Source organism: Engystomops pustulosus, chromosome 10 (assembly GCF_040894005.1).
Source record: "Engystomops pustulosus chromosome 10, aEngPut4.maternal, whole genome shotgun sequence".
Classification (NCBI taxonomy): Eukaryota; Metazoa; Chordata; class Amphibia; order Anura; family Leptodactylidae; genus Engystomops; species Engystomops pustulosus.
In genome coordinates this window covers 70,710,388-70,998,745 of record NC_092420.1, presented here as the reverse complement: position 1 = coordinate 70,998,745, position 288,358 = coordinate 70,710,388, and the positions used below count along the sequence as shown (strand labels likewise).

The following is a 288,358-nucleotide window of genomic DNA, read 5'->3' as shown; positions in this document are numbered from 1 at the left end:
ATGCTGCTTAATGGTAAATGTGGCGTAGTATCAGACTGTCTAGTCTTACTTTGCACCTCCAAAATTGTGGCATATTAACATAATTTTTGGAGCACAGACTTCACCCATGAAGCCACGTCCCATTTTAAAAGTCATGTCCCTTTTATCTAAAAACAGCACCAGATAAAAGTTGCACACGCAGATAAATTAGATAAATCAGACCAAATGATTTGGATAAGAACTTGGTAGTTTTATTACCCATGTAAGGAGCGTTATAACTTTTAGAATAATTTATTCATTCTACTTTCAAGCTAATTTAGTTACTTAGTTTAGTTTAGTTATTTAGTTTTCTTATGTCCAAGTTGTCATTATAGGATTTGTACACTCACCGGCCACTTTATTAGGTACACCTGTCCAACTGCTCGTTAACACTTAATTTCTAATCAGCCAATCACATGGCGGCAACTCAGTGCATTTAGGCATGTAGACATGATCAAGACAATCTCCTGCCGTTCAAACCGAGCATCAGTATGGGGAAGAAAGGTGCCCGATTTGATACATGCCTCACAGAATGGGTTTGTTAAAAGAAGAAGTGGGGTAAAAAATGTACGCTCTGTAATCGCTGTTCTGGACTGGGCCAGGGCAAGGCCACAGGCTAGGAAGCATGCGGCAATAATATCAGTCGACGCAGAAAAAGCTTTTGATAGCGTGGCCTTGCCCTGGCTCAAGAAAGTAATGAATAGGGTGGGGTTGAATGGGTTGTTTTATAAAGCAATAGACACAATGTATAGGGACCCACAGGCACAAGTTGTGACACAAGGGGAAATATCACAAAGGTTTAAATTATATAGAGGCACACGCCAGGGGTGCCCACTTTCACCCTTATTGTTTAATCTCACTATAGAACCTTTAGCAAGGAAAATTCATTAGGGTAATATTTTTCAGGGGATAAGGTTGGGGAAAGGGCACATTAGAATGAGTTTATTTGCAGACGACTTGGTGCTATTTTTGAATAACATAGGAAAAGACATACAAGGGGTATTAGATTTTTTTTTTAAAATATGAAAGTATATCGGGGTATAGAGTTAACACTCATAAAACACAGGTTCTGTTATTAGAAAAAAATGGAAGCACAGAATGGAACAATAAGTGGGGTTTGAATATAGTGAAGGACAAACTAAAATATTTGGGGATTTGGTTAGGTAGAGAGAGCACAGGATTATATGTGTTAAACTATGCCCCCCTGATTGAAAAAATTTCTAGGGACATCAACAAGTGGATGGAACTCCCCCTATCACTATTTGGAAGAAAAAATTTGATAAAAATGGTGATATTCCCTAAACTGATGTACACCATGCAATATCTCCCCCTTTTGCTGAAACACGACGATATAAGGAAAATAAATAGCCTATTCCAGAAGTTTCTATGGAGAAGGAAGAAAGTAAGGGTCTCATTGTCTTATATGCAGAAACCACGAGTGATGGGGGGCCTCTCCTTCCCTAATTTGAGAGAATACAATATCGCATGTATAGCCAGGTTCGTAGCCCAATGGGTAAACGGACAAGAAACATTGGTGGACCGGAAAGTAGAACAAAGCCTAGTAGAGCCTATGTCCTTGAACCAATATTTACACGAGAAAACAGTAAAATTAAGTGGGGAGGGGAAGACCTCAATACTACTGAGAGATACAAGGGGGTGTGGAAGATATTAAGGAGAAGATTTGGTTTGCCAGTAGAGAAATCTGAGTTTTTAAGTATCCGGGAAGTATTAGAAATGGAAAAATGGGAAGGACCCAAAGCATGGATCAGGGAATGGGAGAAGAAGGGAATATTGAAAGTAGCAGATATAGTAGATAGGGAGGAGAGAAGATTAAAAACATTTGATCATCAGTTAGTACATGTAATTGGAAAGAAAGAAGATATGTGGTGGCTAGGGAGAATGAATCAGATACACTTTGTGGCCTTTATAAAGGAAAGGGAGAGGAATCCATCAATAGCCAGTATTAGAAAAGCTATCACACAGAGAGGAGCAGATGTTTTTGAAAGAAGATCAGCAAGAAAGTGGAAGGAAGAGATAAGAACCGAGTTAACAGAGCAAGAAGTAGGCATGAGACTCCTGAAGGGGTGGAGAAAAACACAGAAAGTTACCACATCTGAAAACTTGAGAGAGATGCAGTGGAAGATACTGTTAAGAGCCTACTGAGCATTTGATAAGCCATTTCAAAATACATTCCTAGATTATAGAGAAGAATGCCCGAAGTGTGGGAAACCAAAAGCGAACCCTATACACTGCCTATGGTACTGCCAGGCAGTAAAGAATTTATGGAGGTCAACACACCAGCTTATTGAGTATGTTTTGGGGGAAGAAGTGGAGATGAATGTGTGGAGATGTATTTTTCAATACCACGAGGGAAGACCAAATAGGCAGAAAGAAGAACTGGTAGACTTGCTGATATTGGCGGTAAAAAAAAATATTACTGGCATAATGGATATCCACACACCTACCAACAATGCTACAAGTGAAAAGGAAATGGAAAGAATTTATGTACTTCCAATGGGTTGAAAAGATTAGTGAATATAAAAAGAACAACAGGGTGAAGTGGTTGCTAGTCTGGGGCCCCATAGTTAACAGGATCTTCTCAAGAGAGGAAATAAGTGCATTATATGGTGAAAATGAATTAGTAAATGAACTATATGGAAGCCAGTTGCATCTCAGGGAGGGGGTGAAGAATGCTGTAATGATGCAATGATAAACGAACAATGTTAATAAAAGTAGGTTTGTAAAATCTGCTCATATGTTAAGAACGAAAATGATACCCCTAAAGGGGGCATTTAAGGTTTTCTAAAAAATGGTAAAAAATCAAATAAAGATGACTTAAAAAAAAAAAAAAACACTTAACACTAATTTCTAATCAGCCAATCACATGGCGGCAACTCAGTGCATTTAGGCATGTAGACATGGTCAAGACAATCTCCTGCAGTTCAAACCGAGCATCAGTATGGGGAAGAAAGGTGATTTGAGTGCCTTTGAACGTGGCATGGTTGTTGGTGCCAGAAGGGCTTTGTCTGAGTATTTCAGAAACTGCTGATCTACTGGTATTTTCACGCACAACCATCTCTAGGGTTTACAGAGAATGGTCCGAAAAAGAAAAAACATCCAGTGAACGGCACTTCTGAGGGCGGAAATGCCTTGTTGATGCCAGAGGTCAGAGGAGAATGGGCAGACTGGTTCGAGCTGAAAGAAAGGCAACAGTGACTCAAATTGCCACCCGTTACAACCAAGGTAGGCAGAAGAGCATCTCTAAATGCACAGTATGTCGAACTTTGAGGCAGATGGGCTACAGCAGCAGAAGACCACACCGGGTGCCACTCCTTTCAGCTAAGAACAGGAAACTGAGGCTACAATTTGCACAAGATCATCGAAATTGGACAGTAGAAGATTGGAAAAACGTTGCCTGGTCTGATGAGTCTCGATTTCTGCTGCGACATTCGAATGGTAGGGTCAACAACATGAAAGCATGGATCCATCCTGCCTTGTATCAACGGTTCAGGCTGGTGGTGGTGGTGTCATGGTGTGGGGAACATTTTCTTGGCACTCTTTGGGCCCCTTGGTACCAATTGAGCATCGTTGCAACGCCACAGCCTACCTGAGTATTGTTGCTGACCATTTCCATCCCATTATGACCACAATGTACCCAACATCTGATGGCTACTTTCAGCAGGATAATGCGCCATGTCATAAAGCTGGAATCATCTCAGACTGGTTTGTTGAACATGACAATGAGTTCACTGTACTCAAATGGCCTCCACAGTCACCAGATCTCAATCCAATAGAGCATCTTTGGGATGTGGTGGAACGGGAGATTCGCATCATGGATGTGCAGCCGACAAATCTGCGGCAAGTGTGTGATGCCATCATGTCAATATGGACCAAAATCTCTGAGGAATGCTTCCAGCACCTTGTTGAATCTATGCCACGAAGAATTGAGGCAGTTCTGAAGGCAAAAGGGGGTCCAACCCGTTACTAGCATGGTGTACCTAATAAAGTGGCCGGTGAGTGTATAACCATACAGTATGTTGCCAATAATTAGAAGACTACACAATGAACTTTGCATGTTGAGGAATAAATCTTTATTAATTGATTGCTGTTTATCATTTGTCTCACGTGTGCTCAGTGCTTTTATATAATTATATGGCCTCTGCAAACCCCTTTTGTTCTAAATGTACCTGTCCAAAATACACTTCCCTTTGTCCTAAGAAGATCTTTGCCAAGGCTCACAGGGACAAGGCTAAATGTCGATTACAGTATAGATTCGGCCAAAACTAACAAAAATGACAGGACAAGGATATAGAACTAACAAGGCAAAAACGGTCATATAAAGTAGCTACAGGATGCAGCGAACGATTGTTGCCTTTTTTTGTTTGTTTAGTATGGCTTATCTTGTTTATCCGTTCAACTACTTACTTCGACTTATCAATTCTATATCCCTGTCTTGTCATTTTTGTAAGCATTGGCCAAATTATCTATACTGCAATGGCACTTTATAGCATAGCCAATACATTTTAGGTAATCCTTAAAACTGCTTCTGTAACAAAAAAGAAAAGAGACTCACATCTCAAAGAACGAGTTTTTGCTTTCTGTATACACCAGTCATTGCATTCATACTTTTTACTTTACATACTTTTGTTCCTTTTCCAACAGTTCCCCTACAGCCAAGGTGGCCCATAGCAGCCTTAAAGGGAACCTGTCATAAGAAATTGACCCAATAAACCACTTCCAGATTGTATTTTATTCATGGCCCAGTGTGAAAGTGAAATATAAATTGATTGTATAAAGTCGAGGAGGTGGAGAGTTTATGACTGAATTCAATCTCCTCCTGGCTTTGAACGCCTCCTCCTCTGTGATTGGCATCCTGCACCGGACTTCTGCAGATCTGGTTAGTGATGTCTCTGGGTGCAGGACCATCAATGATAGTGAAGGGGGCATTCTGAGGTAAGGAGAGCTTGACTTTAGTGTTCAAGTCTCTACCTCCATGATTTTATAAAGCCAGTTTACTCCTCACTTCAAACTGTTCAGTTACTTGACAACATCTTGGTAGTGGTTTAGTAGGTCAATTTCAGGTTCCCATTAATCAGCCCTTTGCTGATGTGTTGCTTTAGCCATGCTCTCTATTCCTGAGGAATAGTGTCTGTAGCCTGCCAGGACTATATGCAATACATGTGATATACCTACCTATGGAGTTCTGCAAGTGATGAAATCTTCAATATCAATTGTAACGCCCCCCATAAATGTGATATAGATGGGCGGCACAGTAGAAAAAGGGTTCAACCCCGTGGGTGCAAAGCTACAGCGAGTCCGATCCTAGACCGCTATGTGCAGCATACGACAAAGGAAGTAGCAGCACTCCGTTCCAGTTCAAGGAAGTTTATTTACCAAGTGAGGGTATAGCTATACCCTCACTTGGTGAATAAACTTCCTTGAAGTTATACGACATGGACAGAATAATACATATACCACATTTATGGGGGGCATACGACAAAGGAAGTAGCAGCACTCCGTTCCAGTTCAAGGAAGTTTATTTACCAAGTGAGGGTATAGCTATACCCTCACTTGGTGAATAAACTTCCTTGAACTGGAACGGAGTGCTGCTACTTCCTTTGTCGTATGCCCCCCATAAATGTGGTATATGTATTATTCTGTCCATGTAATAAGTTCTACATTAGGAAGACTATAAGAAACTTCAGGTAATGGCAGGCCAAGACTTATTAACCACATTACAACGTATCATCAGGGCGAACAAAGGTCCCTGTGTTTTGTGCGTAATGAAAGGGTTGATAGCACCAGGTAGAGACCACCAGAAGGACCTCCTACAACAGGAGGCTAAATGGATTATGAGATGTAATGCAATAGGGAGTCTCGGTTTAAATGATCGTAATGATATTATATGATTCTTTTGTTCCAAAAGGTACATATCTTTGTAACCCCTCCTTATTTTAAGTTTATGTGTTTTGCATTTATGTTTTTATGTTATGCACACTATTATACAAGCGTTGTTGATAGGTTACCTCCCTGACAATAGTGCTTATATGATAGCACCGTAAGGATGTAATAGGAGGCTAGAGAAAGCGCTACAGAGCAAAAAACGGCCCGTTGCTTCTGCCGCATGTCGGCGTCCATATATACCTGTACTTAAATACCAATAAAGCTAATGAAGTTGTACAAAATTCAGTGAGTGCCGCACTCTTTGATCTACTACTCTCCAATTTATTAATCTGTTTAAGACCTAGTTCTGGTACTGTTTTACCTTATGACAATTTTGATAAATCTGTCCCAGTGATTTTATATCAGTTCCTTATATTACTATTTTAAGAATACTACATGTTTACTGTTCTGACATTTTTGATAAAATTATGAGGACAGATTTATAAAACATGTCATAGGCTAGATTCGGAAAATATGCAAATAAGTTTTCCAGGATGGGATAAGGAAAACCACTCCTCTTTTGCTAACCTTGTAAGGCAGCCCCTTTTTCCACCAAGCATGACTTTTAGGAAGCCTAATGACATGATGCAACATTAAAACCAAACCAGTATATTTATTCCAGAAGAAACAGATTCACAACTGTAGACAGACCTGTTTCGACGTGATTGCGTCTCTGCTTGGCTGAGTGAGAAGTTATATGATTAGGGTCAGTAAATAAAAGTTCTCCTTACGGAGACTTTTGCCAATTAAGGCCCCTTTTTACTGAAGAGATGCAATTACGTCCAAACATTGCTGTCTGCAGTTGGGAATCTGTTCCTTCTGGAGTAGATACCGCATATACTGGAGTATAAGCCGACCTGAGTATAAGCCTGAATTTAAACACAAAATGCTGGAAAAACCTATTGACTCAAGTATAGCCAGCCAGCCCATGCCCCCTAATATATAGCCAGCAAGTCCATGCCCCCTAGTATTTAGCCAGCCAGCCCATGCCCCTTAGTATTTAGCCAGCCAGCCTATGCCTTCTTGTACATAACCAGCCCCTTCTCAAGAATATAGCCAGACAGCTCATGCCCACCAGTATATAGCCAGACTGTTCATGACCCCAGTATAAAGCCAGCCAGCTAATGCCCCCCAGTATATAGCCACCCCATGCCTCTTTGTATATAGCCAGACAGACCCTGTCCCCAGATATATAGCTAGCCTCCTGCCTCCAGTATATAGCCAGCCTATGCCTCAGTATACAGTCAGCCCATGCCCCCTAGTATATATCCAGCCAGCCCATGCCCATTGTTCTAAAAGTTCTCAAATTCACTAAATACCAAACTCCACATGTTTTAATAAGTAAAAACCACTAAGATACATTTAACCAGCAAAAAAAAGGGGGGAAAAGCAGTCAAACAAAGCAAAACTTATGATAAATGTGCCCCAGTGATTCCTATTGTTTATGTGACATGACAAGACACTAGATCAGAGCACAGAAGAAACTTAACAAAACAAAGTGAAAGAATAAAAATAGGTGTGGACCAACAGGTGAGATTCCTAGTAATTTTGTTTAGCTTCTTCAGATAAACCCCACCCTACTTTTCATTTTAAAAGAGCGTATGACTATTGAATTTTTTACATTTTTGCTTAGATATAGGCCATTTTAAACTTTTTTAAAGCCAGAAAGTGGTGCAAATCTCTTCATAAATCCCCCCTGGTCTTTTTGAAAATATACATAGATGGAAAAACACTGGATTGGAGGATCTTGCCATCTGAGATGTTCGCTACTCAAGATGGAGGCAAGATGAATAAAAAAGTGGACAAGTAAGTGCAAAATATTAAAGTGTATTGTTGGTACTCGGAGTGTCACTTAATTCGAGAGACTTGCACCTTAGAAAGGATGAAAGAGGGTGCATGCTAGTTAGGTGCTGCTAGCCTCAAACCACAAGGACCGATCTTTGTTGATTGTTCATTGCAATGATGAACACACAAGACTGTGAAGCTCATTTTGGAACGGCACTATGTACACCAGGCGGCAACTGTACTTGCTAAGAAAAAACTTCAGTTTTTTACATTTCCCTTGTAGTATTACCCAACGAAGGCTTCGGTACGAAGCCCAAATGTGTTGTATGTCAATAAACTGAAGATTTTAAGCAAGTACAGTTTCCATAGGTGTACGCAGCGCCATTCTAAAACGAGCCTCAGTCTTGTGTGTTCTTCAAGATATATAGCGTAGATGCACTACACCAACAAAATCCTGTACATCAACCACGGTTACACCAATGTTGGTTGATGAACCATACAACCACTTTGTCAGTCCTCCAATCCTTATTATCTAAGTATGTACGTTCTCATTTGTACTTTAACCCCTTTCCGACAAGCTGGGTCCTGGTGCATTGAGAGGGCTCGCGGGCCGAGCCCTCTCCATAGCCGGTAAGTCTTTGCTGCATATTGCTTACCGGCTTACCAGCTAGCACCGATCGTGGGTGTTTTCCTGGCGATCGCTGCCAGCAATGCTGCCGGCAGCTTCAAGATGCCCCCATCTTGCCAGGAATCGTCGCTCCCTGTGACATCATCAGGGAGCGACGATCCATCGCCATGACTGCCTCAGGTCTTCAGAAGGCTGTCTCATTTTAACCCATTCATTACAATGTGCTATCAGCACATTGTAATGAATGAGGAGGAAAATCCCCATATACTGACTTACTGTAGTATGCCTTACTTATTATCCGGCCAGGGCAATGGCCGGATAATAAGTGTCCATTCCATAAAGATGCTAGGAACGGACTGGGAGCCTGGACAGTGAAGCGCCTGAATGTGGCGCAGAGTGTCCGGCGCGGTGCCAGAGGTGTCAGTGGAACACATGCAGGAGGCACACTGGGTCACTGCAGGGTAAGTGCTGACACAACACAGGAACTGGAAGCTGGAGCAGGGTAAGTATACTTTTGCCAACCCTGCATCCCTAAGGGTTATCTAGAGGCATTTTTATCCAATAAATATATATTACAAAGTTTCTTATCTTCAATTGCTCTATTCCGGTGTAAAGGGGTCTTTCATTAATGGAGGTATGAGCTATGTTTTCAAAGGGTTAGTCTCCCTCTGACCTGGTTGCAGAAAAACTAGAAAGAAACTGATGTTAGAACTTGTTATCCCATAATTTTATCCTGGCATCTAGGGCATCAGTTTTTAAAATATACTTATACAGAAGATGGATCAAAAAGTGCTAAATGACCAATGGGTGTCTATTTACTCTCATGCATTTTTATGATGTGGTGGCAATGAATATGCCCATATGAATTTTTCACCTTCCAGTGCCATGTGGTGGGTGAAATAATGAGGACATTTTATCTGCAAATATGCCTTATTAGGCCATCATGGTTACCAATCACTACTTTGGTATGTATTTAGACTTACTGGGGCAGGTTTACCAAGTCAGAAGGGGTGGCACCACCCCTGATTGCCACAGTGAAGGATGTATGTAAACCGTATAAGAAATGTGACATGTGTCCATAGTCCACTGTATGATATCAGTTACCAATACCTGTTAAACTGAGACCTTGAGATTCTTCAGTAACATAGTGCGGGGTCTGAATCTACTCATCAGTAGGTGTATTAGAGGTGTGAGCTTGCAGAAATCAAACTTTGGAGATCTTGTAGAATAAATGGCTAGTTTCCATGGATTTTCTTTTGTTACAATTTGTGGAAAAATCACTTTCCAATTGAAATCAATGGACACCAAGTCTTAAAGCACCAGGCCCTACATTCTGGGCAGCATCCAGGGGGGAATATACGTAACAAGAAAGCCTGACAGTGGACTTTGGCCAGGTATTTGACCCAGATTTTTCCTCAGTGTAAGCATACCCTTAATATTCTTTATGTATTGTTCACCCCCTTGTACAGTATGAGGGGGATCTGCCATAGAGCAGAACTCTTATAAGGGTTCTTCGCAGCTTCTTGCAAAAGAAGGTCATAGGAGAGTTTTAGAAAAATGGAAGTTGATATTTTGTTTGTCTTCACACTCTACTCAGGAAACACTGTTTTAGGTCCTATATAGTTTCCATATGATGACTATGGGCACCCAGAATTTTATAATTTGTATTATTTATCTTTATGTTATGTTGCACCCCCATGTCCCCCTCCTCATACAGTGCACACTCCAATATCCCTCTCCTCAAATATCCTGCTCCCCCTGTCTTCCTTTTCCATAAAGAGCCAACACCACTATGTCCCCTTTTCCCCTTGTCGCCCATGTTCTTCTCATTTTTACACAACCAGCACCTTATTGTCCCACTCCTTTACCCCTTGTGCCCCCTCCTCTCACAGCCAGCACCCTCATATCCCATTCCTCCTCCCACAGCCAACACCCTTGTGTCTACCTTCTCCTACAACCTTGTGTCTTGCTCCTCCTCCCATAGCCAGCACCCCCAGATTCCCCTCCTCACACATTGAGCACCCCCATGCTTCTCTTCGAAATGATAAACTGCCCTCATTATCTAAATTGCTCAATCATTTTTTTTTAGGAAAAGAGAAATAAAGGACACAACACTATTAAATATGGTTAAGTATTTATTTCAACATTTATTACTTAACCATAAAAAAATTCCCTAAACCTAAAGATGTTGATCCAGAAGAAGGCAAAAACCCCTGGGGGAAAAATTCCTTCTTGACCCCGGGAAAAGGCGATCAGTCCCAAGACCCTGGATCACACCTGCTTATTCCTATTTAGTGTGTACTAATTATTCTTATTAAGTGTTGAATTTTGATTATTTTGTTGACTGTGTAAAGTAATACTGCACTATAATTAGTGTTGAGGCTAAAACTATCCTAAGTATCATTAATTATTTATTATATGTATTTATTTATTATTTTATTATTACTTATATTTCACATGTAATTTTACTCTTTGCTTAATCTATATCTATGCTTATCCCTATCCCTATATAATTTAATTAAAATGAGTGTTATTTGTATTATTTAATTTATTAATGTTAATATTGACGCTACACTGTTTTAATTGATGTGTCAAACCTATCCTAAGTAGTATTAATAATATGATATACATATCATTACTAATTTTTATAATGTAATTTCATTATAAATTTAATCTTGATCCTATCCCTAAAGTTGTTGATCCAGAAGAAGGCAAAAAACCCCTGGACACATTCAGCCAATTCATGTCACAGGGGAAAAATTCCTTCTTGACCCCGGGAAAAGGCGATCGGTCCTGAGACCCTGGATCAAAACTGCTAAGTTATCATGGTTTTTAAATTTAATGTGGTTATCATTAAAAATTACTAATACTATTTTTGGGGTTATCATTATACTACGGCTCTAATACTACGGTACTTTTTAAATATTATTAAATACTAATATTATTTATAACAACTATTTTTTAAATTGCATGTTAATCTGAGTACTTGTATTATATAATGTGTAATTGTTTAGATTAATGTTTAATATAATTGTTTATATTAATTCTACATTTTATTTAATTTGGCTAAACCTATTCCAAGTATTATTAATGTATATGTTTATAATTCTAATTTAATATTTTGAATGTAATTTTATTGTAAATGTAATCTTGATCCTATCCCTAAAGCTGTTGCTCCAGAAGAAGGCAAAAAAAAAACCCTGGATACATTTAGCCAATTCATGTCACAGGGGAAAAATTCCTTCTTGACCCCGGGAAAAGGCGATCAGTCCAGAGACCCTGGATCAAAGCTGCTGATATCTAGTGTGTGCAAGTTGCTATAAGAATTAATCTGAGGCTTGCTATTATCCTGTCAATACTAAATATGTGTAATTATTACTATTATAACTATATTGTATTACAATAATTAATATTATTTCTAGTCTATGTATTTTGTGTGGTGCTCTTACCATCCAGTGGGGCCTGGCCACATGTCGGTCGGAGGAGGAGGGTCCAGAGGATGTTCTTCTTCATCCGGAGGCTGCTGCCGATGTACTGGAGGATGGAAGACTGGTGTGCATCTGATGGCGTCTGACCGAAGACTTCACAATTCTCTTCTTCCTGATCATCTTCTTTATCCTCTTTGTCTTCTGTATCTTCAATACAGTCCTCTTCTCAGTCTCTTGTGAGCTCCTCTGCTCTTCCTTGTACTCCCGAGTAGACTTCTTGTCTTTCTTCTCATCTTCCTGCACCTTCTCATCCAAGGAGGTCGTCTCCACATCTTGTACCTCCACCTTCTCCTCATGGCGCGGCTGGTTCAGCATAACTGGGGCAGGTTCTTCATCATCCCATGGCCATGGCAGATATTTCTTCTGAGCCTCCCGGTTAGTGGGCATGAGGCGATCCATATTGTAGAGAGGTGATGGAAGGAATCTCGTGGCATAGATGAGAAGCTGAAGATCTCTCTCCTCCTGGGTGCTGGGATGAGCTGAAAAATTAAAATAGAAAATAGAATTAGTTATAAAATATCCGAATCTAAAACATATTGTAAACTTCTTTGATGCTGGATTATTGACATTACAAAGACCTTTCTGTGTTATTAGTGTAATTTTAGATGAGAGGGAAAACTTACCTGAGAAAACTCCAGGTCCAAACAGGCAATCTGAGCTGCGGAAGATTTCCTTAGGAAAATAGAAACCAGTAAGTGTCCACTTACCTCTCATCAGGAATAGACCATATGACAATATGACAATACAGTCACTAACCTGTGCTCTCCTGTAGATGCGGGAAACTTCTGACTCCATTGCAAAAGCTGAAACCCAGAAAGAGACTTAGTCGCTGATAAGTGAATACTAGAGATGAGCGAACACTAAAATGCTCGGGTACTCGTTATTCGAGACGAACTTTTCCCGATGCTCGAGTGCTCGTCTCGAATAACGAACCCCATTGAAGTCAATGGGAGACTCGAGCATTTTTCAAGGGGACCAAGGCTCTGCACAGGGAAGCTTGGCCAAACACCTGGGAACCTCAGAAAAGGATGGAAACACCACGGAAATGGACAGGAAACAGCAGGGGCAGCATGCATGGATGCCTCTGAGGCTGCTTAATCGCACCATTATGCCGAAATTATGGGCAACAGCATGGCCATGACAGAGTGACAGAATGAAGCTAGATAGCATGTAAAACATCCAATAATTGACCCTGACACTATAGGGGACGGCATGCAGAGGCAGCGGCAGCAGCGGCAGGCTAGAGAGTGGCATGGCGACATACCCTAATTGGACTCAGGCTTCAAACCAATGGGTGTCAGAGAGGAACCAAAGGAGGTGAGCAAGAAGCGCTCAAATAATATCGGTACATGATAAAAGTTTGCCAGTATATTTTGTGGATTACACAGCAGGGTGGCGACAAAGTTAACATGGAAGCCATGAAAACAACCCAAAATTCTGCCTGACACAGCTCGTTTGATAAGGGGACCATGTATGCTTACAGTTCATGCCAGTCGCTGCACTGGCTGCCAGTCTCCTTTCGAATACAGTTTAAAATAATAATAACCCTCATCCATAAAGCTCTGTATAATGCTGCACCCCCCTACCTCTCCTCTCTTATCTCAGTCTATCGCCCAACCCGTGCTCTTAGATCCGCCAGTGATCTTAGATTAACCTCTACCCTAGTGCGGACCTCCCACTCGCGTCTCCAAGACTTCTCTAGAGCTGCACCAATTCTATGGAATGCTCTGCCCTGGACTATCAGACTAATACCTAACCTCCAAAGTTTCAAACGTGCTCTTAAAACCCATTTCTTTAGGCAAGCCTATAACACTCATTAACTGCATGAAGTTTTAACTCTTCTACTAACCCGTCCTGTGTCGTCCTCCCATCTGTTATCCAGCAACCAACAGGCACCAGACTTCTCTGCAGTCCCATCCACCCTGGACCTGGTATATAAGATGACGGCTGAGTGGTTCAAGCGACAGCAATTCCATTTATTATATTTTTTTCTATTCCCTAAGAAGAATGGCTTGACCATTAAATATTCTTTTACCTCGTGTTACCCCATCATCTTCATAAACCGTAAGCTCTGGCGAGCAGGGACCTCACTCCTGTTGTTCCATACAAATGTTGTGCTCTGTTACATTACATTTGTATTTGTTTCCTATGATTTGTAAAGCGCTACAGAATATGATGACGCTATATAAATAAAGATTATTATTATTATTATTATGGAGGCAGTGAACTAGTAGTAGATTAAAGGTGCTGCAACTATGTTAGTTGGATCTTGGGATGGAGCTGGCGCTCTGCAGCCAGGCGAGCTTTTGCCAATCCAAGCCCCTGTCTCTAGGCTACTCCCCAAACAGCACTTCTAAGAACCTTTTGTATAAGATCAAGTGTAGTAGCGTTCTTATAAGTTTAGGATATGGCGGGTGAGGGGAATGTAAACAGATGCGCAAGAAGCGCTGAAATAATATCCCTAAATGGTAAAAGTTTGCAAGTATATTTTGTGGATTACACAGCAGGGTGGCGACAAAGTTAACAACTTTGATGTGGAATGCCCTGTAATAGCTCTTGGGCGGTGTGCCTTTTATCGCCTAGGCTCAGCAGTTTCAGCACCGCCTGCTGTCGCTTAGCGACGGCACTGCTGCTGTGCCTAGAGCTACCGACTGATGGCGCCATGCCCACGGATGGTAATTCGGAGGAGGAGGAGGTGGAGGAGGGGTGGGAGGAGGTATAGTAGGCCTTTGAGACCTGGACCGAGGTAGGCCCCGCAATTCTCTGCGTCGGCAGTATATGACCAGCCCCAGGGTCAGACTCGGTCCCAGCCTGCACCAAGTTAAGTGTAGTAGCGTTCTTATAAGTTTGGGATATGGCGGGTGAGGGGAATGTAAACAGATGCGCAAGAAGCGCATGATGCGCATGGAGCTGGCGCTCCGCTGCCAGGCGAGCTTTCGCCAATTCAAGCCCCTGTCTCTAGGCTACTCCCCAAACAGCACTTCTAAGAACCTTTTGTATAAGATCAAGTGTAGTAGCGTTCTTATAAGTTTAGGATATGCCGGGTGAGGGGAATGTAAACAGATGCGCAAGAAGCGCATGATGCGCATGGAGCTGGCGCTCCGCTGCCAGGCGAGCTTTCGCCAATTCAAGCCCCTGTCTCTAGGCTACTCCCCAAACAGCACTTCTAAGAACCTTTTGTATAAGATCAAGTGTAGTAGCGTTCTTATAAGTTTAGGATATGCCGGGTGAGGGGAATGTAAACAGATGCGCAAGAAGCGCATGATGCGCATGGAGCTGGCGCTCCGCTGCCAGGCGAGCTTTCGCCAATTCAAGCCCCTGTCTCTAGGCTACTCCCCAAACAGCACTTCTAAGAACCTTTTGTATAAGATCAAGTGTAGTAGCGTTCTTATAAGTTTAGGATATGCCGGGTGAGGGGAATGTAAACAGATGCGCAAGAAGCGCTGAAATAATATCCCTAAATGGTAAAAGTTTGCCAGTATATTTTGTGGATAACACAGCAGGGTGGCGACAAAGTTAACAACTTTGATGTGGAATCCATGAAAACAACCCAAATTTCTGCCTGACACACCTCGTTTGATAAAGGGACGATGTATGGAGGCAGCTATATGGACGACTTTTGGAGGTAGCAATGGAGACAACGTGTGGAGGCTGCTATGGAGACAATTTAATTTGGATAGTGCCTGTATGTGGCAGTCCCAAACATTTTTCAAACCAGAGGAGCAGGTAGGTGGCCCTCCAGTAAAATGGAATAGATTGAGTGCCTGTATGTGGCAGTCCCAAAAATGTTTCAAACCAGAGGAGCAGGTAGGTGGCCCTGCAGTAAAATGGAATAGATTGAGTGCCTGTATGTGGCAGTCCCAAAAATGTTTCAAACCAGAGGAGCAGGTAGGTGGCCCTGCAGTAAAATGGAATAGATTGAGTGCCTGTATGTGGCAGTCCCAAAAATGTTTCAAACCAGAGGAGCAGGTAGGTGGCCCTGCAGTAAAATGGAATAGATTGAGTGCCTGTATGTGGCAGTCCCAAAAATTTTTCAAACCAGAGGAGCAGGTAGGTGGCCCTCCAGTAAAATGGAATAGATTGAGTGCCTGTATGTGGCAGTCCCAAAAATGTTTCAAACCAGAGGAGCAGGTAGGTGGCCCTGCAGTAAAATGGAATAGATTGAGTGCCTGTATGTGGCACTCACAAAAATTGTTTCAAACAGAGGACCGGGTAGGTGGCCCTCCAGAAAAATTAAATGCATGAAGTACTATAGCAAGAGCCAGTGGGCCCTGTCAAAAAATAGCCATTTTCCTCTGCTTTACTGTACAAAGAGGAGGAGAAGGAGGAAAATGAGGAGGAGGAGGAGTGGATCAATTATTCAGGTTGAGCTTCCTTCACCTGGTGGAGATTGGAAATTCTGAGAAATCCAGCCTTTATTCATTTTAATAAGCGTCAGCCTGTCAGCGCTGTCAGTCGACAGGCGTGTACGCTTATCGGTGATGATGCCACCAGCTGCACTGAAAACCCGCTCGGACAAGACGCTAGCGGCAGGGCAGGCAAGAACCTCCAAGGCGTACAGCGCCAGTTCGTGCCACATGTCCAGCTTTGAAACCCAGTAGTTGTAGGGAGCTGTGTGATCATTTAGGACGATGGTATGGTCAGCTACGTACTCCCTCACCATCTTTCTGTAAAGATCAGCCCTACTCTGCCGAGACTGGGGACAGGTGACAGTGTCTTGCTGGGGTGACATAAAGCTGGCAAAAGCCTTGTAAAGCGTACCCTTGCCAGTGCTGGACAAGCTGCCTGCTCGCCTACTCTCCCTCGCTACTTGTCCCGCAGAACTACGCACTCTGCCGCTAGCGCTGTCAGAAGGGAAATACTGTTTCAGCTTGTGCACCAGGGCCTGCTGGTATTCATGCATTCTCACACTCCTTTCCTCTGCAGGGATGAGAGTGGAAAGATTTTGCTTGTACCGTGGGTCCAGGAGAGTGAACACCCAGTAATCGGTGCTGGAATAAATTCTTTGAACGCGAGGGTCACGGGATAGGCAGCCTAGCATGAAATCTGCCATATGCGCCAGAGTACCAACGCGTAAGAATTCACTCCCCTCACTGGCCTGACTGTCCATTTCCTCCTCCTCCAACTCCTCCAACTCCTCTTCTTCTGCCCATACACGCTGAACAGTAAAGGACTCAACAATGGTCCCCTCTTGTGTCTCACCAACATTCTCCTCCTCTTCCTCCTCATCCTCCTCCACCTCCACCTCCTCCGATATGCGCTGAGAAACAGACCTGAGGGTGCTTTGGCTATCAACAAGGGAATATTCTTCCCCTGTCTCTTGTGACGAGCGCAAAGCTTCCGACTTCATGCTGACCAGAGAGTTTTTCAACAGGCCAAGCAGCGGGATGGTGAGGCTGATGATGGCGGCATCGCCACTGACCATCTGTGTTGACTCCTCAAAGTTACTCAGCACCTGACAGATATCAGACATCCACGTCCACTCCTCATTGTAGACTTGAGGAAGCTGACTGACCTGACTACCAGTTCTGGTGGAAGTTGACATCTGGCAGTCTACAATCGCTCTGCGCTGCTGGTAAACTCTGGATAACATGGTCAGTGTTGAATTCCACCTCGTGGGCACGTCGCACAACAGTCGGTGAGCGGGCAGTTGGAGGTGGCGCTGCGCTGCCCTGAGAGTGGCAGCATCTGGGCTGGACTTCCTGAAATGCGCACAGATGCGGCGCACCTTCGTGAGCAAATCAGACAGATTGGGGTATGTCTTGAGGAAACGCTGAACTATCAGATTTAACACATGGGCCAGGCATGGCACATGTGTCAGTCTGCCGAGTTGCAGAGCCGCCACCAGGTTACGGCCGTTGTCACACACAACCATTCCCGGCTTGAGGTTCAGCGGTGCCAGCCACAGATCAGTCTGCGCCGTGATGCCCTGTAATAGCTCTTGGGCGGTGTGCCTTTTGTCGCCTAGGCTCAGCAGTTTGAGCACCGCCTGCTGTCGCTTAGCGACGGCACTGCTGCTGTGCCTAGAGCTACCGACTGATGGCGCCGTGCCCACGGATGGTAGTTCGGAGGAGGAGGTGGAGGAGGGGTGGGAGGAGGAGGAGGCATAGTAGGCCTGAAACACCTGGACCGAGGTAGGCCCCGCAATCCTCGGCGTCGGCAGTATATGAGTAGCCCCAGTGTCAGACTCGGTCCCAGCCTCCACCAAGTTAACCCAATGTGCCGTCAGCGATATATAGTGGCCCTGCCCGGCAGCACTCGTCCACGTGTCCGTGGTCAGGTGGACCTTGTCAGAAACGGCGTTGGTCAGGGCACGGATGATGTTGTCTGACACGTGCTGGTGCAGGGCTGGGACGGCACATCGGGAAAAGTAGTGGCGGCTGGGGACCGAATACCGAGGGGCGGCCGCCGCCATGAGGTTGCGAAAGGCCTCGGTCTCTACTAGCCTATAGGGCAGCATCTCCAGGCTAAGCAATCTGGAGATGTGCACATTAAGGGCTTGGGCGTGCGGGTGGGTTGCACTATATTTGCGTTTCCGCTCCAGCGTCTGGGGTATGGAGAGCTGAACGCTGGTGGATGCTGTGGAGGATCGTGGAGGCGACGATGGGGTTTTTGTGGCAGGGTCCTGGGCAGGGGGCTGACTAGCAGCTGACACAGGGGAAGGAGCAGTGGTGTGCACGGCCGGAGGTGAACGGGCTTGTTGCCACTGAGTGGGGTGTTTAGCATTCATATGCCTGCGCATACTGGTGGTAGTTAAGCTAGTAGTGGTGGAACCCCTGCTGAGCCTGGTTTGGCAAATGTTGCACACCACAGTCCGTCGGTCATCCGGTGTTTCCTTAAAGAACCTCCAGACTTCTGAAGATCTAGCCCTCGCCGCAGGAGCCCTCGCCACGGGAGCTTCACTAGTTGACACATTTGGCGCTGATGCACCAGCTCTGGCCCTGCCTCTCCGTCTGGCCCCACCACTGCCTCTTCCAACCTGTTCTGGTCGAGGACTCTCCTCCGTCTCAGAAGCACTGTGTTCACCCGGCCTCTCAACCCAGCTTGGGTCTGTCACCTCATCATCCTCCGATCCCTCAGTCTGCTCCCCCCTCGGACTTCCTGCCCTGACAACAACTTCCCCACTGTCTGACAACCGTGTCTCCTCATCGTCGGACACCTCTTTACACACTTCCACTACGTCAAGAAGGTCATCATCACCCACAGACTGTGACTGTTGGAAAACCTGGGCATCGGAAAATTGCTCAGCAGCAACCGGACAAGTGGTTTGTGACTGTGGGAAGGGTCCAGAAAACAGTTCCTCAGAGTATGCCGGTTCAAATGCCAAATTTTCCTGGGAGGGGGCAGACTGGGGGGGAGGAGGCTGAGGTGCAGGAGCTGGAGGAGTGGCGATTTCGGTGACATGGGTGGACTGCGTGGAAGACTGACTGGTGGTGGACAAATTGCTCGAAGCATTGTCAGCAATCCACGACATCACCTGTTCGCACTGTTCTGGCCTCAACAGTGCTCTACCACGAGTCCCAGTAACTTCAGACATGAACCTAGGGAGTGTAGCTCTGCGGCGTTCCCCTGCTCCCTCATCAGCAGGTGGTGTCTCACCCCGCCCAGGACCACGGCCTCTGACCCCTGCAGTAGTTGGACGCCCACGTCCCCGCCCTCGTCCTCTACCCCTAGCCCTCGGGTTAAACATTTTTAAAATGAGAGTTATAGCTTTATTTTTTTTTTTACTTTTTTTTGTTTTTTTTTGTGTTTTTTTTTTTTTTGTGTTTTTTGTTTTTTTTTGAGTTTTTAAAACCAAACAATGCTATCCTATTGCTATGGCTATTTTCTAGCCAAGTATCAAAGCACACTACTATGCCAGATGAGATGACACAGAGTTAGTGCCTAATTGAAATCCAACCCCTACTAAATTTTCCCACTTCGGTCTTTGCTATGGATATGTGCGTCACTAAGCGCAGAACACAGCGGTCGCAAGTCTCACTACAAATTGCTCAGAATTGGCTAGTACATGCACTGCAGAAAGTACAGCCACCAGCAGATCAACCAGAAATCAAATATATAGAACGCTACTGTATGCGTAAGTAAGCTCTTTGTATTCTCCTATGGCTATTTTCTAGCCAAGTATCAAAGCACACTACTATGCCAGATGAGATGACACTGAGTTAGTGCCTAATTGAAATCCAACCCCTACTAAATTTTCCCACTTCGGTCTTTGCTATGGATATGTGCGTCACTAAGCGCAGAACACAGCGGTCGCAAGTCTCACTACAAATTGCTCAGAATTGGCTAGTACATGCACTGCAGAAAGTACAGCCACCAGCAGATCAACCAGAAATCAAATATATAGAACGCTACTGTATGCGTAAGTAAGCTCTTTGTATTCTCCTATGGCTATTTTCTAGCCAAGTATCAAAGCACACTACTATGCCAGATGAGATGACACTGAGTTAGTGCCTAATTGAAATCCAACCCCTACTAAATTTTCCCACTTCGGTCTTTGCTATGGATATGTGCGTCACTAAGCGCAGAACACAGCGGTCGCAAGTCTCACTACAAATTGCTCAGAATTGGCTAGTACATGCACTGCAGAAAGTACAGCCACCAGCAGATCAACCAGAAATCAAATATATAGAACGCTACTGTATGCGTAAGTAAGCTCTTTGTATTCTCCTATGGCTATTTTCTAGCCAAGTATCAAAGCACACTACTATGCCAGATGAGATGACACTGAGTTAGTGCCTAATTGAAATCCAACCCCTACTAAATTTTCCCACTTCGGTCTTTGCTATGGATATGTGTGCCACTAAGAGCTAAACACAACGGTAGCAAGTCCCCCTGCTAATTCCTCACAAAATGGTACTAGATGCAAATTAAAATAAAAAAAGTAGAACGTTATTGTAGCCCTAAGAAGGGCTGTTGGGTTCTTTGAGAATCACTCCTGCCTAACAGTAAGCTAATAGAACACCCTAACGCTTTCCCTGACCAGCAGCAGCTCTCTCCCTAGCGGCATCCAGACACAGAATGATCCGAGCAGCGCGGGCAGCGGCTAGTCTATCCCAGGGTCACCTGATCTGGCCAGCCAACCACTGCTATCGACGTGTAAGGGTACCACGTCATGCTGGGTGGAGTGCAGAGTCTCCTGGCTTGTGATTGGCTCTGTTTCTGGCCGCCAAAAAGCAAAACGGCGGGAGCTGCCATTTTCTCGAGCGGGCGAAGTATTCGTCCGAGCAACGAGCAGTTTCGAGTACCCTAATGCTCGACCGAGCATCAAGCTCGGACGAGCATGTTCGCTCATCTCTAGTGAATACACATCCAGATGTCAGGCCAGGCCACCACTAGGGGGTGCACTGGAGCATAGTGCAAAATGTTGTATTAGTCACGTGTCCTAAAAGATAGGGCTTATGTACAGTAACAATATAGCAAAACCATCACTGTTTCTTAAAGTAACCAATCAGGGTTTAGCTCTTCATTTCCAAAATTCATATTAAAAAATGAAAGCTGAGCAGTTATTGGTGGCTAAAAGCAGCAAAGTTTTAACCTGATGCAGAGGATTTGAAGATCTGTTTCAGAAAATAAACTGCTTGTCATGAGGAGGTAGTAAGAAAAGACTTTACTAGAAGATGTAATGGGCCTCATTTATTAAAGCGTCTGACCATGAAAGTCATTTCTATAGCAGCTCAGCTAACTTTTTCTAAACTGCTTTGGAAAAATGAGAGCTGAGCACCGATTGATCACCAGGGGTAAGAGAGATAGTTTTGCTGTGATCTATGATGCCCAATAATCAACGATAATAACCATAATAACCAATCAGAGCTCAGCTTTCATATTTTAAACTGCTTTGAAAAAATGAAAGATGAGCAGCGATAAGCTGTTGGGGACAATAAAGATAATTTTATTAAGACAGGGGTAGATTTATCATACGTCCTACCTGGTGAAGTTTTCTGGCTGCCATGTCATAAAATTGGTGTACAAGAAGTGAATAATCTCCCCCATAATATTAAGTAAGCAATCAATCCCTAGTAGTGACAGAAAGTATTATCATTTAGTGAGACTAGCAACCAATCTGAGCTCATCTTTCATTTACTCAAGTGCTTTGGAAACTTGAAAGCTGAGCAGTGATTGGTTGCTGGGGCCACAACAACAAACAACAGTTTTGATAAAGGAGATCTCATTATAATCATAATTTCACATATCACATTTATTACAAATCGTATTATAATTATTCTGCTTTTTTCACATTCTCATATAAACCATTTACAGTAAACAACAGTGTATTTAACCCCTTAATGACCAGACTCCATAGAACTGTAATAACCAGATCATAACCAGATTTATAACTTTTCCTTGGAGAAATTACTTGTATGTCCTCTTCTTCTTGGGGAAACATATAAACACAAAACTTACTATTATTATACAGTCACCGTGGCCATAGGAAGTAATATGACAAGCTAGGGTGCTAGGGTGGTAAAAGATCCGGGGCACGGGCCCCAATGTATATCTATGGTACTTACAGTAATGGCCACTCCTGTACATAACCCAATCACATGTGGTTGTGCCAATAACTTTACTGACGATATATTTACAGCTACAGAAATCCCAGGAGAAATCCCTACTTGTTACATCCAGTGACTGCAGGTGATGTGTCCACTTCACTACTAGGCCCGACATCACCACTTCTCCTCTTCAGCCACGAGTCCTCCCTGTGGAGTTCACCACACAGACATCTTGGGGCAGATTTATCAAGCTGTCTAAAAGTTGCCCATAGCAACCAATTACAACTCAGCTTTCATTTTACCAGTTCTCATGAATATTTAAAAGGGGAGCTATTATTGGTTGCCATGGTCAACTAAGAACATTCCTCCTTTTAGACAGTGTGATCATTGTCTCGAAAATCTTGCTTTTCTGAAGGTGCGTTCACATGTTGCAGTCACAAATGCATCGCAATCAGATTTGGTTTTAGGTGCAGTTTTGTTATTTTAACAGGTGATCTACATTTGTGGAACAGGTTTCCCATTCAAACTCATATTCACCCGTTCAGTTCATGTCTTTTAAATTAACAAAACTGCACCTAAAACCACCTCAAAACTGATTGTGATGCAGTTGTAACTGCAATGTGTGACTGCACCTTGTGTTATCCTGCTGCAGACTCTCCCAAAATACTGTAAGGCTGCGCTCACATGTTTATCTCGCATTTAAACAAATACAAGGAAACTCATGTGAGATCAATCCTAGGCCCCTTCTACTCCAACGTGTGAACACGCCCTAAGAAATGTCCTTAAACATCCCCCAGTAATGCCCCCCACACAGCCCCCCTAGTAATGTCCCACATACAGTCTCCAAACAGTCCCCCACACAGTCCACCAGTAATGTCCACACAGCCCCCTACTAATGCCCCCCTCACCCCCCAGTAATGTCCCCCACACAGCCCCCTAGTAATGTGCATACACAGTCCCCCAATAATGCCACCCCCTGTAATGTCCCCCCATTAATGTCCCCCACACAGTTCCCCAGTAATGCCCCACACACAGCCCTCTAGTTATGTGCCCTCATAACCCCCCAGTGACCTCCCCCACACAGTCCCTCCAGTAATGTCCTCCACACAGCGCCCAGTAACATCCCCAACACAGTCCCCCAGTAACACCCCCAACACAGCTCCCCAGTAAGGTATGCCGCACAGCCCCCCAGTAATGTGCCCTGCACAGCCCCCCAGTAATGTGCCCCACACAGACCCCTAGTAATGTTCCCCTCGCTGCCCCCAGTAATGTCCCATGCACAACCCCTAGCAATCTCCCCTGCACAGTCCCCCAGTAATGTTCCCCACACAGCCCCCAGTAATGGCCGCCACACAGCCCCCCAGTAATGTTCCCCACACAGCCCCCAGTAATGGCCGCCACAGAGCTCCCCAGTTATGTGGCCCACACAGTCCCCCAGTAATTTGCCCCTCACTGCCTCCCAGTAATGCCCCCCACACATTTCCCCAGTAATGTCCTCACAAACTGTTGTATTATTAAATTAACAATATAAATAGTAGAAAGGAGAAATATGTTGAAAGTTCCAAATCACAATCTAGTAATGAGTTTTGTTATCAAGAAAATTATCAGCATAGAAATGTACCCTATGTACTCGAGTGTAAGCCGAGTTTTTCAGCACAAAATCGGCTTATATGAAAAAAACCTCTGTACTGACCTTTCTGACGCCCCCTGCAAATATCATAGTCTGTGCACCACCATTGGCATATGCTATGATGTCAGCAAGCAGCTGATTATGCGATGGTATATGTGATGGCAGTGCGATGGCAGCGCGCGCAGACCCGGAGATGGAGCTTCAGAAGACAGAAGACCTGTGGGGGGCATCTGAAAGGTCAGTACAGAGTTATTTTTTTTAAATAGGCTGGGCATAGGGGGCTGCTGGCTATATAAGAGGGGGCAGGCACTGGCTATATAGAAGGGGGGCAGGCACTGGCTATATACTAAGAGGGCAGGCATTGGCTATATAGTAAGAAGGCAGGCACTGGCTATATACTAAGGGGGCAGGCACTGGCTAAATACTAAGAGGGCAGGCATTGGCTATATACTAAGAAGGCAGGCACTGGCTATATACAAAGGGGGCAGGCACTGGCTAAATACTAAGGGGGCAGGAGGCTTCTGACTATATACTAGAGGACATGGACTGCTGGCTATATACTAAGGCACAGGGACTGGGTATTATATATTAGGTACCTCGGCTTATACTGGGGTCGGCTTATACTCGAGAATATAAAGGGTAATTCTATTTACTTGGATATTTGGCTCATGCACATGGCATGAGGGAAATAAATCTGAAAGGGGTTGAATAAGTGTAATTACAAAATTAGAGGTTTTCTTTTATTGTAAAACTTGGGATTACTGTGAAATCCCAAGTAACTTAGTAATTTAGTGTTACTAACTTAGTGTTACTGTGAAAAAAAAGAAAAACATATTGCAAAAATTATTATGAAAAGGCTGCCCTTATACCATAGCCACATGATTAACTTGATTGATTATTAGAAAAAGAATAGCTATAACATCATAAGAGCTGAACAGAAGCAGGATGTGTTACTAGAGGAAGAGAGACGTCATGAAGCAGCCTAGTCCATGTTAGTCCTGCTGTTTATATAACTTGAACTATTTGACATTGTTCACAAACAGTGGGGGGCGGGGAACTGCATGTAAATCATTTGAGGGAGGAGCTGTACAGGAGCACAAAGGTGGGGGCCAAGAGCTGAGCGGTCACCATAGACAAGTCACATGTTGTTGGAAATGCCTCCAAACCAAAGCCCAACCCCTGGGACTACACATAGGATTCTTTCAGGGTGCAAAGTAAGTTATAACACACAATTATATTATAATGCAAATGCATAGAGAAAGCCAAAAGGCATATTTTCATTGGACGTGTACTGGGCTTCGGTAAGCTGTATTTAGAGAAAATAAGGTCCCTGGTAACAGGATCCCTTTAAGGACGTGTGATACCAAGTATGCAATGTTTTTTGGTGATTTTCACTTTATGATGTGGTATTCGATTTGTATATGGTTTGCGGAATCAGGGGACTTTCATTCACACTTTTTTTTTTTTTTTTTTTTACATTTTTTAAGAGTTTAAAGGACATCTACCACCTGGGTCAATGATTGTAAACCAAGCACACTGACATACTGGCGAGTGCCCGCTCTGGGAGGATACACTTTTCTTTTTAGGTTGTTAAAACCCTGATTTTTACAAAAAAGGCTTTTAAAATTATTCAAATGGCCCTGAGGGTCTCCAGGCTATACACATGTTAATGTCAGCACTTAAAAAATGCCCTTCGTGATGACGGGTTCCATATAAAAAGTTATGTTATGCTATGGGCATGTTACAGAAGTTCTCTTTGTTGTAGACGCACAGGCTGTTTAACTCTTAAGTAGGACTTGCCACCTCCGACAATCTATGTGCCCACTGCTGCCCAGATTAAAGGGAGTGCAGGGGAGGGTGATACTGCAACGTGTAACAACAGTCTGTAAAGCTACAACATAGAGGGCTTCTGTAACATGCCTTAGCCCTTCTGTCAAATTAGCATTATTTTAAAAGTTTATTTTAGAAGGAAGAAGGCCATGATAACAAATATATAACAACAATAGCAACAATCACTTATAGATGTGAAAGCAAATCTTCTTCTATTCAATCTTTCTTGAAACTGCTGGTAAAATGTGGTTCAAACCTGCACCCAGTTTTTCTTCAGTTACATGCGGCAGTCCGGACTTGGAACATGTCTTGTTTATTTGTATTTATATGTTTAGATGTTTTTAAGGGTCTACGAAGCATTCCTTGGATGGATCCCATCTGTCTGTCCAGCAGAGCCTCCCTTTAAGAAAAAATGTCCAGCAGAGACCCCTTTAAAAAAATTTTTACGACAAAACCATCCTTTAAAAAAGGTCCAGCAGAGACTCCCTTACAAAAAATTGTCCAACAGAGAGTTCTTTTAAAAAAATCTCCTGGACTGCCCCATTCATGATAAAATAATAAACTTAGTACTTGTGTCCGGGGTCACCCCGACTCCCTCTTGTCCCCTGGGTCGTCTTTTTTCCCTCAGCTCCGGCTTCCCGGCAGTTGCATGTCTATGTGTCATTTGAAACGCACAATGAAAGCAGTAAAAACTGTGTACAGATGAAAATGGCGCACGTGTTATTTTCTACAATGTCCTGACATCATGGCATTTTTTTCCAGCTTCCCAATACACAGCATGGAATACTGTCACTCCGAAGGACAATTTGTTACATAGAAAACAAGCCCACATACAGCTCTGTAGTCAGAAATATTTAAAAGTTATGTATGTTATAAATGCAAAAAATGAAAATGACAATGTCCTTAAGGAATTTTCCTATATTTTGTTTTATTAATATACAATTAGCTAATACTGTGTAAATTAGAACTATTTTAATACAAGGACCCTTGGATTTTAATAATTATATTGATAGCTTCATTCTGCTATAAGATTGAATAAACACTGATTCTCAGTATAAAAATTTTTATTTTATAGACCACAGGATGTATTAGAGCACAGAATGACCTCAGTCACCACATAATGACACCCCTAACTTACACTTTTTAGTATCTAGAAAGCTCCACATCACCATCTAGGGGTGAATTTTGTTGATGCAGGGGGTTTGGAGTTCAGAATCTTAGAGATCTTACTGCTCTCAAGATGTAATTTATTTATCAGCAAAGAAATGTAAACCTATTTAAGAAGATATTTTTTTTTTTATATAACCCATTAGAGTTATTAGAGAAATAAATCTAAAATAGGGGTTTAAGAGAAGAAATTACAAAATTACATGCTTTCTTTCATTATAATAGAAGAGAGAACATAGTAATTATTATGATAGGCTGCACTTGGCCACACTATTAAAGCGGTTTCCCACGAATCAAAGTTAGGCCTTATCCACAGAGAGTGTCAGGAGGCCCGGCCAGCCAAAATGCCACTCTCAGAGAATTGACTCTCATGAGAATATTACAGCTATGGGGGATTATATCACTGCTATGAGGGAATATGTGGGTGGCATGGAGAAAAGGGGATACATGTGGTGGTATGAGATACTGGTGCAGGGGCTATGTGAGTGAATATATACACTCACCAGCCACTTTATTAGGTACACCTGTCCAACTGCTCGTTAACACTTAATTTCTAATCAGCCAATCACATGGCGGCAACTCAGTGCATTTAGGCATGTAGACATGGTCAAGACAATCTCCTGCAGTTCAAACCGAGCATCAGTATGGGGAAGAAAGGTGATTTGAGTGCCTTTGAATGTGGCATGGTTGTTGGTGCCAGAAGGGCTGGTCTGAGAATTTCAGAAACTGCTGATCTACTGGGATTTTCACGCACAACCATCTCTAGGGTTTACAGAGAATGGTCCGAAAAAGAAAAAACATCCAGTGAGCGGCAGTTCTGTGGGCGAAAATGCCTTGTTGATGCCAGAGGTCAGAGGAGAATGGGCAGACTGTTTCGAGCTGATAGAAAGGCAACAGTGACTCAAATCGCCACCCGTTACAACCAAGGTAGGCAGAAGAGCATCTCTGAACGCACAGTACGTCGAACTTTGAGGCAGATGGGCTACAGCAGCAGAAGACCACACCGGGTGCCACTCCTTTCAGCTAAGAACAGGAAACTGAGGCTACAATTTGCACAAGCTCATCGAAATTGGACAGTAGAAGATTGGAAAAACGTTGCTTGTTCTGATGAATCTCGATTTCTGCTGTGACATTCGGATGGTAGGGTCAGAATTTGGCGTCAACAACATGAAAGCATGGATCCATCCTGCCTTGTATCAACGGTTCAGGCTGGTGGTGGTGGTGTCATGGTGTGGGGAATATTTTCTTGGCACTCTTTGGGCCCCTTGGTACCAATTGAGCATCGTTGCAACGCCACAGCCTACCTGAATATTGTTGCTGACCATGTACATCCCTTTATGACCACAATGTACCCAACATCTGATGGCTACTTTCAGCAGGATAATGCGCCATGTCATAAAGCTGGAATCATCTCAGACTGGTTTCTTGAATATGAGGTCACTGTACTCAAATGGCCTCCACAGTCACCAGATCTCAATCCAATAGAGCATCTTTGGGATGTGGTGGAACGGGAGATTCGCCTCATGGATGTGCAGCCGACAAATCTGCGGCAACTGTGTGCTGCCATCATGTCAATATGGACCAAAATCTCTGAGGAATGCTTCCAGCACCTTGTTGTATCTATGCCACGAAGAATTGAGGCAGTTCTGAAGGCAAAAGGGGGTCCAACCCGTTACTAGCATGGTGTACCTAATAAAGTGGCCGGTGAGTGTATACATATACTTTTACTGCAGTTGTTGCACAGTCACTGACCTGATACAGGCCTTCTGTATTTTCCTGCACATGGAGGAATATTGCAGGCTTCCCTCCTCCTGCCCCTCTGTGTCCTGCATCTCCAGGTCCTCAGCCCTCTGTAGTCCTAGCAGGAGATAGTATCACTGTGCAATGCTGCCACCTACTGGACACCATAGGTTTCTTACAGCAATGGTAGCATCTTATGCGCTGTATTAGGCACAGTTACAGTCCCAGATGCCAGATGCTATAGGTTCAGCAGGATCACAAGGCCAAACCTCAGCTCAGCTTTTATCTCCGTTAAAAAAAGGTAAAGAACCTTTGACATTGTTAAGGAGGTCGCACTGGTTTCAGACGCCATCTTGACTACTGTCCGCCATCTTAGATACAGCGGCCATGTTCCCTGACCATTGTCAAGTTAATGTCATGATTCAAACTTCATTTTATGTAACCTGTTTGCTGCCTGTCAGCTAATACCCTTTGACATGTAATGAGAAGCCAGTCTGTCCTCGAAGCTGCATAATAATATGATTCTGGAGCCACTTATCTTCTTCTTAGTATAAACAATATCTGTGTACAAGGTCTCTGAGAACTGAGCACAATTAATTAACTTTTTTCCCAAAATATGCTGATGTCCAATAGCTTTGCTGTATACTATTCACACCCCTTTGATGACTCTTCTGTCTGATATATATTATGCATTTTGATTATTAAACGGGAGAAGATCTTGACCAAGAGATTGACATGTCTTGGTCTCTATGTTCAATCAAGGGTTAATTAGGACTCACCTTACAAAGGTCAAGAGGGCTGTTGGGGCCCTGCATAAAAATCCCTAACAATATTTGGCGTCCCTGGGTGGGCTTAGAAGTAAACAACAACAACACCGAGACAGCCTCCGTGAAGTGTCCCCGCCGGCTCGGTGAACAGAACTGACCAGAGCGCTCTCAGGGTAAGATATTAATTTTTTCTTGTCTACCTTGATTTGTCACTTCTGGTTCACTGGTTGGACGGACCGGGTAAGACTGTCTCTGTGTTATGTATTTGCCACTGTTGTTCACTGTAACCTAAGCTCATAGTTTTTGGCAAAGAACCACTTTGTAAGGTGATGGACAGAGACTGGACAGAGACTGGACAGTGACGGATGGTCAGACAGTCTGTGATGTTAGCTGAAGCAGTGAGACGGGAAGAGTAACCCTTAGATGTCTGCAATGCTAGAGTGGGAGAGTGGGAGATATTATGTTGTGATTATCATAGTGTCTAGTACTGTTTGACTGGTGCCAATAGGGTTGCCCATAGAGGTATAGAGCTCAATTTGTGCACGTGCAGCGGAGACCCGCTCTGATCAAGTGTGTGTTTAGCTTTCTTTTTTTTGGGGAGTCTGAACAGCCTCGTGGGACTGTAAGAACTAGTAGTGACTTAGTAAAGAGTCGGTAAGAGAGTGGACTTGGTGTAGTCGGTGAAAGAGTAGTGACAGGTCAGAGTTGACTTGGTGTAGAGTCCTCTGTGGAGGTCTGGTATCTAGTTTCTTTGGGGTCAGTAAATCGAGGTGTTGGCATTCGCTGTGTCTGTGGGGACAAGTTTGGTTGTGTTGCAGTAGTAGGCATTTATGATCAGTTGTGAATTGGAATTGAGCCAAGTGCATTGCAGACAAAAAGATGTAGGTAGACAGAAGATTGGCATGATGTAAGTAGACAAAAGGTTGTTGAGATAAGTAGAACTGATGGAAAAGTGCAAGTTGACATGATCGGACATAAGGCTGGTAGTTTTGTGTTGAAATGAAAAGTAATATTGAAGGTTTGAAGGTTTTGGGATGTGTCAGATGATCTGATGATTGTACAAGTGAGAAAACTTTGGAAACAGACACTTAGAGCCTCTGACTTTGACGGACGGACCAGGACAGAGTGACTGGGATTCTTCTGAGTGCCCATTGAAGAAAGAGACAGGCAATAAGGGACATTTCAAAGTTTTTGATGTGGAAAGAATTTAAGAAAAAGAGATTTTATTATATTTTCCTTGGAGAAAAAAATGGCCCCTGTAATCCAGACTCCACCCCTGTATCTGGTGGTTAGAAAAGATGACACGCCCTGCCATCCTTCAGTGGCGGCCATCTTAAGTCAGTTTATTTTTCAGTGGCGGCCATTTTAAGTTACATTCCAGTTGATTGCTGTTGGCAGCCATAAAAGCGGTTGTGGGGCTTTGTAGGATAACAGCTGACCATGCTTGGGGCGTCTGCTAGGGGTCTTGGAGTGAGGGATGGAGGTTGTTTGAGTATTATTAAAATTTATTGATCCCGACAATTAGAGAAAAATTACTATGAAAAAGTATTACAATGTCTCCGGTACCTGCTTTCTGGCATTTAAGGGGTTAACAAAAGGGTGGGGGCTGTTGGAGCTGCGTTTTGTTTTGTGAAGACATGTACATGGCCTTGATGCTGAAGTTCTCCAAAAATCTAGGGCTCTGTCTGAGCTGTGTTATCACTTTGTGTTCTGTTCTGACCTTGACGCTACAGTAAGCTGAAGTTGTTTACATTTGGGAGGGGTAGATCGCTGCGTTTAGACGTCTCCCTGACAATCTAAAAAAGACTTGAAGGAATTTATTTGGTTGTGGAACAAGAATACAGTATGATGTGATGTCCTCCTGTGTACCCCATGAACAGACTAAGCAAGAATGAGCCCCCAACTGTATTACAGAGACTATGACTGACTTTTGTTCCTTTTTGATTAAAAAACCATCTTAAGTGTACCTGGATTTAATTGAGACGTTTGAGTCTGGCCAGAACTTTATAGGTAGCACAGAACACTGGGCTGGAAATGTGGTGGAGGGACTCTGACATTGACGTTCAGAGGGAATAGAGGATGTTTCACAGACCACGCCAAAGTGAGATTGACAACATCTCCGGAAGTCTCAACCGACCAACCCAAGTGGGCGTTGCGGGGAGGAGACATTACTGTAGTGAGTGGCGGAGACGGCCCTGACAGGGCAAGACAAGGGGGGTGGTTACGGACAAGGATGTTAGCGAGAACAGTCCCCCTTCTGAACGGCCCCCCCCAGACAGAGTTAGTGCCTTTCATTGTAGAACTCTCCCCTGCTAGTCCGATGATGATTTTAGCCAATTTCCGGTCAAGAAAAGACTCAGAAAGAACAGCCGGATACATGTAGCATGGTCCATGACCTCCAAGCTGCCAATGAGTGTACCGAAGCCCAGTGGTCCCTAGCCCAAACTGGCAGCAGTCCCTGAGAGTGACCTTTTATTCACTGTTATTGATTTGGCAAATGTTTTCCTCTCTGTGCCCCTACATGAAGATTGCCAGGACCTATTTGCCTTTACCAGTCCAGTATTCCAGTATACCTGATGTAGATTCCCACAAGGGGGGGGTAAAACTCACCCAGGCAATACCCCACGGCCCTACAGGGAGTAGACTGGCAGACTAGCCCCTTACTGGATGTTCTCCTTTTCAGTATGCGGAGGACCTACTGTTTTTGTTTGCCAGGATGCATTTATTGACCTTATGTGTTTTCTGTTCCAGAAGGGTTGCAAAGTTTCCTGAGACAAACTCCAGTACTGCCAGGAGAAGGTGGTCTTCCTAGGCCACTGCTTCTCAGCCACAGGCAGACACCTGACAGAGGGAAGAAAGCTGGTGGTCCAGAATGTGCCCCTGCCCTGAGGTCCTAAGCCTCTTCACATGTTTCTAGGACTGGCCAGCTCCTGCAGGCCTGGGATAAGGTCTGCTGCCCCCAGCCTGATGTTGCCCCTTTCTGACTGCATTGCCTCTTCCCCATTTGCCCTTAGTCAGGAGGCAATTGATGCATTCTATAGCCTTAAGCTGGCAAATTCTGTCTGCCCCGGCCCTAGGCACATGCCACTGAACCAGACTTTTTATTTTATTTTGCACTGAGTATCTAGGCCACAGGTGTCTTAGCCCAGGAATGTGGTGGCCTCCCCAGTGGCCCACTATTAGGCCCGGTTAGACTCAGTCGTGAGAGGAGCTCCTCATGTATCAGTAGCTGCAGCCAGCAATCTGCTCAGCAAGGCCAGTGAGTTGATCCCAAATCCTAGATCACTCAGTTATTGTGCAAACCCCACATACCTTTGCACGGTGTCCTCACCCAAGTACAGCCCAAGCATGTGAGCCAGGGCCAGACAGCTCAGACTCCAGTGTGCACTCCTGATGCCCCAGGATACACTGATAAGGTGCACAGCTCTGAATCCTTCATTCTGTCACCAGTCTTCCAGGATTCAGAGGGGGGGAGAGAAGGGTAATTAACCCAGATGTTGAGTTTTTCTCATAGATGGCTCCAGGTCTGCAGGAGGACAGACGGTTCTATGCTGGATATACAGTGGTCAGTGGCGCACATGAGGTAGTACAAGCAGAACCACTCCCTCCACACAGGTCAGCGCAGGAGGTGAAGTGACGGCACTCAGGGAAGTGCTACAGCTGGTGGAAGGTAAAAGGGCGAACATCTATACTCAAGGTATAGTTCTGGGGTCTTAACACGACTATGAACCCATATGGAAGGCTAGAGATTTCCTCACCTCTGCAGGGACCCCCGATAAGCATGGCACGCTGGTTAAAGAGCTCATGGATGCTCTCTTACTTCCACAAGAGGTGGGGATAATAAAAGTAAAAGCACACACACAATTTGGTAACTCCACAAGCCAAGGGCAAGTATGTGGCTGACGGGATGGTGAAGGCAGCTGCATAGATGGAGCACATAGACTGTCCTGAAGTCTCAGCCGTGAGTTCTGAGCTAAAAGTTTGATCCACAGGTGTTCCAGTCCCTGGTGGCCCGAGTGTCATCAGAAGTGAAGGAAGAGTGGAGGAATGCTGGAGCCCAGATGCTGATGGGACCTGGATGCTGGGAGAGAGGGTGTGCGTGCCCGGAGCCCTGCACCCGACAGTAAGTCAAGTAGCCTACAGACACATACACATCCAAAATGGCCATGCTAGTGCTCATAAACCACCAGTGGTTTGCCCCGGGCATTACTACCCCTGTCACTAGACTAGTGAAAGCCTGTATAGTCTGTGCCCGCCACAACCCGGGTAAGGTGGTAAAGACCCCACAGAAGGTGACACCCAAGCTGCTGTATCCCTTCCAAAGACTGCAGATGGATTTTATCCAGCTACCAAAAAGTGGCACGTAGGAGTACGTGCTTGTGTGCATTGATCTCTTTCCAGGGTGGCCAGAAGCTTCTCCCATGACCAAGGCTACTGTCAGAGCTGCAGCCAAGAAGGTGGTGAGTGAGATTTTTCTGCAGGTTTGGACTTCCAGAGACCATAGAGTCCGGTCGCAGAACCCACTTCACTGGACAGGTAAAGACCTGAAACCTTGTCCCTCCTGGGTGTAGAACAGGCCCTGAACACCCCATACCCTTCCCAAGTTGGTGGTGCGTTTGAGATACTTTAAACAGCACTCTTAAGTTAGAGATCCGGGAGGCCATGGAAGAAACAGGGAAACCATGGTGCGAGTGCTTTCCTGCTGCCCACTATTCAGTTAGGACCACACCCAACAGAAAGATGGGATTGTCCTCCTTTGAAGTACTTTTTGGCTGTGCACCCAGGCTAAGCCCCTACTTCCCACAGACCCTATAACTGATGGCAGGAAACCAGGTGGAACATGTCACACAGTTGAGCCAGGCCTTGAAAAAGGTCAGCAAAAGTGTTTCTGATTCCTTTTTCAGATGCAGACAGAGACCTCAGGACGCATAACCTGAAGCCTGGAGACTACGGGTGGTGAAGAGACACCAAAGAGAGAGTCTGGAGCCTCGCTACGATGGTCCTTTCCAAGTCCTGCTGACCAGTGCCACGTTTGTGAAGCTAGAGGGAAGTCAGCACGCTTCCACGCTTTCCATGCTTTCTATTGTAAACTTACTTCTTGCTAGCTGGTCTCTTCTGACTGACTGTATGCTCAGGGACACCCCAACCATGACTATCACTGTATCTATAGGGGTGACCAGGATGCCACCAGGGTAGGAGACTTTACCTACGGTTGGTGCAACAAGACAATGACCTTCTTTAACATTGACAGCACAGGTAACCCTGTATTAGCAGTGTCTGATGTACTGGATTTGTGGGGATAGGAGAGTCAGGTCAGGCCTAGAGGCTGGGAAGGTGAGTGTACGGTGATAAGACTTGTGCATTCCTTCCTCGTGATCCCCAGGGATAAGGTTGATCAGACACATAAGAAAAGGTAGAGAATCCCAAAGGATTCTGGAGGTCTGAGAGAAGCGCCTAGATGACAACGTTTATATAGATACACCAAGGGAGCACCAAGGGGGGTCCCAGATGAGTACAAGGCCCACAATCAGATATGGGCAGGTCTAGAGTTCATTATTCCCCAGAGAGCTATGAGCAAAGATGTTGGTTGGGTAACTGTTTTTTTTATTGTAATCAACAGAGATTTGTGAATTATATCGGAGATGCTTCCCAGAACCGCATGGCTTTGGACATGATCCTTGCTGAGAAGGGAGGAGTCTGTAAGATGGTGGGAGTGGCTTGTCGCATATACATCCCAGATGACATCGCCCCCTATGGATCCATTACCCATGCACTGGAAGGATTGAAGGACTGTCCAGGGAACTCAAGAGAAACTCTGGGGTGGACACTTTGCCCTTCACTTTGTGGTTGGGGGATTGGAAGGGTTTCCTGTAAGTGGGGGTGATATTGGGGATTGTGATTTTGCTCTCGTCACTTATTGCGTGCTGTGTGGTCCCCCTCATCAAGTCCACCATGTCCCAGATGGCCGTCCAAGCGGTAAGAACCAGGACAGGAGAAGTGCCCGAAGCGGAGGATGATGCTGCCTGTTTACAAACCTATGGACTATGGGAACTCAGTGATGTGATGTGAGTGTGCGGGCCTGTAACCCCTGAGTGACTGGCCTCCAGGGGATCTGGTGAAGAGTTAACAAGTCCAGCAGGTACGGGCTTAGCCTACCTGTGGGTACCTGGAGCTTGAGGAGGTCGCTCAGGATGGAGTTACAGGCCAGCAAAGCTCAAAAGGGGGGAATTGTTAAGGAGGTCGCACTGGTTTCAGACGCCATCTTGACTACTGTCCGCCATCTTAGATACAGCGGCCATGTTCCCTGACCATTGTCAAATTAATGTCATGATTCAAACTTCATTTTATGTAACCTGTTTGCTGCCTGTCAGCTAATACCCTTTGACATTTAATGAGAAGCCAGTCTGTCCTCGAAGCTGCATAATAATATGATTCTGGAGCCACTTATCTTCTTCTTAGTATAAACAATATCTGTGTACAAGGTCTCTGAGAACTGAGCACAATTAATTAACTTTTTTCCCAAAATATGCTGATGTCCAATAGCTTTGCTGTATACTATTCACACCCCTTTGATGACTCTTCTGTCTGATATATATTATGCATTTTGATTATTAAACGGGAGAAGATCTTGACCAAGAGATTGACATGTCTTGGTCTCTATGTTCAATCAAGGGTTAATTAGGACTCACCTTACAAAGGTCAAGAGGGCTGTTGGGGCCCTGCATAAAAATCCCTAACAACATCAATGTAAATTGATGTAAATTGACCGTCCGTCATGATGGTCAGTTAGGCAGATATCCGTAGAGGAAAAGTACAGCAGTCACCGTAATTTTTTGATTTAAAAAACAAGCATGGATAACAGATACAGAACATAACAGATGACGTAAAATTTACATTGATGTTGAAGGGATTTTGTTAACGGAGGTTTGAGCGGTAGCCTCCGGGCCTTCTCCGGGACATCCACCATTGCAGAGTAAGACTAACGAATGTATAGATTATAGTGTATGCAGCATAATCCCAATGAGTTGGTATAAACAATGCTTCCTCCAAATTACATTTAGCATATACAGCCCCCCCTCTATAATTATAATATAATGCCTGCCATGAATTATAATAATAGCACAGTGCATAAAACTGCACCAGGACTATATATAGACTGTCAATGCCCCCCTTAAACATATACCTATATAGAGTCAGTGCCCCCTTATCTATTTATCAATAGCAAGTGGCCCCCCATCTGCTCCAAACAGTTGGCACCCTGGGTCCTGGACGGTGAAAGAAATGTGGTGGGGCAGGGGTAGGGCTGGTTTTAAACAAAGTGGGGTCCTGACCAAACTGAAGTGTGGGACCTCATATTTTTGGTGCTGTCCATGGTGGTTGGGATAATGTCCCATGGAGGTCCCAACCCCGACACAATAGAGCTGCAGAGTGATTGTACACTTCAGCAGAGATGTGTGGAGGTAGCTCCTCCCCTGGCTTGTCCTGCCCACCTCAACAACAGAGCCAGGGAGTAGAAGAAGAGGGATTGAGCAGGCGAACAAAGGAAAGGTAAGTAACAAAGTTATTTTGTTTAATACCCAGCAACAGGTTAGGACAGGGGCCCCAATATGAGGGGAATGTAGGACAGGGACAACGGGCATTGATATTATACTATGCTTGCTGTTGGGGCAATGGGCTTGGCAGTGAGTGTGGTTTAGAGGAAATGGGGAGGACTTTTTGTCCCTCTTTCTCCAGTCCAAAAGTTGGAAGATATGTAGAAATGGCTGTTAAGTACTAGATGTCCCCATGTGTTTAAGCTATGTCAATTCAATTGGCTACAGTCCAGCGACCCAGTGCAGGCCAGTGACCATCCCTGCAGGTAGTCACTGGCCATTGTGATGAGAGGCCATGACTGTAGACGTCACTGCTGAGCACAATGATTGGCTACAGTAATGTCCTGTCCTTTTAGTGTACTCATCCCCAGCAGCTTTGAGTTCAGGCAACTAACAGCCTGGTAGCCAAGTCTAGACAAACATACTGGGAATATATTGTCTGCCCTCATGCTTATCACTGTGTGTGGAGGCTGTGAGCTATTCACAAGATACGGCAGCACTCCCAGAAGTAGTGTAATACGCTAAGTGGTAGCTTAAAGAGGACTGGTCACCCTTAAAAATGGCACCTAGTGTTAAAACAGACGCAGAAGTGTTACACTGCTAGTATTATCGGAAACCTCTTATAACGCTAACAAACACTGCCGCACTGTACACTACAAACGCCAGACTGTTCTCAAAGCGGTCCTTCGTATTCATGAGGGGGCATGAGGCACGGCAGTGACCCCTGGCCTATGGAGTGGGCAGGGCGGTCCGTGGAAGAGGCAGCGCCTCACACCGCCCTCTCATGAATACGCCGGTCTTTGGTAAGCAGCTCCTAGTGCCGTTTTTATAGGTGACAGGTCCTCTTTAAGCTGTTTCTGTGAGATCTATGTGGACTCTAATGAGGATTCAGGAATGTACCAATTCTTCTTTTTTCACTATTTTGCTGTATTTTCTACTCTGACTTTCTTATATCTATCTATAATGAGATAGGAAAAAAAAAAAGCGAACGGCACTCCACAATAGTGGAATAATTCAAGTGGTGTTTATTCCCAAGCTGCTATGTTTCAAGCTTCATCCAAAGCCTTTCTCAAGCTTGGGTCTGAGAAAGGCTTTGGATGAAGCTGAAACGTAGCAGCTTGAGAATAAACACCACTCGAATTATTCCACTATTTTGGAGTGCCGTTCGCTTTTTGTTTTTCTATATTTGGAAGGACGTGGCTCTCCGGTTGCACCCATACTTTACTCTACCGCAGTACCGCTAAAGAAATTTTCTCTTTTTCATATAATGAGATAGGAGGTAGAGATAGACACTCGCATACTCACATGTTTTTCATCTCTGGCTACTTTACTTGATCTCGGGCAACTTTGCAGGACAGCAGCGTAGACTGGAGGGACATTCAGTATTTCGGACTCAGAGGAGAACTTCAGGAGATGTCAGATGCTTCCTATCTGCCATGACTGGTAGTTGATACATGGGAGGGAGGGAAAGGCTGCTACAGCAATGTTAGGGCAGACTGAACTCTAACTGGACCCAATGTAGTAGCCAATCATGTCTGGCTGTATTTGCCTAGACTACATGTCCACACAACATGTGTTGTGGGCCCTGTGCTAACCTATAATACCAGGGACATAACCTCAATCTCAACTCTTGTACCTCTGTTGTGAAGTAAAAGCCTGAAATATAACAAAATTATTCTGTACAGATTATTTCTTAATGTATCTTGCTGGACGTTGCAGCACTATTGTTCTGTTTGAGAGCCCCATTGTCCCTGGAGGGACACAGGGGGTGATTTATCAAACTTTTTCTTTTTTTAATTCTCTTTTTTGCAACTTTTTAGCATAATTGAGCCTAAATATGCAACATTTACAACCATTGTGCAAAGTTTGCCACATTAGAGTTTTAAACTGCAGCGCCGGATTTTTGCACACTTACGGGGAAAAGTCACAATATTTACCGCAAATATCCACCAGTCCTGAGCAGGAGTAGGTTAGGGGGTTGCTTAAACATTTGTTTGAAACGTCACACAAAAGTCTAAAAAAAAAAAAAAAAAAACCCCATCTGAATGATTGAAGAGAGCCAAGAAAAGCTTCAGCACAGGTTTCTCCTAACACCACAGATCTGTGCATGTTAGCACAGTTGCTGAAATAAAGAAAGGGGGAAAAAAAAAAAAAAAGGAAGAACAAAAGGGGGGGAAAAAAAACACACAAAATAAAAGGAAATTTAAGGCACAGAAGAGTGTTCATTCTTTTATTTTTATTGAAAAATAAAAGTTATATGATGAACTGTTACGGCAGGTCTAATTTTCACACTGGTTTTCTAAGAAATTTGTTAATAGATTAGGCCTGTTTTACACAGGTTATGATGTTCCAATGTACTGGACAAGATGCAGGCCTCACGCTTCTCTACATTAACAGTGATGGCCTCCATCCACGATTCAGGGTCTGTGCTGGGTCCTATATCTAATGTGACAACTATTTCCTCCCACCGGCATCAGAACCCAGTGCAGAGCAGTGAAGGATGAGGGCGAATAGCATCTATACGAGCCTCTGCCAAAATGAGGGAAGAGAGGAGTGTGTTACAATTTCCGGGTTGGTATTTTGGCTGCAAATCTATTTTATGTATTTGATGCTGCCAGGGGATTTATTTTCTATTTGGGGAAGCTTTTTCTGCAGCATTATGGTATTTTTTTGTTTCCACAGCAAGTAGGGTCATTTCATTCCCCACTTATTGAAGCCGCTTCATGTCTAAGGAAATGCTTATTATTTTTACATGAATGTAGACATGTTAGATAGATTAGTACTGTGCAGAAGATGTCAGTCAATCTAAATAACATCCATTACACATGTAGAAAAAAAAAATGTTTATTTGGAAATCTCCCTTTTAAACACATTACAATACGCAAAATCATAGTTTGTCACTTAGTTGTTAAATTCCAGAAATTACAGATATAGACCCACAGAGGTCATGATCACATATTGATAGTCTCCATTCAGTGTATTGTTTGACAGTAATTTGAATTTATTACATTGTAAAAAAATAACTTAGAACAAATCAACATTTGATTATATATTTATGCAGCCTACGTGTTCTACTTACATTTGGTACAAAAACCAAAGGCGAGTGCAAACTTCACAAATCTTCTTATAACCCAAGTATATTTTACAATAAAATGGCTTGCGATTCGTTATTTCACAAATCAGAACCTTAAATATATAACCTCCTTCTATAAACTGCAGTGTATATTACGGACGGAACAGAAAAAAAAAAAAAGATCTATAAAAGTCCACTTAGCCTGGCAGTACCAGACCATCACAAACATAGGACGGCATGCTACCATTACTGGTAAACCCGATCCGTCTCAGGAGGTCAGGGTTAGATTACAGTTCATAGATCAGTAGCACAAAGCAGCACCTCTCCGCTTAATGCTTGACGATCACTACAGTAGAAGGACTTCCAGACCCATCTCTGGGACAATAGTACAAACACAGAACATAGATTTGTGGCAGTCAAGTTTGTAGATTCTGGGAACTGTTCAATTTCACTAACATTTTTTCGTATAATTCCAAAAGGAGCCAAAAATGTTGTGACCAGATAGGACCTTTGTGCCAAATTGAACTTTTATCCAACTCAAACTGAGGACAGAAGACTTCTAGATGACTGGGCCTGGCCGGTTCATACCTACCTCCTGTAGAGAAAGGGCTGTACATTGTTCTGTACAATGATCCGCTGGAGTCACTAAAGAAGTAATACTGGGTTGGGTTTTTGGGCCTCCATCTACATACATGTTTTCTGTATGAGGAACTCCCAACAATTCCATAATAGATGAAGATGATGACTTGCCCAGAGGAAAGGATTGGATGTGGAAATTTTGCAATAAGCAACTTCGCAAGTGTCTGGCAGTAGCTAAAGTTTCTCATTTGAGAAATAACCCCACTTGGCCATGTCTAACATACATGTGTAGGTCTATCTAAAAAATTACCCCAGCAAAAAGAGAGATCGCCTTCAAACCAGTTGTCTACTGCTTGTCCTCTGGGAAGCCTGACTCCAAGAACCTGGGCCCATTGTTTTTGGCAGACCAGTGCAACTTATGTTATGCAACACAACTTGGAGTGTAAGGATGTGGCTTTCATTATTCATTTTTCTACCACAATGATTGAAACCTTTCATTCTGTACTTAGTTGTTTCTTGAGGCTGTAAAAAGTAAAAAAAAAAAACTGCAGCTACTGCATATAGAGGTCTTAAGAACAAGGCACATGGGCAACTGGCTGCCAACTGTATGGCATTAATAATGCAAAAAGATTTGACACTGTAGTACATACACTCCAGCACAGCTTTACAACACATGGACACCATAATAAGAGAGATAGTGACAGCAATTGTGTCATGGTAGTGTCTCATATCCATGATCAGGAACGGAACACCAAACCAAAGTTAGTCGCTGGTTTTCCAAATGTGCCATGTTACTGATGAGAGATCCTCTTGGGTTGCAGGTTTTCCATCCGCGTGTACCATTAGCAGTGTGAAGGCTTCTTATGACCTAAAGCAACATAGCGGCATCAGTTCCTGTCCTGTGTCAGGTGGATGCAGTTCATTTTGGTCTGACCTTGTGCAATTGTTGTGTCAACTTCTTAACGGCAAAGAATAAGTTAAATAATGAACAATCAGGAATGATAAATGGTCCCTTAACTTATGAAGGCCATCGAATGCATGCTGCAAGACGGCAATACTGAGCATGCAAGATCACTTACAGCCATTATGTATTACACTCAACTGATAGATTCTTCACATTTTTAATGTATGTTGATGCATGAGCACCAACATCAATCCCTCCTGATCCTAGACCAGTGTTCACACTTCTAAATAGGAGAAGCATAAGTCATCATGAGATTATGCATGTGAGCCAATTGTGCATGTAGAGAAGTGAGTTATAAAAGATAGCTAGCAGATAATGTGTGACTGCTACCATATGTGTATGGGAGCTGTTATTCTATAACATACCAAACATTCCCAAACCCGGGGCAAAAAATTCAGATGACTGCATCTTAATAATGTAGATACAGACAAGTGGTGAATACTTAAGTGGTAGAGAGCACAGAAAATCTTTGGTAATTCAGTTCACGGGTGCTAGTATGTTGCGATCCTCATTATTGCTTTGCAATGCAGCATAGGGGTGTGTGTGGCATGGTGTAAATTCGAGACCATTCACAGACCTATCCACGCCCTGCTGGCTTCAAATGGGAATACATTCAGTAATACATTGTGCAAAAGGCATTAAAATAGCAGTCCACAGAAGTTTAGGTTAAAAAACGTCCTACTTGTGCCCAGGTTGATAAACAGGACGCTTTAGATCAATGCCATAGGATAGGGAAGAACAGGATGCTCCAGGAATGGAATAACAATGAGAACCATTTGTAAACCATATTCTATATGTCAAAGAATGCAAGCTATAGAAATAACCCTCCTGGATATGTATCATTGCTGGTATTGGTCTTTAGGATTAGCAGGTTGGCTATACAGGAAGAAAGGCAAGTAGAGCGATTCCTTTTCACAACCTGCAGTCACAGACCAGTCCCATGCTGGTACACAGAACACATTCAGTAACAAGGTGAGGAAGTCTGAAGTTTCCACAATAGGGGGGAAAAAAAATTATCCAGCAATTAAGTTTTTTTTCAAGATCACAAATTCTAATCCTCAACATGACAGGTCCAGGAGCGTGGCTTCAAGTAGTCCAGTAATGTGGGCTGTAAGACAAAACAGAATGCTGCAAATGTACAGGGCGCTTTATGCTGATAAGGAAAGACAAATTTTATTCCAAACACTATCTACCTTATATACTCAAGTATAAGCCTAGTTTTTCAACACAAAATTTGTGCTAAAAAAAACCCTAACTCGGCTTATACTCGAGTCAACTAAAAAAAAAAAAAAGGCAAAACTCACCTTTCTGACATCATAGGTCCTCTTCTGTCTGAGACAGAAAAGGACCTATGGGGGACGTCGGAAAGATGAGTACAGTGTTATTTTTTTTCCTACTACAGGGGTTGGGCAGGCTGTATGCTACAGGGGCTGGGCGACTATATACTGGGAGGCTGTAACCAATGCATTTCCCACCCTCGGCTTATACTCGAGTCAAATGGTTTTCCCAGTTTTTTGTGTTGAAATTAGGGGTTTTGGCTTATACTCGGGTCGGCTTATACTCGAGTATATACGGTACATGTTCCACTTAAAGGAGAAAAAAAAAAAACATCTATAAAATGCTCATCTCTGCTCCTTTTGTTGTTGATCACAACGCAGCCCATCCCAACCTAGAAAAGAAAGTTATAATTATTAGCTGAGAGCGTGGGGATAAGATGTCCGGCGCTGCGGGCTGCTAATTATGAATGCTCCCGCACCTCCCACTTCCATGCTGGGAAATGGCAAGGACGTCCATAATTAGCAGCTCAGAGCTGATGGACATCTGCTCCCCATGATAACTTTCTTTTCTAGGTGATCTCTGGCACGAACCCGTATTGGGTCAACATTAAGAGAAGCGGAGGAGAGTAGTTAAAGGAAATTAACCATTTAAAAACAGAGTAGTTGTATCACCATTTTGCAGGTGTTTTTGTTAGAAAGCTGCCCTTTGTCTTTAAAAAGACGTGGTAACCAGCAATATGCTGGTCTGATCCCATGGACTGCACGTCCTAAAGAAATATAACGCAAGGATGTGCTGTCTGCAGGCTAAATACTTGTGCTTGAACTGTATTAACTATTACAGTTTTTGGCAGGGCTGTTCGGGGTATCGGACCATCAAGTTTGAAAGTGGCATTTCTCAGTTGGATTTTAACATGCCCAATGCCTTAGTTCACAAGACATAGAATGCCCCTTTTGCCAGAAGCTCTACAAACTGAAGCATATGACCGACTTTAAACTCAAAACTCTAAAGAAAAAATAATAAATAAATTCATAAATAACCCTTTATAGCTCCAGCTAAATAGTACCCATGTAACTTATAATGAATTGGAACTCACATTGTTGAGTGAACAATGGCGATGGGCGTACCACTCCTGAGAGTAAAGGCACAGCAGGACACCTTGACCCAAGAACAGAGATGTCCACATGATCACATTCCAAATAGGACCTCGCCGACGGTCATGAAGAATGAAGTTAAAGATCACTGCAATTTAAACCATGAAGGTCAAGTCATTAGTAAAAGATGGTAATATGAACACACCCGAATCAACCCGACATTGATAAAGCAGAAATATGCACTTCTCATTTTATTAGAGACCATACATAGTAAGCATTAAAAAAAGGGCAACAATATGTTGATTGTTTTTGTTGCAGAATCTACACCAACAAACTTCTTGTGGCAGAAAAATTCTGTACAGGACTAGCACACCGATGTGTCGAGCAATACAAGTCTACAACTACAGGCGGTCCCCTACTTAAGGACACCCGACTTACAGACAACCCATAGTTACAGACAGACCCCTCTGCCCACTGTGACCTCTGGTGAAGCTCTCTGGATGCTTTAAAATAGTCCCAGATTGCAATAATCAGCTTAAAATTGTCTGCAATGAAGCTTTATTGATAATTCTTGGTCCTATTACAGCAAAAAAATTTGAAACTCCAATTGTCACTGGGGCAAAAAAAAAAAAATTGTCGGGAACTACAATGATAAAATATACAGTTTCGACTTACATACAAATTCAACTTAAGAACAAACCTACAGTCCCTATCTTGTATGTAACCCGGGGACTGCCTGTACGTTGCACAAGGATTCAGATTTATACAGTTGATTTTACCACTTGCAATAAAAGTTATAACATGCAGCAGCATATCAGGAATTATGTAGAGTTTTCTACCAGTAAGTCACTGCAACCTTTACATTGTAGAAGACTTTCAGCGCAAAGTGTGGATGGATTTCTTCAAATCTCATCCATTGTGCTACAACAGCAACTGGCGCCATATGTATCAAATAAGACATTCAATTTGTGTGCCAGTTTCTTTTAATACAAATCATACAAGCCTTACCACTTCCAAATTTATCATAAAGCAAAAAAAAAAACAAACAAAAAAAAAAACAAAACACCACCATCACAGTCCTACTAAGCGGAGACCGTGCCCCTAAAATATTAGCAAATAACAGTTTGGTCACTGTCCAACAGAATCTATTAGACCATTCCCATTCTACATTAAATATCCATTTGGGTTTTGAGGACTCAATGGCACACTGGGAGTCCTTGCATCATATTGCAAAGTCAACAGTCCAATACGCTGTGTCGGTTCAAGGGATATATGGACTGCCTTATTTTCATGGAAAGAGCACATTTGTGTGCAGGTTGCCTTAGAAGGAGAGTCCGTTTGAGACAGAATGACAATTGGCTAGTCAATTTTGCTCAAGGTTATCATCATGAGCTTAGTTGAACTACAAGAAAGGGAACGTTTGGTCTGAACAAAAAAAGAATACTTACTACCAAATCCGGCAAACAGAATAAACATAACTGGGTAAAAGAATCCAAAGCAGATCCCCAGGGCATATTCATGGACCACAGCAGAAACCATAAACACAGACAACATGGCAGCCGCTTTAAACCTCCTGCCAAAGAACTGGAAAGGAGAAAAGAAAAGTTATAATTATATATTACATAATAAAAGAATTGCCTCATAACATCACGAATTTACAGTTCACACCTGTATAAAAACAGGAAACAATAGACCCCACTAAAATACAAGGGAACCTGCTAGGGCAGAGATACTGAACCAATTGTGGGTCAGCGCCAGCACAATGGTACATGGAAGTTGGCATAACACACCTTGGCTTCATTGCACATGCGGAGTGGAGCTGGGGTGTACTACGCCACCTTCATTGAATAACTGCACAGGTGCTCAGGGCTCCAGCCCACGGCGAGTATAAAGGTTTATTCAAAAGGAAAAAAGGAATTATTCCAGCACTCAAAAATGAGTAACATCCAATAAACGTTAATGCTCTATTAAAAATACATGACAAATAAGGGATGTATGTAAAAAGACCAACATGTTTCCAACTACACAAATCTTAAGTTCTTTGTTAGTCATGGTTTGGTGAAATGTAATCTCAACTTGCATTTTTGTTTTGTCTTGTATAAATGTTTATTATATTTATTGCAGTCCGTCACAAACAGAAATAATATATTGCAATTTGCAACACTAAAACCACTGGTCCATAAGGACCTATGGGTTGCTTAGTGTCCCAAATCTCCCTGACAGGTTCCCTTTGAATTCCCAATCATATCAGGTCTTGGTCAGAAAAGCTCTGGGTAGCCGTGCTAAACAAGTCTTTGTAATGGTTAAAAAAAAAAAAAAAAAAAAAAAAGAAGGCAAAATTCTAAATTCCTGTAATAGAACCATAAGCCATAGAATTAGAGTAATCTTTACCCAGAGGAAATCCCGATAGGCATAGTAGTAGAGCCAGTCATGTACAACCACATTCCAGGTGCGGTAATAGTTTGCAAAAGAAGTTGAATTCCACCAGTCCTGAAAAGAAGAGAAAATACATGTTAAAGCACAGAATTCCATGGTAAGGGCAAACTACTTTCCACAAGATATGACAGAATCCACTCAAGGAAGAAATGCAGTGGTACAAGGCACTAAAACAGCATCAACATCACAATGGGTGGCCTCATGCCAATTAGCCCAAATTGTATAGTGTAGTTTTTGCCGATTCAGTCCATCAGACCATGTTAAGGTTTCCAAGCAGCTGGCAATATGGGTGCAATGACAGTGACTGCAGGGGTAGACATCAGAGTGCCCAGGCTCACTGAAGAGCCCCTGCACTATGATCCCCAGTTAACAGGAACACTGACCATGTGTATTTTTACAAGTTAGACAACAAAGAACAGCGACATTCAGGAGGGATGTCTTTTCTTGCTCTAGGGACACCAAATTGGCTGCAGCAGTTATGGCATCCCCAGTTTTTTTATTTCGAGCTAAACAGAATACGGGCTGCGCTGCTGAAGTGAGGACCTGGGGTAAAGTGAGCAAATGTTATGTTCAATTCCTTCTCTCTTTTCCCCATCCAAAATAGAGCCAGAGTTAAAAATGCCCTGCATCAGATGCACCATAAGAATTACAAATCTAGTGTGGAGGAAGAAAAGAGTCTCTAATAATCATCTATTTACCTTGTAGAACATCCGGTCAGCGAAACGTAGCATCTCAGCAAAGGCATTGAGCCAGCAATGCAGAAAAGCAAAGAAGGCCAGGAAGAGTATCAGTACACCTAAAAACAGAAAAAAAAAATATCATACAATAGACTCAATAGATTCATTATAAAAATAAGATCCTTAAAATGTTCAAGATAACAAAATACAGGAGGCTGCCAAGTACCTGGAAGGATGGAGTTAAAAATACAGAGCACCAGGACTCTGAGGCTGAATGGTTCTTGGCTGATGTTCCGGAAAAGTGGGATACAGAGGCGAACAAAGACATAGTAGGCATAGAAAAGACAGCCCAGTACCTGCAACATAAAACCAGGAGAAGAGAACATCATAAGTCTCATTTATACATTTCAGTATCTGTTCTGGTGTATCACAGAAGAATACGGTATTCATTGTGCCACCTAAGGATGTACAGAGAATTGTCTGAATGAAATACAGTAGTCTTTTTTTCGTGAGAAGACTATTCCCAAGTATGGAGTGTCCACTAAATTGTCTGACCGCTGAAAAGCTGAACCCCCAAACATTTGAGAACTTAAATAATAAAAAGTTGAATGTGAATGTAGTGGAGTGCACAGGTTGCTGAGGGAGAAGAGTAGAGCAAGCTTAACAGCCTGTAAAGCCAGAGGTGTTATGGTAGCCTCATGCTCATTAGCATAATTTTAATAGTTTATTCTAGAAGGAAGGAGGTCATTGTATATCACACTGGATTTTGATGGTAGATTTCCTTTAAAGGAAACCTACCACTTAAAAGTGGTAGTTCTAAGACACAGAAGCATGGCACCAGCTCAGCGTGAGCTGGTGCCGGAGCTTATTTTCATTAAGAACATAAACCCCCTATCGCTGAATAATAATTTAGCTAAAAATTTTTCTCGGCGCACCGCAGTAGGGCACGGCGCACCATGTGCGCGCCGCCGATTCTGAAGTGCCGGTGACGTCACCGAGCTCTCCGGCTCACTCACGGCTGCGCAACTTTGTACGGGGAAACAGGCCATGCCAAGTTGCTTAAGCGCGAGTGTGCCGGAGAGCTCGGTGACGTCACCGGCTCTCAAGAATCAGCCACACGCACGGGCATGGTGTGCCGTGCCCTACTGCGGAACGCCCGAGACAAATTTTAATATAAATTATTATTCAGCGATAGGGGGTTTATTTTATTAATAAAATTAAGCTCCGGCACCAGCTCACCCTGAGCCGGTGCCATGTATCCGTGTCTTAGAACTACCACTTTTAAGTGGTAGGTTTCCTTTAAAGTTCATACAGTGAGAAACCTATCAATGTAACCATAAAAACTAGGTGAAAATGCCTAGTTTACTTAAATTATCGTGTCACCATTCCTCAGGCAGATGTTGTTATGGTAAAAAGGGTTGGGCAGATTAGATTTGATAACATCTTGTTCTGAAATGCTCAGAAAAATAAGTTACCATCACTTTTATTAAGACAGGCAGACCAGCACATGCCCAGTGTACACGTGTATGGCTGCCAGTTTAGATGCACGTCCGTCTTTGCTAGCAGTCACTAAATGTCATAATGGATTGTACTGACAGAGCTTGATATAAGATTTTACCTGAGCAAATTTAGTGGCAACGTATCCCCACCTAATAGATGGATTCCTACAAAATACAAAGCAACATGTAAAGAGTCTACACCTCCAGCACAGACAAGTTCCTACAGCTTGGCTGTAAATTTATCAGTGAAATATCTATTACAAGAGAGGCTGGCTGGGTAGTAGGAGGATAAATATTACAGAACAAATATTTTTGTTACATTTTTGGAAAGAGTTGCTATAAAAGGCGTGAGGTTAGTAGCGATAGACACAGGTCAGCAATGTGCGGTCACACAGTGCAAAGTTGAGAAACTCTTACCTTGGATAGTTGTCTCTGTAAATCAGGGTAGGGGCAAACAGGAAATACAAGTATTGTGTAACTTGTGGGACTGGAGCAACCGCTAAATGGAGGGAAAAACAGAACATTTTTCCAAATCCAATATTCGCTACAAGCAAGGGAAAAATACAGGATGGAAAACAGGCATCACTTATACTAAAGCAATATGCAATATTTGGGACAGATTCCCAAAATATATCCGCATTTAAAAAATAAATGTTATTTTTGCCTAAGGTTTAAAATTTCACACAAGAACCTACAGAGGTGTCCATTTACCTCTGAGCACATTTGCCTAAGGACACTAAATGCTCACAAGCCAAATGAAATACATTACAAAGATTCTATCAGACACTTGTCAGGCTGTGACAACCAGACATCCACTAGGTGGCCGTATGTAGATACATATGGGATATATGAAGATCACATCATGACATATCTCTGGATAATACGGAGCCAAGAGGAAAGTCATGGAGGACCTTTCACTCATCTTGAAATGACAGTTTTAGTAAATAAGTATATTCCCCACAAAATAAAATTGCTGGAGCACCTTTTGTAACAAGGAAGTTTGCTGTTCTTCCGTTTCCCCTCTCACATGACAAGTAAACTGACGTTACCAGTTGCGCAGGAGTCTATGCAATCTGCATTAATTGTGCAAGGACAAACAACACAACTGGTAACACCCATTTGGCAATTTACTCAAAAGTAGGAATAATAGAGGAACAACACAGCATCAACTAATAAAAGATGCTCCAGAATGGTTATTTCTTGAGGAACAATTATTTACCAGTTCTTCTGTTTTAGTAAATCCTAGGAGCTTCTCTTCAAATCAATGGATTTTCACTCACCTGATTTTTCCCTGGAAAAAGTCAGGACTCGTGGGATATTTTCTCTTATGAATGAATGCGCCTTCATAATAAGTCGAACCTGCATATGAAATAAAATTAGAAGATTTTCCTGAATGGTTCAGAACCAATTCATCTAGAAATCCATGAAATACAAGATATTTTACCTGCTCAAGAATGACAATGAACCTGGACGCAGGAGGTAAGTTATGCTGCAGAACTATGTAAGCTGGAGAGAACCCGAGGCCGAGCATCTGAAAAGTCAGGTACAGTGACCCATAGAAGATAGATCGTATGGTGCGGTGTGAGGAGGTCTTGTATCCCTGGGCCCACATTGAGAAGAGGACGTAAGGGACAATCAGTGTGCTCAAAAACATGCATATCCAAGTGAAGAAAACTATGGAGAACTTGCCAAAAGCATAGAACAAAAGATCAAACTCCAAAACCAGCCTGCAAGAATAAGAAAATGCAAGTCATAAGACAAGAACAATAGTAGACACGTAATGACAAGGGTTAACTGAATGTGATTTACAGCACTACATGGCAAAACAGAAGAATCATTGGCCTTTAAAGAGGGCCGTCGCTGGTCACATCTGTACCATCTCTTAAGTGTCCTTTGTTGTATCTCAGAAATGTATTAGTAAATTGTAAAACATGTTAAAAGTCTTCAATGGAGGGAGCAACGACAGGACATGGTGGTGGGAACAAGTGCGAACAACAGCAGTTTCACGCCAAACAGCACTTTAGCCGCTTCTCTTGCTTCATTAACATTAAGCCACATTGCGTCTAAAACCAGAAACAAAACGCCCCCTCTTGGGACTCAAAATGGATTGGTCCATGATAAATGCGCCATTGGACAAATAACCTGTCCTTTACTCTGCACAACACGAAGTCTATGAAAAAGACTTAATCCTATACTTAAAGGGAACCTGTCACCAGGGACCTCATTTTCACTAAAGACAGGTTGCAGAAGCTTATTACACCTGCAGTGCAAAAATGCCTCTCGCCTTTTCTAAGCATTTGCATTTCAATATAATTGTGTGTTATAACGTCTGGGTTACTCACTCCTCAGAGCTTGGCCCCCACCTTTGTGCTCCTGTACAGCTCCACCTCCGGCTCCTTCTCAGAGGTCACAGCCTGGTGAGATGACATCAGTGGGTGAGGGACAAGCTGTACATGAGCACAAAGGCAGTCTGCAGCTCAGACAAGTCACATGTTGTTTTTTTAAATGTATCCAAACCAAAGTCCAGCCCCTGGGACCACCCCAGGATTTTGTCAGGATGCAAGAGTAAGTTATAACACACAATTATATTGTAATGCAAATGCTTAGAAAAGGCAGAGAGGCATTTTTGCACTGCAGGTATAATGGGCTTCTTCAATCTGGCTTTAGTGAAAATGAGGTACCTGGTGACAGGTTCCCTTTAATGCTGTTCAGCTTACCTGTGGGTGTGCGCTACCAACGCCATCAAGACGCCGGCAGAAGAGAGTATAAGAATTTCTGCCACCACCAATATGCAGTTGGCACATGTGGCATTCGCCCCTGCTCCGTGCCAGTGGGGTGCGGCATATCATCCCCATGAAGACTTAACAAGTTTTGTTGTGCACACACACACACCATTTTTTTTCCTTCTTTCGTTTGAAAAAAAGAAAGAAGGATGCTCCAAATGTTTTATATTATGTGATATACCCTGAAGCAGACACAACAGGAGAGGTGATAATAAGACTTATGATTATATTTGTATTTCTTTCATGAGTCAAGCAAGGCCATTCTATTATTAAACAAGGCTCAAAGTTTTACCAACTGGCCTTGTGTTGTATCCTCCATGTCCAATCAGGCTAAACATAGACCATACATCAGACTAGAGAGCCAACTGCAAAGCCTGACCATAGACATCATGTTAACAAAAAAATTAAAATGATAATCCCCACCCATCTACCATTAACGCTAACAGGGTATTTAGTTCTGTCAGGCTTCTAGAATTCTGGGAAAGTATAGTGGTCATATTCAAATTCTTGTTCCATTGACAGCCATTACTCTCATCATTATACATATGCATGTGTTCTAGGCACGACTAGGAATGACTGCGAGAACCTAACCCTGGCTTGTACGCAACACTGTCTGCAGCCTTGTATGGTCAAAAAACTGATGGTAGACTCCCATTAAATTCTGCATCACCCACAACATACCTGCCCTTGTCAATGCAATCCACGACTACTGTGCTTAGGATGAAGAGGATCAGGAGAGCAATAAACATGTGGTAGATGGTGCGAAAGTGATTGACTTCAAAGAGTTCACTGGAACAAAACAAAGGAGTCTTTACCTTGTGTTATCAGAAAACAAAGGCAATAACTTTTTATACAACTATAAGGACAATATTACATGGCTTTCACACCGCACTGCTCAAGTTCTACCCATATTGGTCTAAAGAAGTTAGTCAACCAAGGCATCGTGAAGACTAGGGAATAAAAATTCTATGGGGCCACAATACTCCAGATATCCTTGGTGGTTCCAAATCTTTTCCAAGGTCTTCCCTCCGTATTTTCACAAGGCATGCTATAAATATATGGTAGGCATTGGATAAATTATTTTTCACATCACCTATTCCTCGAGGCCAGTGATGGTGAACCTTAAATAGTCCTGGTGCCCAAACTGCAACTCAAAACCCACTTTTTTTTTTTTTACTGCAAGTATATACTCGAGTATAAGGCGAGTTTTTCAGAACAATTTTTGTGCTAAAAACTCCCCACTCGGCTTATACTCGGGTATATAAAAAAAATAAACAACACTCCACCTGCAGCGCCTCTTCTTCTTCAGGCCGGCGCTAGGACCCCGACATCTCCATGAGCACGGCCCGGCCGGCACACAACTGTGATGTCATAGTTGTGTGCCAGTCGGGCCGTGCACACCGAGATGTCGCGGTCCTAGCGCCGGCCTGAAGAAGAGGCGCTGCACACGGTGCTGCCGTGGACGTGCCCTGAAGATGGAAGAGAAGCTGCCCGGGCCGTCAGAATGGTGGGGGCTGGCAGGCTGTATACTACGGGGGGCTGGCAGGCTGTATACTGGGGAGGCCGTGATCATTGCATTTACCACCCTCGGCTTATACGGGAGTCAATAGGTTTTTCCAGTTTTTTTTGTGTTAAAATTAGGGGTCTTGGCACATACTCGGGTCGGCTTATACTCTAGTATATACGGTAATTGCAATTTTCTCAAGGCCTTGAGAACCCCAATATCATTGACAGGAGTAGGGGAAATTTGGACTGCCATTGGAACTTCCCTTGGGAGCACCGTAAATGAGGGTTCTCATGGTGTCCAGAGCAGGAGCTCCAATGATAATCTGCCCACGTCCACACCTTCTCTCTTTCTGCAGTCTCAGATGATCGGGAAACTTCATTTTAGAACAACGCGGAGCATTGCACGTCCTGGGCTACCCGGAAATGCAGGAGGATCCCTTAAGGCCCGTCTTGTGAATGCTGTTCTGGGGCAACAGACTGAGTGCCCACTGAGAGGACTCCTGAGCCGTAGGATCACCACCACTGCTCTAGGCCCTCAGTACATGTCAGGGTGATTTGGGACACAGAAAGAGGGTACTGTAAATATTACAGCAGTTCTGAAAACTGCCACAGAGAAAGTAAAACTGGGAGGTACTGCTATGGCTTAATTGCAATATACTGCACAGGAGCAGGAAGCACTAGTGATGGGTCTGATGCGCCTTATTGTACCCAGCTCTAGGCAAGTATAAAGGCTTTTTTTATTTTTTTTATTTTTTTTTTAAATAGTGGGCACAGATGGACCAAGGCTCTAAAGGGCCCTAAAAATTTGCCGAAAGTAACTTTACTGTAAAGCCCCAGATAAATGCAGAACAGGAGTATGCCTATCCGATTACACCTATTCCCCCTCCTCCACCATTTCCTCCAGGCTGTTTATATCAACTATACAGAAAGTAACAGATCACAAAACTCTATAAAAGAAATTCCAGTTGATACAAGTCAGAACAAAAAGAAAAGCCTCTACATGAGAACACATGTTACTTACTCCAATAAGGAACGTCTGGATACAAAAATCTTTCCATGATCAGGTGCAGATTTCAATGTCCTGAAAAGTAAAACAACATCAATTATAAGGCATAAAAACTTATAGTAAAGATAAGGAATAGGGTGTATTGTGCCCAATCTCCAAATACTTCCTACAACCACAGCTTATACTGGCCTACATTTTATTACCACCTAGTAACTATGGTTGCATTACCTCACTTTGTGGCCGTCTTTTTCAGCATTTCCAGGGTAACAGTTGTTAGTAACAGAAGAGGCTTCTAGTGCCGTGGATTCTTCTATAAAGTTATTTACAAACTCATTGAAGTGGATGTCTACTTCCTTCATCAGTTCACTCTTTAAAACCTGGAAGCAACAAGAATATATCACAACTTGAAGACAAAAAATAAAATTGTGGATGGTGAAAATTGGCCTTGGGTCCATGTAATCGTTCTCATAAAGAGGTTGGAATGAAAACTCAGAATTCAGAGCAGAGCGTGTAAAAAAGGACAAGGTCATAGGTTGATGTGGTAATCTGATTGGGAGGAGTCCAACTGATGTGATCAGGGCGGGCGGGGGGGGGGGGGGGGGGGGTCTTGTTGTCACCAATCGATGGAGAAGCAGGACAATCATGTGTCCTGACATTAAATTCAATACTATGGAAGTTTTGGAAATTGCTGAGCAAAACAATTTGGCATCTCCAGAACTCCCTGACTACAAGAGTGGTGGATACATCCAAGCGCTGTGCTCATCAATTGCTGATGCTCCTCAAATATTGAGTGGAGCTGCAGCAGACAAGCTCCACGTGAACAGGAACCTTGTGCCGGTGGATTGACAGGTTAAGGAAAAAAGAAAAGAAAAAAAAAACCAAAAACTTTTGTTAATGTTCTGTACATTAACAAGGACATGCCACAGGTAAACATGCTGATCACATCTATTCTCGGGTCAGTGAGCACACAGGTCAAGAAGCCACGGGACAGCAATTACCTCTGCTTTCCTCTTCAACTCCATTTTCCTGTTGATCACATGCTCCAGGTCCATTAAACCTGTCAGGAAGAAAGCACAAGTCAGGTCACTGTGCACCTAGAGCAAGAAAACAGGCAAACAAGAGCAACGGTAGAACATACAGAAGCTTAGTAAACAGGCAATTTACAAAAAATACATGTTTATATTCAAGATATTCCAGGGATTGCACGAGTATCGAGTCTCCCTGGTAATGAGGCGACAGTAAATAATGATTCCATGTGAAGTATGGAACTACCTAAACATCTTACACACGGGAATGAAAGAAATATCTCAGCATCTCTGATAAGCTTCTTTCTTTAGGTTTAATCATTTTAAGTGCCTTGAAATACTTCGATCTGACAGGTGACAGGTTATCCGTTTATGTGCAACACGCTGAGAAGGGAAAAAGTATATGGCATTTCAAAACCTTACATTACCAATAATAAAAAAAACCTCCCATATATTCTGGTGTCAAAACAGGATGTCCTTGGTCGCTTGGTACAACGAGTACAGTTTTCGGAGCAAGGTTACATAGTGAAGCTTCTGGGACACAAGACAAGCATGTAAATTTGCAGTCCTCCCATTGAAGGTCACAGCTTATCCCTGGATTTGCTTGCATAACAAGAAAACACAACTGTCAGGACGCCTGTATGGAAAGTGAAGAGGATGACGGGACCGCAACAAAAACAAAATACGATAAAACATTGGAGTTTTCGTACGCTGGTCTATTGTTATGCACAAGACTTTGACCGCTGACCCAGTGATAGAAGTAAAAAGGAGGAAGCGAGGATTTTTATTTTGGGACACGCAGATTGTGCCAAGTCAGCAAAATGCAGAAACTATGCAGTTACTGAAAGATTTTTGTGCCATGCAAAATGAAAGCAGCGCGGTTGCATAGAGGATAAAGGACTGGTACCTGAAGCACTGGGGTCTTGGGTTGAATCTGGCCAAAATCAATAACTTTCTTTCACTCTGCAATGCTGGTTTGTTAAGATTTTGGATATTCACTATTGTAAGGCATTTATACTAGTCTATGTCTATGATGGCCATGTTCATCAATGGTCTGATACCATCTCCTTCCAATACCATGAAATCCTCTGCGTCCTCTTACAATGCTTGATAAATGCTCTAGAATCTACTTCTTGTTTTCAAATAAACAGAAAATCTGGAGAGGAATTAGGAAGAAGACACAGGAGGATTGAGGAAACACTGGAATGAAAGCTGCAGGTATCCGCAAATAATTATACAAAAATCACTAAAACATGTAACAACATCATAAACCCATTAATGGTTTGCCCTAGACGACATCACTTGGAGGAACACCCCTAAACAAATGGTTAGGAAGCCTATTATCAAGATACTATAAGCAGGATCACAAGACCCCAATGCATGGAGGCAGATGTAATCCATTTCTTCCAGTCTGAACAAAGAGCATTAAGCCACCTGCTTCTGCCTCCATGCTTCCTGGTTGTGATAGGTCAAATAGCTCATCAGTGCAGAACCATCCACAAACCTTTGTTTGTTTCAAACATTTTTTTTGTTATAGACACCAAAATCTCAAAAATGTCCTGACTAAAGATTAATGACCCCCACTAAATTGAAGGGGGACTGCCATTCTTGTGTTACCCCAAAGAAACATTCTGCATTCATTTAGAATCCAGATTTCGGCTTTAAGAAAAGTCTGTAAACCTCATCATGCAGCACACAGTAACATACATGACTGTACTCATCTGCTCTCTATTTCACAATACATAACCCCGACGAGAACAGAACAGAGACGGGATCTCCATTATTATGGACTTTTACCTCCTCCTACCATCCATTCAGCATTCCTCCACATTTCTGGGGTTTACTAAAGTTCACTCTGAGACACATTATTCAGCTGGAAGTCAGGGTGAAGTCATTGTGATGAAACACTTAGTAAGAGACTGACTTATAGATGACGGGAAGTGATGGAGTCAATGTCACATGACAACCATACCCACCAAAAACATAAGCAGACACCCGAGATTAAGAAGTTGAATGAGAAGAACAGGATTATTCACTAAAACGCAACGTCATCTGCCACTACTAAATAGAACTTTGTATTACTGGGACAAAGGGCTCAGTAACATCATACACTACAAATGTAAGAGGCTGAGGCCTTTATTAGAATAGCCATACTAACAATGCAGCAAGATGTGACATTACTCGCTCAGAGGACTATAGATGCCACATTTTAATCCATAAACTAATACTAGGCATAAAGAACAGTCACCATCTCTGACCAATATTTCCCTCTGAATAATTCTGGAACATCTTGGATTGAATTCTGCAACTCCATTTCCATCCTGATTATACAACCAAAAAAAGGGAAGGCTACCACACTGCCCTGGTACTTCAGACTCTCAGCACCATGACCAACATGAAGTTCCTTTATTGTCCAGTGATCCGAGCCGGCCCTCAATGGACGAAGCGGATCCTGTGAGCCTCAGTGATGTGGGAACTAGAAGCCGGATCACAAGTAGGATCTTTTTTTCCCCCAGTTCCTACTCCCCTAGAAAAAAAAACCCTCAATAAAAAGATGAATTTGCCTTTAAGACTTGGCTGATTGTCTTTAAGGAATTTTCAATCTGATATCATGAGCGCTGCTCAGCGCCTGTCACAGGGATGATAGAAAAGTGATATTTGTCATTAATGTTTATTTCCAGCATGATTGATAACTACAAGGCCACTAGGATACGGCAAAGCTTTATTCGCCCCACGTAGCAGCTTTTCATCTGCACACTTGCACTTTAAGGCATGAAACCCACGTTTGGGGAGATTTATCAGAAGTGTCTAAGGTAAAACTGTACCAGTTGTTCAGCAGACATTTTATAAACAGCTGTAGGAAAATGAAAGCTGAGCTCAGATTGGTTGCCATGGGCAACTAGAACAGTTTTGCTCTCAGATACTTCGGATAAATCTCCCCCATTGAGCCAGAAGTGAATTAACATGGGAAAGACGACATGAACTTCCAGCTAAATCTAATCCCTAAAAACTGCACAACCCTCTGGGTGCAGTCAAACATGGAGTTTACGTTGTGTTTTGAAATGCATTTCTACGGCTGTGGAGAGGAGATTTACCCAATTGCATTGCCTTAACATAGTGTTTATGGAAACGCAATTTTAGTGCAATTATACACATCTCCTCCACAGATATTATATCGAGTATCAAAACACAGTTTAAGGCTACATTCACACAAACTTATACCTACCTGGCCAGAGCCAGGCCAGAATACGTCCGGCGTGATGGAGAGGAGGAGGAAAGGAAATGTTAGAACAGAACCAAAACTTTCAGTTCATCGAATCCAAGTTTGGTCTAGATCAGTGATGGCCAACCTATGACACGTGTGTCAGCACTGACACACGTAGCCATTTTCAGTGACACACGGCTGCTGGAGAAAAATTGCTGTAGTGCAGTTTCCTGGGGCTCGTCAGGCCGTCGGTCGGTGATGTGGTCTGCAGCGAGCGGCTGAATCTCAGTCAGAGAGATCGCAGCTCTCTGCTCTGCGGAGGCCGTGCAATGACTCCAGAGTGAAGCAGTCCCAGCTTGCAAAGACGAAACCTACACAGGAGCTGAAGCGGCCTGAAGAGGAGTAACGGAGGCTCGTGGTGTCATTGGAGCCTATGCCAGTTAGGTAAGTTAATTTATTGAGTTGAGCTCTGCCGGGCTGGGCTGTGATGTGCGCTCTTTGGGGGGCACTTCTCAGGACACAAACGTCCTTAAAACTAGCTGTTGCTGGACTGCCACAGGTTCGCCATCACTGGAAGAATTCCCCCTCCCCCTCACTTATCTTAGTTCATGGCACCCCACACAAGTTAAATAACAGCAAGACCAACAAAAGAAACCAACTGGCCAATTAACAAAGAAGTCACTAAGCAGGTAAGTTAAATAACTATACATATTTGTTATTTAAACTCTAAATATCACAAAATAAGGTTTTTTTTTTTCTAAAGGTGACACACCACCCGAGTTATGGATGGTTTTTTGGCAAATTTTGACACACCAAGCTCAAAAGGTTGCTCATCACTGGTCTAGTAAATACGTGGGAGCAAACTCGCTAGTGGGCCAAGGACTGTAGTCACGACCCACTCCCAGGCCTCAGACCTAATGATCATCCACCACGAATGAGCGGTGCCTGACTGCTGACTGCGCATCCTCCAAATAATTCCCTCACAAGTACTCACAATAAGACGATCTTACTCCAGGAATTGTGATTATTCCAATTATATGAAGTAGGATAAAACAAAGAAAAAAAAGATTGTACAATTTCTCTAAAGTGTCAAGCCAGCCTGCCAGCGCTCAGGCACAATGCAAGCGACACATCACAACTGGACCAAAGGTGCGTTCATAAGCTGCATTGGGTGTGGGGGGGGGGGTTACCCCTCTCATTTTCTAATGTATAACAATGCCAAACATTAATTCAACTTTCTATCACTGCTATTGGATTATATTTAGAAATGGACGGCATTAATGGGGGAGATTTATCAGAAGTGTCTGAGGGCACAATGGTTCTAGTTGCTCATGGCAACCAAATCGGAGCTCAGTGTTTAAGAGCTGTAGGAAATGAAGGTTGAGCCCTGATTGGCCACTACAAGAGCTATGCTCTCAGACACTTCTGATAAATCTCCCCCACTGCTTTTGAACGTAAATTACAACTCAGTAACTATAGTAGTAGTGGATCATTGGATGTAAATGAATGGTGCATTGTTAAATAGGAAGTATATATACTGACGGCTGTTGTGACTGGGTTAATGAGGTCCAAAGTACTGTGCGGATAAGCTATTAACCCTTAGTGCTCACACAGCACATGCTGTGTAGACTGCATGTAACTGGTTTACTTCTGATTTCTACCACTTATTACATGTTCCCTGCTCCTCCATGTGATGGAAGCTGCCATCCTCTCACCATATACATCCTGTATGTACTGTACATGTCCCCTGCTCCTCCATGTGATGGAAGCTGCCAGGCTGTCACCATATACATCCTGTATGTGCTCTATGCAGTGGATTTACTTGTGGGAAACTATATGGATTTAATGCCAATTTACTTTGAGAGAGAACACAAGGCATCATTAGATCTGTGGGCAAGCTAACTGGCCTCAGCCCGAGGGCATAGACTGACAGATATTAGTCTCCGCCCACCTCTGGTGAAAAAGATTTTTGTAAACACTTTCAGAACAGAAAATGCCAGAACTTTGTAAACAAACAGAATGATAACTACTGTGTGCTGCTCACACTCCCCCCCCCCCCCAAAGGGGAAATCACATATAATAATTTAGTAAAATTATAACTTTGTTTACTGATTTTCTTAAAGCGTAACTGTAGACTATAATAAATAAACACAATACACAGTGTGATATGGAATCCCCAAGCATTTCTGAAAATCAAGTGTTTGATGTCACACACAGAAATGTCACTTGCAGTAAATAATCAACCACCAACACATCAGCAGAGCAAGACCTCTCAGAGCAAGAGTCACTAAACAAGAAGCCTCACTGTGCGGCCAGTGTAGAGTTAACAGTATAACACAAGAGAAGTCATTACACACCAGACCTGGAAGCAGATCACACACCTCTCCAGTGACTATCTGTGCCCTCCAGCCCGATATTCTGCCATCAAGCGGCTCCGGTTGCAGCACTTTCTATTTACACAGCACTGCTTAATCTAGAGACTGGCAGGAGCTAACAAGAGCATTAATCATTTATTAGAATGGGAAGTTTAACTGAAAAAGACTAAAAATAAACAAAAACGTAAAATCATTTCTCTTTTGCAGGAAGTTGGCACAAGCTGCTCAGTTGCACAACATCTGGACACATTATTTTGCAATCTGGGAGATCTCCCATGGACAGTAAGATAGGACTGCTGCAACCGATAGAAGGACTGAACAATGAATCAGGTCTAAATAGAATGAAAGTTTGGAACCTAGTCTGAGCATCATAAAAAAAATTTTATAAAAAAGTGGCGGGTCTTAGCTGGTATGGAGCGGTTAGGTCTCTTGCACAGGAATGTTCTGTATAGTGGCCTGATCCCACGGGCAGCACATAGTGCATTGGAGGGGAGTCCCTGCATTATATAGAAATTTCATGCAAGGACGTCCTAACTGTAAAAACTTTAAAAGGCTAATATAGTTCCAGCACGGCTGTGCGGCCGCACCGTGTCTGCAGTCCACAATACGGCCCATTTACACAAGCTGAACACGTTTGTGTGCAAGACCCCTTACTAGGCATTCGATTCAACTCCTGAGACAACTGAGGTCAAAGATTTGACAGCTGTGGCCAAGTATATCGGCCCTGACCAGAAGTAGATGACACAGGCTGCAATGCTGGAATGGGAAGAAGGTGAATATATTATATTTTTACTTTACAATATGTTGCTGCTAGGCACACAAAAAAAAAAAATATATATATATATATAATAATAATAATTAATAATAATAATAATAATAACAAAAAAAAAAATTATTAACTGTTTGAAGTAATAAAGACAGGTCAATAAGTGACGCTTCTGCTCCCCAAGCATCAATTTGCCACATAGCTCATTTGCAGTGAATGAGAGCTCTACTACATATAGAGGGTCATTTATCGTCGTTTTAGCTCCTTTTTTTCTGTTATATTGGCAACTTTTGGGTCAAATTGCTGGGTTTGTAAGAAAATCTACCAAAGTTCACAACCTAGTTTTTCCAGTTGTGTGGTGTCCGATTTATCTTTGGAATTCAGATGTTGCTGATAAATTTGCAACATTTACGGTAATACACTCCCTGTTCTGCCACCATGCACAGAACCGCTCTCATCTCATTGACGTCACTACGCTTCCAATGCTGGACAGCTTACTGCAGGGCAAGGACAGAAATGGTGACAGTCACTAGCCCTACTCTTCCTGCGGGACAAGTCGCGTACCCACAATGCCTCAGTGTTCGGGTGCAAGGGACGGGCAGGCAGGGAAGCTCACACGCACCGGTAGGAGACAGAGGGCTGGACGTGGTTCGCGGGACGTACAATGCCCATGTCTGCTCGAGGATCATCCTCTCAGCACATAGTATAGTTACTGCGAGAGTCATAAAAACATCGGAAGATACTAGGTACTCACTACATGTAGAAGAACAATCCAGGCATATGTTACCTACATGTTTCGAGTGGTAGGCATGTACACACACTATGCCTTGTGTATTGGTAAAGGTCTGAAGAAAGTTGCAATGTTCCAAGTTGCTTATAGTTACACTTGGAGCTGCACTATTAGCACATATTGCAAAAATTTCCCTGGTGCAAGTCAGTATGGCATAAAACTGTAATTGTTGATGCAATAAATACAGAATATATACTAGATATAAGGAGATTTCAACCAAAGCACAGGAGTAAACAGTTAAAACCTTCACATTACATGTGTATGGATGTTTCTTACCATTGCTCATGGTCCTCAGTGGCCTGTCCCCTTCTGATCTCCTTAGCAGGTCATCTTTTTCTGGGTTGACCAGAGGCTTGGAGACCAAGCGACGACTCCGCAAAACACGGCAGTCTTCCTCAGACATTGTCAAATCGCTGGTCTGGAAGAAATACATAAGAAAAAACAGACAGGGAACGAGTTAGGATCCAGTCGGTGAGGTAGTAGTGTGTTTGGTCACATGTTCAGTACAGGATGTAATTATGTGTCAGGCTGAGCAAACACGGAGTTAAATAGAGGACTCTGGCAGCCGGCCGCCCGGGCACAGACACAGCGGAGAAGACCGAAAACACAAGGTGCTTTTTTCTCTTTTAAAACACTGTAATCCCTCTACAGTAAGAAGATTAATAAGAGGTAGTGTTAGAGAGAAACCCTAGAGGGTACACAGATTAACAAAAAAAGTTACTTGAAAGGTCAAAGAAATTTTAAAAACTAAAGTTCTCTTAAAAACAGCAGTAATATAAATCAATCTAGTAAAGTAATCTCAATATATTTGTCTGACCCTTTCTGCAGGCGGCATGCTCTAGAGCAGGAGCAGCCAAGCAGGTTGTACATAGTGGAGATATTGTTGCTAATTTATTAAACAAGAAAAATTCAAAGACTATGAGAAATAAGATTCTCTGGTCTGGAAAGTCAAAGATCAAACTTTTTGGTGTTAATTATAAGTGCTTTGTGTAGAGAAAACCAGGCGCTGCGCATCACCTGCCACATACAATCCCAGCAGTGACACATGGTGGTGGCAGCATAATGCTATGGGGGCAGGGACAGGATGACTGGTTGTAATTGAAGGAAAGATGAATGGGTCCAAGTACAGAGATATCCTGGATGAAAACCTCTTCCAGAGTGCTCTGGACCTCAGACTGTGCCAAAGGTTCAGCTTCCAACAATGATCCTTAGAACACAGCTATAATAACAAAGCAGAGGCTTCAGAACATCTGTGACCATTCCTGTCTGGACCAGACAGAACCCAATTGATCATCGTTGGAGAGACTGGAAATTGCTTCCACCAACGTTTACCATCCAACCTAAGGGAACTGTGAAGATGGGGTGCAGAGTGCACATTTAGCTCCAATGAAATAAAGAGTGAAAAATTGAAAGGCATCTTTCCGTACCCTCTGTAGAGCAGGAAAGGTACATTATTGGGCGGGGGTCAGCTATTAGGATATGAAAGTGGCAATGAGGTCACATAATGAACACTGAAGGGTGTGTGTTGTCTAATAAGGAAGTGTAAGGTCCCTATCAGCATGTGATGCGCTATTCCAGATAACCAGGACCATAACCTCCTCCTGCGGGATCATTAGTGCCTGGAAGGAGATTCTATAATCAATCGCTCCGCATACGATTTCTACACAGGAGATACAATATCTAACTGATAGGAAGGCAGAGAGATAGGTAGCAATCTGTACACCTACCTACTGTTAGCGCAATGTCAGATTGACCTATAGAAATAATGGGAAGACTGAGGACACAATATGCCTGATAACGGCGCAGTAAAAGGGGTTATATTGGGGACAGGCTATCGCTTCATCATTTCTCAAGGTTTACAATAAATCATAAAACACCCAGCGGATAAAAAGTGGTGTGACTGGGTAGTGACTACCGCCAAGAGCGAGGCTACATTACAACCAATCAGTGCTGAGACAAGACGTCTTATATAATCAGCCACTGATACACATAGTACAGTAATGTAGAAAACATGTAGCTATTTAGAGGAAATTACCATCAAAATGAAACCCGATAAGCCAGGGACACTTCCTTATAAATCCAAGCACCAAGACAATGGTCATCTTCTTACATTGGTTATCCATGGCCTCCTTCCTTCTAAAATCATCTTTTAAAATTATACCAATAAGTTTGCGGGGCAACCCAAGCGATCTGGTGATCTGGTTACACTGTCTCAACCTCCTCTGCTCTCTCATCACTTACCTACCTCCTTCTAAAAATCGACTTTTAAAATGATGCTAAGAAGACCAGAGCCCCTCCATGCTGCAGCTTCACAAGTTGTTTGGAAGCCTCATTCAGCACTTTCCCTCTCGCTCTGTTTAAAGTAATCTCACAATATAGAGGGGAATGAGTGCTCTTGGCCACTTTAAAGACCTGCGAAGTTGCAGAATGGAGGGGCTCTGGTAACACCACCAGGAGCCCTTCAGGCTTCTTATTATAATTTTAAAAGTTGATTTTAGAAGTATGAGGCCATGGAGTACAGGTAGGAACAGCAACTTGATCTTTTTTTTACCTACACCAATCCGAGGCCTTTGTATTTAATATACTTAAGTCATCGCTGACTTTGTCACGTTTGAAAGCGCCCAAGAATTTATTGCAGCTAGTTTGGTCAGGTGGGAGGACCTGGGGTGGAGAAAAGCCAAGATAGGTTTGTTCTTAAGTTGAATTTGTATGCAAGTCGAAACTGTATATTTTATAATTGTCGTTCAAGGCAAATATTTTGATTAGCCACAGTGACAATTGGAGTTTCAAAATTTTTTGCTGTAATGGGACCAAGGATTATCAATAAAGCTTCAATAGACACTTTACAGCTGATCATTGCACCATGGGACCGTAGCAAAACATCCAGGGAGCTTCACCCTAGGTCACAGTGGGCAGAGGGGTCATCTATAAGTCGGGGACTGCCTGTGTATATCTACTTTGCATAATAACCAATGGCATGTGCCCACTCCCCAAGTTTCAGGCGTTACCAAGCACCAACTTTATTAACTTTTTACCTGTCTCCCCCCAAAATTCTATAGATGAAGAAATAACACTGTCCTAGCATCCCCGTCACTTGGTCAGGGGAGAGCTTGATTTATTTCAGACGTGATGGGGAAATGGTGATAACTTGGCACCATGCTCTGACAATGCCCCCTTTTCCAAAAGTGGCAAGGTCAGTGGGAAAACAAAGGTCTTTTTGAAAGTAACAAATCCAAGGTTTGCAACTTTTTTTTTATCTTTTTGACATATGAAAACAAGTGTAAGGGAATTATACATTTTCTGGATTTTTGAGTGTGGTTTTTCTTGTAGATTTTTATCTTCCGTTGACTATGATGAGAGCTTTGCGCAGAATCAGACTTTTAGTCAAACAATAATAATTGATTCGCTGCTGCCTTAAAGGGGTTGTCCAGAGGTTAAAAAACATGGCCAATTTCTTCCACATACAAACAGAGCAGCACAGCTGTATTGAAATGAATGGAGCTTAGTTGTGATACCACAAATGCCCGAGGTATGGAAAGGTGCTATTTTTGGAAGGAAACAACCACCTTTTTCAAGCTCCAGAGAACTCCTTTAAAATCTGCACCACATGGCAGCTCACACTGGGATATGGAAAAGATAACATTCACTGAAGAAAATATTTTAGTGACAAACACCTGTCACTATAGGACAGTAGATGGTTTAAAGTGTCCCAAATCACCCCATAACACCTGTGCCCAGGGTACTGGACCGTAAAAAAGAAATAGGAAAAATACTTTTACAACAGATGGCATGCAGCTGCACAAAATGCAATACTTGTTAATGAATAATACTCACAACCACAAGACAATAGTGCATGTCCTAGGCAGAACACTTTTTCGACAGATTAACAAAGGACTATGGTTCCTAAGGATCTGTAAAGAAAGGATACCAGACCGAAACAAATCAGCCAAAACAAAAAAAAAAAACGCTAAAATGAGGTCTTCACGGCTGATTTTGGCCACATTAATGTATACCTTTCAGGGCAGACCTGTTGTTCCCATTCAGTGTTTGGCCAAGGTTCTGTCAGGTTGGTGGGCAAACATCCAATCTGGCAAACTGATGCCACTATGATTGGCCAGGGGAGATCACGTGGGTGACCCAGAATGGGAATGTCTGGTCCTCCACAGTGTGTACTTCACTGAAGCAACATGCAAGTGTTGGGAGCAACGCAGAAGAGCCCATGGGCTGCACTGGACACACTACTTGTTTTTCTGTTCATTACATCCACAGACACAGGGATAACATGAGGTCATTTAGGACACTATACCACAATTGGCCAGTCGAGTATCTACTGCAAATCTGTAAGTCCCAAGGCCCTTTTTTGGTATTTGCTCCAATCCCCCCCCCCCCAAAAGAAAAAAAATAGTTTGTAGCGAGACCAAAGGGGTCAGATAAAACAAAGGGGAAGAACACTCGGTGAATAAAACTTACAGCACTAGAAAGTCAATCTAAAATTTGCAAGAAACTATGTTAACGCCTGGGAGGCTTGTCCCTGCCAAACTTCATCCTCTATTACAAAGCAGTCATATAGCCCAATTTTCCCCTATATCTACCCTCTACAACACGCCTAGATGAATTGCATTGGAATCCCAATTACTCCAACCAGTATCCTTACCAAGTCTGTTTTGGACGACAGGCACATTGCCAACCACTGTACCAACATCATCACCTTTTTTGGATTCACTCTTGGCGCTCTGTTACATTTCAACAAACTACAATCCAACCCTTCCTTAATCCAGCCTTTCCTCCGGGACTCGAACAAGAGAACTTGAAATGGTGGGCCGCAATGGTCCATGTGTGCCACCTTCATCTAACAATGAAATCAGTGCAAAATATGAGGTTCCTCCCCCATATTAGGCTCAATCAACTGTCACATTTTGTATGCTCCAGAACTCGGGGGACATCTTCAGATTCCCCTACAGCTTTCGAGAATATCAGTATAAATAATCGGTTTCTTAGAGGGACGATCACTGCATCCCTCCCTTGGTAACTAGAATACACATAGCGGCGAAATGGAAATCGCCTTATCTGTCATTTATAGAGGTAAAAAAAGAAGAATTAACCTACTACTGTGGTTTATGAGAATTGGTGGCGACCAGGACTGACATCTTCCAGCTGTTTGAAGGGATATGGAACCCCAAAAGAGTTTGGGGTCATAAGGTGGCAAGGGGAAGCAGAGATCTAGATAAGGGAAGCCATTTCTAACCCTTCCAATACTGTTACTTTTTTGGACATTCCCTTGAAGCCATTAATAAGACCATTTACTAACCCCTCAACTTCCAAAATGCTGGCAGTGCCATGTGCACAGAGCCTGATCCCTTCTTTAAAGTCTCAAATTCCACTTCCTTTCTAGCAGCCTGTCCTTAAAGGGAACACAATGGCTGCAGTGGTGACCCGGAGCACACACAACCCCCATTCATTCATTCAGGGCATGCCCCATCACCAGTCAGTGGCAGATCACAGAGGACAATAGCGGCACGCATGTAGTGAGCGGGTACCTGGCTCATCCACGCAGGGTTCTCCAGGGACAGGAGCTGTGATGCCGGGTGCCCGCTGCCCAGCGGCTGACACGATTCTCTCCCCTCACTTGTGATCCATCTCTTCCTGCTTCTCTCTAATAAAGCAGCGCTGGTGACTCACAGCGGCGCTCTGCACACCAGGTACCCGCTCTATGGTCTGCCGGAGAATGTTATTTGGATGAGATGCAGCGCAGGTCTGGGAGCTAGTGCGCAGGCGCGGTGTGTGAGGGCTGCACGCAGGCGCAGTGTCCTCTGTAATTCTGTGCATAATGTGGTAGTAGAGTAGTGACACTGGTAAATGAGTAGTGAAGTTGTGAGCAGCAAAGGGAGGGGGCTTCATAATGGCTGTGATCAGGAGTAATATGTTTGTAGTTAGCCATTTCAGGTAATCGGGTCAGGTGTGTGTCTCATGGGCGCCTAATGGTACAACCTCAGGGGGCCGCCGCCGTAGCTGAACTGCAGTAACCAGACCTGACCACTATACAGACACCGGCGCTGTTCTTAAGGCTTTCTCTGTGCTGTTGACCTGTGGATGACATGGACTGGACCACGCTCTTACAGTTTTATTGATCTCCGCTTAAAGGGGTTATCAGGGATTAGGGTTTTTCTGTCTCTGCTCCGCAGGGTGTAAAAATGTAGGGTGTGTGCCTGACCGGAGGTATAACCTGTTTTCACTTTTACACCCTAGGGCCCATAGTAAGAAAAACCCCGATCCCAGACAATCCATTCATAGACTGTGCTATTTGCATTTTTGTGTTCCTATTTTTCCTAGAAAAGACACTACATTTTTATTTTTCCAATTACCAGTGTAATTGCTCAAAAATGCAGTAGTGGCATTTTCTTATGGGCACCATACAGTAGGTACTCGAGTATAAGCCAACCTGAGTATAAGACGAGGTACCCAATTTTACCACAGAAAACTTAGTGACTTGAGTATAAGCCTAGGGTGGAAAATGCCTTGATCACAGTCTCTAGTATATAGCTATTCAGCCCCCTGCCCCAGTATATAGCCTGCAAGACCATAGTACATAGCCAGCACGGCCCCAGTATATAGCCAGCTAGCCCTATAGCATATAGCCAGCCCTATATTAAATAGCCAGGCAGCCCCCTAGTATATAGACAGCCCACCCCATAGTACATAGCGAACCCACCTAAATTATATAGCCATCCAACCCATAGTATATAGACAGGCCACCCAAAGTATATAGCCCGCCTGCCCCTAGTATATAGCCTGCCTGCCTCTAGTATATAGCCAGCCTGCCCCTAGTATATAGCCAGCCTGCCCCTAGTATATAGCCTGCCTGCCTCTAGTATATAGCCAGCCAACCCTATAGTGCAGTGGTGGCGAACCTATGGCACGGGTGCCAGAGGTGGCACTCAGAGTCCTCTCTATGGGCACCCGTGCTATCACCCCACTGCAGGGACTCTTGCAGTCCCAGGCAGCCCAGGACCCTAAAAGGAAGCTACAATGATAACCAAAGCTTTTTCTCCTTATTTCTACTGTATTGGTGTCCTCAGGTGCCTATACAATTTAAACATGTGACAGAGCAGGTAGTAATAAGTTACTGTTTAAATTGTCGCATTGTCACTTTGCAAAAAATATGTTGGTTTTGGATGTAGTTTGGGCACTCAGCGTCTAAAAGGTTTGCCATCACAGCTATAGTGTATAGCCAGCCCCCAGTATAAAGCCAACTTGTCTGTAAGGGACAACATGACTGCATTAAATAACATGCAATTGAAGAAATGAAATGCAATTAATTCGGAATACCCCTTTTAGGCATAATCTTTCAGGAAATACAGATGGACTCTTCTCACATACATCACATCCTGGAAAACTTTTGTGTGGACCTGGTTACCGGCTCAGTGCTTCCTTCCATGCATAACATTAACTATTGAGTTACGGCAGTGTCTGGGAGGCTGTGAACTGATTCCGCACTATTTGGATGTGTGTTATCCTCCTAATGAGGTGGTGTCTCCATGGCTCGGTTTTTGCATGCATTTGCTTAGATAAATCTAGAAAGCTCTCCATTACACTTTACTATCACATTTTAAAAACACAAAAATTATATATATTTTGATTTCAACTTAGGACCAAAACTGCATCAGATGCACCAATGACATATATTATATATACACATGTACAAGGTTATATTCACAGTATATCTGAGGAGGGGGGTAAACAAGACGGTGATAAATCCCATAGTAAAAATACGCAAAGCAAACAAAACAAAGTTAAATGACTAAATGAGAGGGACTGTACGTCATAGATGCCACTGCTTCCAAGGTAAACAGCATAGTTCAGATACTTTTCCAGTCAATGAGTCAATTGCAATGTTGGGTTGTAAAATATATGGAAATGACTTGAACTATGACCTCAGGTATTAGTACCTTAACCACATTAATAGGTAATTAAAGTCTGGGAGACTGGATTGTGTATTCTCATATTACTTAATACACGTGGTAGTAGAGGGCTCACCTACTGTACTAGGACAAAGGTAACTTACCAACCTCCATAGTATTTCTACTGACAGGTGGTGTTACCCAACAGCTGAGGTACAGAACAGGGTTACCAAATCTTTTATTTTTCTTATGGACGGTGAGCAAACATACAACTTACAACAATTGATTAAACATACAACATTTTGTATGGACAGATTGGAAAATCCGGAGTGAATCCATAATAGTGAAAATGTCTACAGGTCAGATACTAATATTTACAGATCAGTAATAGTGTCTTTTAGAGCTCCATCTTACCCCTATTTTTACAGACTGTCAAGGAATTTATGAACTCTTGGTAACCCTTTGATGGGGTATGTTTTTTCTGTAAAATGTCACCTGTGAATTTTGTGCAATTGGTAAAGGGGGGAGGGGGGGTGGAAAGCCAAAGAGGACGGCAAGTGAAGGATGAAAGACACAGAGATGCCACTAGCTATCATTTGTAACCATGGCATGTGCAGCCCTATTCTTGCCACACTTCTGTATCTTTGGAAAGAATCACACATCTACATTTGCTTGAATTTGCAAGAATTCCACTAATTTTAATATACATATGCTATATTTACAAGAGTTAAGCACTAAATATTGGTGCATAGTTAACTAAAGTCCTTTTTATGGTAAAGAACAAAGAGGGCAGTACAGTAACATAATTTAAAGGGAAACTCACCAGGGACCTTATTTTCACTAAAGACAGGTTACAGGAGCCCATTACAGCGGTGTTGCAAAGATATCTTTCTGCCTTTTCTAAGCATTTACATTCCAATATATATTATTTTTAACTTACTTGCACCCTGACAGAATCCTCTGTGTAGTCCCATGGGTTGGGCTTTGGTGTGGATGTATTTCAAAAAACAGCATGTGACTTGTCTGTGCAGCTTACTCCTCAGCTCTCAGCCCCCACCTTTGTGCTCCTGTACAGCTCGTCCCTCCCCCTACTGACGTTAACTCCCAGGCTGTGAGCTCTGTGACGGAGGAGGAGGGGAGGAGCTGTACAGGAGCACAAAAAGAGGGCTGAGGAGTTTGCAGTACAAACAAGTCACGTGTTGTTTTATGAAATACATCCAAACCAAACCCCAACCACTGGGACTACACAGAGGATTTTGTCACTGGTTGTGCCGTTGCCATGTTCCTGTGAAGGCTTCTCTATGGAGAAGGGGAGTTCTTGTCCCTCACAAACCTGAAGGCTAGGCATACCTAGGGCAGATAACCCTGAGTATTCAGATGAGGAAGGAGGGAGGTGGAGCTATCTTTCTTTGGTTCCATAATGAGTTTTCTGAGTTTCACTTTATAGTTACAACTAAGTTTTTTCACAGAATCTACTACCCCAGTGAGACTATGACACATGGAACATCACACATTCTTATCTTTCTTCCTTTTTTCACTTTCGTGTATTGTATCTGGCTCTGACCTCAGTTCTATTCTGAGGTTGTTGAATATCCAAGTATCCACATTAAGTTCTCATTGGGGTACATTTACAAAGGCCCTTGCGCCAGCTTGCTATCAGACTTTACACGTTATTTTATGTGCAAACTGCTTGCACATGTATTTAACCCCTTATCACCGACACTAGTTTTCAGCTCACTGACCAGACTCGATTTTTCAAATCTGACATGTCTCACGATAATTGGTTATAACTTCGGAACGCTTTAACATATCCTGGTGATTTTGAGAATGTTTTCTCGTGACACATTGTACTTCATGTTAGTTATAAAATTTAAGTGATAAGTTTTGCGTTTCGTTCTGAAAAAAAGTGAAAATTTGGCAAAAGTTTGTAAAAATTCTTCATTTTCCAAGTTTGAAATGTTCTGGTTTCCAGACAGGAAGTAAAACTACCCAAAAAGCTTGATAATTAACATTTACAGAATATCTGCTTTATGTTGGGATGATATTTTATGCTTCCGGTCATTTTTCTAGGATGTTATGAGGTGCAGAACTTTAGGTGCGATTTTTCTTATTTTCATGAAAATTGCCATAACTCACATTTTGAGGGACAACTCAGCTTTCAAGTGACTTTGAGAGGCCTAAATAATAGTAAAACCTCATAAATTACCCCACTATAGAAAGTTCACCCCTCAACATATGTAAAACAACTTCTATTAAGTCCATTAACCCTTTAAGTGTTTCACATGGGTTAAAAAATATGGACCTGCGATTTAGAAACTATGGAATTTTTTTGGAAATACATTCATTTAGGCCAAAACTGACATTTTCAGAATAAATTAAATGATGAAACGCACTGCAACGCTTGATGCCCAATTCCTCCCGATTGTACTGATACCCCATATGTGGTGGTAAACTTCTGTACGGGCGCACGGCCGGGCATAGAATGAATGGAGGCGCCATTCACAGCAGATTTGTATTGTCACATTGTACGACCTATAAATTTTTATTTTTTTTGGTAATGCGATCATATGAGGGCTTATTTTTTATGGGATGAGATACAATGTATAAATAATTTATTTTGGGAGTCTAAAGCTTATTCATGAGATTTTATTAACTATTTCAAGAAGGACACAAACAAAATCATCAATTTTTATTTTGGATTGTGAGCATTTTGCCCCCCCCCCGCTCACCGTAACGTAAAAATAATATTTTATCTTTATTCTCTGGTTCACTACGATTGCGGTGATACCTCATTTATATAGTTTTTCTTATTTTGCTCAATTTTCCTGAGCAAAACCAATATTGGAGAAAATCGCATTGTTTTTACTATTGACAACTTTTCAGGGCCATAACTTCTGTATTTTTCTGTTGTCAGATCTGGTTGAGGGCTTATTTTTTGCGAAAACAGTTGTTCTTTTCAGTCGTATCATATTAGGTACCGTAACTTTTTTTGATCACTTTTTAGAACATTTTTTGTGATGGTGTTTGATGAAAAATTGTATATTATGGGAAGTTTTTCGAGTTTTTTTTTTACGTAGTTCACCGAGCGGGTTCAATATTGATTTAGATTTATTGTACAGATTAATACGGACGCGGTGATACCTCATTTATATAGTTTTTCTTATTTTGCTCAATTTTCCTGAGCAAAACCAATATTGGAGAAAATCGCATTGTTTTTACTATTGACAACTTTTCAGGGCCATAAATTCTGTATTTTTCTGTTGTCAGATCTGGTTGAGGGCTTATTTTTTGCGAAAACAGTTGTTCTTTTCAGTCGTATCATATTAGGTACCGTAACTTTTTTTGATCACTTTTTAGAACATTTTTTGTGATGGTGTTTGATGAAAAATTGTATATTATGGGAAGTTTTTCGAGTTTTTTTTTTACGTAGTTCACCGAGCGGGTTCAATATTGATTTAGATTTATTGTACAGATTAATACGGACGCGGTGATACCAAATATGTACGTGTTTTGTGTTTTATATACTTTATTTGCATTTTATGTGTTACTGGGGAGATTATGGGACTTTTATTTTATTTATTTATTTAATTATATTATAAAAAGATTTAATTTTTTTTTTTTACTTTTTTACATTTTCTACTTCTTGGCTTGAATAAGCGATCATCCGATCGCTTATTCAAGCCTTTACACTGCAATACACTTGTATTGCAGTGTATAGTGAAAGTAACTGAGCATGCTGCGCATGCTCAGTTACTTACAGCCGGGTCCTGCCAGGAAGGCAGGACCCGGTGAGAAGAGGAGCCGACAGCCCCGGGTCACTCGTCGGAACCCGGGGCAGCGGCAGGAGGGATCGGATCCCCCGGTAAGCACACCGGGGGGGTCCGATCCACGGGGGACACACTTGCACGCCGCGGTCATGCTTGACCGCGGCGTGCAAGGGGTTAAACACCCGGGATCGGAGTTTTTCCGATCCCGGGTGTTAGTGCCGGGTCTGGGCTGTGATATCACAGCCCGACACCGGCACCAGCGAGACCCGGTGTCCCGAAAACTTCTTCTGATGCGCCGCCGTAGAAAGGCGTCGCATCAGAAGAAGTACCCTTAATGACCGCCGTAGAATCCCGATAGGGCGGTCATTAAGGGGTTAAGAAGTGGCCGTGCCACATATGTGCCACTCACGACTCATTTGTGTTGCTGCTGCACTAAATCCAACAGGACACAAAAATTCTGGACTGAAAGGGGCGTTCAGGTGCACCGCGCGCCACATTTATCCTGCAGAGTGCAGATTTCCTATATGAAAATGCAGTGTGAACATACCCTAGTTTAACAGGAGACTAAACTTTCCTAAAATGTAAATTACCAAATACCACACACATTGCTCATCATGAGTGACGGCATCACTTTGTATTCCTCTAGCTAGTCAGGACGTAGTCACTTTTCAAGATTTTAAATGACAGATTAATCACAGGAATAATTTACATCAGTGCAAAAACAAAGCGGTGGTAATTCTAGACGTATATGTGGATATAGTTACTTGCTGGCATCCACGCCTATCTGCTTGTCAGCTAAGGTTTAGTAATAAGGTAAGATGCAGAAAATGCCTCAGGCAGCAGGATTTTGGCAAGAGAATAATCTATTATATTGTCTAGGTGGATAGTTTGCTGGCAGAGATGAAATTTTATATCATTTGATAGACGGTAACAACACTTACTAAATCAAAAATGTCATTTTTATTAGACTTTTGTCAGCTTTATGTAAGATGAAGTTCTAGCCATTCCCTCTCAAATACTTGTTATACTTTATTAAATGGGTTTTTCAGGAATTTTGGAAAACTCCTTAGAGGTAGGGACAAGGCAAAAAAAAGCTTACCATGCTCTTTTGGGCGCTGTTGCCAAAACCCTGGATGTATACGCATGGTGTGGGAAGAACACGTAGGTTTTATTTTTTCCATAACAAATTGTACTTTCTGGTGTCAGTATTTTATATTCCAGGCTGTGTACTGGGAAATTCAACATTCAAAATGTTTACTCCATTTTATTGTGGGTTCTGTTTTTATGGCTTTCATTGTATGCTTTAAATGACACCTCCCCTCATTTATTTGGGTTGGCACTGTCAGGGGTCAGGATCAGTGGACCCTCTGGACCACCACAGGAGATGGTACTAGCCGACACCTGGGACAGGAATCTAAGTGGCACCTGGTCTTCCCCAGAGCCCGACGCAAAGCGGGATGGTCTTGCTGCAGGGGGGTGCCACCAGGTCGTTTCACAGCTGCGACTAACCCACGGTGGCAGCCAAGGTAGCAGTACCTTGGAGATGACAGTCTCGTAGTCAGACTCAAACAGGCAGTCTGCGTAGGCAGCAGAGATGCAGAAGTCAGAGTCCAAATCCGGGGTCAGCAACGGGAGGTCCAGGCAGATGGGAATGTGAACACAGGAACAGGGGAGCAGGAACACGGACAGGAAAGCTGGAGCACAGGAATATGGGAACAGGAACACTGGAGAACAGAAACACAGGAATAATGCAGGGAAGCTTTCTCTAGGGCTTTTGGCTCAAAGTTCCGTCGGTCTTTATGGGAAACCCGGAAGTGCCAGTGGCAATCAGCGATGTGTTGGCCCTCTAAATTTTCGAGTGCCGGCACGCGCCCTAGGGAGCAGGGACTGCTGGCCTAGTCCGGACAGAAGCAGGATTGTGAAGAGGTAAGGGAGGGCCAGGGGGTGCCGCGCCGCAGCGAGGGGCACTGGTGTGCCCGTGATCCGTGACATGGATTGCGGAGGCACCCGTGACAGGCACGATCACTGCCATACTAAACTATATTCATTTTATTAAGTTGTGATAAAAATGAAAACATTTTGTACAAAAAAACTTTTTTGCTGATTTGCCCTATTCTAACAACAACAACTTTTTCATACTTCGGTGTATGGAGGTGCATAACGAGTCATTTTTTGCTAGACGACCTGACATTTTCATTGCATTTGAAGGACTGTACAGCCTTTTGATCTATTTTATTCCAAAATTTTTATTGCAGAGTTTTTAGACCCACTTGGATTCTTGAACCCTAGGAGATCTGATTAATCCTGACATATACTGCAGTGCTTCAGTATTTTCATAGAGATCTATAACAGTTTGACACAGACACACTGTTATAGACCGTGCTGAATGACAGACCTATCAGTCTAATATAAGACTTATTGTTTCTTACGAGTTCCTATATGCTGACAATTTGCTTCAATTGCACTCTTAAATCAGTTCCCTGAAAATGACATTCCTTACGAAGGTGCTAAATCTCTTTCAGGCCCTCCTGATCCAGGTCCAGGCCATATTTTTAAAACAATTCAAACAATGTTCCTATGGCTAGGTTCCTTCCTCAGGGTAACAAAGTCTACCCTAAGTCATCATAGATTGTGGGGGCCATCACCTATGGATGCTAAGTACTGTCAGGGCACCCAGGTGGCACATTTTCACTCCCAGACCCCTATATGTCTTTCCATGGAGGTCCTGGCTGTAACGTTGGCCAGGTTAGACTCTATTCTGTATACCCCACCCCATATCATCCTTCTACCCCCATCGCCAATCTTATCACTAAACACTAGAGATGAGCGAACATGCTCGTCCGAGCTTGATGCTCGGTCGAGCATTAGGGTACTCGAAACTGCTCGTTACTCGGACGAATACTTCGCCCGCTCGAGAAAATGGCAGCTCCCGCCGTTTTGCTTTTTGGCGGCCAGAAACAGAGCCAATCACAAGCCAGGAGACTCTGCACTCCACCCAGCATGACGTGGTACCCTTACACGTCGATAGCAGTGGTTGGCTGGCCAGATCAGGTGACCCTGGGATAGACTAGCCGCTGGCCGCGCTGCTCGGATCATTCTGTCTCTGGATGCCGCTAGGGAGAGAGCTGCTGCTGGTCAGGGAAAGCGTTAGGGTGTTCTATTAGCTTACTGTTAGGCAGGAGTGATTCTCAAAGAACCCAACAGCCCTTCTTAGGGCTACAATAACGTTCTACTTTTTTTATTTTAATTTGCATCTTTTACCATTTTGTGAGGAATTAGCAGGGGGACTTGCTACCGTTGTGTTTAGCTCTTAGTGGCACACATATCCATAGCAAAGACCGAAGTGGGAAAATTCAGTAGGGGTTGGATTTCTATTAGGCAATAACTCAGTGTCATCTCATCTGGCATAGTAGTGTGCTTCCTTTGATACTTGGCTAGAAAATAGCCATAGGAGAATACAAACAGCTTCTTGAAGCCTACAGTAGCGTTCTATATATTTGATTTCTGGTTGATCTGCTGGTGGCTGTAGTTTCTGCAGTGCATGTACTTGCCAATTCTGAGCAATTTGTAGTGAGACTTGCGACCGCTGTGTTCTGCGCTTAGTGGCGCACATATCCATAGCAAAGGCTGAAGTGGGAAAATTCAGTAGGGGTTGGATTTCTATTAGGCACTAACTCAGTGTCATCTCATCTGGCATAGTAGTGTGCTTCCTTTGATACTTGGCTAGAAAATAGCCATAGGAGAATACAAACAGCTTCTTGAAGCCTACAGTAGCGTTCTATATATTTGATTTCTGGTTGATCTGCTGGTGGCTTTAGTTTCTGCAGTGCATGTACTTGCCAATTCTGAGCAATTTGTAGTGAGACTTGCGACCGCTGTGTTCTGCGCTTAGTGGCGCACATATCCATAGCAAAGGCTGAAGTGGCAAAATTCAGTAGGGGTTGGATTTCTATTAGGCAATAACTCAGTGTCATCTCATCTGGCATAGTAGTGTGCTTCCTTTGATACTTGGCTAGAAAATAGCCATAGGAGAATACAAACAGCTTCTTGAAGCCTACAGTAGCGTTCTATATATTTGATTTCTGGTTGATCTGCTGGTGGCTTTAGTTTCTGCAGTGCATGTACTTGCCAATTCTGAGCAATTTGTAGTGAGACTTGCGACCGCTGTGTTCTGCGCTTAGTGGCGCACATATCCATAGCAAAGGCTGAAGTGGGAAAATTCAGTAGGGGTTGGATTTCTATTAGGCACTAACTCAGTGTCATCTCATCTGGCATAGTAGTGTGCTTCCTTTGATACTTGGCTAGAAAATAGCCATAGGAGAATACAAACAGCTTCTTGAAGCCTACAGTAGCGTTCTATATATTTGATTTCTGGTTGATCTGCTGGTGGCTTTAGTTTCTGCAGTGCATGTACTTGCCAATTCTGAGCAATTTGTAGTGAGACTTGCGACCGCTGTGTTCTGCGCTTAGTGGCGCACATATCCATAGCAAAGGCTGAAGTGGGAAAATTCAGTAGGGGTTGGATTTCTATTAGGCACTAACTCAGTGTCATCTCATCTGGCATAGTAGTGTGCTTCCTTTGATACTTGGCTAGAAAATAGCCATAGCAATAGGATAGGATTGTTTGGTTCTAAAAACTCAAAAAAAAACAAAAAACACAAAAAAAAACAAAAAACACAAAAAAACACAAAAAAAAGTAAAAAAAAAAAAAAAGTTATAACTCTCATTTTAAAAATGTTTAACCCCAGGGCTAGGGGTAGAGGACGAGGGCGGGGACGTGGGCGTCCAACTACTGCAGGGGTCAGAGGCCGTGGTCCTGGGCGGGGTGAGACACCACCTGCTGATGAGGGAGCAGGGGAACGCCGCAGAGCTACACTCCCTAGGTTCATGTCTGAAGTTACTGGGACTCGTGGTAGAGCACTGTTGAGGCCAGAACAGTGCGAACAGGTGATGTCGTGGATTGCTGACAATGCTTCGAGCAATTTGTCCACCACCAGTCAGTCTTCCACGCAGTCCACCCATGTCACCGAAATCCCCACTCCTCCAGCTCCTGCACCTCAGCCTCCTCCCCCCCAGTCTGCCCCCTCCCAGGAAAATTTGCCATTTGAACCGGCATACTCTGAGGAACTGTTTTCTGGACCCTTCCCACAGTCACAAACCACTTGTCCGGTTGCTGCTGAGCAATTTTCCGATGCCCAGGTTTTCCACCAGTCACAGTCTGTGGGTGATGATGACCTTCTTGACGTAGTGGAAGTGTGTAAAGAGGTGTCCGACGATGAGGAGACACGGTTGTCAGACAGTGGGGAAGTTGTTGTCAGGGCAGGAAGTCCGAGGGGGGAGCAGACTGAGGGATCGGAGGATGATGAGGTGACAGACCCAAGCTGGGTTGAGAGGCCGGGTGAACACAGTGCTTCTGAGACGGAGGAGAGTCCTCGACCTGAACAGGTTGGAAGAGGCAGTGGTGGGGCCAGACGGAGAGGCAGGGCCAGAGCTGGTGCATCAGCGCCACTGTCAACTAGTGAAGCTCCCGTGGTGAGGGCTCTTGCGGCGAGGGCTAGATCTTCAGAAGTGTGGAGGTTCTTTAAGGAAACACCGGATGACCGACGGACTGTGGTGTGCAACATTTGCCAAACCAGGCTCAGCAGGGGTTCCACCACTACTAGCTTAACTACCACCAGTATGCGCAGGCATATGAATGCTAAGCACCCCACTCAGTGGCAACAAGCCCGTTCACCTCCGGCCGTGCACACCACTGCTCCTTCCCCTGTGTCAGCTGCTAGTCAGCCCCCTGCCCAGGACCCTGGCCCAAAAACCCCATCGTCGCCTCCACGATCCTCCACAGCATCCACCAGCGTTCAGCTCTCCATACCCCAGACGCTGGAGCGGAAACGCAAATATAGTGCAACCCACCCGCACGCCCAAGCCCTTAATGTGCACATCTCCAGATTGCTTAGCCTGGAGATGCTGCCCTATAGGCTAGTAGAGACCGAGGCCTTTCGCAACCTCATGGCGGCGGCCGCCCCTCGGTATTCGGTCCCCAGCCGCCACTACTTTTCCCGATGTGCCGTCCCAGCCCTGCACCAGCACGTGTCAGACAACATCATCCGTGCCCTGACCAACGCCGTTTCTGACAAGGTCCACCTGACCACGGACACGTGGACGAGTGCTGCCGGGCAGGGCCACTATATATCGCTGACGGCACATTGGGTTAACTTGGTGGAGGCTGGGACCGAGACTGACCCTGGGGCTGCTCATATACTGCCGACGCCGAGGATTGCGGGGCCTACCTCGGTCCAGGTGTTTCAGGCCTACTATGCCTCCTCCTCCTCCCACCCCTCCTCCACCTCCTCCTCCGAACTACCATCCGTGGGCACGGCGCCATCAGTCGGTAGCTCTAGGCACAGCAGCAGTGCCGTCGCTAAGCGACAGCAGGCGGTGCTCAAACTGCTGAGCCTAGGCGACAAAAGGCACACCGCCCAAGAGCTATTACAGGGCATCACGGCGCAGACTGATCTGTGGCTGGCACCGCTGAACCTCAAGCCGGGAATGGTTGTGTGTGACAACGGCCGTAACCTGGTGGCGGCTCTGCAACTCGGCAGACTGACACATGTGCCATGCCTGATAGTGCAGCGTTTCCTCAAGACATACCCCAATCTGTCTGATTTGCTCACGAAGGTGCGCCGCATCTGTGCGCATTTCAGGAAGTCCAGCCCAGATGCTGCCACTCTCAGGGCAGCGCAGCGCCGCCTCCAACTGCCCGCTCACCGACTGTTGTGCGACGTGCCCACGAGGTGGAATTCAACACTGACCATGTTATCCAGAGTTTACCAGCAGCGCAGAGCGATTGTAGACTGCCAGATGTCAACTTCCACCAGAACTGGTAGTCAGGTCAGTCAGCTTCCTCAAGTCTACAATGAGGAGTGGACGTGGATGTCTGATATCTGTCAGGTGCTGAGTAACTTTGAGGAGTCTACACAGATGGTCAGTGGCGATGCCGCCATCATCAGCCTCACCATCCCGCTGCTTGGCCTGTTGAAAAACTCTCTGGTCAGCATGAAGTCGGAAGCTTTGCGCTCGTCACAAGAGACGGGGGAAGAATATTCCCTTGTTGATAGCCAAAGCACCCTGAGGTCTGTTTCTCAGCGCATATCGGAGGAGGTGGAGGTGGAGGAGGATGAGGAGGAAGAGGAGGAGAATGTTGGCGAGACACAAGAGGGGACCATTGTTGAGTCCTTCACTGTTCAGCGTGTATGGGCAGAAGAAGAGGAGTTGGAGGAGGAGGAAATGGACAGTCAGGCCAGTGAGGGGAGTGAATTCTTACGCGTTGGTACTCTGGCGCATATGGCAGATTTCATGCTAGGCTGCCTATCCCGTGACCCTCGCGTTCAAAGAATTTATTCCAGCACCGATTACTGGGTGTTCACTCTCCTGGACCCACGGTACAAGCAAAATCTTGCCACTCTCATCCCTGCAGAGGAAAGGAGTGTGAGAATGCATGAATACCAGCAGGCCCTGGTGCACAAGCTGAAACAGTATTTCCCTTCTGACAGCGCTAGCGGCAGAGTGCGTAGTTCTGCGGGACAAGTAGCGAGGGAGAGTAGGCGAGCAGGCAGCTTGTCCAGCACTGGCAAGGGTACGCTTTACAAGGCTTTTGCCAGCTTTATGTCACCCCAGCAAGACACTGTCACCTGTCCCCAGTCTCGGCAGAGTAGGGCTGATCTTTACAGAAAGATGGTGAGGGAGTACGTAGCTGACCATACCATCGTCCTAAATGATCACACAGCTCCCTACAACTACTGGGTTTCAAAGCTGGACATGTGGCACGAACTGGCGCTGTACGCCTTGGAGGTTCTTGCCTGCCCTGCCGCTAGCGTCTTGTCCGAGCGGGTTTTCAGTGCAGCTGGTGGCATCATCACCGATAAGCGTACACGCCTGTCGACTGACAGCGCTGACAGGCTGACGCTTATTAAAATGAATAAAGGCTGGATTTCTCAGAATTTCCAATCTCCACCAGGTGAAGGAAGCTCAACCTGAATAATTGATCCACTCCTCCTCCTCCTCCTCATTTTCCTCCTTCTCCTCCTCTTTGTACAGTAAAGCAGAGGAAAATGGCTATTTTTTGACAGGGCCCACTGGCTCTTGCTATACTTCATGCATTTAATTTTTCTGGAGGGCCACCTACCCGGTCCTCTGTTTGAAACAATTTTTGTGAGTGCCACATACAGGCACTCAATCTATTCCATTTTTCTGGAGGGCCACCTACCCGGTCCTCTGGTTTGAACAATTTTTGGGACTGCCACATACAGGCACTCAATCTATTCCATTTTACTGGAGGGCCACCTACCTGCTCCTCTGGTTTGAAGAATTTTTGGGACTGCCACATACAGGCACTCAATCTATTCCATTTTACTGGAGGGCCACCTACCTGCTCCTCTGGTTTGAAGAATTTTTGGGACTGCCACATACAGGCACTCAATCTATTCCATTTTACTGGAGGGCCACCTACCTGCTCCTCTGGTTTGAACAATTTTTGGGACTGCCACATACAGGCACTCAATCTATTCCATTTTACTGGAGGGCCACCTACCTGCTCCTCTGGTTTGAAGAATTTTTGGGACTGCCACATACAGGCACTCAATCTATTCCATTTTACTGGAGGGCCACCTACCTGCTCCTCTGGTTTGAAAAATGTTTGGGACTGCCACATACAGGCACTATCCAAATTAAATTGTCTCCATAGCAGCCTCCACACGTTGTCTCCATTGCTACCTCCAAAAGTCGTCCATATAGCTGCCTCCATACATCGTCCCTTTATCAAACGAGGTGTGTCAGGCAGAAATTTGGGTTGTTTTCATGGATTCCACATCAAAGTTGTTAACTTTGTCGCCACCCTGCTGTGTTATCCACAAAATATACTGGCAAACTTTTACCATTTAGGGATATTATTTCAGCGCTTCTTGCGCATCTGTTTACATTCCCCTCACCCGGCATATCCTAAACTTATAAGAACGCTACTACACTTGATCTTATACAAAAGGTTCTTAGAAGTGCTGTTTGGGGAGTAGCCTAGAGACAGGGGCTTGGATTGGCGAAAGCTCGCCTGGCAGCGGAACGCCAGCTCCATGCGCATCATGCGCTTCTTGCGCATCTGTTTACATTCCCCTAACCCGCCATATCCCAAACTTATAAGAACGCTACTACACTTAACTTGGTGCAGGCTGGGACCGAGTCTGACCCTGGGGCTGGTCATATACTGCCGACGCAGAGAATTGCGGGGCCTACCTCGGTCCAGGTCTCAAAGGCCTACTATACCTCCTCCCACCCCTCCTCCACCTCCTCCTCCTCCGAATTACCATCCGTGGGCATGGCGCCATCAGTCGGTAGCTCTAGGCACAGCAGCAGTGCCGTCGCTAAGCGACAGCAGGCGGTGCTGAAACTGCTGAGCCTAGGCGATAAAAGGCACACCGCCCAAGAGCTATTACAGGGCATTCCACATCAAAGTTGTTAACTTTGTCGCCACCCTGCTGTGTAATCCACAAAATATACTTGCAAACTTTTACCATTTAGGGATATTATTTCAGCGCTTCTTGCGCATCTGTTTACATTCCCCTCACCCGCCATATCCTAAACTTATAAGAACGCTACTACACTTGATCTTATACAAAAGTGCTGTTTGGGGAGTAGCCTAGAGACAGGGGCTTGGATTTGCGAAAGCTCGCCTGGCAGCGGAGCGCCAGCTCCATGCGCATCATGCGCTTCTTGCGCATCTGTTTACATTCCCCTCACCCGGCATATCCTAAACTTATAAGAACGCTACTACACTTGATCTTATACAAAAGTGCTGTTTGGGGAGTAGCCTAGAGACAGGGGCTTGGATTGGCGAAAGCTCGTCTGGCAGCGGAGCGCCAGCTCCATGCCAAGATCCAACTAACATAGTTTTAACTGCAGCACCTTTAATCTACTACTAGTTCACTGCCTCCATACATGGTCCCCTTATCAAACGAGCTGTGTCAGGCAGAATTTTGGGTTGTTTTCATGGCTTCCATGTTAACTTTGTCGCCACCCTGCTGTGTAATCCACAAAATATACTGGCAAACTTTTATCATGTACCGATATTATTTGAGCACTTCTTGCTCACCTCCTTTGGTTCCTCTCTGCCACCCATTGGTTTGAAGCCTGAGTCCATTTAGGGTATGTCGCCATGACACTCTCTAGCCTGCTGCCGCTGCCTCTGCATGCCGTCCCCTATAGTGTCAGGGTCAATTATTGCATGTTTTAGATACTATCTAGCTTCATTCTGTCACTCTGTCATGGCCATGCTGTTGCCCATAATTTTGGCATAATGGTGCGTTTAAGCAGCCTCAGAGGCATCCATGCATGCTGCCCCTGCTGTTTCCTGTCCATTTCCGTGGTGTTTCCATCCTTTTCTGAGGTTCCCAGGTGTTTGGCCAAGCTTCCCTGTGCAGAGCCTTGGTCCCCTTGAAAAATGCTCGAGTCTCCCATTGACTTCAATGGGGTTCGTTATTCGAGACGAGCACTCGAGCATCGGGAAAAGTTCGTCTCGAATAACGAGTACCCGAGCATTTTAGTGTTCGCTCATCTCTACTAAACACCCTTTAGGGGTATAGCTCCACTTTTTCCTCCTGATCTGGAGTCATCCTATTCAAACGATAAGCCATCAGTTTAAAGGGGTGAGTGTACCCTTTAATATTCAACATGTCTTCAGCAGAAATTAGGTTCATGCTCAATTCGCTGTATATGTTCAGCTGACAATTCTGAATATCCAACTAATATTTTAAAAGAAGGGACTGATACATAAGGATAAGGAATAGAATAAGAGCTTGATATGTACACATCACAGTTTATATGCTGTTATCACTACGTCTCTCCATGTCCTCGTGATTTCATCCTTCACTTCTGTTTTTCCGCACTTTATTGTGCTTATATAATGATTCAGTGCACAATGATCTCTAGTATTTTCTGACCGTTATCTTAATGAAGTGCATCTGCTTGTATAAATCTGTACATGAACATGTAGACAGTGACCTGATTGACATTATAAAACACTACAAGTAATAACTTTATACATACGTTTTGAAAAAAAATCTTGAAAATGAAAACAAATAACAATTAACTAGTCAGTTCAGCAAAAACTGTGAAAACTTTTTGTGAATTTTTGTGGAATGGCTTTTGCAACTGGCAATATTCAGCAGGATAATGTTTGCTTTAACACCTGCAAAAACTATGGCTTACTAGATTTATCACTTATCACACACTTATGATACCAGTTGGCATGCTTATACCTGTAACCTACACGTGGGCAGGATCTACAGGTCCTCCTATCCCAGTTGTATCTATTCATGTATCCAAGCTTATGGCTGGTCCTAAAGTATCCATTCAATTGTACACCTTTACTAAATAAACTTATCTTTTCACTCTAATACTGTAATAACCTACATATATCATCATTATGTTCATACATAGATTTATCCTTGGTGCATATTGAGTCTATATATATAACTGTTCGAGCCAGCCTGTGCATCCCAATCTTAGAGTATGAAACACACAATATGGAGGCTAAATGGAAAAGTTTCAGTAAAATCCTGGTTGCCATTTTGTGTGGCCATGTGATGCCTTATGTGACTTACATAAACTCAAAATTTTTATTCACCAGGTTGTGCAGCAGGAAGAAAAGTAATTTATTAATTCATATTTCTGATCACGCGGATGCATGACATCATCAATTTAATTTAACTTCATCAATTGCAGCATGTGATTGTACCATAAAAAGGGATGTGCACAATGTATTAGTATTTGAAATACATTTTCCATGTTAGCCAGTCGACAAAAAAAATCCTTTTTCTTTTAAAGCCTTAACCCTTTCGTTGCATTTTTGTTAATTTTGTCGCATTATTGACCAGAGTAAATTTTACAATTTTGACAAGTACACACAAAACCAAAATGACAACATAAATAATTGTACTAAACCTTAACACACCATATATTTTTTGAAAGCAGACGCTTGACCTATTTTCTAAATTGCATTAAAGAGTTTAAAGACATAGGCACCTTCATGCAATTTTGATTCAATGTGTAAAATTATATATAAAATACATAAAAATTTACTTTGATAGGTTAAAAAAACCAGAAAATATTTAGCTTCACATCTCCATAATGTAATAGATGAACATGTGTAGATTTCACAGATACCTCATAGTCATAATATCACTAAAACTGAAAGAACTAAAAATCTGTTTTTCAATTTTGAATTCAGAACCTGCAAAAAAAACAGATAAAAAAGTAAAGACACCACTAAAACCTATACATTTTTTGAAAGCAGACAACCAGGCTATTACATTTGTCTTGATTAACAGTTTAAAACATATTTTTTACATAAAACTCACATCAAAGCGGAGCTTTATGCACAAAAAGGATTTAAAAATATGAACACAAATGAGCAGATTTATATTTAGCAAAATACACAACATCAACAATTTACAATTTAGTAAAAAGCTCCCAACAACTTTTTAATGAATACACACTACCACCTTCACACAACTTTGCAATTGCACTGTGCTTCACACAGATATATTATTAGACTCTCTCATCAAAATTAAATATATATATATACATATATATATATATATATCCATATACCAATTTAATGAGATAATAAAGGTCCTTTTTAGATGTGTGCCATTGCATTAGCTACACAAGAACTTAACCTTCTGTGTTTCAAAAGAATTTGAGTAAGAACGTCATAACATAGGTGAAAATAATGGATGATGGTGAAAAATAAAAACTTGATTCAGTAATTTGTGTGTGCTTTTCATGTTACATATAACTTTTGGGACATGTTCTGATATATGTTCAGGGTAGGAAGGGGTTAATAACATAAGCATTATCCCTTATCAAAATTTTGCAACATATAGGGGCAGGAAATAAATTCCAACTCACCTCCAGCCTCTTTGTGAGTTGGAAATGGCACGGCACCCACCTTGTTTGTAAAGGCAAGTGTAACATGAAAAGTAATCCAACAGTCCAGCCAGATTCCAAAGGAACTTCAATCTTTATTAGGTCAAATTCTCACATCCACAGTGCAATTCCATTATCTACCAACGCGTTTCAAACGGTCAGGCTGTTCTTAGTCATGGTCAGCCCTTTCCAGGGAAAGGGTTAATGAGGAGACCTGAAAAGGGATTAGTGACTTGGCATTTTTAGTGAATTTTCAGATCTAGCTGTTTTAGGACCATAACTTTTTTTTGTGCTCTACCTTAAACATTTTTGCTGTGTTTTTTAACTGACACATAGGGCTAATTAAAAATTTACAAATGATAATTTACAATTTTGTTATTTTTAGTTTTGTTTGAGATTAAAATTACAGAAAGAGGAACAAAAATATTTTTTGGGAATGTATAAAAATTTTTATATGATCTAAAAACAGCAGTAAAATTGTGAAGTAAGGGGGTTAAAAATGATCTTAATTGTGTAAACATCACTAGGGGATTAAAATTTGAGAACTTTCTTTCATGGGCAAACCCCTTTGAACTCCTTTAGACCCAGTGATCATGTGGTTTCCAAGTCTACGCAGTGAGGAAAAGAGAAGGCAGGAGCGGTAGTAAACTCTTTCTACCTTCTCCCCATGCTTTCGGGCTGTATCTGACAGCGCCCTGCTCCTTCTATAAGAGCAGGACAAACTGTAGCAACGCTGAAAGATGTTGCTCCGAACTTGGGCCCCAGTTTACAAGTACATCAGGGCACTCCTCTGACTTTACACTTTGTGTTATGTGACTGTTATTTCAGAAACTTTCTTGAATTCTTACCTTTAACATAACCTTTTCAAGAAGGCCCCTTTATTTTGCCGATTTTACTTACCGGTACACTTGACCTATTCTCAAAATTGCATTAAAGAGTTTAAAGACATAGGCACCTTCATGCAATTTTGATTCAATGTGTAAAATTATATATAAAATACATAAAAATGTATTGTGATAGGTAAAAATGTCGCCGAAACAGAAAATATTTAGCTTCACATCTCCTAAATGTAATAGATGAACATGTGTAGATTTCACAGATACCTCATAGTCATAATATCACTAAAACTGAAATAACTAAAAATCTGTTTTTCAACTTTGAACACAGTCAGAACCTGCAAAAAAAACTTTCTTGAATTCTTACCTCTAACATAACCTTTTCAAGAAGGCCCCTTTATTTTGCCGATTTTACTTACCGGTACACTTGACCACTTACCGGTACATGAAGACCATAAATATGTAGAAAACCTATTACTCCCTGCTTTGCCATTACCTTATATACTCGAGTATAAGCCTAGTTTTTCAGCACAAAAAATGTGCTGAAAAACCCAAACTCGGCTTATACTCGAGTCAAAAGAATAAATAAATCAAAACTCGCCTTTCTGGCGGCACCTGTAGATCTTCTGTGCAATCCATCCAGTATTGTTGTGCTGCACGACGGGGAAGGGGGGGGGGGCTATATACACTGGGACAGGGGCTGGCAGGCTATATACACTGGGGCAGGGGCTGGCAGGCTATATACACAGGGGCAGGGGCTGGCAAGCTATATACACTGGGGCAGGGGCTGGAAAGCTATATACACTGGGGCAGGGGCTGGCTAGCTATATACACTGGGGCAGGGGCTGGCTGGCTACATACTGGAGAGGCTGTGACCAATGCATTTCCCACCCTCGGCTTATACTCGAGTCAATAGGTTTTCCCAGGTTTTTTGTGGTAAAATTAGGGGCCTCGGCTTATACTCGAGTATATACGGTACTTTAAACTTATACAGTTGCATAATTTGGAGAATTTGGGTCGGCATACTGGAAAGCAGCAGTTTTGGTAGAACCTAAACTGGGTTGTCTTGGCTTTATAAAAAATGTTTATCAGGCCTGGGGGTTATAAAAACAATAAAAAGCTTATCCTTACCTCCTCTAGTGGGCCCTTTGTCACACGGCTCTGTCCATCACTGCCCTGGCCCTGTTCATTTACAGAGGCTGGGACTCTCCTCAGATACAACTTCACTTTCAATGTATATCAGGTGGACGGAAGTAGTCGGACGGCATGGCAGTGATAGGCGGCAAGGGACAACAGAAGTGCCAGAGGAGGTAGGAATAAGATTTTTAATGCTTTTACAGCCCCCTCAGGTCTGAAAAACATTTTTTGTAAAGCCCGGACAACCCCTTAAACATAAGGTCAGGCAAAAATTAAGAAGATTTTCAGAATGTTTGCAGTAGACATTCTGCAGCAACAAATATCACATGAATTTGGCTGCGCACTTACTACTACTAAGAAACAGCAGCAATAACTGATTTGATTCAAGACCTTCAACACTCAAAAAAATAGTCTGTGTGTGTGTTTCTGTCCAAAAATAGCCTGTCAAATATGCTGCAAGAAGACAATGTACATATCCTGAAATGATTCACCATGCAGCAAATGCTTCTCTGATTACAGGTACAGCCGCTACCTATAAAATCTCTGCTTATGTACTCAAACCTATTACATACCATAGTATGCTCACATGTGCAATATAATTAAAATAATTAATTTAAAATGTGTCCTGGGCATGGATGAGATTCATAGACACATATCATTTACAGCATTAACTTGACTAAGCAGCAAACTTTCTCACATTTTACATAGTACAGTAATAGGGTAATCACTAAACCATATTAATATACCGTATATACAGGCGGTCCCCTACTTAAGAACACTCGACTTACATACAACCCCTAGTTACAAACGGACCTCTGGATGTAGGTAATTTATTGTACTTTAGTCCTAGGCTACAATGATCAGCTGTAACAGTTATCAGAAGTGTCTGTAATGAAGCTTTAGTGTTAATATTGATTCTTATGACAACCCAATATTTTTAAAATCCAATTGTCACAGAGACCAAAAAAGTTCTGGCTGGGATTACAATGATAAAATATACAGTTCCGACTTACATACAAATTCAACTTAAGAACAAACCTACAGACCCTATCTTGTATGTAACCCGGGGACTGCCTGTACTCGTGTATAAGCCGAGTTTTTCAGCACAAAAAATGTGCTGAAATACGTCCCCTCGGCTTATACACGAGTCATACAGTCATAAAAAATATTTTAAAAATAATAAACTTATATACTCACCCTCGGTGGCCCCGACGTGCAGCGCTGCTCCCCCGATGTTCGCGCGGGTCCTCTTCTGGCTTCGGCGCCCGTCTTCTGTCTTCTTTAACTTCGTGCTGGGTGCCGCCATATTTTTCTCCCAGGCGGCGCCTAGTATGACGTCAGCAGCGGCCCGTCATACTAGGCGCCGTCCGGGGGAGAACAATGGCGGCGCCCAGCACGAAGTTAGAGAAGACAGAAGACGGGCGTGGAAGCCAGAAGAGGACCGGGCTGTATATTACTGTGGGCAAGCTGTATACTACTGGAGGCAGGCTGGGCTGAGCTGTATACTACTGGGGGCAGTGCTGTATACTACTGGGGGCAGTGGTGTATACTACTGGGGACTGGCTGTATACTACTGGGGGCAGTGCTGTATACTACTGGGGGCAGTGCTGTATATTACTGGGGACTGGTTGTATACTACTTGGGACTGGCTGTATACTACTGGGGGCAAGCTGTATACTACTGGGGGCAGGCTGTATACTACTGGGAGCAGGTTGGCTACATACTGGGGGGGTCTGTGACCAATGCATTTCCCACCCTCGGCTTATACTCGAGTCAATAGGTTTTCCCAGTTTTTGATGGTAAAATTAGGGGTCTCGGCTTATACTCGGGTCGGCTTATACTCGAGTATATACGGGTAAGTAGCTTTTCATTTTTTACCATTTATAAGATACTTTTTTCTGTTGATTGACATTTGGAGGCTGCAAACCCTTTGGAAAATTGAAAATGTATTTCCCATCAACTAGTTGAGGATTTTTTTTATTCAGGTTATTTTCTTCAGCATGTTTTCACTATTTTTTATTATCTATTAGAGTTAATAATTAATCATAGAAATTAGTTAATAGTATATAACCACTTTGCATTGAAGCATTGTTTTGTTCATTTTTTGCTTCCCACCTTGAAAAAGCTATAACATTTTCATTTTTGCGTGTACCGTGCTGTGTGAGGGCTTATTTTCTGTGCAACAAATTTTACTTCTCAGTGACATTATTTATTATTGCATCTCAAATAGTGAGAAGCTGGAAAAAAATGGTGTTTCAAATGATACATCTACAATATTCTTTGGTTCAGTACCCTCACGGTGATACCAAATTTATGCAGGTTTTATTGTGTTATAATACATTTTCAAAACTTAAAACAATGGGGCTCATTTACTAAGGGTCCTGCGGCCGCACTTTGGTCGGATAGTCTGACGATTTCTGATCCGCGACGCATTTAGCAGAGGATTTTGCCGCACGCGATCTGATTTTGGTGCATCAGCGCTGGATTTTATGTGACACAAATGGGGGGTGGGCCATCGGACGATCTGACTGATCTGGACTAAGCGCTGGATTTAACTTTGAAATTGTGTCGCAAGCCAAGCACTTACATGTACAGGGAAGAAGAAGGTGAACTCCGGCGGATCTGAGTGGGCAAGAATCGCGGCAGAGTTCATTCTCGTCGGTCATTCCGGATTGGGGATCGCGCAGGGACCGGGTAAGTAAATGTGTCCCAATGTATATGTAAAAAAAAAATTGTTTCGCCATCTTCTGAACATAAAACATTTTCATACTACTGTACATGAAGCTGTGTTAGATATCATATTTTGCAAGATGAGCTGATGTTTTCATTGCTACCATTTTGAGCACTATGTGATCTTTTGATCACTTTATTGCAATTTTTATGTTATGTAAATTGGTGTAAAAGTCGCATTTCGGACATTTGGGGGTTATTTTATGCCGTTCTCCACCGGCAATAACCGATCTTATATTTTGATAGATTGGGCATCTTGGGATGTGGTGATAACTTACATGTTTGGGATTTTTTATTGTTTTTTAATTTTTTTTACTTCTATTTTAATTTTTTTTTTTTACTATTTTTACTTTAACCCTATATGGTCTGATCGTTCCTACCATATACTGCAATACTACTGTTGCAGTATATGGCTTTTCAAAGGTTTCATTACAATGTGCCACTGGCAAATTGTACCAAATGTCCTAATGCCATACAGCCTCAGGTCTTACAAAGTCCTGAGGCTGTCATGGCCAAATGCTTACCGTTCCCCAGTGATGTCACTGGAAGCAGTGATCTCAAGCAAGATGGCGGCACCCATGGGCTGCCGTCTTTTAAATGCCACCGGCATCTTTGCCGGCGACAGTCAAGGGGTTAACATCTGTGATTGATCGCTATACTACTGTATTGCAGTATATGGTGTTTTACATAGGATTCAGAATGTCATACAGTTTCTGGTCTTACGAAGACCTGAAGCTGTCTTGGCAACCGATCGCCCCACCCTGATGACGTCACTGTGAGCAGTAATCTCAGGCAAGATGGAGGCGCCCAAAGGGCAATCAAGGACACCCACGATCAGTGCTAAGAATATGCAGCAAACATGCTTATATGAAGAGGACTGACACCATGATATATCTGTCAGTGAGTGTTAATGAGTTGAATTTCAATAACAAAAAGAAAAATGACATATCTAATACCCAAGCAAGTAATGGGTGAGGGGACCTATCCTTTGGGATATATCTGGAACAAGGCTAGCATCTTGAAAGCTGCCATATTGGTTCAAGTGCAAGTTTTTACAATGTTGAAAGATATCAAAGAATTGCCACAGGAATTGATTGCCAAAGTCAATCTTGTGATTCAAAAGTTAACAACACAGAAAGTTTCAGCAACAACCATGGACATTCCATTAACGCACAGCTATGCTCGATTCCTCATAGGCCCCATACAGGCCCATGGTTGTCCAAAACAATAATTTAGCTAAAAACCTGCCTGCCACGACAATATCTCAGTAACACATGCAGTCCAATCTGAAGGGCTGTGTAGCAGTAGAAGAGAGATCTCCCTGATCTTTATGCTGCTGGCAGTCATCCTGGAGGCTGAGGGGGGCGCTCACAGTACAGTCTCCATTTAGGGAGGAAGCTCTAAGTAAAGCGGTAAACTGTGTCCCCCTCCAACTGTAAGTGCATGGTGTGTGTCTATTGTGGTGTCAGAATTGTGCTGCTCTTTGCTTTACTGTTGTATATAAAGTGGTTATATACTCATTGGGGGGGGGGGGGGTACATGAAGACTGGTGTTTATCACGCTGGTCCTGCCCCCCCCCCCCCCCATTCCTGTGCAGTGCACGTCTATTATATGACAAGACACAGACCTCATCATAAATTATGCAAATGTGCTCACTACAATTGACTCTATTAAGGAACTGGAGACAATTGTAGCGCACTTATAGAAAACTGGTATAAAAGTTTGTAATATTGGTAGAGTGGCTAAAAACTTCATTTGTGGAAATGGAGTAGAAAAAGAGGCAAATCAGTGCTTTGCGCCCAAAAGGCTTTGATGATAAATGTAGCAAATAATTTTAAGAATTTTAATTTTAAATAATTCTGGGGTGTAAGGGGCCCGTACCTTACATACAACCCATGCGGCCCTTAATCTGCCCCTGGTCCAGGGTGCTGAACACAGAGCTAAAGGGTCCGGATCTAATAAACCAGCATGAGAATCTATGCCAATTTCAGTGATGATCACTGTTAAAGCACAAAAGATGAGACTTTTCAGTCTTCTTTGATGTGATTCATCACCTGAGCACATCCAATATGGATGTCACAGACATTTCTAGGGAATTTCTTATCTTTCTATCTTTTAATCCTTTCAGTACATAATATGATTAAAACACTATGCGATGAGAAGCTGCATGCTAATCTCACTAATTACACATAATTAACCTGTTCTTCCTGAATTGCTGGTGAGGATAAAAAAAGTTGATGCCTGGCTCATGCCGGGAAGATTATGTTCTGTTTAATTGGTGAGGAATAAAGTGCACTAAATCTATGATTGCTGAAAACATTAACATCAATAATTCGGTCTCATATTCCTATAGTGTATTGTGTGATATTTACTATTTTTACAATAGAAAACCTTGCGATGACAAGAGAGACATGTAGGACTCCAGAAATAGCATTGATGTAGGACCTTTCAGAGGCCAAGTTCCCATACTAGAGCTAAAACCCACATATTTATGAGAAAACCAACTTATTGCTTCCTGCTCTGCCACAGCTCTCAATCGTAGTGGCGTCTTGCGGACACCCATACCATTGAAATAAGGAGAGAAGATTTGGGTTATCATTGTAGCATTTCTCTAGAGCTCCCTTGAACAGGAAGAATTGGGGGCAGGCTCCATTGATAATCTAGCCCTGTCCATGCCTCGTTGCTCCTCATGCAGTCCTAGAAAGTCCTGGAAGTGTTGCTTTAAAATAGCACTGGACACAGCACATCAAGGGCTACCCAGGACTTTGGGAGGATGCTGCAAGTCACTCAATCGGTTCTGGTAAACTCAGTGCTGGGATGCGGTTCTGGTACCCACAGAGATGAATGCAACCTCTGGCACCTGTGCCATAGGTTCACCACCACTTATATAGGTGAACCAACATAGGCTGTATGACAAACACCATATAGACAGGGACGTAATGGTTATACACTTTATTTCTTCAAGACTGATAATATACTGTACACAGCATCCCATAAAGGTGAGCAAGAAAAACAAAGAGATAGTAGAATAACTAACACACAAACAGAGAAAGAAAAGAGTAAATAATAAAGGAAAAACAAGCAATCAAGCATGATATAATAAGGACAAGCCATCATGTAATACTATTGCACATTTCCCTTGCAGTGGCCATAGGACCCAAGGCAATGATTTGATCACAACAGTGTATACAAACCTTAAAAATGTATGAAAAACACCTTCCGCATGCGTCACAGGAATGAAAAACAAGACTGTGAAAAAGCAAAAAGAACAACATGTATTATGTCATTTGCATGTGAAATTCATAGTGCAAAAATCAACCACTGAAATGCTCTTCTTTTCCCATTTTCCAAGAAAGAGTTGAAATGCAGCAACGGGCCACTAATTTGGACTTTCTATATTGTCCTGCGTCCTTAACCAATTAAATGTTACGTTTGTTTTTGGTTAAAAAATTCCATAATGAATTTATGACTTATTCTTCTGCAGGAATGGCAGACATCCTGATTGCTGGGATGAATTTCTGATTGGTGATAAGGATGGATCTTGGTATTTTAAAGGATTAATAAGCATTCCATAGGGCATTAACGCACGGTTCTTGTGTATGTCTTTAATTTCATTTATTCTGCACGTGAGAACAGAATCGGGACAAAAACATTTGTCAAGGCCATTGTAATAATAATTGATACGTTACAATATGGGTTAATTATTCATATAACCATGCTTATCCTCAGTAATAGCATTAAAAACAAAAAAATTGCCATAAAGAATGATTTACCTTTTTAATGGTTCTAGACCGGCTTCTAAACACGTTTTGCAAGTTGTACCCATGAGACACACTATTAAACTTAAATAACACCAAATTGTTAAGCAATTTTATTAGTCTACGCCACCAGACATCAGAGGAGACATGTAGAGCCTTGTTAAAGTACATGTGAAATTGTTATAACAATACATTAGATATTTTATTACTATGTACAGTATACGGGTTTACAGTATACAGACGGTCCCCTACTTAAGAACACCCGACTTACAGATGACCCCTAGTTACAAACAGACCTCTGGATATTGGTAATTTACTGTACTTTAGCCCCAGGCTATAATAATCAGCTATAGAAATTATAAAAGGTGTTTGTAATTAAGTTTTATAGTTAATTCTGGTTCTTGTGACAATCCAACTTTCATAAAAATCCAGTTGTCACAGAGACCAAAAAAAATTCTGTTACAGTTTACAATTATAAACTATACAGTTTTGACTTACATACAAATTCAACTTAAGAACAAACCTACGGAACCTATCTTGTACATAACCCGGGGACTGCCTGTATATACAATATTCTTTAAAGTAAAACTAAACAATGCCTCACTTAAATTTTTCTGTTCATTTATAAAAAGTGTATATATATATATAATCTATATAGACAGAATTTCCTGCCTTTCAATTCAATCAGCTATTTTCTAAAGTTCAGATTTTTTTTTATAAGCTTCTAAGGACACGGCCTGAAATGGCCTTCAGGAAACAGCACTTTTTTGTTTTTCCATGCTCAAATTCCAAAATTTTGCATAACTTTTTTAGTTTTTTTCTGACATGGGCATATGAGGGCTTGTTTTTTGTCAGTAAAATTTGTGTTTTCCAATGGGTTAATTTTAAATTTTTGTAAAAACAGCATAATAATTCAAATTTACTCTTTCCTGCCGTGGAGCAAAATAAAAAAGCTGTTTTGCCACTGTTTTTTTAAATCAAAACTTTCACGCAGTTCACCATATTGTATACAAAACATGCTAAAATCATTCTATAGGTCAGTATGATGAAGGAGACACCAAACATGTACAGGTTTTCTTGTGTTTCACTACAATTGCCCATGTGTCGCCATATTCTATGAGCTATAACTTTTTTATTCTTCAATAAGAAGAGGATTATTAGGGATTGCTCATTATGGGAAAAGGTAACGGTTAGATTGGTACTATTATAGGGTACATCTGACTTTTAGATAGCTTTATATTACATTATTTGGGAGAATTTTGAATTTGTTTTTTAGATGGATCTTTTATACCCTTCACAATACCACGATTATAATGTAATATCTGCTTGACCAAGGTCGCTTTATACTACCAATTTTGTGCAGTGGGTTTTATTACTTTTTTTTTTAACACAAAATATAATTATATATATGGAATGGATGATTTTTTTGGTGTTTTTTTTTATTTATTTAAAACGTTTATTTAGCATTTTTTTACTGTACCACTAGAGGACTTATACTGGGGACACCTTGATCCCTCATATGATACATTGCAGTGCAATATATTGTTTCTGTTAGTGTTTTACTGACATTTTGTCCTGTACTGGGCCTTATATGTAACCAAAAATGGCACGGATGTTTTCATCTGACCTCAAGCTGAACTCCAGCTGACATATCGGGGCCCGGGTGAGTGACAGAGGAAATCGTGTTCCTTTTATTTATATGCTTGGTGTGCGGCAGTTAAGGGGTTAAACTGCCTGGCATGGATAGATCTCAGGATGAGATAGATCATCCTAAGAACCCCCTTATTAGGACTGTCTATCTTGTCCTTCATCAGGAAACAGTTAAATCTCGTACCTTTTTATTGTATTCTTCTTAAAAGATACTTGAAGTATAGAAATAACACATATTTGTCAAGGGAAATGGAATGTACCATATAATCAGAAAATTTTTGTTCAATGTTAGTTTTCATCTCACAGTCTATGTAGAAATATCCTGAAATCCTGTTGTTTTACAACTAAGCCTTGGAATGGACTAACACTTCCTGTTCTGAAGAGATCATTTCTCAGCATTCATCTCACTATCAGCACAGGAAATATTTGATCAGCTCTTCTCCGTAGTCCTGCATATTTCTTTAACCCTTTGCTGTTTTTATTGTATACTTACTTACAGTATAAAAATAATATACACCTTGATGTTATTAATCAAAGAAAATTGAATATGTTATAAAAAAAATAAAATAAAAATAGTTTTTTATGTTGAAGATGTGGAAGCATCTTTAACGGTATTGTTTAGAGTTAGCTTTCATCTCGCAACCTATAGAAAAATCCTGAAAGTGTGTAGATTTCCCTCTAGCCATTAACCTTGGAATCAGCTAACACTTCCTGTTCTGTAGAAATTGTTGTTAGAGATAAATGAATTGAATTGGATGAATTGGTATTTTATGAGAAAGTATATGTGGTACAAAACCAAATTTCCTGGTGATACAAAGTTTGGGAGGTTGTGAAAGCTGTGACCAACCTCCTTCAGCGCTCTTTGACATGATCTGGCACTTTGTCACAAATGCCAAATTTCAGCTAAGACTGGGACTGGAGTAGTGATTGGGGGTATTGGGTCCTCCCAGTGGTGGTCTACTAGAGTTGCACGGATGCATCCGTAAGGTGGCGCCATTGGAGGCCAGATAGGGCGTCTATGATCTCCCAATTCAAATTTGCTCATCTCTAATCATACATGTAGGAACCGCCAGTGGCTATTGTTAATCATATCTCTGAATGCTCTTGATGGCAGCTCAGGCAGGATGGCTGCTTCCATATCTTGTTCTGAAAACAGACTCCAAGATCATTTTCCGTATCTGGTTTTAATTACTAAAATATCTGAGTGCTCTGTACCATCATTAGAAGTAAAGATTTACCGGTACTAAAATTCAGTGATGACATGGTACAGTATTGTAAATTTACAGCTATATGGTAAGCTGTCATTAGAAAACCAAATAATAACCAAAATTATCTGTGTTACTATCTATATTTAATTTAAAAAGTGTGTTTTTTTCATGCCTAATTATAGATTGACACTTGCCAGTTATGTAGGATTTTCTATGCCGCATTCTCCTTATTTGCATCACAAACCAGACAGACAAGATTACAAAAGTAGAAAACACCATCATTACATCCGCAGACAATAGATGATCTCACAGCTTCCTCTCCCTGTACAGAAGGTACCTAAAAATCTCTCCTTAGACCTCAATTAGTTGGCTGAAGATAATTGCTGCAGTGTATTCGGACAAACTGGCAGCCACCACAATCATGGACAGAAAAACTAAGAATAAATAAAACTGTGAAAATCAACATAAAAACAAAAAATGCCAACACATTCCCAGGGGCAAAGCTCCTAACAAACATATTGCTGTAATCACGCTGCTAGATCTAACCAGCAACCTTAAAGGGGTTTTCCACAAATGTAAATTCTCATATCTGAATCCCCTAGTGATGTTTACACTTTTTTAGAGGGGGGGGGGGGGGAAAAAGTAATGAAAAAGACTGTGACGCCAGTCTTAGGGTGCATTCACACACACGTATGCCCTATGGCGGCACGCTGAAGAAGAGGAGGGATGAGCGCTGCTTACCCCTCCCCTCTCCAAACAGAACATGCTCTATATTTTCCCCGTGTACGCACAAGCAAATTTTCAGCCGGATATATGTCCCCCAGATGGTCGTGTGAATGAGGCCTCCATACACGTTTAACCCCTTAGCAATCACAATCAAGCTAGGTCATAGCACTTAAGGGGTTAATCTGCTTTGCCCGGCAGACATAGCAGTGACCAGTATACAGTCCATGCAGTAAATCGTGTGTCCTAGGATACACATAGCATCGTGTCATTGTTAGAACATGTAACAGGTTATTATGATAATTATTCTAATAGATACTTGGAAGACTATCTCCAGAAATTTTCCAGGATTATAATTAGGATTATTTCATTGCTCAAGAGGTGTTATTACATTGCTAGAGAGGTAAATAATGCCTCCGATGCCTCCCTCTTACAACACGGCTTGTGCAGAGGAAATACCGTCATGTTTGTCCTTATTCACACGTGAATCTGTAGTATAAGCATGTTACAGCACAATGCTCGGGACAATCCACTGAACACTGAAACACTAGTGATACATTTATTGCGTCCTTGTGCATGTGGCAATATAGACGTGTAAATATCTACAGAAAAAGACGTACAGGGGGGCGCCAAAAAGCAAGCAAGTAAGAAATATATAAGTGGAGTAAGAAGACCTGGTGATGAAGAAATGTACGTCTCTATGTCCATGGTGACATGGAAAGCTGAGGGTGATGCCACACGTGGCGTCTTGAACCCGTTTTTGGTCTGTTTTTTAAGCAGTCAGTTAAAAAACGCATGTGTTTTTTGAAAATGCATCCGTTTTTGACAGGTTTTACCAATTATCTTAATTAAAACTGGTCGAGATGGATGCATTTAAAAAAAAAGCATGCGTTTTTTTGGACGGACTGCTTGAAAGCGGACCAAAAAAGGGTTCAAACCGCCATGTTTGGCATCACCCTGAGAAGAGGAGATTTGCCTGTTACATAGTTGTTAACATTGCATTTACATGCATTTATTAACACTTTGTTAAAACTTGCGTTAACATTGCGTTAGCGCATGTGTTTTGTAAACACAATGTTAACAGCTATGTAATCAGACAAATCTCCTCTTATCAGCTGTTCTTATGCGTTTAAAAACACATGCGGGACTGCCATGTGCACCTTGAGGTCATGGGGTTACAGAAAATGTTCAAAAAGTGGGAGAGCTAAAGAAAAGGAGGCATAAAGTATGTGTGTGTGGGGGGGTGCTACAGAAAGGAGACATAACGGTGAAGGAATAAAGGTCAGAAGGTACAGAAAGGGAGGCACAGGTTGGGGTGCTAAAGAGTGGGGGCATTATAGGTGTGTGGCACATTGTGGTGGCAAATTTACTGGCACAACACAATAAAAAATTTGCTATGGGGTCCCAGTTCTTATTTATGTGTTTTTTTTTTTTTTAAATCAATACAAAAATTATATTAACACAAAAAAAAACATTTTACACACTTCAAAATGTAGCAGCGTTATTCAGGTGCTGTGACCTCTAGTGGACGACACATATATTGCAAACTAGCAAATTATAATGCAACATGTCATATTCTTTTACAGCCAGAAAAGTGCAGGATTATCTGAAAATATCCACGACATGGTGGTAATGAAAATTGTGAATCTAAAACAGGATTTTACAATATTTATAGCAACAGAGATAGATAGATAGATAGATAGATGGATGGATAATAATAATAATAATAATCTTTATTTATGTAGCGCCATCAAATTCCGTAGCGCTTTACAAATCATAGGGGACATATACAACTATATTACATTACAAAGAACAAACAGTCATATGGAACAATAGGAGTGAGGGCCCTGCTCACAAGAGCTTACAGACTATGAGGATGGATGGATAGACCAACTTTTGCAGGTAAAAATTAGTTATGAAATTTTGAAACACAAGAGATATTGATTGCTTCAATCTCTTTCTGTGACAATTCTGGTCTCTGATAAGTAACATGACCACTGTCCCAATGGGAAAACGTTCCCTTGACCCAATATTTCAGCTTTCAAGATGGTGACCATGTTCCAAACATAGCCAGGCGGGAGCCCTCAATAATTACTTTTTGGATATCAGATATGTCATGTCATAGTTTCTGAAGTTGAAGATTGTCCTTAGACTTTTGACTTACCCTGTACCTTCACAAAACCTACTACTGCTACACCACACCTGTAGGCTATTTAATACTGAAGCCGGCACATACTGTGTGACCCATCGCCGCCATCGTCTAAGCCTGGGTCAAACAGAAGAGCGTGGGAGCGATGAGGAGCCATCTGCAGGGAGTGCATTTAGGTGAATATTATTTTATTTTTTTTGCTGGGAGGCATGTGCTGTGGCTGGCTATCTACTGTGAGGCATGTGCTGTGGCTACCTATCTACTGGAGGTATGTGCTGTGGCTACCTATATACTGGGGGGCATGTGCTGTTGCTACCTATCTACTGGTGGGGGCATGTGCTGTGGCTACCTATCTACTGTGAGGCATGTGCTGTGGCTACCTATCTACCGGGAGGCATGTGCTGTTGCTACCTATCTACTGGTGGGGGCATGTGCTGTGGCTACCTATTTACTGGGAGTATGTGCTGTGGCTACCTATCTACTGGGGGTATGTGCTGTGGCTACCTATCTACTGGGGGTATGTGCTGGGGCTACCTATCTACTGGAAGGCATGTGCATATGGTAGGGATCTTACAGAAAACATTTTAAAATATGTGGCGTTCATGGCTCTCTCAGCCAAAAAGGTTCCTGACCCCTGCTTTAAGGGAACTCTCTGGGCTTAGCCACACACCATAAACAATATTCGGATGGTCCTGTCACAGTGAAAGAGGTATTGTGCCCTGTTTATAAGTTGCATTATACTATACCACATGCTAAACAAAGGCAAATTATATATTATGACTCCGCTGCCTGTAGGGGATAACTTAAAACTTTGATCTTAAAACAACAATCACACAAATCAGTCATCAATACTGCCCCCTATGGGTAAATACTCTTAATTAACAGTTATATAATTGAGTTGAATCAGTTCAGTGACTCCTTACAATCACAGACATTGTTCCAGCATTTCCAACCAACTTCTATTTACCTGGATGTAGATAGCAGTTATCTCATCTGCGGCTCTCATGAAACTCAGACTAGAGGGGTAATCACTGGAGCGAGTGTTTGGAAAGAAATTTTTTGTTTCTGTAGTGGGTACAAATTGTTCTATTTGAGAAATGTGCAATTGTTTGTGGTAGAAATAGTAGCACCCTCAAAAGTCCTACCTGTTAGTTTTAAAGTATAGAGATAAGGGACAAAGTACCATGACTTTGTACAATGCCAAGATAAATGAGAATATTTAAATAGAATTAATCCTCAAACATCATATACGAAAATCCATAATGAAGTAATAGTGTGAATGGGTCATTTCCATACATAGCCAGCAGAGGGAGCAACACATTAACATTCAGCTGGCAAACCAACGTTCTGTTCTAGAATAAATGTACAATTCCAATGCAGATCTAGCTGCTAGTTTCAGGCTCAGTTCACACTACCGTTTAAACACATCAGTATAAATCCCATTGACATCAATATAAATTTTGTTAGGTTTAGTTAGGCATGCATCAATTATGTATACCTTTTTGTGGCTGAAAAAATTACAGTGGATGCAGTCCTTTTTTTCTGCTTTCATAACAGATTGTTATAATTTTTACATTGAAGTCAATGGGAGAAAAAAGGGCAGTTTTTTTTTTTTGATAACCCTGATGTAGAGTCCAGGATCTGCATCGGGATGAAGTTAATACACTAAATATAGTATTCCCTTCCCTGTAATTAAATGGCTGATTAAAAGTGATATTTTATTATTCCTCTTTTTCTTTCATTTGGTAAAAAAGTGGTTATGACTAATTAAGGGGGCACTGTGTATAGTATATTATTATACATTAGGGGTCCTGTGATTAGGAGGTCCAATATATAATATGATTAGTTGAGAGGGCTGTAAAATGTATTTGTGGGGGGCACAGTGTGGTCAGTTGTGGTGTGAGGGGGAAGCATTATTTAGGAGCGCAGTATAGTTATCCAGGTGACACTATACTGTAAGTGACTGTCATGTCTATATGTGTACAGTGTGGAGATGTAGGGAGATGAAGATATCTGTGGGTGATTGCAGTAGCATGTCCTGTACCCAATGCAGCAGATCATCACCTGTAAGCTACCACATGCCACTTCTACCTGTGTCTGATCTGTACCGTCACTGACTAACCTCCCAATGTGCATAACATTGATACGTCATATGCTGAACAATGGTAATTTGTATGGTGCACTGATGGGTGCTGCCCGAAATCACTAGGAGCTTCTAGACACCTCTCCACATTTGGCTTTGGTTTTTCTCTTCCACCATGGCAAAAAATAGCGGAAATCAAATACGTATAGTAAATAAGACAAACTTGCATTGAAAGTTCCCTTTTGACATTCTTTCATTATTATAATATGAAAATTTTGTTAAAATTTTTGTTATAAATATTTCCCGGGGTCCACAGGACTTTAGTAATGCCACTACTTTTGAGAATACACTGCTCTTCTATAATATCCTGCCAGTATTAGAGATGACTGACAGGTCTAAAAACTTTAAATTGCTTACATGAACTTCAAACTCCCCAGACCACAATGCAATGGAACAGGCCAGCACAGGACTCCTACACAGGCTTTGTAGAGCTCATACCTCAGCAGGAGACAGCAATGTTAACAGCAGGATTATCATTATACGTAATACACTGCTTAAGAATCAGCAGATTTCTATATATAATCTTTACAATTAAAGTAAAAAAATATAACTTACGCATACCGACCAACTTTTGGAGAGTTATTAGAAGGACAAAAGATATAGTGCCTAATGTGTCGCCAAGCATTTTTGTGCCCTAAGTCACTCCCTTTCCCCTTGCCCCTTAACCCAACCCACACAGTATAAATTCCCCCTGAGTGCCCCCTACTCCCCTGAAATTTGTTTACCCCCAAGTCCCTATCATCTTCTTGTACCCTCATATTCAGGTTCCCCTGATATTGTTTTCCCAGCAGCTTTTCATATTGTGCATGCCCAGCAACTCTTACTCATAGTGTGCTCCCCGGAAGCTCCCCCTAATATTGCCTTCCAGCAGCTCCCCTTTATAGTGTGCCTCCTCCCCCAGCAGCTCTCCTTTATACTGTGCCTGCACCTCTAGCGGCTTCCCTTCATACTGTGCCCGCTAACCCATCATCTCCCCTTCATATTTTGACCCCTACCCTAGTAGAAGCCCTTCATTCTGTGTCCCCTCCACCATCATCTCCTCTTCATCATGCTCTCCCTCCCCCAGAATCTCCCCTTCTCCTGAGCAGCTCCCCTTCATAGTTTTCCCCCGCCATCTATCATTCGTATTGTACCCCCTTCTCTAAGCCCTCCCCTTAATACTGTGCCCCCCAACAACTCCGCTTCATACTGTACACCCCCCAGGAGCTCCCCTTCATACTGTGCCTCCCAAGCAGCTCCCCTTCATATTGTGCTTCTCCCAGCAGCTTCTATTCATATTATGCACCTCCTGCAGTTCCCCTTCATACTGTGTTCCCCCCAGCAACTTCCCTTCATACTGCGCTGCCCCCCTTCATATTGTGCACCCCTCAGCAGCTCCCCTTTATAATGTGGCCCCTCTCCTCCTTATTACTGATTTTTTTTTATTACTCTTTAACAGTTATAATGTAGCAAAATAAGATCTGAATAGTATTTGTTTATACTGATGACATTAGGAAAATGTATGTTCCAAAGTCTAAGGTTTTCCACTTTAAAATGCTGAATCTAAAAAAAATTTTATTCACTCCTACAAATATTAACCTGCACTGATTTATGTTACATATTAAATTCAAATCAACTAAAAATTAATCACAACAATAATAAAATTATAAAATGATTGCCCTTATTTATTCCAATATTAGAACAACACTTTTGTATGTTTTTCTCCCTTTATGGACCTATTCATCATAAGTATAATTGAGCTCTATCATCTCAAACATCCCCCATCCGGGCCTAGCCTTTTTCTAGCTTGGTAGAATCCCTAGGTACCTGAGTGGCTGGTGGTGCGTGGCCCAGTGCTCCTCTGCAGTCACGGTGCTGGGTACCAGGGGACAGAGACCGTGTCCACAGCCTGGCAGATGGAATGACAAGAAAGGAGGGAGAGGCTGAAAGAATTGGGGCAAAGCCTGTGTAGAGGTAGGGATCCCTGGTAGTGGTGAATGGGGTGCCCTTGGTGGTAACAGCCTTACACAGGGATCACTCGGAAGCAGGGAATGTTAAGCATTCAACATACAGTGCGTATATTTAGAACTCGTCTGGGCCGAGATGGCTGGTTGGATAGTGTTCCACAGGAGATGCTTACAGCCTGGTATGAGTAACTTCAGGCTGGAGATGGATAGTTGTCTGCTTCAGCAGTAGGATGATGCAGACTCCTGAAGTTGGATGTCTCCTTGACCCTGGTCTCCCCACAAGCCAAGTGTGTCAGGGCAAAGTGCCACAGACACATGTGCTACTATGAAACTTCTTAGTACTCTCTCTGGAGAGAAGACCTGGAACTTTCCGGCCACAAGGGGTTTTATAAACTCCCCTTGTGAGGTGGAAAGCTCATTATCCAACCAGCTCTTTACATTGTAATAACAACAGTAAATCTGATTGGTCACACAATTACAGTTTTTTTCTGAGGCAGATATTTACCAGCTGCATTACCGTTTCAAGGCACTTGAGGTCTCCCTAGGTTGATCAGGCCTAGAAAAACACTATTGAATGGAGGAGGATGTTTATTTTGCAATGCTGCGTTGGCAGGGGTGTTGCACATGTGCTGAGATATGGGGACTGGTGGGTGTGGCCGGCCAGAAGCTGAACTCAGCACAACTGAAAACAAACAGGGGCACGGCTGGGAAGGACGGCCCTGCGGGACACTTGGAGGGACCGCGGTGGTAAGTCAAAGTTTTTTTTTTTTATGTAGCCCCATCCTGGCCACATATATTTTTTTTCATGTCTTGGACAACCCCTTTAAGGTTTTTTTCCTGATAAAAAAGAAGAAGGGAGGGGAAGAAGTGAAGAACTTATTCCTCTCCTGGTCTGATACTTTTGATCCTCTTTTTAGGTGCACCTTTAACGTACAATGTGCAACACTGTATTAAATTTGTCGCAAACTCCAACTAAGCACTACTGTACCCTTTTAAGTGCACATTTTTCTGGCATAGTGCAGCCGAGATTAAAAACTGCTGCAAACACTTCTTAAGTACATGTGAAAGCAGTTTGCAACTTCTTTTATGTGCAAAGTCTTACAGAAAACTTGTGCAACCAATTCAATAGATCTCCAAGGTGTTGTAGTGCAATTTTGCCCCCAATGGAAAATAAGGCTGGTGTAATTTATTTACCCCATTTTTTTCTTTACATTTTAAATCTATTAAAGAACACCTGTCATAAGGTCTCTGCCACGAGTACAGTCACCACTACTTGTTGGAGCAGCTCTCGAGGATTCCATCCCAGCCTTTATCTAGTCAGTTCATACATTAATCATTCTAAAATCATATTTTCTTATAAATATATTATGTAAACAAGGTTGGGCACATGGAGAGAGAAAGTGATGTCGACCCTGTTACTCCTCCCCTCTCCTCCCCCTGCTCATGTCTGTGTGTGATATATAGTAAAGCATTGCTAGTGTCTGTGCTTTATCTGCTGACATGCTGTGTTCTGCTATACATATATGTGAGACACAGGCATCAGCTACACATGTATCTGGCATGCTCTCCCATACACATGGATGCATCCTCTCATACACGCACAGGCTAGCACCAGAAAGCACACAGAGGAGCCAGCACCAGGAGTGTCACATCATTATACGGGCTGCCAGCCATGTGTATAGGAGTATCTCATACACACACAGGCTGCAGGGGGCCACAAACACCAGGAAGCACGTGGAGGAGCCATTAAACCATTAAACCTCACTTCATTATACAAGCTGTCAGTCATGTGCATAGGAGTATCTAATAGTTCAATAAAGGTAGAGATAATAAAGTTCAGAGGTGTATAGTGTAAAATTGGTCTAGGACTGGAGGATCTCCTCTTCATCCTGGAAAACGCAGTAATGAATAGTGTCCTAATAATTGACCAGCTGGTCAGTTAATAGGACACTATTCATTACTAGGAGCATCTCATACACACACAGGCTGCAGGGGGCACCAGCACCAGGAGTGTCACATCATTATACAGGCTGTCAGTCATGTGCATAGGAGTATCTCATACACACACAGGCTGCGGGAGGTGCCAGCACCAGGTGTGTCACATCATTATACAGGATGTAAGCCATGTGTATAGGAGTATCTCATACACACAGGCTACAGGGGACACCAGCACCAGGAAGCACATGGAGGGAGCCTGCACCTGAAGTGTCACATCATTATACAGGCTGTCAGTCATGTGCATAGGAGTATCTCATACACACACAGGCTGCGGGAGGTGCCAGCACCAGGTGTGTCACATCATTATACAGGATGTAAGCCATGTGTATAGGAGTATCTCATACACACAGGCTACAGGGGACACCAGCACCAGGAAGCACATGGAGGGAGCCTGCACCTGAAGTGTCACATCATTATACAGGCTGTCAGTCATGTGCATAGGAGTATCTCATACACACACAGGCTGCGGGAGGTGCCAGCACCAGGTGTGTCACATCATTATACAGGATGTAAGCCATGTGTATAGGAGTATCTCATACACACAGGCTACAGGGGACACCAGCACCAGGAAGCACATGGAGGGAGCCTGCACCTGAAGTGTCACATCATTATACAGGCTGTCAGTCATGTGCATAGGAGCATCTCATAGTTCAATAAAGGTAGAGATAATAAAGTTCAGAGGTGTATAGTGTAAAATTGGTCTAGGACTGGAGGATCTCCTCTTCCTCCTGGAAAACGCAGTAATGAATAGTGTCCTATTAATTGACCAGCTGGTCAATTAATAGGACACTATTCATTACTAGGAGAACCTGAAGTGTCACATCATTATACAGTCTGTCATTCAAGCACTGGGGGTGTGGCTGTGCCTCCCACTCATAAATAAGCTGGGCAGCCGAATATGATAATGACTCATTGGTCCTCTCTCAGGTCATTTGCATACAGCTTTAGGACCTGATTGTTGAAGTTTACAGGCTTGTAGACGGACAATGTAGGGATAGAGGCAATGCTTTCTAATGGCAGTTAATGAAAATATATTTTGTTTTGTGGGTTAATTTTCCCGACAGGTTCTCTTTAAGTAATGAAGTGGTGCTCTGGCTTCTGTTATCAGGTTTACCTAAACTTTGATGACCCTGACTTGGGAATCAGATATTTGAGCCTTCTGTTATGTTCCTTTTATGTCTACATCTTTAACTTCTTGTATAACCACAGACACTTTTAACAGACTGAATCATTTGCATTCATTGTTTGTCTTTGTTCACAACTCAAATGTTTGTTTGAAAGAAAGCTGTCATAAAGATAGAGAGGTCAACATGTTCAGATAAGCAAAATTAGTGTGTTCCGTATGATGTAACAATAATTCAGATAGACCATGGACCTATGGAACAGCCATTCCATTCATTTGCGGGTCCTCATTCTCCCGATAAGAAAGATCCTCACTGATCAACAAGTTATCCATTATCATGTGGGTAGTGTATATGCAAACCCATGTCATGTCAATAGGCTTCTTGAAGTCATAGATGTAGGGGCTGTTAGGGGTAGCACGTGAGGCATATTTCCCTTTTTCCAACCTGGATAATCTCTATTTTCCTTACCCAGAATCCATAGTGGAGCATGGAGGAACCTGTGGCAGGACCGGAATGAAGTCATTCTTTACTCTGGGAGATTCAGCATTATATAGAAATTGATCTTTAAAATCACCAAACAAATGACCAGTAAGAAGTCATAGGGTCTGAAAAGAGTCACTAATATGTCCCATCCTGGCTCAATGGATGTCCTGTACTTCAGGTCATCAGATCTCTTAGTTACCAGTGTTTGAAATTAGTTTATAATGATTGTGTGTTCACACATGGCTCTTGAATTGCATTCTGAAATGTAATTCCAGTGATAGTAACTACTCCCTGATGTGAGTGAATTGCATTTCAAAACGTAATTTAAAGCCAACATGTGAAGGCCCTAGGGAGAATGAATCCCTTCATGAACTATGGGTAGTGGACAGCTGTGGGTTGGGTGGTACACTACAGGAGATAGTGTGTGCTACCTCATCTATACCTGATCCATAACAGCTCCGTATTTAGGTGGCTCTATTCTTCCTGTAACCGGGGCTAATACATGAATGTCAGTAATAATAGTATAAACATATGCACCCCTATGCCCCCCATCCTCTTATTTTCTGAATCTAATATATAAAAATGATTGTAACAATAAAATGTACAAAAATAATTTCAGTACCTAAGATCTTGAACTGATCTTGAACTGGTTATAAAAATACATTATCCCTTTAAAAAACACCAGAGCAAGAGTTGCTTTTGTGAAACAGCTACTTCAAGTTACAATTATCACACATTTAACACTGTATACCTCTGTGAGGTTTTGTACAGATTTGTCTTAATTCTTGTTAATTTTCTCACTAGTAAATAATTAATTCTGTAATTGAGACGACATCCACACAAGGATATGTTTCTGTCTGTAGAGAGATCTGTGGCCTGCCTGTATCTTTTTCACCGTCAGCTTTCTTATCTCTTGGCACAAATGGCAGCTCCACGCCTTATCACCAACTACACAGAACAGAACATGATGCTGAGTATCAGGAATTCATCCAACAAGCTGGAGACGGAGATCAGTTACCAATGGACTTGCTCAATGTTAGTATTTTATACACGTAACATGTCGCAAAATGTGGGCAGTGAAGAGAAATATGGACCTTAACCCCTTTGTTTTACCAGCTGATTAAACATAGCAGGAAGTTTATAAAATGTAGTATTTGTGACATTCTTAGGTTAGTGAAAAGAAGCAAATGTTACTGCAGAGCATTCATCTAAGAAAATACGAGACAAGGAGGTCCATTCCCCTAAACTGGGTGCAGGAACATTCTTAATGGAGTTTTTAAGGTCTGGGATATCGAGGACTTTTAGGTTCATCACTGGTTAATGCCAAAAGGCAATGAGTAGAATCAGAGCCAAAAGGCATCAAAGACTCCAGTCTGAAAGGGGTTTCTAAAAAGAAAAAAAAAAAGTCAATGTCAGAAGACGCTGTTATAAAAAAGAACTGTTTTACTTGCCTATACATCCCCTTTGACTACACTACACTCAAATGGTCACTAACTAAGGGCAGTTTAAGGCCTAAAACCCATAAACGTGTGTGTAATGTGGCTAACTCCCCTCAAATTGGAATCATGTGCTTGCCGGGAATACCAAGCCTAAAACCCACGAGTAAGTGTAAAGTGACTAACTTGCCCTAAACTCGCATTGTGTGCTTGCCGAAATGTCCAGCCTGAACGCTCTGATTAAACTTAGGCCGCGGTCACACGTTCCACTAGCAGTCCGTTCATAACCCGCCTCCCTGGAAACGCATATGAGGTCGGCCGAGGCCCGCCCCCTGAGCGCTAGCGTTGCATTATGAACGGACTGCTAGCGGAAACTTTGACCGCGGCCTTAGAGATTCATTTCCGGTTTCTGAGCGTACAGGCTGGACATTTCGGCAAGCACATGATCTGAGTTTGAGGCAGCTTAGTCACTTCACACTCGCTCGTGGGTTTTAGGCCTAACACTGCGGTGGTTTGTTCATGAATCCGGGGCCATGGTTGTCCCATTTAGCCGACCATCCGCAGTGTCCAGGACAGGACTCCATGCATTATAGTAATATAAATGTCCCTTCTTCCCACATGATACAGCAGCACTAAAGTGTTATCTGGATTAGTGTTTGGCCCCCCTGTTCCATGGAGAAGCTGAGGCTCCTTGCATCATATATCCCTAAGCTGCAAGTAACGTCCTTGACTACTTCTGGTGAGTTTAGAAGCCAGTGATTACCGGCTGCAATGGAGTAGTAAGTGACCTTATCACTACAGGGTCTGAAAAGGAGACCTGTTGGAGAGCATCAGAGCTGAAACCAGCTGGAGAACCAGAGACATGTAATAAAGAAGTAACACTCTTTTCTTAATTTCCCTTAACTGGTTTTCCCTAAAAAAAAAAATCTGGTTCTGAAATAGAAGTAGTTCTATGTATAGATTGATATACTATGGTATTTAATCATTGTACCCAGTAAAGAATGGTACAGCAACTCAGGGGATCCCAGCTGTTTTTTTGTTTTTCCTTGAAATGGGGAAAAATATTTGGTGGTTACAAAAGACTTCATAAAGGCAACATGCAAGCCCCATATATAGCCAATAATATCAGCCTAGAAATGTCCCTCATTATGCCCCTACTCTTTATTGTCTCTCGACAACCCTTAATAACTTAGGGCATGCTAGGAGTTATAGCTCTCACCTTTCAGTCATCCATTGATGTGATGTTTCGAGGGAAACGCATGCAAACGGTAACCAGGCCCCGGTGTCTTGTATTGTTCAAATTCAAATCACCTATCTAGCGGAACATGTGAGTGCGGCTAAGAATCTGCCCATTCTGGGAGTTGTAGTCTACTATTATACCACCATTTTCCTCCATATCAACAGTCTGAACATCATAAGACTGTAAGCCCCCTTGCTATTGCCCCTTGATACCCTATAGTAAGGGTCGAGACATGCTAGAACTTGTAGTTCCCTCCTCCCTTTTAGTTGGCTTTTGTTGCATTTTCTGACACACAAGGAGACCTTTATGATAAGTCTGGAAACATGTGTCTAGTCTTGGGGATTTTTGTGTAAGGTTTTGGGCTTGCCTGATTTATCTTAGTGGTTGATAAATGCGTGATTTGATTATGTTGGCTTTTTGAGACTTTTAGGTTTGCAAACACAGGCAAAACCATAGAAGCGCTGTTGCAATCGGGCCACGGCCCACCCCGGTGGGCGCGGTTTTGTCTGCGTTTGCAAACCCAACGTGGGACAGCGCTATTAGTGTGATGCCACACATGGCGTTTTTAGTCCGTTTTTCCCAATTATCTTAATAGATAAACATGTAATAAGCAGCCAAAGGCATGGTAAATGGCCAAAAATGAACTTAAAACGGGTGTTTAAAAACGGACCAAAAACGCCATGTGTGGCATCACCCTTATCTGAAGGGTGCGGTCATACATGCTGCTAGTGTTACATTTCCTTACACAAGTTAGCGCATGGTGGCAGGCTTATGCGGTTTCAGTGAAACGCATGTGAACGGTAACCAGCACCCAGTACACCTTGTTCTGTTTACCAGTGCATACGTTTTACTGGAAACGTACATGTGATCGGGCCAAGGCCTGCCCGTGTGCTACTGTTGCGTTTGGAAACCACAGCACTATCGCCAAAGTCTCAAATGTTTTAGCCTCTCCTTGCTTACTCCTGCTCTGGACTGGAGGTTATTTGCGCAGAAATTTGTGACTTTTGTGAATGCGCAAAAACCGTTTCAGACTCAACATTTGGATTTTTATAATTAATCATGCGTCGCCGTGTAAAACTCTGATGCGGTGAACGTTGCAAAATGGGTTTAAAAGTAGCAAATTTTGGTGCAATTACGCTAAAAAGTCGCAAAAAAAAGTGATAAATGACCTTCACATTGTCACATCTTGTCTGTTGTGTTAATTCGTCTCAATCAGTCAGTGGCTAATAAACATGTCACATTTTATGTGCTTTTGCAGTGCTAAAACTTGAGTTTTAACACAGAGCCAGAGCCCTTCTTTTATAAGAACACTGAAAAAACTATCTTATTATAACTCTAATGAACATATCCCAGTAAAGCAATCCTATAAAGTGACTGAGTTTCCTGAGGAAGAAGCACAGAACACAAGTAACATAGTAGCAAGAATTTCCGCCTGTTTCCTTCCCTTCAGCCTCTGAAGACTCCATGGAGCATGCTCAGATCCCCTCCACCAGGGCTGACAGGAAGAAGATGTCAGGAGGACAGCATTTCTGTTTGATTCTCCATCTTCATGGAACTACTGCTCCCAGCATGTACAATGCCTGAGCCTGTGGTACAGTGCAGAACATGCTGGGAGTGATGTTTTCACATTTGTACTGAAGCCTCAGCTTCCCAATGATTTTTCATTGTTTCTTTTACTATTGCTATGGAACAACTACTCCCAGCATGTTATAGAATATACTGGGAACAGTGGTGTCACGGCTGCAGCGTCTCCATTGTTTCATAGCAGCAGGTGACTCTTTAAGCTGGATCTGTTGGAGTATGTCCTACAGCGGAGACATGCTGGGAGCTGTTGTGCCACAACAATAGGAAAGTGAATGAGATCGCCAGAAATATTGATTGAAATTTCTGTGACTGAAAATCTAAACAAATTCAACCGTTAGATTTCTGAGTTTTGAATACTTTTTCGTTGCAGTTTGATGTGTTGAAAATGAGTTTCATAACTGCAATAAAAACGCAACGTGTGAATGCAGCCTTATATAACACTCTGGTATTTTATACAGGGAGCACAGAATACAATGATCTTTACACGCTGTTACTACGAGAGACGTAATTCAAGCAGCAGCGTCTCCTGGCTTGCCATTTAGTCGGGCACACCCACCAGCCAATGACCGAGTGGGTAAGTACTGTGACCGCACCTTCTCAGTCATTTACACCCTTTCAGCTCCAGTGTCTGTGAAGCCACCGGAGAGAAGGTCAGAGACCAGCTGGGGCGGCTAGTGAGGTCCTGTCCGCTATAAGGTATGTGAGAGTATGGAGAAGGTTCCCAGCAGGTGTGTGATGAATGGCTGCCGCCTGTGCATTGTCCTCTCACATGGTGGTAAGGCATGAGGGCTGGAGGTGGTGGCACCGGCAGCGAGGTGACTTCCTTGTGTGTAGTAGCTATTGAGTCATGGTTATGGCAGAGCGGATACTTAGAGGTGAACTGTAATTACACACTTTATAGCAGTAAAAAGCAAAATACAGACAACAGCAATATATAACACTGGCGAGATGGGATATTAACAAAATTGAGCGCTTACAGTTGTCGTTTTGTGCAAGTTTTTCCCTGTAACCATCTCATTCATCTGAAAGGACACAGAAATCCATGCACCTGCTGCAGAAACCAACTCATACAAATGTACGGAGCTGTAGAGATTTCTGCATAATATCTGCAATCATTAATAATACCCTAAGGGCACGGCCACACGAATATAAAGATTATTATTATAATCTATGATAAAAAAAAAAATGCAATTTGCACATTTTGCTGTGGATTTGCCTCAGAATAAAAGTTTATGCTTAAACGCTTCTGTAAAGTTGCACAGCAGATGTATCAACTCTCATTCTGGATGGCAAATCTGCAAGACATTTGTCCTGTTTGGGTGTACAGGAGTTTTCTGCATCTTCAGAATCCTTTATAGAGTATCTATCTGCAGAAAATACTCATGACGTGAATCTACAGGCTTTTAACGCAATACAACAGCTGAGGAGAGGAGTTTTGCCTTATTACATTGCATTTCACATTTGGGTTTACAAAACGCAAACACGAACCCATTGTTATCCCATGTTTGTAAACGCAAATGTTAACAGCAATGTAATTGGGTAAATATCCTCTTCTCAGGTGTAATTTTACATTGCAAAATGTATGCACCTTGTGTGAACGCAGCACACCTCCTGTATGTGGGCAAATAGGCTGTGAAAAACAATGTCGATGTCCTTCACAGATCCTATTATGAGCGATTAGTGAAAATTGGTTCTGACTAGGACATGCTCAAACTTTTAATGCTTTGGTGGCACAATCCATTAAAATACAGGCTGTGGGCACTGATTTGTTACCATTCTTTATAGCCATGTGCCGTCCATTCCTAATAATGGCCGATTATCACTCTCTGGTCCATCTGTCTTTAGTTAGATTCAAAACTAAACAATCGATTAAAAAAAAAAAGTCTAAACGTCACTGTTAAAATGTCAGGATTCTGCTGTGTAAAAAAAAAAACGGACCAATACAAGAGACTTTCCACATTCAATTAGACCAATAATCTGTAAGATTGAAGTTTGTTTTCAAACTAAATTATTTGAGAAGGTAGGGGGGAGGGTAGAAGAATAAACTAAAATAATGTGATTGCTTAAACCAGTGGTTCTCAACCTTTCTAATGCTGTGACCCCACAATACAGTTCCTCATGCTTTGGTGACCCCAAACCATGCAACTCGCAGTAAAAACACAGTAAAATTTTGGCTCCAATGGCTTTAGGCGACCCCCGGTTTTGGTCGTTCGACCCCCGCTGGGGTCCCGACCCACAGGTTGAGAAGCAGTGGCTTAAACTATAATGAAATAGTAGAAATGGAAGTCCATAAACATTTGCCATGATGTAAAGTGATTCTAATTTAAACCATAGAAAATTCAGCTGGGAGGATATTTTTTTTCACACTTGAGACTATAGTCTGTATATGGTTTACAAAACCTCTTGGAAGGTATAGGTAAGGAGGAGGCTATAAAAATTTCCAAGGCATTCGCTCTACCATGGAGCACAACGAAGACAGTCATCAAGTGGTGGATAAAATTTGGCAAGGTTGTAACTTTATTAAGAGCTGGATGTCCTTCAAAAATTGATGAAAAGACAAGAACAAAATTGGTCTGGCAGACAGCCATGTGGCCAACAGCAACATTTAAGGATCTGCAGGAAAGCAGGTTTAACCTTTTGGTCATAAGCCGGAAAGCGTGTTTGCTGCAAAGACAGCACTTTACCAATACTATACAATAACCACTGTAAAGCAAGGAGAAGGCAGAGTGGTGCTTTTTGATCTTGTGGGGCTTTAGATATGTTGGAGGGGGGGGGGGTTATTATAAACCTTGAAGCATTTACAAAAAAAGGTGAAGACGAATTTTACGATTCAGCATGACAAGAGACGAATACTTCCACTTTAACAAAGGTATGGCCCACACTTTGTTAGCTCAAAGCCAAACATTAGAACAATAAAATATTAAATAAATGCTTGTCTCAGTATTACAAATCTATTGGAGGATGAATTGATTGTGTCGGACACAGTGTAGAAGTCCATAAGGAGATAATTAGGAAAAGCTGTTGGACAGGTGTCTATTAAAGAAAATCTACCATCAAGTATGATAAACCAGGGACACTAACTCTTAGATCCAGGCACTGTAACTGTGAACTTCTTAAATGTGTTATCCTTCCTTCTAATATAAACTTTTAAAATAATGATAATGAACCAGAAGGTCCCTGGGTGTTTTACCAGAGCCCCTCCATGCTGTAGCTTCACAGGCTGTTACACTGTCTTCCCTCCTCTCTCAGCACTTCTCCCTCCCTCTTCCAGCTCCTGCAGCGTGGAGGGGCCCCCAGAGCATAATTTTAAAAGTTGATTTTGGAAGGACGGAGGTCATGGATAACAAATATAAGATGTTTACCACGGTCACAGTGCCTGGATCTAGGAGTAAGTGTCCCTGGGTTTACAAAATCTTGATTTTGATGGTAGATCAAAAGGTCAAATCATTACATGAACTGTTTGTCTCCTACGGGAGTGGACCTGCTATACAGCTACAGATCAAACCTTCTAAGTTATTATTTTCTGTTTCATTTAATTGGGTGCTTCATTCCAAATACACGTTAGGCGGTCTAGGAATTAGCATCACGCCTCCTGCAGCCGTTGTGACCTACCCGCTGTCTCCTACACTGTGCCGGGCAGGTTAGAGTGGCTGCTACAAATAGGTCTTTTGTTTTAAAAAGGAACCTGGCATGCCAGGGTTAAGGGTTAGAGGTCAAATTAGGTGGTAGTTTTCCTTTAAAACCCCATTCAGATCATTGATACTACATGGTCATATAGTTCATGTATTGACACCCTAATAAAATCTTGGGGACAGAGTGCACTACTTCAGGTTCCTGGTGGCCACTTCAGGACTGTGCAGTGTAGTAGTTTGTATTCTATAGGATGGGGCATAATTCTCAATTTTATGAAATCTGCAGAGGCTTTCTGATGCGTCTGCCCTAGTCTGCACATAATACAGAGCAACCAGTGAGTACAGGGGTCCATCGAGCAGGATCAATGTTTGCTCAACAACAAGATCACTTCCAATTGATGTGAATCTGTTTGATCAGTTGTGACCAGTCACGGTTTACCCAGAATTTATGCCATTATGTAGTGAACCTGGAAAAAACATATATATGAACTTTAATTTCATACAGTGGTGAATATGTGATTTTCTTCCCTCTAGAGATGGCTCTGGTGGCTCCAGTCATCTGGCTTCTCGCCTGCAGCTCATCACTTGTCACCAGCTACCCGGATGGAAGAGTCACCAGAGCGTGTGACGACATGACGCCATTGCATAAGCATCACTCTCAGTCAGCTATCAAGCATAACATTACCGTGGACAAGACTGTCTTTAATCCCGGAGATCAGATCAAAGGTTAGACTTAAGTTGGAATTTACACGGGCAACAGGGATGCAATTTCGTTAACTTTTATTTAATTATGAAATCTTAGAAACATAAAAGTAGCTATAAAACTTCTATAGGCAACAAGCAGGGCTGGTGCCAGCACTGGGCATAACTGGGCAAGTTCCACGGCCAATAGCTGCTGTGGGGGCGGGCACATAAGGTTGTACATAAGGAATACATGGGGGTAAAAGGCTATAGCTAATGAATCGATATTGGGTGAGGAGCTGTTTGGTATAATAAAGTAGGGAATATTTTAGGGAACAGGAGACTGGTTTATCAGAAGTGTCTGAGCAGAACTGTTCTAGTTGCCTATGGAAACCAATCAGAGCTTGGCTTTCATTTTCCGACAGCTGTTTATAAAATTAAAGAGGACCTGTCACCCGGGAAAAACACCCCCAACAAATTGGCTCCCCCTCATACTAATTCACAGCGCCGGCCGAATGTTCAACCAGCGCTGTGAATAAGCCCCCCTGCGGCCGCTGTCAGCGCGCCCCATCGCATAGAGGCGGCAGCGATTGCTCAATACATGCGCTGCTGCCGGCGAGTCTTACAGGTCCCTGACTGACAGGGGCGTGAAGGGGGAGTGTCAACCGCACCCCCCCCCCCCCTCGTGAATACGGCCGACTGCTAGAGAACTTTTTGGTGGTGTTTTTCCTGGGTGACAGGTCCTCTTTAAAGCTGAGCTTGTGAATATTTTAAAGTCGTGCCATGGACAACTAAGAATATTCTGACTTTCAGACAGCTGTATAAATCTGCCCCATTGGGTCAACCACAGAGTAGTCCTTACTATACTGTACACTGCTATATATGGTTTGACTGATCCCTATGTATAAATATATATTGGTAGATGTATCTCCCAAGCACCAAAATGAAGACTTGATAAATTTATTTAAAGGTTTATGCCTTTTGTTGAATTGGCACCTCTTGTGTACTCTGTGTGCCACATCTCAAATCTTTGCCAGCTTCTATTAGTTTTAAGCTATTTTCTAGTATAAAATATGGTAAATGTACCAAACTGTGGGAGGTCACACCCCCTGCTAAGCTCCACCCAACATTACCGAATTACCACCTTGCATTACCACCCAAATGTTTTTTGTTTTGTAACCATATAGCATATGATTGGTATTCTGAATTCCAAAACTATACCTATATAACTATACTAAATGATATAGCTCATGTTATCCATATGCCGATTTACTGTGCTGTATAAAGGCTTCCTGTAGCCTTTACTGCCTATACTGTATGGCAGTGGTGGGGAACCCCCTGCCACGGGTAAGCAGAACAGTAAGTGACAAATAACTGTTTAATCTGTTGTGTTGGCACTTTGTGATCAATAAGTGGGTTTTGGTTGTAGATTTATCAATTCAGTTCAGTGCCATACAGTATACTTTCTATACTTGCACTGCTATGTCACAGATTGGGACAGTTTTTGGAATGACATTGGACAGAAAACATATTGAGTGCCTCAGCCATTACATTGAATGTTAGAATGGTTTACAGGGGCTAAAAACTAATGCACATAACTTTTTTTTTTAGTAACTTTGTCTGGATCGCGCTTCATGGGATTTTTTGTTCAGGCTCGAGACGCTAATGATTTAGACGGCAATGCAGTGGGCTCCTTCTCTTTAATTGATGACCAAGTTTCTCAGCTTCTGAAATGCGGATCAGTCCAGGTATAGACTATCATAATTTAATATGATTTTTTGAATTACTTTTTCATTTTAATCACTCTAGGTTTACAGTTTTTAAATATGAAAAAAATATGAAGAAAATATGAAGTGGATATATTTTTTTTCGACCTTTGATGGGAGGTTGGGAAACTCCTGTACAGAACTTGTAATTTACCGGCCTCCCTCTCCTTTGCAAATGTGTTTTGTTTTTTTTTTGTTTTGTTTTTTTCTATGACATGCATTTCATAGGAGTCTTCCCAAAAATTTGAGCATAATGATTATATTTAAAGACCCTTTTGGCACTATTGGTTGTCATCCATCAATCTCCCTATCTTTTTTTTTTTGTCTTGGAAAAGTGGCCAAACTTGTAAAAGGTAAAATATTTTCACACCCAATTAAGAAATGCTGGTTCACCTTCTGTGAGTCTATTTCGAAATCAGGGGGTCAAATCCACCCCATTAAGCTGATATTAAACTCACTTCTACTCTGATATGCAATCGAAAAACTAAATCAAATATTATGAACAATTTTGGATCACAATATAGATTTGTTTGTTTTAAGCACGGGGAAGTGGCATTCTTTCACAGTACATCCTGATCATCTGGTTTTGCAAGTCTGTGTATATTTGTTTAATTGTGTTGTGTGTTTTTTTTTTTTTTTGGTCTATTGTGTAACCTGATGTTGTGTTTCCAGGACTCTGCCGTCAGTCAGACAAACAAGAGGAGAAAAGAACAGGTGGAATTCTACTGGATTGCTCCCAACGATGGCCCGCAGCATATTCAGTTCCTGTATGTCATCTTTCAGGCTTACAGTACAGTCTATTGTAAATTTTTAACTTGTACAGATTTCCTAAAAGTGTAGAAGTATTTGATGGTGTTGAACAGGTCTACAGCAGTGGTCAGTCGGTTCAGAGGAGGTTTTCAGAAATTGAGATTGGATGAGCCTTAGACCAACTTGTGCATGTTACGTAGCATTGTTAAAAAAAAGACATGGGTCTATCAAGTTCAGCCATGAAAAGGAAGGGGAGGAGTGTAAGGGAACACAGTCATATATTATAATATACACATCATTGTTATTTTCTATGGGGTAAGGGCATGTGCTGCCTCTACCAACTACACAAAAAGCAAAGGATCCGCGTTGATTATATTCAATATGCACAATCCTTCCTTCTGCTGACTACATTATGTCGAGAGCGGGTAAGTTCTCCATACTCATAAGATAGTGGACTGTCACCCATGACAACAGGTAGTGTGGCCAGCTTTGCTGTACTCACACAGAATACAATACCCTTATTATGCTATGCTTTTTCCCTTTGGTATAGGGCACATCTTTCTTCATTTTGATGTATCACTCTGTAGGACATGCTGTTTTACTTTTTTTTTTTTTGTCCATTACAAAACTGCAGGCAGACATTGAGGCTCCCCACAAGTATGAAAGCTTGGAGATGGGGAGATTAGCAGTCAAAGTAGGGTATGGCATCTACTTATCTCTGGGTGAAACAATTTGCTCAAGTAAAAGTCATCTTGCATTATCAGTTTTGTCCTATTGTAAAATAGAACGTTAACCTTCATGATTGTTCTCGGCATAAGATGATTGACCAACACTCTAATGTCCGTAGCAAGGAGGTTCATACTGTAAACCCTTTAGTGTCCTTTCCTGCACTGTATTAGTGAGCTTTCACCTTAATATCGTAATGTCTATTTGAGCTAAAATTCTATGGGACAGTAAGCAAACTTGGAGATTGCAGCTCTAAAGTGCTTGCTAATGCAAGTTTTGCAGTATAGTTTTTCTAGATTTCAGTTCAAAGTAATGAAAACAAACTTATGTAAATTATTTTCCTGCATTGCAAATGTTCACCTCTAGCTAGGCAATATTTTGTTCATTAGCCAAAGAACATCAGGAATCTATTAGCAGGTCAATTGTTTACACCCTTAAGTTGATCAGAAGTACAGTTTTTCTCAAACTTGGCAAACCCCTTCAAACCTGAAATACTTGTTTAATGAAACATTGTTAGAATGTGTCCTCCTCCCATCTTTTCTTGGCTTCACCTCTCTAGGTGCGAGGTAAAATGACAAGAATTTTTTAATATCTGTTGATATCTAATCTCAGACTGTTGGGAGTCCAACGCTTCTTAACCTGCCGTTCATCAGATTCAGTTGATGAGTTAACTGACGGGAGAGGGATATCCAGCCTCTTTGTGAAGTGTATGGCCTAGGGAACTAAGACCCTTTTTACACTAACGTTGCTGTTAGTGTAAGGAACAGACTCCCAACTGTAGACAGCACTGTATAATTTTTCGACCTGGTTGGGTCTCCTCAGTACAGCGCATAGAACTGGATTTGCTGTGTGAGAGGCTATTGACTAGGGTCAGAAAGTAAGAGTTCTCCTTACGGAGAGATTGCCAATTAAGGCCGCCTTATAGGCGCTGTCTATAATTGGGAGTCTGTTCCTTCTGTAATAGATATTCTGGTTTGGCTTAATCCCACATCATGTTTTTAGACTTCTTGTAGGGCATACATGGTGTTAGGGGGCTGCCTTTCTAGGTAGCAAAAGGAGGCATTGTTTTCCTTTTAACACTTTGGAAAACATATTTGCATACTTCCCATACAAGTCTATGGAGACACATTAAGATGTATTGTACTCTGAGACACATGCAAGTGCATTGAAATACAAAAGAAAAACAGGCTTGAAATACACAAAACGCTAATGAATCAGATAAAAAAATTGTTCCATTTTCAAGCACTGACGTAATCTGTAAAACAAGTGTGAAAGGGGCCTAAATCGGTGATGGCGAAACTTTGTGAGACAGAGTACCCAAACTGCGATAAGCAAGTGGGTTTTGATTGTAAAGTGCCGACACAGTAACTTATTGCAAATTGCTTTGCTGCATCTTTAAATCGTATTGTACAAAACAATCTTTATTGGAAAAAAGTAGTGCAACACAGTGCACCAGCAACAATACAATCTAAAAACAACAGAGAGTGCCACATAATATAAAGTTAAAACCAATGGAACAAATAAAGACTGGTAAGTGTAGTCAATTGACAGTCACAGCCTAAGTAGGAATTGCATGCAGAGGGAAAATGTCTATCACATAAGAACAGTAATGTTACCTATACCAGTAAGAAGGCACACGCTGTACACCCCGACACGTGTTTCGCACTTGGCTTTCACTCCCCTTGAAAAAGCCAAGTGCGAAACACGTGTCGGGGTGTACAGCGTGTGCCTTCTTACTGGTATAGGTAACATTACTGTTCTTATGTGAGGGACATTTTCCCTCTGCATGCAATTCCTACTTAGGCTGTGACTGTCAATTGACTACACTTTCCAGTCTTTATTTGTTCCATTGGTTTTAACTTTATATTATGTGGCACTCTCTGTTGTTTTTAGATTGTATTGTTGCTGGTGCACTGTGTTGCACTACTTTTTTCCAATAAAGATTGTTTTGTATTATACGAAATATACTTAGGATGCTGTGTTTTTTCAATTTTTGGTGAGATAAGTTTATACAATGGGGGGTCTTGTACAATCTATGCCCACACCACCCGTTTTATTATTTTGGTTTTGTTTAAATCGTATTGGCATCCTTAGGACGCCAATACCATTGAGAGGAGGAGAAATTTGCAGTATCATTGTAGCATTCCTCCAAGGCCCCCCTAACTGGAAGAATCGAGGGATCCAACTCCAATGATGATCCAGCCCTCTCTAACCCTCCTCTCTCCTTCCGCACGTCCTGGGGCAGCGGCCTTGGAGCTGACAGGGGTCTCTGGACTAAATGATGCTTTTGGTGTGAATTGTGCAAGATTGTGGTCAGCTAACCAGTTCCTTAGCCAGCAACTTTTTGTATAGTTTACACATTGAACACATGGGATTAGTTTTATCTGCATTTTTTTGTCCTGCATGTTTATTAACACACAATTTTTGTGTGCTTTCCAGTGCCACTGTTGTTGAAAAATATTCTGTATACTGGGTGAAAATTCCAGGACCGATTATTTCTCGATCTGGTGCTCCACTCATCTCAAACAAGCCATATCCTGTTGCAATGCCGACCGTGCCAACTGCATTACTACTTACAGAGGGGGTAATCTGATCTATTTTTGTTTTTGTTTTTTGTAACATGTGGTAGTGTTCAATAATCAAACCAGCGGGACCTATTTGTTTCTTATGAGGGTCTCAGATATAATTTTCATAGCTAATTCATTGAAGGGAGAAGCATGACTTATTTTCATTGTATTCTTAGAACCTTGTTAGAACCTAGAGTCCTGCTCCTCTCTTCAGGCCCTGCACAAGGTATAATTCAATGAATCGCCTGTGATTGGGAGGGGGGTTTCTTTTAGTGGGAGTTGAGGTGAAGTGCCACAAAATGAACTGAACATTTAGATTTGGTACTTTTGTTGCATTATGTCTTATTATACAGTGATTGCTGTTAATGTGACTGCTAGTTAATGAGTAATCAGGGGCACAACTTTTAAGGATGTGGGTGTGGCCTAATATGCACCACCTTTCACCCCCAAAAAAATCCACAATTTGTAGTGTAAATGGGATCAATTATGTGTGGCAGTAAAGTTGGGTTGTTCCATTTTGTGTTTTTCAGTTCAGCGCATCTGGATGTGGAAGTAACAAGTTCTGTGTGAGAAATCCCACATCATGTGACCCCCAGAAGGATATTTGGTGCTTCTTCGTATCATTTAAAAGGGAAGGTGACTCCATGCTGATTGAAATGAGCGGACCAGTAAAAGGATACTTATCATTTGCTTTGTCACACGACCACTGGATGGTTAGTATACAGGAACGTTAAGAAAAATCTGTCATCTAAATCAAATGCTCTGGGGGTGTTACCAGAGGATTATCCTTTAAATTATTAGAGTTTAATTTAAAAAGCATGAACGGCACATGGCTCCACTAAATGCAATACTTTTTAACGGTTTTGTGCGCATAGCCTTTAATTTAATGGACCGTGGGGCCGATCTGATTAAAATGTACCGTATATACTAGAGCATAAGTTGACCTGAGCATAAGATGAGGTATCTTATTTAAACACAAAAAACTGGGAAAACCTTTTGACTATGGGAGTGTAAGCCATGGGTGTGAGATGCATTGGTCACAGCCTCCACCCAGTATATAGCTAGCCAGCCCCTGCCCCCATAATGTAGCCAGCCCTGCTCCCAGTATATAGCTGGCCTGCCCATGTACGCCTGTAAATATCCAGCCCCTGCCACCTAGTATATAGTCAGCCAGCCCCTGCCCCTTAGTATATAGCCAACAGCCCATGCCCCCCAGTATAATAGCCAGAAGCCCACATCCCATAGTAAATAGCTAGTCGCCCCTGCCCTCTAGTAGAAAGCCAGCTCCTTCCCACCAGTATATAGCCAGCAGCCCCCTGCCCTGAGTATGCTCAGCCTATAAAACAAACAAACTCTGTACTCACCTTTCCGACACCCCATCGCAGGTTCTCTTCTTTCTTCTGATGGTCTAGCTACGGCTCAGAGTGTGAACTACTGTTGCAGACCATGAGGTCAGCCGATGGCGGCATGCACATTATGATGTCACCAAGAAGCTGACGTCATGGTGTGTGCGACGGCAGCACGCAGGGACATGAGACGGTTCCGGAGCATTGGAAGAAAGAAGAGGACGTCGGAAAGGTGAGTACAGAGTTGTTGGTTTTTTATCCATCGACTGGAGTATAAGCAGAGTTTGGCTTATACTCAAGTATATATGGTACATTATGTCCTAATCAGAAATGCTTTATATGGTCTGCACAGCAGACTGATGCAAATCGTCCAATTAAAGCATTTGTTTTTCATTGCTGATTTTTGCTCACATTTGTGTGCATGTAGCCTTTTGTAGATTTTCACTGAATAATTCTTTTTTCTTTTTTCTGATTCCTTAAAGAACTGTTCTTATAAATGTGCTTTTTCCCATTTCACGTTTTCTCCACCAATGTGATGTCGTCAGTGAAAAAACAGCATCTGGCTCTAAACTGTTTTCCACAGTCCACTTATCGGTGGGGAAAAAGCTAAAATGTGAAAATCACTGATGCCAGGAAGAGAAAAAAAAAGAAAAAAGATGTATGAATAAAACCTTAAACTGTGGTGACACATCCTTTTAATAAGGAAACGTGTAACTCCCAGTTATCAATTTATTCATATATCTCTGTGAAGAACAGAAATTGTGTCATGACAAAGGAGGATGCTCTAGAATATGTATTTCAATTACAGGCAGTCCCCGGGTTACATACAAGATAGGGACTGTAGGTTTGTTCTTAAGTTGAATTTGTATGTAAGTCGAAACTGTATATTTTATCATTGTAGTTCCCGACAATTTTTTTTTTTTTTGCCCCAGTGACAATTGGAGTTTCAAATTTTTTTGCTGTAATAGGACCAAGAATTATCAATAAAGCTTCATTGCAGACAATTTTAAGCTGATTATTGCAGTCTGGGACTATTTTAAAGCATCCAGAGAGCTTCACCAGAGGTCACAGTGGGCAGAGGGGTCTGTCTGTAACTATGGGTTGTCTGTAAGTCGGGTGTCCTTAAGTAGGGGACCGCCTGTATTTCTAAAATTACTTCAGCGAATATATAAAAAATCTAAACTAAAATTCTATAAATTGGTATCTTGACAAAAAAAATCTAACCTACTGTAGCTATTTGTTCTGCAATGTAAACTCCGTATGCTAATTGTCTGTTATATTGTTTAAGGGGGATGACGATGTCTACCTGTGTGTGACTGATGGTCAGACGGTGGATATAAACCCTGCCTACCTAAGAGGGCGCTCGCATCCAGAGATGGCATCAACGGTAATAACAGAAGATCCTCTTACTGATTTTTTTTATTTTATTTAACTGTGGGAAGAAAGAAATGTTCATGTAATGAGAGAAAAGCAAAACTGAAGGGTTAAAATATAAAATTATCTCTAATGCTGTTTATATTTTTTAAAATTTCTTTTAAACCTTCTGTGTGTATCTTCTAACTTTTCACTTCCATTATGTATTCTCCAGGATGATCTTCACGATGCTGCATGGAGGATAGAAGATGGAATTCTTCAATGTTCTTTCCGTAGGAACATCCGTATCCCAACCACTCCAGAGCGATTTCCATTTGATAGCAGTTATTATATATTTGTAGCTGATGGTGATGTGGATAATGGTATGGAGAAATATACCAATTACAAATATTTCTTACAATAATTTCTAAAACGGATTAAAAAGACTAATTCCTTTTAATTTTTAATTTTAAAATCGAAGGACGTGTTCTCAGGCATAAACGGCAGCCTCTCATAACCAGCAAAATGTATAACGTCTCTGAATCTGTTGAGGATGTTGGTGGATCTCGATCTCCTCTACTGATTAAGTTTCATGGTTCGTAAAACTCGTTATATACTTTTTCACATGCCTGTTAGGCCAAAATCGGTGTGGCTCCTGTGATTGTTGCAACCAATGGATGGCCTTGCCAATTGGCACATGTGACCACTGAGATCAGTGAGTGGTTTTAATAGCCACAGGATCTGCACCCTTTCCAATCCAGGCCATGAATGGTGGTGGAGGGAACAGGAGGGTGGGGTTGTGGGTCATTGGAACCCTGTGGGTAGGTGAGAATGATGCTTTCTTTTAATATTACTTCCCCTATCTACCAGTTGAATGTCCAAACCAGTTCCTAAATATCAGTTTTGGGCTAAGTTCATACCTCAGCAGGTTCCATCATAATTGCCATATTTAGAGTCTAGAAGATAATTTTTTTAACCTAAAATGTTGCTTTTTGTGACTATAGTTTGGAGTAATTTGGAAGCTTATAATTTCCCAATTTCAGTTTTAATTGTGCTTCTAGCCTTTACACCCCCCAAAAAAACACATAAATGGGACTCCTAGTAGGTAAACTATGTGCTTCTGCTTGACAAGATGATTGTCCTCCTTCTCCTCCTGTGATTGTCCTCCTTCACCTCTGCTTGTCCTGCTACCCTTGTTAGGTGCTATGATGTTCATTGCCTGGATGACTACAGTCAGTATCGGTGTACTTATCGCCCGTTTCTTCAAACCAGTCTGGCCGACGTCTACGCTGTTTGGGGAGAAAGTTTGGTTCCAGGTATTTTTTTCTTACAAGGCATTAGTCATTGTAACTAGATCCACTTCCCATGCTTTTGTATCCTAAGAAAGAATTCATGTAAAAGTTGAGTGCATAGAGTGCGGTTCATACATTGTTTTTCATCTTTATGGTTTTAAGTCTCTAGATCGTTGTTGTTTTGCCAGCATTTTATTACAGTGGTAAAATGATCACCAACAAAACAGCTGCGCGCCCTCGTCTGACAAGCCGGCTACTGCGCATGCGCAGTAGCTCCGGCCTCGGAGCTGGGACTGCTCAGCCGGCGTTCTGCGCATGCGCAGAACGCCATCATATCGGACGAGGGCACAACAGGACACAACAGGGTAGGAGGAGTAATGTGGCTACTGGGGCGTGGAGTAGCCGCGCTGTGTAGCCTCGTGCCAGCTACTCCACGCCCCAGTAGCCGCATAACTAAATTTACATATTAGGTTAATAAAGTTTCCCAAAAGTTAGCGGGGACGTGAGGATTAGCTCTAAAAAGAGCTCTCCTCACGTCCCTTACATCCACCTACCACCCGATCTACCTTTATAGGTAGATTCGTGGTGGTAGGTTCTCTTTAAGCTAATTTCAGTAATTTGTGAACCTTTTTCTTCTTTTACCAGTTGCACCGAATCCTCATGGTCAGTACAGTGTTACTCACAGTTGTAGCCTTTGTGCTGCCATTTGTCTACCGCGGACACTGGAGCAGTGTGAGTATAACAGATCTGCACTTTGCATGTTGGATGTCCAGTCTGTACATAAGAATCAGTATTGTTAGCAAATGTTCTTTCTTTTTTGGTCCCATTTTAGTTTTTGCTGCAAAAGACCTTTTGGCATACAGTTGTATTGGAAGAGTTTTTTTTTTTAAAAATTTTTAAAATGTGTTTCATAGTTAACCAGACACGGCTCCATACTTCTAGTAGTGGTTGCTGCTGGCATTACAGCTACAGATGCAGCGCCTTCAAGTAACTGTTTGGTAGGGGTGTTGAATCATGGACCATCGCGACCTACAATTTAGTGCTATCTTAATACAGACTGTTTCAAAGTCTTAGAAAACCAATTTAATCACTCTAGTTTTTACTCTCAAAGTGAAGATATAGATAAATATAATAATATTATTAATTTTATTATGATTGATTTTATTTTATAATTATGATTATTTTTTATTATTATTATTTTTATTTTTTTTATTTACTTAAGTACTTTCTTGTCTTGTATTGCAGCGAGCTGGTTATCACCCATACCTGGGTTGTGTAGTCTTCGCCTTGGCAGTTCTTCAGCCAATTATTGCTGTTTTCCGACCAGCACCCAGCAGCCACAGGTATGACGTCCAATATTACAAAAGACAATACTGCCTCGTTGTATATAACAGGAATTGCATCCTCTTTCATCTTTTATATTATGACTAGAGATGAGCGAGTATACTCGTCCGAGTATACTGCTCGGTCGAGTATTAGCATACTCGGACCGGCTCGTTACTCGGACGAGTATCTCGCCGGCTCGAGATCGAGCAGTAAATTAATAAAATAAATTGAATAAAAGTATTTTTATTGTAAAAAAAAAAATATTACACATGTTTGCAGATGTTTTACTTGTAAGAACACATTGAAATAACACTATTCTTCACTTTGCAGGTGTTCGCGCGTGTCTCCCGCTAGGTTCGGAGATGTTCAGAACATCTGGAATGTGAAGAATAGTGTTCTTTCAATGTGTTCTGCACTTAAATGCTCCTGTATTCACTGTTTTTAATGTTTTAATTCTATTCTTCACTTTGCAGCTGTGCGCGCGTATCTCCGAACCTATCGGGAGACACGCGCGCACACCTGCAATGTGAAGAATAGAATTAAAACATTAAAAACAGTGAATACAGGACCATTTAAGGGCAGAACACATTGAAAGAACACTATTCTTCACATTCCAGATGTTCGTGCACATCTCCTAACTTAGCGGGAGACACGCGCGAACACCTGCAAAGTGAAGAATAGTGTTATTTCAATGTGTTCTTACAAGTAAAACATATGCAAACATCTGGATTTTTTTTTTTTGCACTGTTCTTTTACTGTTCAGTTTTATTAAAAAAATGCTCGGGTCTCCCATTGACTTCAATGGGGCTCGTTATTCGAGACGAGCACTCGAGCATCTGGAAAAGTTTGTCTCGAATAACGAGCACCCGAGCATTTTAGTGCTCGCTCATCTCTAATTATGACAGAGATGATAGCTTTCCATACACGAAATATAACTCCCTACAATATATAATCATTGATATTTTTTATTTATTTTTTTTACTCTTTCAGGAGGCCGTATTTTAACTGGACACACTGGGGAACTGGTACGGTTGCCAGAATAGTGGCAGGTAAATTGTTTCTACTTTTTCAGCCTGTATGTTCTATGCAGAATAAAAGAATGTAAAGTCTATTCCCATCAGAGTATGAAAAATGTATTTGCAATATCTGTAGCATAGTTGATCAGCTGGTATGTGTTTTGTTTTGTTCAGTCTTGGCCGTTTATATAATTTTTTTTAAAGTCTAATTTTATATGTATTTGTACCCCATGATCTGTAAAGCACTGGGGAATATGATGACTATATAAATAAAGATTTTTTTTATTATTGTTTTACTGACCTGGTCTGACATATGGCTATTGTGTAAGAAAAATAAATGGGCTTCTTGCTCTCCAATTTCCTGTCATAGATTGCACCCATGGCTCCCTAACAAGCCATCTGTAATTCTGAGGTGTAAGATACAATCCATTCAGTGCGTAAGATCCAATCTTATGGCCAGTAATAAGCTGTTTTTAAAATAGATGTGAGCCCTTCCCTACTGGCCCTGGTTGCACATATTTTTTGTCCAAAAATAATTAATCAAGCACTTACTCATTGATCCAGGTACCGTGACTGTGGTAATCTTCGTTCGCTTGGTTATCCAGGCCTCCTTCCTTTTAAAATCAGCTTGTAAAATTATGCTAATGAGTCTGAGGGGTTCTCCCCTTCCCACCTCTGCCTGCTGTAATCTCATGGCAACATAGGAAATTTTGCCACTCAGTAAGGAGGAGTGCTCCTTGCACACACTAACAGGTTATGAATCTGAAGAACAGAGGGGCTTCGGTGACACTTCCCCTAGAGCCCTTCTGGCTCGTTAGCATATTTTTAAAAGTTGATTTGAGAAGTTTAATGTCATTTGTCCTTAACAATGGTGAAAAGGCATTACATAGTTTAACTATTCAGAATCCTACAACTTTTAGTGAATCACAGCATTTGCAAATAATATCTTTCCCCAAAAATGTGCAGGACTCTACGTGTTATTAATGGATGGTGTGTTTGAGTATAACATAATTTTTCCTCTTGTAGTGGCTGCAATATTCCTGGGCATGAATGTACAGGCCTTGGATCTCCCAGACCCCTGGGACACCTACACAATGGTAGGATTTGTCCTATGGCATGTGTGTGCAGACATCTTGCTGGAGGTTCACAGCTTTTGCCAACAGAAAGGTAAATTTGTCATTTATGTAAATGGAGCTTGAGAAGACCCATAAACCATTAGTCAGGGAAATCAAGTCACTCATAGTGACTCAAAATGACATAAAGTGACAAAAAGTGCATAACACAATCAATAAAAAATGTTAGTAAATGCTGCAATATCATGCAACACAAAAAGCATAAATGCACTTAAAATATGCACTATCCTAGTTGCACCAGACAATGAAGTGCCCCACAGTACTTTACTATGTCCTTGCTGGTGTAAATCTACCATTTGATTGTATGCATTGTGAACCAAACATACCTTGAGAATGCTACACTGATGCAGAAACACATCTTGTTTAATCCCTGTACCAATGGGTTTGCTCAAATACAAATATGAAATTATGATAATGAGGCTCTGTTGCTCCAGTGGCCGCCCCGGTGCTTCTCCTCTTACCCTTCATTCTCTGAATCAGTTCATAATTATATATTCACTGTGTTGACCCTGACAGGCAGAAGTAATCAATCGCTGCACCATCCCCCCAGCTGCTGTGTATGAGTCATCTAGCTCAGGTTGATAAGTCCTGCCTGGACAGTTCAGGAAGCTCTGTGTTTATGTAGGCAGCCTGCATACAATCCATCTTTCCCAAGGTCCTTAATCTTGTTTTTTGAGCAAAACCACTCGTTTCAGGGATGAAACAAGATATGTTTCTGCATCAGTGTAGCTACAGCATTCTCAAGGTATGTTTGGTTCACAATGCACAAAACCAAATAGTAGATCCCCCTTAAGTGTTTTTATGCTTTGTGCGTTATTGCAGCATTTAATATTTTGTATACACTGTTCTAGACACTTTTTGGTCATTTCTTGCATTGTTTTTACTCTGAATATTACGGTTTGATGCATGACCACACTTCTTTAGCGGTGCCTGCCTTATTTATGTAAGAAGTTTCTCTCTCTAATGTGTTGATACAATACACAGTATGTGACTGTAGCCTGTCAGAAAGGCAGTACAATGATGTGTCCATAGAGGAAAACCAGGTCACTGAAAATTTAGGAAGGTCTAAAAAATAACTTTTAATCGTACAGTTAAAACCAGAACAGATAACTGCTGTCAGTATGTAGACCACTTGATACAGAAACAATGTCCTGGTTCAAATGAAAGGCCTCTCACCCGGTACACCACTTACCCCTACCCAAATAACAAGAGATATGTTCATTCATCACAATGTGATTGTACTTCTTCGTTCTGTTACTCATGCCTGAACAAAGTCAGTAGTTTACAACCTATAGGACCTGACGCGCTTCTACGTCTTTTAACAAAGTGGCTCCTCCGGGGTCTCAAGTGAATTGGGTCAGGACACAATATTCAGCAATATAATTGCTAATTATAATTGTATTAAATACAAATGAACAATAGATGGAGTATAAACTGGTGAACTCCCACCAATAAAAAGCAAAGGCACACAGTGGTACGGACTGCATGTGACTAGCACTGATTCAATGAGTATCCCGATATTGGGATACAGTAACAGAAGTAATATAATATGATAATATCACATTATATTACACAGAACAGTGTCTGGGCCTGATAAGCGCGGCCTATTATCAGATATTCAGTCCATCCCACAGCTCTTCAATATAGTAGAGTCTGGTGGACTAATGATTGAGGTCAGACGTACGATGCTGGAGACCTCAGGACTGCTCTGCGGTAATGTGTGACAGTGGATAATGGATTTGAGGAATCTTATTTTTTTTTGTCCACTTAATTTAGAAGCATTCTGCAATTTTATTTGTCAAATTATTAACTTTACTTATGTCTTTAGTGTCCCTTATTTTGACTAAAATCTCCCTTTTTGTGACTTTGTCATGATGCTAGAATTGCTTCATGTTTCTCTTTGTGTTATTATGTTTTGTAGGAAGTATAAAGCAACTAGAAGACCGGATGGAGATTCTAAACCCATACACAGCTAAAAATGAGGTATGTGAATACACATCGCTGCTTTATGCTTCAATACATCCTTGTGGTACGGAGCGGCAGTAAAGTAGCCATTGGTGTATGTGGGGCATATTTGTATTTATTTTTTATTTTCCTTTCTGTTGTGCAGGCTCTATTAGATGTCTGACCATGCAGTTATTCTGTCATATAGATGATATTTGGGTGTATAGATTTTTGCTGCAGCAATTATTTTCTAACTGTTCAGCTTTATCGGAATCAATACAAACTGACATGAGAATGTTTTTGTCTATTGGTGTTTTTGTTTTTTGGTATTTTTGTTTTGCTACCTGCAGTATATAAGATGGCCAACAGAGGGGGCTCCCTACTTACTTTATTATGTTGAACTCTTTGCACAGTGATGTTGAATGAGCGATCTTTTCTATTTTCAGGGCCACACCTTCAGGAAGATTGTGCTGACAATATACATCTGTGGAAACTTTGCCTTTTTGATAACATTCTTGGCTGCAATTAACCAACTTTGAAGAAAACACATGGAAAGTCCTTATACGTATAAGTCCTTATATGTACTGGCCTGTTTTACTATGCAAATCCATTCTCTATCCTCCTTAACTAACCGACCGTGTAGGACCAGGTCCTCGCACTGTGGGGCAGAAGACAACTTTCTGCTTATTGGACCATTTACCTCCAAACCCTAGAGTTTTAAGTGCCTTTATCAATCCCATGGTGCCAGAAGGGTCTTTGAATAATTTTTTGATTGTATGCATGTGTAGTTTGTGGCTTAAAATGTTGTTCTTCTGTTTGTTTTTGTTTTTTGGGGGGGTTTTCTTGTGTTGTGTGTTTTTTTTTTTTTAATCAGGATTTTCCAGTCTGAAAAGCATCCAATCACAATGCCTCCCGAATAATAGGAGCTGAACCCACCAATTTTTTTATATTCGATATGGGGGCTTCCCAGTTCTCCCTGTGCATAGTATAGTAAAGGGAGCACTGATTGGATTGAATTTAATCATACCTCATGTGTTCAGCCAGGAGAAAAGCCACTAGCAGGAGAGTCTGGCAGTGCCTAGTCTCCTCTCCTCACAAAAAACGTTGCATGTTTATGGATGAGTCGGGAGGAGAAGCTGTTGAAGGTGTATATATATTGGGACATGGCTTTAGGAAATTGTCTGATAGGATAGTGGATAACATTATGAGTGGCGGGGGCCTACTTAACTGTGGAAGCAGAAGGTCGAGAATGAGAAAGGGACATTAGGCTTAAGAAAAGTCAAAGTCCTGTGTCACGTGCCTGGAGATTTTTTCACGATTTACGTTTTGATGGCTCATATTATGCAGTAGGGGTGTGTTGGGTAGATTTCCTTATCTCAGGGGATTTGTGGACCATATTGGTGCCCTTGGTAACTGATACAGCCAGACAGAGGGGAAAAGTGTATCCTTTGTCCTCCACCTTGACAGTATATGTCTGTAAACCTTATACCATACACCATGTTACCATATGGAAGACTTATCTATGCTTATCTATTGGGATACTTTGTAGTTTTTTTTGTTGTAGGCTCAGAAATTCTTCCAACATGTACTTTAACAGAAGAGTTAAACAAGCTTTGAATACAAAAGGCCAGTGGCACGTGAACATGGTCGGTCAGTGAATCACAGACCGCACATTGGATTTCACTGATCTAACGTGATGCAAGGAGTCCCTGCTACCCTATAGAACAGGGGAGCCAGACTGTAATTCTGAAAAGATTTGTGATATGATTTGTGGGGAAGAAGGGACACTTTATGATCAAGTCCTGACCCTGTGGTCTGTCCATGAAATCCAGCTGGTGAAGTGTCCATGGACGAACAGTAATCATGTGCTTCTGGCCTAACACTGTTGCGGAGAGAAGAATTTCCCTTCATTGGTTTTGGAGGCTACCATCTCTCTCTAAAGCTGCAATTTTCAAAAATGGGATGTGCTCATACAACTGTGTCTTTATTTCTCAGGATTATTTGAATGTGGCCCAAAAGCTAGTAGAGTCCAGTAGCGTTTAGATTACTCTGTAGTATGCAAAATTGTAAAAAAAACAAAAAACAAAAAAAAAAAAGGCAAAACACAAAAACTGAAAAAAATGCTGATTGTTTGCTGCTTGTATCAGAAAGGACCATGGGAGCCAATAGGGGAATGTATAAAAGGCGGTGCAGAGCAAGATGGCACCATATTGGCATCCAATCAGTCGCCAAGATTGCAGCCATATTTTTTTGTACTAGTTCTCTCCCCTAGATAAGCTACAGGCTTAAGACTTCTTTGGTGCAGATTTATACCATTATTATGCATCTGTGCTTTTTAGGTTTTGGCCTAAAAATATGAAAAATGTGACCAATATCTGTGAAAATGGTCTTACTGGTAACCATGAATTATCTCAGTAGACTTCTCGGTAGAGTTGTCTTGGTCACACAATGGAAGGTTTATGAAAATTATCTCAAGGAAAAATAGCTTTTTGTTGTCATTGGGGACCTATCACTGCACAGCTTTTATTTTGAAAGGCAGAATAGACAATGAAAACTGTACTGTGATTTGTCGCTATGGACAACAAAGGTTTAATTTTAGATCGTTGAATCTTCCTATCGTTGGTAACTTTGATGGTAGAAACCCAGAAAAATGTTTTTGTATATTGAGATCTCTTCCTCATTTTGATCATCAGAAGATTTTCTATGGATTAATAATTTGACTATTTATTATGTAATAAAAAAAACTTCAAGAAATGTGTCTTAAGAAATATTTTTTGAAACCACTTGAACACAAACCTCGGCTTGGCTGTAAACCTTTTGGGTGTAGCTAATCTATCGCAACATTTTTTATTTTTTATTTTTTTTAAATACTGTAGCTATAACCCCACTTACCAACACAGGGGAAAAACTCATCCCCTTTCCTAAATGGCTCAAAGCTTCCACTTTCTTGACTTGGGCATGTAAATGCACCACTTGTGACTCTTTCAAATTCACTTTTGTGGGAATCCAGTGATTTGCTGTAACAGTAATGAAAACCTAATGACTGTAGTAGACTGACTTGGGAGAGTACTGTCTGTGTGGGGGAGGGGGAAGTATTTAGTCCAATTGTGCAAGTTCTCCCATTTTAAAATGTAAGTGACATCATAGGTAGGCCCCACAAAATGTAAAAACATCCACATTCTCACAACATGTGCAGTCTGTGTAAACGGGTCGTATGTTGGCGCAGAGCAGAGGACTGAAGTCCCTGCATTATATAGACCTACAATGCAAAGAAATACCTTCTACCGACCGAACAGTTGCGTCTGACCTGTAATAGTTAATATCGTTTCAGTGTGGCTGTTCTGCTGGCAGAGGGACCGTCCTTGGATAATATTTCTATATAATGCAGAGACTCCTGTCCTCTGCTCTGTGTGCAGTCTGTGGGATTGTGCCACTATACGGCACGTTCACAAGGGCTGCACACATTTGTGAAACAGCCCTTAGCCCATACATATCTGGGCCTGTCTGAAGTTTGCTAGAGATAATTATCAAGAAGACTTGGCACTCCTTATTTGTTGCGTTTTGAAAAACAGTGAGTTTTATTTCACAAGACAATTAGTGTGGCAATCCCATTAAATATGCAACGTTTCGGTCTACACGCAGACCTTCGTCAGGCACGGATTGCATGGTATAAATGAGCACAAAGTGGATAGACTTGCAGCGCTGTGGCCACTATGGCGCTGGAGGAGAGATGGCGGAAGCGTTTTCCTCCAGAGTGGACGCTTCCGCCATCTCTCCTCCAGCGCCATAGCGGCCACAGTGCCGCAAGTCTATCCACTTTGTGCTCATTTATACCATGCCTGACGAAGGTCTGTGTGTAGACCGAAACGTTGCATATTTAATGGGATTGCCACACTAATTGTCTTGTGAAATAAAACTCACTGTTTTTCAAAACGCAACAAATAAGGAGTGCCAAGTCTTCTTGATAATTGTTGATGGTTTTGTAACCTATTTGAGCACCCTGACAATCAAAAAGCTACGAGTGACGTGTATCAACTTCGAATCATGAAGTTTGCTAGAGAGCATTTGGATGTTCCAGAAGAGTAGGAGAATGGCATATGGTCAGATGAAACCAAAGCTAAAAACACAACCCGTCATGTTTGGAGGAAATTGACTGCCGAGTTGCATCCAAAGAACACCAGACCTACTATGAAACATGGGGGTGCCAACATGACGAGGGGCCAGGACGACTGTTCCGTGTACATGAAAGAATGAATGGGGCCATGTATCACGAGATTTTGAGTGCAAATCTTCTTCCATAAGCAAGAGCATTGAAGATAAAATGTGGCTGGGTCTTTCAGCATGACACGGCTCCCAAGCACACCACCAGGGCAGCTAAGGAGTGGCTTCTTAAGAAGCATTTCAAGGTCCAAGTGGCCTCACCAATCTCCAGATCTCAACCTCATAGAAAACCTTTGGAGGAATTGAAAAATCTGTGTTGCTCAGCGACAGCCCCAAAATATCACTGCTGTAGAAGAGATCTGCATGGAGGGATGGGCCAACATACCAGCAATGGTGTGCCAACCTTCTGAAGACGCTTGACCTTTATCATTGCCAACAAAGGATATATGACAAAGTATTAAGATGAACTATTATTATTGATTTTTAAATACTTATTTTCCACCAAAATTTGCTAATAAATTCTTTTTCTCATTTTTTTCTCTCGTAGGTCGAGGTCCACTTGTGATTTCAATTACAGGCCCCTCTCCTCTTTTTTTAATTGGGAGAACTTGCACAATTGGTGGCTCACTAAATACTTTTTTCCAACTCTGTGTGTAATATATATGATTTTTTTTAGTATATTATAAATCGCCAACACCAGCCTCCCACTTTTTTTTTTCCTTTGGAACCTAAAAAAAACTTAGTTATGGAAAAATCAGAGGAGGCAATTCTACTTTGAATAAGTTGCAAGGGCAAGTACTTTGGGCAACAATGTGAAGCTGAGCATTAGAGCACCTCTGGGTCTCTGAGTAGTAATAACCAACTATGTATGGCTCTTGTAATCACATCATACCAGGTACAGGTAGGCTGTGATGGTGCTTCTCCATATATGATTCAAAGTTGCCTTCCATAGAAAGCAAAGTTTCATCTAACCAATGAGATATTGTTATTCAAGCTACACACCCCATTATCCTGCTGCCTGGGCCAAGCTCAAACAAAAATGATCAGAATATAAAGTGGGCACCCACGTAAGCAGACAAAGCCTGACTGTTCTCGGGAAGAGCTCTTGGATTTGCTCTATTGTCCCGGGCACAATCTGGTTTAATCTTCTGTAGGTGTCCAACATTTTACTTACTAGTAGAAAACCAGACTGAGGATACGGAGAGAATCTGTCTGTGCAGTTTATTGAAGTGACATGAGACATCGAATGACCTCTGAGATCTGATCACAGTAGCTAAAGAGAGAAAGAGCTCTATTATTTTATTAAAACTGAGAAAACCAGAACAGCCTGGAGCATCTGAAATGTAATCCTAATCAATTATGTAACCAAATTAACTTAATGAATCCTAAACTTGTCGGATCTGTCTGGCTTCACAGAAATAGATGTAGTACTTTACGTCAATGCTTACAACTCACAGTGTGCACCACCAATGTGTAAAAGTATAACTAGACTGGGTCTAGATATCCTGGCTTCAGAGCAATAACCTACAGCCCTGTCCAGCCTTAAAGGAAATCTACCACCAGGATGAAAGACTGTATGCAAAAGAGCCATTAACACCAATGGAGCCTGGAGCCCCTCAGGCTTATTTGCATACAGTGCTTCATCCTGGTGATAGATGCCCTTTAAATTTGCTCCCTCAGTTCCCCAGTAACCAATGCCCATATTTTCAAGCCTCTTCTATCCGATTGGCAGAGCCAAGATGTCTACTCATCCTAGAACCGACTCTCGTACAGTACAGAGTCTATTTGTACACTGAAACTATGCTAAAAATAATGACATTAATTACAGAACTTGGAAATGGTACAGACCAGAGAGGAAACTAGAGATGCAAAAAGTTGTGAAGGTGGAGAATTCAGACCAGTCGTAAAAGCTCCAATCATTAGTTACCTTTTACTTAAAGGGATATTCCAGGAATCAGCATAATTCCTATATAAATGGGTACTTTAAAATAAGCTAAGCTATAAAAATTTGCTCCCCTCAGCAGAAAAATGCTGAGGACATACACTATAATGAGGAATTAAAATGCCACTGGCCCTTTAATTAGTCCATGGATTTTCTGTGCGCGGATCAGACACAGGACAGAAGATGGCCACTTGTCACATGTCCACGTCACAGGTCATGTCATCACCACTGTGTTTGGCTGTGGTTAGTTGGTTGCAGTGCATCCAGTATGGCCAGTGTTGTGGTGAGAAGTCATCTCAGTGAGGTAATGTCCAATGATGGCAGTTACACACACATAGGGGATCATGGGACTTGTAGTTTCCAGTGGTGGCCATCTTGGTGATAATTCTGCATACTTTAGAGAGGCCATAACATTTTGTGAATCATAAAATCAAAATATTTAGGCTCCATTGTGACTAATGACATTGAGTTTTGTTATATTCATTTATTTATATCATAATGGGTTTTTGTATTAGATGTCCATATTCCCGGAATACCCCTTTAAAGTGATATTGGTAGTTGTATGTTCAACAAGGAGGATGTGTGGATATATTGTCACTGCCTCTTCCCATGGCCAGTACATTCTATACCGACTTTCTTCCAGGTACACATGACATCTGCACAATGGATCCATAAAATTATTTAAAAAAGGGGAGACATCATCCAATGCCTCCTTCTGTAGTGACCTACACTACATATTTAGTTCTTAGTCATGGTCTGAACACTACATATACAAGACATGTTTAAAAAGAGTACATAGCAGGTGAAAGAAATCCGGTTAATTAACGCATGCATGTCCGGTATGTCTTGGATCTCGCATGCGTTCATACATAGAGAATGGAACCTAAACAAAGAGAATGGTCCTACCTCCTACATGAGATCTGTTCTAATATTTAGCCCATTTCTAGTCATAAGATTCAGGATCCAGAACGCCTCTTTGTTTCGCAACTTGTGACCTCTGTCACCACCCCACAGCGGAGCTCTAATTTTCTCTATGACTGTCACCAGAAGAGTGGCTAAGTCGCCTCCATGTATTTGGAGAAAATATCTGGATAGACTAGATATATACATATATACTCGAGTATAAGCCGACCCAAGTAGAAGTCCTAATTTTACCACAAAAACCTGGGAAAACTTATTGACCTATTATTAAAACCTATTGACTCGAGAAGCTGAGGATGGGAAATGCATTGGTCATAGTCTCCCCAGTATATAGCCTGCCGGACCCTGCCCCGTAGTATATAGCCAGCACCTGACCCCCAGTATATAGCCTGCCAGCCCATATCCCCAAGTATATAGCCAGCCCCCTGCCCCAGTATATAGGCAGCATCGGGAGAAGCCGGAAAGGTGAGTTTTGATATTTTTTTTTTCTCGAGTATAAGCTGAGTTTGGGTTTTCAGCACATTTTTTTGTGCTGAAAAGCTAGGCTTATACTCGAGTATAAATTTGAGCCATCTGAGACATGTTCTGCAATAGTTTTTTTTGAGAGGGTGTATTGTACTACCTACATATTGGATATTGCAGGCTGTACATAGTGCAAGGTAAAGGACATTTCCTGTTGCAGTTGATAAATACTTGTATTTGTTTTGTTACAATGAACAGATGAGAAAAGTTACAGAAGGATGCATCGGATGATGTCTCCCCTTTTTTTTTTTTAATAATATGGAATAAAAATGACCTTTTAAACTAATACATGGATCTCTTTTGGAGTGCTGGAGCTCAACCCTTCATTTTCCTGAATGACTTCAGCTGATCGGCACAGCTTTACCTCTTCCGTGCACTCTCCAACGCGCTCCCGATTGGAAATGAAGATATACGTGAGTGAGCTGACTACCTCATTTTACTTTTTCTAATTGTCAGTAACAAACATACATTCAATTTAGATTGAAGAGAATGAATACACAGAACTAGGAGAAAATCTACAAAGTTTAGTCTTTATTTTTTTGTGCTATTGGTGAATTATGTTAACGACATGACAAATAAATATAAGGAAGCAAGCAACATAGAAACTATACAATAAGGGGAACCTGTCGCCGCTGTTTTAAAAAATTGAGTTACGGGCAGGTTCCCATCGAGCTCTTATAGCATAAGGGCAACCTTTCTTTAGCTAAAAAAATCCATGCACAGAAAAGGGAAAAAATGAATGAATGGTATCCAGGCAGAGTCTAGCGAGTCGAGGTGGGCGGATACCTAGTGCCATTGACGCAGCTTGCTCACACCTCATTTGCCTACTTCATTGGCTGAATTATAACACAAATACCTATGGCGCATGCGCTGCTTTACTGCTTAGCTTCCTTGTTCCGCGCATGGCAGCCGTAGGCATATATGTTATAATTCAGCTGACAGCCGGATGACGTAGGGAAATGAGGTGTGAGCAAGCCATGGGACTCGCACGTAGGTATACGCCCACCTCGACTCGCTAGACTCTCTGCCTGGATACCAGGCAGAGGATAAATGTAAATTTTTTCCTTTTCTGTGATTTCATTTTATTAGTTGAAGAAAGGTTGCCCTTATGCTATAAGCGCTCTATGGGAACCTGCCTGCAACTTAATTTTTTCAAACAGCGGTGACATGTTCCCTTTAAGGCCACGGTCACACTTACCACTAGGCGTCCGTTCATAATGCAACACTAGCGCACAGGGGGCGGTCCTCGGCCCGAAAGCACAAGCGTTTCCAGGGAAACGCATGTGATTGATAAGCCGGGCGCATGCGTTTCTCTGGAAACGCATGTGCGTTCGGGCCGAGGACCCCCCCCCCCCCCCCTGTGCGCTAGCGTCGCATTATTAACGGACGCCTAGCGGTACGTGTGACCGTGGCCCAAGACAAAGTAAGGCACAGTTCTTTAATAGTACAAGATGATTAGAGATAGATTGGTTCTTCTTATGTGCCACCTAGGACCAGCCCTATAAAATGGTGGCAGGGATTTTTTTTTAATCATTGGAGTCGCTAACCAGGAGCCTTGTTTTAATCTGTTATTCTAATATTTAACTACTATCTTGTGTAAAGTCAGCTTCCTGGTGCATTCTCAGTTAAAACTGCATTGACGGGACCAACAAACACCCAATGTATGGGGCTTCCAGATCCTTCTCCCAATGGATGTAGATGGAGAGATGGATCAGGAAGTTTCAAGATGAAAGATTTCAACATGGCTGAGGCTAGATGTCCATGACCGAGCCGATTTATCTTGAAAAGTGGATATTCAGGGCTGCTTGACTTATGCTGAGTGTAGATGTGCATAGCATGGTCAGGAGGAATAGCTATAAGCCAAAAATATATTTGGATCAGCTATCTAAAGTTTTTGACTCGCAATATAGGTTTTTAAAAAGTCACTTTCTATATGGAAAACTAATATACTAGTGAACTGACAGATCCTTCAATTGGCAACTCAAAAGTTTTAGTTTTTTTCTGCTCCTCACGGCACATTGAAGCCATGCAAGTGACTTAATGTTAAAACAACATGTAGGACTATTAGGATAACAAAGGGCTTATGTTTTATTATTGTCCATAAAGGCGGGTGTCTGTTTCCTGAACTAGTTGCATTGTAGCCTGGAATTTACAATAGACCATCATATAATACAATCTGAAATGTCAAAAATTACTGAAACGGTCATGAAATTAGAGTCATTATTTGGCCTGTGCCTAATCACATTATTCTTACAATTCCGAACCCAAAATAGAACTTCTGCAAACTGCATCACATGCTCTATATGTCCCTCTAGAGTCACACATCAGGCAGTTTCACCACGACCATGAACAGTGTCCTGTGTCATGGACCAACAACACGGATGTGTGCGGGACAGCAGCCCTGAAGCAGAAATCATGTTTAGAGTGTCATGCACTGCTGTGTAGTGAAAAGACAGGGACTCCTTGCATCATAGATCACAATTATGTAGGGAGTCCCATTCCCAGTAGTGTTGTCAATTTACAACACAGGCCTCTGTATGGTCCACGGACTGACATTGGGCAGTTTCACACTGACATAGTTGGGAGAACATTAGATATACAGACCATTAACTGTGAACATTTGATATACAGTGTTGCACGTAAGCCCTTAGTCCATACCACTATTAGAGATGGAGCCTCGCCTTCCCTAATTTATCATGTTATCCATTCTCTAAACAGCATACATGTGGATGGCTTCCAGAAATGATTAGATCCTTTGACCAAGGTGAAATCAATTTAAGCTGAAAAAAATGACTCAAGGAAACTTATGGCCATATCAGGTTTTATGATTACATTTTGTGCGTAAGTCAAATACAATATTTATGGGCTCCCAGTGCCCTAACAGATGCTGATAGAGGGCCCTTTTTGCTCCCCTTAAATGGTATGCGCAAGCATAGATTTTCTTTTGCTCTATTTTATTGATTTATTTAATAATTTATTTATTTAATTGATTCATTTTGAAGTCTTTAAAAGTACGAGTGCAGAGGAACCCAGGTTTATTGAAGCGCAATTCTTCAACACAAACACCTATGGGCCCAACATGCAACTGTGTGGTATATATTTCTCTGCATCCCTGGCTATTTACAGCAGAAACACAACGGACTAGATTTATAAATTTGTAGACTTGAGAGCATTAAAATGCATCAGGTTTATCAGTGCCTAATACTGCAAGGACTTGTTTCCTCTTGAAAAATTCACCAAAATGTCTGCCCTCCTGAGAAGCCATTTGACACAAATTCAACCAGAATGCATGCAAAGTCAATTTTAAAGGAATTTAGCGGAATGAAAATTGGTCGTTAAGCCTTCTCACACTTGTATTTTCCAAAAATAATTAAAATTTTTACTTAAAAGGATATAAGTTTTAAAAATTATTGCATCTATGATTGTCTTAAAATTATTTCCTTACTCGACATTCTATGGAGAAGGGAGGGGTGAAAAGTGCTCCTCCCCTCTTCAGCACCCGGATCCGGCCCGGATGAGTAACTCCATTCAGATAAATTACACACTGTGGGCAGTTTTTTTTTCCATTTTTTCCTTCCAAGTTCTAAAAAACACTAAGTTAAGTGAATTCTTGGTCATTCTGCAAAGGGAATCGGGAAGGAAGTACGGAGTGTGGGAAGAAGCATCTAAAGAAGACAGAAGATTCTTAACCAATAATAGATGCAACACAATAATTGCAATAATTTGTGTAGTCTTTAGGAAATAAAAACATTTGAGTAGATGAAAACAGAATTTAAGAATTTATAATTATTTTCAACAGATTCCATCCTCTTTACCGGCATCATCTCAAATTTATCGTAATAGAAAGCAGACCCAGAAGATCCAAATTTTGTTGAGTCCTCAGTATTATATAACTCTGCTGTAGAAAGCTGGGGAAACACTTTATATGGAACAAAAGCACCCACAAGCATGGCAAGACGTGCCCGCTCCTCCAATGATAACCAGACATTGCGGAATTGGTGAAATTTCAATTAAGATTGGTGTTATATATATATTTTTTTTTTAACTCAAGCCTATAAGTAGATGAGAAGCCAAGCCAGATCTTGTGGGAAGCTGCATGATATAACTACAGAAAAAATGCAATTAAAAAGTCAACCGTACAATGCTAGGCTCATAGTAAATTATCATACAATCCTCAAAAGATTCCTATATGAAAAAGACACCACCTTGCATAGCATTAGTCACAAAAGCAATATGGCAGGAGACCGGCACTAGAGGCGCTCCAGCTGCAGTTGAAAATGGAGTCCCAGAATGCTTTGCTGGATCAACGACAGCGGGCGCGAGCCTTTTTTTTTTTGCCTACAATAAAAATGTGTATTAAAAATGTATAGACAATTCTTCTGGAGTTCTTCATCCATAGTTTATAAATCTCCTGAAGCAGCGGATGGTCTTAGATGACTTTTTTCCCCAGCTTGGCCATTCTTATTCTCAATGCTGCGAGAAAGGAGAGAGAAGACGACAATAGAATCAGGAACTTTTCAATATATTTTCATATTTACCTCTTCTGAGGAAAAGGGAAAGGAGTGTAGAGCAGGATTGCCAACCTGGGGAATTATTCTATAGCATTTTCTGTATGTATCTTTTATCATGTACATACAGTGCAGTGAAATACTGTGACTACAGGATATATACAATAAATTAAAAGAGGTTGTCTTTATCCAAAAGTTTACAACGTCTTCCTCCTTTAGGCCAATATTTTACAGCTCCTTCGCCAGTCCGTGTTATGCAATGACATGTGACTGCAGCAACCAATCAGTGTCATGAAGGAGACTGGTTTAAGGCATAGAACATGGTGGCACAGAAACAGAACATTGATGAGGAAATACTTTTTCATTTTTTAAGAAGGGTAAGCCTTTGGTAAAAAAAAAAAATTAAGTTGGACAACTACCAAAACTACATTTAGTCATGGAGCACATTTGTCTCTATGAGTACTACATACATAGTTCGAAAAACAATTACTTAGATAAATCTCAAGATAAATCTACCATCAATATGAAGCATGACAAAGATCCAGGCACCGTGACTACAGGGCCAGCAGCCAGAGCAGCTGCTATGGGGCCCACAGTGTTAGGTGGCCTGACATCTAGGGTATTGGCATGGTATTGGGTGTGTATATGCTGTATGCGTGTTGTGTGTATATAATGTATGTGTGTGTAGGCTGTATGTCTGTATATGGTATTGTTTGTATGTGTGCATTTACTGTATGTGTGTATATGCTCTATATATGTGTGTTTGTATATGTGTTATGTAGAAGCAGTACGCTGTGTATGTGATACTGTATGTATGTATGGTGTGTATATACTGTATGTGATTGTAACTCACTTGTGTGAGTATATAAGTATGTTTATTTTTTTAAGTGGGGCCCCATTCAAATGTCTGCTATGGGGCCCTGCCTCTCCCGGTTATGCCTCTGGTGACTGATGTAATCTTCTTAAATTTCTTTCCTATGGCCTCCTTCCTTCTAAAATCAATTTTTGAAACTATGCTAATAAGCCTGAAGGGTCTCACGATGCTGTAGCTTCAGAGACTGTTACACTGTCTCCTCTCTGCTCCCTCAGCACTTCCCCCACCTCTTCCTGATGCAATCTCACTGCAGCAGCAGCACTGCAGTGGGGGGGGGGGGGGAGTGTAGCTACACATTGTAACACCCCAAGGAGACCTCAGGCTCATTAGTATAATTTTCATACTTGCTTTTAGAAGGAATGAGGTCATAGGTAGATAACAAATATAAAAAGATTACTGCATTCACAGTGCATCTATCTATGAGTAAGTGTCCCTGGTTTATCCATGCTTGATTGCTTGATTGTGATGCTAGATTTCCTTCAAAACTGGAAAGTTGATTTATCATAAGTTGGATTGATTTTGGAGAATCGGTGGGAGAGTCACTTTTGAATATATTAATAATAAGCATCATCTCCAGATTACTATTATTGGCAATGTACTAATGGTTGGCAACCATGCTGAACTGGCAAAAGAAAAGGCAGAACATACCTCAGCATAATTCCCAGTGGCAAAAGCAGAAGTTTACAGACAATTAGAAAGGAGACTCGTGAAAGCAAATCCATGAATCAACAGATGTTTTTGTAAACCCCATTTTGGTTGTAAAATAGACTTAGATTTTACAAGAAAACGAATGTGCTTTATATTTAAGTTTAAATTTAGATTAGAAAGAAAATTTTTGAAACTATTTTGCCAAAATCCATCGTTCCATCATTAGGCAATCCGGCACTGCTTCCCAAAATGGCCATGACATGGAATGAGTTGTGATGTCCAGTCAGGAGCATCCAGACAACATAAATACTAGTTGGTTATGTGCTTGAGACAAGTCAATAATGGCTGGTCGGCGAGATATTCCTTTTCAAACTGTCCACCTTCACAAAGAAGGGGACCTGTCACCAGAGGGACATTTTAAGTAGTGGCCAGGTTCACACTGTCACAGTAGAGCATAATCCAAAATACTTTTTATAAAATCAATGACTTTTATGGTCAGTGAAATAAATTATATTAAACATAACCTTCCTGCCAGTTTCCTGCATTGAGTCCCAGGGGCGTTTGTTGAAAGGAGCAGAGGCCACTCCCCTCTAGTAAACACTCCCTCCCCCTCCTCCTATTGGCACTGCCCAAAGCCAGCAAATCTTGCACAGTCAACAGCTAATACTTGACAGGCCACCTGCTCCTTCCACACACACCCCTGGGACTCAAGGAAGAAATCTGGCAGGGAGTCAATTAACGTGCAATACAAATTATATCACTAACCATTAAAAACATTGATTTTATTGAAAAAAAAAACATTTTGGATTATCCTTTACTATGTCTCTGTGAAACTGGGCACGATTAAAATGGCCCTCTGGTGGCAGGTTCCCTTTAACACAGATCTTTTTCAAATATTCTTGATTACAAATTTATTTTACGTCCACAGCACCCATGGATATATTTGCATATCCATAGTAACAGACAACAAACCTGGTGCGTCGTCTGATTCTCGTTTCCCGTTCTTTTTTTTCTGTATACAAATTGGGCATAATATAAACTATAGGTCAAAATTACCAAATCTACATTCCCAGGTTACACACATTTTGTTGTCTGTTACCATGGGGACTCGTCGGTTTACAAGGGAGCTGTACACATAAAATTATAAAATGTAGTCAAGTTGATTTCTAATGTTAACAGTAATAAATAGCCGAGTAGGTTGGAATAACTGTCCAATCAGAAACAAGTGAGAATGAGGGATTTTGGGAAAATAGTAACAATAGGTATCTATTCATTTTACTAATGCAATGATTGAGGTCATGCAGATTTATCTGAAGGGAAATCATCCCATCAAACATGACAGAATGTGATTTCTGGACATGTTTGTTTTTACATTGGACAAAGACTGATTTTGTATAATATCATGCGTTCCACTGCTGCTGACAAGAAAACCTCACTGTCATAGTGATTGAGGATTTGATGGTAACAGCAGCAGTCGGAGGAGATTTATACTGGCATGCAGTCCTCTTAGAGGGGACTCTCACCACTTACCTATGGATGCACCATACATGTTTGTGTGGTGATGCAATCGGAAACCAGAAGACTTCCGACATTAAAATGCAGTTGTCCCCAGGTCATGTATGAACAGGGAATTATAGTTAAATCTTTACAGGGAATTTTCAAAATATATACAAAAAAATCATCTAAAGTAACTAGTAATTAAATAAGCACACTAAAATCTCAACTTGGTAACATGGACTGAAGCTACAATGTCATCGTGGTCCAAATGGGCATAAAATATTACATTATAGAACAACATTTGCATGTCTTGACAGGCTTCTCACCTGTTAAGCTTGGGTCCTCAGTACCATCATCAATGCTCTGTTTGGAGACAGGAATATAGTTATTGGACCCCAGGGTTGCATCTTGCTCTCGCAAGGATATTGAGTTCTTGTATGGTTGAGGAGTGTGCAATGCTATATTGTGCGTTGGAACTTTTTGGATTGTATTGGTTGGGATGGGAGGATTAGAAATCTGGAGGAGTTGAGTTTCAGTTGTTTTTGTCAGTTCTTTTGCTGGTTTTTCTTCTTCCTTACTATATTCCTCCTCATCATCAATAACAACCAATTCTGCCCGGATGACCCCTTCATAATCGGTTAATGGCTTGTTTTCGTCTTCTTCGGCATGCTTGTACCCCATAAAAATCATGGTAACTGGTTCATTGTCCTCTACATAACAAGGTGTAGCATGGACAATGTTGTAGTGCATGTCTTCTTCCATTTCCATATGTGGATATGAAGTTATGTCATCTCTGGAGTTCCTAAAGGTTACTTCACGTTGAGTTTCCTTTATTTGGAAATCCACATCACTTGCTTGTCCATTCTGAATGATGACTCTTGGCTGAGTCGATGTTAGAGTTTCGGAAACAGGCGAATTAATTCTTGGTATCTCTTCTGGAACCGTAAAATTATGACCATTTTGATGTTCTGCAATAACAGGTGAGCTATGGCCATTTAATCTGGGGGAGACTTGGCCTTTGTGGGTCTCAGCACTGTGGAAGGGATTTGAAAACACTGGTTCGTGATACTCTGTGGGAGACTGTGTGCTCCTCTCTGTAGCTTTCCTCAGAAGATCTTCTACTTCTACAGGGGCAAGATTGTCTACTCCATTTTCTACCGTCTTCCCTTGAGAACTTACAGCATATACAGACTTTCTTCCATCATCATAGACTTTCACTCCTGTGTCTTTAATTTCATTTGATGGCAAAGGAATTGACGATAGGACTGTTTTTTTACCCGTCTTCAAATCTTTCTCAACCTTGATTTCCATGGCAAATAACGCTGTATAAAACATATCCATCATTACTATACAATATAACGTTTTCTACATACAAACATAGGAGTTGTTGTCTATCTTTGGAGGTGCCAAACGTTGGACCTTAGGATAGGTTATATAATTTTAAAACACAGACAATTGTCTCCCAAAAAAGCAGATCAGACATTGCGAAATCCTACTTTTCATTGAGGCTACACTAAAATTAAAGGGTTCAGTAAATGGGGATCTCTAGCCGGAGGAGCGCAGAAGACTTGCCCAAGCTAGGACATAAGATTTAAATGCAGATCCCCAAAATCATAATTATAAGAGTGTTTATACCTTTTCTTGCTTCTTCCCCATTCTCAGTCTGTGCATTCTCCATTCTCCGGATGAATGACGGTTTATATGATGGCGGCAAATCAGGAATACCGGCATAAATATCCTTTACTGGTACTGGATCTAGCAAAAACGTACAACACAATCACATTTTATGACTTCTGTATTGTTGTAGGACTAAATCATTTATGATGTATGTATATGTTTATATGGCATCAAAGACATATCTTGTCACCTATAGATCTCAATGCAAAATTTTTATCAAGGGCCACCCTTACCACATAAAACTATAGGAAAGTCTATAAAAGTAACACAAGTATGGAAATACTTTACGCATTGCTGCACCCTAATTTTTTCTAACACTGTACATTTAGAAATTCACTTCAACTGGATGTTGAGCATAACATTTTGTGTTAATCTCTAAAGGGGAGTATATGGATACTTACAAAAGTACATATTGGCCAAGATTTATCAATAATGAGGCAAACTGCACTAAGTGCAATGTGCGGAAGATTGCTGGCGTGTCATGCACGGCTCGGGAAGTGTGCACCATCATTTTTTTTTGGTGCGCCTTTAACATACAATGGGGCTCATTTACAGATCTGCATTGTGTAGGCTTTTGTTCCCCCTCCCCTCCTGTGTGAAACTCTCCTCTTCCTCCCTCCTCCGAGTCATTGCCTCTGCTTTACCTTCTCCTTCAAAGTAAAGAAGGAGGAGCATTTTACACAGGAGGGGCGGGGACTCTATGATAAACACGCCCAGAGGACACAGCTGGCAGGGGGCCAGGTAAAGTTTAATATAAGATTTCATTTGATCCACAAATGTCAGAATATTTAGGCCTATACTATTAATTGTCTGTGGGAACATGGGGGAAGCTACAAAACGGTCTGTGGCGACAAAGATTGAGATCCATGCTACTATAGGGTCACAGAGCTAATCTTTGTACCTGCTCCAAATGTACAAGGGACCCAATATCCCCTTAAAAAGATTTAAATCCAAATACCAACACTCAATATGCTATAAGCTATGTTTGGCTGGTGACGCAGGTTACGCGTTTCATATAATTCATGTTCGGGGTTTCTTTCCTTTTGAAACTCTTTAGCTACACCTCTATTTCAGGGACAGTAACTAGATCAAAGTCGTCTCCATCCATGTTCAGTTCTCTCTAAAGCAAAAAGACATAAACCATATAATCATCACAATGGATTAATAATACATACATACCTTCTCGTACTTCGGCTTTTACAGCCTGAAAGAATAAAAAGATAAGAATATGGACTGTTTAAAATGAAGACTGTAGCAGACGGTTTTGTCAAATATTAGCATTTATAGTGGGACATGTATCACTCCTATTGCTTTCTTTTTCTTTTTTTCTGTGCAACTTTTTGTGAGACTTTCCAGTTTGAGACTTTTTAGATGCAGAATCAAACAGCGTACCAAAGTTATCTTCCTCAAGGATTTAATGTGGCCGTTTTTTATCTTTGTAGCCCAGATGTTTGTTCAACTTTTGAGATTTTTGGGCTTGGAATTGTCCCATTCTTACACCTAATAAGTCCCAAAACAGAACATGCCAGACCCAGACTTACTTTTGGGAGCTACTATTCGGGACTAAAACGTCACACACCACAAAAAGTTGCAAAAGTGAGACTATACAGGTAAGTCATGTAAGACATGTATGACAAAGGGAAAAAACATGAGATACATTGCAACGATTTAGTAGGCCAACCCAGGAAACTTGAAAAAGAGGCAGCCGAAAAACTATGTAATAAACCAAATTCCCATTCATCGGTCATGTGATTGATATAACTGTTTGTAATTGAAAAGTCTTGTGAATCTTCTTTACAGACCTTTATGATATCTTCGTTGGTTCGCTCCACAGACTTTAGCCTCTGTAGGACGCGCACTTCTTTAGCGGACAACTGCGTTTCCTGCTTCTCTAGATCATCAATTTCTTGCTCGAGCCTGAAATGAGAGGACATTCCTGCGATTACAAGGCTTGGAGTCCAATATACTTTAGAAGACTCGAATAATTGGCGTAGTTTGCCTGCACTGGACAAGCTAATTTCCTTCATAGGTATTTTAAACTCTGTTGTTTGATATTTAATGCTCTTACATTCCTTCCATCTTGGATCCCAGCCCACGGAAATCTGCAACTTTCTGGCACTGAACACTCCTCAAACACTTACTAATAGTCCTCAGTCCTAACATTCATCTTGTGCAGCTGAGGGCTCTTAAAGGAAATCTACCATCAAAATCCATCATGATAAACCAGGGACATTAATCATGGATCCATCCTGTGACTGTGATAATCTTCTTAGATTTGTTATCCATGCCCTCCTTTCTTCTCAAATAAAATTTTAAAATTTTGCTAATGAGTCTGAAGTGCTAAGGGGGGCATTACCAGAGCCCCTCCATGCTGCAGTGTCACAAGCTATTGCACTGTCTCACTTTTCCCCCTGCTCTCCCTGAACTTCCCCCTCTCTCTGCCTGCTGTAATCTCATGCCAAGAGAGGAAGTTTCAGCACACACTGGGGGGTGAGGGTAGAAGTGCACAGTGTAACAGCCTGTGAGTCTACGACATTCTGGTAACACCCCCCTCCCTATAGCACTTCAGGCTAGGGAGGGGAGCTGGGTTATTAGCATAATTTTAAAAGTTGATTTTAGAACAAAAGAAGCCATGGATAACAAAGTGGGGCAGTTACAGATTTCAGGTCCTGTCCTGTGGAATGGGAGGTAATTCCTAAATTCAAATCTATGACCTTTTTCAGGATCCCAGAGGAGTCGGCAGAGAAGAAAGGTGGGCAGCACGGTGGCTTAGTGGTTAGCATTACAGCCTTGCAGCGCTGGGGACCTGGGTTCAAGTCCCAGGGCCAACATCTGCAAAGAGTTTGTATGTTCACTCCGGTTTCCTCCGGGTCTTCCGGTTTCCTTCCACACTCCAAAACCTACTAGTAGGTTTATTAGATTGTGAGCCCCATTGGGGACAGGGACCGATTTGGCACGTTCTGTGAAGGGCTGCGTAATCTGTGTGCACTATATAAATAAATATTTATATAAAATATAAATTGTTTATATTTATATAAAGAGTTATTATTAAATGTGACTTCTGACAGGAATGAGTAGAGGTTAATAGTTTATATTTTTGAGGAATAATGGAGGGGGTATTTATGAGGAAGCAAGTGGGTGGTATACAGTGGTAGGTTGGCATTATACAGGGGAGGGAGGCATTGTAAAGTAAGTGGGACACATAAAGGGGTCATTATACAGTGAACACAACTACAGACACCACAACTAATATCCCTGTTACCTTCTTCTGAAAGTTGGCAGCTATGAAATGAGCTTCAATGATCCAGAACAAGACAAATCTCAATTGGAAGTTACAGGCACAGCCTATGGAAAAGTGTGGTGGTGCCTAATTTTACTAATATGGAGTGGGAATGATTGTTCTTCTAGATCAGACACCAAAACAGAGGAACTAGAATTGTATAGAACCTAACATGGCGGCAACAAACAACATCTATCTTATCACTACAATGTGACTTGTAAGGAGATATCATGAGATACATGCACATTGCGCCAACAAGGCAACATCTTCCCAACAAGAATAACATTAAGTAGAACAAGCAGGCGGCCATTATCACACTCGTATCTGGTTTGTTATTACGCTAGGACGGGCGTTCCAATGTTCTGTGGATAAACAAAACTTATATTCTAATGACAAGACCAGACAATTCTTGTATCGTAATGAATAGATTTGTTCTAACAACATACAACTCATTGCAAAACAGCAGCTATAATTACCTACTAATGATAAACCCAGAACTGTTTGCCTGAGGTGTTTTCCATTGATGACGCCATTTCATTTACAACCTCTGATGAGGTCGGCTTTATGTAACTGTGGTTATCTCATTCACCAACAATACCCCCCTTTCCCAAGACTCCTAGTCTAGGCAACAATCTATCTACTCTCGATCTTAGGATTTCTCCTTCCATCCGTGGTCTCCAGGAGCCACAATTTCCAAATTGCAGCCTGGCAAAGGATTTGCTAGCTTGTTGCAATATTGTATGTGAAATTGGCATCCTTAACTAGGTTCAAGCTTACTTTGGACACATCTATATTTTCATATCTATCATAAATCTAAAAGTTTACAAGTAGCTTCGCCTTTCAGGTAGGATTTATTTCACAAAGTGCTATTGTATATGAAAACAGACTCCACCAACACAGAGGCTTCATTAATAATGTAAAAGTTTACTGCCGCCTTCTACTGTTTATGTCGATTCCAACAATAACTTTCCTTTTATTCTCTTTGTGTCATCTATGCCTAAAGTGATCAGCAGTGCTGCACCTATTAAAGGATACCTACCACCAGTTTATCAGTGGTAGACTGTCCTATAATGCACACTTGTTACCTCTAGGGCAGTGGTGGCGAACTGAGGCGCTCAGGCTCCCATCACCTGAGCGGCTCATGGCTCCTTCGCCACTTAATTTATGTATGCCCCCAGTTCATTAATATGCGCCCCTCTCACCGCTCACTCCGGCCAGACAATCGGTGATGTCATCCTGCTATCTGGAAATCCTGCGCATGAATTCCATGCGCAGCCGCACTGGAAAGCTCCTGGCTGCACAAGGCAGAAGATCTGTCCCATGCACAAGATTTCCAGACAGCCAGATGGGAGTAGTGGAAGGGGTGCATAATAATGAACTGAGACCATGCATAAATTGAGTAGCGGAGGAGCCGTGAAGCACTCAAATTATGGGAGCCTGAGCTCCTCGCGCTAATTTGCATAGTTTTAAAACCTTCTTTTCCGTTTCATACAAATTTTCAGGATTACACTGGAAATGGACTCATCATCCCCTAGAGGTAATGAGCACATATTATAGCACAGTCTACCACTGATAAACTGGTGGTAGGTGGCCTTTAAAGGTAGAAAGGAGTTGGAGTTCGTGGAGGTGGCCAAGGGTCCTCTGTAAATGGAGTCTAACAACTACAAAATCCCTTCACAAGCATAACCCATATCATATAAGGCATTGATGGTGAACCTTTTAGAGAACAAGTGCCCAAATTATAACCAGAAGCCACTTATTTACCAACTTAGTAATTTTAGCAGTGATTCCTTGCTCCCTGCTCAAAACTTTGAAACCTATCAGCATCACAAGGTCAACAGTACAGTAGAGGACAAATTCAGGGTCCCCTGAACAGCAAGAATTGTTGACCCTGGTGCATGAGCTACAATGATTATCCAGATCTGTCCACTCCTCCTCACGCCTCCTGTAGTTCGGGGCAGTGCTGGTCGCTTTAAAATAGCTCTGGGAGATGCTGGGACTGTAAGTTACCTTGAGTCCTCTCTGGTTTGCCACTACTGATATAAGGCACCTAATAATTCATCAAGATCTCCAAACTGTACATTATTTCAAAATATATGCAAAAAGTATAAACTCAATTTATCTTTGTAACAACTCTTAATATGTGGCCCATCGCTCGCAGCATAAATTGGACATATGTTGTTTAGGATTCTCCATCTTGAAGACTGAACAATTAATCTTGGAATAAGCCCCAGGCACAAAAGCCACCGGCCTGTTATAATCGCAGGATTACAAGGGGTTATCTTCCTTGATAAATAGATGATACTTGCGTACTTGCTTATCTCACTCTTCACAAGGAATTTAATGTTATAAGTGGTCAAAATATCTAGAGGATAACATCATTAGGTTGGGAGGGGGAGAATACTTATGTCTTTTTTTATATTAGGTCAACAAGATGATAGGATGTAAAAGATGCCTAAAGGGTTGAATACTTATGCAGCCAATTATCATTAGTTTATAGGCTTTGTAATACATGTAGGGATCTGTTGCTACTTTTAAAACTTTATAGAATTTGTGGGATTTGTACTGACTTCTAGCCACATTTCTTCTCCAGTTAGATACTGCACTGCAAACAGGACCAGGATTACATTTCTTATTCCATGTTTATACATATAGTACATAAAGGATATCATTTTATATCCTCCTTTTTTTTCTTGCCATATACAGTAGGGTGGCAATCTAATCTTCAGTCGCAGAGCGCTGGTATCTACATTATCAGAGCTTAGTTTCCACTGGTTTGTGCATTGCATAACTTATATGATGGTGCAATAATAATTACAGTCTCTATATGCAAATCTTAGAGTCAGCAAAGGACATTTGCACATTTAGTAAAAACCAGGATGTGTTGACCTTTATTTTGTGATGGGATGTGATACGAAGATTTAGTGATTAGATTATCTAAAAATTTGAATTGTAAATTGAGTTGAGTAAATTTGAATTGTAATTGAGGTTTTTTGGTGTAAATTCCCATAGAATTCTAGAATATGTTTATTAATAATCTGATTTGTTGTGTAAAGTATGAAGTCTTTCAATACCAAACAAAATCCACAAGAAAAGGAAATGTTGGGAATTCATTAATGTGTCGCAGGCTCCCACTATCAAGTTTAGATCTGCTTTCAGCTTGTCTAAACTGTGCAACACAATGTGGCGCACCCTTCTTAATTTTTTGGTGTGTTGATGATATTCTGCCCGACCATGACCCCTTTACAGGAGACCATGCCACTTTCCCAGAGGTCACGCCTCATTTGTCGGACTAGATGGAAAAGAGGAAGAAATAGTCTAAAAGTATTCATAAATTAATCAGAAGATGTTTTGGCACAAATTCTGTCAGAAGTCTGGCCAAAGTGGCCTCATGAATTTGCCGCATTAGTGTGTAAATTTCTACTTCACATCATGCTTCCTACTGCAATTATTATTTTGCATGTCATGTACTTATAGGGATTGTACTTAAAAGGGTGGAACACAATAGGGACAGAAGTTGGGGTTGTTGCAGAATGATATTTCATGACAATTACATAATGTGTGAATCAATCGTTTGGATATTACAACAATGATGACTTCTCTTTAGGACAGGTCACCAAAATCGTCTGAACAACTGTCTCCAACCCACATTGCCATACTGCAACTCATACAAACAATAAAGATTTAGCATGCAAACAGTTAAAAGGACACCAATGATGAGGTATCAAGAGAAAGATAGTGGCCCTTTAAAAAATGAAATATATAAGAAACTCATGGATCACCAGCCTCACTTTTTTGACTCTTAATACAGACTTGGAACTTTTCCTCCATCTTACGCCCTACTGGATCTTCCCCGAAAACAATTTTAAGTGTTGTTTTTGTTTGTCTTGGTGAGGTTTTTATTGCATTCTTCCCCTTGAACGTTGTCACCACCCACAACCACAGTTGACCTTGAATAATATACTCTTTGGAGACTCCAGTTTAGAAGATATCCTCCACCAGAAGGTAGTCATTGTATTTTATCAGATGAATAGTTTGTACTATGACACTTTACAAATCAGCGAGATGGAAAGATAAAAATGGAAGCAAACATGATGGAATCCAAAAAGGTCACTGCACTTCACTGCCTGCTCTGTAATCTAAGTGCTGAAAAGGGTAGCCACGTCTCCAACATGACAGTCCCAATTTTATTTTTCACCTAAATTGCCTGCCATTTAAAAGGAACCTGTCAGCCGAAAGGAATAACATAATAAACAACCACTTCTACCTTATCAAGCAGATTAAAACCTTCCGATCATGTTACTTTTATAGTCCAACGTGCATCATCCAGAAACCTAAGGATAAAGCAGGTAGTCTATTGCTCACTGGTCTAAGTAATATATAGGAAAATTAGCTGTAAAAAGTTACAGAGGTGAAGAGTTTAGTACAGAAGTCAAGCTCTCCCAACCTCAGAACGCTCTGTCCGTTGTGAGTGTTGTGCCGTGTTGTAGACGTCACTGCTCAATGACAAGGAGAAGACTGCACTATTGTGGGGTGTCGGTGCATAGACCAACTACATGGCAAGAAGGTAGGGGGCAAGGAGGCAGCAGTAAGGAGCTTCCTGGATGACACCATGGCTTGGAGACTACATGAAGATGCACATCACTCGGGTGTCTTTCCTGGCAAAGATACTATAGCATTAAGAACATGAGCAATAGGCTACCTGCTCTAATATTTGTACATTAGGGGAGACCCATACCTTAAATGTGATTTCTGAAACTGCACTTAAGATGAACATAAAACGTTTAGTCCCTGAAAACCTTCTCTCTTTACGATTAACAAACAGTGATAATAAAATTTTATGCAGAAATGAGAAGCCAAGAGATAATGTTCATCCAAGCATCAGTGATAACAATGCCAGAAATGCTATAACAGCATGCCATGTATGGATCTATGGAGACCAGAAGGCAACTAACCCCGTCCCTAGGTCTCCACAATTGTACTGGAAAAGGTCCTCACAAAACGATGACCCACATTGGTCATGAGTCCACAGAGTCAGATTGAGGTTAGTAACACAGGGCGAGAATGACCTCAGCGTGAAAAGAGGCACATTCTAATCAGATGAGTGGGGCTCCGCTAGCAAATCTACTTACCACGTAATTAGTAATTAAGGAATTGTCCTAAGTAATTGCTTCTATTTAAAGCTCACGTACATGACTGTATAGCAAAGGGGAACTGTGACAAATAAAATCTTAGGTGAGAGTGGGTTCTAAAGATGGTAAATGTACATAAATATAGAAATTTGTATTTCATATGTAATACAGTTTTTGCACCATGATACATAATGTCAGTCGATAACCTGTGCTGTATTTTACCAATGAGACCAATGAGTGCTTGGAAAAAATCTTTCCTCTAGTTTCTGCTAAACAATCAGTGCCTTTGGGTTCAGTATGGAATATGCTCATTAGGTGCACTACTTCCAGGATTGTCAATGTTATCATTGTGTGTAGCATGCACGCTTGCGGAGGTCACAAATTGCTCACACTCTGGGAGACTCTAAATATGGCAGAATTGTTGCAGATTTGTTGTTTGGTTTAGCACGGAAATCTGCAACAAAAGCCCAAAACTGAATCCTGCAGGTTCTGTAAACCATCCGTTTTTGGAAACATCACATCATTGAACAGTGTATTATACATAAGTGACAAGTACACCATGTGGCATGGCTCATCACTTAACAAGCCCATCATATAGTATCACATATCTGTCTGTTTAGAGAGAAAATAGTTTTACTTGAGAATAATACAATTAATGGGGGATCAGTCACCAAGTACAAAATACCATACTTAACATAATACTTCACAGGTTTGCTCCTATGCCCTTAAAATCTGTCCACCAGTACAAAATACATGCCTGCCAGAAGTGTATATGGGGATTGGGTCACACTAGCCAAGGGTGGTAACCTCTCGTGGCATCTCTTTGTACTATATAAACAAATAAAAGGTTACCGCCCCCTTGACCAGTATGTGCAAATTCATATCTGAACTTTTGTGCACCATATCCAACAGGTGGACGCATCTTTTTAAAAAAACAAACAAATAAAACCTGGTTAATGATCACAGACGCATTGACAAACCAACAAGATGTTATTCAGCATTTTGTATTGGTGATTGCTTCTTCTTAAAACACCAACCTTCCAATGTTTTGATCCAAATGTTTGATCTGTTGTTGGTCTTCTTGGTTTTGTTTTATCATCTCCTCTTGTTCTGCAGGAGTCATTGTATTCAGTCCATCTAGCAGCCATTTTTCTCGCAAGGCTTTTTTCTAAAAAGGATTGCAAAAATGTATTTTTAGCATTGCAGGACTGGCGTCTAAAATGTGTTCTTCTTTAATATATTACAGACATATTCCACGCACCTTGTAGACATTGTTATTGACTATTCCAATAAGGGAGACAACAGTGCTAACCACAGAGCCGGTGTACTACCCACGGCCCTTTAAAACATTTGATAGCTATAGCATAAAAGACACATATACATGTGGTTGGGGTCATGTTCGATGTGATTTTGGCTGCTTTCTATATGATGCACAAACCAAAGACTAAGCTTCTGGCTAAAAGTTGATCAGCATGACATCATAGTTAATCTTTCAGGTAGAAATGATATCATGCTTTGATTTTTGGGGTTGGAAATAATATCATACATTGATTTCCTGTATAGAAATTGCACCAATCATTGATCTTGTGGATGAATATGAGATCATGCTTTGATCTTGTGGGTAGAAATGACATCATGCTTTCATTTTACAAGTGGTAATGACATCACACTTTGATCTTGTAGGTGTATATCACATAGAAGAGGTAGAATATGCATTGATCTTGTGGGTAGAAAGGATTGAGCTTAGGAGTAAAAATTACATAATTCCTAACAATAAGCATAATTCAAAATTTTTTATTAGTCTTTTTGGGTGGAGGTATTACACTGGGTATTATGGGTATTATGTTGGTTAACTAATACTGACATTGTGCTTAGTTCAGGAATGAAGTTTTGTTCCCTGGAATGAAATTTCATCACATTTTGTTGACCGATTGCACGTGCCTGAGAGCAAACACATTTCTCATAGAAAGAATGTCTTTCTGCTCTTACGGGATATTTATTGTCACAGTAGGATACATGGCAGCCACTCTTTTGTACACAGTGTCCTAGTGAATAAAATAAATCAAATACATCTACTGAAGTATGTAGAGTAATATAATCTTCTGTAATCGATATTTGTATAGAGCTTAGAAGAATCTGGGTTGCATGCTTGTCTTAAAGGGGAACTACAACATTTACCAGCGATGGTATAGAATGTCACAGATCACATCCCATACACAAAATTGTCAGATGGCACTATACTAACAACTATTAAGAGTGATAAAAAACCTATCCTGTGAAATTGTTCATGTTCATTGTTCATGTTTTGTCATTAATATTTCTACTTTTACTATGGCAAGAAATAGGGGGGGGGGTTGTATCTGTGATTGACAGCTAACTCTGTATCACACTCATACAAGGAAAGATGTCTGTCACCAAGAAGACCACACCCCTTGAATTAGATCAAAGGAGCTGTATCAACTATTTAAGTATAGTGGATAGGGGATAATAAGCTGATCGGTATGGAGTGTCCTGCTCCATCCTATAGCAGAGGACAGTGGTGGCGCACCTATGGCACGGGTGCCAGAGTTGGCACTCAGAGCCCTCTCAGTGGGCCTGTTGCCCCATGGCAGAGTTTGCCAGACAGGGATCCTCCTGCAGTCCCAGGACTTGCCATGCTTAGCATTATTTTAATGTGAAGCATCTAGGTCTACCTGAGACTGCATGAAGAGAGAGGAGGTGTGGACATGGTCAGGTTATCATTCTGTGTGACCCCTCAATCTTCCTGTTCAGGGGGCTGTCAATGGAAACTCCAGTGGCAATACACATTTCTTCTCCTTCTGACAAAGATATTGCTGCCCTCAGGCCCATTGAAAGCTGTGGTATAGCATGGAGCAAGAAGATTGTGATAAGTTACTGCTTGAATTCTTGTGTTGGCACTTTGCAAAAAATATGCAGGTTTTGGGTTGCAGTTTGGGCACTCGGCTTCTAAAAGGTTCACCATCATTGGTATAGATAGGAGTTTGGACATCTCTGACACTTACATAGACAAATTTCCTTGTATTTATGGTTACTACCTATAGTATAATTTTCTAGGATTGGAATCAAGGAATGTAAAATGTACAGATGGCGGCCTTGCTTGAAAACCTGAGTATATAGAAGATTATTTTCTAGTATATTGTACCTGTAGATGATGAAGTTTTAATTTTTCCTCTTCAATTTTAAGTCGTCTTTGAGCAATTTCCTCTTGAAGCTTCCTCTTATCCTGTAAGAAATTAATTAACATTGTTAGATCTTTCAAAAGAAAAACAAGAAGCTGTTCCAATGATTATCATAATAAAGGATTAAATTATTGGGCCCAAGTGCTATCAGTTGTAGTGTGATGTACCCAACATGCAAGACAAGGCACAGGGGGAGATGATCTTTAAAACCTTTTTTTCTTTTCTTTCTTTTGTATATGACACTTAGATTTCTACTTCTAGTACCTATTCTAGCTTGTATTGTTTTTGGTATCGCGGTTGATTTGCATGCTATTGTGGGGTTATGTTTTGTATTGGGATTATTTGTGCTTTGTTTTCGCTTTTCATTGAATATGGATTGATGACTCTTATTCACAAAAATATCCATATGGACCTCACTAACTATGATGAGTTTCGTTGGGTTTCAGGTATTTACTATAGATCACAGATAATAAGTACCAATCTGCAAAGGAAGCCACAGGTATGTGCAGTCTAGTCTTAAAGACCCATATTACTAAAGTCTCAGCAAAGATTTCCTTCACCTGGGGCAAATGTTCAAACTGTTGTCCCAACCTTGTATCTAAACTCCAGGAAAGACGGGTCACATTTTTTGCACTCAGCACTCATGGCACAGGACCCAGCACCCTCCATGACAGCTTCACTGTTGTGAAATACTTATTTTTATCTGTCAACTTATCTTGGTAATTTAGTGCTGATAGGAAAATAGATGACAGTCCCATATTTTTGGTCCCATTTTCTAGTCCTGGGCAGCAGGAGCTATGTCCAAGGCTGGACCTCTTTTTTTTTTGCATCCTACAAGCGCTAAAATGGTCGGATGCAGTCATGAAGCAGGGAGCTGTTCGCTCCCTGGATCCCAATTGATCCTCCGTCACTGCTATTTTTAGTAGAGTCTGGCAGGCAATGTGGTCACCCCTACCATCTCCAGAACCATACTGACCAACCAGGGAAGGTGCACCTAGACTGGGGAATGCTGGGCTGTGAGAAAAGTGCACTAGGGCGTTAAAGACACTTTAATGTTGAGGGGCATTATGTACTTGTCTCCTCCTCCCCCCCTTCCCTCCTTCGTGTTCCTGCACTTTATAAGTGGCTGGCACCCTGTACTCTCCCTCTTTGGACTGTGGCACCTGAAGCAGTCCCTCTCTCCCTCCCTACATTGGAGTTTTGTTTTACTGCTTTGTTTACTATGTTTTATAGCATTGAAGTCACAGCTGATGGTGAAAAAACGGTGAAATAATGGATATAATGCTTTGCTCGCCTGGCCGACTTGTCATCTGGGAGCCAAGATGATCATAGTGCAGTCCGAGCCATTTATTTCAATGTAGATTTATAACTCGAGATGTTTTCTATTTTTATGACGAGTTTATAATGTTTGTTACATTGTTTGTTACATATTTATAAGCTGTGACTGGTTTTCCACCACCCAACATGAGCCTCTGTGTTTGTTATTGGGAGTGTTAAGAAGTTAAGCTGTTGGTGGGATACACAGAAAAGTGCCAGGTAAATAATAATTGGGTGATGGTTATTATGCATTTCACCAGTCTGAAGTTGCACAATACTGTCACACTAGAATATATGCAGTTTGTTTACAGTCTGTCACCTTGGAAACATATAGGATATGTATAGAAGCTGTATCCATAGCATAGATATCTATAGTCAAGATTATTTGCACAGTTTGGGGAGGGTTGAATTGTAAGGGTGTTGTACTCCGTTCATATCCACAAGGATGTTGGGTTTTGGCAACCCAACTTGAGTTCTTGTGATCGTTGCCGGTCGGAGCTTAAAAATAGAATTAGAAGTAGAAAAAGAGTCCCAGTATTTGAGATATCCCAGCATTATATTAAAGGAGGATTGCACAAACTACGACCCGCATGCAGACTGACGCTGCCATCATTGGTGCAGGAGGCGGGTAGCAGTGAGTATGTCTGACAATTCACCACTCCCAGGTATCTGTTGCTCTGGCTTCTGACACTAGCTGTTTGCGCTGTCGTCAGGACCCACAGTAGTGCAACAACCAGAGCGAGAGGGGACCATAAGGGTCTCCTATATTATTATTGCATAGTTTGTGCATTTTATTTGTACTCTGTACTGGGGTCTATTAGTTATTGCGGTATTTAGTTTCTGGGGTGAGATTTTGCATTTAGGGTTCTGGTTGTGCATTGTGCTGCCCCTTCAAGTTGTGCACTAAGAAAATTCAGCCCTGGCACCGATAAAGGTGGTTTGCGTCTGTGAGAGTGGGACTGCTCGGAAGTGGATGTTGGTGAGATCTAAGGGGCTTGAATCTTCTTCTCTCTTGCTATTTCTGCACTGGAAGTTCCTTCACCCGTCCCCCACCAAAGACACATGTGAAGCTCAGCTGTTAAACTTGGTCTTTGTAAAAGTGACATTTAGGTCAGAAAAAGGGTTAAATATAGATGACAAAGCCATCTGACTAAACAGTGGGTATCTAGGAAGGAGTAACTAGTAATTCAAGTTTACGCTGGTAATGCAGCTGCTGTGCGCAGTGCCAAAGCCAACAGGACAATTTTCCAGTCTCACCCACGAGAAGAAGGGATGTAAAGGCAGAGCTAGACCCACGGATGCAGTGTACTAGAATGGGCCATATGATGAAATCCATGGTAACAGAGTGTGTGTACGTGTGTGTTTGGGCGGAATATTCGGAAGCCATGCATACTTTAACCTCACAATAACAGACTCAGACTTTCCCAGCTTCACATAAGCACAGGTGGCATAGCCAGAGACTTATTTTTACAGATACGGCTCTGGTGGGGATTTTAAAACGTTGGCTTAAAGGGATTTATTAGAAATATTATTTTTCATTCTCTATTTGCAGAGTAAAGGAAACAATTCATTGCAACAATGCAGACAATTGTTCTAAACATGTAAGAACACGCTGCCTACTGTAATGTTGCATGTTCCTTATATTATGGGTGTGACTACAGGGTAGCAGACAATACCGGTGCTATAGAGCTCAACAAGAGAGATTTTTGGAGATTAAACCAATCTTAGTTCTGTGATATGGATTATTTTTAATACTTCCACTGTTTTGCCAGTCTCCCCCAGATTCTACTGTGACGTCACCGGTCTCCCCCAATTTCTACTGTGACGTCGCCGTTCTCCCCCACTTTCTACTGTGACGTTGCGGTCTCCCCCATCTTCCACTTTGACATCACCGGTCTCCCCCATCTTCCACTGTGACATCACCGGTCTCCCCCATCTTCCACTGTGACATCACCGGTCTCCCCCATCTTCCACTGTGACATCACTGGTCTCCCCCATCTTCCACTGTGACATCACCGGTCTCCCCCATCTTCCACTATGATGTCACTGGTCTCCCTCACTTTCACTGTGATGTTGAAATGATGGTGTCTGACACATACAATCCTTACTATTGTTGATTGGGTAATGTTACTTTTATGAACAGCCATCCTGACACAGTTGCTTTATTTTCCTTACAAAGTAGCCACAACTCCCAGTTCTGCATGTAATGTCCTCTCTATCCTTGCCGACCATTGTTTTACCCCGGTCATGTCTGCAACATTATCTCAGCTGCAACCTATAACCTGACACTGCTGTTGAATCACAGAAATATCTACAGGGCTCTGAACGTCTTGCTTACAGTGAGTACAAGGTGGCGAACATCATGCAGACGTTAATGGCTTCTGGCCTCGATTGAAAGAACTACTAAATAATGTAGACACGAGCGCTGTGTACTTAGAGGAACTGATACTGCAAGTGCCACCTGCTCATCAACAAAGTGATGATATCAAAGTGGGTCATGGACTGGTGACAAGAGATTTACCCTGGACATGTTTTCCGGATGAGCTTGCATGTAACGTAACTTGTATGCAGGTCTTTGGACACAATTATTCGTACGTTGCCATACAGGAATAACAATTTTGTGTATAATACATTTGTTCCCAATTTAAGAAACATCAGGAAATAAATTCTACCTTCCCCATCAACTCTATAATTATTCATATGTTGATGGGGAAATAGTGGATTCAGATCTTTTCACCTTAAACAGGTTGGCCAGAATTAGAAAAACATAACTTTTTACCATACATTCCATAAAGGTCTGGCACTGTTTTTGGAAAGAGGACATTTTCTGTTATATCCATAAATGTATAATAATGTAACTTCACAGAGTTGTCCATTTCTGTAGTCACTACAGTGTTGACTTGACTGTGTGTTAGGGTCATTATTTTGTTGGAAGTCAAATCTGAAGTCAATAGCATTCTGGATTGGATTTCATTATGAATATCTCTATACTTTGCTCCATTTACCCTTTACTCAACTCCATAGAAAAATACCCCTTCAGCATGCACTCCCCCTGCACTGAAGGGATGGTGTTGAGCAGATGATGAACAGTGTTTGTCTTCCATTAGACATGCTCAGAATTGGGTTCAAAAAGATCACATTTTTAGTTTCACTGTGAATATTGTTGTGTTTTTTGGTTTCTTTTTTTTTTGCAAGCGCCATCTTACAGGTTTCTGACTATCCATTTTGCCTTATGTTAGTTGAGTGACAAAGTTGACAAGTTCCTCCCATCTGAACACAGAGGGGCACATTTACTTACCTGGTCCGTTCGCGATCCAGCGGCGCGTTCTCTGCGCTGGATTCGGGTCCGGCCGGGATTCATCAATGCAGTTCCTCCGCCGTCCACCAGGTGGCGCTGCTGCGCTGAAGTCCGCTGGAATGCCTCGAAATACACCGGCCTACCCAGGATGAAGGTGAGTGAAATTTTCGCGACACAATTTTTTTTTTAAATGCGGCGGTTTTTCCGAATACGTCGGGTTTTCGTTCGGCCACGCCCCCCGATTTCCGTCGCGCGCATGCCGGCGCCGATGCGCCAAATTCCGATCGCGTGCGCCAAAAACCCGGGGCAATTCAGGTACAATCGGCGCAAAACGGAAATATTCGGGTAACACGTCGGGAAAACGCGAATCGGGCCCTTAGTAAATGACCCCCAGAATCTTTGGAGCTCAGTCAAAGTGAACATTAGATGCATGGTCTCCTCTTTGTTCTCCCCTAATATTTGGTGGAGTGGCCAGATCTGGGAAGTGATTTGCTTATTCCAATCTTCTCTGGTCTAAGATCTATGGAGTCCACTGAGATTTGTTTTGTACCTTTTTTTTAGATCTGACCCTCTACATCACCCTGTATGAGCTACACAGGCAGTTAGTTCCTCTTCAGGGCTTGTTTTTTTTCCTGATGACCATCGTCAGCTCTGGGTGTGTCTCTCCAAATCATGTCTAGTCAATTGAATTAACCACAGGTAGACTCAAAACAAGGCATGGAAACAGCTGAAGGGCTTATTTACATGGCCGCATGTACGTCCCCATAGACGGCAATAGCGGGGTGGCGGGGATACGGTGCCACACATGTGTGGCACTGATCCAGGTCGCACATTGAAAAAAGATAGAGCATGTTTTCTATGGAGGGAGGAGGGGCCACCTCCTCCTCCTCTCCAGCACACTGCGGTATAAACCCTAAAGAAGAGTGAAATGAGAGGCCCCCAAAACTAAACCATAATGGTCATAGAAAAGGATCTAAATACATATGAGTCTTAGGCCTCATTCACACAACCATGGGGCACATACAGAGAGTTTGCAGCCCAAAATGCACATGTAGACATCAGAAGGTGAGCACCGCTCACCTCACCCTACCCATACCCATAGGAAATAAATGCTCCTTTTACTCCAGGTGTGGTGGGACATGGTTCATGCACCGTATCCGTGCACATTAGACAATGTGCAATTTGTGCAGCTTACTCACGGTCCCCAATTACTGTTGTGTGGATGAGACCTAAGGCCGTGTCAATCTACTTGATATTATATAACACCTTGTAGATAGAAGTGTTAATATGTGAACCAGTATGTTCAATAAGAACAATATGAATTCTTAATGACGCAGTCTAATGTCTATAATGGTTCTGAAGTCTAAAGATCATCATGTGACCACAAGTCAGGTTATAAACAAGAATTGCTCAGGATACTAAACTAGATGACTAATTGCTTGTGTTGAAGAACTTTCTTTTCCAAAGGAACACAATAAGCCCCAGGGTTCTCATCTGCTTTGTATGTTTATAAACTGTGCCACAGAATAGTGGAGTGAAATTCTGATATATAGGGTTACATGCTGCTACTATTGGAGATAATTTTAGTATAAGGCATCCCTCCACTCATATGTAAAAGTCATAGTGATAGAAGGTAGGTATTATCTGAAGAGCAACTAACGCATCTCTGAGCCATACATTTCAGCAGTGGCATTCTTGTCAACAAGGGGCATGACAGTAAATGGGTCCAAAGATGCACAGCTACGACTATCTTGGCAATTTCTGGCACTGCCATAGTATTGAATGTAGTAGAAGGATGCATGATCAACCTGCCACTCCATCAAAAAGTGACATAAGAAGAAGCGTATTCTCATGGTCAGAGTCACATCAGGCAGACCTCCACCAATAACATTCTGTGGATAGAGGATAACAATCTAAATTGGTACAACCGCTTTAAATATTAAATATAAAATAATCACTACAAGCAGTCCCGGGGTTACGTACAATATAGGTTCTTTAGGTTTGTAAGTTGAAATATATGTATGTAACTCTGAACAGTTGTATGATATAAAAGTAACTCCAGAATTTTTTTTTGTCCCTGTAACAATTGGATTTTCAAAATTTTGTGCTGTCATGAGAACAAGGATTATCAATAAAGGTTCATTACAGACACCTCACAGCTGATCCTTGCAGCCTGGGACTAAAGTATGGCATCCAGAGACTTCACCAGAGGTCACAGTGGGCAGAGAGGTTCGTCTGTACCTGTGTATTTCTGGAGCCGTCACATGCTGTATTAGTGGCATCATGGCTGCCAATGCCATCACTAAAGTGGAGTGGTCACATGTTACCTGATTGTTCACGAAAATTGAGAGAACAGAAAGATCCCCAGTAGTGAAGTGGAAAAGAGGAGTGATTTTTGATTTTTTCTTATATATGAAGCATTTTTTTAACTTTGTTTTTTAAACTTCTCTAATACTTTTATGAACTTTAAGCCCTCACAGCCATACAACAAAGCATGTTTTATATTGTACAGCTGTAGGCGTCTAAAGTGATGCCTCGATACGGCTATGCTTTTAAGGTAGAATATCTTTAATAAATCATATATTGAAGCATAATTTTTTCTCAAACATTCCTAAAGAATTATTAAAAAAAACATCTCAATTCTTCCTATAAAATACAGGGACTTGACGTGGATATGTCATATATGTCATTAACCAGGGGAATTATAAGTGAATGTTGTATTTTCTATGCAGGCAGACAAAAATATTAAAGGGCTGTTAGGAACAGTAAACCACTGACCCATAAGGACCTTTGGATGAAGAACATGTGTGTGCATAATATGGGCCGCAAACCATGGTCCCGTGATCTGTAGCCTGTGTAACATTGGAATACGATGTCCGCTCACACACCAAGGACAATAGAAAAGGACTGGCTGAACCGCCAACCTGGGCAGGAATAAGACCTGCTCTATAATTTATGGCTCAGACAGTTCATACACAGGGCTGTAGAAATCATGGCCATGTAGGAGCCCATACAAATACATGGGGACATATGCCAGACATGGACAACAACGGATTACACACATCCCAAAACAGAGTTTGTGTGCATGAGGACCTTTAAGGAGTTTAGCACTTATCATATGGGTATCACCATGTAAGGCTCATGCATAACTGGTCTATAAAGAACAGGTTAAAACCTAATGTATGGCTTCCTAAGAACATATGGCCTACAGTGTGAGTCAAGCTCCTTTGTCCCCTCCTTATAACATTATAAAGCACATCTTAAGAGGGATTAGGAAATTACATCTACAGCCGTCATGCTTCCACCAGAACAGGCCCCAACTTGAATAAATAGCCCAGCTTCAAACTATCCCAGAATTCTCCAGAATCTCCCAGCGCTTGTGCAAAGCCTACAGGTGTTTATTGAAGCGTTGGTAAGACGTGTTCCTAAGGTGAAAGGAAAGAATTGGCTGTGTAGTCATTGAATATCGAGTCTAGTATATCTGTATCCACAGTCTATTCATTATGTAGATTTTCAGTTGAGTTGGAAACATATTGTGATTTTCATTCTATGTTAAAGGGGTCCAGGATAAGGCAAACAGCACCACACCTGTACCCAGATTTGGTCTGGTATTGCAACGCAGCACATTAAACTTCAATTGAGCTGAGAAAGTGACTTGATATAAAGATAACATTATTCTACCCTTGAGGGGGACAGACTGGAAGATGTTTAGTTGCCAGCGGCTAACACAATACACTTCAGGAACCCTGGCTGCAAAAATTTCTATATCAGGAATTCAGTGCATCCAATCTACGTTTTTGTTAAATATTTTATTGCAATTAAGAAAATAACAATAAATGTAACAATCAGTGACATATATGACTGTAATGTTATTTTTGATGGTCATGGATGAGTTTAGCTTTTCTATGATATTATTGGGATTATGTAGAATATTACACCGGCATAAAATGAATAATAACAGGAATCTAATTATTGCAGTTATAATAGGTATAAACATCAGAGGAGGAATTAGTCACAAATTCTACCTCTTCCCAACCCCACCCATAAAAGCTTATTATTTCCCGACACATAAACCTTCACGACATGTGCAGGATGCAGCAACATCAGACATTTCATGGCAAAATAATCTCATTCACATATCCTTAAGACCCATGTACAGTGCAAAGACATATCAGATCTGTTGGGACCCCTTCACACTTGCAATATTTGGCTACTCATGGTGGGTGATTCATGCAGTCTCCGTCCTCTGTAACAATGACTTTTGTATACTTTTTACTTATATCACAGATTCAACCAAAGTGACTCAATAACTTATGACTCATTGACATTTTATACAAGGCAATGCTCCTTATACAGTTATGCAAGAGATTTTTTTTAAAACGTACATATTGGGATGCAAGTGCCTTCAATTTTGCTAGTTTAATTGCTACTGACAGATTGTTACATTTACAGGGGAGATGTAAGACACCTAAAAACAGGTGGTAGTAACAGGTTCAACAATATGTGGTTGAATTTTTGTGAACATCCATGGATAGAGAAAATTTACTTTTTCCACATTAATGTCAGTCCACTTGTTTCCATATGGTATGTACATAACTGCTATATAACCTCATACTGGGAAAGTAGCTTGACCCAGTGCCCTTGACATTTATGTCTACATGCCATAAGTACAAGAGACGTCATATTATATATATATATATCATACACACAGACGGTCCCTGAATTAAGAACAACTGACTTACAGACTCTAGTTACAAACAGACTCTGTAGCCAAGGGGTAAAGTACAGTAAATAACCAACATCCAATGATCAACTGTAACAGTTATCAAAGGTGTCTGCAGTTAAGCTTTATTGTAAATCATGGCTCTTATGACAATCCAACATTTTTCAAATACAATGCTCACAGAGACCCAAAAATTTTTGGCTGAGGTTACAAGTATAAAGTATACAGTTCCGACCTAAATACAAATACAACTTTAGAACAAACCCACAGAATCTATCTTGTACGTAATGCGGGGACCATAATATATATATATATATGAGCGACATTGAGTCCTGTTGTCATATGCATAATAAATCATCCCATACAAGTGAAGGTTTGTCTTCCTCCTGCATCTAATAATAAGACTCATACAAGAAATGGGACTTACAGTTATGGCCAGGAGCCTTTCCTTCAGCAGTTCGGCTTCTTCCATCCTGTAAAGTTACACAGAAGACATTCAGGTTGGAACAGGCTGAGGAGAAACTACAGCACAGCTGAAGACAAGAGCAGCTGGAAGACTTAATGCCCTGATGTGAATGTGAGAAGTGAAGGGTTTCTTGTGGATCAGCCCAGGCTCCCAGGCTCATGTGCGGAGGGTGTGCTCTGCAGGCAGGCGCTCACCATGACTGACAGCCAGCACAAGTTTCTATCTTTTAACAAGCTGTCAGCTCTTTCTGCCTAAGTACACAGATATCGTATGTCCCTCAGCTCCTTATGTCACACTGATTCCGATATATAACATTGTACGCTATCTCCTGTTTGTTTAGCCCTTTACAGCAGTAGTAGATGCACGTCACCATGATGTGGCATTTATACAGAAAACACCTGTGACGTGATTTGTCTTTGTCTTACAGGTGTAAGAATCTGACCCCAAATGTAACTTTCCTACGTAATATTACAATGAAATAATCTACCAGTCTGCAGATATTCCGCACGCAGGGGCGTAACTAGGTAGGGCCCCATAGCAGACTTCTGAATGGGGCCCCCGTCCCCCCACTAAAAAAAATGCATATTTGTATACTCACACCTGTGAGTTACAATCACACACATATATACACACATTTATATACTTATATACATACACATAAAGCATATAAACACCATATACACACATACAGTATAAATATACATACAGTATATACACACCATATTTACATACATACAACATATACACACACTTACCATATACACCCATGCATATACACATCACATATGCACAAACATATAGAAAACATACACATCACATATACACACACATACAGCAAATGCACACATATATACAATACTATACCATACAAAGACATACTGTGTATACACACATACAACATATACACAGCTAATACACACAATGCCAGGGCCCCCTGCCACTGTGGGCCCTATAGCTGCTGCTATGGATGCTACCCCTGTAGTTACGCCCCTGTCTGCATGGACAAAAGCAGTTAACTCACTTTTCAAGAAACTTTGCATTAATCAGTAATCCAGTCTGTGAACAAGGAAAAACTACTTTTCTGATTATTATGCAACATGGAACCTGCATTTCTTCTGTAAATTACAAATCTGCAATCTGCACCTGTAACTTGGAGTCCTCTTATTGTTGGCCGGAGAAGACCTAGCTGTTGTGTCTCACTGCTCCCCCTCTCCTCTGCATAGAACATCTATGTAATCTGACAAATCTATTTCTTAATCCTGTGAAAATCCCTCCATTGGCTGAAACTCATTGTATAAGGATTACTGTAGGTTTGGCTTCCATTTTCTTCAATGGGAGTTGGGCTTGCAGTCATACATAAGTGTTACCACATATAGGAAAGCTTCCAGCTTCAAATATTGTAGCCATGGTGGAAATAGAACATCAATTGATTGTCATCTTAAAGGAAATCTACCATCAAAATCCATCATGATAAACCATGGACACTTACTTGTAGATCCAGGCTGACTGTGGTAAGCTTCTTGTATGTGTTACCCGTGGTAAAGGCCCACTGCCACTGTGCCAGATAATAGTGGGCGAAAGGAGGGGTGAAGTGTTGAGGGATCCAGTGCCTAGATCTATGAGTAAGTGTCCCTGGTTTATCATGCTTGATTTACTTTATAGGAAATCAAATCTTCTTTAAAGGGGTATTCCCATCTGGGCATTCACATTTAATTGAATTCATTTGTCATATGTAAACATTTCTTCAATTGGATGTTGTTAAAAAAAATGTTCCTGTGTGAAGATAATTTCTCATAAATGTAACCATGTTGTTCCTTTAGAAACGAGATAGCTTCCTCAGATACGACCACCTCACATTTTGGCAGCAGTGGACAGACATGCGCTATTGAGCCCTGCCTGACCACATGGGTTCAGCGTTCATTACCAGAGTACGGCTGTGGGACCTGCAGTAACTCCCGGGCATTTCATATGCAAAAACCTTTTGTTTCTTTGTGCAATCTCTCCATCAGAGGTGGCCGTATCTAAGGAGTCAGTCTTGTTTCTAAGGGACCATATCACTACATTTATGAGAAATTATCTTCACACAGGTAAAAAAAATTTAATAACATCTAATTGAAGAAATGTTTATATATGGCAGATTAACGAAACTGAATGTGAATGCCCAGATGAGAATACCCCTTTAAGCAGCCTATACCCTTGTTTTTAACAAAAATAAAGGCTTTAAATTATGCAAATGAGCCTGAGAGGCTCCAGGTTCCTTTAACACCTTTGGAGGCATAAGAAGCTAAAAGAAGAGCAGATCCTGCCAGAGTGGGCACACACCAGTATGTCAGTGTGCTTGGTTTACAATCCTTGATCCTGGTGGTAGATAGTAATTCGATCACACATTATATTTAAACTGTAGTGTCACCCTATGGAGGGCAGTGGGACCTTTATCTATCTCTGTGACCTATGAGTAAACCTGATCTGGCCAATATATGTTGTGGGTAAGGGATAACGATGTGGCTGTTTAGGGGCCTAACTGCCTGGACCCCTACAAATCATGAGATTGTACCGCAGCCTGCCAATGGGAAACCCGTCCTCACTAATTGATAGAGCGGGAAGTCAAGCAGGCGGCCGGCTACTCCACTCAATACTATGGGAGCATCAGAAATTGCAGAGTGCAGCTTGGTGGTCTCCAGAAGTCTTATTCCCGGTCTACAGGAGTCCCAGAAATTACAGATGCTCCCAAAGTATATAGTACCTGCTGCTCCATCAGTTACTTAGAACGGGTGACATAAGCGCTGGTGACGTGGCACATTTACCATGACTCATATTTATTATATGCTGTTATATACAAAGAGCCAATGCAGTTGCTATGGAAACAATTTGGGAGTTTATTTCTGTGGTACATTATGTATAACATTCATTGTCTTGCATTCACAGCAAAGTGTAAGGACAAAGAACAATATACGGAGGAATGTGTTGACAAATGGAATGCTGATTTCATCTTGGAAAAAAAAAGGCAGAACTTTATATTATCGGGACCCTAAAAACCTGGATGTGCCAGTGTGGAAATTTTTTGGTGCAAAACTGGACCAACAAAGATTTTAACGGGGATCTCCTTCTTCTAAAATAAGGTTCCAGACAGTCCTAGAAAATGTCACAACACAATAAAAAAAGTGATACTTACCTGTTTTCAGCACAGTCTAGCAGTGATGTCATCTTCTCGGTTACACTGGCCTCAGTGGTATATGGCACAAGTCTCCTGAGGCCAGTGGTGCATAAGGTCCCGTAACTATTGTACCTCTGTAACACAGTGTACCTTAGAACACAGTGAAGGACTGAATCCCAGTGCTGGAAGAGGTGGCCTGTATTCATAGATTTTTACATTTTAGTACATATATGTATGCAGTAAATTATTATATAACTAGGGAAAAATATTTATAGAAAAATATTTCAGAAAACTTCCTTTGGCTTTGGACACATGGGGGCACATTCACATTTACTTACCTGGTGATTGGAGTTAACTGAAAGTGCATTGTCCGTCTATAATCCTGTGTGTGGCAATTCACCAAGATCGTGCGCCTGAAATAATGAATGTGTCGCTTCCCCGCTCAGGTCTGACTGAGTTCACCATCTTTTTAGTGGTGCATCTAAGTGCTTGGGCTTGCAACGCAATTTGAATGTTAAATCCTGCGCTCAGTCCGAATGAGTCGGATCATCCTTCGGCACGGCCCCTAATTTGTGTCGCATGGAAAACAATGCAGCTGCACCACAAAAGGGTAGTGTGCTCAAATTGGGCACAGCTTGTGACAGTAATGTGCTGCACGCCCCATGTAAAGGTGCACCAAAAAAAGTTGGTGCACTCTTTCGCCAGATTCATAAAGAACAGCCGCCACAAATCCTGAATCTGGCGTCCTTTGTACACTCCACATATAGCAGTTTGCTCTGTTTTTAGTAAATGTGCCCCACTGACATGCAGGTGTGCACCCCCTGTGGAAGGATTTGCTCTTCTTATGCCCTTCTTTGAAAAAAAAAAAAAAACCTTTTGAGTTAAGGTCTAATGGAGCCCAGAGCCCCTCAGTCTCATTTGCATAATTTTAAAAGCCTTTTTTTCTTAAAAATGACGTGATAAGGAGCTTAAAGAAGAGCAGATCCTGCCTTTTGTTCAAACAGCTTCAAAGTAGGTACAGGCGGTCCCCTACTTAAGAACGCCCGACTTACAGACGACCCCTAGTTACAAACGGACCCATGGATATTGTTAAATTACTGTACTTTATCCTTAGGCTACAATAAACAGCTGTTACCATTATTAAATGTGTCTGCAATTAATCTTTATTATTAATCCTGGTTCTTATGACAATCCAACATTTTTAAAATCCAATTATAAAATATACAGTTCCAACTTACATACACATTCAACTTAAGAACAAACCTACAGAGCCTATCCTGTACATAACCCGGGGACTGTATGTAATTTGTATTTATTTATTTGTAAAAAACCCTTGTGAAGTATTTTTTGTTACATTTTTCATAAAGAAGGAAACAATTATGTTTATTTAATGAAGAATATGTGAATATTCTGAGATTCACTCATTTACAGACAACTGGGCTTACAAATTTCCAAATGGGTTAATACTTACAAGAAGACCCCATTAAAGCCCCTACTACAACCCTCTTCCAATGCAAAACATTCCACATTGAAGTGTTTAACACAAGGAGAGGATTTGGATGGCAGAATTATCCCATCCTCTCTATCATCAAGAGCACTTTATACCAGCAAGACATAGCAGGCATTCTTTCCACTGTAGGTTGGACTACATCTTCTGGCTACCGCTAATAGTCACTGAAGTCTAGACAATATGCCTTTAAGTGGGGTACATTAAGGCTGGACTACATTTCGTGATTGGAAGATACTTAATAAGAAATGTACCTACTGCACTGTGTGTATCACACAACTTTCTGCACTGTCATACATTGAATTTACTGTATAGACTAGTGAGGACTGTCAATGGGACATAAAGTTAATTGAACTGTATTGGTGGCTCTAGATAAATGTCACACACAGGCTTTAACAACAACTCAGCCCGGGCACAAGGAATAACTAAAACCTTATAAAAAGAATTCAGCACAGACAATGGGGCAGATTTACTTACCTGGTCCGTTCGCGATCCAGCGGCGCGTTCTCTGCGCTGGATTCGGGTCCGGCCGGGATTCATCGAGGTAGTTCCCCCACCGTCCACCAGGTGGCGCTGCTGCAGTGAAAAGCATCTGAACGCGCTGGAGTTCACCGGCTCGGGCTGAGTGAAGGTAAGCGCGTCACAAGCGACACATTGCTTTTTTTAAATGCGGCGGTTTTTCCGAAGCTGTCGGGTTTTCGCTCGGCCACGCCCCCCAATTTCCGGCACGTGCATGCCGGCGCCGATGCGCCACAATCCGATCGCGTGCGCCAAAATCCCGGGGCAATACAGGGGAAATCGGCGCAAATCGGAAATATTCGGCGGCATATGGTAATGGTCAGGCCCCCCCTCCCTTGTCGCTTTGGATACATCAAGAGGCTTAGGTGTAGTTTTGCGTGAAAAACAGCAAATAAGAGTTCACTGGTTTCGCAAAAGAACGCCCCCTCCACCGCAAAAGAAGCTCACATGGTGTGGAGGTGGTATATTCACAATTTTAATCCCATATTCTTGCACTGCGTAAGAATTTGTGATTATTCCACTGATGAATCTCCCCCTATGATACTGATAGGTTTAGTGGCGCTGATCTATGAGGTGTACGTCTTTTCTCCATCCACATTGTGCCCATGTCTGAATATTTATATTATTTGTGGCCAGTGTACATGTTCCTACATAGTTATTATATCCCATCAGTTGTATTGATAAGGTCTGCTGAAAATAGCAGAGGTTAACAAAGATATTCAACACACCAAACTAAACACATGGTAAAGGTAGGCCAATCAACACTGTGACACAGACAGCGCAGGTGTATTCCCAGGCTGCTGTGTTGTTCCTGGACTTGATGCACAGGCACCAATCTGAATCGTTATGATAACAACATCAACTTTGTAGAAAGAGCTTGATCCTGCTGCCACACAGCTGGCACACCCTTCCAATGGTCAAAGAGTTATTCCCAGATTATTACTTCAGCAATTATCTCCTAGTTTCCTAAACTTGTATAACAGGAGCTGCCCAACCCAATTCTTTAGAGCTACCTAAATCTATCAACTGTGGAAACTACTAAGGAAAGGTGTAGACCACGGAATAAAGTTAATCATCATCTTCTCAGATCCGGAAATATCTGGCATAAGCATTATAGCAGAGACAGACACCACAACCTGATGTCGGGTTTTCTGCAATGTTCTGTCAGGCGAAATATACCTAATAAACCACTACCAGTATGTTGTCAAGCAGCTGGACAACCTCCATATTTCTTTCATGGCCCAGGGTGGTGGTATCATCCAGAAAATCAACTTTGAAGTGAGTGTAAATTTGTTGTATAAAGTCAAGGAGGTAGAGAGTTTAACACTGAAGTCAAGCTTTCCGTGTTTCACAATTCCTCCTTCACTGTCATTGATGGTCCTGCACCCAGAGACATTGCTAATCAGATCTCCTGAAGTCTGGTGCATGATGTAAGTCATGGGAGGAGGTGTTAAGGAGCAGGGAGAGCTTGACTTCACTGTTAAACTCTCCGCCTCCTTGACTTTATACAACCAATTTACATTTAACTAAATCAAAGTTGATTTTCTGGGTGATGGTACCATGCTGGGCTATGAAAGAAACATGATCTGTAAGGTGTAGAGATGCTAGACAACATACTGGTAGTGGTTTATTGGACCAGTTTCTGATTACAGGTTCCCTTTTAACCATTTTGAATTTGAGGAACTACACACTACTTTTGAACACCATGTTGCAACGTAAGCTGCTCTAGAAAAGTAACCTAAGGGTCAACAACCAAAAACCCCATTGTGTTAGAAGATAGTGCTAGTTCAGAGACCACCCTCCTGATTTCCCATTCGTCTTAACTGGTTTGACCTATATCAGTCCAAGGCGGTTTGTACACAGCCGAGTTTGTCCCAACAAACTCGCTCCAGATGTCTGCGGGATACACTGGGTCAAACATGTTGAACTGAACTTAACACGTCAGCTCAGTTCAGGAGGCTAAATCCTACAAAAACACAGCAAGTTTGTTGAAATGATAATGCAGATCTAAAAAAGATACAGATTTTCTTGAAAAGGACACCAAAAAATTGATTTGAAAATATTCACATAAAATCTAAACTCTATTAATGGATTATAATTCCTGGATTCACCTACATATTTTAGTTCCAATAGCTATGTGTTCCATCCTACCCTCATAAGAAGAACAATAGGATACCTTAAAAGCATCCTAAATCTCTACAGACCAAAGATGCCAATAAGGTATTTCTGTTACAGAAAGATGTATCTGTTTCTCGTATTCCGTCCTTCTAGACCGAGGCTTAGCAGATAAATGCATTAGCTCTATCAACCTAATGGATGAAGTAGATGACTCTATGTGGTTATTATATAGACTTTCAATTTCCGTACGATAATGTTGCATAATTCTATGGCCAATGGTATAAATAATACAGTATCTTTTTGACAAGCAGGAGGTTTATATTAGTGCTGCATATTTATGTTGTGTGGTAATGACTTCTGGTGCAGAATTCATGGTATGATCCACCATGGATATGCTGAAGTTATGTTAATCCCTTTATGAACTGGATTTACGTAATGAAGAAAGAGATGGGCCAGCTGTCACCTACACTGTCCTTAATTCTGTCCAAGCCATGAGCAGGCAGGAACTAAGATCACACAGCGACACATGCTCCGATATCAGTATCCGGGCTGCAGCTGCTCCTGCGTCTGAAGGCAACATAAACACTATCCGCAGACGTCTCAGCTCAAGCCTCTTACTTGTAATCACTTCCCGAAATAAACATCTATCTAAAAATAAGCCAGTATTTTATAATGGGGAATACCTATTGTGTAATGTGAAAAATGTTTTTGTTCATGTATGTGTGGAGAACCTTTGAATGGTTAAACTCGACCAAAATTCTCTGAGGGTTCCTGTCACTTTGAAAATATTGGCGATGGAAGCCAAATAAAGCACCGCCAAAATACAAGCACAATAGACACCTGTACATTCAATAGACAGACACAGTGGGGGTCATTTACTAAGGGCCCGATTCGCGGTTTCCCGACGTGTTACCCGAATATTTCCGATTTGCGCCGATTTTCCCTGAATTTGAACGACAAACCACCGCATTTAAAAAAACAAATTGGTCGCACGCGCCATACTTACATGCACCAGGAAGAGATCAGTGAACTCTGACGCAACTCGGCGCAGCAGCGACACCTGGTGGACATCGGGCGCAGTACCTTCATGAATCGCCGGAAGACCCGAACGCTCGTCCGAGAAGCCGCCGCTGGAACGCGAATGGACCGGGTAAGTAAATGTGCCCCAGTAACATCTATGCAGATACAACCCTATGTTCAATCTACACGGCTCCTCCCAAGCGCACTATATGGGCGCAGCGTTGAAATCCTGACACTTTTCCTGTGCTTCTAGTTTCCCTGGTCTGCAATCACCTTAGTGACCACCTGTACTGATCTTGTACTTTCTCCATTCTCAGGCTAATCCAACCCTCCCCAACCCTTTGCCCTCCCCCACCCTCCTTCCCCCATTCACTTGTTCAGTTTGTTTAATACAATAAAATCACTTCTATGAGATCCCCCTGAGAGGGGCATATGTTATGCCATGACCTATTGTAATGCACTGTTATGCTTTTAATTCAATAAAATCTTCTTGAAACTAAAAAACTTGTCTACAAAGTTCTAGTTCGGGGCCCATATTGGTGGTATAAAACACAACAGGGACACTCCTGTTGCCCCTCACATGAACTTGTATCATGGCGGGGACCCAAAAGCTATACAATTTATGGGCATTGATTCTGTTCGCCCAAACCTGGGACTGGGATGGATCTATTCTGCAGAGAGAAAATTGTGGGAAAGTGCAAATTGTGGGAAAAAAGTCAGATACTCAGGTTTCCTCATTTCCCTGTAGCTCCCCTCTCTTCTTGTCTGCCCCTTCTCTGGGGAGCTTCCAAGCCGGCATGAGTGGTTATAACACCCCACCTCGTCTTCCATCCTCTGCCACTCATAGCAGAGGTTCGAATATGTAGAGGGAAGTCTACATCTCCCTTCACCACTATTGCAGCCAATGCTATCTACAGATAGTGACCACTGGGCCTAGAAGCAGCCATTACAATAATAGTTCCTCCAGTGTTCACTCGCTGTGCAGATACACATACTATATACGCACAAACCTACCATACACATACACACATTCTGTGCACACAAACATAGGATTTGCCAACTGCAGCAAAGATCATTCATATTGACTGTGTCATACATAGTCATAATAGCGTGCTGTGTGCAGAGATTATGCAGTGCCAAGTTATTACAAATTTCACTTCTCTGTATATATATTTAATCTCACCAAGTCACATAAAATAAGCAAAGAGTTCTCATAACAGGAATTCTCCTAACATCCTCTATTAGCATTGGTTTTAGATGAGATCAGTATACTGCGTCTGTGTCACTACATCAGACATGTGACATGTTTGTTTAACCTAAGACATTTCACAGCATGTGACTGTATATATGAGAATAAGAAATTAACATTGTTTTACAGAAATATGTCCTGTTTGAACAACTTGACCGGAACAATACAAAAACTTTAAATGTCGCCTTGTTTTTTGAGTCTCCTTGTTCCTGCGGATACCAATGTTGTCATCCAGAAGTCTGAAGATGGACATCTACTTTGTATCAGGTAATGATGTTAAAGATGGCACATGAATAGCGAATGCTTAGGACAGAACAATTTGTACATTACACTGGCCACGGATTTAGATTCTTTTGCAAAGGTTGAACAATCTCATTAAGGTTATGGACATGAATCATGTCCGACATTCTGAACTCAGTTCTGAAATTATTTTGCTTCGACAAAGGGACGGAGTTTAACCTTTAACGTGCCTACTGCACCACATGATAGGTCATATAATCAGTAAAGGTGCAACACTTAGCCTTTGCCCCAACTAAAGCCTCATTCAGACGGCTGTTGTGGGGACATATATCCGGCCACAAGTTTGCGGACTGATATACCTCCCCATAGAGGCATATGGCACCCGGGCACGGTATGGAGATCCCAATGTGTGCTCAACACCGTCACCGCAAAAAAGGAGCTTGCTCTATCTTTGGCCATAAGAATGGCCATGTGCCGCTATTTCCAATTGATAGGGGAGAGATGAGCATCGCTCATCCCTCCTCCTCTCCAGCGCGCTGATGTGTGCTTGTCCTGGGTATGGCCGGGCAAGCACACGTTAGTGTGAATGTACCCTATATGTTCAGGGCAGTGTCAGATTAGGATTAGTTGGGCACACCAAATTAAATTATTCTGGGTGCCCATCAACCATTTTAAAATAGACCCTTGTAGACTCCAAATTGGGTAATCTCCTCCTGATGCTAGTGGTTGAACACTTGGCCCACCAGAAGATGCTCTGTTTTTTTGGTAAGCAAGTCCAAGATTGGTTCTGGGAGCCTACTGGGAGTCCACTGTGCATGGTAAGGTGCCCAGTAGGGCCCAGTAATTGCGTACCATAAGCTATCTTGCGTATTGGTCATTAGTATGAAATATATACAATCATAAACAATCATATGTTTAAAAACAAAATAATACTTCTTACACCATATATACTAAAGGGGCTACCTGGGAGAAATTGGATTTTCAAAGTGTTTCACTTAATCCAGACCACTTGAGATAAGATTATATGCAGTAATAGAAGCAGACCTCATAGAGGAATAGTGTTCAACATTACGATATAGGAAAGCCCTGACTGACGCCCTTCACATCCTGTCATTCTTCACATATAAATAGCTCATAACCGTTTTGTTTTTGCTGCTCAACCCATTGTTCTCTTCAGAACTAGCGACACCATAGATCCAGTATTTGGCACATCAGACTGTTAAGGAGAAAGTAAATCAATTCAGCTTTTACTGTAGAATGTTTTAATCTTGGCCTGTTTTATAGGACAGTTATATCTGTTGACATGAAAGCCAATCTACACAATATATATGCCCACAATCAGTACATGTTGTTGTCTTTGCCATTCCCCACTACTCCCACCAGGCTATTTTGTAAACCGCTGGTCCCCTCCCCTCTTTTTGCAACCAGTGACCTGCTGCATGCCAAAACTTTTACCCAGGGACCTGTAGTGGTGGTTTTATACAAGAAAAAAATGTGCTCTGCCCCTACCCCCTTGTACAAAGTATAATACCCTCACGCTATATAACGCCCTTTTATACTGCCACCTTTACGGCAGCTTCCCCCTTATATTGCCCCATTTTCTTACAGTCCGACCTTTATCATGCCTCTTTCCTGCAATAATAAAAAATATATAAATATTCAAATCTCCACATTATCTTATTTTTTATTTCACATAGGGGGTTTTATTTTAGGAATCTTGGAAAAAGCACTGATGACTCTGGTGGACATGCGGTGGACCCACTTCAACCATTTAGTTGACTTAGTAGACCACAGTCACTTGTGACGTGGAGAAAGTGGCATCCCATTTTCCCTGCCAGAGTCAGTACTCTTGCCCTGGCCCCCATGGGGGGGTTTCTGTGATTCCAGGAAAACCCCTTTAAACAGAATTTTCATGGATAGGACAGGGAACATCCAAACTACTAAAATACAGCCTTATTTATTTTGCCATGGGAATGTTATAATAAAAAAGTTATCAAAACCACAACTCATCCAGAAAAAGCAAGCCCTCACACAGCTTCACTTATTGGAAAATCAACTGGTTCATGTTTTGGGCATTCAGCTGTAGCTAACAGAATGGTTTCTCCAGAGTAAGCCCCCTCACTGGTTGCTCAGTCAGCCACATATAAGCATTTTAGTTACTTTATTGCATTTACTATAATTCTACCCTGCTTACTATATTTCAAAGGCGCATCATATAGTGACCCATTCGACACTGGTATAATATTTCAGATAACTAATCTAATCCCAATGACAGCTGTTACCACTGATTGTGGAGCTCATATCCAGTTAATGTACTTATTTCATTCCTTGTGTTACACATGTCTCGACTTTAATACATAGGATGTAGTGAAAGAATAGGATGGTATTACATGGGGGCCCTATACTAATGCCAAGCCTGGAGATGTCCTTGACATTTCATCTTCTTCCCTCTACAAAGCTTCTCTGCTATTTCGTCAATACATATATAATGCTGCTCCTACTTACACATAGTCATGTTGTGGTACAGGTATCATAGTGCAGGGTTATTTGACTTACATTACATAAACATATTACATTACATAGAGTACAAATAAAAAGTTTCAGTATTAGTGGACGAATAACTAAACTTTCGACAGACGATAATTATGAACATGTATATAAAGATATATGTTCCTGTTTCCTTCTTTTTCCTCTGCCTTTCTTCCTTAATAAAGAAGTTTGTGTAAATCAATTTTCTACCCCATATCCACTGACAGTTTATAATACAGGCGGTCCCCTACTAAAGAACACTCGACTTACATACGACCCCTAGTTACAAACGGACCACTGGATATTGGTAATTTATTGTACTTTAGTCCTAGGCTACAATAATCAGCTGTAACAGTTATCACAGGTGTCTGTAATGAAGCTTTAGTGTTAATCCGGGTTCTTATGACAACCCAACATTTTTAAAATCCAATTGTCACAGAGACCAAAAAAGTTCTGGCTGGGATTACAATGATAAAATATACAGTTCCGACTTACATACAAATTCAACTTAAGAACAAACCTACAGACCCTATATTGTATGTAACCCGGGGACTGCCTGTAATATCCACTATATCTATATAGCGCCATCATATTCTGTAGTGCTTTACAAATCATAGGAAACATATACAAATAAATTGGGACATTACAGAGTAAAATATGGAACAATAGTAGAGGGCCCTGCTCACAAGAGCTTGCAGTCTATGAGGATGACAGCTGAGAGATAAAAGGATCTGATATGATGTGTAATAACTTACCTCTTTACAGACAGTCACCGGGTTGTCTAATCTTCTCAGTGAGCTGAATCATCAAGGAAAATATTCTCAAGGTGTAGAAGGAGCTAATTATTTGTCTGCTTATCTGACGAGGAAGGACTTCAGGAACCTTTCAGATACACTGCTCACTACTGGAATATAGAGTAGAAGACAAAATGGGGCTTAACGGGTGCGACCAACTTGTTAGACAGAAGACTGATGCGGTGTAGATAGAACAACTGATATTTCTTTATTTGCAGATAAAACATCCAATTGGTAACGCGTTTCGGGTGTAGTACCCTTCGTCAGACCAAATCAGGGGATGTGGTGGGCACGAGCACAGCTGATGCCATAGACGCTGTTGTCTTTTACCTCATGAGCCAGACTTTCCTGTCCATAAAATGGCCACAGATGGAGGGTCATGTGATCTCTAAGTGGCAATTGTTCATGGACAGTTACGATCACATGACCCTCCATCTGCGGCCATGTTATGGACTGGAATTTCCGGCTGATGAGGTAAAAGACAAAAGGCTTCACTTTATATATCAATAAAGTGAAGAAGAACTATTACACTTCTTACTAATACACACATTACAAAAAACATGAGGTAAAGTGGCCAACCCCTTTAATTGGGAACACATAGATCCTTTTGTAGACTGTAAGAAGTTAGTAATACGAGGCACAACAAGGCACTTGGCTTTTTTTCCTTCTGGAATTTGCCACTGGTTTGTCATATGGCATTTTTCAGCTGCTGCAGCAAGTGACTCTAAGAATAGATGTGAAGTCAAAGTGCTTTTGTGGTGTGAATAGTTGACAAATTCTTTCATCCATCATGACATCAATCTCAAGTTATATTGAAATGTGAGCTCACGGAGGATGATGGAGGCTCCTGGCCAAAAAAACTGGTGGGGACCCAAAATTATTACCCCTCAAAATAAAAGTGCTTTAGCCTTCTCCAGAGATTCCGATCAACAGTATTGCCCCAAAATATCGGACACTAAATAAAAATCACAACCAGGTCCCGCTATCCCACTAAAATAATAATAATGAAAGTAACAGATCTGGTAAAATGTGCAATGATTTCAATGGACGTTTAATGGCTTCTGTTAGCATCCTCCATCTACAACACTTCAGTTAGCGCCTCCTTAATAGAGCTGCAGCTTTGGTCAAATTTTCAGCGCAAATAAGAGAAACCCAGCAGAAGTGCTGCAAAATGATACTAATGGAAGCCATTAAAAGTCTACTGAAAGTCTAGAGGTCACAACCTGCGTTTGGAATCGGTCCTAATCAACTGCAGGTCCTTATAATACATACCTCAGATACTGCGGAACATCATAGTACACACTTCAGCTGCTGCAAAACCTCATAATACACACCTCAGCTACTGTAGAACCTTATAATACACACCTCAGCTACTGCAGAACCTCATAATACACACCACAGCTACTGCAGAACCTCATAATACACACCACAGCTACTGCAGAACCTCATAATACACACCTCAGCTACTCCAGAACCTCATAATACACACCTCAGCTGCTGCAGAGCCTCATAATATACACCTCAGTTGCTGCAAAACCTCATCATACACACCTCAGCAGAACCTCATAATATACACCTCAACTGATGCAAATCCTCATAATATTAATAATAATAATAATTCTTTATTTATATAGCACACACAGATACCGCAGCGCTGCACAGAGCTTGCCAAATCGGTCCCTGTCCCCAATGGGGCCCACAGTCTAATCAACCTACCAGTATGTTTTTGGAGTGTGGGAGGAAACTGGAGGACCCGGAGGAAACCCACACAAACACGGGGAGAACATACAAACTCTACACACCTTAGCAGATGCAGAACCTCATAATGGACACATTAGCAGATGCAGAACCTCATAATACACACCTTATCAGATGCAGAACCTCATAATACACACATTAGCAGATGCAGAACCTCATAATACACACCTTAGCAGATGCAGAACCTCACAATATACACCACAGTCGATGCAAATCCTCATAATATACACCTCAGCTGCTGCAGAAACACATAATACATACCTCAGCTGCTGCAGAACCTCATAATACATAACTAAGCTGCTGCATAACCACATAATATACACCTCAGCTGATGCAAAACTTCATAATATACAACTCTGCTGCTACAGAACCTCATAATACATACCTCAGCTACTGCAGAATCTCATATTACATACCTCAGCTGCTACAGAACTTCATAATATACACCTCCGCTGCTGCAGAACCTCATAATATACACCTCCGCTGCTGCAGAACCTCATAATACATACCTCAGCTGCTGCAGAACCTCATAATACATACCTCAGCTGCTGCAGAACCTCATAATACATACCTCAGCTGCTGCAGAACCTCATAATGCATACCTCAGCTGCTACAGAACTTCATAATACACAAGTAAGCTGTTGTATATCCATGTAATACACACCTGCACAGCTGCAGAACTTTATATTATACACCTCAGCTACTTCAGAATCTAGCATGAGAATATGAAGCGAATTATTAGGGGTGCTCCAGCACCCATATCTACTAATATCTACATAATCACTGCCAGGTCACACCCAGGTCCAGATCTGACCTGGTGGGGATTTCTGCTATGGTTTCTTCTAGTGGAGACTTTAGTAAATGCGGTGGGCCGAGCGTTCAGGACCCATCCCCACCCCCTCCACGCTCCAACATGTCCGGATGGGATATTTATGTGCATAAAAAACTAGCGGAGAAGGCAAAATGAATCTAATTTCTTTGATCTGCTACATCACCACCTTCCTATTAGGAAAACGTACCCTTGATCCAATATGCTGGATTTCAAAGAGGTGGCCATATTCTGTGCTAAAACATAGGCCCCTCACCTATTACTTGCTGGAGTATATTTCATTTTCTCTTTGATTTCTGAAATAGAAGGGTGTCCGGGGAGTTTTTAGGATTAGGTTGCCCCTAAACTGTTTTACCCCAAATTTCATAACCTCCCCATCCCTAATATAGTGGTCGCCTTTCTCTGCATCAGTTCTGGTTCTGCTACATCTTTCTTATACAGATGAGTTGTTATCACAGATATAACTGCAATTACCAGACAATAATATTACATCACTGGGCCCCGCTGCCACAAGTACTGTAATTCTAGATGTTCATCAGTCCCCCACATGTTCCCTCCTCCCAAATGTTCAGCTGTCAGAATGTGTGTGGGCTGAAATTACATGTCATTCTTTCCTGATGGCACATTACACAGCATAACATTGTGGGCAATGTACCAGCTTCCCACCTTCATAAACACAGGAGAAGCTGAAGGGGTTGGGTTCAATAACACCGTTCTCATTGATGATTGTTACAGATATTATTGTTTTATCCCAACAAGATGAAATAGCAATTAGACAACTCTTTACTTCTTAGAATGTGCTGGATCCATTAGATTGGAAATGAAAAGACATCTACCACCAGGATGAAGGATTATAAACCAAGCACAATGGCATACTGGTGTGTACCCCCTCTGGCAGCATCAGCTTGTCTCCCAATGTCCTTGCTTATAAGAAAAAAACATATTATGGAAATGAGCCTGAGGGGCTCCAGGTTCATTTAACGCCTATGGAGCTTGAAGCCCCTCAGGCTCATTTGTATAATGAAAAAAAAATAAAATAAAAAAATAAAAATAAAAAAGGGCATAAGAAAATAAAAGAAGGGCAGATCCTGGCAGAGGGGGCACACACCAGTATGTCAGTGTGCTTGGTTTACAATCCTTCATCCTGGTTATCCTGTAAAGGAAATTTACCATAAAAAAATCAAGCAAGATAAACTAGGGACACTTACTCATAGATGCAGGCACAGTGGGGCACATTTACTAACAACCGTGCAAATTGCACTATATGCAGTTTGCCTGTGTAGTGTGCAGAGGGCGCCAGATTAAGGATTTCTTGCACTTGTTCTTAATTAATCTGGCGCTCCCTGCACAGCTCCAACAGATTGCACCAACTTTTTTTGGTGCACCTTGTGCATGGGGGGTGCAACACAATTTTATCGGATTTTGCATGTTAAATCTGGCGCAAGGTCCAACTGAGCACTAAAACGCCCCATAATTTGTGTTGCATGATGCCTAGTGAAGCTGCACCACAAAAGGGGTCGCGTTCAACTAAAATGTGGTGCAGACACTTCTTAAAGACATGTGCAAGCGGTTTGCACCTAAAAGAACATGCAGAAAGTCCACCAGAAAACTGGAGCAAAGCCCTTAGTAAATGTGCCCCAGTGACTGTAGTAATATTCTTATATTTGTAATAAATGGTATTCATCCTTCTAAAATCATCTTTTATAATTATGCTAAGGAATCTGAAGTGTTCTGTGGGGCGTTAACAAAGCCCCTCTGTGCTGTAGCTTCCCAGGCCGTTAGACTGTCTCCCCCTGCCCCCCTGCTCCTTCAGCACTACCCCCTCTATCTGCCTGATGTAATCTCACTGTAGCAGGTAGTTTCAGCACTTGGTGGGATGGGGACCTGGGAGCTGTAGCAAAAAGGGGCTCTGGTACGAAGACCTTCAGACTCATTAGCATAATTTAAATAGTTGATTTCTAGAAGAATGGAACCATGGATCACAAATATAAAAAGATTACCACAGTCATAGTGCTGAGATCTAGCAGTAAGTACCCCTGGTTTATCATGCTTGATTTTGGGCCCTTACCTATGTGGTTGGTTAAGTAAGGGGATATAAGTAACATTGTAGATTGTCCCGCATTTGCAGCTTATAAGCTATTTATAAGATAGATGGTAAGTGTTCAATCAATGGTGTTCCCATTAATCATAAAACTTCAGTCCTATGTGAAGTGTCTGAATGGATTGACAACCAGGTACACACACTGCCACCACATGCCAAGTCCACCCAAGTAGAAGGGGCAATAGGGACCTGTTCCAATGATTCGTGATAAGATGCCAAAACTGCATGGTGAAAATGATGGATCCAATTAATGTGTTCATTATTATGCTAACTTTAAAAAAACAACAAAATTAAACAACAAAATTACTATCATGACTTTTTCTTACTAAAAATCCTAAACAATCATATCTTCTATCAATGGAGAATACAATTTCTGCATAATGGAAACATTCCAAAACATTTTCATTAACCCTCCCCTATTTTCAGAAATATGCTCATTTTCGGGGTTGTGACTTAAGGGGGTGTAGAGGGCACTATGTGACCTTAGCTAGAAGCCCCAGAGGGCCTGTGTTTTATTTCTTAGCCATACAGAGAGACCGGTACAATAGGCAATTCATGATAGATGGGGGCTTCAGGTTACGACTCTTTTTTTGGTAATCACATTAGTACAGTAGAGCAAATGTGAACAGGACCTTATCAAACCGTCCCATTGCATATTCATATAAAGTCAAATTTGTATTTTCATGCCAGAAATATCTGTGTGTGAGCACAAAACCATTTTTTATGTGTGAATATGCATGGTGTCATTTATGTGTGGAAATATTTAGGGTTGGGATAATAGTCACATCACCTTGAGATCTGTGAGCTGCTCCACCACATGACTGAGGAATGTTAATACATCATGTTAATACCGACATTGATATAGTCATACATCACTGTATCACACGACCGTGCAGCATACTTTCCTTCCTGGCCAATTGTCACGTCCATTAAAAGCCTATGAGTGACGATGAGAAGCTGCAACCTTATGTAATGTGTAGATTTTAACTAGAATATGTAAATCTGGTGAAACTTTTTGAAAGTCATACAGAAAAAGCAATTTTACTAGATTTGATTGCTTATGCATAGTGCCATGTACGATGCTGGGGGCAGCCATGTATGGATAACCACTAAACAGTGGACCTCGCACAACCAAAAAAATCAGACATATCCGACACACAGCCATGTATGTACACTAATATGGCTTTGTGCCTCATACTCATATCACAAAAGATTTGACACATTGGCCCAAGTTGTAAAAATGGAAGAACAAGGGTAATGAACTTGTGCTGCCTGCCCTGACCTCTGCATGGATTACCATTACACAAGAGCTCTGCCTGCCTTGACCTTGGCTTGTCTAGTCATTAAGTCTCGGCCTTTCCTACCACCACCAGCCACCAGGGTCAGCTGTCCCTAAATTCAGACTACTTTAAGAAGGAGTGAATTGGTTGGATTAAAGGGTGAAATCCAGAGAACCACCTAGTTAATGCCCATGGGGGTAACCCAAAATCACTCCATGGTCCTAATAGTCAAAAGGCAAAGCATTAAGTATTTCCGTCGTATATATCTTCAGGCAGAGGACCAGGAAACACAAGATAAATACATTTCCACACCAGTTTGCCAAATATGTTCCTGTAAGGGAATATTTAAGAGGCAGTAAATTCTTTTTTCCCAGTACTACATGGGAGCAGCAAAAGGAAATATGAGAGAGCATCAGAGTAGCAGAGCAGGATCAGTATTTCCATGGGATAAATGTGTAATCAGCCTAGCGAAATCTCATCAAGGAAAGGCTCTTTTGGAGACAGTAAGTGGCATCTGCTTCCCGTCTACTAGGAGTGAATATGAGTGAGCATGTGAACTTGTCTCACATCTCAGATTCTCCACTGATCTAATGGTTGGTACAATCTCCACAGTCTACAGTGTGCAGGGAAATTATAATACCTAGAGACCTATAAATGTGTCTGAAATTAGTAGTGAGGCAAACACCATGGCCATGGTCTAGCATGCCCTCTATCTAACTGGAAAAACAGGTGGTAGATCACAGGCAAGAAGCAGGCGGAGACAAGCCGGAGGATAAAAGAAGAGAGAAAAGATGGGTCTTAGCTGCCAGAAGTGCAAGCCCGGTGTTTCTTTATAATAAAGTTAATTTGGAGAACTATTGCTCTATTGCAGTGATTTTCAACCCTTTTTGAGCCGCGGCACACTTTTTATACTTAGAAAATCCTGGGGCACACCACCAACCAAAATAGCACAAAATGACACTAAAACAGTCATATTATACATATAGTTAATTATATAGATTCTAAATCAGTGTGAAACCTGGGCCTGTTTCGATAAACACAAAGGGATATCCTGGCAGGAATGGTGGAAAGACACACACGAAGCTCTTCCTCAGCAGTTCTCAGTTTCTCCCTGTTTTTAGTATATGGTGCTGATTATTATGTGGCTCATATACTGCAAAATAAAGGGGTACAATGAGAAGTACTATGGCCATGAGGCCAGAGTACAAGTGCCAGCTCATATACTCAGAATAGTGGTACTCCAGCCTCATGACTATAGTATTTCTCATTTTACATTTCTCATTGTTATATGCAGTATACTGCTGGAGTACTAAAAGTACCAGCTCATATGCTGAGTATTCTGCCAACAGTTCATATACTCAGGCAAAAGCTCATATAGTCAGCATTATTGGTGGGCATTACCTTGGCGGTGGGCAAATGCGAGAGTCTCTCCGCTCTCAGGATGATGCGCCGGCCTCGGTGATGTCATTTTGTCGCGCGAGGTTCAAAGCTTGTGCATGTGTTATTGTACACGTCTCCTACATTGTAAGAAGCCGTGACTGCGCATTGCCGGGAAACAAAACACAGGAGGCACCATAGTTTGGGGAACTTTCCCCGCGGCACACCCGACCATGTGTCGCGGCACACTGGTTGAAAATCACTGCTCTAGACCACAGAACTCCTGTTATGTCTGCCTCCTCATATATACAGCAGATATACAGCAATTTTGATACTGAAAAAGTAAGGTTATGGTCTATATACTCTTCTGTCTGTGCCAACATTGCAAAGAATCCACAGAATAGGGTACGGAATATAGAGCTAATAAAAAGTATAAGGCGAAGCCGAATCAAATCAGGAATGATATTTCAAAATTGTTGACCCATATGCAAAATCCAGAATGGGATCCACCTTTATGACAGTAGTGACAGATATTAACAAAATTTCTAATATTTATTATTGTATTTTCGTCCAAAATGATGACCACTAAGCTTCATTATTGGCTAACACTCCTTGTTCTCTGTATAAAGTGGGTACGGAACATATTTAGACCCCTTTACATTTTTCACTGTTTTATTGCAGTTAATTGGAAATATAAGTTCTGTTTTTGCTCATTAATGTGCACTCTGCAGCCTATCTTGACAGATAAAAAAAGAAATGTAGACATTTTTGCTAATTTATTTAAACAAGAAAAATTGAAACAACACATGGTAATAACTACTTTGCTCAGTATTGAGTGGAAGCAGCTTTGGCGCTAGTACAGCCAGTTTTTCATTCAGGAATCCTCTGCCTCTTCCTTGCAGATCATCCCCAGGTTGGATGATGAACATTGGTGGAAGCCATTTTCAATCTATCCAGAGATGCTCAATTGGGTTTAGGTCCGGGTTCTAACTGGGCCAGTCAGGAATGGTCACAGAGATGTTTTGAAGCCACTGCTTTGTTATTTTAGCTGTGTACTTAGGGTCATTAGGGCTCATTGACTAAGAACAGTACAAGCTGTACTATGTGCAGTTTTCCTGTGTATAGTGCAGAGGGCGCTAGATTTGTGATTCCTGGCCCACGTTCTGCATGAATCTGGTGCCACCTGCACTGCCTCAGTAGAATGCACCACTTTTTTTTTTGATGCACCTTTAACATAAGGAGGGACATGTATTATCATATCTGCGCCTAAAAAATGCCGGGATCTTTCGTTTTTTTGGGGCGCAGAATTGTTGCGGATCATTTATAATGAGTTTGCGCCAGAAAGAACAGATGTTTCCGACTATCCCGAGTCCTCCGTCTGTTTTTGGCGCAAGTGGGCGTGGCCTAACTTCCACATTATCCGTCACATTTATGTGTATTTTGTCAGCATTTTTAGGCGCAACTTTTGGCGCCATTTTTATGGCGCATGAGTGATTATTACCGTTTACCAATTATTTACAGCCATGACCCAATTTAAAACATCGGGCTGTGCTTTCCGGAGACTGATCTCCGATGCCGACAGTCATGCTTGTGCCAGAATTAGTAAATTCCCCCCCCCCCCCAAAGTGTGTGACAGATTTCTGTTGGACTTTGCATGTTAAACCTGGCGGATGGTCCGACTTTGCACTGGAACAGTCCCTTCAGCATAGAAATTTGTGATACCTGTGCAAGCATCTTTCCTTCAATTACAACCAGTGGTCCTGTCCCCCCTGCCCCCATAGCATGATGCTGCCACCACCATGTGACACTGCAGGGATTGTATTTGGCAGGTGATGAGCATTGCCTGGTTTTCTCCACAAGTGTTGCTTAGAGTTAATACCAAAAAGTTCAATCTTTGTCTCATCAGACCAGAGAATCTTATTTCTCACCGCCTTGGAGCCCTTCGTGTGTTTTTTTTGCAAACGTTATGCAGTTTTAATATGTCTTGCACTGAGGAGAGATTTCCATCGGTAGACTCTGCCATAAAGCCCCAACTGGTGGATTGATAGGTGACTTTGTGTAACTTTCTCCCACTTTGGGGTTCATCTTACCTCTCTCAGCTTAGTTTGGCTAGGTGGAGGAAGAGTTGTAGTTGTCCCAAACTTTTACTTTACAAGGACTATGGAGACCACTGTGCTCTTAGGAGCCTTGAGTGCTGCAGAAATTCTGTGCCTTTCCACAATTCTGTCTCTGAGCTCCTTGGGAAGTTCCTTTGACCTCATGATTCTCATGTGCTCCAACATGCATTTTTTTTTAGTCCTGGTAGTTTTCTGCCCCACACAACAATTTGGTTGCAAAAGGGTGAAGAGTAGATGGGGTATTGTCAAAGCTGAGGGTCTGTGAACCCCCTGGACCACTGCGGACGAGGACACAAGCCGACACCTGGGACCAGAATCTAAGTGGCACCCGGTCTTCACCAGAGTCCGCCGCAAAGTAGGTTGGTCTTGCTGTGGCGTGGTACCACCAGGTCATTCCACAGGCGCAACTTGTCTGTGGTGGCAGCCAAGGTCGAGGTACAATGTCGGCAGGCAATCTCGTGGTCAGGGACAGGAAATATGTCAATGCAGGCGGCAGAGATTCAAGGTTAGAGATGGCGCAAGAGGTTAAGGCAGGCAGCAAAGGAGCGTAATCAGGAACAGGTCTGAGATCACAACGGGAGGTCAATACATGGAATAACTTGCAGGGAACAGCTTTCTCTTAGGCATGAGCACAAATATCCGGCAGGGAACACAGGAACGGGCAGGAATTTATCTTGGCAGGCCGCCAGCCAGCGCCAATTATAATTGGTGACAGGAATGTGCGCGCCAGACCGCGGGGAGCAGGGAGGCGGCCACTGTAGCCGGAAGAGGTAAGTTAGCAGGGTTAGCAGGGCAGAGTAGGGCACACGGTGCGCCTGCGACCTGGGATATGGGTCGCAGGGGCACCCGCGGCCGTGACAGGTATAAATGCCCCGCCCACCATATTTACTATATTCTTCACCGGAAAAGCAGTGGAGACTGTAGCTGAAATCCCCCACACGCACAAGCTCACATCAGCAGGCCTGGAGCCTCTTTAAAATGCAAGTGTTAATAAATGCCCCACAATGGAGCAAATTTACTTACCCGGTCCTGTCGCGATCCCACAGTGCGTTGTCAGATGAGGATTCGGGTCCAGCGCGATTCACTAAGCTTGTGCGTCCAATTTCCTGCAGGTGTCGCAAAATGGAAAAATTCAGGAAAACCCGAGGGAATCGCAGTACATGGACCCTTAGTAAATGTGCCCCAATGAGTCTGTAGGTCCAGTCTGCAGGTTCCTATGAGTCTTATGGGTGCTGTAAAGCATATTTCTGAAACAGAAGCTTAGGCAAGATGCAGTGGCGTAACTAGGAGAGGCAGGGACCCATAGCAGATTTCTTCATGGGGCCCCCCTCCCCCTTAGGGTGCAGTCACACGTTGCAGTTCACACTGCATCGCAATCAAATTTGAGGTGGTTTTCGGTGCAGTTTTGTTAATGTAACAGGTAAAAGACATGAACTGAATGATTTAATTTGATTTTAAATGGGAAAATTGTTCCACAAATGCTTTTCACTTGTTAAATTAACAAAACTGCACCTAAAACCTTCTCAAAACTGACTGTGATGCAGTTTTAACTGACCGCACTGTGAAAAATATTCATACATACACACAGGTTTATATAATCACACACATTTATACACTTAAATACACACAGAAGATTCTACACTCACTTTTATATACTCGTTCACACATACATACGTATACACATATGCACACATTTATGTACTCATTACATACATTTATACACTAATACATACAGTATATACAAACTCATACTGTATATACATAAAGTATATATGCATCAAAGTTGTATACTGTTTATATACATACATATAGCATACATACATCATATTCTTTTACATACGGTATACATCCAATGTGTATACACATACATGCAGTATAAAAACACCATATACACACACATACTGAATCTACATACAGCATATTCACACATACATACAGTATACACACATAATGCATATACATACAGCATAGACACATACATACAGTATATACAATGAATACATACCGTATATACTCGAGTATAAGCCGACCCGAGTATAAGCCGAGACCCCTAATTTTACCACAAAAAACTGGGAAAACCTATTGACTCGAGTATAAGCCGAGGGTGGGAAATGCATTGGTCACAGACCCCCCAGTATATAGCCAGCCAGCCAGCCCCCAGTAGTATACAGCCCAGCCAGCCCCCAGTAGTATACAGCCCCCCCCCAGTAGTATACAGCACAGCCTGCCCCCAGTAGTATACAGCACAGCCTGCCCCCAGTAGTATACAGCACAGCCTGCCCCCAGTAGTATACAGCACAGCCGTGCCCCCAGTAGTATACAGTCGTGCCCCCAGCAGAATAAAAAAATAAAGTTATATACTCACCGTGCGTCCCGATGCGCAGCGCTGCTCCCCCGATGTCATCACGGCTCCTATTCTTGCTTCAGCTTGCTGGGCGCCGTCTTGTTCTTCTCGCGGGCGGCGCCTAGTATGACGCGCCACTGCTGACGTCATACTAGGCGCCGCCCGCGAGAAGAGCATGGCGGCGCCCAGCACGCTGAAGGAAGAAGAACAGCCGGGAAGCCAGAAGAGGAGCCGCGATGACATCGGGGGAGCAGCGCTGCGCATCGGGGCCACCGGAGGGTGAGTATATAAGTTTATTATTTTTTTAGTCAATTTTAGTATTGACTCGTGTATAAGCCGAAGGGACGTTTTTCAGCACATTTTTTGTGCTGAAAAACTCGGCTTATACACGGTACATAATGCATATACATACAGCATATTCACATATATACAGTAAATACAGCAAACACATGGTATATACAACATTTACACACATACTGCGTATACATGCAGTATATACACACCTACATAGGGTATATACAGCATATACATACATACAGCAAATACACACGCATACAGCATGTACACATACATAAAGTATATACTATACAGCAAATACACACACATACAGCAAATACACACATACGTACAGTATATACCCACATGCATACAGTATATACTGTACATCAAATACACACATACAGCACATACACACATGCATACAGTATATACACACATACATACAGTATATACTATACAGCATATACACATACATACAGTAAATACACACATACAAACAATATATACTGTACAGCATATACACACAAGTACAGCAAATACACACATACAGCATAGATTCATATAGCTATACATACATATATAGGTACTTACATTTCCTGCAGACCGGCTGCTGTGGCATCATGCCGGGGAGTTTCTTCTGGCTGGTAGATGGCTGTGGCATCGCGCGGGCCTACGCACCCGGGGAGCCACGGAAGTAGCAGGCGGCTGTGGAAGGAGTGAGGTCGGACAGCCCCGGACGGAGTGGGCCGGCCGCGTACATACTGGGCTGGGCAGCCGCGGAACGGGCGGCCACAGATGAGATAAAACGGGCGCCCGCAGTTGGAGTAGGCCGCCGATGGAGTGAGTGGGTCGGCAGGCACGAACGGAGTGGGTCGGGCAGCCGCGGATGGCCTGGGCCCGGGGGCGGCCGCAGTTGCAGTAGAGATGAGATAAAACGGGCGCCGGCAGTTGGAGTAGGCCGCCGATGGAGTGAGTGGGTCGGCAGCCACGGACGGAGTGGGTCGGGCAGCCTCGAAGGGGCTGGGCCCGGGGGTGGCCGCAGTTGCAGTAGACCGAGTAGGCGGGCCCGGCAGCAGGCACAGTTGAAATGGCCAGGCCATGCGCTACACTGTTGGAGCTGTCAGGGGCGGATTGGCCGCAAATGAAGAGGTGGAGTCGGGTGGCCACAGATGAGGTGGGCGGACTGGGGCGGCACAGGGGCCCGTATTGATGTCCCATTGCCCTAGTACGCAGTGAAGGATGGGCATGAGAAAATAGAGTTTATAAATTTTGTCTTGGCTGTTCATCCCGGGCCCCTAAGCCGCCGGGCCCCGTAGCAACCGCTACGGCTGCTACGGCTATTGTTACGCCACTGGCAAGATGGCAAGTAGAGAAAAAAGAATACATAAAACAGAGTCCAGAAAATAAAATAATTAAAAGAATAATTTTTTGGTAAAAACACTGGGCAAGCATGTACAGCATGAAGGATAAAATTAAATCTTATCGAAAAAAAACAAAAACACAGCTTCTGACACTGTATGAGTGACATATGTAAGTGCACAATATACATTTCCAGCCTAATCGGATCATCACCCCCAGATTGTGAATGTTTCTGAAACCCACTCCGTTCTCTTCTTTGATGGATATTTCTTTTCAGCATTACTCATGGTTTAGCAGGTTTTTCACCGCTAATTATCTATTAGACGTTTATGTTTCTGTATGGGCTGATATCTATGATAATTTGCTGACCTACTTGTTACATTCTTCTCCCTACTGTCATATTACAGCAATATAAAAGAAAATATATAAAACAGATATGAAAACTTATTGTAACAAAGAAGGAACCAGGTAAAAAAGTGTTTGGATGAGGTGGTCTTAAGTACTGTAACCACAGTGTGTACTAAATGGAGCTGCCCTCCAGGGTCGGATTAAGACTGCCATGGGCTCTGGGCTATATGAAAATTGTGTCCCCCCTACCCCGACAAGTCTAAGACTTTTTGTAATGGTTAGCCATTTATTGTACAAGAACCAAGCCTAAGATGGTGGGGTCTCTTCTGTTGGTTTTTGAGTTCTGCAGGTTGAGGTCCTTTGAAGGACCTTCAAAGATACTAAAAATGCTCTTGTATACATGTGTGCTGAAAGCAAGGATTTGAGGGGTACAGGGTATCAAACTTGGTGATGGGTGTGGGTACCCATACTGCTGCCCTCACATGATTTCTGAAGCAGATGAGCCTGGTACACTTGTACAGTAAAAGTAGTAATGTGCCGTCTACTGATTGGCTCTACTTGTCCCCAATGTGCAATTTTACAAAAACATGATCAGCCATTCAGGCAGATCTGAATATCAGAAAAGTTGGGTTGCAGCTATAGTTAATAGAGATCTCCACTCTCACTACCAAAGGTGAAAATAGTAGGAAGTAATAGAAAAAGAAAATCACAATCTAGCAGAACATAGAGAATTGACCAGGAGGTTAATCTCAACATGTCAGTAAAAGTAAGCAGAGTAATCAAAGGTTGAGACAAGTCACAGATAGAACACAAATGCCTGACATTCCAGGGTTTGGGCTCATGGATATTTATGGAAATCAGTAAACGTGGACCTTGCTTTGCAGATTCACACCCAACGTCTCAATGACAGAAGAATTTATAATCTACACTATATCTACACTTCAAAATCCTATAGTATAAAGCAGCAACACTGACATAGCTATAGGGGGTTGCGAAGCTGTGGAGGTCACAAAAAGCAGACCCCAGGCAATCGAAAGTACAAATCACAGTACAGGGTATATGTGTCTTTTGGGGACAGAGAGTGTACTTAACTTGCTCTGGCTCCTTGTTCCCACTGGTCTATCAGTCCAGGATGCCATGGGACCAATTTGCACCACATGATGTCACTTCTTCTCATATCAAAAATATTGTCCAATTGGGGAGGCCATTGAAATGGGTCCTGTGACTCAATGCATTTTTGTCAGAGCCATCAGTGTCAAATGCAAGAAGACAACAGCACAACATGGCAGCACAACATGGCAACTGGGAGACATAGGGAGACATGCACCTCCCTCCAATTGCTGGAAACTGCATTTAAGTGTTTTTTTTCCTCCTTTTAAAGGAATCGGTCACAATGAAAATGATATGTATTCTGCGGGCAGATTACTATAGAGCAGGAGGAGCTGAATAGATTTTATATAGTTTCCTATTTGTAGGCAGCATGTTAGAGCAGGTGGAGCATGCCGAAGCATCATGTCCTGTTTTCTATTCTATCCACCTAGCCCCAGAACTACACAGAATGAAGATTAAAGTAGTGCTCTGCAGGGGCGGATTACTACCTCCATGGGCCCTGGGCTGTATGAATATTATAACCCCTACAAGTTAGAAATTAACTTCCTACATATGGCACTAGAATCAAGCATCTTGAAGAATGGAGCATGGTGGGTAGTTTGGTGGGTGGTTTTAGTGGCCTGAGCCTCTAGAAGTCTCTACTGTCTCTACTGCCCAAAACGCCTATATTATACTCCACTAATACAGCTCTGTTCTCGGTGGTTGACCTTCGGAACTGCAGCTGAGCACATATTCAAGTGAATAGCAGTCGAGCTGCATCTCCTATGGCTGGTCACTGACCAGAGAACAAGGCTGGACTTCCCTGTTCCATTCACGGTATTGATTGCGGCACCATCGGATGCTGGAATTGGCAGACGGGAGTCTTGAAACCCAATGGATAAGTCATCAATATCATAAACCTGGGAACTTTAAAGTTATTCTGGTGTGAACTGATTGAAATTATTAATAATAGTTTGCCAAAAACATTCTGGTACACCCTGGTATCTCTTTTTCCAAATTACACGGCAACAAGGGTGGGCTTGGAATTTCCATTTTCGGTGTTGAAAGCAAGATCTCAATCTACTGCCATCTTAGGCGGATTGGAATTATGTGACAACACATTTATGATCCCATATCTCTGGAAAACATGTTATTCGGCGCATGTAAAATAATCTGTAATATTGTAGAGCCAATGCAACGCTAGAAGTAAATAAAAAGTGTTTATACGTTTATTTGAATATTACATATATACTTGTTATGAATAGTATATATAGGTATTTTTTTTCTACATCTATGGATTTTAGAGCTGAAGCTTTTTAAAAAAATAAATCTGAAATAATTCTGATTCACTATGAAGCAGAATCAACACTACATGGAACCATAGAAAAATATTATTATACCTTGTAGACGTTTTATGTTGATTCATTAAAAATGTGAATGGCAAGTCCTGAATATAAACCCATGCTGCCATCTGCGACCTCGACCTACCCCCTTGCGCTCTGCACTGGGGTGTCATCACTTGTTTCAGCTCTCCTCTACAGCGGGACTACTGCAGGACATAGCGACCTGGTGACCCTGGACAGGATATGAAAAGGCGAAACCCAATGGGGTCACTCTGGAAGTAGCACATTTCCAAACTGTTCCCTTTGTTTGCAGTGTTTTTGCACAGGCCCCAATGTGCACAGTAGAATACATGGAATACATGGAGGATGTGGAGTGTATGGATCATGTGCCTAACATGTAAGTGGCATGTATTTATCATGTTTATCACATGAGTTAAATTTTAATGTGTCAGAAGTTGAACTGATCTGGTATCTAATTTGAGAAATTGAGCAGTTTCTAGTAGTTTTTTCTTTCAGGGGCCCCTTTGCCATCTCTCAGATATCACTAGGATTAGTCAGACACTTTTGTACTCAACTCCTGTCAGCTCTTAGTTTATAGGTGCCCCTTGAAAATAAGAAGTAATTACAATTAGTCACCACTATATCCCATCACTGTAGTTCAAAGTTAATCACTTTAGTTCTTGTAACAAACCTCTTTTGAAGATTACGGCAACTCACGCTCAGGAGGATGGAAGACGCTCTACTGACACCTTATAAGAAGCGTCAGGACGGGAAGCATTTTTCATAAAAAAACTTTTAGACACAAAAACACCCACTTTTACATTAAAAGGTATATGAAAACTTGAGCTCCACTCCCCTGCCAGAGCGAATTTGTGGCACTATTAGTGACTATTAGTGACCTTTGAGGTGTCAGGGGAGGGCCCAGTTAACATTTGCTAATAGGTTTCAAACCTATTACAGCTGATCGCTAGAAGTAATGGAAAGGCAGTGGAATACCATGCACACAACTTATTTTTAAAAACCTGCCTAAAATAGATATTTACTTCAAACATGTTGACCCAAAACTAGAAAAACAAGGTTGTTGACCTCTCAAAGACAGCACCACACTTACCACAAGCTGTGCATGATATTGCAGCTCAGCGTCACTCACTTCAGGAGAGGTACAGTGTAGTGATGGGAATCCGGCTCTTCTTAGCGATCTGGCTCATTAGGCTCCGCTCACTAGGAAGAGCCGGCTCTGCTGGCTCCTGAAAGGCTCCCTATTAAATATATAATAGGGAGCCGTAGGCTAGTTAGGTGCCCCGCACCACTCCACTTTTAATCCGACATTATCAGGGGGTGCGGTGAGCCGTTTAGGGGTGAGGTTTAGTGAGCCAGCTCAGGTCACGCACGAACAAGAGCTAGCTCTTTGTGCCGGCTCGTTCGTGAACGACCCATCACTAGTACAGTACCTAGGTACAGGTGTCGAGCTGCAGTCATGTGGTTCAAGCCATCAACAATATTAAAATAATCAGCCATTGTATCAGGGGTGTAACTAGGGGAGGCTCGGCCCCATAGCAGACTTCTAAATGGGCCCCTTTCTCCTAAAAAAATAAACTGTGAGAAATTGATAGGGAAAGTAATTGAGGGCAGATATGTTTCCCCTAGGTTTCTGTCTTAGGCTATATTCACACGGCCATTTGGATTTCTTCCATTAAAGGGAACCTGTCACCAGGGACCTCGTTTTTCACTAAAGACAGATTGTAAAAGCCCATGACACCAGCAGTGCAAAAATGCCTCTCTGACTTTTCTAAGCATTTGCATTACAATATAATTGTGTGTTGTACCTTGCACCCTGACAAAATCCTGGGGTAGTCACAGGGGCTGGACTTTGGTTTGGATGCATTTCAAAAAACCACATGTGCCTTGTCTGTTATTTACTCCTCAGAGCTTGGCCCCCACCTTTGTGCTCCTGTACAGCTCCACCTCCTGCTCCTTCTCAGAGGTCACAGCTTTGTCAGCCTGACATTAGTGGGGAAGGGACAAGCTGTACAGGAGCACAAACATGGAGACAGCCTGCAGCTCAAACAGGTCACATGTTTTTTGAAATGCATGCAAACCAAAGTCCAGCCCCTGTGACTACCCCAGGATTTTGTCAGGATGCAAGAGTGAGTTATAACACACAATTATATTGTAATGCAAATGCTTAGAAAAGGCAGAAAGGCATGTTTGCACTGCTGGTGTCATGGGCTTTTACAATCTGTCTTTAGTGAAAAATTAGGTCCCTGGTGACAGGTTCCCTTTAACATCCATTGTAATTAATTTGTCTTTTATTACAATTAAGTACATTTTCTGTGTAATTTTATATTGAGAACTGAGTAGCTCCTTTTTTTCTTGTGGTATTTATGATATTTGGGAGTAGTTCCGTATTTTGAAGGGGGAGGGCTAGATGCCCGGTCCTATTATGTAGCAAAATGAAGATGTGGTATTTGATATATTCACACGGCCGCTGGGGGACATATATACGGCCGACATATATACGCCGTGTATATACATCCCCCATAGGCCAGCAATGGGCGCACAGCACCATACGGAGCGGTACAGTGCCGCACCCGGGGAAAAGATAGGACATTTCCTATCCTTCCCTGCAATACGGCGCCGTGTGCCATACATCGCTATGGAGAGGGGTGGGGGTGAGCAGTGCTCACCCCCTCCTCCTCTTGCGGGCGCAGACGTATGCCCACCGTGCTACGGTTCGCCGGGCACATGGTCACGTGAATGTAGCCTTAGGGTGATGCCACATGTGGCATTTTTGGTCCGTTTTTAAGCATGCATTTTCATTTAAAAATACATGCACTTTTAAAACACATCCGTTTTTTACTGTTTACCATGCGTTTGGCTGCTTTGAAGATAAACGGCTTCTAAGCAGCCAAACGCATGGTAAACGGTTAAAAACAGATGCGTTTTAAAAACGGGCCAAAAACACCACGTGTGGCATCACCATTAGGTTCCAGGGGAGTTGTTATGTGTATTGGAAAGCAGAAAGCCGGAATAAAGGGGACCTGGAGAAAAGAGAAGGGCACGTTCCCAAGTCCATGGTACATCTCGGATTTTGGACCACACATCTGTGCAATCAGCTCCACCTACAGCAGGTATACAAAGAGGTGCAGACTGTGGGTCTCATGCAGAGCGCTGCATGTGAGGGCTGAGACCACAAAGTCTAAGGGTGGTGTCACACATTGGCGTTTTGAACCAGTTTTTAGGCTGTTTTTAAGCAGTTCGTTAAAAAATGCATAAGTTTTTTACAGTTTTTCCATTTATAAGATGGATGCGTGTTCATAACGCCACGTGTGACACTACCCTAGGGCTTGCAAACACGGCTGTGAGTGTCTGAAGGAATCGTGTTACACGGCCCATGTTATAAGTGCACCGAAAAAAGTTGGTGCACTCTGTCAGAGCAGTGCAGGGGGCGCCAGATTCATGAAGAATGTGCGCCAGAGTCTGTCACACACTGCACCCTCTACAGGCAAATTGCAAATATTACAAATTGCACTGTTTTTTGATAAATACGGGCGTGGGCTAAATATGGGCGTGACTTTTTTTTAAGTCTTAGTCCCTGTCTCAATCTGTTAGTCCAATTACCTGTCTCTACCAAAGCATATCCTCCACATTACATACTTGTACACTCACACATTTGTACAATCACACACTTTTATACACTCAAACACATTTATGCACACTATATACATTAATACACTTATACATACAGTATATACACTTTTTATACACACATACAGTATATACACACATCAAAAACACACAAATACAGTATATATACATATTATTACACAGGGATTGGACCGACGCAGGGGCTTTCCTGTTTCAATGCCTGCACACTAGCTGCAGCCGGTGAATTTTCACAAGTGCCTGTCGTAGAAATAAACGCTGTGGAAGCCCTCTTCGGATACATCAAGAGACCGCAGCCTCTTAATGTACACAGCTGCGCCGGAGAAGCGGCGGGGCTATAATACAATGGAACAACTGCACCGGTGTATAATAAATAGCCCCCAAACGGTATAATCACCATACACACGTACACTACATAACATATACACAGATAAAGAATATACACACATACATTCGGTATATATACACCGTATATACATACCATGCATGCATTATGTCGGTTTTATTAGGTGTCATAGGGACAGGGACGTAACTTGAGGGGGTGCAGAGGGTGCAATTTACACCACTGGTCATAGATACGTTTATGCATCACTATTTGAGGAAGTGTCCACAAAAGAGGTAAATAGCTTTGAGGAAAAATGGGGAATGGCCTAAAATTACAGCAAAATATATAAATGAGATTACCATAAAATGGAACTACAATATTTTTGCGCAAGTGTTTTTTTTTTTTCAATATCCTCCATGACCTTCTATAGTTTACTAGAAGGTTGAAGGTCATATGACCAGTAGCTTACACAGAGCTCCACAAGTGCCTGCCGAGGTTCCAGACTTATTAGAATTCTCACCTGAGGGGATGATTCTGTTTTTTTCCATCATGTCTAACTAATATTTAACTTGGAAATGCATTGTTTTCTTACAAACACACACTAGTTATAGAGAATGCCTGCCTGTACCTGACATAATGGCGAATTTATCAAGCCATGAAATCTGGCATCATAAAGTTGGATAATGAGTATTGAGGAAACATTTTTGCACAACTGACTTTAAATGCCTTTAACTTAAAGGGGTATTCGAAGATTTACATATATGTATCAATATCAATCAGATTAGAGTCCGCTAACAATCCGCTGCTCGAAGAGACTACAGTGTTCTGGTGAGTATTGTGGTCTCATTACTCACTAAGCACAGCACCGCACATTGTATGGTGGTTGATCTTGGTACTACAGCTCTACCATATTCACTGGAATAACTAAGGGGGCATTCCCATGGCTGTGTGCTAGCCCGGACCAGATCCCGGGCAAGCACAGGTCCGGGTAGAGGAGAGGGGATCTCTGGCGCCCACACAGTCCTGTTGTGGTGAAGCACCATGTGTTCACCGCAGCAATGGCCTGGAGCCATAAAAATCTATGGGACCGGGATCTGGTTGCAAATCATAAGTTTGAATGAGCTTTAACTGAGCTGCAAACAGACCATGTGACAAATAGACTGGTGAGGATGGTGGGTGATATTGATCACATATCCTAAGGCTGCATTCAAAAGTATGGTTCCCCCTCTTTGCAGCTTTCTCCTTAGATGGTACAGGGTTCAGCCGCTCCTTTTCTTACCTAGTAACATGGCTGATGGAAATAAAGAGGTGACCACACACATTATAGAATTTGCTCCCGACCCTGAGTAACCCTAATAGTGACCACCATTGTCTTATAAGGAAACTTACCTTTGGATGCTGAAGTATTAGGCTAAGTCAGTTCAGGTGGTAGTTCTTCACACAACCTGAGCCTACAACAGCCATTGTGTCCTGGATCTCTGACCATAAACTGAAAGCTGTAAAGTTCTACTAATGAAAGCCCAGTTTTCAATTTCTGCCAGGTCCAGCCCAGTTACAGGAGCTTATGGTGAATACGTCTCCAGCACTTCTAGATTTCCAAATCATCCCCGGGAAGCCACAGCTTTCCAGAAGTCTTATATGACTAAGTTAAAAGTAGAATAAACCCTTGTTTTTCAGTACAGACAGAACTTTGCCCCTTTGGTTTAGTGACCTGCACTGGGTTCAAGATTCACAAACACATTTTGCATGAGATGAGTCATATTTTGGACAATGAATAGAGAAAAGATGAAAGCTCAATCCGCTTTGGCTATTTATACTCCCCAAAATCAGTACAGAAACAGATAGCACTAGGAAGGGGCATATACAGAATTCATAGGGCCCAACCTCACAACAAATGAAGTTAATGTGGCTTGGTTGGACCTAGTGCTACAGGTACACAAAAGAAAAAGTGACTGCATCATAGTCAGTCCTCGTGGGAAAAGTGTACTGCTCTCATTCCCATCGTAATGGTAAAGATCTGGTAGCCTGCAATCACCACAATTTACACATTTTGCCATAGAAATTGGTGAGATGAAACATGTAAACTTCACACTCAGAAAGAATATTGGTATTGTCTCTTAAATAGAAGCACTGACATTCTCAATACAGAGAGCTCCCCCTAGTGGTAGCTGCAGGAAAAAAAGAAAAAGCACTTACAGACCTCACGATATGTACAGTATCAGTATAATGGATACCATATCTCTATATCTCATCCACATACTGCACCGAAACAAATATTGTCCCATAAAACTGGATGATACTAAACCTGCAAGAAGTAAAACCTGATTTTAGGGAAAACACACATACCAAATGTGAATGTAGCAAAAAAAATGGACCAAACACATGGCCTCACATGTTGCAATATTGACTTTTGATAAAATGTGGCAGCCAATGATTGGATTTAAACAGTAAAATCCAATCTTGACAAGAAGATCTAAAAGCATGTTTTGTGTGATACATTATTAATTATTACTTTTACTTAAAGAAATTCTGAGCCACCCTGCTGCTTATGCACGATAACCCAACAGAAAGAAACAAAAATTATACACATACAAAATGATACAAATGATCTTGTCCTGTTTATTCCTCTATTCCTAAATATTCCTTACATCTTGCGCCATCTAGTGGTTATAGTTGACACATGATAATATGTCTATTTATATTTTATCTCCCAAGGACTGATTCCTTAGCTTAGTAGTAAGGCAGGTAGTATATTTATTTTAAAAATCATTTTTTTCATTCTTTTCTGCACCATTTATGATATTATCATGATATTATTATCCTGTTTAACCATAACAGGATGGATATGAGGGGTCAGTATTGGGGCCACTTCTTTTTAATATTTTTATTAATGACCTTGTAGTGGGTTTACACAGTCAAGTTTCAATATTTGCAGATGATACTAAGCTGTGTAAAGTAATAAATACTGAGGTCGATAGTTTAGCATTACAGAGGGATTTGGGGAAGCTTGAGGGATGGGCAGAGAAATGGTTGATGAGGTTTAATGTAGATATATGTAAAGTTATGCACTTGGACTATGGAAACAAAAAGTATAATTATGTTCTAAACAGTCAATTACTTGGTAAAACTGGAGCTGAAAAAGACTTGGGGGGATTGGTGGATGGTAAACTTAATTTTAGTGACCAGAGCCAGGCGGCTGCTGCTAAAGCAAATAAAATTATGGGATGCATCAAGAAAATAATAGATTCTCATGATAAAGACATAGGGGGAGATTTATCATCAATTTTCTGAGGTAAAACGGTTCTAGTTACCAATAGAAACCAATCAGAGCTCATCCTATATTTTATAAACAGCTTTAAGAAAATGAAAGCTGAACTCTGATTTGTTGCCATGGACAACTAGAACAGCTCTGTTCTAAGAGACCTATGATAAATCTCCCCCATAGTTTTGCCCTTATACAAATCCCTGGTCAGACCACACATGGAATATTGTGTACAGTTTTGGGCACCAGTGTATAAAAAGGATATAGTAGAGCTGGAACGGGTGCAGAGGAGAGCAACCAGGATTATTAGGGGAATGGGGGAACTAGAATACACTGACAGATTACAAAATTTGGGATTATTCAGTTTAGAAAAAAGACGACTGAGGGGAGACCTCATTACAATGTACAAATACCTGAACGGACAGTACAAGGATCTCTCCAAAGATCTTTTTATACCTAGGCCTGTGACCAGGACAAGGGGGCATCCTCTACGCTTAGAGGAGAGGCGATTCTACCATCACCATAGACAGGGGGCATCCTCTACGCCTAGAGGAGAGGCGATTCTACCATCGCCACAGACAAAGGTTCTTTACTGTAAGAGCAGTGAGACTGTGGAACTCTCTGCCGCAGGAGGTTGTTATGGCCGACTCTATGTACATGTTCAAGAGAGGCCTGGATGCCTTTCTGGAGAGAAAAAATATCACGGGTTATGGGGATAAAACATTTCTTACAGTGTTGGCCAAAAGTATTGGCACCCCTGCAATTCCGGCAGATAATACTTGTTTTCTTCCAGAAAATGATTGCGATCACAAATTCTTTGGTATTAATATTTTCAGTTATTTTGCTTGCAATGAAAAAAACACAAAAGAGAATGAAAAAAAAGGTCAAATCATTGATTATTTTACACAAAACTCCTCTATTTTTAGTTCAGATCGCAAAAAAAAACAGCCCAAAAACTCCACCCTACGGGTGAAGACACATGTGGCGTTTTTAGGCCGTTTTTACTAAGTGCGTTTTCAGATCGTAAAAAACGCATCCGTTTTTTAAGGATGCATCCGTTTTTTTCAAACGCATGCGTTTTTGTCAGTTTTTAATTGCGCAAAAAAAGGACAAAAAAGCATGAGTCTCTAAAAAACGGATGCGTTTTTTAATGATCTGAAAAACACACTAACTAAAAACGGCCCAAAAACGGTCTAAAAACACCATGTGTGTCTTCACCCTAAGGCCGGCGGCACACGTGGAGTTTTGAACCCGTTTTTGGGCCGAAATGGAAAAAACGCATGTGATTTTTAACGGACTGCTTAAAAACAGCCCAGATAGGGATCAAAAAGCCATGTGTGCCACCAGAGTTTCTTACAAACCTCTGCTGGAATTTTACACCATTCTTCTTTGGCAAACTGCTCCAGGTCCCTTAGGGTGAAGACACACATGGAGTTTTTGGGCCGTTTTTACTAAGTGCGTTTTCAGATTGTTAAAAACGCATGCGTTTTTTCAAAACACATGCGTTTTTGTCAGTTTTTCCGAAATTGCACAATGAAAAACGGACAAAAACGCATGCGTTTTCAAAAAACGGATGCATTTTTTAACTAAAAACGGCCTAAAAACGCCATGTGTGTCTTCACCCTTAGGCTGTGGCCACACGTTCTGCTAGTGTTGCGTTCATAATGCAACACTAGTGCACAGGGGGCGGCCCTCGGCCCAATCGCATATACGTTTCCAGAGAATGTTATGAGCGCGATGCTAGCGGAACGTGTGACCGTGGCCTGAGATGTGAAGGCGCCTTCTCCAAACTGCCATTGTGAGATCTATCCACAGGTGTTCTATGGGATTCAGGTCTGGCCACTTTACAAGTCTCTAGTGCTTTCTGAAGTGTGTTTTGGGTCATTGTCCTGCTGGAAGACCCATGACCTCTGAGGGAGACCCAGCTTTCTCACACTGGGCCCTACATTATGCTGCAAAATTTGTTGGTAGTCTTCAGGCTTCATAATGCCCGGCACAAACTCCAGCCTGGCTTTCTTATGTTTCTGTGTAAGACGTGGGGTCTTCCTGGATATCCTACCATACAGTCCCTTATCATTCAGACATGACGGATAGTACGGGGCGACACTGTTGTACCCTCGGACTGCAGGGCAGCTTGAACTTGTGTGGATGTTAGTCGAGGACGGAGGTTGAGTCAACTTTAATCCATTTCAACTGGGCGCAAGTGTGATTTACTTATTGCCACCTCCTGTTAGGGGCCACAGGTAGGTTACAGACGCCATAGGTAAGTTCCAGGTGCTGTTAATTACACAAATTAGAGAAGCACCACATGATTTTACTGACAGTGCCAATACTTTTGTCCACCCCCTTTTTATGTTTGGTGTGGAATTATATAAAATTTGGCTTTTTGACTATTTCTTTTTGTTGTTTTGCATTGAAAACAAATGAAATGAAGATAATAATAACAAAGAATTTCTGATTGCAATCATTTTTTGGAAAAAAACTGAGAACTATCTGACAGAATTGCTGGAGTGCCAATACTTTTTGCCACCACCGTAATTCCTAAAGGTTGGACTTGATGGACTTGCGTCTTTTCCCATCCTTATATATTATGATACTTGAGATTATTCTCCCCTTTCCGCCACATCCACCAGGGAATTCATCTCCCCCACTGGGTACAAAGGTGAGTGACAGAGCTCAAACACAATGGAGTAAACACCTGATAGCAGCGGGCGCCGCGTTATCACAGGAGCTCACACACACATACATACAGTAGTGTAAACACCTGAGGGGAGCGCGCGCCTACACAGTCTGCAGTACCACTGCTCACAGACAGGTGGCGCCTCACACTCAGTAGTGTAAACACCTGAGGGCGGCGCGCACCTACACCGCCTGCAGTACTACTGATCACAGACAGGTGGCGCCCCACACTCAGTAGTGTAAACACCTGAGGGGAGCGCGCGCCTACACAGTTTGCAGTACTACTGATCACAGACAGGTGGCGCCCCACACTCAGTAGTGTAAACACCTGAGGAAAGCGCGCACTTACACAGTCTGCAGTACTACTGATCACAGACAGGTGGCGCCCCACACACACAGTAGTGTAAACACCTGAGGAAAGCGCGCACTTACACAGTCTGCAGTACCACTGCTCACAGACAGGTGGCGGCTCACACTCAGTAGTGTAAACACCTGAGGGCCGCGCGCACCTACACCGCCTGCAGTACTACTGATCACAGACAGGTGGCGCGCCAGGAATACACTCAGCAGCAATGCTCGTCCACGCTGGCGCCGGGGCCGCGCTTCTCCCCGCACTGGGTGACAGGACTTCTAAACCTGGCTGTGGGCAGAGGGCGGGACAGCAGCACCGGCCACCCCGTGTGCCCACACCTACCTGTGCCCGGACTCCACTCCCACCTCCCCCACTCATGCAGCCTCTCAGTGCCCGCTGACTGTCCGGAGTAGAACTTTTTGTAAGTATATGGAGAGTGTATATACTGTGTTGTAACTGTGTGCCGTGTACATGGCCGGTGTGTATATACTGTGTGCCGTGTATATGGCCGGTGTGTATATACTGTGTGCCGTGTACATGGCCGGTGTGTACAGTCAGTGTCTGTTCTGTACTGCAGGGAGTGCCCGGGGAATGCCCGCCTGCCAGTCCGGCTGAGGAGAAGCCCCTGCCACCATGTCCCGCTGCTGCTGCGGGGAGTACCAGGTAACACGTGACCGCGCACACGGGGGGCACCGCCCGCCACCTGCACTCACACATGGGTGCCATGCTGGGTGATAGTAATACACAGGGCAGAAAGTGACACATGGGTGTCATGCTGTAATATCTAGGAAAGCTGGGTAATAGTAATACACATGGGTGTCATGCTGAGATTCAGAGTTCACATGAGGTCTATGGGTGCTGCTGGTTGGACCACTTCTGCTGGATACTAAGACAAGGTCTACATACTCAACGCCATAACTAATGCATCTAAATGAGGTCTAGCAAGTAATAAAACAAAAAAATCAAACAGTAAAACGCATAAAGTACATATATATTTTTGTGAAGATTTTATGCACGGGAAAGTTGTTTTTATCCGTTTGTTATCTGCTTCTATAACTAATGTCACAGTGACACATTCATTTTAATAGACCTGTGCACATGAAGATGTTCTAGAAATCTATGGAATGTGACACAAAGGTGTCACCCGTGTTTTGTCCGTATTTGCGGATCACTTGCTGGGTAACACTATCATGCCACACTTCAAGGGGTTGGGACAACCTACTGACATCATTTGCCAGCCTTGCAGTTCTGCAAAAATGAATAGTGCACAAGCATTATTATTATCGGATCGGTCCTACGGTTTGTTAAAATAATGAGCATATGAATTATCCATTAAAATGTTTTTCATTTGGAGCAGCTATTATTGTGTATACAGAAATCCTAAATCCTGCATCATCCGCAGTGTGGAATGTCTCTCTATACATCTGAATGTATATTCTATACTACAGGGCTGCACAACCCTCATAGCCTCGGGTCATTGCCCGCACGCTGCTGCCCGCTGACACCTATGAGCACTGCCACCGACTAGTCGGTGTAAAAATAACCCATAGAAAAATGCATCGACTACCAAGGCCTCAGGCTGGCAAATCATGTTCACGATTGTGTTTCACCTTTAAATAAGTACAGGCGGTCCCCTACTTAAAGGGAACCTACCACCACGAATCTACCTATAAAGGTAGATCGGGTGGTAGGTGGATGTAAGGGACGTGAGGATAGCTCTTTTTAGAGCTAATCCTCACGTCCCCGCTAACTTTAGGTACACTTTATTCCCCTAATATGTAGATTTGTAGATATGTAGATTTCGTTATGCGGCGTGGAGTAGCCGGCACGAGGCTACACAGCGCGGCTACTCCACGCCCCAGTAGCCACATTACTCCTCCTACCCGGTTGCTTGCGGCGCGCAGCTCCTCGTAGCTGCGCGCCCTCGTCCGACAAGCCGGCTACTGCGCATGCGCAGTAGCTCCGGCCTCGGAGCTGGGACTGCTCAGCCGTCGGCCGGCGTTCTGCGCATGCGCAGAACGCCATCATGTCGGACGAGGGCGCGCAGCTACGAGGAGCTGCGCGCCGCACGCAACCGGGTAGGAGGAGTAATGTGGCTACTGGGGCGTGGAGTAGCCGCGCTGTGTAGCCTCGTGCCGGCTACTCCACGCCCCAGTAGCCGCATAACGAAATCTAAATATTAGGGGAATAAAGTCTACATAAAGTTAGCGGGGACGTGAGGATTAGCTCTAAAAAGAGCTATCCTCACGTCCCTTACATCCACCTACCACCCGATCTACCTTTATAGGTAGATTCGTGGTGGTAGGTTCTCTTTAAGGACACCCGACTTACAGACAACCCATAGTTACAGACGGACCCCTCCACCCACTGTGACCTCTGGTAAAGCTCTCTGGATGCTTTACTATAGTCCCAGACTGCAATGATCAGCTGTAAGGTGTCTGTAATGAAGCTTTATTGATAATCCTTGGTCCAATTACAGCAAAAATTTTGAAACAATTGTCATTGGGACAAAAGAAAAAATGTGTCTAGAACTTCAATTATAAAATATACAGTGTCAACTTGCATACAAATTCAACTTAAGAACAAACCTCCAGACCCTATGTTATACGTAACCCGGGGACTGCCTGTAAATGAAAAATGTAGCAAGAGATGTGAGTTTTGTTTTTAAATGCAGCGTCTGAACACACACTAAATCTAGAGTCCATTATTTAGGTCTGTATCTCAACCGGAGGAAAATAATTTCTAGATTTTTATGCTATCGGTGTTTTGCTTAGGTTCGGGCGTGTGCAAGAATGATTTAGAAACGTAAGCTCTTTTGCCACTGGCGTAATTTGTAGCCGGCAGATGTTATTAATGGTTTTTTCCTTTAGAAAAAAAAAAAAATCACTAAGTTTGCATCTGGCTATTTGCTCTAAAAAATTTTTTAACATAATTTATACAACGCACAAGAACAATGCCACAAATAGTATCGTAAGTGGTACAATAGTAAATAGGCTACATTCACTCCATGTTTTATTGATACATTCAGTGTATGTGCATGGAATGCTTGTAACTTATGCAATGAAGTATCTATAGACATATACTGGTAGGTGGGGGCGTCTTTTTTGCCTCCACCTGCCCAGTATACGTCAGAAAAACCGAATGGAAAAACAAAGCAAGCTATCCTGAGCAATGTTATAAGCAAAGAAAGTGAGGGAAGGGAACATGTCCTCTCCCTCCAGAATGCAGCTCACCCCTTTTCAGCGTCAATCCACGGCGTCTTGTGCTGTTACAAAATCCCAATGAGGGTGGGAGTGCTAATCGCGGTGTCGGCTAGGTCTGGCCGAGATTTGAACAATCCAGAAATAGAAAAGGTAATCGCGGCACATCCCTTGAAAAATAAAATCTTCTTTATTGGTGACTATTTAAAAACATGGGAAGTGGTAGGAGTATTACCTACGCGTTTCAGGCACTTCGGTGCCCTTAGTCATGGCATACACTCCTATGTACAGATACAGCTTTTAAAATAAGTGGCTACCAATCCCAAACCTTGGGAGGCGTGTACCCGCGCGTCAAGGTGACGTCACATAACAGACGGAAATCCGGTGCACCATGGCAACGGGACACGCGTCCCTCAGGTAAGCCTAATTAGGGCTTCTAGTTATACCAATTCATTATTGCATACATACAGATTACAGCTTCCAATTATACAAATGTTTTACAAATGTTGTGATGTTAATATGTTCATAGAGCGACGGAACATGTATCCAGAAAAACATAGATGGTTCTGATAGAGATGAAGTATCGTACATGCAAAAAAATGCAAAAAAGGCAAAAAAAGAGAGAAAGAGAGAGGCAAGAGGCAGATCATAGGCGGTTAATTAAGATCCTGTACCACAGAACAATCAATGATATTAGAAAAACAGAGACAGATCAGTTCTGAAATTTAAACCTGATGGTACTCTGGTTCCCAATTTAAAAATCCACAGGGCTTCCCGTTTTAACAGGGTCCTGCGTCTATCGCCACCCCTCTTGCCTTTCCTGACTTTTTCTATGCCAAAGAAGCGAAACGAGGAAACATCTCCTGTATGGATGGTAGCGAAGTGTCTGGAAGCCCCTGACATATTCTTATCCGTACTTTTAGTACAATCTCGGAGATGTTCCGCGATTCTAGTTTTAAGTTTCCTAGTGGTACATCCCACATAGGAAATATCGCACATTTCACATTTAATTACATAAATCAGGAAGGTAGAATCACAGTTAATGAAAGTATTGATGACATGTGGTTTGGTACTGGTCTCAAAAGACATCGTTTGTACAGCATGGCAACAAACGTTGCATCGTGAAGATCCACACCTGAAGAATCCCTTCGTGCCCAACCAAGTATTTGAAAGTGATTTGTCTGCATCATTCGTAAAAAGACTTGGGGAGAGCTTGGACCCCAGGGTGCTCCCTCTTTTGGAAACAAAATTGCAACCACCGTTTAAGATGGAATTTAGTTTATCATCTTGATATAATATAGGGAGGTTCTTTTTTAGGATACCAATAATATGAGGGTAATCAGAATTATATTGTGTTGAGAAGGTAATTTTTGAATGAGTTTGTATGGTGGTACTTTTTTTCTTGGGCTTAAGTAGGGATTCCCTATCTTTATTTTTTGCTATTTCAAAAGCTCTTTTGATAGACCATTTAGGGTAATCCCTTTGCACCAATCTTAGGCTAAGGGATTCGGCTTGCAATAGGAAATCGTCCATATCCGAACATGCCCTCCTTAGTCTGATAAACTCCCCTACAGGTATAGCTTTTAAAGTGTGGGCAGGGTGGCTGCTATTGGCATTCAGGACGGCGTTGCCCGCCGTTTCCTTCCTGAATAAGGTGGTTTTGACCTTGTTCTCAAGGGGACATCCTATTAAAGTAAGATCCAGAAACGAAATAGTGGTGTTATTGGTATTAAATGTGAAAGAAAGATTCATATTATTATTATTCAAATGGGCAACAAAGCGTGGTACGGACGATACATCAGACGACCACACAATCAGTATATCGTCGATGTACCGCCCGTACCACGCGATGCTCCCAAAAAACGGATTCTGTGTGGAATATATATACTCCTCCTCCCACCAGGACATAAATAGGTTTGCCAATGAGGGCGAAAAACGGGCCCCCATTGGCGCTCCTCTTATCTGCAGAAAAAATGTGTCGTCAAATAAGAAAAAATTATGAGTGAGTAGGAACTTAGTCACATCAATAAGAAATTCACACAGTTCAACAGAATACTGGCTGGATCTATATAGGTGGTGTGCCAATGCTGTGATGGCAAGGTCATGCGGGATTGAGCTATATAGGGCGCTGACATCACAAGTTACCCAAGTATACTCGACCTTCCATATGAATTTATCAAAGATGTTAAGAACTTGTTTACTGTCCCTCAAATAGCCTGGTGACCCCAGTACCAAAGGTTGAAGTAGCATGTCCACCCATTCGCACAAGTGTTCGTTTGGGGACCCTATGCCAGATATTATAGGTCTTAGGGATGGGGGAAAAGTATTTTTATGGACCTTAGGTAGCCCATGGAAAATTGGTGTGATTGGATGTGTTGGGCATAAGTAATCCTTTTTACCTTCTGGTATAATGCCCAAAGCTATACCCTCCTCAACAATTTCCACTAGCTGCTTCTGGAAGATAGTAGTGGGGTCACTGTCCAGTCTTCTATATGTGGAGGAATCCTGCAGAATAGTCATAACTAAGTTTCTGTACAGGGATCTGTCCAGAGCTACGACCTTACCCCCTTTATCTGCCATCCTAAAGATGACCTGTTTGTTGGACTCTAATTCAAGTAATGCCTGCTTCAGGGAGGGGTCAAGGTTGTTTCCCCGAGACAGAGACTCATCCCTGTAGAGATTCATAAGATCTCGTTCCACTGTCTGTTGAAACTGTTCCATAACAGGAACTCTAGCATTAATGGGATAGAAAAATTTGTTTGTGGTTTTAATAGGTGTGGTATGAATAAACCTCTCCGATTCAGGTATGTCAGTCAAACTCTTGAGGTCTAGAAGGGTGCACTGGTCTTTAAATTCTAGACCAGTGTACTCATTCCGTACCTCCATGGCAGACAGTGGTGGATCATTTTGGTTGTCTGTACTATCAAAGAAGTGTCGCCTAACCGTCAGGGCCCTCACAAATCTGTTCACATCTAGCATAGTGTCAAAGACATTAAACCTGGTCGTGGGGACAAAATTAAGTCCCTTTTCCAGAACCTTTATCTGGTTAATTGAAAACACACATGCTGATAGGTTCAGGAAACTACTATCCTCAGACTGGTTACTGTTCATTTTCATTGTCCTTTTTTCTTGCTCCTTGTGGGGTAGTCCCGATTGAGTCCCGAACCGGTATCTCTTATGTTTTCTTCCCGATCTCCTGCCCCGTTTTTTGACAGATGTGATTTGTGTCCTACCGAGGGAGAGGGTTGTGAGCTGTCCGTTTCCATTGTTGATACATCCGAATCCATTTCTGATGAGCTGAAAGAGACCTTCCTTTGTCTCTTGGTCTTATTCCGTTTCCTATTTTTGTTTTTCTTTAGGATGGAGCGTGGTGTGGAAGTTTCTGTTGGTCTTTTCGTATATATATGTCCAGATGCATAGTCCTCCGAGTCTCGTAAAAATTTTCTTTTTTTAATATCCATGATGTGTTGCTCAGATTTTTCCAATGTAGCACATAGATTCTCCTTCAGTTTTCTATGTTCTTCTGTCTCCTTATATTGATCCAGGCTCGTTTCAATATTGTTAATTTCGTCCTTCAGGGTTTGAAGTTTGCGTGCTTCCTCCTCCACTATGAGTCCAATTAAAGCAAATGAGCATTCTGAGAGGATGTTGTCCCATTTCGTTAAGAAATCTTCATTGTACACGGTAGTTGGTCTTTTTTTAATCCTGAGACCGCGTGGTATCATTTCTTTTGCCATATATGAGTTCAGAGAGTTGTGATCCCACCATGTTCTTAATTCTTGTAGGGAAAGTTTCTCTAGTTCATGCATTTTGGTCTTCAAGTCTGTGTTTTTTAACATAATATCATTGTTCACATTGAAGACTTCCGCTAGTTTGCGGTTTCTTGCATCTAGGGTACTTTCAACAAGAGTAGCGTCTTGTGTTCCTTCCGATGTCATGTTGGACTATATGGCGGATCAGTGGAGGGTAATGCAATAAAGAAAACGTGGGGAGACACACAGATTTTTCTGGAGGCAAGAAATAGTATGTATGTTTGTTCATATATATTCAGCACAATCAAAATACTTGTGGAAAATCAATTTCACAGTGATGGGATTATTCCCTGGTCGGGGAGCACGCAAACATAACCCAAACGATCATAGTTATAAGCAAAGAAAGTGAGGGAAGGGAACATGTCCTCTCCCTCCAGAATGCAGCTCACCCCTTTTCAGCGTCAATCCACGGCGTCTTGTGCTGTTACAAAATCCCAATGAGGGTGGGAGTGCTAATCGCGGTGTCGGCTAGGTCTGGCCGAGATTTGAACAATCCAGAAATAGAAAAGGTAATCGCGGCACATCCCTTGAAAAATAAAATCTTCTTTATTGGTGACTATTTAAAAACATGGGAAGTGGTAGGAGTATTACCTACGCGTTTCAGGCACTTCGGTGCCCTTAGTCATGGCATACACTCCTATGTACAGATACAGCTTTTAAAATAAGTGGCTACCAATCCCAAACCTTGGGAGGCGTGTACCCGCGCGTCAAGGTGACGTCACATAACAGACGGAAATCCGGTGCACCATGGCAACGGGACACGCGTCCCTCAGGTAAGCCTAATTAGGGCTTCTAGTTATACCAATTCATTATTGCATACATACAGATTACAGCTTCCAATTATACAAATGTTTTACAAATGTTGTGATGTTAATATGTTCATAGAGCGACGGAACATGTATCCAGAAAAACATAGATGGTTCTGATAGAGATGAAGTATCGTACATGCAAAAAAATGCAAAAAAGGCAAAAAAGAGAGAAAGAGAGAGGCAAGAGGCAGATCATAGGCGGTTAATTAAGATCCTGTACCACAGAACAATCAATGATATTAGAAAAACAGAGACAGATCAGTTCTGAAATTTAAACCTGATGGTACTCTGGTTCCCAATTTAAAAATCCACAGGGCTTCCCGTTTTAACAGGGTCCTGCGTCTATCGCCACCCCTCTTGCCTTTCCTGACTTTTTCTATGCCAAAGAAGCGAAACGAGGAAACATCTCCTGTATGGATGGTAGCGAAGTGTCTGGAAGCCCCTGACATATTCTTATCCGTACTTTTAGTACAATCTCGGAGATGTTCCGCGATTCTAGTTTTAAGTTTCCTAGTGGTACATCCCACATAGGAAATATCGCACATTTCACATTTAATTACATAAATCAGGAAGGTAGAATCACAGTTAATGAAAGTATTGATGACATGTGGTTTGGTACTGGTCTCAAAAGACATCGTTTGTACAGCATGGCAACAAACGTTGCATCGTGAAGATCCACACCTGAAGAATCCCTTCGTGCCCAACCAAGTATTTGAAAGTGATTTGTCTGCATCATTCGTAAAAAGACTTGGGGAGAGCTTGGACCCCAGGGTGCTCCCTCTTTTGGAAACAAAATTGCAACCACCGTTTAAGATGGAATTTAGTTTATCATCTTGATATAATATAGGGAGGTTCTTTTTTAGGATACCAATAATATGAGGGTAATCAGAATTATATTGTGTTGAGAAGGTAATTTTTGAATGAGTTTGTATGGTGGTACTTTTTTTCTTGGGCTTAAGTAGGGATTCCCTATCTTTATTTTTTGCTATTTCAAAAGCTCTTTTGATAGACCATTTAGGGTAATCCCTTTGCACCAACTCTCTGAACTCATATATGGCAAAAGAAATGATACCACGCGGTCTCAGGATTAAAAAAAGACCAACTACCGTGTACAATGAAGATTTCTTAACGAAATGGGACAACATCCTCTCAGAATGCTCATTTGCTTTAATTGGACTCATAGTGGAGGAGGAAGCACGCAAACTTCAAACCCTGAAGGACGAAATTAACAATATTGAAACGAGCCTGGATCAATATAAGGAGACAGAAGAACATAGAAAACTGAAGGAGAATCTATGTGCTACATTGGAAAAATCTGAGCAACACATCATGGATATTAAAAAAAGAAAATTTTTACGAGACTCGGAGGACTATGCATCTGGACATATATATACGAAAAGACCAACAGAAACTTCCACACCACGCTCCATCCTAAAGAAAAACAAAAATAGGAAACGGAATAAGACCAAGAGACAAAGGAAGGTCTCTTTCAGCTCATCAGAAATGGATTCGGATGTATCAACAATGGAAACGGACAGCTCACAACCCTCTCCCTCGGTAGGACACAAATCACATCTGTCAAAAAACGGGGCAGGAGATCGGGAAGAAAACATAAGAGATACCGGTTCGGGACTCAATCGGGACTACCCCACAAGGAGCAAGAAAAAAGGACAATGAAAATGAACAGTAACCAGTCTGAGGATAGTAGTTTCCTGAACCTATCAGCATGTGTGTTTTCAATTAACCAGATAAAGGTTCTGGAAAAGGGACTTAATTTTGTCCCCACGACCAGGTTTAATGTCTTTGACACTATGCTAGATGTGAACAGATTTGTGAGGGCCCTGACGGTTAGGCGACACTTCTTTGATAGTACAGACAACCAAAATGATCCACCACTGTCTGCCATGGAGGTACGGAATGAGTACACTGGTCTAGAATTTAAAGACCAGTGCACCCTTCTAGACCTCAAGAGTTTGACTGACATACCTGAATCGGAGAGGTTTATTCATACCACACCTATTAAAACCACAAACAAATTTTTCTATCCCATTAATGCTAGAGTTCCTGTTATGGAACAGTTTCAACAGACAGTGGAACGAGATCTTATGAATCTCTACAGGGATGAGTCTCTGTCTCGGGGAAACAACCTTGACCCCTCCCTGAAGCAGGCATTACTTGAATTAGAGTCCAACAAACAGGTCATCTTTAGGATGGCAGATAAAGGGGGTAAGGTCGTAGCTCTGGACAGATCCCTGTACAGAAACTTAGTTATGACTATTCTGCAGGATTCCTCCACATATAGAAGACTGGACAGTGACCCCACTACTATCTTCCAGAAGCAGCTAGTGGAAATTGTTGAGGAGGGTATAGCTTTGGGCATTATACCAGAAGGTAAAAAGGATTACTTATGCCCAACACATCCAATCACACCAATTTTCCATGGGCTACCTAAGGTCCATAAAAATACTTTTCCCCCATCCCTAAGACCTATAATATCTGGCATAGGGTCCCCAAACGAACACTTGTGCGAATGGGTGGACATGCTACTTCAACCTTTGGTACTGGGGTCACCAGGCTATTTGAGGGACAGTAAACAAGTTCTTAACATCTTTGATAAATTCATATGGAAGGTCGAGTATACTTGGGTAACTTGTGATGTCAGCGCCCTATATAGCTCAATCCCGCATGACCTTGCCATCACAGCATTGGCACACCACCTATATAGATCCAGCCAGTATTCTGTTGAACTGTGTGAATTTCTTATTGATGTGACTAAGTTCCTACTCACTCATAATTTTTTCTTATTTGACGACACATTTTTTCTGCAGATAAGAGGAGCGCCAATGGGGGCCCGTTTTTCGCCCTCATTGGCAAACCTATTTATGTCCTGGTGGGAGGAGGAGTATATATATTCCACACAGAATCCGTTTTTTGGGAGCATCGCGTGGTACGGGCGGTACATCGACGATATACTGATTGTGTGGTCGTCTGATGTATCGTCCGTACCACGCTTTGTTGCCCATTTGAATAATAATAATATGAATCTTTCTTTCACATTTAATACCAATAACACCACTATTTCGTTTCTGGATCTTACTTTAATAGGATGTCCCCTTGAGAACAAGGTCAAAACCACCTTATTCAGGAAGGAAACGGCGGGCAACGCCGTCCTGAATGCCAATAGCAGCCACCCTGCCCACACTTTAAAAGCTATACCTGTAGGGGAGTTTATCAGACTAAGGAGGGCATGTTCGGATATGGACGATTTCCTATTGCAAGCCGAATCCCTTAGCCTAAGATTGGTGCAAAGGGATTACCCTAAATGGTCTATCAAAAGAGCTTTTGAAATAGCAAAAAATAAAGATAGGGAATCCCTACTTAAGCCCAAGAAAAAAAGTACCACCATACAAACTCATTCAAAAATTACCTTCTCAACACAATATAATTCTGATTACCCTCATATTATTGGTATCCTAAAAAAGAACCTCCCTATATTATATCAAGATGATAAACTAAATTCCATCTTAAACGGTGGTTGCAATTTTGTTTCCAAAAGAGGGAGCACCCTGGGGTCCAAGCTCTCCCCAAGTCTTTTTACGAATGATGCAGACAAATCACTTTCAAATACTTGGTTGGGCACGAAGGGATTCTTCAGGTGTGGATCTTCACGATGCAACGTTTGTTGCCATGCTGTACAAACGATGTCTTTTGAGACCAGTACCAAACCACATGTCATCAATACTTTCATTAACTGTGATTCTACCTTCCTGATTTATGTAATTAAATGTGAAATGTGCGATATTTCCTATGTGGGATGTACCACTAGGAAACTTAAAACTAGAATCGCGGAACATCTCCGAGATTGTACTAAAAGTACGGATAAGAATATGTCAGGGGCTTCCAGACACTTCGCTACCATCCATACAGGAGATGTTTCCTCGTTTCGCTTCTTTGGCATAGAAAAAGTCAGGAAAGGCAAGAGGGGTGGCGATAGACGCAGGACCCTGTTAAAACGGGAAGCCCTGTGGATTTTTAAATTGGGAACCAGAGTACCATCAGGTTTAAATTTCAGAACTGATCTGTCTCTGTTTTTCTAATATCATTGATTGTTCTGTGGTACAGGATCTTAATTAACCGCCTATGATCTGCCTCTTGCCTCTCTCTTTCTCTCTTTTTTTGCCTTTTTTGCATTTTTTTGCATGTACGATACTTCATCTCTATCAGAACCATCTATGTTTTTCTGGATACATGTTCCGTCGCTCTATGAACATATTAACATCACAACATTTGTAAAACATTTGTATAATTGGAAGCTGTAATCTGTATGTATGCAATAATGAATTGGTATAACTAGAAGCCCTAATTAGGCTTACCTGAGGGACGCGTGTCCCGTTGCCATGGTGCACCGGATTTCCGTCTGTTATGTGACGTCACCTTGACGCGCGGGTACACGCCTCCCAAGGTTTGGGATTGGTAGCCACTTATTTTAAAAGCTGTATCTGTACATAGGAGTGTATGCCATGACTAAGGGCACCGAAGTGCCTGAAACGCGTAGGTAATACTCCTACCACTTCCCATGTTTTTAAATAGTCACCAATAAAGAAGATTTTATTTTTCAAGGGATGTGCCGCGATTACCTTTTCTATTTCTGGATTGTTCAAATCTCGGCCAGACCTAGCCGACACCGCGATTAGCACTCCCACCCTCATTGGGATTTTGTAACAGCACAAGACGCCGTGGATTGACGCTGAAAAGGGGTGAGCTGCATTCTGGAGGGAGAGGACATGTTCCCTTCCCTCACTTTCTTTGCTTATAACTATGATCGTTTGGGTTATGTTTGCGTGCTCCCCGACCAGGGAATAATCCCATCACTGTGAAATTGATTTTCCACAAGTATTTTGATTGTGCTGAATATATATGAACAAACATACATACTATTTCTTGCCTCCAGAAAAATCTGTGTGTCTCCCCACGTTTTCTTTATTGCATTACCCTCCACTGATCCGCCATATAGTCCAACATGACATCGGAAGGAACACAAGACGCTACTCTTGTTGAAAGTACCCTAGATGCAAGAAACCGCAAACTAGCGGAAGTCTTCAATGTGAACAATGATATTATGTTAAAAAACACAGACTTGAAGACCAAAATGCATGAACTAGAGAAACTTTCCCTACAAGAATTAAGAACATGGTGGGATCACAACTCTCTGAACTCATATATGGCAAAAGAAATGATACCACGCGGTCTCAGGATTAAAAAAAGACCAACTACCGTGTACAATGAAGATTTCTTAACGAAATGGGACAACATCCTCTCAGAATGCTCATTTGCTTTAATTGGACTCATAGTGGAGGAGGAAGCACGCAAACTTCAAACCCTGAAGGACGAAATTAACAATATTGAAACGAGCCTGGATCAATATAAGGAGACAGAAGAACATAGAAAACTGAAGGAGAATCTATGTGCTACATTGGAAAAATCTGAGCAACACATCATGGATATTAAAAAAAGAAAATTTTTACGAGACTCGGAGGACTATGCATCTGGACATATATATACGAAAAGACCAACAGAAACTTCCACACCACGCTCCATCCTAAAGAAAAACAAAAATAGGAAACGGAATAAGACCAAGAGACAAAGGAAGGTCTCTTTCAGCTCATCAGAAATGGATTCGGATGTATCAACAATGGAAACGGACAGCTCACAACCCTCTCCCTCGGTAGGACACAAATCACATCTGTCAAAAAACGGGGCAGGAGATCGGGAAGAAAACATAAGAGATACCGGTTCGGGACTCAATCGGGACTACCCCACAAGGAGCAAGAAAAAAGGACAATGAAAATGAACAGTAACCAGTCTGAGGATAGTAGTTTCCTGAACCTATCAGCATGTGTGTTTTCAATTAACCAGATAAAGGTTCTGGAAAAGGGACTTAATTTTGTCCCCACGACCAGGTTTAATGTCTTTGACACTATGCTAGATGTGAACAGATTTGTGAGGGCCCTGACGGTTAGGCGACACTTCTTTGATAGTACAGACAACCAAAATGATCCACCACTGTCTGCCATGGAGGTACGGAATGAGTACACTGGTCTAGAATTTAAAGACCAGTGCACCCTTCTAGACCTCAAGAGTTTGACTGACATACCTGAATCGGAGAGGTTTATTCATACCACACCTATTAAAACCACAAACAAATTTTTCTATCCCATTAATGCTAGAGTTCCTGTTATGGAACAGTTTCAACAGACAGTGGAACGAGATCTTATGAATCTCTACAGGGATGAGTCTCTGTCTCGGGGAAACAACCTTGACCCCTCCCTGAAGCAGGCATTACTTGAATTAGAGTCCAACAAACAGGTCATCTTTAGGATGGCAGATAAAGGGGGTAAGGTCGTAGCTCTGGACAGATCCCTGTACAGAAACTTAGTTATGACTATTCTGCAGGATTCCTCCACATATAGAAGACTGGACAGTGACCCCACTACTATCTTCCAGAAGCAGCTAGTGGAAATTGTTGAGGAGGGTATAGCTTTGGGCATTATACCAGAAGGTAAAAAGGATTACTTATGCCCAACACATCCAATCACACCAATTTTCCATGGGCTACCTAAGGTCCATAAAAATACTTTTCCCCCATCCCTAAGACCTATAATATCTGGCATAGGGTCCCCAAACGAACACTTGTGCGAATGGGTGGACATGCTACTTCAACCTTTGGTACTGGGGTCACCAGGCTATTTGAGGGACAGTAAACAAGTTCTTAACATCTTTGATAAATTCATATGGAAGGTCGAGTATACTTGGGTAACTTGTGATGTCAGCGCCCTATATAGCTCAATCCCGCATGACCTTGCCATCACAGCATTGGCACACCACCTATATAGATCCAGCCAGTATTCTGTTGAACTGTGTGAATTTCTTATTGATGTGACTAAGTTCCTACTCACTCATAATTTTTTCTTATTTGACGACACATTTTTTCTGCAGATAAGAGGAGCGCCAATGGGGGCCCGTTTTTCGCCCTCATTGGCAAACCTATTTATGTCCTGGTGGGAGGAGGAGTATATATATTCCACACAGAATCCGTTTTTTGGGAGCATCGCGTGGTACGGGCGGTACATCGACGATATACTGATTGTGTGGTCGTCTGATGTATCGTCCGTACCACGCTTTGTTGCCCATTTGAATAATAATAATATGAATCTTTCTTTCACATTTAATACCAATAACACCACTATTTCGTTTCTGGATCTTACTTTAATAGGATGTCCCCTTGAGAACAAGGTCAAAACCACCTTATTCAGGAAGGAAACGGCGGGCAACGCCGTCCTGAATGCCAATAGCAGCCACCCTGCCCACACTTTAAAAGCTATACCTGTAGGGGAGTTTATCAGACTAAGGAGGGCATGTTCGGATATGGACGATTTCCTATTGCAAGCCGAATCCCTTAGCCTAAGATTGGTGCAAAGGGATTACCCTAAATGGTCTATCAAAAGAGCTTTTGAAATAGCAAAAAATAAAGATAGGGAATCCCTACTTAAGCCCAAGAAAAAAAGTACCACCATACAAACTCATTCAAAAATTACCTTCTCAACACAATATAATTCTGATTACCCTCATATTATTGGTATCCTAAAAAAGAACCTCCCTATATTATATCAAGATGATAAACTAAATTCCATCTTAAACGGTGGTTGCAATTTTGTTTCCAAAAGAGGGAGCACCCTGGGGTCCAAGCTCTCCCCAAGTCTTTTTACGAATGATGCAGACAAATCACTTTCAAATACTTGGTTGGGCACGAAGGGATTCTTCAGGTGTGGATCTTCACGATGCAACGTTTGTTGCCATGCTGTACAAACGATGTCTTTTGAGACCAGTACCAAACCACATGTCATCAATACTTTCATTAACTGTGATTCTACCTTCCTGATTTATGTAATTAAATGTGAAATGTGCGATATTTCCTATGTGGGATGTACCACTAGGAAACTTAAAACTAGAATCGCGGAACATCTCCGAGATTGTACTAAAAGTACGGATAAGAATATGTCAGGGGCTTCCAGACACTTCGCTACCATCCATACAGGAGATGTTTCCTCGTTTCGCTTCTTTGGCATAGAAAAAGTCAGGAAAGGCAAGAGGGGTGGCGATAGACGCAGGACCCTGTTAAAACGGGAAGCCCTGTGGATTTTTAAATTGGGAACCAGAGTACCATCAGGTTTAAATTTCAGAACTGATCTGTCTCTGTTTTTCTAATATCATTGATTGTTCTGTGGTACAGGATCTTAATTAACCGCCTATGATCTGCCTCTTGCCTCTCTCTTTCTCTCTTTTTTTGCCTTTTTTGCATTTTTTTGCATGTACGATACTTCATCTCTATCAGAACCATCTATGTTTTTCTGGATACATGTTCCGTCGCTCTATGAACATATTAACATCACAACATTTGTAAAACATTTGTATAATTGGAAGCTGTAATCTGTATGTATGCAATAATGAATTGGTATAACTAGAAGCCCTAATTAGGCTTACCTGAGGGACGCGTGTCCCGTTGCCATGGTGCACCGGATTTCCGTCTGTTATGTGACGTCACCTTGACGCGCGGGTACACGCCTCCCAAGGTTTGGGATTGGTAGCCACTTATTTTAAAAGCTGTATCTGTACATAGGAGTGTATGCCATGACTAAGGGCACCGAAGTGCCTGAAACGCGTAGGTAATACTCCTACCACTTCCCATGTTTTTAAATAGTCACCAATAAAGAAGATTTTATTTTTCAAGGGATGTGCCGCGATTACCTTTTCTATTTCTGGATTATCCTGAGCAATGTATACCCACAGCGAAGGCCACAATAGCCTATGAGATACGGATGTAATTGTATTGTTTACATCCCGACCTCTGCTGGGCATATACTCTGTCTGGAATGTCCTCAATGTCTATATAAGAACAATTATGTTATTTGGGAAACACCCTGAACATTGGCAGCAGCCAATCATTGGTTGTGACCGAAGCGCAAACACCGGTTTTGGGATGTAGGAGGCTCCCAGGTAGTAAATTGAGCCAACGGAGCAGATTGCTTAAATGTGTGCCCTAGGGACCTCATAGTTGCATAAGGTACCCTGATCAGAGGTGTCACCTAATATGTTGACCCCAACGATTTGTACCAATTTGTGATCTTTTTGCTAATTTTCTCCACCTTTCCGTTCAGCCATCTTACTCCACGTTTATTATTCCAACCCAGATATGTTAGACAGATATACTAAGTGCATCTTGTCATAAAGTTGCAATTTTAGGCGTTAATCCACTTTTTTAGGATTTCTTCGCAGCACAGATATATTTTGCATGTGGCAATTGTAGCTTTGGGAAATGAAGGGTTTATTTTTTGCTTGTTTTTTTTTTTACATTGTGACATTTCTCATCTTACTGTGATATAAATGTCAGTATTTATACAGGGCCGTGCACTACGTTCTTGTGCTTTTCCTAATCCGGTAGCAATGGCTGAATCTGAGCAGACAAACAAACTGCAAGCTTGGAATAGTTTAGCTCGGGCTGCTTAGTGATGTGTTTATCTCTCGTGGACACCGGCCCAATTCTGCTGCAGGAAAATCAAGTATGCCGAGCTGTGTTCTTATCAGATTCTAGGTGGACAAAATGTATATACAGTATCACAGTATATGACCTTAGATGCACTCGTTCCCCAGAGACTAGACCACAAGGGAATTGTCTCTTTTTACTCGATATCAGTGTGACCAGTGCAAAAAAGATTTTGACCGTCCCTTTAACCATTGTCATAGTCACCTGACTGTGTAAGATTTCTTTTTTTCAGGTTTCTGAAGATACTAGACAGAGACAGTGGAGACTTGTGCTGCACAGGAAATGTACAGACATCCCATGGCTGGTCGTATTCTTCCTTTTCTTTTGTGGTTTGGTAAGTGATGGTAGTACAAATCATGGATATCAGCAGTATGGCACAACTGTTCTTCATGGAAGAAGGGGGGGTCCTTGCATCATATATAACTCGTTGGCACTGAGGTGACCGACTGTGATTGTGTGCAGTAGGCCTGAATCAGAATTTCCATTATTATTGGTGGGAGAAGATTGGAACTTTTAGTCCTCAAGCATAACGTCTGTTGAGAGGAGTCACAAGCCCACACCATGTCCTGTGGCTGAGAATTAGTTTTTTTGTGACCAATTTCTGTAAAAGGGGTGGTCAAAATCTTCCCTTACTTTCACCTGTATACAATTTTTTCCAATGGGGGACATTTATTATCCACTTTGTGCCAGTTTTTTGGCAGTTTTTTTTTTTTTTTTTTTTTGCTGCTCCATATTTATTATGTCAGTGCCACAATTTAGCTTCTTTTTCAGCCATCTAAACTTTTTTTTTTTTGTTATTGTTGCTTAAGTTTGGCAAAAACTCTTTAGTCCCGAAACTTTTCCTGTACTTCTAGTTTCCCAAAACTTTTTTTGGTGCAAAATTTGACCACCAACATTCAGCAAGTCTACTAACTTCTAAACCCCTTCATGAATGTGGTTTGATGCTCATTTGTTCGTATTGCAGTGCACAATTTACATTAAGGCTGTGTGCCAGAGTGTAAAAAGGGTAGATTTACATGTGGTTTTCTAAAATTTAGTTTTTCTATTACCCATGTATGACATATTCCACGTCCATAGAATGCAAATTAGTTCATATTGGGTAAATTGGAGATAAGTGACCAACATGAACCAATTTGCATACTGCTCCCATGTAAAGAAATCTCTGTACTAGTCTTTTCTATAAGAACTAGTACAACTATGGACGCTGTGTATATGTATTCTTAAAGGGGTTGTACCAGCGCTGGGATAGGAGACAGGTGGGCGCCAGGCTGCCCAGAAGTTGTCCGAGCTGAGCTTCCGTGCCCCTGTAAAGAATAAGGGGCACGGCTCCATGGACTGTGTCACGGCACTCCGGGAGTGCCGGAGGAGGTGAAGCTTTTTTTTTTTTTTTTTTAATAGCCCCCCCCAGCCCAGCTGCTAAATTTTGTTATAATTGGAAAGCCCCTTTAACATTGGAGGCTATACACATTTTCGATTCTATCTAATGTAATCCTGTAGTATTTTCAGGTTTAGGTTTTGATATTCATTGACCACTAAAGTAGTGTTGTTAGTTGACACTAATCCCTTCAAATATTAGATCATGTAAGAAAAGCATGACAAATATATTGCCTACGCTCTTAGGACTAGGTGCCACATTCCCCATGCTTATGGTTAGCTAAACAAATATATCCAGTTACTTCATCACTATAAATAGTCAAGTCCTCAGAGCTGAGAACAGATTTCAGATAACCTCTTAAAACACCACATTGCTTAAAGGGTTGTACAGGGATTATTTATGTACAGAGTCTAATGGTGGTCACTTCATCTGTAGAAGTGGATTTATGATTTTATGTCATAAGGTGATATTTAAAGGAAATGTATTATCAAGATCCAGGCACAGAGACTGTGGTAATCTTTTTATATTTGTTCCTTCTAGGAACCACCTTTTAATATTATGCCAATGAACCAAAAGGACTCTGGGGGTTGTTACTTCTGTTACGTTGTGTAGGAGCAGGTTTCCCTCCTTCTGCTCCCTTAGCACCCCCCCCCCCCTCCCTCTGCCTGCTGAAATCTCACACATTGTTACAGCCACGGAGAGGCTTTGGTAACACCCCCTAGCTCTTCTGGCTTTTAGCATAATTTGATAGGTTGATTTTTAGAATGAAGGAGACCATTAATAACAAATATAAGATATTATTATATTGTATTTTTGTTGCATTTTCAACAGATCTATTTAAAGGGAACCTTTCAGGCCAATTTAGGCATTAAATCACCAATCCATACGGTCCTATATTAATACCCTGGTGTAACTTTAATGGACCACGGAAGGGTACGCCTGATCAATTAATTATCGTTTTATAGAAACACCCTGAACGCTCAAGTTCTGGGAGCCGCAGGAAGTGAGTTAGAGTTGTCCATACAACCTCCGGGATGGCACAACACTCGCCCACAAGCCTGGATGGCTGAAGGACTCCTTTCACTAGCCTCAGTAAAACAGAACCTTATCAGAACAGTTGGCTGCCACCAGGTTCTCGTTTGATATGAGCCCGGTCTGTAACGGGATTATATCGGATGAGGAGCCAACCGGTAGCGTGTATATAACAGAGACACGGATGTGGGGATTCGTCAATCGAGATAAAATAACAATGCAGGTTAAATTTTATATTTAATATTGTTAAGGACACACTAGGCAAACAGTACACACAATAGACATATAAATATAGGATGCAGGATTACATTGAGGCCAGACATTAGCCACTCACTCCCATTGAGAGTTCTTGTCTAAAGATTCTAGGACAAATCGTTGCCCTGGCTACCCAGATTCCAAATATGCATTTGGCCTTGGTCTGGGATGGATCATAACTCCATAACGGACATATTGGTCATACGAGCACATGAGTTTGTATAATACTTTGTCTAAAAGTTGGGGGAACTTTAGAGTCGGCAAGTGTTCATTGCTGGCTGACCCCACAGCCAGAGACCCTCTGCAGCCTTTGAAGTTTGCCAGAGAGCTACGGTAATTTGTTATTCAAGATGTGATGTACTGATGAACAGGACATGGGGCCCCCCTCTTGCTGTATGTGTATTCCTATATTTTATCACACATGGTTTTATCTGACAGGTTCCCTTTTAACAGTGAAGATTTTTCTTTCACTTGTGATGGTTGAACTCAGAAATGTTGAAGACTTTCCAAAATAAGGGTTAGCGCCCCTTTAATGATGTAACTTTATAATTTGATGGTATTTGCTTATTTCACTATGATTAGTTCTTTCCATGTATGACTCAGGAGTCTCTGGTTTCTTTCCTTAGCAGCTTCTTACTTTTCCATATGGAAAACCTGGAACATAGGACGGTCCATTACACCCTCGGACACTCTCCTTTGTGTTACTGTGGTTTTAGGGTAAATACAGGGTCACTTTAGTGTCTTGTTCTTTGGATTACATTCAGGAATAACATATGCTTGGTGCAGGTGCAATAAAATGGCTGGCTGCAGGCTAAATATTTTTCTGAAAGGCTGTGAATAGGAGAGTCTAAAACATTATTGTTTTACAACGTAATCCAACTTTCCACTACGTAAAGTGATTATTACAGAGAACAGGCTCGGCTACAAAGCAGACTTGGTGCCTCGCTGGCAGCCCTGCCATTGCGTTACTAAAGCTGAGGTTATCTGGTTCCCGTTGTAAAAGAAGGGGGTTATAAATCCGCATGTACACAGTAGTATAAAGTTATTACAACCTGAAGCCAATTTCACTATAGGCAAACTATATGAAGGTGCATTGCTGGTGCTATAACACTGCCCTCCATCTCTCCAAACAGGTCTATTCCACTAATCTAATATCTCTAACAATCCTTCCATACTCATCACTTCTCACTAACACCAAAAGTGCAGCCACCTATCACAGGCCTTGGGTCTGAAGATCTGGCCACCTACTTCAAAGATAATATTGATTGCATTCACCCAGAAATAATCCACTCACTCCATTAATCCCCTTCCCTCTGGTACCTCATCCTGTCCGCTCTCTTCCATTGAGCCAGTCACGGAGGAAGAAGTGTCCAGGCTCCTTTCCTCTGCTTGCCCCACTACCTGCATCAGTGACCCCATCCCCTCACACTTTGTACAGTCCCTCTCCTCATCTTCAACCTCTCTCTCTCTTCCGGTTTAGTTCCCTCTGTTGTTACCCCATTACTAAAGAAACCTGCCCTGGGCCCGTCCAGAGCTACTAACTACCCACCAGTCTCTAATCTCCCTTTCTTCTGCAAACTCCTGGTCTGTTCTCCACTTACCCTCTATCTCTCAGCTAACTCCCTCCTTGACCCCCTACTATCTGGTTTCCGCTCTATGCACTGCACTGAAACTGCTCTTTCTAAAGTCCCCAATGATCTCCTCGCTGCTAAATCCAAAGGTGACTATTCTGTCCTCATTCTTCTCGATCAGCAGCTCCTCATGAGGAGGAGCTGGTGGTCAACATTATCAAATTACTATTGACGACCAGCTCCTCCTCGGGAGGCTTCGCTGTTGGCCTAAAAGACGCTGCACTCCTTTGGTTTTCTTACCATCTCTTTGACTGCACTTTCAGTGTCTCCTTCTTTGTGTCTCTCTTCCTCTCACTGTTGAGGTTCCTCAGGGCTCAGTCCTAGGTCCTCTACTCTTTTCCCATCGAACAACCATCAGCAGATTTGGTTTCCAGTACCACTCACTCTTGTCGCATGTATCTCAGAAACATCTCCAGAATCCCCCCATTTCTGACAATTGCAACCTCTAAAATGCCAATTGTTGCTCTGATTCACTTTTGATTAGACTCCCTACTAAACAGTCTTCCACTCACTAATCTCTCTCCTCTTCAATCTATTCTTAATGCAGCAGCCAGGCTTGGCTTTCAGACCAAACGCTACACGGATGCCTCCAGCCTGTGCCAATTGCTGCACTAGTTGCCTTCTTCTAGGTACAATTAAAATTAATCACCCTCATCCACAAAGCTCTGCATAATATCACACCTCTCTACCTCTCATATCACCGCCCAGCCCATGCTCTTCAATCTGCCAGTGATATTAGATTAATCTCTGCCCCAATTCAAACCTCTGGCGCACGTCTCCAGGACTTCTCCAGAGCTGCATTAATTTTTTGGAATTTTTTCCTAGCCTAATACCCAACTTTAAAAATTTCAAACATGCTCTTAAAACTCATCTTTTTAGACTATCACACTCACTAAAAGAATGAAACTTCCTCTTTCCTTACTAATCCATCCTGTGTTCTCCCGTCTGTTATCTGGCAAACAGCAGATATATACCAAGCTACAGGCTTCTCTGCAATCACCTTGGTTGGTTCAAGCAGCAGAATTATTATTTATTAAATTATGTTAAATATTAATTAATATTAAGTTATGTTAAATTATATAAATTATGTTCCCTTCTAATGGATGGCTGGACCATTATACCTCTTGTGTCACCCCTCATAGACTGTAATAAAAATAGGCATTGTGTGTCTTTCTTAATAATCCCCATAGCTCCCCTATAGACTGTGCCAGTCCCAGGTATGTCAGTGTCCAAAAAGTGGGTTAGGGAAGAAAGTCACCATATAGTGTCGCACTGTGCAGGACTTTCCCTGCTGCTGTGTGCTGAAACCCATGAAGTAGAGTGGAGGTGCTATGGTAACACCCCCAGGAGCTCTTAAGACTTATTAGCATCATTTTAAAAGTTGATTTCAGAAGGAAGGAGCCATGGATAACAAATATAAGAAGATTACCACAGTCCCGGTGCCTGGATCTATGAGTAAATGTCCCCAGTTTATCATGATGGATTTTGATGGTAGATTTCCTTTAAGTTATTTAGAAATTTGTTTTGTAAAATGTTTAAATTTGGACTTTTATCAAAGAAATGGGATAAAAACCTTAACAAACTGGAAATGATAGTACAAAAAAATCACTGGTTAAGGTATGTTGCTGCTGATGCCAAATTTTGGCTGAGCGATCATTTCCTGTGTTGTGTAAAGGACTAGGAAATCTGGAACCTATGTAGCCAAGGGGAATCTGTGATTACTTATATTCTCTGTGCCCACTTCTGTACATATATTTTCAGGGCATCTGCCCCATCATTGCCCAGCCATAAGTTTTTATTTTTTTTTTTCAAGTGGAATAAATAATATACATTTTTAATAATAAATGTAAAGTTTGATGCTTTATACTAGAATACACAAACTATGGTATTACAGAGCAGAGAACAAAGGCCTTATTCACATTGCCATGTGCTCGCCCGGACCAGATCCCAGGTATAGCACACAGCCGGATGAAGAAGGGAGGGGGAGAGCGCTCCTCAAACCCCCTCCCTTGACTCCATTGAAAGCCGAACGGCCACAATTACGGCCATGTGAAGAAGCTTGATATTCCTGAGTGGTTGGAAATATTAAGTGTAGTTGTATAGTATGTGACAGCATGTTTGTTACAGCAGTGAAGGGTGACATGCTGTAAATGAGAGATTTTGGAAGGTTATAGGTAATTGCTGTCATAATTTCCAATGTTTTTAAAATATTTTGCAGGTGTTTATCAGCGGATATGCCCTGATGGCGGGAGCTGCGGAGAGACTCATTTTCGGTTATGATAGTTATGGAAATGTGTGCGGAAGAAGAAACTCCCCTATATCTAATGCTCCCTTTTCTGGAAAAGACATGACCAACAGAAAGTAGGTGCAATACAGTGTGGGGCATAAGAAAGGAGGGCGAGGAGCAGTCACCACATGAGGCTGGGGTTGGAGGTGAATAGAATTTAGCATAAGGCCTTACACTTTTAGATACCTCTTAGGACTAAGGATAAGATAACCCAGAAGGGAAATGTGGTTGTCCGAGCACCATAAGATGCAAGCAGACGTCACACCTATAGGTAGACATTAAAATAACAATCAGTCACTCAATAGTTATCACATTTAACTGTAAAAGTTACTAATGTAATAAGAGCAGGTAAAAATACGTATTTTAAAATTCTTATATTGCAATATACTTGTTGGTTAGCCAATAAATAAAATATCCTTATCCACCATTCTTATTATAATAGCACAATGCAAACTGCAAGGCATTACTAGCTTATAACTAGTAGCAATGACTTACCTAGATTGAGTGTTTGCCAAGCTAAGGGCACCAAGTACAAACAACCTTTTATATCTTTTGTTCTTGTATCTTGACAAGACAAAGCGATTGCTGTAGACATTGGTTCATTATGACCTGATGCATCAGGTGGCTGGGGTTTAACCATATCTAGTTTTGCCAACATTGGTCTATTAGTGATGGATAACAATAATAATAATTCTTTATTTATATAGCGCACACAGATTATGCAGCGCTGCACAAAGCATGTCAAATTGGTCCCTGACCCCATGGGGCTCACAATCTAAACAACCTACCAGTATGTTTTGGAGTGTGGGAGGAAATCGGAGTACCCGGAGGAAACCCACGTAAACACGGAGAGAACATACAAACTCTTTGCAGATGTTGACCTGGGTGGGATCCGAACCCAGGATCCCGATTTCCAGCTTGACCCCAATTACAGCACTTACTTTTTTAATACAGGCGGTCCCCTACTTAAGGACACCAGACTTACAGACAACCCATAGTTACAGACGGACCCCTCTGCCCCATGTGACCTCTGGTGAAGCTCTCTGGATACATTACTATAGTCCCAGACTGCAATGATCAGCTGTAAGGTGTCTGTAATGAAGCTTTATTGATAATCCTTGGTCCAATTACACCAAAAATTTTGAAACTCCAATTGTCACTGGGACAAAAGAAAAAAAATTGTCTAGAACTTCCATTATAAAATATACAGTTTCGACTTACATACAAATTCAACTTAAGAACAAACCTCCAGACCCTATCTTGTATGTAACCCGGGGACTGCCTGTAATCCTCTTACACCATTTCACATCACGTAGAGTGGCACTGCCACCACAACAAACCAAGGCATCATCAGCGTCCTGCTGCTCCATTGTCTAGTATCAGAGACTGCAGTGCACAGCGCTCTAGTATCTATGACACTCACATTCGCTGTCTATGTGAGTGCTGGAGATAGCCGGGCACTGTGCTATTAAATTTCAGACACAATTGAGGGGAGTGGTAGGAAGAATACTTGTCCTTGCGCTCCACTCATAAGGGAGAACAGGTTTCCCTATTCTCCAAATTGCTGGGGGTCCTGTTCTTCTGATCAGCGGGGGACCCTTACCAATCACTTTTTATCCTAATACTATCTATATGGAATAACTTGAAAACTTGGGACAACCTCTTTAAAGGAAACCTACCACTTGTAGTGGCAGGTTTCTGATGGAAATACCGGGCACCAGCTCAGGGTGAGCTGGTGCCGGAGCTTATTTTAGTTAGTGTTTTAAACCGCGGTATGGCGGTTTAAAACACTTTTTAAACTGTATAGCCGGCGCAGGCAGGTACGCGCTCGGCGCTTACCATGCGCGCGGCTCTCATTCACTTCCTATGTAGCCGCGCGCACGGTAAGCACCGAACGCGTACCTGCCTGCGCCGGCTATAAAGTTTAAAAAGTGTTTTAAACCGCGATACCGCGGTTTAAAACACTAACGAAAATAAGCTCCGGCACCAGCTCACCCTGAGCTGGTGCCCGGTATTTCCATCAGAAACCTGCCACTTCAAGTGGTAGGTTTCCTTTAAGTGAAGAGAAACTTCTGTAATTCATTATAACACACTATTTCTGCTGCTGTTACCATTACTGCATATAGTAACTGATTGTGACTGAATACACAATAATACAACAATTTACAGATGCCAACAGCCATTTTTTATTCAGTAGAAATGTTAATATATTTGATAGTAACATAAAACTCCCTTTAAATATACAGTATAATCCTAAAGTAACGCTGGTTTAAAAAAAAATTGTATTAATTTTGTGTGCTGACATCTAGTGGCCAAACAGCTACACTACAAGGCTCATTTCATTAGTGTCTGCAGTAACATTCTGGGGGAGATTTATCAAGCTGCCTTGGACTAAGAATGTGCTTAGTTGCCCATGGCAAACGTATTCCTAATGCTACATGTGAATACATCCTAACAGGGCTTGAACGTATAAGGATGTTAGCAGTTCCTACGGAAATAGTTTAGACTGGATGTATATACTAAAGTATATGGCTTTTTTATGGTATTTCCAGACATTTTCCATGATTGATTGACTTTTTTTTGCACATTGCCCGTTCTTATCAACAACCTTTAATAGGGAAATGGTTTTTGAAACCTATACAAATAATTATTACACTGTCTACACTATTTCATGTTCTAGAGACTCTGTGAGACTTGTCTAAGATGTGTTTATGTATTTTTGCAGACATGTTTTTTTCATGAATTCGTGCAATATGCAGATCCGAGACCTCCGAATCAATTCCACTGCTTTGTGTGTGTCAAGTTGCCCTCAGGAGGAGCTGACGTCTCTGCGGGACCTGCAGCTTTTCGCAAAGAATAATGGTATTTATGGACTTTGGTGTTAGTTTGCAGATACCAAAGCCCCTCAGTGCTATAGCTTCACAGGATGTTACAATGAGCAGAGGCCTCCCCACTTTCTTCTGCTGCTAGATTACATAGGCAGAGGTAGGAGGCAGAGAGCAGGGGGTTCGGTGAGACATATTCATTGTTATAACATTGTAAGACTGCAGGACCAGTCATTGCTGAAGTTCTGTAACAGTGTACCAGTGGCACTCTTACTTTTTTATAGCAAATTCTCCATATACTGCAATACAGTATATACAGACTCCCTTTGGTTAAAGTACTCTAGGGGGTTTAAAAACTAGTCATAAAATATTTTTAAAAGTTCAAATCAAAATCTAAAAGCGTTTACTCCTGGCATTGAGCCTCATAACGGAAAATAGCGTCCAAAGCAACCACCACCACGAGTAAACAAAAGAACTTTTAAGTCCCCAACAAGGTAGCAATTAACAAGCCCACAAGAAAACCGTGCAAATCAGTTTATTTCATCAATTTCACCACATTTGGAATTTTTTTTCCTACTTCCCAGTTCATGACATGGTATATTGTATACCCGAACTATGAAGTACAATTTGTTACTCAAACAAACCCTCTAACAGTTCTATACACAGAAAAGTAAAAAGATTACAGGTCTTGATTGAAAAATAGAAAGACGAAATCAAAAAAGGGCCAAGACGATAAGGGGGTTAATGGATGCACTTTCAGAAAGCGTCTGTGAGCATGGGGGACTCTTAGTTACAGTATATCCGAAACTTAAAATGTAACTCTCTGTCTTGTGTTTCAGGTTCACACCTTTGTGCATATAAATTGAACTACACAGAGTATACAAGCCATCCCAGGGTTTCAGAATGGTGTCCCACACTCCCAGTCCCTCCAAGGTGAGGTTATTATTAGTTCCTGCATGGTTGTATTCTTGTGTCTGTACATGTACGTGCTACACTGATGGTTACAGCCACTTCATTGTGCACCTGAGCTTGGTGGATATTTGTGACTGATCCAAGAACAGAATTTAAGAAAGTCACAGCTTTCTTGCTGGGTTTTGATACAGGTTGTAAGTTGGGAGGCGTGCATAATTATCCAATCCCAGAGCCCTTCAGGCTCATTTGCATAATGGTAAAAGCTCTTTTAAAGAAAACGAGGGCATAAAGCGCTAAAAGAATCCTGCCAGAGGGGGCACACACCAGCATGTCAGTGGGGCACATTTACTTACCCGGTCCATTCTGGATCCAGCGGCGCGTTCTCTTACGCTGATTCGGGTCTTCCGGCGATTCCCTAAGGTAGTTCGCCCGATGTCCACCAGGTGTCGCTGCTGCGCTAAAGTCCATCGGAGTTCACTGGAGTTCACCAAGCTATTCCTGAGTGCAGGTAAGTGCGTGTCGAGCAACACTTTTAAAAAAATAAATAAATAAAATACGGCGGTTTTTCCAAATCCGTTGGGTTTTCCGATGGCCACGCCCCCACAAGCCCCCCGATTTCCATCACGTGCCTGCCGATGCGCCACAATCCGATCGCATGTGCCAAACACCCGGGGCAATTCGGCGCAAACCGGTAATTTTCGGGCAACCCGACGAAAAAAAAACACGATTCGGGCCCTTGGTAAATGACCCCCCGTTTTTGATTTACAATCCTTGATCCTGTAGATTCCCTTTACAAAAATAAAAAAAAACTTTATAAATTTGGTATTTTTGTCATCATGCTGGCCCAGATCTCTCATCAGCAGTTTTTTTTTTTTTTTTTTTTGCATCAGTTATTATGAGCCAAAACCAGGTGAGAAACTACACAGATCATGTCCAAGTCTTTCCATTCTATCTGATCGCTGTGTAGTCTCAACACCAGGCTTTGTCCGGTGATGTAACTGAGATGTGACCCAGCCCTACTGCCGCATATTAAACATTGCAAAACCCTAAACTAAGAAATACAATCAAATTGTGGGATTGATACATTTTTTTAAATCTGTACATTACATAGTGTCAATGCAAAATTGATCCCAAAAATGTCACTGCACAATGCATTCCCCCTCAGCTTCTCACAGTGTTAGTATAGATACATACTGTATAAGTCTGTCTCTTTCCCAGTTTGTAGTCTGTGGTTTTCTAAAGTAAATACAAGTCCATCAATGAGCTCCTTGTCCATCTGTAATCGGGATAATAGGTAATTATACACAATGTGTCACAGTATTGTTGTGTCCCTGTGTATTGTTGTGTAATGAACTATGATTTATTGTTTCACTCAGCAAATCCTTCCCCCTCTTCAATCGCTGTGTGCCTCAAAATCCAGATTGTTACAGCAAATTTGCATCGGTTTTGATCAATGTGATAAATGAAGTGGACTTCTTCCATCGATTACTGAGTGGGATTATGGCCGGCAGAAGCAATGTTGTGGGCCTGAGCATTCTTGCAGTAGGTAGGAAAATTTCAGGGTTCACATATACTGTATATAAATTTGGGTAAACCTTTCCCCTGTATGATAGGTGATTAATATAAGATTGGTATAACCCCTGACAATCGGATGTGTGAAGAGGCTGCTATAAGTGACATCCAATGCAGCTGGTGATATCCTCCTTAAAGGGGTTGTTCCAAGTATCATGGCGAACCTTTTAGAGACCGAGTGCCCAAACTGCAACCCAAAACCTAATTACTTACCGCAAAGTGTCAGTACGGCAATTTAACCTGAAAACTGACGGTTTAGTTTAGAATCAATAAAATGATACATTCCCAATCAGAGGTAGCTTCCCTCCCATTGCGTTTTATTTGCATTTCAAAACTCCTGTACTTGTTTCATACATTGAGGAAGAGGCAGCAGTCCTATACACACTGAAACGCCACTTTTACACCATTTTACATCATATAAAAGAGTAATAAAAAGTTATCAAAAGGTCGCACAGTCCTCAAAATGGTAGCAATGAAAACAACGGCTCATTAAGAAAAAAATCACACCTCCCCAGCTCCGTGCACTAAAGTTATTAGCGTCACAAGATGGCGAAACCATTTTCTTTTTCGTACACTGTTTTAATTATTGATAAAGTTTTAAAACACAATAAAACCTACAAAACTGGTATCACTGCGATTGCATCGAACCAAAGAATAAAGGAGACAATTGATTTGGAGCGCACAGCGAAAGTATTAAAATCTAATCCCACAAGACAGCGTTCCAATTTTTTTTTTCCGCCATCTTCACCATTTTTTTTCCAGCTTCCTAGTACACGACATGGAATAATAAATAACTGAGTTACGCAAAAAATAAGCCCTCACACCGCTATATATAAATGCACATATAAATATATAATATAATATGTATATACATACATACAAACATAGAAATACATATATTACTTGCTATTTGGTTGTCCAAGGTGGCGGCTGTGCTGGCGGGCAGAAGTTCAGGTGTCTGGTGTTCAGGAGGGGGGAGGGGTCGGTTGGGTAGATGGGCAGAGGGCGGGTGGCCAGAGTTAGGGCTGCGGGGGAAGGGGGGGGAGAATGCGGCATCTGGAGATCTGGGCAGTGGGTTTATGAGGCATGAGTTCCAGGGGAGGGGGCGATGGGGGGGTGCAGTGACCTGAGTTGGGGTGGGGGGGTAGCGATAGCGGGCGGGCTTAGGGCGGGCGAATTGCAGTAGTGGGCGGAGTCCCGCCGGGGGGGGGGGGGGTCTAGCGGGCGGAGTCCGGGGGGCTGTTTGGTAGCGTTCGGTGTCGGTTGCGGTAGCGGGCGAGGTTTGGGCCGTGGTGGGGTTTGTGGTAGCGGGCATGGTGGTTCGCAATAGTGGGTTTGCGATAGCGGGCTGGTGTCTGGGCGGGGGGAGGGCTTGTGGTTGCAGGCGCAGTTTGTGCTGGTAGTTTCGGCGGCTTGCGGGCGGAGTTTAGGGGAGGGGCGGGAGCGAGCAGGAAATCATCCATCCTGCTGGTATATTATGCCCTGAATAAAAAAAATAAACTTACCTCAGACTCCGCGTTCCTCCGGCTTCTTCTGTTCTGCACACAGAGTAAGGTGCCCAGCACTGGCAGCGTAATGACATCATTACGCTGCCAGCACTGGGACGCTTACCGTCCTGTGCGCTGTAGTGATCAGACAGAGCAGGCAGTGTCAGCGCCCTGCTCTGTCATGACTTTTAGCAGTATCGGAGCGCGGCTCCGATACTGCTTAAAACTGAGTTAAATTCAAATGACCCGCGTGCCAGCAGTGAGGGCTCTGCGTGCCCTCTCTGGCACGCGTGCCATAGGTTCGCCATCGCTGGGATAGGGGATAACAATCTTCCAGATAATTGGATCATTTACTGTCTATTTATAGACTCTCCCAAAATATTGAATGGAGAGGACAGGATGTGTACTCAACCTGTTTCATTCAATGAGTGATAAAGGGTCCCTCATTCATATGAATGTTGGGGGGGGGGGGGGGTCCCAGCAGTTGGATCCTCACTGATCAGATTGTTATCCCCTATGCTTTAGATAGCAGATAACCTCTCCGGTGGTACCAAGCATTATTGTTATCTATAACTTAATGCTGGAATACTTCTTCAAATCCACCATAGAGGTTGTTACCAGATATTTTTTGTATAATTTAGTTTTATTAGAGCTGCATTTACATAGTTATAAACAGCACAGTCTCTACATATACATAACACCAGCCCTTCTTTTTGTGGTCTCTTCTCCACCTGTAACAGAGGAGTTTTAAAACAAAATTGGTGGCCGTAGGTGACGTTACTGTCTGCACTGATTTGTATGCAAGATTTTGTAATACTATTTGCCACTTTTCTTTCCTCATGAAGATAAGCAATGGCCATTTGTCCTGTTGGGTGACATATATGTCTTTCTAAGAGGCAGAAAGGTAATCCTGGTCCATCCATGCATCAGGTGGACAGTGTTCATATGTTTGGCCTGTGTCATCCTGCAGCAGATGTCTGCATAAAAATATCTGAAAATATCTCACTCAACTCTTTTTGTTATGATTTTGTGTATTTGTAATTCGGCTGTTACTTACCTTTGCATTACTTTCCTTCCAGCTTTGTCAGTGGTGATGGTCTTATCATTTCGGTACATCAGCACTCTAGTGGTCCATATCTTTGTAACTTTGCTCATGTTTGGATTACTGTGTAAGTATCCTCCTGCGGAATGCAATTTCTCTACTATATATGAGTACGTTATATTGTAGATTTATAGAGTCTACTAAAATATTGGACTTTTTGGTGTTGCTGAAGATTAAATGCAATTTATTTTTATTTGCTGTGTTTGTATTTTATTTTATATTATTGTTTGTTTCACCATATGTTTGTATGGCATCATCCATGAGTTATATAGGATGTTATAGTAGGTGGAGTCTGTTACCATATTATAAATATTATTCAATACTAAAGATATAGATGCAGTCATTTTAAGGATAAATATATTATTTACAAATAAATATATTTTAGTATACATATTTATTATTTATGTTAATTGCACTTAAGGAAGTTGTCACCACACAGACCTAGAGGGTAGATCACTAGGGTTTGTCATCATTCATCAGTGGGGCTTATCCCTATAGCCCTTACAGATTGTCATTTATGTTGGCAGAGACACAACGTGTTTAACCGTTTATGGTCACTCCATTTAGTCCCAATTTATAAACATGGGTAGTCCATGTAGGTAGTTAGAGGTATAACTTGCCCCATAATAACTTCTACAACACTTCACCCGCTTCTCCAATGTGCTCTGAATACACATTTCTACGCTGCAGTGTTCAATACATGATATTTAAAGTGTTTTATGTCTCCTTCCAGTTGTTACTGGGGTTCTCTGGTGGCTGTACTGCGATCATATATACGATGTTAGCTATGAGCTGGAAAATGAAAAAGAAAATGCCAAATTTTTACTGGGATTCTCCATAATTTCAACAGTGATATCTGTAAGTATTTCTTGTATCGGTAATAACTATTGCAATACAATTGTTGGTATGTCTAACACCTACAGAAGATATTTAGGAAATGTTCCCTTAAAATTATCAAGAGGAACCTCTCAGAGTGGGACACCATCCTCATGCCTTAGGGCTTATGGCCGCTTTTCAGGGCCATGATAAACAAACACTTCTACTTCCTAGAGATGTATGAGGTCGCACTCATCTTAGTTACTTCCGTTTGGTGGTTCAGTTACTATAAGCTGGGGCCCTTGGCCATGGTCTACTGCTACAACTACACTGAGCCACTGAAAATGCAAGGAAATATAAGTGTATCTATGTATCTATTCTCTATTGCTGCCCAAGGCTGAATTTAGGTAGCAACTTAACAGTAACACTTATATGACATAGATATCTCCATTGTCTTTAATAGATATTTTGATAAAGGTTTCTTTTCAATTGACCTTATGAAACCCAAATCATTTCCATGTTTTTCTTATTTCCTTTATTCCCCAGATTTTAATTTTCATTGCAATATTCTTAATGAGAAAGAGAATAGAGATGACAATTCAGCTCTTTCAGGTTACGAGCAGCTTTATCAGCCATATCCCCTTCCTGCTGCTTCAGCCGCTCTGGACCTTTCTCATTCTTCTCTTCTACTGGATACTGTGGGTGGCGGTTCTTCTCAGCATGGGGACCTCAGGTGAGTACAGAAGCTTGTCTTCTATCATCCGGTCTGCAAACCCCTTGGCTTTATAGGGGCAGGATTTTAAAAATATGTTAATATTTTATCACCATGTTGTTTTAAGAGCAAAATTTATTTGTCATTTAGATTTTAAAAAATGTAGCTCCTTGCTGCAGTTTTGTGGTGTTTTTTGTTTCCTCAGCACTGTCAGCTGGACCGAAGATACCAGGGGTCACAGGATTCACTACGGCCAATCGGTGGTCTCAGCTGACCACTGGCATCATTGATGCCCAGTGAGGCCATTGATTGGCCGACACTAAGGGAGCTAATGCGTTATCATTGCATTTATAATATTAAGCCCATAGGCTTCTCTGAATGTTGGCTGCTGGTGGCATTGACCCATTGTATTCTCGGCTTTATCATTCCTAAACAAAAAAAGAGAAACCTACTGTACTCCGTTTGCAGTCACTCAGAATTTTCCATCTCATTGAAGCTCTATTTTCATGCAGTCACTATCGGGAGGCTTGTTCTACATTGATTTGCTCTGGACCTGTTCATTCTTCTGACTGACACCAAAGGAAGCCACATAGTGTGTAAGAGGGAGTCAGAAACCCTGCTACTACAGACTACCACTACAGGGGAATGCCTCTAGCTGGAAGGATTTTTTTGTATTGCAGAACATAGACTTCAGTGTTTAATCCTTAGAAGCGCTGACTCCGGAATGGAGCTGGCATCTGGCTGTGGCACCTGTTATTGGAGAACTCTGATTCCCAGTGTTTAATCCCATAGATGCTGTGGGCAGTAGTGATCAAGGCATTTAAGTGGTTGCTTTATAAACTGTACCCAAGTGGGTATCCATTACTGCTCATCACACAAAAAAAATAGGCTCAATGCATGTGCAGCTCCCATTCCCTTCAAATCCCATGCATAGGTCATTAATACCTGATAAAACCCATTGACGGCGCATTGACACCAGACAGAACAGCATCGAATGACAATTGGATTATGATGGATACTTTTTACTTTTGATGTTAGATCGTTGAGTGAAAGGACCTCAGTTGCCAGCGATTTGTGCATGTGATAAAGTGGATGATAGAAAAGTGACGTGCACATAGCCTTAGATTGTCAGCCTCTGGCATACATACCTTATTTATATTTTAGAGCTAGGCATGCAGCGCTATTTCTGACCACTGGGTGTCACTGTGGCAGTATGATGTATGTGTAATATGAAGGCCTGGGAAACCAATCTGCTCCTACATTAGCCACAGACAAAACTATTTTTGTTACCCTGTATGTTTTCTCTTTTAACCCCTTAAGGCATATTTTGGACATAACATAAGGGTTTGTTTCCTATGGGATAATTTGCGTTTTTTCGTGGCAGCTTGGGGTAAATATTTCATAACTTTTATTTCTGTTTTTATGGGTCAGTCATCTTGTTTTATCGAGCGGACAAAAGCGGAAACAAGTTGAGCATTGCTGGCGACATGCAATGTAAATATTATATTGTATCGTGACAACGTTTGGATCAGCGCACAAGAATATACAATAAAGATAATTGAACAAGGAGAACACAGAAAATATTTTTATTTTGGGGTGGGGGAGGGTGGGGAGACTGGAAAAACAACAGAGTTCAAGGTTGCACTCCTGGTGTATTGGTCTGGTGTATTGGGGCCGCTGTGTCTTTTCTTTTGTTCCCCATAAGATAATAAAGGGAACCTGTCATCAGGATTTCACATTTTGACCTAATGACAGGTTCCCATAGGCTATTTAATAGTAATTACCTATCTTCTTTTATAATAAACATTGCGTTTTACTACTACTGTATATAAAAGTATAACTGGGCTGAGAGCTGTCTTTTCAGTAGCCATTATAGATGTGGTATATCTGGGATGAGACTCTGGTTTCTAATAAAAAACTTTAAATGTAGAATATATCATATTACTTCAATGGAGACAATGAAAGGTTTGGTGGATAATGTGGAGGCTTCAGTTTCGTTCCAAATTCTGTGGAGTTCAATAGATTTACCACTTCAAAATACTGAAGTGTGCAAAGAGGAAAGACATGCACTGGACGGGGGGTGTCTGTATTTGTGGAAACCTGGCAGAACTAGATAAAGTTTCTAGTCATGTGTAGTGTCTGTCTTCAGTATTCTAAGACTGCAGATAAAAGAGCTAGATAACTGCTTCAAATCGAAGACAGACGGTGTAGACAGAGCTCTGAACTAGAACAGCAGCGTCTCGGTAAATTCAAGTTAAAAAAAAAAAAAAAAGACCTGTAAATCCTCACAGGACTCCTAAGAGAGACATTGAGAGTCCTGATTAACACACACACACACTCCTGATGACCCCGCCCACACCCAGTGATTGATTGACAGTGAGGGTCCTGATGACCCCGCCCACACCCTCTCCATATATCGTGCATGGTGGACAATCACTGTGTGTGGGTGAGATATAAACCCTTTATATATCACATTGCTCACTTCCTTTATATCTTTGTATCTTGCTCTCAGATAAACTAACATAAATTTCTACAGAGGCCTCTACCATAATCTTCAGTGCATATGTGTAGGGAGCCTGAGCTCTGTATAGAGCCCATTGTTATTCCATCTGTATTGTATTCCTCTTACATCAGAATTCTTATCTTTACTTCCAGGCAGTGCCCAGGTGTCATCAGATGGGCAGGTGGATTATAAACCACTGGCTGGCATCCGGTACATGTGGTGGTACCATCTATTTGGCCTCGTATGGACCAGTGAGTTCTTCCTTACTTGCCAACAAATTGTGATTTCTGGAGCGACTGTTACATGGTATTTACATAGGTGTGTAGCATTTTATGTTGGGTCTTCTCATAACTTTACTGTATATATATTGTAATCAGATTTTTAAATTGCAATTGTTTTCTGCCGTAATCCCATGTTACTCTTCTTGTACACGAGGGTAATATAGGAGAAATGCTGGTATATAGCTGTATACCTCCACATGTAAATGGCTTGTTTCCATATATAAAATGCTTTGCATAGCATGGTGCATTGCAGGTCTCTCCTAAGCTATTGCTACATTTACAATTCTGAGAATTCTGTATGAATAAAGAAGGTTATTGTGTTTGTATATTTGCTATGTTGTGTAGGTTATTATTATACAAGGTTTTATATACACAGAATTGCACATGTTTGTTTTATAGAGATAAAAAGAAAGTTCAGCATCCAATCCTGTCCTCCATGTCTCTCCTGTTCTGGTACCATCTGGGAACTGCCACCATAGGATCATTATTACTGATGCTGGTGAAAATCCCACAAATCATTTTAATGAATCTGTCTAAACTCCTTAGAAAGAGGGTAAGTCATTATGTATCACCATCTTACCATTATACACAGAAATGAAATCGCTCTGTCTGTGTGCTTGTAATTTAGAAACTTCTGACACAAGTATGTCACACATGTTTTAATAATGTCAGCATCTGACTGGGGGGGACCCCAACTGATCAGAAGATTGCCCCCAGCAATCAAGAGAATGGGGGTCCTCGTCTCATTAATGGGTGTAGGATAAGCACTCACCCTGGTACTCCAGGTTATCTCCTGTACTCCATTTCCATATTTCATTTATGAGAGTGTCAGACACTGCTGACGGAATTTCTGATTCTCCCATTGTATTGAATTAAACTGCAGGACTCGTGCTCTATCAGTGAGAGAATATGCTACTGTTCCTGGATGTCCGCTGTATATGTGTGTGTACATTTTGATGTGTATGTGCTGTGTGTATGTATATGACACTCTTTGTGTGTATATGTGATATGTGTACGAGTGTATACCGTATATACTCGAGTCAAGAAAAAAAAATGTGCTCAACTAACGACACCTTCCTGGCAGGTCCTCTGCTATCCATAGTGGCCCCGGCATCGGCTCCGTGTCCCCGTCCGTCCGTCACAGGAACCGTGAAGTCAGCCGTTCACCGACATTCTATGTGCACTGGCATCTGCACACAGTATGATGTCAGCGAATGGCTGACGTCATGTTGCCATTGACGGACAGCGTGGGGACACGGAGCCGGGGCCGCGATGGATAGAAGAGAACCTGCCAAGGGGGCGTCGGAAGGTGAGTACACATTTAGTTTTTTTCCTACAGGCATTGCATTGGGGGCAGGGGCTATATTCTAGAGGGGGGGCTGCGGGCTATATACTGGGGGGCAGGGGCTGCGGGCTATATACTGGGGGGCAGGGGCTGCGGGCTATATGTACTGGGGGCAGGGGCTGCAGGCGATATACTACAGGGGGCTGGCAGGCGATATACTACAGGGGGCAGGCCGGCTATATACTGGGGAGGCTCTGACCAATGCATTCTCAAAACTCCCCCCCCCCCCCCTCCAGTTTTTGTGTGTTAAAATTAGGGGTGCCTCCAGTATATATGGGAACTGTGTTTGTAAATTAGTACGCCAGAAGTGGGCCGCATCCAGAAGTTGCTATGGGGCCCTGCCTCTCCTTGTTATGCACCTGGCTGTGATTAGGAGATAACATTAAAAGTTGGTACAACATCATGATAAACCAGGACACTTTCTCATACATCCTGGCGCAGTGACTGTGGTAATCTTCTTATATTTTTTATCCATGGTCTCTTCTTTCTAAAATCAACTTTTTAAATTATTCTTATGAGCCAGAAGGGCTATGGGGGTGTTACTAGAGCCGCTCCATACTGCAGCACTTCACAGGTTGTTACATCCCCTGCTCCCTCAGCAACCCCCTCCTCCTTCACAGTGTGGAAAGGCTCTGGTAACACCCCAGAGCCCTTCTGGCTCATTAGTATAATTTGTTATATCACACAGCTCTGATTACTCTCTCTGATACTAACGAGCCGGGCACCTGTGTGACCATGGTCAGATTTCTGTCCACTGGAAGTAAACATAGAAGATTCTTATAGAATGACAGCAAGCAGAGATCTAGAAAACTTTGAAGAATTGATATAGAAAGTATATTGGAAAAATGTATAATCTTGCATCATGTAATCAATAACACAATGAGAATACCCCTTTAATGTTAACTTCCTGTGTATTAGGAGGCAGCAGAGACCAGTATGGAACCCAGGGAGGAAAAGGGGGTGGAATAAGTTAGTATCGTTTTGTTAGTTTTTAGTTTTTCTTGTTTTGTTTTTGATATATAATTGTGATATTTTTCTCCTTGTATGAATCAGATAACCCCTTTACAATTAATAGCAACACAAAGTGCATCATGTATGGATTCAGTCTTACTCATTTTGGCAGAGTGTAGACTGCCCCTTGTTTCTTCTGTTCCTACATAACCTGCAGTGCAGGAGCCTTGTGGTGCACACAGCCGTGCATTCATGTCAGCTGTAATATCAGACGGGAAGGAAGTAATGAGCGTCTGCGCTGGAGGATGTGCAGCACAAGGAAGGGATCATTCTGATTTTGGTTTGAGGTTCTTCAGTGGACCAGAGCAGTGAAGTAACTAACAATGTATGATTTTTCTTTTTTTTTCACTTAAATAACTACAGGTAAAACACAAATACTGTATAAAATCATGATATCACACACAACACAAACGCTGCCAGGATTGGATTTCCTAAGGCTTTCAGCCACACTTTTATCTCCATTACAGTATCTGTTATCATGCAGAATCACTCCCATAGTTTACTTTTCCATTTTTTAGCTTTAAAATGCGAGTGGCATCACTAATGATATCATACATGATGACTTCATGCTTGATTGTGTCAGACTTGGTGTAGGTGAGCATGACCTCCTCTCATGAGAATAGCATGTTCATAACTGGAATACATAATAAAGTTTTTGAAGGCTTAGGAGGAATAACTATTTATAATGAGGCACTATAGAAAAAGTTTCTGCTGGGTTCCCCCCTCTGTTGACACCAATACACAGATACTTAGGTAAGTCCGCATATACACATATAAAATGCACATATGTATAGAATGATATCATGGGAAATGTTTGCTGCTTACAAAATATGTACTGATTCTTACATATATATATACATGTCTTTTGACACTAATGACCTCAAAGGTATTATGTCACTGGAGATGATGTCGTGATCATGGAGGCTGGTATATTAGGAAAAATTAGGCAACATTTACATCTTGTGTTTTGCACAGTTTCAGCATATATGCCAGGAAAGCGTCTAATATATATGATGAACATATCAATAGACATGTTCTGGTCGGTATATGACACATATTCTGGCCAGTATATGACACATTCAGCATGAAACATTGCTTGAGGACAATAGCAGAGGACAATAGAGGCTTTAGGAGATGGATATCACTGTGTGGCATCCATTCTCGGCCTCTGCTGGACATAAGCTGTGGTAGGTTCCAGTCATATAACTGTCCATATACAGCAAAACACCCTGAACATTGGCAGCAGCCAATCAGTAGAGCCAAACCGGACAATGTATCCCACTGTATGTCCATACAATGGTGAACGCCACTGCCAATGTTGTAAGGATACAGTGAAAATTGGTGTCACTGTTTTATAGAGAGTGTTTGTGAGCTTTCTCCTCTATAGGGTGCATTATAATATTATGCATCAAATGGTAACTAGAAGATTACTATCACATAGCTACAACCATTCAGTGAGTGCCATAGATGGTAGTGAGTAGTAGAGATGACATATTATATCCGATGTTGTGCAGAAGATTATACTTGTTTTATCTAGTAAGACAACTTTGGGCAAGATCCATCTCTGGAGGGGATTTATCAGCTTGTTAAGAATTAGTAATGATGAGATTTGTCATTGCCTGTCATTCAGTACGGCTTATAGAACGCGCTGGATACTTAGGGCTATGAATTTACATGTGTTTGTTGCTTCATGCCCTATAAGAGACTATGGAAATGCAATTAGAATTAGAGTTTTGGAACGATGTTCCCGCAAGTCTGTAAGGTTCTTCTTTATTATTATCACATTCAGCTATCACACTTGTACAACAAAAAGTTATACAGATTATAAGGGGATAACAGGTGATCTTTTTGCATGTAGCAGCAGTCGTGTATGTGTACAATGGAGCTGATGAAGTCTAGGAGGATTGAATGTAGCCGGAGCATTTATGTGTGATGGCCACTCCATTCATGTCACAGGGGAGCCTGTCCCAATGTCACAGCTGAGCCGGCGGTGAGTGGGAGTAGGGACAGAAGTCATAAAAATCCTGGGAAATCCCTTTAAAGTGATCATGGTAATAAAATAATTGTCTGTCATCATCTGTGATCCCTGATCGATCAGGGATCCAGTTGAAGAACTAATAAACCAAGACAATTTGTACAAAGTGCCAAATAATCCAGATCTGCCCAGTAATGCCAAACGTGTTGTTTTATCAGACCTTGTCCGACATGTATTCACCCTGGGGGGGTGCAATTTTCAGTATATAGAAGGCATCCAATATGGGCAAAAAAAGTCCCTTCTACAAGACTGGGGAGTATGCAAGTGTTTCCGGTTACATCTTTTGGGGTGCAAATCTTTAATGAAGTGAAAAATAAAAAAGTCCAATTCTACTGCGCTGAGAAATGTCCGATTATCTTTGCACTAGTCAGGGAAGGGACCGCAGATATTTTTAGCTTTCTTTGCTTCCTCTGAGATCCAGGGAATTCCTGACTATGTAGCTATAATACTATTATAAGGAAGAGGGAACTCGGCTAATGACAGTATCATGTTAATGGGATGATGTATGGTCCATGGGATGTCCCCAGCAGCAGAAATAATACAGAACCATCATCTCAGTATCCAGGATAATATAGTACATATGACATCTGGGAATTGGATGTTTTCTGTCCGACAACTTCACATTCATCTGCTCTTTTCCCTTTTCATTTATGATTTGGCTTGACTTTACTTACTGTTTGTGCCAAACACATAAAACAATCATTCTTTGTTCATCCAGTGTTTTCTTGGCATCAGATGCTGAGGCCTTTGTGGTGATTGACTGTGTATAAAAATGCTGTTTCCTTTATTAACCAAATAAAAGAAGAGTCACTTTTTCCATGGAGGTTATATATTTTATGTCAGGGCCAGTAAATGCTATCTTTTTATTTAGATTTTTTGGCATAGTAATACTTCTAGGGTAGCCCAGCTTATATGAATGACTTATAAACCAGCTCACAACACTGTATAAGAATAAAAAACATGGTTTAAAATGTAAACATATTTTTAAAATCTTGGGCTAATTGCAGAATAATTTAGAATTTTGACAACGCTCCAGGTGTGGTTTGAGCTGTGAATTGTGTAAGGACAAGACTCTCTCATCAGGAGCATACATGACTCTCTAGATACATTCTTTGATGTACCTAAGCAGCAGCTTACTGGCATTGGTTTTTTTTAGATAAAATTTACTGTCCACTAGAGATGAGAAAATAATTAAAGATAAGATTCGTAGAAGCTTTTCTGAATTTTACTAAAAAATTCAATTAAGAATTAATCCGGTCTGATTCAGTGTTAATTTAAAGGAAATCTAATATTTGTTTTGTGGATTGTGAATCAACCATACCTTGAGAATGCTGTAGCAGCACTGATGGAGAAACATATCTTGTTTAACCCCTGAACTGAGTGGTTTTGCTTAAAAAAAAAAAACTATTGTAAAATTCAGAACCATGGGAAAGCTGTGCTCCCCGGCTGCCATTGATAAACACATTACTTCCACATACACAGGAGCTGCCTGAAGTGTCCAGACAGGACTAATCAACCTGAGATGGATGACTCCTACACTGCAGCTGGGGGATGGTGCAGCAGTTGATTACTTCTGCCTGTCAGGGACAACACCGTGAATAGTGTTCATGGCTTATGCTGGGCAGGACCAGGCTGGCCGGGACAGCCACAAGAGCGAGACAGAGCCTCATTATCATAATTTTATAATTAAGCATCAGTGTAGCTACAGCATTCTTAAGGTATGTTTGCTTCATAATTGAAGTTAAGTAACAATTAAAGTAAATGGTACATTTTTTTAAATAAAATCACCTGTTTCATTTTGTAAAAAATGTTTTAATTTTCACCAAAATGATAATAAAGGAACATAGACGTTTTAACAGGACCATGTTATTGCTGTCCAGCAGTATCCCAAGCCTTTTTCTGCTGCAGTTAGGCCCAGGAAACCCTGTACCCTATTGTACCCAGAGCATAAGTGCATGACCTTACCTTTATCTCCATTATATTTCATTTGTCTTTACCCCAAGCCTCTAAACTGAGGGCATTTGAATGAAAGATTTCAGGTCGCTATGGACCTGTAGTTGGTTTGACCCGTATGAGGGGCTGCGTGAGGGCTGTGCGCAGAGATCTATACTCCCATCTGAAGATCCCACTCCGGCGCCTTCTCTAGTGCTGCAGCAAGTGAAGCTGGGATATTGGTCTGGCTTCATTGCGCATGTGCTGTATCTACAGCATTTGGGCAGTAACGCTGGGGTGTACTGTGCCGGCTTCACTTGCTGCAATGCGCAGGCGCTGAAGGAAACAAGTTTTCTTGTTTTATGCACCTGCTTAAAAAAAAAAAGTCTTACCAAGTGATTTGAGACCCTAAAGCACCAGTCTATAAGGACCTGTGCATGGTTTAGTGTCCCAAATCGCCATGAGAGTTGCCCTTTAAATGAATGATTCAACTGCAAGAAATGACTTGTTTTTATTTTCAGGCGCCGTGTAATAAGGCGCAGAGGACATAATGTTGGCGTCATCATCCCTGTCAGAGGGTGATGGCCCCTTTTAATGGAAATTGTACAGAGTCTCAGGAAATGATGGTGGACTAATCCTATTATCTGTCATGATGAGTAAATGTGTTCAGAAAATATAATAATACAAGAACAGTGATTTACTGTAACTCGGCCACAGAAGAAAAATATACATACTGCAGTAGAGAATGTGTGTGAGCACTCATATTGAGAGTTTTTATTCTTTTGGATTTCTTTCCTTATGTTCTCCTGTGTAGTACAGTACAGGAAGATCTGATGCCAGCAATGGTTGAGGTCTAGATCTCCATAAACTGAGCTATAAAAAGCATGTCCATTTCTGATGAGCAACTATCTAAATAGAAAATAGAGAAAGCACAGGCGAGAGAATAACATAACGATGCACCCAGGAAACCTTGAATCTCATACACCCTTTAAAGGGGTTTTCCCAAGTTAGCAAGCTGTCTGCTATGCACATGGCTTAATAAGCTGATCAGTGAGGGTCTGATAGTAAAGCCCCCCCCCCCCCTCCCTCTATTTATGAAAATGGGATCCCCATTAATCCGGAGAAGGGGTTTCTGTTCTCACTAAAGCAGTGTTGGCGAACCTATGGCACGGGTGCCAGAGCTGGCACTCGGAGCACTCTCTGTTGGCACCCAGGCTATCAACCCAGCACAGAGTTTCCGGACAGGACTCAAAACCTCCTCCTGCAGTCTCTGGTCACCCAGGATGTGCTGTGATCAGTGCTATTCTAAAGCTACACATCCTTAGCTGCCTGGGACTACAGATGGAGCAAGGAGGTGCAGACAAGGTTGCATTATTATTGGAACTCCTGCTCTGGACCCCACAATTCTTGTTCAGAGGCCCCTGGAAGGAAGCTACAATGATGATCTGAATTTCTACTCTTTCTTTAAACTGTATTGGTGTTCTCAGGACACAGTTGCAATTAAAAGCCGTGACATAACAGGTAGCAACATGTTACTGCTTAAATTGCTATGTTGGCGCTTTGCTTTTAAAGTGAGTTTGGTCGTAGTTTGGGCACTCGGTCTCGCCATCACTGCACTAAAGGGTTGAGCGACAAGATGAGCATCTGTTCTGCAGCTCCATTTAATACTATGGGATTGTTGAATATTGCCAAACATAGTGCTCAGCTATCGCCGACACGAGGTGAAGTGCTGGAGATTGCCGAGGACTGTGCAGGACACATGCTCCACCTGCAAGTGAGAACAGGATCCTCCTTGTACATACTGTTGGGAGTCCATTCTCGTGATCAGTGGGTTCCCGGCAGTCTGATCCTTGCTGATCCCCCATTAGATAGGAGATAACTTAATATCTTGGTACAGCCTTTTAAAGGTGTCTCACCTACTAAGCCTGTTGTGATTGGGAAGATCTAGACCTTTTTTTTCTTTGTAGATTATGACAAGGAGAATTATTTTGTTATTTTGACATGTGTCCCAGAGATGAGACAGAGAGAATTTTGTAATCCTGGATTCCCAGAATGCAAAACCTCAAACCACTATGGATCAGAGCCTTGGGTTACATCACGTGAACTCATACCTGAGCTGTATAACACTCTGATTTTCCATTGTTTATTCTCTATTAGTCAAACGTAGGTCCAAGTTTAGTTTGTGGTAATAAGCAGGAACAATGGTGACATTTGCGCTCTAAGCTCTTCTATGTCTTTAACTCATAATCACAATGGAGCAAAATCTGTAAGAAAAAAAAATCCTAAAATTGGATTTCTCATCTCGTATAGGACAATGCTATTTCCTGTTTGGCTGGATCACAGAGGTTATTGCACTGCAGATTCTCGCAGCTGTCGAACCAGTTGTTTTCCTTCTAAAGCAGCATGTTCTGCTTGGTGGGAAAAGACATTCAGTTCATTAATCCCTACACACAGCCCCGCCACGACAGGAAAAGGGTGTGATAGTCACGGCGTGGTCAGTGTCATGCAGAATTTTTGCCTTTGTGCGATGCTCTGAATAAACACCTTTTGTATGTGTTTGTTTTTAGGACAATGCATGTACCAGGTGCACAAAACAATGCTGCTTCTCCTGTCTGTGGTCCTATGGAAAATGGCTGCGGTGCTTGAACCAGGTACAGTATTTGTTTGTACAGCCACTGGAATGTAAAGAATTGGTCACCTGCTTTAGAAAATAAGTAAAATATTTTTCCACTCCAAGAGCCTTTCTATCTGTAACTGTTACCTTACAGCAGGGGGGTCACACTTATTTTCAGCTCGGACCACTCCTTTAGTTAATGGTGGGGACCCCCAACGATCAGATCGTTATTCCCTATCATGTGGACATGGGATAACACTCAAACTTGGTCGCAACCTACTGGAAACCTTCAGTAGAAAAGCTACTTTTCATCCCTGACCCCAACCATTAAACCATATTACACACTGTGCCTATTCTACATATCACAGTACAGCTTAAAACAAGAATTTTCTTAATTTTTAATTTTATCTTAAGATTTCTCTTCCCTCTTTTCTTTTCATCTCTGCTTTGCTATCACCCCCATGAAGTCTCAGCACTGCGTCACATAACCTGACAGCGAAAAAAAACTATCTCAGCTGGCCGGTGGTGCACTGCTATCATCCTCCATATGAGTACGGGGGGGGGGGGGGGGGTTATGTTTTATATACAGTGAAATGTCCTGGTCTTTAGGTCTTTTTTTGTGACCAGTGAAACCGTTCTATCGTTAAACATTGCATTATAATAATAATTTCGGAAACCGGAGGAAACCCACGCAAACAAGGAGAGAACATATAAACTCTTTGCAGATGTTGACCCTGCAACTTGAAGCCTTGCGCTGCAAGACTTTAGTGCTAACCACTAAGCCACCGAACAATATAGAAAAGCATAGTTCTTAGCTGACTTGAGGTATACATCAGTCGTGAATCTACGCTATGCCTCTGAAACACAGCTTCAACATGTACCACCATACAGAAATGTAGTGGGCTGTTCCCATCCCCGACATAAAGGTGGTGGGGAAGCTACTACAAGGTGAAATGCCCTCTTATCACTCAAAATGTATAATTTTGTGCTGTTGGACAGTGTGCAGTGCGAGCACTCAGCCTGATCGATGTGATTTGATCTCTATTCGTAAGCTGCAGCTCTGTGGTGGATTCATATATTGTTGTATTATGACAACTATCATGAATATGGAGACATTTGAGACCCTGGGGCTAATAGATATTTCATACTGTCCAAGGAGCGTGTTAATATGTCACCCATTGCCCTGCTGCTGGCTGAGCATGGAGGAGCACGTAGCCCGACCTGTAGACTCCCTGTCTCATTAGCTAAATGGACCGTGCCCAGCATATTTAGCCTTCCTTTATCTGCATACCTTAAAAGGAAATCTAAACACTAAAATCATGATAAACCAGGGACACTTATAGATCCAGACTGCCTGGTCATCTTCCTATATTTGTTATCCGTGGCCTCCTTCTTTATTTATATATTTGCTATCCATTTTAAAATCAACTTTTAAAATTATGCTAATTCGCATGACAGGCTACTAGGGAGGTTCCCAGAGCCTCTCCGTGCTGCAGATTCACAGGCTGTTATAGTGGGCCAGGAGCACGTCTTCCTTGAAGCAGAGTAAGTGGGGGAAGTGCTGAGGGAGCAGAGGGGGAGACCGTATAACAGCCTGTGAAGTTGATTTTTAGAGGGGAGGAGGCCATAGATAACAATATAAGAAGGTGGCTGGATGTATGAGTAAGTGTCCCTGGTTTATGATGATGGATTTTGACGTTAGATTTTCTTTGAAGAAGTGTGTTTGCACACCAGCCTGTGGCTCTTGAATGTAATTTAAGGGGAACCTGTCATCATGAAGCTAATCTTTACCTGATGACAGGTTCCAGTAGCCTCTCCCATGCTTAGTCGGTATTCTGATTAGAGTCAATTCTTTATTCACATTACCTGGATCCCTGCCAGCAGCAAGAAGTGAGTCCTGGGGGATGGACAGCTCCATGATTTCATCAGTCCCGGGGCTGTCTAGCTGTAGTCCCTCTGCTATAGTGGCCAGATAAGTCAGGGTCAAACCCAGGGCTTTAGTGCAGCAAAATGATGGGTAATGGAGCTGAGCGTAGTCAACTCTGCAGAAAAGTTCTAATTATGGGTTAAACTGTGGAGTTGCCCCAAGTAGTTTTTCCAGTGGGCGAGGTTGTGACGGGAGGGTAGCCAGCGTCAGATCATTTTTTGCTCCGGCTCTGGTTGTTTTCCAGGCCGGTGTTTCCATCGCTCCCCGTTCTCCTCTGTGACTCATATTGTTACAGTAGGCTCTTTAAACCGTGCACTGAATTCAGCTGTCATACAAAGGCACGATTATTCCCAACCTACAGGACACGTCCAGAGGGGAGAAAAGCTCCACAAGGAAAGTGTTGGCCGCCTGCCTGAGAGCCATCAGCGTTTCCTAAACTTCTGACATTTAATCAGTTGTAATGTCAGGCACACAATGGCGTCCTGCTAAACTGCACTTCTGTTCTGTACATGAACATAATGAGAGGGTTTAAGAAAGGAGAGAGGAATGCTACTGAACTCTCCCATCAATACTTGGCAGCGAGAAGGGCTTTAGTTTTCCGCCCCTCACTTTTTTCTGTCGCTGCATAAGCTATTTATTACAGACAACTTCCATCATTAAAGGCACAGAAAGTGGAAACTGTATGTTAATAATCCTCTGATTATAATAGACTAGAGCCGGAGACAATGTTTCCTCCTCTGCCACCAATACCATTTGCTTATATGCATAAACAAGGTGCAGTATGTTGTAGAGCAGGAGGACCTCAACACATTCTTATACTGTATATAGAATTGGGGACAGATTTCACTTGTAATCTATTCATCTCCATTACTCCATATTCGGGATTTAGGGACTACTTAACGACTGTGCATGAATAACGGTCAATTACTGATTAGGACCACCCACTGGACTCCTAATCCCAGAATAAGATGGTTTCATCAAATCGAAACTTATTTTTTTATTTACACAGAACTATACCGTATATAAAGCTGCACTGCTCCTCCTGCTCTATAACACACTGCCTGCAAATAGGACACTATGTACAATAATAATAATAAAAATAAATCTTTATATAGCGTCATCATATTCAACACTACTTTACAGATCATGGAGTACATATACAATTAAGAAATAAAGACATTGCAGAGTGATAACATTGTCAGTTGAAACCATAGGAATGAGGGCCCTGGCCCTAACAGCTCACAGTCTATGAGAGCTGATCCTTCTACTTTATATTATGCTGCCTGTAGATGGGATACTATGTACAATCCACTTTGCTCCTCCTGCTATACAACATGCTGCCTGCAGATAGGACACTATGTACAATTTAAACTGCTTCTCGTGCTATATAACCTGCTAACTGCAGATGGACCCTATGTACAATATACTCAGCTCCTCCTGCACTATAACATGCTACTTGCAGATAGGACACTGTACAATATGCTCAACTCCTCAGGCTAACTATAGTTGGACATTATGTACAATCTGCTCCTCTCTTTCTCTATAACATGCTGCCTAAAGATAAGACACCATGTACGCTTTTTTTTCCCTAAGCTTCTGCTCTATAACATGCTGCCTGCAGATAGGACACTATGTACAATCTGCTCCACTCCTCATGCTCTATAACAAGCTACCTGCAGCTAGGACACTATGTACAACCTAATTCGCTCTTCCTGCTCTATGAAATGCTCTATAACATTCTGCCTTCAGATAGGGCACTATGTACACTCTTCTCGGTTCCTGCTCTATAACATGCTGTCTGCAGATGGGACAATGGGGCACATTTTCTTACCCATCCGGAGGAGTTCCCTGAAAGTGAATTGTCCGTGTATAATGCATTGTGCCGTGATTCACTAAGATTGTGCTCCCAATATCCTGCATGTGTTGCTTCCCAGCCCAGGTCCAACGGAGTTCTTCCTGGTGCATGTACAGTAAGTGTTTGATCTTTCGACACAATTTGAAAGTTAAATCCCGCGCTCAGTCGGATCGTCCGATGGCATGTCCCAAAATTCTGGCACATGAAAGCCAGTGCAGCTGCAACACAATCCCCAGTTAAATACCTGTCCCAGCGGCACAAATCCCAAAAATGTTGGAAAACCCAATGAAAGTGCAATCCGTGACCCTTAGTAAAAAAAAAGCCCCAATATGTAAAATCTGCCCCACTCCTCCTGCTCTATAACATGCTGTCTGCAGATAGGACACTATGTACAGTCTTCTCGGTTCCTGCTCTATAACATGCTCCCTGCAGCTTAGATTGACATTTCAGTTCCCTACAAATAGTAAATCTTTCACGAAAGACTGAAGTTAGATGTCATTTTCAGAAGGTTTTGTATCTTTTTCCCTACTATTCACTTGCACACAGAAGTTGTATCTGGATTAGCCATATGCGGCATATGGTGATATTCCCTTACATCGCGCTGTCTGTGGCAGACATACCATGGCATATAACAGTGAATCTCCTCTATACTGAATAATTCCCTCATTTTCCGGATAAGCTGCCTTTGATCTCAAGTACTAAATGGAGAACCCTACCCACACACAGGGAAACCTGGTTATCAGATCTTACTGCCAACATAAAACACTTCTTCAGACAGACTTTCCAGGGAAGGAAAGTGATAAAATAGCACTTCCTGGTAGCGATAGATGTGCTGACCTTGAGGACGTCCACCTAAGCCCTGTTCACATGCATTTGTGCATATTTATATCCTATGTCGTCTTATTCATGCGGACCTTAGATAGATGGATGAAGGTCCTATTTCCTATAGCAGTGCAACATAGTTTCCTAAGTTTGTTGATACAGCAAAGGATGGGCATTTTATAGTCTTAGATTCCATACATTCCACCTTTTGTGGTGTGGGACATGGTATTTGTGGGAGCTTATGTTATTATTATCACCAGGCAAAATATGTAATAGTTTTAAGTTTCTTTGCAACTGCAAGATATGACATGTAATCTCTATATACACAAAATATTAGTGTGTGTGACTACCACATGGGAGGTCCTAACTTAAAAATGTGGAACACAATGGGGCGCATTGACTAATGGGTTCTCTTATGTGCAAACCGCTAGTACATGTATTTAAAGGGGTTTTCCCACCAAACAAGTTAGGCCCTATCCACAGGACGGAGACCCCCACATATGACGAGAACGATGGGTCCACCGTCGGGACCCTTGTCACTCCTTAAGATAAATCGAGCACTTGGCCCCGCAAGTCCGTTCTGCTACAGTCATCTCTATGTAGCTGACTGAGATTGCCGAGCACGGCAATGTGTCGCAGCTGCACTATTCCTCGTGTGACACACATTTCTGCACTAAAAGGGCTGTTCTGGTTATCATGGTTTATCATGCAGAGTCTGACAGAAGTGTATTGCACGCCCCATGTTAAAGGTGCACTACAAAGTTGGTGCACTTTGTCGGAGCAGTGCAGGTGGCACCAGATTCATGAAGAAAGTGCGCCACAAATCATGAATCTGGCGCCCCCTGCACTATACACATAGTGCAGTCTGCACTGTTCTAAGTAAATGTGGGCCAATATATTTATGTATATTGTGCATATAATTTAAAAGTATATGTAATCTTTAGAGTGCATTGCGTCTACATGTATGTCTGGTCTTTTACTTTGCGGTCAGTGATTTCATATTGCATTGTATTTTATGACCACACCCTATATTTTTACTATATAAAAGTGTCTATAACAGTCTAGAATTTTAGCTATCCCATCCATGAGCTTATGTAACATTTGTGCATTAGTACAACCAAATATGGCCTCCTCACTTCTAAAATCAAATTTTAAAATTATACTAATGAGCCTAAAGGGCTCCTACTGCCCGTAAATTTTAAAAATTATACTAATGAGATTAAAGGACTTCTAGGGAGGTGTTACCAGAGCCCCTCCATGCTGTAGCTTCACAGGCTGTTACACTGTAGAAAAGCACTTCCTCCTCCCACTATGTGAGATTACAGCAAACAGAGGGAAGGGGGAAGTGCCCATGGGGGAGGAGTGTCAAAAAAAATGTAGGAATCACATGCAGGGGTGCAGATTTTCATATTATTAGACCCAGATTTCAGCACAAAATCTGCTCTAAAATACACATCATATTTGACACATGTGAAAAGGGGATTACTTTACATTTCTATGTGGTAAAAGGAAAGTTGTGCTGGACGGTTATGTGGAAGGATTGGCCTTTTTACCGGGGTGATCTGATATATTCTGCTACCATCACGTTGGCCCAGAGAATCCTAAAGTGATGTAAAAAGTTCATGTGTCTTGCTATGTTTCTGGGGATTATCACGCAGGTTCCCATAGTCCAGAGAACAGTCAGGCCATTGTAACCCTGGCGCTTACACCCGCTGCCTCTTCTCGCTCCTTGTAACATATTTATATTTCAGGCAGATTTATTATGGAAAGGATCTGAGAAGTATCTGGATATTTATAGAGATTACTTATCTATAGACAAAGTATATGAGATTCTCCTCCGCACACCTCTCCCAGGAGACTCCTCGCAGGATCAATGGCTCTTAATCTTAGTAAACTGGAGGTCCTGCCAACTGTAACAAAAAGTGGCTTTTCCGTATCATAAAAGCCACTGCTTTAAGCCATGAGACACGGGGAAAGGGAGATCACCTTTTTCTCTTCTTTTTCAATCAACCTATCTTTAATAAAAGATCTACCGTCAAAAATCATCATGATAAACCAGGGGCACTCATAGATCCAGGCACCGGGACTCTGGTAATCTTCTTATATTTGTTCCATGGCCTCCTTCCTTCTAAAGTTAACTTTAAAAAATATGCTAATTAACCCAAAGGGCTCCAGGGGGTGTCACCAGTGCCCCTCCCTATAGGGGCCTGTGATCCTGCCACACAATTTGCGGCCTCCCATACGGTTGTGTGAATGAGGCCTTAGTGTAATGATGATCTTTTTGTTAGGCTACATTCACACGACAGTATGGGGGACGTATGTGTGGCCGTACATACGTCCCCCATAGAAAGCCATGGGCGCACAGAGCGATACTGTGCCCAACACATGCTGCTCCATACACGGGGAAAAGATAAGACATGTCTCCCCTGCTCCTCTCCATGGCATTGGACATATGCCCACCCAACCGTAGCAATGCGAGAACACGTTCATGTAAATGTAACCTTACTGTTTTTGAAAACCTAAAAACGTGTCCATGTAATAAGGCCGCATCTTGAACGGTTTCAGAGGATCAATTATCATAGAAGATTAGATTGAATATAGGTGCAGGTCCATGAAGTCCAAACTTTATTCCTACTGTGTTGATCCAGAAGAAGACACCAAAAATATAACCATACTGAGCAGGAAAAAAAACCTCCGGACTCCCAACAAGACTCTCGAGATCGGTCTCAACCCAAGACTCTTGATAGGTTTACATTTACTGATGTGGCAGAGGTTCATAGTCTCTCTGGATGATAAATAAAATTTGACAAAATATCTCCAGAATATGTATCTGAATAACGTAAGGGGGTGAACAATGTTTTCAAACATCAATGCACCAAAAAGCTAAAATGAACAGAAAAAATGGCCTAGTCATGAACTGGTTAATAAAAGAAAACCGCACACGATTGCATTTAATATTCTCATTTTAGAGGGAAAATCTTGTATATCGGCAGTAAAATGCCCTGCCCCAGCACGTAACGTGTCCTCCTAGCAGTTATTATATTATTACTGGCCTCTGGTCCTCCCCATGATCCTGCGCTCACCCCAAACCATCAAAAACACATTTCCAGCATAACCATTAAAAGGAAAATTCCCTTTAGCTATAAACAAATAAAGCCACTTGTGGTATTGAATATTAATATTCTACATTTTTCCCATGTCCCTGTCGTGACTTATAATGCATCTTCTCTCTTCTACATACAAATACACAGATTTAGATGGTCACTAATAGAGATTCGGATTCCAGTGCGCCCCACATGACCCGGGCATATTGCCGGATTGCCTGACAAACAGTCAATCCGGCAAATTAACCCTCATGGCTACCAGCCATGGATGTGATTGGCCAAAGGGACATCCCTGGCCAATCAAAACCATGGCTAATTGCTGGGGGCGTTAATAATTAGGGCAGCACGGTGGCTTAGTGGTTAGCATTACAGCCTTGCAGCGTTGGGGACCTGGGTTCAACATCTGAAGAGAGTTTGCATGTTCTCTCCGTGTTTGCGCAGGTTTCTTCTGGGTCCTCCGGTTTCCTCCCACACTCCAAATTATACTGATAGGTTGATTAGATTGTGAGCCCCTTGCGGACAGGGACTGATTTCTGTACAGCGCTGCGTAATCAGTGTGCGCTATAAATAAAGGAATTATTATTATTATGGCATATTGGCTGTGCGGCAGCCAATTCGGGCAAATGGGAAATTCGGGTCCGGTCATCTTTAGTCACTAATTTTACAGACTTTACATAAATCAACAGAACGAGTATTGTAGCAGATAATATTAGAAAAACAGCCTAGCACCATCAGATACAACCTATAATCATACATTGCTGAACCAGAGTAACCTAAAAATGTCCGTAGTGGGGGGGTGATTACTTCCTGTCTCCAAATATCAGAATACATCTGAAGAACCTTATGCCAATAATGTGATAGTTTAGATCCCAAGTAAGACAGACCCTTCTTGAAAACGAGAATCATTAGAAACATGACTTATCACATCAAGCTCTTTCTATACTTGCTTTGTCTCTTCTCATCCTCCCTCCTCACCTCCTTATTTGTTTTTAAATCTCTGAATTCTATCAATTCTTCAAAAATGTCAAAATCTGACTGAGGTGTCAGATTACATAGAAGTTCTATGGAGGGGGGGGGGGGTGAGTCACAGCAGCTAGGTCTCTACCTAACGGAACAGAGAGGGCAGGAAAATAGAAGACTACAGCCTGCTGGAAGATGCCGTTTACACAATGACCATGTTACTCCTCATTTTCAGAAACTGGATAACTGATTTCTGAAAAGTTCTCCAAAAGTTTGTGAGATGCACTGAATATCCATTAGTCGCTGGTAATCATGTGACATCATCCCTACTGCTTACAGGTGACTCCTATCCAGAGAGTCAGAACTAATTCGCGCAGTTGCTGCTAAACGGACATTTCATTTTTGTTTCTGGACTATATAATGTACAACCAGCAAAACAGATATTCTTCAATGTGAGCGCAACCAGGGAGAACTGAGGATCCAGGCAGGGACGGTGTTTATATTCCCAGTCCCTTCCCTCTAATCCCCCTTGATCTCTCCCACTTGTAGAACGCTTACACAGCGATGGTGATTAATGGGACGTCCCTGTGTACATCTGCGCGGGAAGCCCAGGCCCTGATGGAGAAGAGCCCCTTGTCTGTGGCATTGCTCAAGTCATCCGGCGTCTTCCTGATATTTCTGGGGAAGGTGATTATTACATTATTATGTTAGATAATTATGTTTTATAATGTTTTTCTAGGCCGTAGACTATGGCATGAAAAAAACCCCCACAAATTGTGTGTGAAGAAAACCGCACAATGCACGGAGGCCCCACAGGAAATAATTCTCCTAATGTTTATAAATATCCCATAATACAACGTGTGGCGGCATTGTGTAATAACACGGACCCCGACGACTGATCTAACTAACGACTGATGTTACTTTTCCTGTAGGTTTTTGTGGTTTGCTTCACTGTATTTGGAGGGCTCATGGCTTTCAACTACCATCGAGAATTACACGTGTGGGTCATCCCCTTGCTCTTAGTTGCCTTCTTTGCCTATCTGGTGGCCCACAGCTTCTTGTGTTTGTTTGAGACTGTTGTACACAGTCTTCTCATGTGTTATGCCATAGACATGGAGACCAACGATGGCTCGTCCGAGAAGCCATATTTTATGGATCAAGAGCTGATGGTGAGTGACTTGGGATACATGTGTCCTAAAGGACTGGATGTTGTTTTGTATTTAGTCTCTGACATCTGATACTATTACCACAGTTCCCTGGTACTGTGAATAGGGCGCATCTGTCACTCGGAGGCTGCAGTTTGTCTACCATTCCCATCGTTGGACCCCTTTCTGGTCACACTTTGTAAAGTTTAACATACAAGTTCATGTACACATACACGTGACATTAGTGCGTCTGTCACTGCTTTTTACTACCTGGAGGGAGAGCGGCATGACTGACCTGACGGGTTCCCTTTAATTGTCTGTTTGTTCAGGTGGAGACGTAATTAATATTATATTTACATATGGATCAAAATATTTTGGAAATGAAGCGCTGCCACAAGCACATTCCCAGTATAACACAAGCTGAAATGGATCCACCTCAGCTTTTAGCTGCCAAACCACAGCCCCAGTGTAATGAATAGCTGCTGGGACATCCCGCAGAGCATTGTATTCAGTTACACCTGCAATAAGAGCTCCTAATGGGGAAACCACAGGGTAATTGCTGTAGGTTACCCTAGGCACCGCAGAGGACCAGGCCTGTAGTGACAATACGCAGGTGAAGTGATACAGTATAATAGTAGAAGAAAGGCAAAATAAGTTCCATAAGACCGATGCATAGAGGGAGTCAGGATAAATCCTTGGATGATTCTCCGATCTCAAGAATCTAATTCCCATTACATGAAGGGAAGCAACCATCACAGGAACCCGAGGCAGGGACTATCCCTAACAGATGTAGAAATGTGTGCTACCTATCTTCCATATTTACCCCAATATGGCTGCAGGACCTCCTACTGTTGTGCTTTCTAGGAATGGACTTCTCCTATAATAGGATGTTTCCAGTAATGCAATGTATTTTTGTATCCTCCAGACATTAATACATCAGAGCAGCAGTGACCCTGAGACGGTGAAAGCCAGACCGGTGCAGAATGGGGAGGACGGCACAGAGCTGCGCCCCATAGCGAGAGCAGACTAAACACCACCTATGGCAGATTGTGTAACGCCAAAACACATGTGGCCGAGAGAGCACTGAGCGGGGCGATCCGGACTCTCTGGTTCTGATGGATTGTGTGCACCTTGTCAGTCCACAACATTTCCACGATTCTGGAGAACTATGTGGAGCGCAGATTTCAGATCCGGCTTATAACTGTGGTACGGACACATTCACTGTAGCCATAATATCAGTTTTTATAGAATTTATGCACAACCCAGATGATACGGCTCAACACATAGATTTATTATTTTTTTTTTGCAAAGTATTTATTTTTTTTAATATCCTCTGGAACCACAGAACTATATATAATGAAAGGAATATTTAGCCATTACTTAATAAGGTCACTTACCTGGCCGGTCCCACAGCCGCCCACTGTTGCTGGTTTTTATCGTCCCGTCTATACATGTAACCAATGCCAGAGAGTGATTAAAATATCAGGGAATTTACCACATAAGAAATGGCTCTTACGACACTTCATACCCCTCCTTGCAGTGTAGACACGAGTTTTTGGGCCTAATGCACACAGACGTTATGGATCCATGTAATAAAAAGCTCTTCTGGGGATGCATGAAGCTTACAGCATTATTGGAGAGGATTTCTCGGTATGGCAGCATATGACCAGTGCCACGCAGCATCCATGCAGGGTTTTTTCCCCCCAAAAAAATAATTACAAAATTGTAGTAAAGGAAAAATACCACCTACCTGGCGGGTGTAAGTACACATTGTGACCCCCTACACATTATTATCCCTCTCCCACACCTGATGCGAGTCTATGAGATGAGGGAAGAGTAAATCTTATTTTTATACATGTAACAATGAGCTACTCCTAGATCTCCAATATATTCTATCAGAAGTAAATTCTATTTTATACAGGTGCGGAGTTATCCGTGTGCTTTATTCATGTATTATTCTTTACTGCCTGGATTTAAATGGAATTCCTACCAGGCGCCAGCACTGTGTGTACCTGGGCAAGTGCGGGACCCAGAGCTGCTGGGGGGCGCACATAAGGAATCCATGGTGGTGAGGGGGGCTGTATCTAATGAATTCATAGGACAGTGGTGTCCAACCTATGGCACGGGTGCCAGAGGTGGCACTCAGAGCCCTTTCTGTGGGCACTCAGGCCATCACCAGAGAGGACTCCAGGTATCTTCCTGCAGTCCCAGACAGCCCAGGACTTGTTGTGCACAGAGCTATTTTAAAGCAACAGTGACCTGGGACTACTGGAGGAGTGGGAAGGTGTGCACAGATCTGGATTATCATTGTAGCTCCTGCTCCAGCCCTGACAATTCTTCCTGTTTATGGGACCCTAAGGGAAGCTGCAATGATCATCCAATTTTCTTCTATTTTCTGCTTTATTGGGGTCCTCAGGTGCTGAAATGAATGAAAGCTGTGACAGAGCGGGGAGTATAAATCACTAATTACATTTCTGTGTTGGCGATAAATAAGTGGGTCTTGGTTGTAGTTTGGGCACTCAGTGTCTAAAAGGTTCCCCATCTCTGTCATAGGGGGTGATGGGGCTTTATATACAGTAAACATAAGGGGGCTGTTTGGGATGATAAACTAGGGGATATTTTAGAAAACAAGAGACTGTTTTAGTTTCTGAATTTTTATTGCCGCTATGCAAGTTCACTGCAAAGGTGCCCACTGGGGCTCTACCGCCCAGGGGCCTACTGAAACCCAGAGCCGATCCTACATCTATCAGTTGCAAACTGATATGCGCTTTAAAAAAAAAAGGCACATCATTCCCATCTCCGGTGTATATAATGAAGCCGAAGTAGTACTTTATTGTGCAAGAGCCGGACCCACAGCACAGCTATTGGTTTATTCATAACAGACTGTTCTGTGCTTGGGTTAGACCACTCCCCCATTTCCCAAGGCCACGCCCCCTTTTCAGAAAACAGCCTGAAAATTCTTGAATAAGTGTGGCACACAACATTTTTGGTGCAAATTACTCAAGAATTGAGGCATAGACGTATTGCTAAATCTTCCCCATTGTGCTTTTTAAGGCTTGAAGACTCACATGGGACAATTATTCTGTCAGATTGTGCAGGGGTGTGGTTAGGCTAAATATATAAATTGTGACTTTATAAATGCCTCAAAGACGCTCCAGTTGCCCCCCAGCTTATGAGTAGTTTATATGATTGAATAAAAAAAGGGCACAGAACTGCTGGTTAATTAAAGGGATATTCCCACAAAGACAAAGTTTCTTGTATGTACTCAGGATAATAAAATAACACTTTCTCTAATTCACTGTTATGTATGTGAAATGCTGTATTTTTGTTAATAAGTCCAACCTGTCCATCAGTCCTGCTGTACACAATTTCAGTTGCCCTTAGACATGACTCAGTAACTTTTGATTTGGGTTCAGGTGGCCGCCGTCTTGGATGAGATTGTGCAGATAAGATTTCTGTCTGTCTCTGCTTTGTGCCTGTAGCCACGTCCTCTGCTCGGAGCTCAGAGACGCTCACTGATCACATCCTGTCAGCACATGATGAGCCGAGAGAGCGGCTGCAAACTACATGGAGATAAGTGATGGGGGGGGCACATATATGCGAGATATGACAGAGCGCACAGTGTAACGGTCATTCAGACTCTGTGTAATTTCATGCATCCATGATCCATCTCATCTCTGTTTGTGTCAGTACAGTGTCAGAAGCCAGATGAAAGTGCATATACACCTTGTACCAGGATAATGTAAGCACATTGTCACCCCACAGTACTAGATGGGTCATAATGCGTCTGCTTAGAGAGGCCCCGCCCACACCATGGGATTTTGCATTGAGCAGCTGAGGAAGAGAGGAGCTAAAAACAGCAATAAACCAAGTAAAAAATTGTAAAGTAAGGGGTTAAAATGATCTTCATTGTGTTAATATCACCAGGGGATAGAAATGTGAGAATTTTTTTTATCAAGGGAAAAACCCTTTAAAGGCACAAAGCCACTTACATGGAGCCTCGTGATAAATTATCCAGGGCTTTTAAAACAGCAGGAGGGAGGGAATTGGTAGATACTTGTTGGCCATCCACCTGCTGCAGAAAAACCTGCAGCTTAACCATTCCTGCTGCGGGCTATTGGCCAACGACACAAGGCCAAGAAGTCTCTGTATCGCACAGGATGACGCCATCCTCTGCACTGTGGCCAGTCCATGAAATGCGGCTACAACATGGTCTGTGATCCATAGACTAACCCAGAGAATACCTGCAGGTAAGGCCTCGTGCACACCACATGTATTTTACGGTCCTGTTTTCAGGCACCTAAAATGGGCCATTTGTCACCCATAGGCAAACACTATGCCACCGTAAACTGTCCGTATCCCCAAAATAAGACAGTGGGCTGGCACTCGCCTGGGCAACAGACCACAAAAACGGGCTGTATACAGAACACAAGGCTGTATGGAGGGGTTTTTTCTTTTGTACTTCCATAGACTTCTATGGGGAGAGTGTACCACTAAAAAATAGGACATTTTCATTCTTTACGATTCTGCCGCCAGAAACGCAGTGACCAGGTACATCGCCGGATTTCCGATTAAAGGCAATGGCCCCCATTTTTACATCTACAAAAAGTGGTTGTGAGTCCTAATCATATTTAGATGGTTGTTGCTGCTGAGACTTGCACATGCAAAGTTTTGTATTAATTAACCATTAAATGTCACCATTTTCTACCAAAGTTTGAGGGTTCCCTGGGCCTGCAAGTGTATGATGGACACATCTACCACAGCGTCCTCAGCCCCTGGATAAACAAAGCCCTGGCCCGTGCATCCTCCATACAGAGCGGATCAGCAGGCTTCCTGTAGGATTCTTTCTGATGGACACACTTACCATGACCCGTGGTTACAACGTCTGAGATAGGTTTATTTTTTATATAAACCTTCTGTATTTATGCAGGAACATTCCCGACATACCAGACATTCATTCATTAACATCCAAGGCCACGGGGATCAGCTAGAAACTTCCATACAGTTACAGCAGAGACTGGACATCCACGGAGGACTCACCCACCACACAACAAAAGAAAGAGAACAAGCTTCATCTTCAGGAAAAAAAAAAATATCAAAATTTATTTATAAAAAATACATTGGGATCAGTTTATGCTGAGAAATGTGACAATAAATACAACATAAAAGAAACAAAGCACATCTACATGGGTACAATATGGCACAGACAAAATGTAAATGTCATTATGATCCTTTATGCTGGGAAGACGTCTGCATGGTCCTAGGCTCCTGGAGACGCTCCCTTTTATAAGACGGGTTAGACAGGGCAGCATCCAGGGGAATGTCTACTCATTCTGCATCACTGAGAATGTGGTCCCTCACCTTTAAGAGGCATCAGTGATGTCCCACCACCGAGCTGGAGCAGGACGGGGGGATTCAATTTACATTCTGGAATGTTGTGCGGATGCTGGATGTAGACTGGTGGGGGGCCCGCTCCAAAATGCTCAGAAAACCCAAACACAGCGCATGCCCATGGTCTATTAAGGTGGACATTTTATGGACTGCACCAGTAAACGGGGTAGAAAATTACCATCATGTCTGGCAAATTTACAACTGCAATTATGATTTTACTGTTGGGGCATGCTGGGAGTTGTAGTTTACCTTCAGCTGTACATATCACAGGCCACAAACAACTGACCTGTATGCCATCAACATGTGACATGAGGAAAGGACTGCTGGTCGGCTTATACACAGGGACATGTGCATGTAGCCGAATAGAGAATCCCTCAAAATCATTCTCCTGACAACAGAAGGGGAACAGTTGTCCTGCCGATAACTCAATAAAGATGTAAAACTGACCTCTGCCCCCTGCTGGAGCTTTTTCATGAATAGGAATGTATTCTGTAATGGGTCACATTCAGCAACATACATCAATCGTCATAACTTGTCTGATACATGATGAAAAATGTGAAAACTGAAAATAAATAGTCCAATATTGACTCTTCCAATAATACCAGCAGAAGATCGCAGAGACGCAAACTTAACTGGACTTTGTCAAAATTCCCACATATCAGAATTGTCCCTGTGGGTCAACATGTTCAGCTTCAATTTTTCCCATTGTATTTTTTTTTTTAAATGGTCTCAGATCTTGGTATGCTACGGGGAGCAGCTGTTACATGGGTCAGCGCTGACAGACAAGGCATTCTGGGTATTGTAGTATTGATGATGTAATATATGGGCTGCACCTCTATGGTGCCACTTCCAACCACAAGTCATAGACTCTGCTGCTGCCCTCTTCAAGGCTTATGGCTTTTTAAGTGCAGATAAACACTAAACACTGTCGGGTGGCGCCTCTTAAGGGTCTATATCTATTACAGATGACAGAGCGCCCCACTTAACAAGCCTTCTACCAAAACTGGTTCTCATAATAGGGGAACCTATACGTCTTCTACTCTACCTTCATTTACTTAAAGAGTTAAAGGGTTTGTACAATACATAGATTTAGCAATACTTCAGCATTCTCAAATGATTAGATCCAGGTTCTGTGACAATCTCGACATACAGAAAATGACTGCTCCACCAACCACAAAACTGGAGCAATGACAGCTCATCCAACCATTGGCCGGTCAAGCACTTCCTGTGTTTTGAACCAAGAACAGGAAGTAGAATTTTGCAGGGACCCAAAAGTATCATTCGAGATCTGCTGATGGGAGTACTGGCACTCGTTTGGTCTTTCAACAATTCTTATCCAGTTTATACATGAGAAATGTTTGCAATGTTATGAGGAAATCGCATTGAACTGAATTCATTTACCAGTTCACCAAGAACGTAACTCATGGCACTTCACGTCCGTCAGGCTATACATTCATATGACTCCGCCCACAAGATGGCCATACAGCACCACATATAGACAGTTGGGGAAAAAAATGAACTTAAAAAGGGGCAAAAAGCTCTTCTAATCAGCCATGGTTATCTGGTTATGTATCGCAGAGCTGTATGATCCGAGCATGCATCCTAGTATGGAAAATGCATAGTCCCAATATAGCAAAACTGTACAAAATCTCCCTTCATTATTCACAGTATCCTTTATACTTCATACACAATTCTTGGTAACGCTGCAGAACAACCTCAGTCTCAGCACTAGAAGGCAACTAGGGACAAAAAGGCATAAAAAAAAAAAAAAAAAAAAAGGAATGTACATAAGGCAAATTTTCCTTTCCGCATTAAAGCATAGTAGTGTCGTAAGGAAGACATAAAATTACACAAGGCTAGCTTGGTCTTCATTGAATAAAATAAGTAACTAATACTGGAGTAGACTAATCTCTAATAATCTATGCCCTGGTCACTGTACTGGCCATGGTAATCTCTAGGGTAATCATCGGGATACTCCACTGGGTATTCGTCTGGGTACTCCGCCTGGTAGTCGCTGTCGCTGATTTCTGAGCCGTTTGTGCCGGTTCCTTGGCTGCCGTTGTGTATGATGGGTTCTGTAGGGGCAGCGCAGTACTTGGGGTCATACACTTGCCGCCCGAGGCCATAGACGCTCATGCCTTTCTGAGATGCCACTTTATTGGTGCCCATTTGTAATGAAATTGTGGAGTTGTCCAGAGGTTGCAGAAGCACTTTCTGATCGTAGATATCCCTTCTTGTTCCTGGTGCAGGCATGCCCGCCTGAGGAATGGTAGAGAAGAAAACCACAGTGAGAATGGGTACCTGACATAACAAGGATGGGGAATCTTCTCTATAGACTTAGGATGAGACAATGGGGTGCCTAGAGGTCACTTACCTGGCTGGCTCCTTTGTTTGTCCCCATCTGTAAGCTAATGGTCGTCTGATCGAATGGTTTGTCGGTCTGCATCTTTGGGTCATACAGATGTCTTCTGGTACCATAAGCGGTCATACCCGCTTGACTTGCGCATTTGTTGGTTCCCATCTGCAAACACAACCATAGTTATATACACATGCATACTGGTCGGTCTATCCCTTAAGGGGGATGATGAAAGCCTCCCTAGTAATGCACTTGTTATTCATGAAGGGGTGGTGACTGGTCCCATGACTATCACAAGATACACAGGAGCCTTGGATGTTTGCTGAAAATTCTGCATCAACTTATTATTTCATAAGTGTTTGTCAGGAGCTGCTCACAGAACCGGTATCTGAGCAGCGGCTTCAGAGCCCTCCCAGGACCTGTCACACTGTACAGTTCAATGGCTTCGAGTTGTGACAATCAGAAGAAGTGACAAGAAAGGAGAGGGAATAAAATCCGGGACTGTGGATGGAGGGGTGTAAAGATCTTTACCGCTTCCTCCCTGATGTGTAGCAAATGAGACGCTGGCTGTGAATTGCACTTCAGGGTTGTGCTTGTATCTTAGGGCGTTGTATGACGTATCAGCAGTAAGTGGGGTTAAGTCCAGTTCACATGGAGACACTTCCAGCTGTCAGAGTGACGAGTCTGTGACAGTGACGCGTGCGGCGTGTCTTACCTGTAAGCCGATGACGCTCTGCCCGGCCTTCAGCTTGTCATCATCAAACTGTCTCCTCTGTTTCTCCGCATACCTGACCCCAATGTCTACTGTGGTGTGGAAGCCTTTTGTCTTGGCCTAGAAGAAAAAAAAAAAAAATACAATTTGTTTGGGTTAATAGAGAAAATGAAAGGGGACAAACCAAACCAATCTGGTATTTTAACTTCTTAAGCACCGGCCCATTTAGGATCATCCAACATTTTGTAAATGCAAATCATGCAATGCTATAGCAGGAGAAGGAAGTGACGATTTCCTCAGCGACAGATAGGTCTGCGGGGACCGGACCGTGCGAGTGCTGTGTGCACACACTGGGAGCGGATCCAGGCAGGAACTTCATCCACAAACACATTCCCAGCAGTTATAAACACAGACCAGCCAAGAATTAAAAAAAAAAAAAACAACCCTAAAGACTTTGCCACAGCTGCTGCTGAACCTCTTAACGCCCTGCAGAACACTCGTTTGTCCTTTCCCATTATTCTATGGAGTATTTTTTCCCACCACTTACCAGGCCGGCGAGGGCCACCAGCGAGATCTGAACCTGGGTCATGTTTCCATTCTCAAAGAGATCATTGGCTTCGAAGATGTCATGAGGCTTCATCCCATAATCCTGCATGGCTTTGATGAAGTTTCCGATGTTCTCCAGCTGCAGAAAAGCAGATGCCACATTACATCACATATACAGCCCCATGTAGTAATATAAAGGGAAGACGTGCGGCATTGCCTACCTTGTGCCAGTTTATCTTGGCTTCGTTAATTTTCTTTACTGATCCGGGGTGCAGCTTATTAATGAGACTAGAGGAGGGAACAAGTACAGTTACCAGCGGAGCCATAACGCACAATTAGTTATACAACGGGGGCGGCCGTCATATGGAGACAAGGCGATTTACCAGAAACAACATGTGACAGGACAACATTACAGGTCATTACCAGAGCACCTGGAGCAGTTCTACAGAAATCATGGAGAATTCAGAGCCTATATCTCAAAGGATGATAAGAAGGTACCCTACATGGTCCATCCCCCAAATATTCTAATTTGTGGAGTCGGTCTGCTCCTTGCGTTCTACCTGTCCTGACATTTCCTACTATACAGTAAGGTCTAGGAGCCCTGTGCCCATAGCCGATTGGGAAGATTTACTGGAAAATCGGTGCCAGAAATCTCATATATTGGGCCAAAAACGATCCATAAATTATTGTATAAAATAATGTACAGCAAGTCAGAGGAGCTGAAGAAAAATCTAACCTTCTGACAAGATGCATCAAACCTACCGTAACGTGTGCATGTCTGGGATCATCTCCCAATCTCATCTAGCTTTATCCAGACTCAATATAAGGCTAGATTCACATTGACGTGTGCCCGCCATACTGTAGCACAGGGAGCACACGTCGGTGCCAGGGAGAGGAGGAGGAGGGGGTGCTCACCCCCGCCCCTTTCCATAGAGGAAAATTGCACACAGCGACATTTTCCGAGAAGAGATAGGACATGTCCCAGCTTGTGCCGCACTTGTGCCATAGGGCGCCGTGTACCCATTGCCGGCTTTGGGGGACGTATATACGGCATATATACGTTGTCCATACGGCAGTGTGAATGCAGCAAACAATGGACCCATGGTACGTAGTTTGTGGCATGAGGGAATGTGAGGTCCAATCATGCATAAGAGAAAAGCCTGCTGGGCTCAGGCACCAGGATTATACACGGTGCTATGGACACCACAGTAATCTACCAACCAGTGATAATACCATGTACTCACTGGCAGAGAATGACGCCATCTCTCAGACCCAGCTGGAAGTTTTCACCAATGCTCATGCCGGTGACCTCCTCAATCCATTGGCGCAGCTCCTCCTCTACCATAGGGTCATATTTCTGGGCGATCTGGGAAAAAAAAAAAAAAAAAAAAATTGTTACATTGAGAAAACAGTCCAGTAATACAACAAGCGACTGGATGGACCCTCTGCCCAGTGTCATATACACGTCCAGTACCTTCCCTGGAGTCTAATGGGGTTGTGCCGGCACAGGTAGACAATAGCACCGAGAGCTCCGCTTCAGTCTATATGGTCAGTGACATATCCACTACACAGTCTAATGCGATCCATTGTTCTCCGTTATCAGCCCGTATATAGTTTATTGTAAGTCAATCAAAGCCATGGCCTGGCCGCTGCAGAACAGTATTGCAGATTCAGAGTAATACAAGGCAGAATCATTAGGAAACCATTGTCTGTGTGATCGGGAAGAGGAGGGAAGGGGGGGGGGGGCAGCTGGGAAAAAAATAAAGGCAAAAATACCAGTTATAAAGATGCCGGTTGCTCTATCAGTGGATGATGACGGGTGACGTTCTCCGTTCTCCTCTATCCCAGCAATAGTTAACGCTGCAGAGGTTTTCTATATTCCAGACATATCATGTATACTGCCAGCCCGCTGCAGCATTTCTCAGGAAGTATCCTGTATCCGATTAATAGCAGTCGTACACGCCAGGCCCTGATCGGCCCCGGACACACAATACATGAATGAGAGCCGTTCATATGATCCATGGGATTAATGTAAACTGCACCGATCATCTGGCAACGGCCGCACTCACCGCAGGGTTTATATAGAGCAGACAACCGGAGACTCCTGTCACATGCAAAGAGCAGGCTACACCGCCACCCAGACCCGGACTTATCAGAGGTTTTATAATCCAAAATACAGAGCTATAGGCCTGTCTCTAGACCTGCGCCGAACATACAAATTCCCTCTGCATGTTACAGACACAGCAAAAGTGAACAGTTTCTTCCACGACTGCGCCCCTAAATCTTCTCCGACCGACCATGCTGAATGCCCCATTGCCAGTCTCCTTATCCAGAGTCCCTCAGGTTTTGGATGGAAGTTCCAGACGCTCCACAGATCAATATGTCTCACAGCGATAACATCTTCAGCTGACCCAGGCGTCCCTTATAAGCACAGAGAACACCTGTACAGGAGCATTGTGTGTAACAGGACCCCGATCTGCAGAAGTTCACACAACTCCTACGACACAATCCATTTCAAGGACATGCAAAGTCACAGACTCAATGAAGGAGGAAAAAAAAAAAAAATTTACTCTAACTTTTGCATGAAGCAACCAAAAAGAAAAATTTCACATGAGCTAAGTAAAGAAAAATCTGCTTCAGATTTCACCGGAGCTGGCTGCGCGCCAAACGTTATAAACTTTTCCTGCTCCGGTTGTTGTACAGCTGGGAAGCTATCCATAAAAGGACGTGTCCCGAAATGTAAGCGCCATCCACATCCTGAGCCCCTCTGCCCCGATACCGCACAGGTCATTTCATCTACGTCAATATTCCGTGAGCGTCGCCAGGAGATGCCTGAACCATTCCCAAAAATCACAAGCGCTTTCTTTGCGGCCCGTCAGGAAGATTTGGGTTTGTAGAAGCATTAAGTAAAATATAGAATTCAGGTTGGAGGTCAGACATACATTAGGCACCTCGCACGGTGTGTACCGGGAATGGTCCTGGATACTACGAGAGGACTCACACTGCGCTCCTAACAGAAACGTCAAGCTCCAAACTACAGACTTCCATAAAAGACCAACGTTTTGGGGAATTTTTTTCCCATACTGCATGTATTATGGAACTGTATGTTAACTGCAAGGACACCGCCTGTTTTGTCTTCATATCCGTAGTTAGAATGGAGAACAGGAAAAAAAAAAACAATCATAATCGTTCATCTGACGACATGTGGGGTTTTCCGGAGCATTGGCTCAGATTTTGCATGTCCACTATTCCTTTTCATGTAGTGATCTCTGCCCAGGTCGCTCACATTTGCATAGACACATACACTGGGGGAGATTTATCACAAGTCTCTTAGAGCAGAGCTGTTCTTGTTGGCCATGGAAACCAGAGTTCAGCTTTAATTTTCCCACAGCTGTTTATAAAGTTACAGCTGAGCTCTGATTGGTTTAGATGGGCAACTAGTACAGTTTTACCTTAGAAAAATGATGATAAATCTCCCCCACTTCAGGAGATTGTATTGTGCTCTGCCCATAGAGGTGACTGGAGCGGTGGTCAACCTCGTATCTTCTCATGATCAATGAAGTTCCCAGAATGATCAGACGCTTAGCCCTTAAGATACCTTGCCCGGGGTCCGTCCTTTGTGGCCATCCCATCGGGTCCGCAAAATATATTTGTGCGCGTGACTGCTCAACAAGAACAAGATGAAACAAAAACTGATATAAGAAGTCGGGAGGTAAAAGTGGCCAACCCCTTTAAGTTTTCCCCAGGTCCAGAGGCAAGAGTTACTCCAGACACTCAGTATCACACAGCTGTAGTAAAGCCAAGAGTCAGTGACAGGGGACATTCTAACAAAACCATGGCGCCATTACTCCAATCTCGCTGTATACAGACATATCCGCTTCACTCCAACCAGGAGATCTTGGGCGGCACACCAGTCCTGCAACAAATGTCTGCCGAGCCTTCAGGAATCTGAATCCCCACCCAAACCAATGATCAGATCTCTCCCCCTGCATTCCCCCCATACGTTCCAGTTATTTTACATTCCATACTGAAAGAAAATACCGCAGACAAATGCAACGTCTCTCATTTCTAACAACTTCTCCACCCTCCGTCTGGAAAGTCTGTCTGACCGTATTCTTACAATATATTCTGGCAGGTTTTTATTTTCTTCCTCAAACAAGTTCAATATAAAATCTCCATCCTCCGATCTTCTTTTTGAGGGTCTGTCAGGTCCAAGATGTCTCCTTAAGCATTAATGGAAACTCGCTGTGTGGCCCCAAACTAATGACGGTGAGAATCAAGCTGCAAGTGCTATGAAGGCCGGCCCTAACGGGGCTCATTCACTAAGGGTCGCGCTGCGCACTTTAGTCGGACTGTGCACCTTTTCCGGTGCTAAAACGGCTTGCACAGAATTGGATTGTGGCGCACGCAACCCTTTTGTGGTGTAGCTGCGCTGGCTTCCATGCAACACAAATTAGGGGGCGTGCCGACAGACTTTCAGACTGAGCGCAGTATTTTACTTGTGTCGCCCTATGTTAAAGATGTACCATAAAAAAGATGGACCTGAGCGGGGAAGCGGCACATTCATGATTTCTGGCGCACAATTTTAGTGAATAGCCGCATGCAGCATTATACACGGACAATGCACTTTCTGTGAACTCGAGCGGCATTGTAAGTAAATGTGCCTCATTGTCCCAGATACGGCTACAGAAAAATGCGATATATATGTACATACCTGAAAAAGTCACTAAATAGGAGGAATTGACAGCTCTGAATCCAGTCTTACAATAAGGACGATATTAAAGCGATTATGTCAGATTATGTCCTCAGCCCCCTCTCCCCCCTTTGTAGCCATATATATAGGCAGTCCCCGGGTTATGTACAAGATAGGGTCCTTAGGTTTGTTCTTAAGTTGAATTTGTATGCAAGTCGAAACTGTATATTTTATAATTGTAGTTCAAAAAATCCCCCCCCCCCCCCTTGACAATTGGAGTTTCAATATTTTTTGCTGTAATGGGACCAAGGATTAAGCTTCATTACAGACACCTTACAGCTGATCATTGCAGCCTGGGACTATAGTAACATCCAGAGAGGTCACCAGAGATCACAGTGGGCAGAGGGGTCCGTCTTTAACTATGGGTCGTCTGTAAGTCTAGTGTCCTTAAATAGGGGACCGCCTGTATGCAAGTTTTTGCTCCAGTAAAGGCCTCTACATGACACTATAAATGGTACGGGAGACATCACGGACCTAGAAGGCTCCATGTCAGAGAGTCCTCTGAAAACACGGTTTTTCAACATGATCACCGACTAAAGGAAAATTGACGGGCAAACAAAAATTTTACAAAAGAAATGTCTAAACATGGCAACGCTCGGAACTGAAGACAGGAGTAGGAAAGGCAACATCTTGTGGTGGGAAAAAAATCAAGGCACCTTCTTGTATGAGAACAATAAGACTTCAGGTCATGAAGAGACCAATACTAAATGAAAGCATCTGCCCTGATGGCGCTGAGCTTGCAATCTGCCAGGACTTGTAGTACATCACAGGCGGAAACCTGATCCGCACTTCATGGAGAGGGAAGGGAAGGTTCTTTGTGCGGCTGCACGTAGGATCCTCTTAATTTAGTTCACAGCCAATTATACCGCTATAAATCTCATCCCGAAATCTCTCCGACTAACAGGCACTGCTATGGGAAAGTAGCCGGGCCTGGGATTAGGCCTCACACTGTGGTAGTGATGAAGGGTCTGGAGCTGTTACATCTCAAGTGACATCAGTACAGAACCATTGTTGTTACCACGATGGGCTCATTTTTTACTCCAACTTCACATTGCCACGTGAGGTCCTCTGGTCCCTTCCAGCCTTCGAGGTCAACAATGGACTAAACAGCTTTGCAGGTTTGTCCCTCCAGCCACTTTCCCCCTCCCCACGCTATATACGGTGAGGCCGGGGTATATTGGTGGTGTGATGACCTGCACATGACCACCACAGGGCGATCCTCACACGGCCATGAAGCAGTTACCAGAACGCTCTAGTACTACACATAGACCCCGCACGGTGCGCAGCCTCACACGGCACTGATGTAGCTATGTGGGTGGTTGTGCTCCTCTGTGCCGAAAGCAAGAGCAAACATATAAATCATGGAAATGCTAAGGTTATCTATTTTTGGTAAATTATTAACACGAGAAAGAGCAAGTGACATGGAGGACACAATGTTACTACAAACCAAAGCTCCACATTACAGGGGGCTCTACAGCTCGGGCAACTGTGGGACACCAAGGCCTCATGCTGTTCTCACGCCACAAACAACAGAACCGAGGTCCATTGTTTGTGGCCCAGAGTCACCAATGTAAAGGTAAATTCATGTGTGGATGTAGTAATTGATATCATACCTGCAGCGCCAATCTTTTCTACAGGGCGTGGAATCAACTTTAACAGTTAATATACTATAATATTTCAACATGGCAAATCTGCTGTCTCTCCAACCTACCTGACCCCCAATATGGTGCATAGCAAATGTCTTCCCAAACCACAGGCCAGTTACCTGCACCTTGGTGATAAGGGGTAGACGTCCCACCTGCCTATCCCGGAAAGCACCATCATAAAACAGGACAATCCGGTCATCGCCTGTTACACATGTCAGATTTTCCATTCCTGCTTCCAAACCATTACCGAAATCAATGGAAGCTATGAAGAGTTAGCGCTCTAAGAGCCGGGTCGCGGCTGTATGGTATCAGTAGATTAGACCACCCATCCCCCCCTTATTTACGACCTGCAGACACCTTTACTGCACTTCATCCACTAATGATCCTGTGGAAAAACAAGCAGAGCCGCCTGATCCCCCATTAAATATTAACAAGGATAAGAAGCCGGTGAAAACGACTCTTCTTGCCTCCACATAAAATACACCTTGGAGTGATGATATTTTTAGAGGATATTGGGTTACGATACTCGAAATGGGAGGCTTTATAAGGATGCATTGCAGAAATCACAAGGGGTGAACAGGAGCTCTTGATCTGGATAGGGACTCCCAGTGATGGACATCAGCAATCGCTATGGGCTTTAGGTCTACTGGTACTTTAAATACCAGACCCACATTCCATACGTCTCTATAGGAGCCCCCCTTCTATGCACACATAGGAATTCAGACACCACGGGTGCAGGCGGGTGGACAGCCGGTTGCCACCGGAGAAGCTGCACTTGCCTGCTGGAATTTCTCCTGCGTATACTGCACAGCGGAATTTCAATGTTTTCCATTGCTGAACCGGTTTGGCCGGCTCCATCGTTGGACGTACGGATAACCTTACATGGAAAGTTCATGTCTTCTCTACACCTCAGGGTATAAATGTGAAAGACAAATATACAAAGTGGCAACGCAAAAATACGGAGGTGTCCATTACATTAAGGAGGGTTTTATTATTATTACTGAGGACTTATCCTTGGCATAGGCGTCAGTATTAGATGACCGGTGGTCCGACAACCCCATCACTTGGCCAGTACACAGAGGTCGGAGGTGTGTTCCCAATTCTGTTCTCTTTGTGATATTCAGCACTGGGGCAGCTGACCAGCACCATGTCAGACCCAAGCAATCAGATATCGATGAACGGGAGAGTGGTCCAGGATAGGAAACACATGACTGCTTTCTTCAGAGGACAGCACCACCCCTACAGGAGGGGGTGACCCTTGCCCCAAGGAAGTTTTCCAGGATTCCTGGATATACCCTTTATGGAGAACATGGCTTCTATATAATACCATGCATGAAGCGATCAGACGAGGCAGTTTCTGGAAGAAAACTATATCAATGACCAGGGGAAAAGACAGAAATAATTTTAAAAAGTCAGTGAAAGAAGATTGTAACGCATCATCATCATGGCAGGAAGTGATGACATCACCGGGGCCTATGGATTCTGCCTCCAGGGAGGTCATTCGTTTTCGTGCATCTTCCACTACAGATAATGGGAATGGTCTCCACAATGAGTTGCTGACACCCAACATCTCAGGCTGAGGAGTGGATACAGGAGCCATGGGAGTCCTCGCTGCCAGGGCACATGCACACGAACATTTGGGAGACATCTGCCATCTGTTTCCACTCCAAGTCCACGTCCCCATGTATTTCCGTGGCCCCATGCAGGAGCAGGTCCTATTCTCATGTTTGCAGCTCTTTTCTGCTGTCATCAGGTCTGTTATTCCAACCTGTGATATACACACGTGATATGTTCCTGTAAACACTCAGATTGTCTCCTAAAAAACTAAAATAAAAGCAGATCATGTGTTTCCCCGGTAGCAGGATCCCCTCCTGACTAGTAGCAGCAGGGGCAGTCACACATTAGACGGCTGCTGAGACTTCTGTATTCAGATGCAACTCCCCTGGAACATGATCAGAGGCGACACATCCCAGAGGACGGGTCATGGGGAAAAGAACCGGACACCCCATCCCCTCTACCTCTCCGAACTACAGCACAGCCCCTATCGGTCAGGCTACCAGCCTAGTCAGCGTTTCAGCAGATTTCGCCATGACAAGCATCTAGAGTCAATCTTTTCAAACTGCTCTTACTGCTCTATTAGATGGTAATAAGGAAAGCTGGGTGGCCCCTCAGTGAGCTGTAAACGTGGGCGCACTATTCCCACCCAGCTTTATTAGGAACAGAGAGGAAAAAAAGATGGCTGCAATTTTTACCAACTTGCTAAAAACATTTCAGCCATAAAATATTGGAGGTGACACGCAGAGAAGTCTATGGCACTAACCCAGGAACATGGATTTTGTTGCACTGGATTTTTCCCTTATGCATGGAATGGGTAAAAATCTGAAAAAAAAAAAAAACTCTTTTCTCCATAACTTCTACTAAATGCAGATGGCAGATCATTCACAGCGCAGAATCTGCATCAGATATCACCAGTCTGCACACACCCTTAAAAATAGCTGGAAATTTTGATACAAAGTTTCCTCCTAATATCGCATTGTAAGAACATCGGGGCTCGTTCACACTAGGTTTTTGTCACGCTGATTCTGCACGGTTTCTGCGTCGTAATGGGATGGATACAGAACAGGTTTCCAGGAGAAGGAACCTAATTCCACATCAGAGAAGAGAAATAAAAGCTGCAGGTTAATACTGCACATAATTTTGGTGAAGAAGCTGTCGATAGCTATATACGTATATAAGCGCGTATATATATATAAGACATTCGAGCCCGAGACTTGGATCTCTGCAGGAGAATTCATTGAAACTCCTTCATGGTGTATTTGTTCCTTGTGAACATGTCCTTAGAGACTTTATAGTTGCTCCCCAAAACCAAAATGTGAAAGGGCTGTAAATAAAGTTGATTGAAGTGAAAGGTTGTCAGAAGCGATCAGCGGGGGGCCCACATCACTAAACGGGGTTCAACATATCAAACTGGTGCAATGGAATCTCATCAGATGCTAATGGCAAAGACTCAATCGGATTTGATACATTGTTCCCCAGTGATGATTCCCTCATCAGAATATTATACAAATATGTTATACTAGTAAATAGGGAAAGACCTCATCAGGCCGTTTAAGAAACTCTAGAGACCCGTTAGGTTTTATTTTCCAAAAAGAAGTCCCGTTTCCTTCCGTCTACAGAGATAGCGGACAGATCCAGGTCCGAGCTGAAGGGGTTAGTGAAATGGGAAAAGCAGTGGAGTCTTTGTGCTTCTGCTGCTTGGCCGGAGATGCTGGGAAGAGACAATGAGTATTCTGTGTGCGGAGCCCACACCATTGGATGCGTCCCCTACCCAGAAGCCATGAGGTAATGCCCCAGGAATGTGATGGGGGAAGGGGCGGGAGAGAGGGGGGTCTCCCCCCACCCTCAAATCAAATTTTCCCAGACTATGGAGGCGAGGCTAGTAACCTTCCAGCAGACGACAACACCTATAGGAGAGGAAAGGTGTGCGGCCAACGCTGCGCTACTGCCTATGACGTCTCAGGGGCGCTTATATCCACATCCCACCGCGACCCGGAGACGCATCCTCCCGTGTACAGACAACCTTCCTGCTGACAGGGCACTTTTTTTTTTATTTCGAGAGACGCCAAAGGTTTCTGGAGCGGATCAAAATGCTCCAACCGTACAACAAGACGAAAAACATCCCAGCAAAGAAACATGTCAAAATATGTGAAATTTAGACATAAAATAAAAAAAATAAAACAATCAAACTTTGAAAACTTTATTACTGCAAAAACTTTTTAAAATAAAATCTCAATTATTTAATGTTATTATTTTTGCCCAAATCTACAGAAAAACTAGGCAATCAAAGGGTTAAACTATAAACAGATCACTCTGCCAGGAAATTTAGCCAAAATCGAGGACTTAACAAAAAAAATTCAACCAGAAGTCAAAAAACAACAACAACAAGTATTAGATTATTAGACAGAGGGTCCGTATCCAGCTGGAGGGAGGCAGGGAACAATCCCCAGAGAAGAGGTACTGCAGCTGCTGGGAAACTACAACTCCCAGCATCCCAGAGCTGCACACCATTAATGGATGACTCCCCCTGCAGTATAACGGTTCCTTACCTTGTTCTTGACCTCCGCGGAGAGTCCGTATGCCGGTCCCCTGTTAAAGTTGGCCATTTTTAGTGCCTTTCTCTATAAGACGTAGTGTCCAGGTCACACCGTGCGGCTCCAGCGACGACACTGAACCGGCGCGAACAGAACCTTCTAGTGTTTGCTCCCAACAAGGGATCGGGAGGAGGCGTGTCCTCCCGTGCACATGGGCGTCAACACTGCCGTGTAGAGGGATGATGCGCTTTAGCCAATCACGACCCAATACTTTCTCAGAAGAGGCGGGAATAAAGTGAAAGCGCTCGCTGATTGGTCCAGGCCCTTGATTGTTTGTTAGAATGAGACTTTCAATCATTAACCCCTCGTAGTATGGTTTGGTTTCTGGTGGTGGCTCCTGAGCTGTACACAAAGGCCCCTGACCCCACGTGACGCCGTCATCACGTGACAGAGCGCTCGCTTCAAGCGGAGTTTGTCCTGTACCCAAAAATGTTATAAATAAATGTCATATAAACCGAATCTCGGCAAAACGTTCAATTTTGGGTGAATTCACGCAGAGTTTGTTGCTGAACCTTATGTGACTGAATATCCATCCCATTTATATGAATAGGCTCGTTTATAAAACAAGTGCATGGGCCTATTCAGATTTCTGCAGGGAATCTTCCCTACAAGAGGAGTCATAACTCCCAGGGAACTTTGCATTTCAGAAACTAAAATAAAAAACTCATATTTAATACCTCAGCAAGTAATGGGTGAGGGGGTCTATCTTTTTGGCTATGTCTGAAACATGGCTGCCATCTTGAAAGCCGCCATATTGGATCAAGGGCAACTTTTTCCATTGGGAAGGTGGTGATGTAGTATGTCAAAGACTAGAATTGTCTCAGATAAGGATTGCAGCAATCAGATCTGCAGTATCTCTTGAGGTAAAATAGTTATCAACACGAAAGTTGTAACAACAACCAGGAACGTGCCCTGTGATGCACAGCTATGTGACGTGTTGTCCGTGGTGCTGAAGGCGCTGGATATGATCTTTATGAACCTCTGTAGGAATTAACAGAGAATTTCTGTGCTAATAACTTTCTGACCCACAAAGGAAACTGGAAATCTGATTCAGTCAATCGATTTATGGGACAAATCTAGTCTTCTTTGATCTCCTACATGACCAAAAGCTTAACCTTGATCCAATATGTTGGCTTTCAAGATGGCGCCATGTTCCAGACATAGCCTAAAAGATAGACCCCTCAACCATTACTTGCTGGGTGTCAGCAATGTATTTTTCTCAGACGGACAGCTCATGATCCTTATATTATGGGTGTTGGAGTTTATACTTTATATGGTGTGTTCTTAAAAATTACAGACAACCCAAGGATGACATCCATGGGCTGTCACTGACTTTCTATAACCCATTGATTTTATTGACAAACATTGGTCAGCAAAACGCAGCACAATATTATATGTCCCTGGATTCCTGAATAGATGAATCAATGAAAAAGGATGTGGGAAAACACATTCAGCACATGTGTGTTGGGTCACACTGGACCTGGTCGTGTAAAGTGACCCTTATACAATGCCTGAGGCATAATACATTGACTAGATTAGTTTAGGGTCCCATACAGTGGTGTAACTAGGAGAGACAGGGCCCCCTAGCAGGCTACTGCATGGGGCCCCCCTTCCCACCGAAAAAATATGCATATTAGTATACTAACACATGCAAGTTACAATCACATATAAATATACTCATGTGCACACACAGCATATACACACACATACAGTGCCATATGCAACATACTCACATACAGTGTATACTTTAATGTGTGAGGTCAGATGACGGGCCTCCTGACTGTGGGCCCCAAAGCGGCTGCTATGGCTTCTACCGCTGTAGTTACGCCCCTGGTCCCATATAGGAAAGTATATGGACCCCTTTGTCAGTAATTTTGGGCTATGTAACTGGCTTGCTAAATCAATAGGAAGCTGCATTGGTCAATGTTATTGCTCCTCCACATCTTAAAATATGTATGATACTGTCCTAACAGCAAAAAGTAAAAGTAGATGCTGTCAGGAACAGTAAGGGACAGTGCTCCCTAAGAGAGGCTCATCAAGCTCCACCTTAGTTAGGAGGGGGTTTTGCCATTTGCCAAGCCAGTGGTTTAAAGAAAACCATCAAAGGAAATTTTCCTTTAAACTGAATGAGGATAAAGTTTGCTGTGATCTTCCCAATGAATCCAGCTCCACTTTCACCTCCCAGTGCGTGCCCTGCTCTGTCTCTGAGGAGTCACTGACTCACCTGTCTTGTATCAGAGGTCACAAGAGTCATTGGGGCACATTTACTTACCCGTCCAGAGGAGTTCACGAAGTACACAGTGTCTGATGATAATGCACTTACTAAGATCGTGCGCCCGAGATCCTGCATGTGATATCGTTTCCCGGCTCAGGTCCGCCGGAGTTCACCTTCTTCTTCCTGGTGCATGTAAGTGCATTGTCTTGCGACACAATTTGAATCTTAAATCAGGCACTCAGTCGTTTCGTCCGACGCAACACCCCCCCCCCCCCACACACACACACACACAACTTCTGTCTCATTAAAGGCAGCGCTGCCGCGCAACAATCCAGTCACGTGCGACACAATCCCCAGTTAAATACCTGTCATAGTGGAACAAATCCCGAAGACTTCGGAAATCTGACGAAGTGCGATCCACGGACCCTTAGTAAATAAGCCCCATTGCGTGCACTCCAGAGTCACAAAATTGTCTCTTTTTAAAGTGTACCCGTCAACCTCAAAACAGTCTAATCTGTAGGAAGCTTATTATACACAGGAAGAGCTAAGAAGATTGTATATAGCGTCCTATCTGCAGGCAGCATGTTATGGAGCAGGAAGAGCTGAGAAGATTGTATATAGCGTCCTATCTGCAGGCAGCATGTTATAGAGCAGGAAGAGCTGAGAAGATTGTATATAACGTCCTATCTGCAGGCAGCATGTTATAGAGCAGGAAGAGCTGAGAAGATTGTATATAGCGTCCTATCTGCAGGAGCAGGAAGGGGTGAGAAGATTGTAAATAGTGTCCTATCTGCAGGCAGCATTTTATGGAGCAGGAAGACCTGGAAAGATTGTATATAGCGTCCTATCTGCAGGCAGCATGTTATGGAGCAGGAAGAGCTGAGAAGATTGTATATAGCGTCCTATCTGCAGGCAGCATGTTATGGAGCAGGAAGAGCTGAGAAGATTGTATATAGTGTCCTATCTGCAGGCAGCATGTTATAGAGCAGGAAGAGCTGAGAAGATTGTATATAGCGTCCTATCTGCAGGAGCAGGAAGGGGTGAGAAGATTGTAAATAGTGCCCTATCTGCAGGCAGCATTTTATGGAGCAGGAAGAGCTGGAAAGATTGTATATAGCGTCCTATCTGCAGGCAGCATGTTATGGAGCAGGAAGAGCTGAGAAGATTGTATATAGCGTCCTATCTGCAGGCAGCATGTTATAGAGCGGGAAGGGGTGAGAAGATTGTAAATAGCGTGGTGTCCTATCTGCAGGTAGCATACTATAGAGCAGGAAGAGCTGAGTAGATTCTACACAGTGTCCTATCTGCAGGCTGCATGGTATAGAGCAGGTGGGAGCAGATTCTACATAGTACATATCTGCAGACAAAGCG

The 288,358-nt window shown here is 42.3% G+C and overlaps 6 protein-coding genes and 1 long non-coding RNA gene across 15 annotated transcripts; 3 read left to right on the top strand and 4 right to left on the bottom strand.

Annotated features, from left to right (window-relative positions):
- Positions 1-10,518: 10,518 nt before the first annotated feature.
- LOC140104133 (uncharacterized) lies at positions 10,519-22,675 on the bottom strand. 4 transcript variants are annotated; one of them, XM_072127517.1, is made up of 5 exons: positions 22,476-22,561; positions 21,791-21,878; positions 12,619-12,665; positions 12,486-12,534; positions 10,519-12,341 (listed from the first exon to the last, which is right to left on the bottom strand). In XM_072127517.1, the coding sequence occupies exons 3-5, from the start codon at positions 12,655-12,657 to the stop codon at positions 11,884-11,886; spliced, it is 546 nt and encodes a 181-aa protein (XP_071983618.1). In that variant the 5' UTR covers positions 12,658-12,665; positions 21,791-21,878; positions 22,476-22,561; the 3' UTR covers positions 10,519-11,883. The 4 variants fall into 4 exon arrangements, with proteins under 4 accessions (XP_071983618.1, XP_071983616.1, XP_071983617.1 ...); XM_072127515.1 differs by lacking the exon at positions 21,791-21,878 and having other exon boundaries at positions 22,476-22,675; XM_072127516.1 differs by lacking the exons at positions 21,791-21,878; positions 22,476-22,561 and adding an exon at positions 22,374-22,430.
- A 6,370-nt stretch (positions 22,676-29,045) lies between these two features.
- LOC140103925 (uncharacterized) lies at positions 29,046-36,129 on the top strand. The gene is made up of 2 exons (XR_011850209.1): positions 29,046-33,612; positions 34,394-36,129. It is a non-coding gene; the product is annotated as an uncharacterized lncRNA (long non-coding RNA).
- A 3,778-nt stretch (positions 36,130-39,907) lies between these two features.
- Positions 39,908-67,891, bottom strand: SOAT1 (sterol O-acyltransferase 1). 3 transcript variants are annotated; one of them, XM_072128718.1, is made up of 16 exons: positions 67,672-67,891; positions 62,411-62,552; positions 54,972-55,030; positions 54,202-54,350; positions 53,989-54,048; positions 52,143-52,250; positions 50,123-50,405; positions 49,959-50,037; positions 49,096-49,177; positions 48,798-48,843; positions 47,406-47,535; positions 47,201-47,298; positions 46,458-46,556; positions 45,515-45,650; positions 44,069-44,214; positions 39,908-42,805 (listed from the first exon to the last, which is right to left on the bottom strand). In XM_072128718.1, exons 1-16 carry the CDS (start codon positions 67,678-67,680, stop codon positions 42,749-42,751), a joined length of 1,683 nt encoding a protein of 560 aa, XP_071984819.1. In that variant the 5' UTR covers positions 67,681-67,891; the 3' UTR covers positions 39,908-42,748. The 3 variants fall into 3 exon arrangements, with proteins under 3 accessions (XP_071984819.1, XP_071984820.1, XP_071984821.1); XM_072128719.1 differs by lacking the exons at positions 62,411-62,552; positions 67,672-67,891 and adding an exon at positions 59,198-59,381; XM_072128720.1 differs by lacking the exons at positions 62,411-62,552; positions 67,672-67,891 and adding an exon at positions 55,906-55,928.
- A 44,959-nt stretch (positions 67,892-112,850) lies between these two features.
- LOC140105052 (putative ferric-chelate reductase 1) lies at positions 112,851-135,205 on the top strand. 4 transcript variants are annotated; one of them, XM_072128919.1, is made up of 16 exons: positions 112,851-113,493; positions 117,086-117,277; positions 118,844-118,980; positions 119,671-119,765; positions 122,914-123,058; positions 123,572-123,754; positions 125,676-125,774; positions 125,976-126,123; positions 126,222-126,335; positions 126,941-127,056; positions 127,678-127,764; positions 128,278-128,375; positions 129,349-129,407; positions 130,401-130,541; positions 132,429-132,490; positions 132,898-135,205. In XM_072128919.1, exons 2-16 carry the CDS (start codon positions 117,088-117,090, stop codon positions 132,988-132,990), a joined length of 1,767 nt encoding a protein of 588 aa, XP_071985020.1. In that variant the 5' UTR covers positions 112,851-113,493; positions 117,086-117,087; the 3' UTR covers positions 132,991-135,205. The 4 variants fall into 4 exon arrangements, with proteins under 4 accessions (XP_071985020.1, XP_071985019.1, XP_071985017.1 ...); XM_072128918.1 differs by lacking the exon at positions 112,851-113,493 and adding an exon at positions 113,502-113,615; XM_072128916.1 differs by lacking the exon at positions 112,851-113,493 and adding an exon at positions 113,648-113,734.
- Positions 135,206-140,508: 5,303 nt separating this feature from the next.
- On the bottom strand, positions 140,509-205,574 carry PALMD (palmdelphin). The gene is made up of 10 exons (XM_072128134.1): positions 205,352-205,574; positions 183,709-183,857; positions 170,579-170,624; positions 160,777-160,857; positions 158,651-158,781; positions 151,004-151,118; positions 150,381-150,405; positions 149,160-149,279; positions 147,851-148,846; positions 140,509-144,470 (listed from the first exon to the last, which is right to left on the bottom strand). Exons 3-10 carry the CDS (start codon positions 170,621-170,623, stop codon positions 144,427-144,429), a joined length of 1,557 nt encoding a protein of 518 aa, XP_071984235.1. The 5' UTR covers position 170,624; positions 183,709-183,857; positions 205,352-205,574; the 3' UTR covers positions 140,509-144,426.
- A 4,895-nt stretch (positions 205,575-210,469) lies between these two features.
- SLC44A3 (solute carrier family 44 member 3) lies at positions 210,470-268,083 on the top strand. The gene is made up of 16 exons (XM_072127521.1): positions 210,470-210,676; positions 210,833-210,918; positions 227,910-228,011; positions 234,189-234,331; positions 236,983-237,119; positions 237,922-238,015; positions 239,371-239,540; positions 242,133-242,222; positions 242,889-243,013; positions 243,518-243,704; positions 246,339-246,504; positions 246,867-247,020; positions 255,358-255,441; positions 264,622-264,759; positions 265,005-265,241; positions 266,143-268,083. The coding sequence occupies exons 2-16, from the start codon at positions 210,889-210,891 to the stop codon at positions 266,245-266,247; spliced, it is 1,962 nt and encodes a 653-aa protein (XP_071983622.1). The 5' UTR covers positions 210,470-210,676; positions 210,833-210,888; the 3' UTR covers positions 266,248-268,083.
- Positions 268,084-270,293: 2,210 nt separating this feature from the next.
- On the bottom strand, positions 270,294-284,933 carry CNN3 (calponin 3). Its single transcript, XM_072127522.1, has 7 exons — positions 284,728-284,933; positions 275,467-275,588; positions 274,444-274,510; positions 274,224-274,361; positions 273,680-273,796; positions 272,983-273,129; positions 270,294-272,867 (listed from the first exon to the last, which is right to left on the bottom strand). The coding sequence occupies exons 1-7, from the start codon at positions 284,782-284,784 to the stop codon at positions 272,520-272,522; spliced, it is 996 nt and encodes a 331-aa protein (XP_071983623.1). The 5' UTR covers positions 284,785-284,933; the 3' UTR covers positions 270,294-272,519.
- Between the last annotated feature and the right edge of the window lie 3,425 nt (positions 284,934-288,358).

Bases quoted from the DNA above. Each gene is read 5' to 3' on its own strand.
- LOC140105052 (XM_072128916.1), top strand. From the start codon at position 113,659: ATGGCTGCCGCCTGTGCATTGTCCTCTCACATGGTGGTAAGGCATGAG. The intron at 117,278-118,843 runs GTTAGACTTAAG...TTTTTTTTTTAG, and splicing joins TCCCGGAGATCAGATCAAAG to TAACTTTGTCTGGATCGCGC. The intron at 119,766-122,913 runs GTATGTCATCTT...TGTGCTTTCCAG, and splicing joins CCGCAGCATATTCAGTTCCT to TGCCACTGTTGTTGAAAAAT.
- LOC140104133 (XM_072127515.1), bottom strand. From the start codon at position 22,530: ATGTCGGGCCTAGTAGTGAAGTGGACACATCACCTGCAGTCACTGGAT. The intron at 12,666-22,475 runs GTAGGGATTTCT...TCTGGGTTTCAG, and splicing joins GCAGTCACTGGATGTAACAA to CTTTTGCAATGGAGTCAGAA. The intron at 12,535-12,618 runs GTTAGTGACTGT...TATTTTCCTAAG, and splicing joins GCATCTACAGGAGAGCACAG to GAAATCTTCCGCAGCTCAGA.
- CNN3 (XM_072127522.1), bottom strand. From the start codon at position 284,784: ATGGCCAACTTTAACAGGGGACCGGCATACGGACTCTCCGCGGAGGTC. The intron at 273,797-274,223 runs GTAAGTGGTGGG...TTTTTCTTCTAG, and splicing joins TGGTGGCCCTCGCCGGCCTG to GCCAAGACAAAAGGCTTCCA. The intron at 273,130-273,679 runs GTAAGACACGCC...TTGTGTTTGCAG, and splicing joins AGAGCGTCATCGGCTTACAG to ATGGGAACCAACAAATGCGC.
- SLC44A3 (XM_072127521.1), top strand. From the start codon at position 210,889: ATGTCCCGCTGCTGCTGCGGGGAGTACCAG. The intron at 234,332-236,982 runs GTAGGTGCAATA...GTATTTTTGCAG, and splicing joins AAAGACATGACCAACAGAAA to ACATGTTTTTTTCATGAATT. The intron at 264,760-265,004 runs GTGATTATTACA...CTTTTCCTGTAG, and splicing joins TCCTGATATTTCTGGGGAAG to GTTTTTGTGGTTTGCTTCAC.
- PALMD (XM_072128134.1), bottom strand. From the start codon at position 170,623: ATGGAAGAAGCCGAACTGCTGAAGGAAAGGCTCCTGGCCATAACT. The intron at 158,782-160,776 runs GTACAATATACT...AATCCTTTTTAG, and splicing joins TAAAACTTCATCATCTACAG to AAAAAAGCCTTGCGAGAAAA. The intron at 150,406-151,003 runs GTCTGTAAAGAA...TTATTCTTTCAG, and splicing joins CCAACGAAGATATCATAAAG to GCTGTAAAAGCCGAAGTACG.
- SOAT1 (XM_072128718.1), bottom strand. The intron at 50,406-52,142 runs GTATGTTGTGGG...TTATTCTTGCAG, and splicing joins GATTGCATTGACAAGGGCAG to GCTGGTTTTGGAGTTTGATC. The intron at 46,557-47,200 runs GTAAATAGATGA...TCTTCTTTTCAG, and splicing joins CTGACCGGATGTTCTACAAG to GACTGGTGGAATTCAACTTC.